The sequence below is a fragment of the Chrysemys picta genome, chromosome 2 (assembly GCF_011386835.1).
Source record: "Chrysemys picta bellii isolate R12L10 chromosome 2, ASM1138683v2, whole genome shotgun sequence".
Lineage (NCBI taxonomy): Eukaryota > Metazoa > Chordata > Testudines > Emydidae > Chrysemys > Chrysemys picta.
The window spans coordinates 259257408-259476494 of record NC_088792.1 but is presented as its reverse complement, the minus strand read 5'-3'; the positions used below and the strand labels follow the sequence as shown (position 1 = coordinate 259476494).

General features: G+C 42.4%; 3 protein-coding genes across 4 annotated transcripts; 2 read left to right on the top strand and 1 right to left on the bottom strand.

Moving 5' to 3' along the window:
* Positions 1-3631: 3631 nt before the first annotated feature.
* ENY2 (ENY2 transcription and export complex 2 subunit) lies at positions 3632-12661 on the bottom strand. 2 transcript variants are annotated; one of them, XM_024105215.3, is made up of 5 exons: positions 12522-12661; positions 8956-9051; positions 7034-7104; positions 5215-5289; positions 3632-3899 (listed from the first exon to the last, which is right to left on the bottom strand). In XM_024105215.3, the coding sequence occupies exons 2-5, from the start codon at positions 9021-9023 to the stop codon at positions 3823-3825; spliced, it is 291 nt and encodes a 96-aa protein (XP_023960983.1). In that variant the 5' UTR covers positions 9024-9051; positions 12522-12661; the 3' UTR covers positions 3632-3822. The 2 variants fall into 2 exon arrangements, with proteins under 2 accessions (XP_023960983.1, XP_005287330.1); XM_005287273.5 differs by lacking the exon at positions 12522-12661 and adding an exon at positions 12157-12298.
* On the top strand, positions 12598-131696 carry NUDCD1 (NudC domain containing 1). Its single transcript, XM_005287275.5, has 10 exons — positions 12598-12731; positions 27819-27973; positions 58113-58298; positions 70041-70224; positions 82235-82420; positions 85751-85955; positions 95806-95950; positions 107166-107291; positions 125890-126049; positions 131203-131696. Exons 1-10 carry the CDS (start codon positions 12614-12616, stop codon positions 131493-131495), a joined length of 1758 nt encoding a protein of 585 aa, XP_005287332.1. The 5' UTR covers positions 12598-12613; the 3' UTR covers positions 131496-131696.
* Positions 131697-174044: 42348 nt separating this feature from the next.
* Positions 174045-176596, top strand: LOC135981791 (uncharacterized). The gene is made up of 2 exons (XM_065586028.1): positions 174045-175031; positions 176026-176596. The coding sequence occupies exons 1-2, from the start codon at positions 174455-174457 to the stop codon at positions 176499-176501; spliced, it is 1053 nt and encodes a 350-aa protein (XP_065442100.1). The 5' UTR covers positions 174045-174454; the 3' UTR covers positions 176502-176596.
* The last annotated feature ends 42491 nt before the right edge of the window (positions 176597-219087 follow it).

Sequence of the window (219087 nt, the reverse complement as noted above, 5' to 3'; positions counted from 1 at the left end):
ATGATCTATGCCGTGGCGAACTCTGGTGGGAGGCCTGACGGTACCATGGGTACAGAGATTGAGATCGCAACTTAGGTGTCCCGTGCCTTGCAGGTGGAGACCTTGGCGTCAGGGACCTGTGTCTTCTAATTGGGGACCAAAGCTACAGTGCTGGGGTCCAGGGCCGCGGTGATGGGGACCAACGCCTGCGGTCCGAGGATCAGGGAAACTCCGCTGCTTTACGGGTCGGTCCCATAACGAGCTTGCCCACAGATGCTGGGGCCTTGGCCGGATCCATTGCCTGGCTTGGTGTCTGCGGTGCCGGTTGGCCTACTTTCTCTTTGGCCGCTGGGCCAGCTTCAGGCACAGATGACCCTACTAGGGTCCGAGACCCCCTGCCGCTCCCAGGAGTTGGAGATGGGTCCCTGGCTGGACTAGGGGGGCTGACCGCAGCGGTACCCGCGAGCAGCTCCGGGGCAGGCATGTGGCCTGACATAGGTCCTCTGCCCAAAGCCTCCTTTTTCTGCAGTGCTGGCAGGCCTGTCGACTTCGAGTGCTTCTTAGGCACCAGGGAGGAGGAATGGTGCGGGGAGGGTTCTGGTGCCAGTGGTGCGCTGCGTGCCGATGCACCAGGCGTGCAGTCCAACCGAGAGGGCAACAAGGTAGAACAAAGTGCAGTCTCCATGAGGAAGGCCCTCAAGCAGATATCCCGCTCTTTGTGAGTTTGAAGGCAAAAGTTTTTGCACATCCTGCACTTATCTTTTCTGTGGGACTTCCCCAGAGACTTTAAACAGCTCTCGTGGGGGTCACTAATGGGCATCGGCCGGCTGCACGATGAACGTGGCTTAAAGCCTGGGGAATGGGGCATGCCCCGCTCCAAGGCAAAGTCCCAGCCGGAACTCTCCTAAACAACTACTCTAACACTTAACTTAAAGGTCTAAGTACCTATCAACTAACAACAAAGGAGACAGAACAATGGACTGTAAGAACTGCTAATGCTCTTGCGATGTAAGACAGGGTGCTCCAACTAAACATCACAGGTGGTAAGAAGGAACTGAGAGGATGTAGGGTTGGCAGCTTCTCATATACCAGCACATGAGCGCAGCACTCAAGAGGACACTACACCCGACCCTATGGGTACCACTAAGGCAAAAATCTCCGACTGTGTGCGTGGGCACACACACACCTTAAATGGACATGAGCAAGCACTTGAAAAAGAATAAGTGCTTAACTCTGATTACTTTTTTTTTCTGGACAGCACTTTTAAGTCATCACTACCAGATCATTAAAGTGCCAGTTGTGATGGAAAAGACACTAGGAACCGTATTGAGTCTATTACTTAATTTCATGTAACAGCTGCTGAATATCTAAAATGGTTGCTACTCTCTGGGATCCAGATGTTTCCATAGCCCTTAACCATTCAGCCCCAAAGGCGTCCAAACCCCATGTTTTAGGATTTTTTAAAATATACGCAGAAATCTAAAAGTGTTTCATTACACTACATAGCAAAGTTATTTTGTGAGTAACTGAACCTAATACTATCAAGTTGCATGACAAGGAGCAAATTATAATGAATCCTGTAGTACACTGTCAGATATTGGCTGACTGGAGCAAAGATGAAGAAACTTTGAGTTGGCAAAACAATTTCTATGAACAAAAAATGACATTTAGCATTCTATTATATATCTACAATTTATACAATTGTAGAAAGTAGCTACCATTTGTTTACTTTCCCGCATTACACATTTGAAATGTGCCCATCACCACAGAGTCTAATTTGACACACATTCTTTTAAAACAAAACCTCAATGGTATTTCATATTTAACAGCTAATCCTACTAGGACACCATTGTTGCTGGTTGCTTTATCATTTGGTTTTCAGTACAGCATTTTAGAGTTTCTCTGATATAATCCAACACACATTTAGCAGTGACTTGAATGACAAGAATTCCTTTTTCCAGTTCTCAGATTCACGTGGCTTCTCTTTATAAAAAGGAATTTGATCAACTGCCTCATTCATCTCCTGATTGCTCCTCCTCCATTCACTCCTGCCTATCTGATTATCTCCTGAGTGCACTGCTAACTCAAACTGAACATGGCAAAAGCCAAACACTTCTTCCCTCCTGCAAGCCCTCCGCATCATCATCCTTGCTCATGGTCATTTTAGTGTTTTATTATTGTAAGTTTTCTCTGCACTGATTTCCATGCCATATTTTGCGGAGGTTTCATCCATCCTTTCACAAGGTTGGCAAGCTGACGTGATGGGATCAGCTCACATATCACTGTCAGTAGACAAGAGCTGGAGACAGTGAAACAGTTCAAGTATTTGGGGCAATCATCACTGATGAAGGATCCAAGGCAGAAATTTGGGCAAGAACTGCACAAACAGCAGCAGCAGTGGCAAAGCTAAAGCCAATTTGGAGGAATAAGAACATCTCCCTGAAATCCAAACTGAAACTGCTGCATGCATTAGTCATCTCCATTTTTCTGTATGCATGCAAGACATGGACTCTTACGGCAGAACTTGAACGTAAAATACAGGTTGTAAAGATGAGATGCTTCCATAAAATCTTGGACATCTCCTACTTCGACGTCACTAATGAAGAGGTCCGCAACATCATCACCCAATACGCTGGGTCATATGAAGACCTCATGTGATGATCGTGAAGAAGTGCAAGCTGACGTGGTACGGCCATGTAACAAGATCATCTGGCCAATCCAAGATCATCCTCCAAGGGACCATACAGGGGAAGAGAAGAAGAGGTAGACAGAAGAAGAGATGGATTGACAAAATAAAAGAGTGGACAGGAATGGACTTCGCAGAGACTCAAGCACTGACACACAATCGTCAGGGATGGTGACAATTGGTTGATTGCTCATCAATGGTGGTGCCCTAACGACCAATGCGATTATGGGAGTGATGATTATGATTGTAAGTTATTTCAGCACAATTATTTATTGTTTTAATTTGTGTCTGTTCTAGTCAGAATTTTAGATTCATCAGCTTGATGAAAAAAAAAAATTGCCAGTATGTAGTATCTTTATCCAGAAGGGCCTCAGTATATGAAGTATACTGAAGCATATCTGGATCTCATACACCACTGGAAAGCTGTAAGGGTGAAACACTGCAGTTGTTACGCAGCAGTAGCAGCATTTCTTTTTAACTAAAGAAAGAAGTTAAAGCATCTTTTGGTAAAGTTGGAATGTGGATCCAGGTTCAATTATTATCCAGAAGTCCTATAAATTATATACCAAAAAAAACTCCAAAGAAAGCACTTTTTGTAACTTTCTATCACCATATGGGATATTGGTTAAGTACTTGGTGGCAAGAATGTCATCAACAGAATTTTGTACAGAGTCCTTATTTTCCTTGGTGCTATCCAACTATTAACCATACTAAACAGGATTTATACAATAGAATACTGTGTTCTATTGTCCAGATATTTACTTTTTTCAGATCTGCATTTCTATTATATTTACACACAATTTTGAAAGAGTGAATGTGTTTGTACTTACCAGGTTCATGTATTCAAAAATCATAAAAAATGCATTGACTTAATGTAATGACTTAGTGCAAAGTAGCAAAAGATGCCTGGAAATTAACATGTCACCAGCTTAATATAACAGAAGATGAGAGCCTTCAAAACACACATAACCACAAAAGTTTTTTTTTTTTAATTAAAACAGCAAGTTTAAGAAATTAATGCAGTGTAATGAAACACTTGTAACTAATCATACAAAAATGAACTTAAATTCTAAAACATGAAAAATGTATTCCAATTTCTGGCATGATTTACATAATACAGAAACACAAAAATACTGTACTCAGAATTAATGTCAATCTTAAAGACTGGCATGCTGGGCAAGGAAGGTTCTTATTCTTTGTAGGAGTTCTTTCTTTACACTGTCTGGTACCAAGGCTGAAATACAAATAAAAAAAGCAGGTAAGAAATAGGAGAAAAAGAAAAAGATATATGCAGCGCAGTATATCATAAGTTGCCCCTGCAATTCTATTGATGCATGATAGACTTTTCTAGAACGCCACCAAGCCAATTCAGCAGTCTCCTGTTGGGGTTGGAGAGCAGAAGAAGGAAGGATTTATATTTGGCAATAGGTGAGATGCAATCAGCAGCAAAGGATTTGACTCACTTTATACCCCATAAGCTCTGTTCTCAAACTGAAGAGCTAGGGCAGCAGTTCTCAAATTTCATTGCACCCTTCTGACAACGCAACTCCTTTCTGACAACAAAAATTACTACATGACCTCAGGAGGGAGTACCGAAACCTGAGCTTGCCCAAGCAGGCAGGGGTGAGGGGCGAGAAAGGCCAAGCCCCACTGCCCCAGGCTGGCAAGCTGGCCAAAGCTGAAGCCCAAGGGCTTCCCTGGGCAGGGGACCTATAACCTGAGCCCAGCCAAGCCAAGACCTTGGGCTTCAGCCCTAGGGCGGTGGGGCTCGGGCTTTGGCCTCTGGTCCCAGCAAGTCTAATGCCAGCCCTGGTAAACACATTAAAATGGGGTCCCAACCCACTTTGGGGTCCCGACCCACAGTTTGAGAACTGCTGAGCTAGGGGAATTCTATCATGGTGAATAGCCAGGGGCCGAGAACAGGAATTCAGAAGTTTCATTTCTGAGCATATTAAATAGGCTTTTTTTGTTAGTTTGTTTATTAGCAGCTTTATCTTCTTTAACACTAGAGGTTTTCTAGATGGCCTGACTGGCTGTGGGGCAACTGAATGGACTGCAAAAAGGAGTCCATAACACAAAGCACTTTTCTTCATGAGATGCAAATTGTCTCTCTTGCTGCTGCTCTTGTTATCTCCCCCTGATATTCCACTGCCCTGTTAACCCAGCCTCACAGAGGTCTCCAGCCAAAACAACAGAGATATGAACACATCTCTCCCATACACCACACACACAATTCTACTATGGTCAATGAGACTACTGGGGCATTTAATTGTTAAGCAGATTTTTCTGTCTTTTTAAAAGAAAGTTACATATAAAAAGATTTATTTTAAATACATGAGTCAGCGCAGAAACGATAAGGCTTTCATGGCAATATGAATTTACACATGTAGCCCATTTGTGATTACTAGTTAGACTATATTATATTTTCCTCTATATGCAATGTGTTAAAGTTATTGGTGCTTAGACAAAGTTTCTAGAGTATTTAAATGTGTAAGCTTAGTGTGGCATTAATGGTTATTTTTTGCATTAAATGACATTACTTTTCTTACCTCTACCTTTGGGAGTGATTTCTGCCACCAAGTCATCAACAGTAACATGCTCTAACCCCTTTTCTTTGATTACATCTAGGGAAGACCAAGAAAACCACCTGAATAGTTTAAATCCATTCATTAGAAAAACAGGCCTATTCAAATATTATAATACAAAACCTGCATATGTAGGTTAATCATATATATGTAATCCTATATATCATCATCATATATATGTTATCCTACTGTGGATTTAGTCTAATTCATATTATGGCATTCAGATTACTATATCATGGGCTTGGTATAAGAACCTGAAAAGATAAGTGCACAAATCAATAAGCTCACTTGACCACTATTTAGCAAATCTATTCTGTATATACCAATGATAGGCACTGTCTGGGCATGTAGCAATGCAGCAATTATTTACAAGTCTTTGAACTGCAGCCAGAATAAGTCTCTAATTTCAGTTAAATATTATATGTAACATTAACCAGAAGCACAATTGTAAAGATTTGAAGACAATTAAAGAGATAAACACACTAATACTATACTGTCAATTGCTCAGGAATATAGCAGCAATTTTGAAAGTACTCCTTTAGAAAGATCAGGTCTATAGCAAACATGTTCACAGTATTCTCCCTGTTCATGTTTTAGTGTGTTCATATGCATATTAGGATTATTTTTCAGAAAATCACTTTCCTTAAATATAGTAAATACTTTTGGGAAATGCAGAACCCAATGGTGAAAGGAATTTCAACTTTGATCAGCATAGTTCTGCACTGCTGGAATGTGCTCTGCATTTGTAAATAATGACTGTTGTAACCAATACTGTAAAATGTTTCAGTTGAGAACAGAACTGAATAATCCTAGCACTATAAACTACTGAAAACTGTACTGTGACTGCCATCAAAAATGCCATTTGGGCACAGTAAATCTTATCAGAAGAAACTTTAAAAGTCGATATTCAAAGTTTTCTTTGTTTTGCTTTTAACAGGAAAACAATCATGTGCTGGTTTAGAAAGCCCCCCATGGAAACTGACCATTTTGATAATAAGAATTTTATTTAAATGTAATACATTCAGTATTTACCTTTATTATCGACACCTGAAAACAACATTTTGGTAATTAGCAGTTAATCCGATGCTGTTTTCCTTCATCTAAATCGGTGATTTTGTTTTCATGAAAATTTTTCACAAAAAAGAAATAAATGCACAAACTCTCCTCCCTCCCATACAAACACATCTGCAGAAAAGATCTTAGTTGTCCTGGGAGGTATCAATGGTTTTTAAATAAATTTTATCTAGCACAGACTATGATTTATGGCATACCTCTCTGCTTGCTGCTTTTATCCTCTTGTGACATGAAAATGACTTGTCAAAATGAAAAACTGTATCGGAATCAGTTCTTTAGACGTTAGCAATCAAGCAGTCACACATTTTAGAAGCTTAAATACAACAGACCTTGGCAACTATAATGAAGTCCAAATCAGAGGAAATTTCAAAAAGTCAGCATCAGCCAAAGATGTGAAAATGCATTTTGGGCTACCCAGGTTGCCTGAGAATTGGTGAACAGAGATACATCCAAGATGATTCCAAAACTACAAATCACCAGTGTGAGTACAGCTGTAGTGAGAAAGTATCCCATAAGAAAGCATTCATACCCTGCCTCCAAAATTTGTCTGAGATGCTCTCTTGCTCAATAGCATCATCTCTATCTTATTCACACTGACCTTCAGGTAGTCAAGCTTTCATCTGGAACTCTTATTTGGCTAGAAGTGATATATCTATTCTCTTACCTTAGGCAATAACTAAGGGTGTTGAATGTAGTTAACCTTAATTACCTTTACAGTGTGCCTTCAACTGATCCTTCCAGCCACATTCAATTAATTTGGCTCTCAGCAGCTCTTTAAGGCTGTAAAGATGACAAAGTAAACTTACTAGAAGAAAAAGTGTTTTTAACTGCAAAGAAAGAATATTTCACTTCAAAACAGGTTATAAAAAATACATCACTGTAAGCCTTTGTAGGCACAGCTGCACACTAACTCATGCTGGGAAATAAAATAAGCTACTGTATTCAAAGGGATCCAAGATGGCCAGGAGTAAGTGTAAGTGACGTGATTTCAAAGAAACACTTGTAACTCTGAATTTGAAGTATCCAAACTATGTTTTCATTGGAGATTTAAACTGGGCAGTGAATATCCTATGATATTTTTATCATCAGAGAAGTCTGGGAAAGGGGGAACGTGCCTGGTATATAACCTCATCTCAACAAAATCAACAAGTGCAGAACAAAACTGAAAAGGATTCAAGACAGTTTCACTCTATTTTGTTCCTTCAGCTATTGGTGAAGGAGCACAGGAGTAACCCTCCTTTACCCTCAGGGGGTACGCTGGATATGGGAAAGCAGCAGACTAATAAGTAAAGAGGTGAAGGAGAAACAAATTAAAATAAGATGTGGTAAACTAGCATAGTGGCTTAGTAGCAGAAATTTCAGTCCTTTACTACATGGGCTGGGAGCGCACTTAGCCTTCGACCATCCTGCTTTGCTCAAGCCATCCCCCATTTTTGACTGAAGGAGTTGGCCCAGCAGTCTGAAGTGTGAAGTCTAGTCCTCTTTGACCAGTAGAATGTTAAGAGGTAAGATGTTTGGATGAGGAAGGACAAGGTAGGGGATTCTGGAAGACCAAATTAAAACCAATTGTGGTTGCTTTGCTGTTTTGGATAATCTGAATTCAAGAAAAAATTCTACTGCTCCACCACTGTGTGTAACAGAACACAATCCTGATACTGTGCTTAGATTTTATTTGTGCAATAATATTTTAGGGAAACAATTTCTCTCCACTCCTCCTGCCAAAAAAGTTGATAAAAACTTATTTTACTCTGATTTAAGAGTAAACAATGCCTCATTATCCTTTTAAGCATCCTAGTAGCAAGTGTGCATTTTTTCAAAGCACTATTCTAAAATACATCATCACAACTAGGAGGGGAACAAGCGAAAAGTAACATGGCAGTGATTCACAAAACATGATAATGGGAAGGAAAATGTCCATGAGAGAGGACCTCTCTCTTTCAAGGGTCTCAGAAAATGAAGGAGTTGGAGATCCACTGATGCAAGGGATTTTAAACTTAGAACATTCTGACAAAGAGGGAGAAACTGTGCATATAGTATGAAGGATGAAAGAGAGGGAAGAGGAAGAAGAGAGTTGAGAAAGCAAAGAAAATAAGTTCTAGCTTAGAAATTCTATTATCCAGTCTCTTCTGGCTACCAATTCACTGTTAACTAGATAGCTGAAAGTCTAAATGAGAGATATTCATGTTCTTCTCTCATACAGAAGCATGAGGGAAGAAATTCGAACACAGAAAAAGGAAACTGCACCTCTCCCTCTTGGCCCAAAAAAAGAATAAATTGCAACATCGTTGTTTAATGGTGTAATTTTAGATCCAATAAAGATGTTTTCTCCATTAACAACAACCCTGGTGTTCACTTGGGATTTATAAGCCAACTTTCCCACCTCTTATTATTTTACCAGTTTTTTGTTTTAGTTAAAAACTGGCCGAGAGGGTTTATTTTTCCTTACTTTTGAATATTTTAATTAAGTCTTCTTTACTGGTATAATACACAAGATTTTCCCAACTGTTTTGCAGCATTTACAATCATAGAAGGGATTTCGCCTTTTTTACTTTTTAGGACATCCTTCATGCTATGTCATTTTATGACATTTAATGAGCATAAAAACCATATAAGAAAAAAAAATCTACTTACCGTTCTCGCTCTCCTGTTTCTATTAGTTTTTGGTTAATAGTTGCTCTCATCTGTGCATCTTTATTCATTTTGAAAACCTAGATTTCCACAGCAAATCTATAATTATATAAAAAAGATTTTTTAATAACATTGCTTACTAGTCATTTGCAACATAAGAAAACATGTATGTAATTAAACAATTAAGTTTCCCTTATGCTCTCTACAGTCTGTTAGGCCTGGTCTACAGTAGAAAATTAGGTCGGCTTAAGGTGTGGAAAATCCTCTCCCTTGAGTAGCATTGTTAAACCAACCTAGGTCCCCATGTATACAGTACTAGATTGACAGAAGAATTCTTTCGGCAATCTGGCAACCATCTCAAAAAGGTGGATTACCAATAGGAGAACCCCTCCTGTCAGCATAGGCAGCACCTACACTGAAGCACTACAGCGGCACAGCTGCAGCATTTTGAGTGTAACCCCTCAGTTTTTGGCATTTGTTTAATTTACAATTAGACAAGAGAAAGATGTTAACTCAACTTACTGAAGACAGTCATAATAAGTCATCAGTCACACATTGTTTATATCAGAAATACTAATTAACAGAACTCAGCAAGGTGATCACATATGAATGAACCTTACTGTCCTCACATACATTCAGAAACTACTGTTCACTGCTGATGACCCAGTCAAACTGTATACAATAATCTTTGCTTCCTGATTAACTAGTGTTTTCTGCACATTCACCTCCACTTTAGAATTCTGGTAAAAAGAGAAAAAACTGTCACAGTTCTTAAAGTTGTGTGCAGTGGTGCTGTAGCAATGTTGGTCCCAGGATATTTGAGTCGCAAGGTGGGTGAGGTAATATCTTTTGTTGGATCAACTTCTGTTGGTAAGATAAGCTACTGAACTTAGACAGAGCTCTTCTTCAGACCAGAAGAGCTCCATCTAAGCTCAAAAGCTTGTCTCCATCACCAACAGAAGTTGGTCCAATACAGTAGAATCTCAGAGTTCTGAACACCTCAGGAATGGAGATTGTTCATAACTCTGAACAAAACGTTATGGTTGTTCTTTCAAACGTTTACAACTGAACATTGACTTAATACAGCTTTGAAACTTTAGTATTCAGAAGAAAAATGCTGCTTTTACCCATCTTAATTTAAATAAAACAGGGGTTCTCAAACTGGGGGTCGAGACCCCTCAGGGGGTCACGAGGTCATTACATGGGGGGTCACGAGCTGTCAACCTCCACCCCAAACCCAGCTTGCCTCCAGCATTTATAATGGTGTTAAATATATTTAAAAGGGTGTTTAATTTATTGGGGGGGGGTCACACTCAGAGGCTTGCGATATGAAAGCGGTCGCCAGTAAAAAAGTTTGAGACCCACTGAAATAAAACAAGCATAGAAACAGTTTCCTTACCTTGTCAATTTTTTTTTAAACTTTCCCTTTTTCTTTTTTAGTAGTTTACATTTAATACAGTACTATACCATATTTGCTTTTTTTTGGTCTCTGCTGCTGCCTGATTGCATACTTGCAGTTCCAAATGAGTAACTCCAGTGTTCATAACTCTGAGGTTCTATTGTAAAAGATATTACCTCATTCACCTTGTCTCTCTACAGTTATTAAATTCATGGCTCTAATAAGAGATTGCCAGATATTTTGATGAAGGTATGTAGAAAACTTTTGTTCCTAAATACCAGAGCTGCCTGTGATAATATGTACACATGATAATTTCTCCACCACTAAAGGAAAGGGAGGACAGATAAACAAATATAGTTTAATTTTCATAAAAGAACTAACTGAACTCACTTGAGCCACTTCATACCCATAACTTTATCACCTTACCTCGAGATCTGGTATTTCAGCCCTGATTTGAGGAAAGGCTGCTTGCTACCTGCCCTGAACTATGGAGTGGTTCTATGACATGGTCAAATAAGAAACTGGAGACCATCAAATTCAGCTGTGCTTGTGTCACTCCTACTGAGCTGATTGCTCTCACCTCCCTGTGTAATGATGCAACAGCCAGCACCAGGACGGCAACAGCCAGCACCAGGACGGCAGCACAGATTTAGCAAAGTGGGGGTGAGGTACTATAAAGTTAGATTTCAGAGTAGCAGCCGTGTTAGTCTGTATCCGCAAAAAGAACAGGAGTACTTGTGGCACCTTAGAGACTAACAAATTTATTAGAGCATAAGCTTTCGTGGACTACAGCCCACTTCTTTGGATGCGGGCTGTAGTCCACGAAAGCTTATGCTCTAATAAATTTGTTAGTCTCTAAGGTGCCACAAGTACTCCTGTTCTTTTTATAAAGTTAGAAGAGCGGAGTTTCATCTGTTAGTCTTTAAGGTGCCACCAGACTCCTTGTTGAGTTTCAGATAACGTTCAACCAGAGGGCCTTTGTACCCCCCACCCCCGAGCCTCCACAGGGTAGAGACTCCATAGCACATCTGATGGAGAGGGAAAACCAGCACCACTCCCCCATAACCTGCCGTCTCCCTACCCACAGCCAGTGACCAGACCCCCTCCCTCCCTCCCTCCCAGCTAGTTACCTGTCTTCTCCCTCCCAACTTCCACCATCAGCCAGTGACCAGACCCTTTACTCCCCCACTTCCCCGCCCAGTGACCTATCTTCTCCCCACCCAGTGATCATCCCCCCCGGGCAATATGACCAGACCCCACTTCTCTCCAGCCAGTGACCTGCCTTCTCCCCATCCCCCCTGCCAGCGAGTGACCCGCCCCTCCCGACCTTCCCCCAGGCCCTGTGGGTCGGGGCTAGGGTGACAAGACAACAACTGTGAAAAAACGGGACAGGGGGCCGGGGAGTAATAGGCGCCTATATAAGAAAAAAGTTCCCCAAAACAGGACTGTAGGACTCTCTGTTCCTTTAAAACCAGGACATCTGGTAACCCTAGTCGGGGCTGAGCTACACCCACTGCGGGGGAGGGGTAGCCACAGCGCCACCGCCAGGCCCGGGGAGCACGGCGCCAAGCCAAGGCTCGCAGGAGCCCCAGAGCCAGGCCAGCCACTATGGCAGCCCTTTGCGCCCCGCGGCGTGGGGAAGCGCGGGCCTGGCCCCAGAGCCGGGAACCCAGCCGCGCGGCGCGGGTGGGGGCGGGAACTTCAGGCCGAGCCCCGCGGCTCCCTGCCCACTCTGAGCGCGCCCCCGGCCCCTCCTGCGGAGAGTCGAACCCCGCGACCGGTTCGCTCAGGACCCCGGGACTCACCCCCGCGGCGGCGCGCCCAGCTCTGTGGGAGGAGAAGGCGACGCCGTCTCCCAGGGAGAACCCAGCCCTGCCAAACTCCTGCCCTTCCCTTCGCGCGGGGTACCTTGGGAAATGGAGTCCGGGACAACGTCGTCCCTTGCTCAATTTAAAAACTACAACTCCCAGTATGCCCTAAGGTTTGGGCGCTCGGACGTGCCGGTGCCCTAGGAGGCTAGAACTACAACTCCCAGCATGCCCCACGTTCTGGCCACCCCTGTGCGGCATACAACTCCCGACATGCCTGGCGACTGACAGCAGCGATCCCTTGCGGTTAGAGCCCTAAAACTACCATTCCCATGGTGCTCCACGCTCTGCATGCTCCTTACCTGAGCCAGTGAGGCGCCTCGCTTCACGCACACAGTTTCCTTCCAAACTTTCTTCCTCGTCGCAGGCAATAACTCCGGGCCTGGCCGGGGGGATGGAGGCGGCGGCCAACTGCTCCCTGCGCGTGAAGCGGCTGCTCTTGGACCCCAAGTTCGAGGGCTACAAGCTCTCCCTGGAGCCGCTGGCCTGCTACCAGCTGGGGCTGGACTCGGGTGAGGGGCGCTGGGGAAACGTGGCGGCGGGGGCGCGGCCGCGGAAGGGCAGGGGCGCAGGGGAGGAGGGGTCTTGGGGCTCCTGAGTGGGGAGATGCTGCTGGCAGGGGAGCCCCGGCGCGGCAGCGCTGCGGGGGCTGGGTCTCTCCTTGCAGGAGCCGGCGTTTGTTTGCCCTGGCTGAAGCCTTCTCCCCGCCGCGGGTTGCTTTGCTCTGCCCCAGCTGCTGGCCCCCAGGCAGAGGTGGCTGCCCGTCCGTGCGGGGTAAAGTCATTCCCGCCCCAGGTGGCTGGCAAGCTGCTATTGTGCTCGCCTGCAGGGCAGGTTTTGGGTAAACGTTCTCCGGGGCCTTGGGACAATCCCTCGCCACGGAAAGCCCCAGGCCGGCTGGGAAACTTTTAAGGTGTGTGTTCCAGGTTTGGGGGCATTCGCCTCTAGAGCTACGTGTGCAGTACAGGCAGAGTCGCCTGTGTGGTCAGGGTTGTCATCCTTGGCTGATAGAGCTGTGCTGGCAGAAGTCTCTAGTACTCCAGGTGTAGGCCTGTGCTTTCTCTAGAGCCTCTGTCAGTCTGCAAGTAACTTCTGAGTTTTGTTGGCTTTGGGGTTTTTAGCATTTCATCGTTAATATTTCGTTAACACATGGTTGTGGCTGTAATACTCCCCTCTCCCCATACGCCTTCATCAGTAGTATAGTGATGTCCTCGGCTCTTTGAGCGCTGGTCAAGTGAAAAATTCTCTGGTCCTTGGAGCCTGCACTGGGCTCCATCTTTTATATCAACCTCTTCCTAATAGGTGTCCTGATGAATTTGAAGCCCTCAGATCTTCTGGTTTCTGGAAGGGAAGGAGGAGCCCATTTTTTACCTTCCCATTCTGAGACTTCTGACAGTCTGTCTCCCAGACTCCTACGGGTTGAGGTTTCTCTGTACTTTTCCCTCAGCCTGTATTTTTTGGGAGTCCTTGTTCTGGGTGAACAGTGCTAGTGTCTGTCTTTATATCCCGCCTTAAGATCTGAACAGTCGCAGATGAAATTTACATGTTCTTTGTTAGTTTCAAAGCTGCTCACAGAACAGTAGCTCTGAAACTGACCTTGAGGTCTTCTAATTTCACTCTTTCAGCTGCTTGGGAAAATTATGAGCAGTAGCAGAGATACAGACCCTAGTATTGCCAACCTTAAGTGTTTAAAAATCATGAACTGGACTTCAAAATCATAAGATTACCTTAAAAATTCATGAGAGTTTTAAAAACTTTTTTTTTTTTCCTTTTGGTTTTTGAGTCTGTGTGGTTCATGCATCTGAAGAAGTGGGGGTTTTTTTACCCCTGAGAGCTTATGCCCAAAAATCTGTTAGTCTTTAAGGTGCCTCTGGATTCCTCGTTGTTTGTGTGGTTCATGTTTTCAAGCTTTGTCTCTTCAGTCATAAGTGCTAAAGATGTATTATTTTTTTTTAAATGGAAGCTGAGATTTTTATATAAAATGGCTATAAGATGGAACTTTAAGAAAAACACTAAATGTTATGAGATTTGGGGGAGGGAGAATTAAAATTAGCATCACCAAAACAACGCTGCATTGGTTTATGCTTGGTTAGCATTTGGAAGGTTACCTGCACAATCAACAGTGCTGGGGATATTATTATTATTTTTTTTTTAACTTAAAGTTTGAATTTTACAGAATTTGATGTTTGAGGCTTGGAAAAATTGCCAGTTGTCATTGTAATGCAGTTAACAAATAGTGCCTAGAGGCCTCAGTTAGGGATCAGAGTACCATTGTGCTAGACACTGTACAAACGGCAAATAAAAATAGATCCTGCCCCTGAGAGCTCGCAGTCTAAGATTATGATTGGACCCGTCAGGTGAAGAAATAGAAGAAATTGAGGCATGGAATGGGAGGAGAAGATGAAGGTAAATGACTGTATTTTGTGTATGTCTTTAATTTTTTTACTATAAATGTAGCTGAGTTGCAAAGTTTGTCTGTGGAGGTTTCAGAAGCTGGTCTTCAGAAAACCTTTGATTTATTTTATAAATGGTAGGTCAATTACTTTTCCACCCAGGTTACAATTTCTTAGTCCTGTATATAGTAGGGTCTAATTTTTATCACTGAAGCTCTCAATATCTGAGCCCAACATGTGGTCAGAAAGGAAAATGGCTTATTCAACTGATAGAGTTCTATTTATAATTAAAATCAATATGCATAGTAATAATGCACTGTATTGTTTCATGTTTCAGGGCATGTCTTGTAATAAAACATTAATCATGTTGTCATGGGCAAAACATCTTATTGATCAGTTTTGATTCCATACTTTGTAAATCTTTTATAAATAAGATGTTTTAGGACTGTAAAGTGCTTTAACTTTAAAAGCAAGACTTTAATGTTCAGCCCATGCAAAAAGCACATTAGACATAGCTGTAGTTTTAGTTGATGGTTTTGGAGTAGCTGAAATCTAAGTCCTTGTGTAGTTTATTATTTTATATTATAGTAATGACCAAAATATGCTAGGTGCTGTACAGTAGAAAGACAGAGACCCTGTCCTGAAGAAGTTGTAGTCTGAGGACTTAATCCTGCACTGGGGACCCTGAGATTGAATCCTGTGCATGTGTGGAGTCCTATTGAAGTCATGAGGTGTAATCATGGAGTTCAATATGCTGTACTGGAGGAACCTAAGAGTATTGCAATAGTGAAGGCTTCCTGAAGATGCATGCAGAGATGTTTGCAGTATTCTATTCTGGCAGCACTTCTTAGATGATGGCAGTAATAAGATCAGTAAAAGAACCTCAAACACTGATGCGTGGAACTTTATTCATGAGAGTACATTAGAACCTGTGTGATGGCCAAAATCAGAGGCAGGAAAGTGGCCTAAATAGACCAGTTGTCTGATCTGGAATTCTTGCTCTTATGTATTATATATGTGTATTTATTTTATGTTTCGGTTTACTGTACAGACTGAACCTTGGGGTAATTTATTTGGTAGAGTCTGTTCCATCGGAGTTTCTTGTCCACTTTTTGTTAGACACTTATAATGCAGTATCAGTTTACATTGCTGTGAAGTTATTGATAAACAGTTATGTTAATACTGTTTGACTTCATCAGGGCTTTTCTTTTACAATTGAGTTTGATAAGAGAAAGAAATCTATTGTATAAGCACATGAATGTAAGACTTCAGGTATACCATGAGCACACACAAACTGTTAAGACTATTATTAAGGTTGTAAAACTAAGCACTCAAAGTTAGCAAAAGCCAGAATTAAGGTTGCCAATGCAACTTTAATTTGGCCTCCTTTTGTGTATGCATTCTGATAGTCACATACAATTTTTTTCCACAGGACCCCCTAATGTATTGACATTTTTTTGTGTGTAAATTGAAAGCTAGTTTAAAAAAGTAAACTGAAAGGACAAATTCCATCACATTATGTTGACACTCACATGGTTCATCAGCAGGGTTGGAACCTTCAGATCCACTGCATAGACCTCTGCTATTTGAGCTTATGGAGTAACTAATAGCATTAGTAGGTTGTCATTCTCTGTGTGGACCAGCACTAGAGGTGGGATGGGACACTTGGCCAGTTAGTTTCACAGATATTTTCTGTCAGCAGAGGAATGGTGAGACTCAAATCTTGGATTCCATTAAGATTAGAAGGAAGTATATTCTAGTCGGCACAGATTGTTCTGTCCTAGGCCTTGGCTACACTGGCGCTGTACAGCGCTGCAACTTGCTGCGCTCAGGGGTGTGAAAACGCCCCACCCCCACCCCCCCAAGCGCAGCGAGTACAGCGCTGTAAAGCGCCAGTGTAATCCGAGCCTGCAGCGCTGCACGCTATTCCGCTCGCAGCGCTGCACGCTATTCCGCTCGCAGCGCTGCACGCTATTCCGCTCGCAGCGCTGCACGCTATTCCGCTCGCAGCGCTGCACGCTATTCCGCTCGCAGCGCTGCACGCTATTCCCCTCGCAGCGCTGCACGCTATTCCCCTCGCAGCGCTGCACGCTATTCCCCTCGCAGCGCTGCACGCTATTCCCCTCGCAGCGCTGGGAAGTCCTGAGTGTAGCCAAGGCCCTAGTTCTGTGTCTTCCCCCACCTCAGGCTCCTCATCTCAGTCCCATTCTCTTCCCCTAGCTAGTCCCAGTCTCCTCCACTCCTTGGGCTTCTCATCCTACTCCCAATCCCTACCCATGGCTCTTCATCTGATCTCGGTCTTCCCTCCTTCCACTTTACTGGTTCGCAGTCTCCCAACTCCTCATTCCAATCCCTCATTCCCACCCCCAGCTTCCAGTTCCAGTCTCCACACCTGGCTTCATGTCAGTGATCCAGTGCTGGTTTCCTTCTCCTCCTCCGTGCCACACCCCAGTCCTATCCACAACTCAGGTTCCTCCCTTGTTCCGTCTGCATTCGAACCAGGCAGCTCCCTTCTCCACTTTGATTGAGCTCAGCAAGGAGGCATTAAGAATACAGAAGAGACAGGCTCCTTGCTGTCCATTCAGGTGCCCAGTCCCAGACTGGAGCATGTTCAGTGTGGATGAGATCTTTAGTGAATTGAATTGCTAAAATATAGGAAATCTTTCCTGAGCATGTGTAAACTGATTTTTACAAAGGCTTTTAACTTAACCAAATATAGGTGGATTTTCACAGGGATTGCAAAAAGCACTTCCATAATGCAAAAGTCCCACCCAATGCCAAATTTTAAATCCCTGCGCCAAAGCATGCTCCAAAGCATGGGGGCACTAGAGCAGTTCAGAAAAGGTCTCCAGCATGTTTTAATGTGTACAATAATGTATTTTTCCTAGTTTCCCTCTCAGACATGGCTGAATCATTTTGGCTGAAATTTTAATAAAATTAAAAAAAAAAAAAAAAGTCAGCCTGAGGCAGACTCCCAGCCTGAAAATTTCAGTCTAAACAAAAGTGTCCACAAGCTGACTTAAATATGATGCGTCTGTGTCCAATATGGGTGCAAAAGAAAACCATTTCATTTTGACTGTATAATTTGCACATTAAAAAAATACTCACTAATCTTTTTTTAAGTATAAATAAATGGAGGTAAACATAATGAGAGACTTTTTTCCCTCCAGAAATGTCTGAACATGGATGAAAGTGTCATCTAATTAAAAACATGCATTTGACATTTTCTTGATGATCAAACTGGTGTCATCTCTGAAAAATTACTCCTGAGGGCATTCTGTTCCAAAACACTAAAAATTGTGCGCACAATATTTTAAAATTTTGCAGATTTTATTTGTCAGATAAATGTGGAGGCTCCAGCATGGCACTGGGAGCACAGGCCACTGGCTGCACAGAGATGGGAGAGAACTCTGCAGCTCCCCCCAAGGACACGGACTCAGTGGTGAGGCTGTACCCAACCCTGACATGGCGCAAGGACTGGGCCTGCCCCAGAAATGCCCCAGGGCCCTGTCCCTCTGTGCCAGGTGCACTAGGTGTGGGCAGGCAGGCTCAGCCTGGCAGAATCCAAGTGTGGAGGGGCTTAGTAAGGGGGGATCCAGGTGTGAGCTGAGAGGGTTCTGTGTGGGGCAATCTGGATGCAGGCAGCTCAGTGGGGGATGCAGGGGGAATCTGGATACACGGGCTTGTTGGGGGGGATTCTGGGTGCAATGGTAATGGGACTCTGCAGGGGGGTCCAGGTAAAGGTGATTGGGGCTCAGCAGGGGGTGGGAGGGTCTAGGTGTGGGGGGGATAGAGCTTGGCAGGGGGGTCTGGGTGTGTGGGGGTTTTGTGGGGGCCCCAGATGCTGGGGGAGTGGGGCTCAGTGGGGTGGGGATCTGGGTGCAGGTGGCTTGTCTGAGTGGTCCAGATGCAGGGGGGTGAGGCTTGGTAGGAGGCTGCGGATGCACGTAGTTAGGTGGATGGGGGAGCAGCTCCCTATACAGCTATTCCACCCCCTGCAGATGAGGAGCGATGGGCGCAAGAAGCCGGGTGGTGGTGGGGGGGAGTTTGCAGAACTTCCTGCAGCCTGGGGAGAAATCTGGGGGTGAGTCTGAGCCGGCCCCAGATGCTGCGCAGGAGAAGAGGAAGTTCTGTCCTCTCCAGCCCAGCCGGGACTAGCAGCTGAGCCTGGCACAGGGTAGGAGCAACCAGCCAGGTTTTCCCCAGTTCTGCCTTACAGTGATTTACCTCTCTGTCAGCTGCTCTGGGCATCCAGAACATACTGCTGGGGAGAGTTGCATGACTGCTCTTGTGGCTTCCCTTTGCTTCTCTGTCAGAGTCATTTTCCTGCATTGATGCAAATAAATCTGCAGGGGACATGAATGCTGTGCATCTGTAGGGGCACAGAATTCCCCCAAGAGTAAAAAATATTTAAGGAAGTTTGTATGTTGGAGAGCCTAAGGTAATGACTGCTCTCAAACATAAAGAAATCTTCCCATCTGCTGTTACAGCCCCAGCCTAGAAAATAAAAGGATGAGACAACTCTTAAATTATTTCCCAACTTCACTGATTTATTTTAAACAGGGTTATTAAATAATATGGTTATTAAATGTATGTTTATAACTTTTAAAAAAATTGTCTTTTATTGTGAATGTTTTTATATATTATAGCTATGTATGTACATATTATAAACATTCTTTAACTTTGGTGAAAACTTAAGTATTTCATTTGTAAAGGATTTAGAAATTAATTTTTTTCATGACATGTTCTTCTTTACTCTGCAAATTACTCTTTCCTTCATTCTGAATTTCAACTTTAAAAACATTTTTTTTGAAGATGCATCTGCTGAGTGTCATTGTGTGGCAGGCGACAACAAAACTGCACAATAACACAGTCCAGTTTAATGAAATAGGTGTTCCTGTTACAGGGTTCAGAGGCACTGACTGGTCCCCAGAGAACAGGTAACTCCAGTTCAAGTTCTTTCCCTTTCATTATTCCTCTGAGGAAGAGGTATAAGAGAGAGGCTGATAGGGAAACAGAGAATGAATGTCATTGAATAGGCAGGGCTCTACACCTAGACTCATAGAACTGGATTGAACCTCAGGCAGAGGTGTATTTTTCTGTCTTTGTGTCACTTAATTTCTTGTCACAAAAGATATTCCAGAAGAAAATACTGACAAGGTGTTTTTTTTCTACTTCATAATTCCATTGGTTTACATATACTTAATGTAAATTGTTCTTGCAATAGACATAAATCATTTGTGAATGAACCCTTAAAATATTTTCTCTCTTGTAAATTAATATCTGCTGTATTTTGTCTGTCTTAGTCTGTTTTATGATTGCAGTGCACAATAGATCTCATTGGATTAATATCTTTTTTAGTAACTGAATCCAGTAAAAATACTTCACCAATCATTATGTATTTTTCAGATGAATTTTTTTTTCTAGATAACTGTTTTGTATGTCACGTATGAATAAAGGAACACAGAAGCCTGCTTTCCTTAATGGCATGTTCATTGCAGTGATTTAATCCTTACATTCTTTCCATGCTGCCACAGTCCAGTGGTACAGTTATTAATTTAACATTTGTGCTTAATTTCTTAAAGCAGGTTTTAAAACAAAAATAATTATCTAGGAAAATACGTGTGGTCAATAAATAGGAACTTTGTAGCCTACTTGGATCTTCGGAGGGTGGTCCTAGGCCCGCCTGAAACTTTAAGGCCTCAAACTCCCTCAACTGAAGGAGGGGCCACAGAATCAGGACACAACTGCTATATTCGGACAACAAATGAGAGTACGCAGATTGACACCTGCAGAGGATTAATATGACCTTTTTCCAGTGCAGTATTTTGATAAGTATACATGAAGTACCAGGTTTCATCCACAGGGTGGCATTGCAAAGCAAAGAATGGCAGTATATTGGAGCATAGTAAGCACTTCTTGTCCAAAATGAAGGCAAATTTAATAAACAATTTAAAAATGTTTACTAGTAGTTTTCTCAACCTAGAATGTATTGAAGACAATAAAATCTAGAAAAGCTTGTGAGACCGTTACTTTGCTGCTGGTGGTTCATTGGACAAGGCTTATGATGACAGACCTTTATCAGATTTCATTTTTTAAAAATCACTTGTGGGACAATGCCCTATCAATACAGAAAAATAGTATCAATTTAAAAAAAAAAACCCAAAAAACAAATACCAAAACTTTCAAAGGTGGGTAAGGAGGCCTGGTTCCTTCTGAAAGTTCTTGACACTCTTCTTAAAAGGCAAACAAAAACACACTACAGTACTTAGTGCTGATGAAGATGCTGGTTTGAGTGTCCTGGAGGCGCTTTCCCACATTTAAGTAGTTTAAACTTTTTTTGTTTTACTGAAAAAATCCCAGGTTTTACCAAAAAAAATACTTGTTTTTGTTGTTGGTTTTTTCTGGCTGGATTTGAACCAGTGTATCAAAGGCTGTGTTTCCTGAAGCATTCCTGTTCTTCAGAATTATTTTTTTGTAGAAACAACATTTCTTTTCTGACTGATCTGGCTTAAATTTGCAGTTATTTTCTTTTAGCCTAAACTCTGTTCCTGATTTATCTCCTTTAATCTCTTGGCTCCCTTTTTAGTTTTTGCTTTCCTCTTCATCTCTTAGGACTGCCAAGAAAACTTGAGCCTTTAGGACTGTAGAAAGAAAGGGCTAAACTTCCTCTTCGTTTAGGCCCTTCTAACGTAAACACTACCTAAGCATTTGGTAAAATGACAGCAGATGGCACTTGTGCACAGGCTTCTTTTATTTGTAGAACTTGCTTCATTTTATTTACATAGGGCTGAAGAGTTTCTTAAGCAAAACTTTTTGGTATAACCTGAAGGACACTTATTACTATACCTGGGGGGGAATTCTGTGCCAAAAATTAAAAATTCTGCAAAATTTTGCATATTTGTCAAAATAACACAATATAATCATGTCAGTTTCAATTATTTTTCGTAATTTATTTCAAAATACCTGTCAGCAAGTAGGTCTGTAACAATACAGACAACAAAAGTGATACAGCAAAGGTTTTTTGACAAATAGATTTTTTATTAGGCATATTAATACAGAACTATGAGTAATTCATTTAAACTACAATACAGCAATGTATTTCCTGCACCACTCGGAAGCAGTGCAAAGGCTTGGGAGAGTCAGGGTTAATGGAGAAGCTGAGGGAGAGGGAAGTAATTGCTGGGAAGGAGCTTGGGAGTGACTCAGGAGTGTTGCTGGGTGTGGGTGGGGAGAAGTATGGAAAAGGGTTTTCTTTTGGGGGTGTGTTGGGGGGGTGCTGTGGGGAGTTGACCTCCCTGATGCAGACCCTGGCAGGATCCTTAGCCTCTCCCATTCAATCAGGCACATCTGCCTTGTCCCCATGTGTACTTGCACTCCCATTCAGCCCCTGCCCCAGTCTGTCCCCCCACTAGCCCTTCTGAACCCCTGTCTGTGAGTCCCAGCAGCCTCATGTGCCATGCTCTGTCCATATCCCATGCCTCCTCACCTGGCCCTGCAATCAGGGTGCCATGAGGAATGCAGACTCTCCTCCTCCCTATCGGCTGCTGGTCAGCAAGCAGGCTGTCCTCAGTTCTGGTGCCACAGCAGCCCCTGGCAGGTGAAAGGCATAACTGCAGTGCCTCTTTAGCAGAATGTATTTTCTATGCAGGAAAAAAAATCTTCAGGGGACATGAATTCTGCATGTCCACAGTGGTGCAGTATTCCCCCAGGAGTAGTTTGCCATAATCTTATTTCAGTTATTTAATATAACCATTAATTTGGACATTTAAAATAAAGTACAACATGAGACCTTAAGTCCCACACTTGGGACCTGTTTAATAACATCTCAATTTCATACAATACCTGGATCCCATTAATAGATGCTTTATATAAAGTAGTTTCAGATGTTCAGTGCTTTCTGAAATTATTTCAGGAGGGAAATAAAACAAATTAGTCCATTCACTGAAGCACATATTCAAACCATCCAGTATCTTGAGTAATTGGTCATTCCAGATCAATATATTCTTTTTGTATGCTCCAAGAGCTCTGTCCCCCATTCTCATGAGGCTCATCCTTGTTGATATAGCATAGCTTCATAGAAGTTATAGTTGCATAAAGGGAGAATGGGGGAGAGGGAGTGGGAAGAGGTAGTTCCATGGAATGCTTTGAATGTTGAGATTAAAATCTTGAATTTAATGATGTTGTTCTTGAGGGAACCAGTGCAGAGAGCAGGATGTTCATAGTGCACACTGTTGATGAACAGGCAGATTACTGAATTTAGAGCCAAATGGACCTTTATCAGAATTGGTGGCTTCATTCCTAGGCATGATGCATTGCAGTAATCAAATTGTGAATGTGTGAACTGCTGTGGCCAAATCAAAATCTTGTAGTATGAAGCACAGACTTCTGGCCAGTTGTGTCTTAGAGTTTTTAGCAGCTGAGACTATTTGTCTAATTTGACTATTAGTATGTAAAAGTAGCAAGGAGTCCAAAAAGACCCATGATGACTGAATGACAAATTACTATGATGATGGAGGGTAATATAGATATGGGGAATTCTTTGCAATTCTTCTTTTTCCTCCATCTTGCAGCATTTTAGTTTTAGTCAACTATTGATAGGATTGGCAGAATTAATTTTTTCGTATAGTTTTGGTGGATATCTGTTTAAGCGTTTTTCTGTTTTTATTTATTTTAATTTTTCAGTTGTGCAATATTATGGGTTTTAAGCATTTGTTTCAATTTTTCTGTTTAAATTTTCACAGATGTGGGATGTTGGGGTGGGAGGGGAGGTCAGACAATTTACTGACAGTAAATGCTGAGTTTCAAAAAATTAAAGCAGAAATTGTCAACATCATGTGAAAATATACAAAGTAAATATCCTTCAGTCTGTTGTCAATCATTTTTCTTCCATTTGCATAGCTCTAAATTTTAATTATCAATGGAAATATTTTTTTTTTGTTGGTTTGTGCGTGGTAAACTTGACATTTACTGATATTTACAGATACAAATCTAATCCTTCTAAGCCTCATCTGAGTGCTGATGGCTCTTTAGAATCAAGGTCGTAGGAATTAATGCTGTTAGCATTTGATGCTAGCAAAATGTAGAGCTGGGTGTTGTCTATGTACTGCTGGCATTGCTGCTTATGCTCTTTCAAAATCTTCCCCTTCAGCTTCATGTAGGTGTTGAATAGAGTAGAAGGAGAGGATTGAGCCTTGTAGGACTCCACAGGTGAAGGTTCTAGATGTGGAAGAATGGCGGTCCTCAACCCTGTGGATTCAGTCTGAAAGGAAGAAATGGAACCATCTGACTATTCTGTTCATCCCTGCTTTGTCTCTGAGACACAACAGGAGTATTGATGGCCAACATGATCAAATGCCATAGAGAGATCCAGCCGTATAAGTAGTAGCTTGATATTTGTATCACAGTAGTGCCCAAAGGGTCCAATAAGGATCAGGCCCTCACTGTGTTTAAAAAAATATGGTCCCCTCCCCCAAGGAGCAGTCCTATGCAGAGACTCCCTTTTCAAGATAGACTAACAGAAGCAAAATGTGAATGGTATTTATCTTGTTATTCATATTCCCCTATCTAGGTGCTAACATGTTGCATGATTACTAATCCAATGTGCCTTTCTTCCATCCTGCCCATCCCACAGAAATAAAATTGGGGCTCTGTGTATGAGTGAAGCAGCCAACCACATGATGCTTGTAGGGTTACCTAGGGATGTGGTGGAATCTCCTTCCTTAGAGGTTTTTAAGGTCAGGCTTGACAAAGCCCTGGCTGCGATGAATTAGTTGGGGATTGGTCCTACTTTGAGAAGGAGTTGGACTAGATGACCTCCTGACGTCCCTTCCAACCCTGATATTCCATGATTCTATTACAAAGGATGGACTTTTCCTCATATTTAATATGAAACTTCATACTTGCAATGGGTCCTCAGCAGGATAAGTGCATTTGATAAGTTTGATTAAACTTGATTTAGAATAAGTTTTAAGTGCTGGGAAACTGTGCACAAGCAGCACGTGAATTACCACACTTTAAGCAATGCACTGAAGTGAATTAACAATTATGTCTCTATGGGTTACTGCAGCTTTCCTAGTAGTCCTTTGTGTTCTGGCAGTAAGTCTGAAGAGAAAAACTTTACGTTCTATTTTGCTTTATTGTTCAATTGTACTTACAAAAATGGTATTGATATTTACTCTATGGAAAATAAATGTAATGTGTGGGGGAGAAAGTTTGTTTATGCTAATTTGATAGGCTGCTATGTTATAGAAGTTGATTAGGACATTTTTATTGTAAATTGTGATTTATAATCCATTCCCCGGTAAACTTACACAATAGGACTGAAATATTGTTTAATTTCATATATTTCTTTCGTAGCTGAGTGAATGTGCAATAAAAGGGACACAGAAATGGTTTACTACTAACCAGTTAGTCCATTAATACGAATTAAAATGAATCACTGTTAAGATCTACCTCCCCATTCAATTCACACCTACTCTTCAAACTTCCCTTGCCACTTCCATTAGTGCCCATTCTAAAGTTCTTTGTAAACAGTATTTCCCAAGAATGTAAAACTTGACCATTTAAATAGCTGGATCTTTTCTGGCATGGTTATTTTGTTTCATTTTAATACCTAAACTGTTCTTTATAAATTGATTTATGTTTCTGGAATTTAAAGTGTTGTGGAAACACTCATCTTTTATCAAGAGAATAATTTGAAATTTCTTTTGTATTATTATTCAGTACTTTACCAACCGGAAAGCTCTATAAACCGGCATTTCTGATCTTCATTAAAAGTCTGGTTTATAGTCCGGTTGGTGTGGGGCCGGTAGGCTCCCTACCTGGCTCCGTGTGGCTTCCTTGAAGCAGCAACATGTCCCTGCTGCTCCTAGGCAGAGGCAGGGCTAGGTGGCTTTGTGTGATTTGCGTGCTGCCCCACCCTGAGCACTGGCTCCACAGCTCCCATTGTTGTGTTTGAAAAGCTTGTTACCAAGTGAGACAATACCTATTGCTTTCTAGGTGAAAATCCTTTAAATGCTTCAGTGTGTGAATCCTACTAAGCCAAAAAAGATTAGTTTTGTTAATATATCAGTACATGGAGCAGATGTTATCAACTAGGTTCCACTGAAAGAATTGTCTTGGACTATCTTTCCTATTAGTTTTTAATTAATTACAATATATTCATCCTGTTCTCTGGTCTTCTCATTTTGGGGATTATATAGGGCTGGAAGGATCCTTGAGAGGTCATGCAGTCCCTCCCCCTGCACTCAGGTAGGACCAAGTATACCAAGACCATCTCTGGCAGGTGTTTGTCTAACACAGTGGTCTCCAAAATTTTTTGATCGTGCACCCCTATCAGTAAAAAAATTTTGATCACGCAGCCCCTGCCGAAGCGCAAAAAAAAAAAACGCTTGGACTCCTGCCTGAACTGACAAAGCAAAAAAAAAAAAAAAAAAAAAAAAGCTCCTCCTGATGCGCACCCCCAAGGATCCTCTTGTGCACACACCCCACTTTGGAGACCACTGGTCTAACCTATTCTTGAAAACCTCTAATGACTTGGATTCCACAACCTCCCTTGGAAGCTTATTCCAGTGCTTAACTACCATTATAGTTAGAAAGTTTTTCCTAAACTACATCTCCCTTGCTGCAGGTTCTCTTGTCCCATCTTTAGTGCACATAGAGAACTATTGATCACTGTCCTCTTTGGAGATATACCTATTTCATAGAACTAGAAGGGGCCCCGAAAATTCATTGAGTCCAGCCCCCTGCCTTCGCTAGCAGGACCAAGTACTGATTTTGCCCCCGATCCCTAAGTGGCCCCCTCAAGGATTGAACTCACATCCCTGGGTTTAGCAGGCCAATGCTCAAACCACTGAGCTATCCCTCCCCCTTTATAACCAACCTTAACGTACTTAAAGATGATCAGTCTTTTTTCCTCACTAAACATATCCAATTTTTTAAAACTCATTAGGTCATGATAACATCTCTTTGATAAAGCTTCATTTCACAAACACTTCTAAAGTGCCATTTTGGCAATAGCTGTCTTTAAGTGCTAACTATTGTAAAATATTCAGTTAAAATGAACTAAAAATAAGAAAGAGGCTTACTGATTCAATCATCGCTGGTACGTTTTTTTCCCCTCTTCATTTTTGATACATTGTACAATTCTGCAAAGCCACATGATTTGGGCTGCCATGGGGTTGCTGTTAAGTTGCAAGTATCAACAACTATGAAAAGGCATGCTTACACAGTCATTTTATAAAGGTTTTATGTAGGAATGACTGGATTTTTCCTCTAACTTTTAGGTATAGACTGTGCTGTAGTCCGAAACCCGATGTCATGTGGTGATGTGTGCTTGTTTGTTGCTACTTTATCAATGATTTTTGTAGGAGTGGACAGATTAAAACACCTCATTCAGAGACGTGAACGTGCTGAACTACCCAGGGGGAAAAAATGCTGAGAGGTCTTAAGGATTGAGTTGTTGTGGCTTTTTTTTAGGATTGGATGGATGATTGTATTTTTCAAGGTGAGTGGTACATTTGCTTCCCTGAAAGAGGTGTTGGTAACTTCCATTAGCCGTGAATAGTTTGATATTTATTAGCCAAGAAGGAAGTTCTCAAGACTCCTTTGGCTTCAGTGAGTGTGTTGAGGCCATATACCATCAAATAGTGGCATGGTGGCTAATGTGGTCAACTCTGGTTCAGAGTTTTCTGCCTTTTAGTGGCTGGTGATTTGACCCCGTGGCTGGATTATGAAGTCCAAATTGCCAGGCGGAATAACCCTGCTGGCTGTGGTTTTGCAACTGTGATGGAGGTAGAGTAGAATTTTTTTTTTTTTTTCTTTCCTTACTATGGTGGTGTACTTCTGTCAGAAACCTTTAGGCGCTTGATGAATGGATTTGGAGTGAGTTTTTCACAATTGATTTTCTCATCTGGTGCCTATGTGCTTCATCTGCTGAAGTTTCATGGTGATTTCCTCAGCATGTGTGGGGGAGGGACAGTGTAGAGCGAAGGCATCAATGGTAGTGGTGATCACATAAACATAATTCCTTCCATCCTCAGTCTCCTTAAACCAGTCTGCATGTAAAAAACTGTAAAATCCTTAAGCTTTCAGCACAAATTTGGAAGGCAAGCCACCCAACTACAAGGTCAAAAGGCTAATAGTGCAATATGATTAACTGCATTTTCTAGTTGTTAAAATAGTCTTTCTGGCTTTATTTTTCAGCTGTAGCAGAAGTGAAACTTCGAGATGATCAGTATACCCTGGACCACATGCGTGCCTTTGGCATGTATAATTACCTACATCTTGATTCTTGGTACCAGGATAATGTCTACTATGTTGATCAACTTGGAAGGGTTATGAATTTATCAGTGACTCTGGTAAGAATGACATTTATTTTAAATCAATGAAAGAGGTGTGGTGGGACAAGAGGAACAGAAAATGAATAGTATGCAAGCACAAAAAACTGAAGAAGGGAAAATCCGAGGACGAGTGTAGAAAGCGGGGGAGGGGGGAATCTATAAGGGAAGTTGAGAGGGAGTTCTATGGCCTTTGTTATACCAGAGGTCAGACTAGATAACCACCCATGGTCCCTTCTGATCTTGGTATCTATGACTTGGAGAAAGAGAGAAGGGTGCAAGGTAGGGTGTGGGGTTTGAAACAAAAACCAAGGCAGTGATGGGTTTCAGTACTGTTTGCTCCCAGCTCTTCCTTTTCTGAAAAGTGTCCTACTTTATTTTCGTTCTGAAAGGGGAAGAGGAGGGTGCCTAGTGACTGGATGAAGGGAAGAAAAAAGTGGGCACCCTTTTCTAGTTGGCAAAATGGTCCTCCTTAATTCTCCTTGACACGTTCTTTTTTTTAATTTGAAAATCTCTTCACTGTATAAGCATAAGAAGAGAGGTTGTGAGAGGTGGGAGTTAGTGACAAGGGCAAAAATTTACTTTGGGCCAAGTAGATGGGTGAAGGACCTTTGGGTTCACTCAGTGGAATCTGAGTAAATTAGACCAGTGGTTTTCAAACTTTTTTTCTGGGGACCCAGTTGAAGAAAATTGTTGATGTCCGTGACCCAATGGAGCTGGGAATGAGGGGTTCAGGGTGTGGAAGGGAGTCAGGGCTCTGGGCTGGAGGTGCAGGCTCTGGGGTGGGGCCAGGAATGAGGGGGTTGGGATGCAGGAAGGGGTTCCAGGTTTTTGGCGGGGGGGCTAGGGCAGGGAATTGGGGCATGGGGTTGGGGCACGGACTTACCTCCGGCAGCTCCCAGTTAGCAATGCAGCCAGAGTGCAGAGGCAGCCTTCCCGCCTGCCCTGGCACCCCGCACCGTGCTGCACACCAGAAGCGGCCAGCAGCAGGTCAGGCTCCTATGCGGAGGTGCGCAAGCGTCTTCACGCAACTCTCGCTCTCAGGCTTATAGTGGGTCCAGCTTCCCCACCCAGTTCCCATTGGCCGGTTCCTGGCCAGTGGGAATGCAGAGCCAGTGCTTGGGGTGGGGGCAGCACGCGGAGCCCTGTGGCCCCCTGCCTAGAAGCTGGACCCACTGCTGGCCACTTCCGGGACGCAGTGCAGTATCAGGTAGGGACTAGCCTGCCTTAGCTGGGTAGCTCCACTGATGGGACTTTTAATGTCCCGGTTGGCGGCACTGACCAGAGCGACCCAGTGTCTGACATGCCGGGACCCAGTACTGGGTCATGACCTGAACTTTGAAAAATGCTGAATTAGGCTAAACCGAAAAAGATGGTGGTTCTGTGATTTTTATATCCGCATTCTCCAGTAGTAAAATCTATGCTATATTTTGAGGCTGTTTTATTTGGATTCAACCATTTCCATTATACGGTAATTCTGTATTCTGCAAGGGAAAATACTACCTGGACACAATGTTTCTGATACATGTCTGGTATTGTACTTAAGAATAATTGTAATAAGCAGACATTGGGATTTATGGGGAATAGGAGAACATGTTACTGGTGATACTAAAATGGCATTTACAAAGTAAATATTTTTAGCTTTGGACATGCCCATCCCATGTGAAGTAAGTCTATATCTCTGACAACTGAGGCTTATATTTAATCGGACAACCTTTACAGGTAGTGTGTAAGAACATGGCTCAAAATTTGTGATTTGGTGTTAAATTGATGTTTTGATTAACTCAACACTTTTCACTTGTCAATATGGATTTAAACATTTTCTTTTGGTTAGATAAACACTTTGTTCATAATTGGATCTAGTTGTGAATTTAAACAGCAGTGCCTCATGCATATTCTTGATTAACATTTTAGGGTCGGAGGCAAAATAAAATGCTGATAGATCATTCACATAAGATTTTCTCTGGTAGTGAAAGATTTAGGGCTGCTAATTCTGTTTTCAAAACAGTGGTAAATTTATAACATGTCAGTGGAATTGTGGAACATTGTTACAGCTTGAGGATTATAGAGACTATAAGCCTATAAAATACCAATTTGTCATTTACTATTACTTTCCTGTTCCTTTCTCATATCCGTGTTTTGGTGGTGACCTCCTTATTGAAATATGGGGTTTTTCTTAGCCTATGTTTGGGTTAGAAATGAAGGCTGTTAAAGATTTTAGGAGGTGGGAAGGGATAGCTGTAATCACTTAATTATAATTCTTGTAGATGTTTAAGATCAATGATGATTACATATACTTTCCAATTTACCTTGATGGAAAGCAAGTTGGCTGCAATGATGAGGTTGAAGAGTGGCATTGTTAGAGACAAAAATGAGGGGAATCCTTAGGTGACTCAAAAAAGGGGATGAGGAAGGAGATTCTGTCTTACCAAAAGGTTACCCAGCTACCCTATTTCGCCTATCTTCCTTCAAATGGCCTAGATAACTTGCATATTGCTTTGTTACCTTAACTTTTAGATACACAATCTTCTGCATAGTTGCTTTCAGGACCATGCAGTCTTTTCATACTGTTATCTCTGAACTCTACAGAACTTGGTTTAACCCTGCTGTCATGTATTTAAGCCATAATTACACTTAGTGGCGTTGCTGGCCCTGAGGGGGCAACAGTGTTAGTTGCCCGGTGTGTGCCGCACCAATAGACACACCAGGGTGGAGAAGCAAACCAAATTTATTCGAGATCTCGAAAAGGCACTCAGGAGACCAGCATGTCTCAAATCAGAAGCGCAGCAAATACAAGCAAGTTTTCCCTTTTTATATTTCAAGCTGTTTTGAGTAAGCCTTTTGTTCTGGTTTCTACCTACCCCTCCCGTCCCAAGCAGTTACAGCAGGTACACATTGTGGCTTGTTAGAAAATTTCCCATTCGCATGCTTATCTTCGACCTTGCAAGCTAAGACGTAGCAGGCTTCTCCCTCCCACTTTTCCCCCTCGTTATCACTACTGCTTCTGCTAGTGTGTGAGTGAAACTGCAGCTGTCTGCTAAAAAAGCTGACCATTACATATTCTGTTTCAGCATTAGGCTGCTACCATGGAGGCTGGTAAAAGTTTACAAGATGGAGTTACTGTGGCTCACTTAGACCCAGAGCAGGGGAGTTTCATTGGCACTTATGGCCTTCCACTTCCCCGAGTTACCTGGTAGCTATGCCTAGTGACGTCAACAGTGGCAGTAATGAGATATCTAACCTTTTAAGATTGAGAATGCAGGTCTCCATGGCTATGCTAATCCATTTCAGTAATTGGACTGCAAAACAAATCTGTGGGCTGAAGGAAACAACCACTGAGAAATTAAGTGGGTCCACAGTGGCAGTTCATGGTTAAGAGGGTTGCTCATTCCATTTAGGACTTGGAACTGGAGCATTTTAGTATGTGGATGGGTTGAGGCTCCCCTCTTTCTTGAGTTAAAAGTGTTTACCCAAAGCTGCTGGGCATAGTAGGGCTTTCTGGGAAGAGTAACACTTTATAAGCTACTTTCCCCTCATAAGGTGAGGCTGTCGAAAGAGTTGACTGTCTCTCCTAGAGATACAGAAACTTTACCTCTGGGTTTTGGACTTCCCCAAATCTCAGGGGACAGTCAGTATTCCCAGCAGAAATGTCTGGGAGAAAGAAACCTGTCCAACGGAAGCATTTGTGAAGAGTGGGTTTGCAACAGGGCCAATTATTTGTAGTTTTACTGTATTATAGGGCTGAGAAAGGAAGGGTTTTATGGATCCCATCACACTGAAGTCTAACTTTTTCATTTGTTAAAAATAGTGCAATACTCTATCCAACTATAATTTTTTTTGAGCATTTAATTAAGAACATAATTGCCCACTTCATAAGAGACAGTAGTTGGCATCTGTCATATGCAGTTAACTGAAATCATATGGATATTCTTTCATAGTACAATTCACTCTACAGAAATCCCTTGGCAACGAATAGGGAAATATCACAACGACTCATTAATATCCTCCCATAAGTGTGTTTTTGTTTTGTTGTTTTTTTGTTCTATTAAAGTCTGTGATTTACTTGTCACATCCTCATATTCTAAGCAGAGAAATCACTTGTTTAATGACTGTTTTGTTTGAGGTGGAAAGAGAACTTTTTAAAGGTATGAAAATTAATTTGTATACAGAAACTTCAATAAGATCACTCACTATGAGCATGCTTCACCACTCATATCTATCAAATGTATATCTATACAAGCAGGACCAGCTCCAGGCACCAGCTTACCAAGCAGGTGCTTGGGGCGGCCGCTTCGGAGAGGGGAAGCACGTCCAGCTGTTCGGCGGCAATTTGGCGGACGGTCCCTCACTCCTGCTCCGAGCGAAGGACCTTCCGCCGAATTGCCGCCGCAGATCGCGATCGTGGCTTTTTTGTTTGTTTGGCTGCTTGGGGCGGCCAAAACCCTGGAGCCGGCCCTGTATACAAGATCTAGTTTCCAGCCAGTGATACTCATTTATATCGTGTAGTTAAATAGTATCACCATTGACTTAAGTGGCAATATCTATCAAAATAAAAAGTGAAATGAAGAACAAATATAGATTAATTTTCCAAGGGGCTAGATCTTGTGTCCATCCTTCATTACTTATCAGATTTTTAAAAAAGCAGGTAAATACCTTCTCTTCTGCTAGGGTCTACGAGATATCTACTTCTGTAGCAACTTTCCTCTGAGGATCAAAGTGCTTTACATACATCTGCAAATGTGATGTAAATAACTATTATAACTAGCTTACCGAAGATGCCATCCACAAATGCAGAGATGAGTACAAGGAAGTCTTTGCCACTTTTTCAGATAACAAACATAAAATGAAAAAGATGAGAGATCATGTGCAATTGTTCTAAACTGCAGTATGGTGTTCAGAACACTATTTAAATCTAGTTGAGAAAGAAGTAATATTATCTTAGCCAAAAGCAGTGTAGAAATGTAAAAATTCTTCCACTACAACATTCAGCCTCATGGTGGTTAAATGAAAGGAGGACTGATGCCTCAGTTTCTCAGTTACATTTAGTGGAACTCTTGAGAATATTGTGCTTCTGCATTTGCATCCAAGTATCATATGTTGAAATTTGCATTGAGGTTGAGAAGAACTTCATGTAAAATGCATATTCTATTTTGATCAACTTAACTGTGTGGGGCATTGTAGGGTGCTGTGAGCCCTGTGTGGGACTTGCAACTGGAGGCCTTCCAAGCTGCCAGGGGCCAATAGCTTGAGCTGTGAGCCATGCTCAGGGCTCATAGCTGGAGGCTCCCCCGCTGCCAGGGGCTGACAGCCAAGAGGCAAAGTAAGTAATACAGTGTCTACAAAGATACTACGTCGACCCAAGAGCTACACCTCTTGCGGAGGTGGAGTTATTAGATTGGCGTAGTGGGTGACTTAAATCGGTGGGAGCAACGTTGTAGTGTATGGAGTTAGGTTGACGTAACCTGTAGTGTAGACCAGGTCTTATTCAGAAGTAAATTGATTTTAGTTCTTCTTTGAGTGGTTGCAGATGGGTATTCCACTCAGGTGTATGATTGTCTAGTGCACAGGGAGCTGGAGACATTTTTCTTGTAACTGGATCTGTTGGGGCGGCATGCATGCCCTATAGGCCTTGTGGCTCCTCTCAAAGCTATATAAGGTTGGCACTGCCCTGACCCCTCTCCCTACAGCTCCTTACCACCTGCAGCCTGAATCAGAAATCCCTGTGTTGGTTTTCTCCTCATGGCTTTTCTTCTGCATCATCGTTTGTGGCTCAGACCTTAGTAGTGTAAATTAGCAGCAGATAATAGTTGTAGTGTAGTTTTAGTACAGTGTTAATTAGTCTTATGTTCTGTTTAGAGTTCATAGTTAGTTTGTGCTGCACACCACTGTAGGTTAAGCAGCACTCCATGGGCTTCAAACATTGCCCATCATGTGGGCTGTGACCTGCTGCTTATTGTGCCTTGGCAAAGGCCATGTTAAAGAAAAGTGTTATATCATTCTTTTCTTAAAAGAACTCAGGTTGCCCGAGACCTTCACTGAGGCTGCTTCAGCATTGGGACTTCTTCAGACTGTTCGGTCTATTGTCCTCAGACATTCTCCACCTCTGTCAGAACAGACCCCTGGACTCTGATTCCCTCTTCAAGAAGGGGAATGGTTGTGCATTGCCTCTGAATGTCCATTGTTCAGAGGACTCCTAAAACAGTCCAGAGATGCCTGAGTTTGGAGAGGGATTTGTCCTCCTCTTCATATAGAACAGGGTCTCAGCATCAGCAAGACTCAGGTTTCCAGGGTAGAGCTTAGGTGCCAACCCCTGTCTCTGCAGTACCAAGACAGGAGGATCCTGGCACCATAGTGTCATCTCTGAAACCATCTGCAGGGTGGTTGTTGACTGGGTACCTATGGATACCATTGCAGCACCATTACTTTTGGTGCAGTTGACCATACCAGCTTACATGGCAGCATCAGACTTGCTTTCTGTCTGTATCAGCGTTGGCATCGGGCTGGTACCAGCCTACTCCAGGTGCTTCATCCTCTTCAGCTTTGGGACAGATTGCCTTCAGCTGTTACCATTGCAGAAACAGGCACCATCCGCGGCTCCTATGCCAACTGGGCAGGTATTGCCCTGGCCCCACACCGCTCCTGGAAGCGGCCAGCACTGTGTCCCTGCGGCCCCTGGGGAAGGGAGGGGCAGAGGGCTCCGCGCACCGAAGGGTACCTCCACCGAGGCTCCCATTGGCCGCAGTTCCCTGTTCCCAGCCAATGGGAGCCATGAGGCCAGTGCCTGCAGGCAAGGGCAGTGCACGGAGCTCTCTGCCCCCCATCTTTCTCCAGGGGCTGCAGGGACGTGGTGCTGGCCGCTTCCAGGAGCAGTATGGGGCCAGGGCAGGCAGGAAGCCTGCCTTAGCCCCATGGCGCCACGGGGGTGGCAATCCCGCGGGCCAGATCCAAAGCCCTGAAGTTTGCCCACCCCTGACCTAGATGGAGCTACTGTAAAGTTGGTGCATAACTGGTTGGAAAAAACATTCCTAGAGAGTACTTATCAGTCGTTCACAGTCAAGATGAAAGGGAATATCAAGTGAGATCCTGCAGTGATCAGTTCTGGGTCTGATTCTGTTCAAAATCATATCTTCACCAATGTTTTAGATAATGGCATAGAGAGTACACTTACTAAGTTTGCAGATGATACCAATCTGGGAGGGGTTGCAAGTGCTTTGGAGGATAGGATTATAATTCAAAAAGACCTGGACAAGCTGGAGAAAGGGTCTGAAGTAAATAGGATGAAATTCAATAAGGACAAATGCAAAGTACTCCACTTAGGAAGGAACTATCAGTTGCACACATACAAAATGGGAAATGACTGCCTAGGAAGGAGTACTGCAGAAAGGGATCTGGGGGTCATAGTCATGAGTCAACAGTGTAACACTTGCCAAAAAAGCTAACATCATTCTGGGATGAATCAGCAGGAGTGTTGTAAGCAAGACACGAGAAGTAATTCTTGCGCTCTACTCTGTGCTGATTAGGCCTCACCTGGAGTATTGTGTCCAGTTCTGGGCACCACGTTTCAGGAAAGATGTGGACAAATTGGAGAGAGTCCAGAGAAGAGCAACACAAATGATTAAAAAAAAAATCTAGAAAACATGAACTACAAGGGAAGATTAAAAATATTGGGTTTGTTTAGTCTGGAAAAGAGAAGACTGAGGGGAGACATGAAAACTGTTTTTATCAAGTACCTAATTTTTTTTTACAAGGAGGAGGGAGAAAAATTGTTTTATTTAACCTCTGAGGATAGGATAAGAAGCAATGGGCTTAAATTGCAACAAGGGCAATTTAGGTTGGACAAAAACTTCCTAACTACCAGGGTAGTGATCACTGGAATAAATTGCCTAGGGAGGTTGTGGAATCTCACGGGATATTTTTAAGAGCAGGTTAGACAAGGATGGTCAGGAATGGTCTAAATAATACTTAGTCTTGCTATGAGTGCAGGAAATTGGACTAAAAGACCTCTTGAGATCCCTTCCAGTCCTACAGTTCTATGATTTTTTTTTAAAAAATAAGTTTCTGGTCCCCATTGATGTGGAGAAAAGCTGGAAAATGTGACCAAAGTTGATTGGGATTAAAATCTGGGCCTCCAACTTTGTTTGCAAAGGAGGTTTTGTGGCAGCTCATTTTGGTTAAATGCTCCTTTTAAGATAGGTACTTCCGAGTGTGAAGATTATTTTCCAGATTTTTTTTGTAATCTGTTTCTTTCTTACATTAGATCTGTCAGGTACTGATTTCCCTGTTCTGGTTGTAGGAGTGAATTGTGATCTTTGGAGGACACAGATTGGTGATGCGTCACAGTTCTGAAACCTGAATTTGAGACTATTTGGACACTTAGGCCTGGTCCCCACTAAGTCCCCACTTCGGACTAAGGTACGCAAATTCAGCTACGTTATTAACGTAGCTGAATTCGAAGTACCTTAGTCCGAACTTACCGCGGTCCAGACGCGGCAGGAAGGCTCCCCTGTTGATGCCGCGTACTCCTCTCGGCGAGCTGGAGTACCAGCCCCGACTGCGAGCACTTCCGGGATCGATCCCAGAACATCGATTGCCTGCCGCCGGACCCTCCGGTAAGTGAAGACAAGGCCTTAGAGTTAAGTCTCACTATTTCCTGTCCTTTCAATTGGAAATTGAAAGATGTGTGGTCTCCTGTGACATAACCCTGAGCATAGCCCTGTGTCATTGCTGTATTGTTGACACTTTTATTTGAGTTGTAGGGTATTACAGAGGTCAGGAAAGACTTGTTTCTCTCACATATTCATCAGTGCACAACTTGCTAGATATATTATAGGCTACTTCACCCTAAAGAAAATCCTATGTTTCAATGGAAGCTTAAAAATTAAGTCAAAATAAGGGAGCTGAAATGATTTACTTCTGCTCTTGCTTGCTCTTTCACTCTGCCCTCCAACAAGCTTTTTAAATGAGTGGCGCAGTTCAAGCGGGGTAGTGATGCACATATAGCAACTCAGTATATCACCGTTAGGGAATTAATTTGCAACTACTCAGTTACAGGCTTTCTAATTGCCTGACAGCTTTGTGTAATACACTGTCATTTCTAATCTGAGTTAGAGTAGGCCCAAAAGGCAATTGAGCAATATGTTCTTACATCTGCTCATCAGCCAGTCCGTTTTGCTACTGCTTATTAAAATGGTACTTACCTTAAATCCAATTTGTTTTGTATACCCATGAACATCTTGTGAATACAGGCCTAATTTCACGTAGCTTCAAGTACCTTCAAAAATACAGTGTGTCAAAGGCAGACAAAGCCTGGGCTTTCACAAAAAAAGTTTTGACCATTTTTAAAGACCACTCTGCATATTGTATATTTTGTGGGTTTGTTGGTTGGTTGTTTTTGTTCAAGCAGGTCAAGGAGTAGGTGGTGTGGTTTTTTTGGTTTTGGTTTTTTTAACAGTAGGAGTGGAAACACCCAAAGCTAACGTTTGTTTCTGTCTAGTGTGTGATATCAGAATACGTAATGGGCAAAGATGATGAGGTTCCATAAGTACATAGACATTGTTTAAATAGTGTGATTGTGACTTTAGGATCTGTAACAAGACATTTCTCATTTATCAACAGTGCACTGTTTTCTTGATCTCCTGTGGAAACTTTATACAAAAAGGGTGAATTTGGCCTTGAACACAAGTAAAATACTGGAGAAGTTGTCCTTGTTTTCATAGGTACCATATTTCCCCAGGATTTTATGAAAGTGGATGTAGCTTCCATTGTTGCACGAGAAAATATTTTGGTAACATAAGGGCTTCTCATTGTGAAATGTAGTTCCCTCCACCATTTCATTATAAAAATATGCAGGTACTCAATTGGCAGTACTTCTTTTTAAATACATTGAAATATAAAATGTGTCTCAACCAGCAGTCTACCTCAGGTTCTGTCCCTGTCCTGTTTCTCCTTCAAGTATTTTTCCAGATCTTTTTTCCTCAGTTTTTTTTACTTCCAGTTGTCTCCTTATTACGTTTGTCAGTTCTTCCTTAATTCTTGATTAATTTCTTTGATTCTATGTTGCTTACTTAGAAATTCTACATCAGTGCAGCTGGTGAAGATGCTCTATGCCGAAAGGAGAGATTTCTCCCGTCAGCATAATGACTCAACCTGCATGAGAGACGGAAGCTATGTCTGCAGGCGAGCATCTCCCTCCAACTTAGTGTTTGTGTGGACAGTGCTTAGGTCGCTGTAATTTGCATCGCTCACGGGGTGGCTTCTTCACACCTCTGAGCCACGTAAATTATATCACCATAGTAGTTGTAGTGTAGACCTGCTTTTAGTTGGATCTCCGGAATCTTTATTTTTCCCATGTTCCTCTTTGGTTTTAGTATGTATTTTACTTCCTCCTTTTCTTTGGTCTTTTTTCCTTTTCTATCCGCAGTATAGGATGTAGCTAGAATAATGCCTCATTTGAAGTGAAGCTGCTGTGATAAAACACCAATAATTGTCTAACACTTCACAGACTGTTATATTTTTAATGACTACTGAATCAGGGCTGTCATACCATTGGGTGTTTTGGGGAGTTCATTAGTCTCACATTGTGAGTCAAAGCTGATCTGCAAAAGGTTTTTAAAAGGATCTTCTGGTTGTTGTTTTTTATGATGCCTAAAAGTGAATGAAGGGGGAAGGGTTTAAGGTTTTTCTGGATTTTTAGCTTAGAACAGCGGTTCTCAAACTGTGGGTCAGGATCCCAAAGTGGGTTGCAACCCCATTTTAATGAGGTCGCCAGGGCTGGCTTAGGCTTGCTGGGGCCTGGGGCCAAAACGGAAGCCCAGGGTGGTAGCCGAAGCCCGATCCCCACCACCCAGGGCCATAGTCCAAGGGCTTCAGTGCTGGGGGGTGGGACTCAGATTACAGGCCCCCTGCCTGAGACTGAAGACCTTGGGCTTCTGCTTTGGCTCTGCCACCTGTGGTGGTGGGGCTCAGGTGGGCTCACACTTCAGTGCCCGCCCTCCTGGGGTCACGTAATAACTTTTATGTCGAGGGGGGGTGTCTCTGTGCAGTGAAGTTTGAGAACCCCTATCTTAAAAGTATCAGGAATGTGAAATCTGGTTTTCTTTGGTTTTGTTGGAGGATCTCTAATGGGGCTCAGTTCATGCATATTGTGTAAACTCACACATTAATGGAAGGGGTGAGGAGGTGTTCCATGAAGAAATCATTTATATAATGTTAATCAGTTACTGGAGTTTTAGCTATTAAACTAAAAAACATAAATACTCCAAAGCAGAATTTTAAATATAAAAATCTTTTCTGTCTTGATTGTTTTTGATGTCTCTGAATTCTTTTGATGTCATAGTTTCACTAGTTCTACCTTCACTAGTCTTTCAAAATGTAAAAGACTTGAATTCCTAGGCTGTGTCTTTATAAGGAGAACAAAAGTGTGCTCTTAACTTGGCTTGATCTTTAACTCAATCTGTTTAACTCGTGAAAACTGCAAACTGTCTGGTCTTCATTTTAGGATTTCTACTTCCAGTTAGTTAAAAATAAACCTATTTTTCATAATCAGCACAAAGCCCTACTAGTTTTTTTTTTTTTTTTAAACACCCTTTAGTTAAGAGATTCTGGATGCCCTCTGTAAACCCATAAGGAAGCAAAAAAGGACACAAGCCAAATATTCTCTTATCCTCCTTGTACATTCTCCTTTGAGAGGTTTTTAGCCCAATACAACTTTGTGTTTACCATGTACTATGTTTTGCTTATAAGATTAATTTGAAAGAGCTGTTACTCTTAATGTGTTAATCAAGGTATAATATGTTTACACTTACTGTGAGCAGTGGTGATTGCCAACTATATGTTGGTTTTAATTAGGGCTGTCAATTAATCACAGTTAAGTCATGTGTTTAACAAAAATTAATCATGATTAATTGCACTTAAATAGAATACCAATTTAAATTTATTAAATATTTTTGGATGTTTTTCTACATTTTCAATGTTGATTTCAATTACAACACAGAATACAAAGTGTATAGTGATCACTTTATATTATTATTTTTTATTACAAATATATGCACTGTAAAAATGATTGTATTTTTCAATTCACCTCATACAAGTACTATAGTGCAATCTCTTTATTGTGAAAATATAACTTACAAATGCAGATTTTTGTTACATAACTGCACTCAAAAACAAAACAGTGTAAAACTTTAGAGCCTACAAGTCCACTCAGTCCTACTTCTTATTCTACCAATCGCTAAGACAAACAAGTTTGTTTACATTGATGGGAGATACTGCTGCTGCTTCTTATTTACAATGTCACCTGAAAGTGAGAACAAGCGTTCGCATGGCACTTTTGTAGTCGGCGTTTCAAGATATTTACATGCCAGATATGCTAAACATTCGAATGTCCCTTCATGCTTCGGCCACCATTCCAGAGGAAATGCTTCCATGCTGATGATGCTTGTTTAAAAAAAAAAAAAAAAAGCGTCAATTAAATTTGTGACTGTACTCCTTGGGGAGTCTCCTGCTCTGTTTAACCCACATTCTGCATATATTTTCATGTTATAGCAGTCTCAGATGATGACCCAACACATGTTCATTTTAAGAACACTTTCACAGCAGATTTGACAAAATGCAAAGAAGTTACCAATGTGATATTTCTAAAAATAGCTACAGCACTCGACCTAAGGTTTAAGAATCTGAAGTGCCGTCCAAAATCTGAGATGGATGAGGTGTGGAGCATGCTTTTAGAAGTCTTAAGAGCAACAGTCTGATGCAGAAACTACAAAACTCAAACCACCAAAAATGAAAATCAACCTTCTGCTGGTGTCATCTGATTCAGATGATGAAAATGAACATGTTGTCAGTCTGCACTGCTTTGGATTGTTATCAAGCAGAACCCATCATCAGCATGGAAGCATGTCCTCTGGAATGGTGGTTGAAGCATGAAGGGACATATGAATCTTTAGGGCATCTGGCACGTAAATATCTTGCAATGCCAGTTACAATAGTCCCATGCGAACGCCTGTTCTCACTTTCAGGTGACATTGTAAACAAGAAGCAGGCAGCATTATCTCCTGCAAATTGTAACCAACCTTCTTTGTCTGAGGGTACGTCGACACTACCTGCCAGATCGGCGGGTAGTGATCGATCTATCGGGGATCGATTTTATCGTGTCTAGTGTAGACATGATAAATCGATCCCCGATTGCTCTGCCGTCGACTCCGGAACTCCACCACAGACTTAGTGGACTTGTAGGCTCTAAAGTTTTACATTTTTATTTTTGAATGCAATTTTTTTGTACATAAGTCTACATTTGTAAGTTCAGCTTTCACTACAGTATTTGTATAAGGTGAATTGAAAAATACAGGTTTTTTTTGTATAGTGCAAATATTTGTAATAAATATAAAGTGAGCACTGTACACTTTGTATTCTGTGTTGTAATTGAAATATATTTGAAAATGTAGTAAACATCCAAAAATATTTTAAAATAAATGGTATTCTATTGTTTAACAGCATGATTAATCGTGATCAATTTTTTTAATCACTTGACAGCCAGCCCTAATTTTAATGTGCATTTTTATGGGATTATACAGAGGCTGCACTGCAAATTAAAACATTTGTATGTGATGTTTTTCCAGCTAGCTGTTTTTATAATTGAATTAAAATTAATGAGACAACATTAGTAAGGTAGTATGAAGCTCTGTCTATCTAATCTGCTGTTTGTGATAGGTAGATATATGCAGTCTCACGGCATAGCTGGCAACTTTGTATTTAGTTATTACTTGTTGGTATCAGTTAATACAACAGTATCACAGCTATGTGTAATTGCTGCTTGTTTTCAAACAGTTTCTAGGACTCATTTGGAGAACTTTCCTCATTGCTGGGCGAAAAAATACCTGTTAGTGTAGTTTAATACGGAAACTATAATGCTCGTGAGAGTGAGGTAGCCACAGTTCAAACTTTTCTCTTGCCCCAGTATTGCAGCTCATTCATACCAACACTACAGATAATCCATGCCTTAAGCCAGGGGTCTCAAACTCACATGACCCCGAGGGCCGCATGAGGACTAGTGCATTGGCCCGAGGGCTACATCACTGACACCCCCCCCCCCCGCCTCTGGCCCCTCCCCCACTCCACCCCTTCCAATTAGGCCCTGCCCCATTCCAATCCCTTCTCTGAAGTCCCCACCCCAACGCTGCCCCCAGGGGGTGCAGAAAGGGTGCAGGGTGCAGCGGGGGCTGAGGGCAGGGAGTTGAGGTGCAGGAGGTGTACAGGGTGCTCAGGGCAGGGGGTCAGGGTGTGGGATGTGGTAGGTGGCTCAGGGCAGGGAGTTGGGGTGTGGGATGTGGCAGGGGGCTCAGGGCAGGGAGTTGGGGGTGCAGGAGGGGTTCAGGGTGTGAGCTCCAGCCTGATGCCGCTTACCTAGAGCAGCTCCGGGGTGGCAGCGGCGCTCCCTGGGGCCAGGGCAGGCTCCCTGGCTGTCTTGGCCCCCGGCTCCACACTGCTCTGTTCCAGCAAGCAGCTGGAACCGTGTCCCTGCAGCCCTTGAGGGAGAGGGAGGGAGTTGGGGTTCCCTGCTTGTGCTGCTCTTGCCGCTCCTCCAGGTACCTCCCACGAAGCTCCCATTGGCCACGGTTCCCTGTTCTCGGCCAATGGGAGCTGTGGGGGGCGGTGCCTGGAAGGAGGCAATGCCGGAGCCTCCTTCCTCCCACCCCGACCCGAAGGGGTGTGCTGCCAGCTGCTTCAGAGAGCAGCGTGAGGCTCGCAGCGTCAGGAGGCAATCACACGGGTAGGCAGAGGGGCGGGGGAGTGCGGGAAGCGGCGCGGGGGGGCGGGGGGCGCTTGGCGGGCCACACACAAGAGCCCCGCGGGCCGCATGTGGCCCATGGGCCGCGTGTTTGAGACCCCTGCCTTAAGCATCACTGCTAATTGAGTGAAAAAATCTTCTGTCAAAGATGCATGTCAGATCCAGACTCTCTGTTCTTAGTCACAGATCTCCAGCTAGGGATATAAAAACATTTTGCAGGCAACATCTGAGGTATGGATCTGAGAAGTTTGTCCTTGAAGCTTGTTGAACTGTATGTGAGCTGAGACCTAATGAAAGGTTCCTTCTTGCTCTCTCCTACTGTCGCTCTTTTTTTCTTTACAGCTCTTTTGCTTCCAAATCAACCCCTCCAATCACCGACCCACCCTCCCCTTTTGTGAAGTGATCCCATCTGTTCTCCTTGCAAATCTGTCCCAACTTCTTTGCACCCTGTTAACGTCTTCCATGCTGTTCTAGTGTAGGGATGCCAGATTAAAATTTAAAATGAGATGTGGGCTTCCACTCCACACTACGGTGAGGACTGAAGAGTCTGACTTGAAGTGCAGCACCACTTTTCATCTGATGGCTCACCCCACTCCCATTTGTCCTACAATTTCTTCTCCTTTTCCTGGGGGCTTGCTGCCCTCACTACCTGCACCATAGTGATATGGTCTGTTGTTTATTTTTATTATGGTAGCCCCTATTTATGAAGTTTATACAAAAATAAAATGTTTAAAGATCAGGGTCCTGTTGTGCTAGGCACTGTACTAACAAAAAATAAAGAAGACTGTCTGCCTGAGAGGATTTACAATCCAGTTTTCTGATATGAAACAGTCATTGGGCTCAGACAGAAGTGGCGGGTAGAGTTGAGAGGATAAGGTAACAATAAAAAAGTGGAAGTCTTGGCTCACATGTTGCCTGATCAGAATTGGTGTCTTGTTAATAGTACTGTTAATCTCTGATTGCTCTTCTCCCACAGCCCCCCAACACATACACCTTACTTCCTTTTCCTTCCAAACGTAAGCACGATGCTCCTTAACAAGAATATACTCTACCTTAATTGCCTGTTCCTGGATAGATCACTGCCTCTTGGACCTGTAGATTGCATATCCGTAGGGCTTCGTCAGCAATATGGTACTGATCTTATATATTGCAAGGACTCCTAATCATCTGGACATCTTTAAGACTGTATGCTTTTGGGGGGCGGGTACTGTCTAACTGTGCATCTTTCACTGGCAAACAATGTTGTCACAGTATTTCTCATTTGTTTATTAACAGTCGACTATGCCACGTTGTCCCTTTTCCATGGCCACATTTTTTGTGCCATTGTACTCTAGCAGTCCAAACATTTATTCACAAAAGACCAATGCAAAATTAGACCTGCTTGGATAAAGTTTTAACTGATATTAGGATGTTTTCAATGCAATTGTGTGACTGTTGACAGGAATGTTTCTCAGTTGTAGTCACTGCAATCTGCATCTTGCACTATATCCCCAAAATGCAAAGGTTGATGTTGACAGGAAGAACACAGTTGAAGACATGAAATCCAGGGCTAGGGGCCAAAGAGCGTGGGTGAGTTGCCAATGTAAACACGGGCCTATTGTTGCAAAACTGTAGCTCCCTTCAGAATCTAGCAGCCATCAGAAGTTGCTCCTGGAGCAACAAGATCATTCTTCCCCTGAAACGGTGCAACAGAGTGGGATATGTCAGAGTTCATAATTTCACACAATCTTGTTCTGTGTGGAAATATTGGACATTGACTGCACAAGCCTGGACATATACACAGACAACCTGTTTTACTGCATTCCAAACAGAGCCCTCCTTAAGTAAAATGTGTGATACCTTGTTGAAGGACTATCATTAAGAGAAATCAAAGACCACAATCTGGGGCCAGTGATTTTGAGTGTGTTTTGACTACAGCCTACCCCCATGAAACAATGGGTTTTCCACAAGAGGGCCTTGAGGGGAAAGGGGCAAGCGAGTGGATCTAAAACTTCCTAGGACTGAGGTGGCCAACCTGAGCCTGAGAAGGAGCCAGAATTTACTAATGTACATTGCCAAAGAGCCACAGTAATATGTAATGATTATATATGTATAATGGCCAGGGTCAGTTACAGTGCCCCTTGCATTCAGGTCAGTGTGGCCTGGTGGTTAGAGTCAAGATCATGACCCCCCAGAAACAGGGCAGTGTGGCCTAGTGACCAGTACCCGGGGGGGGGAGCTGGGTAGGAGGGCTCGGGCCCACCCGACTCCACCAGGCCCCAACCCAGGGCCCTAACAGTGGCGGAGTGGTCTGCTACTGGGTCAGCGGGGACTCCCACCAAAACACGCTGACCTCACTCAGGTGGGAGATACCACTTGTTCACCCTCCCTGGGTCATTTCCTACCGTGTTTCCCAAAGCCACAGTCCATGGGGTATCGGGGTCTCTGGGCTCCTCAGTGTGGATGATTCCCTAGGACTCTGCTGGCCACAGACCTCCAGTCTGACTCTCAGGATCTCCAGCTCCCGCAGGCGAGGAATGGGACGGCTCTTCTTCCCCTCTGGCAGCCAGCCCTTAATGAGCTGAGCTGCTTCCTTTTATACCTAGTCTCCAGCTGGAGCATGCCCAGCAGGGTTGTGGCCTCCTTGGCCCAGAGAGTGGCGTTAATCCTCGCAGTACCAGTGTGTAGCAAGTGTGCCCCGTCACATGAACAGATTTCAATCTTACAAAAATTCTGTTATTTCCATCTTGCATGTGTGACAAAGCTCCAACCTTGTCTCAGTGGGTCCCGCGCTTCCAGGCAGATTACGCTAGCCTCATTGTGACCCTCCACGTAACCCTTCTCTCTCTAGAGGCAAGGGTCACAGCCTACTGAGCCATTTTCATAATAAGCCAGCAAGGGAGGTGGGAAGAAGCAAACCTCCCTCACTCAGTCTCTGTTATCTCAGTCTCTGTGATTAATCGGGGATAGTGGGGGCAGAGGAGGAGGGGAGGGAAGCCCGGGCCCACCCTCTACTCCAGGCTCTAGCCCAGGGACTCTAATAGTAGCAGCTATTGATAGCAGTCTTCTTGAAACAGGACGAGTAAAATTCCCTGTGCCACTTCCCCATAGCAACCACCCCACTTCCTCAAGGTCTACTTCACCCTTACCTCTGGACCTCCTTCCTTATGCCTCATAGTGTTTGCACTGCCCGTTTTCCCCAGCAGCACAGCTTCCTCCTACAGCTCCTGACACACACCTCTAACTGACTAACTGGGAGGCTTTTAACTAATTCCAGCCAGCCCTTGAATGGATTCTGGTGTCCCAATCAACCTAGCTGTCTCTACCGCTTTCTAGAAGGATCTTAATTGGCCCCAGGTGTCTTTATTAACCCAGAGCAGCTAGATGCCATTTGGTTACCATGGTAACAGGGATTTGTTTAACCTGGGGCTAACATACCTGTTTCTCACTACTTTCCTATAGCCATCTGGCCTTGCCCCATCACAGACGTTGCTTTGTCAGTGACTAAAGGGAGCTTCAAACAATCGGCTTCGGCACTAAAAGGGTCAATCAGAAATCTGATTTGAGGTCTTTTTCCACTGCAAATCTTGGAATCTTTCCTTAACTTTCCAAAATTGTCCTTAAGATCTTTAATCACTCTCACATATCTAGTTGTGCTCCGTTTTAGGGGTTCTGCTGCACCTTCTGTTGATCGCTTGAAGTTGTGGCATTGAGGGAAAGATGGTGTAAGAAAAATTTTGATAATTTCCATAGCAGCACACACAGTGTTTACACTCCCGTTTCCGAGTCCAAACTGAGTAATGTGCTCACCGCGAGCAGTCGTTTAATGTCACAGGCGTGATGTGACATAACTATGGAAGCTATTCACAGTCTGCTTGTGCAAAGATTCAAGGAGACAGGTGCCCACTTTCCAAAGTGCTGGGGAGTGCTCGACCCCCAGTTCTGCCCTGGTCCTGCACACGTTCCACCCCTTCCCCCAAGTCCCCAGCCCCACCTTGCCTCTTCCTGTCCCCCCTCACCCCCCCTTCTGCTTTCTCCTCTGAGCGCCGCGTCCTTGCTCCTCTCCTCTGTCCCCAGAGTCTCCTGCATGCCACGAAACAACTGATCACGGCGGGTGGGAGGCATGGGGAGGGGGAGGTGCTGATCAGCATGGCCTCCGGAGGGCAGGAGGGGGCTGTTAGGGCTGCTGGTGGGTATTGAGCATGGAGACGGATGGGAGACGGGGAGAGGGAGGAGTGAGTATGCGGCGCACTCAGGGGAGGGGGTGGGAAGGGGCAGGGGCCTTGGGGGAAGGAGTGAAGTGGAGGCAGGGCCTGGGGCAGAGCTGGGGGTTGAGCACCCCCCAGCACACTTGAAAGTTGGTGCCTATAGCTCTAGTCCCGGGGTCGGCGCCTATGCCAGGAGACACATATTAACTTCTGAAGAGCCGCATGCAGCTCTGGAGATGCCGGTTGACCACCCGTGTCCTAGGAGCACGGGGGAAGACAAAGGCCAACTTAAGAGGGGTATTCTGCCTGTGTAGGGGGATTGACCATGTGTAAGCAGGACTTGCAGGAGAGAGGATAGGCAGACTCTGCCCACCCTGACACAGAATCTCAGAAAGGGTGAGCTGAGACTGGGTGTGTGTGTTTGAGAACTTATGTTTTTTCAAAGATCGGTGACACTCAAATGCTTTAACAAAGTCACTGTGGTTAAGAAATTCCTTCGCTTAGCTTTAGCTCCTTGCTCCTTTCCTGCTATGTCATCCCTGAAATCCCTGTCCTTCCCTAAACTAGAAACCCAGCATACCGACAGCCAAGGTGGAGCTACGAGAGAGTGTGTAAGCAACTGAGGTGCTTGGAGGTCTCAGCCTGGTCTACATGAGGAGGTTGTTGAATTTAGCAGCGTTAAATTGAATTAACCCTGCACCCGTCCACACAACGAAGCTATTTAGTTTGACATAGATGTCTCTTTAATTCGATTTCTGTACTCCTCCTTGACGAAGGGTGTAGCGCTAAATTCGATATGGCCATGTCGAATTAGGGTAGGTGTGGATGGAATTTGACGCTAATAGCTCCAGATCTATCCCACAGCGCACCACTCTGTTGACGCTCTGGACAGCAGTCCGAGCTCGGATGCTCTGACCAGCCACACAGGAAAAGCCCCGGGAAAATTTGAATTCCTTTTCCTGTCTGGACAGTTTGAATCTCATTTCCTGTTTGGACATCGTGGCGAGCTCGACAGCACTGGCAACGATGCAGAGCTCTCCAGCAGAGGTGACCATGCAATCGCTGAATAGAAAGAGGGTCCCAGCATGGACAGATCGGGAAGTCTTGGATCTGATCGCTGTGTGGGGCGATGAATCCGTGCTTTCGGAGCTGCGATAGAAAAAATGGAATGCGAAGATCTACGAGAAGATCTCCAAAGCCATGACGGAGAGAGGCCTCAGCCGGGATGCAACGCAGTGCCGTGTGAAAATCAAGGAGCTGAGACAAGGGTACCAGAAGACCAAAGAGTCAAACGGACGCTCCGGATCCCAGCCCCAGACATGCCGTTTCTACGAGGCACTGCATTCCATTCTAGGTGCGGCCGCCACGCTACCCCACCACTGACCGTGGACTCTGAGGATGGGATATTGTCGACAGCCGCTTCCTCGGAGATGTTAGCGGACGGGGAAGATGAGGAAGGAGATGAGGAGGACAAGGCAGTCGACAGCGCTTACAACGCTGATTTCCCTGACAGCCAGGATCTCTTCATCACCCTCATGGAGATCCCCTACCAACCCTCCCCAGGTGTTAACCCAGACCCTGAATCAGGGGAAGGATCAGTCGGTAAGTGTTTTAAACATGTAAACATTTATTTTGAACAGAACAGGAATATTAACAATGGGTTTTTCATGATTAGTTTGCCCTACGTGCTTAACGTTTTAGTCCTTGGCAGTGCAGCTACTGGAAAATAAGGTCTATATGTCCAGGGATAGAGCTGAAATCCTCATGGGACATCTCCACGAAGCTCTCCTGCAGGTAATTGGAAAGCCTTTGTATGAGGTTCCTGGGGAGAGCGGCCTTATTGCGTCCTCCGTGGTAGGAAACTTTTCCGCGCCAGGCTATCAAGTACTCTGGGATCATTGCCTCACAGAGCATGGCGGCATACGGCCCTGGTTTTTGCTGGCTTTCACGCAGCATGCGGTCTTTCTATGTCCGAAATCCTCATCAGAGTGATGTCGCTCATGGTGACCTGCTTTGAATTAGGGGAATGTTAATATTGGGACTGCTTGCCTGTTCCTTTACATAACTGTAACCAGCGGTTTACAGCCACGCGGTGGAGGCGGGAGAGGGGCAGCATACAGTGGTTTGCGACTGACCGGTAGCTGTCTGGCATTGCAAGCTTCCAGAGGGCTATGGCCACTCGCTTCTGGACAGTCAGGGCTGCTCGCATCCGGGTGTCCTTGCACTTCAGGGCAGGGAACAGCAACTCACAAAGTTCCAGGAAAGTTCCCTTACGCATCCTAAAGTTTCACAGCCACTGATTCATCCCAGACCTGCAGCACTATGCGGTTCCACAAGTCCGTGCTTGTTTCCTGGGCCCACAATCGCCGTTCCACAGCATCAACATGACCCATTGCCACCATGATGTTCACGGCGCGGGGTCCCGTGCTTTGTGAGAGGTCTGTGCCCCTCTCAGACTTAATGTCCTCACCGCGCTGCCGTAGCCTCCACGCCTGATTTCTCAGCATCTGACTCTGAAAAAGGTGGATGATAAGGTGCGAGGTGTTGACAACGGCCATAGCTGCAGCGATGGTCGCAGCGGTCTCCATGCTCACAGTGCTGTGGCGTCCGCACTGTCACTCACCAGAAAAGTGAGCGAAGTGATTGCCCGCCGGCGCTTTCAAGGAGGGAGAGCGGGAGTGACGGTTGAATGACGACAGTTACCCAAAACCACCGTCGACACATTTTTTGCCCCAGCAGGCATTTGGGGCTCGACCCAGAATTCCAATGGGCTGCGGGAACTGTGGGATAGCTGCCCACAGTGCACCGCTTCCAATGTCGACGCTTGCCCCCTTAGTGTGGACTTACAAAGTCGAATTACTGTCCTTAGTGTGGATACACACGTTTGACTTTGTAATATCGGTTCCACAAATTCGATTTAAATAAAATCGAACTACTCTCATAGTGTAGACATACCCTCAGACATTGATTTCAAGGTCTAAGGCTGCTGAACAGTGGCGCTCTCCATCCCAAGGAAGGGTGTCGGACCACAGGTCTGACCCTGAGAGTGTGCCCTCCCAGAGAGAGTCCCAGAGCTAGGAGGAATGACCAAAAAATGCTACACAGACCAAGTTGGCCTTGGAAGCATGTGACATCCAGAAATTGGGTCTATGCATGACAGACAGGGGTACTGGGCCAGGTTATCTCTTAAAGAGATTCCCTGGCTTTTACTCTTAGGAATAAAAGATGCTTCCACTGAAGCCCCTTTCCTCCTTGTCCCCTGTGGTAGCACATGTCACTACTGATGCATCATTGAGCCTTTTCTAAAGTGTTAATATTGATACATTGGTGGGTGAAAAATATTTAGAATAACGACTTGCCATATTTGTAGCCTTACAGAAGAACATCTTAAAATTGTTACAGGGCCTGCCCATCGATGGTTAAAATAATACACCAATGGGCAAATCCAAAGAAAAAATAATTGCTGATTTAATATTTGGGGTGGATCGGAGCAATGTGGGACAGTTCTGTAATTTAGCAAGGATAGAGGTTGTTGAAAAGATGTATGTCAATGTAAACAAGTTATTGAATCATACATTGAGAGATAAGAGCAAAATTCAGTACTTCTGCTGTGGAGATTTCATGATTAGAAGTCTTATTTTATAAGCCACTTTTGTGAAACCCTAAAGAAGATGTTTCTAATAATTGTGCTTGGATGTGCTGCCTTGGTGCATCTGTGCCTCCCTTGTTTACTAATAGCACTCGTAGCTGAAAGGTTAGAGTGACATACTGATCTAACTGCAAACTGATTGAGGAAGCAAGTGAGGAATGTATTCAGTGTGTTTGTTGCTTTACCCATAGTAAATGCTAACCATTCAGGCCTGGTTACCTTGGAGATCTTGGTTATGAAACAGACCTTTAGATTTTAGGTAAATAGAAGCTGATACAATGATGGGATTGATTTTTAAGGGAAGAACACCTTCTGACCCTTGCCACCTTCTAAGAGAGCTTCTTTGATATTTTATATTACAGTTAGTCGATATGCAGATTGAATTGTATTTGAAAGAAAGCCTGGCCATACAATTGAATAATTTAGAATGCCCTCACCAATCCTATCTCTTTTGTCTAACTGCTATATAGCACTCATCACCATGATGTCTTGGTGCTAGGGTATAGGCATAATATAAAAAAAAAATAAAGGCAACATATATTTCATTTTTCAGATGGGTAATGAGCAATTTTTCTATGCTACTGCAGTTGCAAGACTTTATATGTAATTTTAAGATATTGGTAGTCAGGTGTCCATTTTATGCACAGAAAGCTGTTTGTGAAGATTGATGTTTGTTTTCCTGTTAGTAATTGCATATATAAGAAATCCGTTGTATCTGATGCTTACAATCAGTAAGAAAAGAAAATGCATCAGATAGAATGTAGAGTTTTACATATCAAGATGTAAAATCCCATTGTACTTTTTTATTATAACACAAAGCTTTTGTTTGAGTGCTTGAAATGTCCATTACAGTGTGTTTGTGACTGTGTACGCATGCGTGCCTTGTGCACTGGTGTGGAAGAATTTTCCGTACTAGTAGGGGCAACCATGCCTGCGATCTTATGTCCCTTGAGCTCCAAGCTGAGGGTATAAACGGCGGTGCTGCCCTGCCCATCCTTCAGTTCCTTCTTATAGGCCTGGATGTTGTTCAGAGAGGGCTGTCAGCTTGATTCTTCCTGTGAAAGTGCCTTCATGGTTAGTTGTCTATCTGGTTATAGTTAACTGCACTTGTTTTGGGGTCCCTTTGGATCCTCTTTCATTTTTTTCCCCTTTTCTTTCTCCCCTTCCCCCCCCCCCCAATAGTTTGTGGGCTCCGGACTGTGCCCTCTACTTGGGAAGCCTGTAACAAGGCCTTCAAGCCCTGCTCCAGGTGTGTCACACTGATGTCCATAAGTGATCCTCACGCTTGCTGTTTTGAAGTGCTTGGGTGAGGGTCACATCAGGACGTGTGTCCAATTTTCCAGGGCTTCAAGACAAGGACTAAGAAGCAAAGAGAATAGTATCTCAGATACATTCTCATGGAGGTCGCCCTTTGCCTGGCATTAGAACCACTTGTGTTGGATCAAGGGAGTCCCTCCATTACTCCTTCCAGGAGTGGTCCCATGGCCTTATAATCTATGGACATACAGGAGGAGAGCCCCCTCACTGGAGCAGTCTTCAAAGATGCACAAACATTCTGAACATCCTTGACCTCCAAAGCTTACAAGAAGGATAGCTTTGAGATCAGAGTCCTTGGTATGGGACTCCTCTGCTATAGGGGTTAGCCATTCTGATACCGAAGATAGAGAGCAACCTTCAGCCTGCCGCTTCCCAGTACCACAACTTGGTGACTCTCTTAGAGCTGAGTCCTTGTCTCTGGTACCTGTTCCAAGACCATCGAGACCAGCTACTTCCTTGACACAAATGGTGGAGCCATCGACCCTTTTCACAGTGGGGCAGAGACCCCTTGCAGTACAGACCACTCTGGGGCTTATTCAGCTGCAAAAGATCTGCTGAGCTTCTTGGTACTGCTCTTGCTGATCATCCAGACCCACAATGTCCTGCTAGGGCAGTTGCCCATGGTGCCCATGTTGATGCCCATATCTGTATGTGTTATGGCACTGGTGACTTCAAGCCCAATATTGCTTCCCTCGATCCCCTAATACCACTCCAAGATCACCATAAACCACTCTGCCTCAGATCATGGTACTGATAGCCAGGAAGCCCCTGATGTTGCCACCAGTATGTCCCATCATAGATCACAGTCTTGATCTCAGACGTTGACAGCTGGTATTGCACCACCCTGGCTTACAGAGTCCTGAGAGTGTGAAATGGATTCCTACATTTCCCACTTCAGAGAATCCAGGGCATCCTCTCAGCAAGTTTGCCGATGACACTAAACTGGGACGAGTGGTAGATACGCTGGAGGGTAGGGATAGGATACAGAGGGACCTAGACAAACTAAAGGATTGGGCCAAAAGAAACCTGATGAGGTTCAACAAGGAGAAGTGCAGAATCCTGCACTTAGAACGGAAGAATCCCATGCACTGTTACAGACTAGGGACCGAATGGCTAGGTAGCAGTTCTGCAGAAAAGGACCTGGGAGTTACAGTGGACGAGAAGCTGGATATGAGTCAACAGTGTGCCCTTGTTGCCAAGAAGGCTAACGGCATTTTAGTCTGTATAAGTAGGGGCATTGCCAGCAGATCAAGGGACGTGATCATTCCCCTCTATTCGATATTGGTGAGGCCTCACCTGGAGTACTGTGTCCAGTTTTGGGCCCCACACTACAAGAAGGATGTGGAAAAATTGGAAAGAGTCTGGCGGAGGGCAACAAAAATGATTAGGGGGCTGGAGCACACGACTTATGAGGAGAAGCTGAGGGAACTGGGATTGTTTAGTCTGCAGAAAAGAAGAGTGAGGGGGGATTTGATAGCTGCTTTCAACTACCTGAAAGGGGGTTCCAAGAGGATGGATCTAGACTGTTCTCAGTGGTAGCAGATGACAGAACAAGGAGTAATGGTCTCAAGTTGCAGTGGGGGAGGTTTAGGTTGGATATTAGGAAAAACTTTTTCACTAGGAGGGTGGTGAAGCACTGGAATGTGTTATCTAGGGAGGTGGTGGAATCTCCTTCCTTAGAGGTTTTTAAGGTCAGGCTTGACAAAGCCCTGGCTGGGATGATTTAGTTGGGAATTGGCCCTGCTTTGAGCAGGGGGTTGGACTAGATGACCGCTTGAGGTCCCTTCCAACCCTGATATTCTATGATTCTATGATTAATTTCCCCTCTCATTGAAGTCGTGCTAACAAGAACAGGTTGAAGGACTGGAGTCCTGGTGTAGGCACAACTGGTGTCTGGTGCTATATCAGCCCCACCATTGGCCTTTCTGGGTACCATGGGAGATGTCACCAATGTCCAGGTACTTGTCTCCACTGCTCTACTGAAAGACATCCCCAAGAAGGGAAGTTTCCGCATCTGATACCAATGGACTGTTCAAAGTCAGTACTGAGCAGCCACTGCATTACAGAAACATGCCCCTCAAAGATGGAGGTTTCACCTGGTCATGATGACAGACCACTTGATGTTGGTAACGAGCTTCTGCTGGGCTCCAAAGATCAGGACTGCCCGCTGCCTGTATTAACTGTTTTCTATGTTGACAGTTCAAGACCTTCTTCAAGATGGTCCTAGCCTGCTGCCTCTGAATGCATCATCCTTGTCACCACTCGAGGCTCTGGTACCAAACACACCTAATGATTTTAAGTCCTGCTAAGAACTACTGAAAAGGATGGCTATGTCCTTTGATATACAAATAGAGCTTGTGGAGAGAAAAACCTCACAAATTCAGACATTTTACCCTCTGCCTCAAGTTGTCCTCCCTATAAGTCAATAATGTAACATATTAAAACCTTATGGGGAAATTCCATCATCCATCGTGCCTGTGGCGAAGTGTACGGAATGCAAGTACCAGGTTCCATCACATGGGTTCAAACAGTTCTGTCAGAACCCCACCAGGCTCCTGGGATTGTTAGCAGTAAATGAAAGATTTGCCAAGATAGAGCAAAAGCTACACTGTAAAGAAAAGGATGCAAAGGATTTTTGGTAGAACGGTTTATTAAGCTGAAGGTTTATAGCTCTGCATAACTCACAATCAGGCCCTTTGACCCGTTATAACTAGGATGCTATGTCCAGGTTCATCAGTAAACTACCTGAAAACTTCAGAGGCAAGTTCCAATTCCTCCTGGTGAAGTGTTGACAGGTTGTAAAGTTTGCTTTGCAGACTTCCCTGGATGCTGTAGACTCAACTGCCAGAGTAACCGTGATGCTGCTTGTTATGGCACCAGTTGGGGATTTCTGTGGAAGTACAAGTGATATTGAAGATCTCCCCTTCGAAGGCTGTGCTTTAGTGTCCTGAAGACCGATGAAACATTACATATGTTAAAAGATTCCAAAGCAGTGTTGAAATTCCTGTGTAAACCAGCCACCAAAAGAACAAAATTTTGACCTCTGTTTCAACTGAGGCAGTAGTAGTCTATACCTAGACAAGTAGACCAGTGTAGGCAAAAACAGAGGCAATGAAGGAGGAGTGGTTATTGAAAACCAATTTAATCACATATAGGGTCCTTCTAATCTGAAGAGATCAGTCATGTAGCCAGGTTAATATGACTTAAGATCTTAACCAATAATCACACGGCTGCCAATCCTTTAGTAACTGAAATCTAGAGGTTTATTAATAAAAGAAAAGAGAGTTAAAATGGTTAATCATATACATGCAATAATTACAATGTTCTTATCAGGTTTGTAGCAGTGATGTTATAGACTGCTTGCTTGTAAGGTGTCTCTGCTAACTTCAAAAGATTGGACCATCCTCAGTTCATAGTTCAGTATGCTCCTTTTAGTCATAAATCCACAGTCCAGAGAATCAGGGCAGGAAAGCGACAAAATGGAGTAATTCCAGGGGTCTTTTAGACCCTCTGCCATGTGTCTGGAAATTTTCCATTTCCAACAAAGCTCACAACGCAGTTTGTGGAAAGTTACTGGCACAAGATGGAGTCCAGGGTGACCTGAGCATATCACATGTCTTTCCATGTCTTGATGACTCACTGGGGGGTAGCCATTGGCCCCTTAGAGGCTGAGGAATCTGCAGGAAGAGGCTGAGGAGTCTGCAGGAAGAGACATTTGGGTGAAATGAGTCTCTTCTATGACCCATTGTGAGAGCTAAGGGTCTTTAATAGGTCATCAAGCTTGAGTAGTCTATTCACTAGACTGGGTGTAAACTACCTTGGGTGTTACCCCAGGAACAAACACATTTGAAATACAGATATATAGCCAATATTCATAACTTCAGATACAGTGATACATAGATTTAAACAGGATAATCTTATTTAGCAATTTTTAACTTTCCATTGATACTTTGCATGATATACTTTGCACAAAATTTGTTGCAATTGTCTAACTGTGGCAATATCAATGATATGTATGATCATGTTTCAGTCATACAGCATCACACTTAGTAAAGGCAGAATGACATTTAGGCACATTCCTGGCTCCTTTTTGATGGAACTGATACAGAGCACTGAGTGTGGGGTTTGGTGTTTTTAAATTATTCTGTAGCTGAAGAATCCTAAAGGGAAAACCAAACACAATTGCATTGATCACTGGATGCAGAATAGAGCTTTCACCATTAAATTTCAAATATTAAACTATGTAATAAATACAATTTAACAGGAACATCCAAACAGGTTACACTGATGGAATTTCTAATATGATAGATGGCAGTTTCTGAACTCAAAAATTGTTGCATCCAACATGGACAAATTCTGTATTAGATTTCGTCTTGATAAAGAGGACCTGACCACAGAACTAAAAATCTGTGGCTGCGTAGGTGCAAGTTATCATTACTTACATTTGTTGAGCGCAAACAGAATAGAGTCTAAATCAGTAATATGTATACAAGGTGTCTTAAAAAGAACAATTTCAGGAAGTGGACAACTGTTGAGCCAGATTACCTGGAAGAGAGAATTCGAACAAAGAAGTGTGAATAATTGGGAATGTAGAAGAGGCAGAAATGAGAGAGATGCCCGTTCTGTATTGGGGGGGGGGGGGGAAAGCCAGATGATGTAGTCATGTCGTATGATGAAATACTTTTCTTTCCAAGATTAACTGAGGAGGCTATAAAACAGCAGCTACTAACGTTAGATATTTTTAAAACATTAGTTCTAGACCACTTGTATATGAGAGTTTAAAAAGAGCTGGCCAAGAAACTCTGAAGTGTTGATGATTTTTTTCACTAAGTCTTAGAACATTGGAAAAATTCCAGAGGACTGGAAGAAAGGTAATACAATGCCAGAGTTTAAAAAGAGTAAATGGGATGACCTGGGTATCTATAGACTGGTCAGCTTGATATTAAAAACTGTATCAAAATGCATGCACACAAGAGGCTGAATTAAGCTTGCACAGTCCTATCCAAATCCTTTCCCCACCATATGTATGAAAAGACTGATATCAGTTACTGTTTGCTTGCTTGTTTTCTAGCCATCACTTCTATTAAAATTTAGCTTTCTATATAAAACAACTTTTCTAGAAAGTTGAGAAACTGAATGCATTTCTTAATAGGCCAGTTAAAGTTGGTTTTAATTTCTAAATCAATTTAAAAAAATCTTTGAACATCTGACCAACTGGCTTTCCCATGGTGTTCTCAATCTTTAAAACTCTCAGATTCTTGATTTGGGTTAAAATCTGGACTGTTTATAATAGTTGATTCATTAATGAAGGAAAATAACTTGTTCTATCCCGAGCCCGTCTGGTTTGTTCTGGTATTAAAGTATATGAACCTTTGACAAAGGATGTGTGTAAGCTTCTGGAAGGTGTGATTTTTTTTTTTTTTAATTATTATTATTAATCCAGAGTAACCTTTCAGTATTTACAGTACCAATTATTTTTCTTTCAATAAAGACCTAGTGTCTGGATGAAGTAGAGAACCCACAATTCACTGTTGCTTTGAGCAGGCAGCCTTGATAGTACTGTATAATATTTGGAACAGCTGTCCACTCTGTTTATTAGATCTGCATATAAAGGAGATTTTGAGACTCATTTGAAGTCTGATCCCTTCTTGATCGTTAAGTATCAACACAGAGGACTAGACTTGATGACTTCTATATTTCTGTGATTCTATCCCCTAGCACTTCTTATGAGAATAGAGATGTTAACTTTCACACTCCCAGTTAAATTCCAACCTGGGCTATTATATTCTAACTAAAATGTTTCTGCAGCTTTAGTTAAATATGTTTGCGATCAGTTCAGTCCTAAACAATCTAATGTTGCTGAGAACTGAAACATGGAAGTGGCTTCATCTCAGTAGTGGATGAAGTGTTCCTGTGTTTGTACTATATGTCTATTTCAGTTTGTAAAGTGCTCTAAGATGAAAGATAATTTCTTAATATAAAATATTTAGCATGTTGGTGGTGACAGATGTAAGAGCTAGCTATAAAATAGAATTAGCTTGTTCTGTACCATGCAGTTAAATTTGAAATGTGGGTATATTTTGTCTGATTTAGCAGCGGTTATTAGCAGAGAAGCTAATGAACAGGTTTCTTAATCTAAAATTGGGTGTAATAAAACAACTATTCATGAAATGCTTTATTCATATCTAATTCTGTCAACATCTCATTGCTTTTTGCTTATAGGACACTGCCTTTCGAAAGCCGAGAGAAGTATTCAGGCTACCTTCAGACGTGACAGCTTGTGATAATCGCCTTTGTGCATCAATACACTTTTCATCTTCTACCTGGGTTACCATTTCAGACGGAACAGGAAGTTTGTTTCTTATTAAAACGGGCAAACGTGGAGATGCTGCATCTGAAAAGTGGGAGGTAAGTTTTGCTAAAATATTAGTTTTTATAAGTGTCGTTCTCGTACTATTCCTGTTTTAGGATTCAATCTTGGAAAGAGCTGCACACTTTTCAGAGTAGTTCATACATTTATAAGCCCAGAAGGGACCACTGTCATCTAGTCTGACTACCTGCATAATACAGGCCACAGAAGTTTCCTGAGTTAGTTCCTGTTTGAGCTAGAGCATGTATTTTAGAAAAACATCCAATTTTGATTTTAAAATTGCCAGTAATGGAGAATCCACCACAACCCTCAGTAAGTTGTTTCAGTAGTAAATTACACTCATTGTTAAAAATTTGGGCATTACTTCCATTCTGAATTTGCCTAGCTTCAATATCTAGCCATTGGATCGTGTTATACTTTTTATCTGTGTAATTAAAAAGTCCATTATCAATTTTTGTTTGTTTGTTCCCCATGTAGGTACTTATAAGTTATGAACTGTGATAAAGTTATATCTTAACCTTCTTTCAAGGGTGGCATGTGGAGACCCATTTGGGGAGGTTAGACCCTGAGCAGATCTGTAGTTGGTTGTCATCCTGTGTCCAGTTGATGAAGTCCTTGCACTCCCCAACACTACACAGACGATCCAGCTCCTCTTGCAGCTTTCTTACCTGTTTCCTGAGGACTCCACCAACAGACATCTGTCACGCTGGCTAGTTCTTCTCCCCCCTCCCCCCGCCCACCTCCCCCCTGGCCTGGCTTTCGTTGGCAAGGGCATGCAGGCTGAATTCCCAGCAAGGCCTGGGAGGAAGTCTCCATGGTCGGGATGCCTGTGTGGCGGCAGCCCCCACGGGCGGGTAAAGAAGAGCTAGCGGTGTTTTGACAACACGCTGTTTTTCTCCCATAGCAGGTTCTTCCTTTTAGAGTACCAGCTGGAGTACCAGTATCAAGAACTGTTGCAGAGGATGGTGGTAAAACTTCAGATTCCATTAGAAGAAGTTCAAGATACTCTTGGATGTCCTGCAGCCCACTAGATCATTTTGGGTACCTCTTCCAGTGAATGAGGCCGTTATGGTACTAGCCAAAGTGGTATGGCATACATTGGCAACATGTACCCCACCTCTAAAAGGGCTGAGAAGCGCTACTTTGTGCCTGCAAAAGGGGCAGAATTCTTGTCACCCATCCTGCCTCCCCAACTCACTAGTAGTACAAGCAGCCACGGAAGGATCCAGGCAGCAACGTCATAAGACCACCCATGCAGACAAGGGAGCTAAATTCCTTGATCTTCTGGGGAAGAAGGTGTTCACACCCACCAGCTTCCAGTGCAGAATCTTTAACTACCAGGCTATATAAGCAAAATACGATTTTATGAAGTATTTGAAGTTCAAAAACGGGTCCTGTCCTGCTGGGGGAATTTAATTCCCAGCCCTTGTTGAGGAAGGTAGACTTGTGGATAAAACCTCACTGCACGCTGATCTATAGTGACTGCAGCAGTAATGCATTGAGAGTCACTGCTTCACTCTTCGGTTTCCCAGGAAGGTTCAGAACACCACTGAGGATTTGCACTTCGGTGAAACCAATCTCTTTAACAAGAAAACAAGCTAACTTTTGCACTCGTTAAGTTTCCAGGACATCCCTCCACACCTTGGGCATTTATACTCCTGCCCCAAAGAGGAAGCATCATGAACAGATATATAAGCCAAGGCCTCTTCCATATCCTTTCTACCACCAACAATCATATGAACTGCCACGTAAGCACCAAATGGTGCAGAAACCAAGGTATGCAGCTGTGATGTTCCCCTCTGGTATTATCTGGATCGGTGATCTGCTAGGTCACTTCAATCCTCAACTCTGGGAGCCAGCCTTACCCTGCTCTGCTGTGAGACCCCCCCCACTCCTGGGCAGTTCACGCACAGCCTTTGGCATGTAAGCTGCTCCTTGGATTGTGCAACCGAATGACACTAGCCAATATCTCCGGTCCTAAACACAACCCTAGGAACCTCAGTCTTGCAGTGTCCAGTTATGCCCGCTGGACGCTGCAAACTTATGAGTTTGTCAATTTAACAAAGAAATTGATAATGTACCAGGCTTGTTATCCCAAGGGGAGTCTTTGACACGCTTCAAACCAAATGCGCTGCTTCAGGTAGAATAAACAAACAGATTTATTAACTAGAAAGATAGATTTTAAGTGATTATAAGTCAAAGCATAACAAGTCAGATTTAGTCAAATGAAATAAAAGCAAAACTCATTCTAAGCTATTCTTAACACTTTCAGTGCCCTTACAAACTTAGATGCTTCTCACCACAAGCTGTCTGGTTGCCCTTTAGCCAGGCTCCCCTTTCATCAGCGCTTCAGTCATCTGTAGATGGAGGTGGAAGAGAGAGGAAGCACGTGGCAAATAATCTCTCCCTTTTATCATGTTATTTCTTTGCTCTTGTCCCTCCCCCCTTCAGAGTCAAGAGAGCATTACCTCATCGCAGTCCCCAACTGACCAAAGGAAGGGGGGTGACTCACTCTAGAGTCCAACAGATCCTTCTTTGTTGCCTAGGCCATTGTTCTTTGTTCCTGTGAGGCTGGGCTGGGTTTGTCCCATACATGTCCTGATGACGTGTGAACTGCTCCTCTGTTCTTAGAGAGTTTTTGCCTGGGCTTGCTTTAAGCCATGAGGAACATTTTCAGCCTCATAACTATATACATGAAATTATAACCTATAACATTACCATAACAATGCTCAGTACATCATGAGCCTTCCGAAGACACCCGACGTGGCAAACTTTGCATTAGATACCACACAATCATATTATAAGGATGAACATGGGGGTGTAGAGTGTTCCCATGAGGTACAGAATGTCACAGCAGCCCCACCCTTCTTGAGAATAGCTACCCAACCTCATCTACTGGCTAAAAGTTACTTTTGGCAGGACGCTTGAGAGTTGCACACCACTGCAAGGATGCGATCCCCACCTGTTTCCAAAGTCAGCTTTGGTGGCCAACTAGTGTACTTTGCCTACAACTGGAGAGCTACAACAATGGACAAGTGGGTACTGGATATCTTCCACTTTGGCTATGCTGTCAAGTTTTTCTCCACCTCCTCCAAAACCCCATTCCTGACCTCCCTTCAAAGACCACTCTCACAAGGAAATCCTCAAACCGGAAGTGGAATCCCTTCTCAAGTGAGGAACTGTAGAGTGAGTGCCACCTCAGCAACAAGGGAAAGGCTTCTATTCCAACTATTTCATAGTTCCCAAGAAAAAGGGAGGATGGAGGCCCAGAATTCGTATCATCCTCAGATTTCTTTGCTTCCCCACAGAAAAATGACTTCTGAGGGGAAGAAAAGGGAAGCCGCAAGAGTGGTCACTTGCTCCTCCCCGGAGCCTGGAGGAGCTGGCAGAGATGTAAATCAGCACTTGGGGGAGGGTAGAGGGTCTGGGCGTGTATGAGGAGATGTCAGTTGTTGCCGGAGGGGATGGGGCCAAGTGGGCAAGTGGACAAGAGAGATTCTGTCCCTCTGGCTTGTTATTGCAGCACGCTTGGCATGGGGAGGGTCCAGGCTTTGGGATGTTTGGAGGTAGGCATGAAGAAGGCTCTGTCCTCTCAGGCAGAGCATAATGTAGCAGCCTGCCTACTTAGTTGTTCCCATTGTTGTTAGTGGTTTGTTCCCATTCTTAGTGAATTCCCCCAGGAGCATAAAACACGTGTAAAAGTTTTAAGGCTCCTTTTCATTGCCAAAGTGGTGTAAAGGACCCTTACTGTAAATGATAGCATGGCCTTATAAATGTTTATGGTGTTTTAATGATTATAACTGGTCTAAATGTATAGACTTCAAAATTTTCCTATCAAAATATGCTCCATTAACTATTTACTACTCACCTTTCTGGAGATGGTCAATAGCCAATATAAATTGTGAATTTCATTCCCCAGCCCTCACTTGCTTTTCAGTTGCCTATGATGTAATACTGAGCATGTTGTTGCATATATATTTGACTAATAACTAGAAATAAAGGATCAAATCTAGCTCATTACTGTTAGACAAAGGGGGTTTGGGGATTTCTTTCAATGCTCCCCACTCCTATTCTCAATCCATTGTATTGTAGTTTAAATGACCAAAATATTTGAAACTGGCGTGATTATACTGGGTTATTTTTACAAATAAAATATGCCGAATTTTGAAGAATTTTAAAATATTGTGCTCAGAATTTTTAATTTATGGCGCAGAATTCCCTCAGGAGTAGATCATGAGTGGGAGTTAGACAATTCAGTGTTGAACAATATCTTCACTCAGTGGGGAAGACTCTCTTGGGACCTGTTTGTCTCCCAGAGGAACAAGAAGTTCAGCATATATTGTTCCAGAGCAGCACTAGGTCAGGACTCTAGGGACTATGCTTGCCTGCTGTTCTGAACCAGCCATTTGAAGTATCCCTTCCTTCCCATCCTGCTACTTCCCCAGGTTCTGTGGAAGATTCATTTCGACAGCGCACGAGTCATTCTCATCACGCCCAATTGTCCTAGACAGTTGTTGTTTCTGGATTTCCTACAAATGTCAATCCATCAGCATTCAGTCCTTCCTGGACCTGCCAACTCAGGCAAATGGTGGGATCAGGCCTTCCAACCTGGACTCTCTTCACCTCATGGCTTAGTATTTGGATCAGTGTCAGACCTAGAGCATTCATGTTTAGAAGCTGTATAAACTACACTTAATCACAGCAGGAAAGATTCTATCAGAAAATATTATCTAGCCAAATGAGGTATTTCTCTACCTGTGCACAATAGAATCAGTTATAAGGGTCAGCAGGTATTCCTGCTATTTTAGACTACCTCCTCACTCTCATGATGTCAGGTCTTTCTATTAGCTCTCTGTGGATCCACCTAGTAGCAATCAGTGTATGCCATCTTCCAACACATTCTATTTTTACTCTCCCTGTATCTACCAGATTCACATCAGTAGTGAAGCCAACACTGCAGTGAGACCTCAGTCTTGTATTTTCAACACTTACAGGCTACCTTTCAAACCATTGGCCATGGACTTGATGTCCTACCTGTCTATGAAGGTCCTGTTCCTGTCACAGTTATGTCTGCCAGTAGAGTAGGGAAGTAGGGGGTCCTCATGGCTGACATCATATGCTATATTTTATAAAGAGCAAGTATCCTTTTGCCTCCACCTGAAATTTATCCTGAAGGTAATTTCTGAGTTCAACATAAACTAATTGATTCATTTACTGGGATTCTTTCCAAAATCTCCTGCTTCCAGTGAGAAGAGGAGACTTCATTCTCTCAACATCAGAAGAGCATTGGCATTCTACCTGCAAAGAGCAAAACTGTTTAGGCTATCATGTAGACTATTTGTTGCTCTAGTTGAGTGAGCATGGGGACAAGTGATATCTGTTCAGAGTCTCTAAAAGGGGATTTCTGTCTGTATCCTCCTTTGCTATCAATTGAAGCATTTTCCTCCTCTGGGCAGGTTGAGGGTCCATTCCACAATAGCACAGGTGAACTCAGTAGCACCTCTTTGAAAAATGCTGATGCTGGATGTTTATAAGATGGAAACCGGGAGTTCCATTCGTGCTTTCACAATACATTATGCTTTGATTCAAGTCTTTTCTGCTGACACAGCCTTTGTACTGCTTACTAGTCACCCACATGTGGAATACACATAGGGATCAGCACTTGAAGAAGTAATGGAGGTTATTTACTTGTATGGTCCCTATTTGCATTCCATTACCCATTCTCCTTGCCCTCTGCTTCGGATCATGATTTGATTCTTGGGAGAGAAGATTCCTGGGACAGGCAATCAGTCCGCATCTCCTCTTATATCCTGGGTGCAGAGCACAAGGAGAGCCAGGATTCATGCGCAGACCAGAGCATGCTAGTTGCAAGTTTTTCCCGTCTCAAGTGCATGGTGCACACACGTACCCACATGTGGAATACAAATAGGCACTATACATCTCGGAAAACCTCCAGTTACACATAAGTTAACTTCCATTTATCTGGATCTTGCATGACACTTTGACAGTGTGGATAAAGGATACTGTAGAATATTCTTAGAAATGTGTTATAGTCTGGGGTCTCTCTCAAGAGGACTCATCCTTGTTTGTTGTACTCTTTTGAAGCATGCCTCCCAATACTGTTCCATAATTAGTTGCTTCCTGAAATGTGAGATCTGATTTTGTTCACAACTTATTCCCTCTGACTCTGAATTTATATAGATAGTTAAGTTTTAATAAACACAGTAAATGGGATTTGTAAACATTGTTCCAAGTAATTAATTGCATTTATTTTAACACTACTAATAGTGTTTTTCTAACAAGTAGTTAAGCATGGAGAGGAAACTATTCAGGAATGATATGTCCACCCAAACCACTTTCCTTCCTTTATTCCCCAGATGCATAATTTACTTAAGAGTTTCTCAAAAACCATACCTGACTACATTTTCTGGAAAGGCAAGGTTTTGTAGCATAGAAACTGAGCTATTTTGCCTTCCATTTCATGGCAAAAGTTGTAATAGCACTTTGGCTATCTGAAATATTGATTAAGATTTCAGGCTCTTTTGAAGTGCAATTGAAGCAGCTGTATTGTATATCTAATCATAGAATATCAGGGTTGGAAGGGACCTCAGGAGGTCATCTAGTCTAACCCCCTGCTCAAAGCAGGACCAATCCCCAGACATATTTTTGCCCCAGATCCCTAAATAGCCCCCTCAAGGATTGAACTCATAACCCTAGGTTTAGCAGGCCAATGCTCAAACCACTGAGCTATCCCTCCCCCCTAATCAGCAGGTCTTGTTGCTTTTTGTTGTCCTAAACAGTAGCCTGCTACCCTCCTCAATCCTTTGTGAAGCATGACACTTATTAAAAATGAGGTGCAGGGAATCTTTGACCCATCTCTATCTAGATGTATCTTTGCTTGGGCAACCAGGAAGATAACTACATGCTGGCATAGCAACAGTAGTTTAGTAGTGCTAGCATGTAAAGGAGTGATTGCTATATGACAAAATATAAAAACAAGTGGCACAAGATCATATAGTAGTAGGTATTATAGCCCTACTAAATCAATACACTTCTACACCTTTCAAACTGAAACAAAAGGTTAGTGTCCTTAAAAGTAAATTACCTCTATTAAGCTGTATGCTAGTTTTCTTTAGCATCCTTTTTTTTCAGGTCAAACTCACTAGTAATGAGCTCAGTTTTCCTGAGAACTAGTGCTGCGTAATCACTTGAACACTGATGATGATAAACTCTGAATTACAGAATGTATCTATATGCTACATTGCTTACTGTTTATATTTAGGACAGCCACATGCTTTGTGCTTCCCAGAACATGAAGTTAAAAATATTGTCCTCAAATAAAAACATGAGAGGCTCTAGTGGAATAACAAAACTGCAAATTGCATCACTCTTAATCATTATTTATCTTCCAGAAGGTTTGGATTCTGTTCCCCACTTAAAGGAGACTTGGCCAGTTTGGGTTTATACACCTATTCTGGGAATAATATCCGCTGTATATTACTTTAAACTAGATATCTCTAAGCTTCAATATAAAAGAAACATTAAAAATCTAATCTCTGAGTGTCCCTAGTCTTCTGGGTCTTTTAGCCATCCGTCTTTTTGGATCAAACATATGTAAGAGAGTAATTTCTATTGTCCTCAAGAGTGCATTAGAAGTCTGTAAAAGGAATATAGCCTCCCCTTCCCTCCTATCAACCTCACACATAAGGCTAGAGGAGTGATAGCTCCTGGCTCCTCAGCTGGCTACTCTAGGCCCCTCCATATTTTTCCTAGAGGTTGTTACTTCCAGCTTCTCCCCAATCTAACCCTGCTAGTGTATTAGCAAAGTAGTGTCACTGGCAAGGAATCTGAGAAGCAGCTTGTAATTTGGAAAGGAGGAGTCTAGAGTCAGAACAAGCTCTGTGAAAGTTTGAAATTAAATTACCTTGCATGGATTGTTAGTGACACAAGATCATCCCTTTCTGAACTACTTCTCAGACTTCTTGCCGCTACTTTGCTAAAACACAACCATATTTGATTAGATTCTGGAAATATGCAACTGGGCTACACTATTGCCTTTGGTTTATTTAAAAAATATTATATAGTTTATTACAACAACTGAGAATTAATCATGCAAGAAAGTTCTTCAAATATGACAGTTTAAAAAAAAAAAGTGCTTGTCAAATTGGGAAACCAGAGTGCCATTCAACTATGTTGCCAACCTGGAAAGGCACACTCAAAGACACCATCGAGAGGAGTATGCTGCATTTGCTTTAGAAAAAAAATTACAGCATAAAAATCATAAATGATGACAACATGCATGCAATTCTGGTGAACCCACATCAAGAAGTCTACTATAACACAAGGTATTTTGGACTCCGTGTTCACAACTAAGGCAACAACAATAACTTTTGATGAACCTGCCTTACTGGATGCTTGCCTAGAATTAATCACTGTAAATGGAAGACCATTTAAGCTAATGGAGAAGTCAGGATTTTGCAAAATTGTTGACTGCTTACTGGAAAGCCTGGGGACAAAACTGAATGCTGAAAGTGTACGAGACAAAATTGCCACTGTAGTAGCTACCATTCAGGAGGGGATCAAAAAAGAAATCGAGGGATGACTAATTTCATTGAAACTGGATTGTGCCACACAATTTGACTGATCCCTTTTAGGGATTAACGTTTGATATATTATTGCAGGACAATTTGTTCTTCCGACTCCAGCATTTAAAGAGATCAAAGAAAGACACCTCTGAATATTTAAAAATCTGATTGTTAAAGTGGGTTGGTATGTATGAAATCACCCAAGCCATCCATTTATTTTTATTTTTATTTTTATTTTTATATATATATATATATATATAATAAATAAAATAAATAATAAATATATAAATAAATAAATAAAATATAGGGGTTGGTGGGTGTGCGCAGTGTTACAGGTAATGGAGCAAACATAGTGAAAGCAGTGAAGATAATGATTGAGGACCAGGAAACTGAAAAAGCAGAACAACAAATTCTGAATAAAGAGCAAACAGAGTTTACTCTTTTAGGAAGATCTTCAAAAAGAAGATATGGACCAGATCAGAATGATTTGATTCATGTGGTTGAAGAAGCTGTATTTAATATATCTGCTGAGGCCATGGGTGTAACATTGAAGGGAGTTTACTGTTCTGCCCATACACTGCAGCTTGCAGTTGAAGACTAATTGAAGGAATGTACAATCTGGCCTAATTCATAAAGCTCAATATGTCTGTTTAAAAAACAAACAAACAAAAAATCTGAGGAAACAGGCGATGATGCTCGTGCCTGTTGCCATAACTGCAGATTCTCCATATGTAGATTGGCGCTTCTGGAGTAACGCCTCAAGCACAGACTGGTGGGATCACGTAATCATGTGGACCTGGGATGACCTGCAGTGGCTCCCAGAAGTTTTGTATGAAGAAGTAGACATTCTGGTAATCAGCTTGCCATGACCCTTCAGCGTCTAAACACATGCATGAGGAGGCCATGTGAGCTCAGAAGTGGGTCTCTATAGCCACCAGAGAGAAGCCTCCCCAGCCTGTTACAGGTCTGTGGCTAACCAGCTAGGTGTTGGCAAGTCAAGAGATAGGGTGGTGGTTGTGGAGGCTTGTGAGGCAATCATGACTGTGATTTACCTAAACAGGATGGGCGTTAGCAATTATTTCAGGAACATTGTTGGCTTTGAGAGAATGGGCTTCCCAGACTGACCTGGGGCTATTGAGGGGACTTATGTGCCCAGAATTTCCTCTCTGCAAGGAACACATGAGTACATAAACCACAAGGGTGGTTCATTTTGCAGACCCTGGACAACCAGAGAGGCAAGGTCAGAGACACCAGCATAGTATGTACTAGCAAGGTGCACGGTTCCAGTGTTTTCTGGAGATTGAGACTATACCTTCATGAACAAGATGCGACATTGTTTCTACCAAATGACATTGTTATAAATGGAGTAACTGTTCCCACTTTATTCTAGTGGACCCTGCTTACCTCTTTTTGCCATAGTTTATGAATCTGTAACCTGATTGCAGAAGGCCTGGCAAAAAGAAGGTTCAACTACCTGTTCAGTAACTGTAAAATGGTGGTGGAATGTGGGATTAGCAGATTGAAATCAAGATGGCACTGCCTTCAGAACTGTTTGGATGCCGATGTTATCAATGTTGTTCACATTATTGTGGCCTGCTGAGCACTGCTCAATGTCTGCTAAGCCAAAGCTGAGCAATTTCACCAGGAATGGATCCAAGACACTGCTGGTCCCTGTCATTACTGGAACAGTATTCACATGCACAACAGAACTCAGAGATGCTTTGTGTGCCCACAGAATGGGTTTGTATGGTGCCATGGATGATGGGGAATGACATAGTATTTATAATTGTGCCACATTCATCTCACAATTTCTAGGACTGAGGTAGTTCAAGAAGATTATACCCTGTGTGTGTGCGTATGTCTTTATATGTGTGTGCCACCATTACTGATAGACTAGGGACAATTGTTGCTTGTTAAAATTCAGTGACTGCTTATTCAATGTGAAGCACCATGGAACAATGGGTTTTCTCCATCTTGTGGGTAGGTGCTTAAGGAGGTAGTCATCCTGTTTTCTAGTGTGATTTGGTGGTCTGTAGCAGACACCAAATAGTACGTCTTGTGCTTTATTTGTTATGACATTTATCTGTCAGCATGCAAGATCATTTTCTTCCAAGTTGTCAGTGACTTGGAAATCAGTAATCTCATTTTTAACAGTTTGCCATTCTCTTTCCCCTTCTGTGCACTCCAGTCTTCCTAAGCAGGTTATAACCATTGATTTTAACATTACAGTCATGCCAGTCTTCTCACCAGACTTCAGCCGTACCAACTAGGTTGAATTTTTGTTAATAAACGAGCAATTCTAATTCCTTTTGTTTTATTACACTGGTTCCTGGTATAGATGTATAGGCAATTAAAACATTCTTATCTTCATGTCCTTTTTCGTCTTGATCAATTTTATCAACATTTTGATACTGTGCTAAGTAAGTGCTTGTTTGACCTGAGACAGAATAAAAAGATATGGTCTCCAGAACCAAAGTTTCTATTACTGTAGCTCCCATCTCTGGATCAATTTAAATGACTCAAACTATTGGACTTCTTTTGTGCAACAATCCCACATTCTAATACAGTGGTTACCAGATGAATGTATCATTCAAGATTTAAACTAGATCAGACAGTTCTGATCAGCTTTCAGCAAAATGCAGGAGCAGATTGGGCTGCCCCAAACTCCACTCACAGATTTTAATAAGGTGCTCCCTCATCTCAGCAGTTTTAAAATGATTAATTTCCTCCTCTTCCTCCATTTAATAATAGGCATTTATCATACACCGTTTTCTACAGTTGTCTAGTAAAGGAACCCTTCAGAATTTAATGATAAACAACTCGTTAACCAAAAAAGGTTATTTTAAAAGTCGGATTTTGTTTTCCAAAATTGATTGATTTATTATCAAAATCATCAAATCATATATCCACTATCTTACTGGGTTTGCATAGTACCTAGCATAATGGCCCTTTTAGCTGCTACTTTAATATACAAATTAATAATAAAAAGAATGTCAAAACTATCTGGGCAAAGGAGGCAGGACGAACAAACCAGAGGCGGAAGTCACTGAGTGATCTGTGTTGGCAGTGAAATCCTTGGGGTAGCTTCAGTCAACTTACTCATTCCTTTTCTAGTGGATAGCAAAGTAGCTACAATGGACTCCTCCCTTCCCCCTCCAACCTCTTTCTTTTTTTTTTCTTCTTTCTGCTTTACAGATTATGTTTAATGAAGAACTTGGGAGTCCCTTTGTTATAGCCCACAGTGTTTCCTTTGTAAAGTCAGATGTGCATTCAGTAGCTGGGCTTCTGCTTCGAGTAGAAAAAGATGAACTGGATGCAAAAGGAAGTGGCTTCCATGTGTCCTTGGAATGGGTTACAATCACAGAAGTAGACCAAGAGGGTGAGTATTTTATGTTTATATTCTTGGCAGACATTTTGAAAAGCTGAAACCTCACTATTTTAAAAAATTATTGTATATGGTTAGTCATTTCACAATTCTAGTTATTTTAATTACGTTTTTCAAAACTTTAACTCAGTTTTCTATCTTGATTTTTTTTTCCCAATTTGAGTTGTGAGTGGGGAATGTGAACCTATAATTGCTGAATATCTCTGAGGCCAATTAACGGCTAAACAGTACAAATGCTCATATGATGTGGGTGACTAGAAGAACAGGTTAGTGCAGTAGCACTTCACATGTGGAGATGTAAAATGCAGACTCCCAGAGTGGTCCCAAATAAAAATGATTTAGGTCTTCTCACCTTAGTCTTAGCAAACCATTGTTCCAAGCTCCAAACCACTGAACAATTAGGTACTATTTTCAGCCTCTGGTTAAGAGGCTTGGAACTTGAATGGTAAAGGGATTTACAAATTAGGATTAGAAAATGAATATAATAGGACATAGTATAGGTATACAAATCAATGGTATATAGAGAGAATATTGAATGCTCTTTAATCTTTTCTATAATAAAAAGAACAAGGAGACATTTAATTAATCTGACAGTGATTTTTGTATACAGTGATTAAACTGTGGAACTCATTGAGTTTAGTAAAATCCAGCAAATTTAGCCAAGAGTTTAGTAAAATCCAACAAAGTATATAAGTATAGATATATATGGCAAGATAGCTAGATGAATGAGTTAATATAAACATCTATAGTTGCATTAAATAGGGTAACTTTTATAAGGACTCTAAGACCCCATGTTTCAGAATACAAGACGACCAGTAACTGATTAGGGCTAGGGGGAGAGTGCATTTTTGAAGTTTTAAGAATTTAATTAATCCTGGCTTATAACTAAAGGATAGAGCAGCTAATTTACTTTTTTCTGTCATCTTGGTTCTCCATCTTCCCCCCGTCTTAACAAGTTAACTCTTCTTTCTCCTCTCTTTTCTCTCTCTTCCCCTCCCCCCCCCCTTTTCTCCCAGATCAAATATCTAAGGGTCCATTGCAGCCTAAATAGCATCTCAGTGCCTTCAGGTCCATAATAGACTTTAGACCTCTTGGATGCAGAAGATATGAGTTAACAAGACTGGACTAGTTGATTCTGCTCAGCTCTGTTACCATATATAGTATCCTAGTTCTCAGGGAATTAGATTCCATTGAACATGCTTATGAGGTCTCTAAATGTTTTAATATTGGAGCAGACTCTTTTCTAGATGACTTGTCAGTTAAGAGTGAAGTAAATGGCCTGAAGATGTAGTAGTAATAAAAAAAATGTCTGGGTATTGTTGAGGAGGATTCTCCATCTCCTCCTTCCTTATCACTATGCTGAAGCACTCTAAAGATTAGGATGAAGGCCCCATGCAGCAATTCAGTGGTTGCAGGAGAGGAGCTTTTTGAATTTATAAAGAAGTATCTTAGATGATTCACCTCTCCAGTAAATCTCAGCTGGGCACTGTGGGAGGATTATTCCAGCCAAGATCTACATTAAATCCTGTTTGCGTCATAGGAGTGGGAGGTGGGGATTTTAAAAGGAGTTGAGAATCTGCAATTTGGAGCATGAGATTAAGGAAATGACTATTATGACCTCCCCTCCTCCTGGATGAGTATTACCTGCATTTGGGGTGTTGACTTTTTTTTTTTTTTTGTTGCTTCTTATGCTGAAATTTCTTTTGGCTAGATAGGCCTACTTCAGAGCTAGGATTTAGGGCTTATAAAGAAAGCCTGCTATTATTTTCAGCTGAATTTAGCTCTAATGTTGCATTGTTTATCTGTTTCAGTTGATTATACTTTTGGTTTTGTTTCCTCTTCCTTGTACTATCTTTATTTCTAGTTTAACTTCAATTTTTGTTTCTAATTTTTACGAAAATGCTTTGAGGTCCTCTGATAAGTTGATACAGAAGTGTAAAGATTTATTCATTCCATATGTTCTAGTTAAATGACTTTTAAATTTCTTTGTATTGGCTTCTGTTTTTCTTTGTACTTTTTGGGGGGGTAAAGATCTTCCTTGTCCCCTCTTTCCTGCTTAATTTAAAGTACAGCTTTCAGGAATAAAGGGAGTAATGCATACTTGTGTATATATCCCTTGTAGTCCCATCTGTGTGACTAACTGTGCATAACTCTGTGCTCATCCTGGTTTACATTTAGTGAGAGTATAAGAAATCATCTACTCATAAAAAAGGAGTTTTTCCACTATGCTGAAAACTCCACCAGTGTTAACAGGAAAGTGCAGTGTTACCATACCATGTTACCTACCAGCATTGACATTTAAGATGGCACATCTGCTTTAAGGCAATCTATGTAAGCAGAAGGAGCCAATTCTATTGTACTGAGCTTTAGAAGCTTTTGTACTATATTCTTTATTAAAGGTTGAGAGTCTTCAGTTTTCTCCATGGTCATTTTAAAGAACTAATGTGTAGACAGTCTGCATCTTGATGCAACAAGAGATGTCCACGCAACCCTCTCCTAATGCAAGGCCATGGACTAAGGGCATGGCTACACTTGCAGTTTTAGAGCGCTTTGAGTTAAACCAGCCTTTGTAGAGCGCAGTAGGGAAAGCGCTGTAGTCTGTCCACACTGACAGCTGACAGCGCACTGGCGTGGCCACATTAGCAGCTTTTGCAATGGCCACAGAGAGCAGTGCATTGTGGTAGCTATCCCAGCATGCAAGTGGCTGGAACATGCTTTTCAAATGTTTGTGGAGTGTGACAGGGAGTGTGTTGTGTGTATGTGGGGGGAGAGAGAGGCTGAGAGCATGTCAGCATGCTATCTTGTAAGTTCAGACAGCAGCAGACCTCCCCCTTTCCCTCTCTCCCCCGCCTCTCTCTCTCACACACATTCCACAGTAATGGTTGCTTTGTCTCGCAGCAGATAAGCATGCCGGCTGTTAAAGGGCACATCCAAAACAATGACAAGAGTGGCCACTTGACTTAATTATGGGATCATGGGATGTTTCTGGACGCTGATCAGAGCGCAATAATGCAACACTTCGTTCACACTGATGCTGGGGCGCTCCAGCGGGGGCGCATCAAAAGTTATTCTACTCACAGAGGTGGAGTACTAGGAGCGCTCCAGCCGTGGAGTCAGAGCGCTCTACGTGCCTTGCCAATGTGAACGGGTAGTGAGCTAGTGTGCCCGGGGCTCCTTTATTGCGCTGTAACTCGCAAGTGTAGCCAAGCCCTAAATTGAAACGCAGATGGACTTTAATGAAGTTAGATTCACTGTGTGTGAAATTCATACCTTCTCACGCACAGCCAGAGTAACTGGCTTTGTGCAGGGATTGGGGTGAATAATCCACCATACAGCTGTTGGGGAGATCGCCAACAGTGTCTTTCCATATGCCCCTGTTTAATATGGGACTCCCCCTAGGGGTAGGTCTGTAGCCTATATACCCTTAACCTCAGTACCCTTAACCTCAACCTGTTTGGGGCTATTATGGAGCCCAATTGTGGAGGGAACCTGTGTGTCCACGTTTCCTAAATTAAATTCTGCGTAGTGTACAGAATAAGTGGTAAAGGGGGCCTTGCTTGCTCTTCCACAAAGGGTGACTTCTGGATAGTACTTGTGCATATGATTTTATTTATTTTATTTTTTATTTTTTGCATGGTGATTAGCATCATATTACTAAATTTGTGCTGAGGTGACCAAGAGTAGCATTAGTGTTAATAATGCTGCTTCATATTTTCCTTAATCTGTTTCCCGTCTGTCGAATCTCTTCCCTTCCCTTCTGGCACCTACTGTCCTCACACCCAATTTATTTTCTGTATCCTCCCTGTGTCTACTTCCAATTAATCCATGCACTGAGGACATGAGAAGGAGGCGCTCTAGACCTTTTGAGTTCTAGCCCCTGCCCATTAAGTTCCTTGGCGACTTCATGCTGCAGCATGTGAACAAGAGTGTGGAGAATAGCTTCATCCTGTTAATCAGTGATTTTGGAGCTCAGCGTGCTGTGCTGTGTGTGCTAGCTCTCCACTGAGTTGTCTCACTACCTTGTGGCCAGAGCTTTCACTGATAGCTTAGCAGGGGAGACCTCAGAATGCAGTTGATAATCTTGTAAGAAGTATTCATACAGCTATGCAAAGAGACTGAAATTTAGGACCATGGTTTAGAGCAGGGGTGGGCAAACTTTCTGGCCTGAGGGCCGCATCTGGGTATGGAAATTCATGGCGGGCCATGAATGCTCATGAGATTGGGGGTTGGGATGCGGGAGGTAGTGAGGTCTCTGGCTGGAGGTGCGGAGACTTGGGTGGGGCTGGGGATGAGGGGTTTGGGATGCAGGAGGGTGGTCCAGGCTGGGACCGAGGGGTTCGGAGGGAGGGAGGGGGATCCAGGGCTGGGGCAAGGGGGTTGGCGCATGGGAGGGGTGGGGGGGAGGGGTGCAGGTTCCAGGAGGCGCTTACCTCAAGCATCTCTCGGAAGCAGCGGCATGTCCCCCCTCTGGCTTCTACATGGAGGTGCAGCGCCAGCGGTCAGTGGAAGCTGCAGAGCCGGCACTTGGGGCAGCATGCGGAGCCCCCTAGCTGGAGCCAGAGGGGGGACATGCCACTACTTCCGGGAGCCACGTGGAGCCACGGCACGAACAGAGCGGGGCAAGCCTCCGACCCCGCTCCCCGGCTGGAGCTTGAGGGTCAGATTAAAAGGTCTGACAGGTCGCCGTAGTTTGCCCACCTTTGGTTTAGAGGGAACACTGATCTTCACCCCAGTATTCTATGCTGCTTTCATATGTGGATTTTCTTTCCATTAATAAGTTTGGTGTATGTAAAAAGAGCAAAATATTAGAACTGAAGTCAACTATGGAAATCCAAAATGATAATCTTACTCTAACTTTATGTACACCACTAGAAATATATGGAAAAATATTTTTGCTTAGATAATACTTTATGGAATTGGAATAATTCATTTTACCAGGAAATAACATAGTTGTTATAATAAAATAATTTGTGCCTCTCTTCTTACCCTCAATTAAAGTTTACAGAGTAGATAACCTTGAAGAAAAGGTTCTGCAAGAGGGCTGTAGATTAAAGGCAGTTGAAAATATCCAATTTTTTTGCTGAAAATGTTTTCTTTCTCTTTTTTCCAAGTTATTCATAAAAAATGCATGAAAATGTTATGGTGAAGTTTGAAGAAAATTAATCAGTTTCCAAAAACCAAACCTTTTTGGTTTGGTCTTGTCAGAAAACCAGAACATTGTCAAATGAATTTTTTCTGTATTAAAATTAATTATTTTTTTACAAAAAGCCATTTTCCACAATGTTGACCAGCTCTACTGTAGATGATACATGGACTATATTTCTCAAATAGGTTTTGCTTCTCTTTCAAAGAGCCATTTATATTATTTACTTTAATGTAGCTGAGTAACACAAAGTATAATTGTTAATTTTCTGTGTAACAAGGTTTTTATCAATTAAAAGACAAAACAGCAAGAAGTAGTGATCAGTCCTTTCGACTTTGAAGTTAGGCAACATACACTTCTTCAATAACTTAGCACTTGTATAATGCCTTATGTCTTCAAAGTGCTTTACACACATTAATTTTAAGAACCCGATACAAGAAATTTTAATGTTAGTCATCACATTATTTAAATGAAAAATGTTCAATGTCACTAGCTGGTTTATAATTGAAAGTTTACATTCAATAGTTGAATGTTTACACACTTATGGCTGTAGCCTTTACTCAGTTCATTCCATCAATAGGCATTCTTCATGGGGATATGGCTCTTATTGTTTGTACTGTACACACTTATGAATCCAGTACCTGTCAAAATGCTCAGTACCATTGTGTGCTTCTGAGCTGTGGGAATCCATGGCCCAGTTGTTGTTCCCTCATTTTTCTATAAAATGAAAAGCCCAGCAGCAGCTTGGACTCTGAACTCCTGGGATGTTAAATGAATGTCTCATTGGTTTGGTGAATATTTCTGCACGCCTTTATGAATCTGAAGTTTACAAGAATGACAGATTGCCCTGCCACCTTAAGAGATTACATTTATGTGAAATCTTAGGGTTTTGATAAGGGAAAGCTTGCACTGGAAAAGGAAATCTTGATAAGTTTCCTTTGGTGAATAAATTTGAGTGATAAAGTAGCTGAAATTGAGACTGATGTAGATAATTTGCAACTCACTGAAAAATGTATCTTGCGTTATTTGTTTCATTGCTGTATAATGTGATGCTGTTGATTGAAGACTCTGGTTACCGGAAATCCTTCCCATCCTTGAACATTAATGATAAACTGGCAACAATTTCTAACTACAATCAATACAAAAATAACTATGAAGTTTTAAAAAGCAAACTTAAATTGTAAAGAAATAACAGTATTTCTCTTTTTAAAAAAAAAAATTATAATTCAAAGTGATGGATGCCTGACTTGTAGATTAAAATAAATAAATACATCCATCTGAAGTTGAATTGAGGCAATACAAAAGCCTAAAGTAATTTTTTGATAGATGGGGGATCATGATACTTCCTTTTTATTGCCACCTTTGAAGAAAATTCTGTATCATAGAAATATATGGATGAAAATATGAAAAATTTCAAGAGTGAAAGTTCGGAAGTCCTCCTTCAGAGATGGTTTTGGTTGAACAATGTCATGCTCACTTGAAAACTGTGTGCAGACCATCTGCAGTAGAAAACTTAATTTAGTTGTGAGGTATGCCCTTCAGGACAGACATGCTGCCCTTGTGCACACTGCTCAGATGATGCATGTTCTTTGTCCAACCCTTTTCTTTTGATCTGGGTGTTCCCACCTGTTGATCGTCCCTCTTGGCCTCTTTTTCATTCTGCCTGAATTCCACTAGTTGGGATGTTTTATTTTTACATGTGTGATCTAATGTTCTAAGATTCTGGGAAAACTAGGAATTTGTGGTCAGTGTGCTATATCCTCAAGCTACTCCCTGGCTGACCTGTGATCCACAGGTATCTCTAGTTCCCCTGACATCCTGGGTAAATACAATTGAGACCAATAACTGATCCCCCTTGTCCTGGTGGGAAACAGGTTGCTAGCTGCTCCTAGCAGAGGTGGATTAAGCTTTTGTTGAGTTCTGAGCCAGAGCAAAGTGGGGGCCCCTCCCCACTCCTTCTGCATGCAGTTTTCCCTCCCCCTCCCATCCCGCCCTCCTGCTGGGGATAGGGGTCGGGGCGCAGGGGCTTCCCCCGCTCCCCAACAGGAGCTCCGGGCAGGTGGAGCAGGTCGGGGTGCGGGAAAGCCCTTTTCCAGGGCCCCCCAATTGGCCAGGGTTCCTGGGCATGGGCCCCGTTGGCCCAGTGACTAATCCGCCACTGGCTCCTGGCTGAGTTCAGATGCACCTGTACAGAGCTTATAAATTCTGTACTGCTCTACTGGCTCTGTTAACTATGCACTTCTTTGAGTGCTGTTGTTGCACTCAAGAATTATGCATGCTTCATAGAGATTAGGAAATACAGGTAGATGTTCGTTAACTTGGCCATATTACATACACTTTCCTTGTGCAACATTGTCACACTTACGTTTTTCTTACATTTTTGCATTTCCTGAATGTGTATTGCACTAGCTTAGCATTGTTCCTTTAACATTTCATTAAGAATAATTTTGATATATTCTAATTATAAAGTTCAATGATGGAAAAAGGTGTGATTAAGCATTTGAAAACTAAATTACAATCTTCAGCATGCAGCAAAATTTAATAAGAAAAATTATAATCTTTCAACCAATCTTTTTATAGTAAGCAATTAAATTCTCTAAACCTAGAACAAATATTATAGTACTGTCCTTTTTAGAAGGAAGTATAAAACTTGATCAGTGGCAAAACTTTAAGGTTTTAAATCAGGAGCAACTGCTATTTAATCACATTTTTGTCAGTATACATATTTCTTTTCCCTTAAATATCATAGGAAACTTTTCTTTTTCTTATTAATTATACTGCTCATATCTGGGGTTGTCCACATTTGAAAATGTATTCATATCACTACTTTGATAGACTGGATGAAATTAAGATATAAATCTAGATCTCACACACACTGAAGTGTCTAGACATAGTTACTGTTTGGTGTGTAAATTTTTTCTTGTGTGAAAATTTCTATATTTGTTACCCGTTAGAGGGAAAAGTGTGTTTCTACCCTTTCATAAGGAATGTTGATTCATAATCACTAAATCTGTATAAATCAGAGGATGTGAAGCCTAATAGAAACCAAAACAAAAAGTGAGGAAATGCCAAGTTTAGACTGTGAACTCTGTTTTAACTAGTTTCCAGGTATCTAATGTATCTGGTATCTGAGTCAAAATATGTCTGTAGTGCTTCTCTGTGTATCAGATGTGTCCCAGTAGAGAGAGAATTTGTCAGAGCTCTGACTGCCTTATGTGCAAATGAACTATGTGTGCGTGTGTGGTTTTTTTTGTTTTTTGCTTTTGTTTTTAACACTAGTAAATATCACTTGTTTATGGTCCAATTGCTTGATAGGTTTTTTTATATTTTGTTAGACCTCTGAAACATCTTTTGGTAACCAGATGACAGCATGTTTAAGTAGATAACCACAATACATGCTTTATAATCTATATAATAAAATTCTAGGATTGTCACTCAGAAGCCTAGAATGTACTTTGAATCAATGTGATGTGATGGAAGCATGGTTGAGAGCTATCACCAGGTTGAATCATCACTGCATTTTAAAGTCTATTACTATATAATTTTTAAATTCTCAGCCATTTGGGCTTTATGAATTACACCCATGTAGTATACAGCTACAGTAAGGCATGTTCCTAGGCCACGCCAAGAGTTTTAACCATTGTGATGTCAACGTTAACTCAATCAATCCCCACTCTTACTCTACAGCAGTGGTTCTCAAACTGTGGGTTGGGACCCCTAATTGAATCACAACCCCATTTTAATAGGGTTGCCAAGGCTGGCGTGAGACTTGCTGGGACCCGGGGCCAAAGCCCAAGCCCCACTGAGTGGCAGGGCTCAGGTTACAAGTCTCCTGCCTGGGGCTGAAGCCCTTGGGCTTTGTCCCACCTCTGCAGGCTTTGGCTTTGTCCCCCCCTCCCCACTCTGGCAGGACGGCAGAGCTCGGGCGGACTGAGATTTCAGTGTCCCCCCTCCTGGGGTTATGTAGTAATTTTTGTTGTCAGAAGGGGGTCACAATGCAATGAAGTTTGAGAACCCCTGCTCTACAGCTAACAATTTCATGAGCTGTATGAGGGAGACTGCACTGATGTTAGATTATTTGCCTTAACTGCCATATTCAGCACCCAACTATCACTCACACCAATCAACACATCATCTGGCACAATCTACCCAGCATACACAATAACCCCAAACAGCACTCTGAAGCCTAGAATATCTGAGGCTTTGTCTACCCTTGGTACACTAGAACTGCCGAGCAGCTGCACTACCTATGCCAATAGGCGAGGTTCTCTTGTCAGCGAAGGTAATCCACCTCCCCGAGAGGTACTAGTTTAGGTCAATGGAAGAATTCTTCCGTCAACCTAGGGCTGTCTACCCCAGGCATTAGGTCAGCTTAGTTACATAACTCGGGGGTATGGATTTTTCACACCCCTTAATAATATAGTTGGGTTGTCTAGCTTTTTAGTGTAGACCCAGCCTATGTCAGTGTGACGTGATAAAAACAGCTGCAAGCATGGCTGAGAACTCTTTTTGTTTAGAATATCATGAGGTTCAATCATCACTGGGATTCGTGGTCTGTTACAGTCCAGTTATTAAGTTCAGTCATTTTTGGGTTTTTTTACATATGGCTTTACAGGTTAAACCTGTGTGACAGCGTAGGCTTTCATCTACTAGTTTTTAAAGCTAACTAATTACAGTAGCACATCTTGGGAATGAAGATTGTTCATAATGTCTGAAATGTTCGTAACTCTTAACAAAACGTTATACTTGTTCTTTCAGAAGTTTACAACTGAACATGGTACTTTATAATTTTGAAACTTTTCTATGCAGAAGAAAAATGCTGATTTTAACCCGCTTAATTTAAATGAAACAAGCACAGACAGTTTCCTTACCTTGTCAAATATTTTTAATCTTTCCTTTTTTTTAGTAGTTTACATTTAACACAGTACTGTACTGTATTTGCCCTTTCTTTTTTTTTTTTTTTGGTCTCTGCTGCTGCCTATTTGCGTACTTCTGGTTCCAAATGAGTTTGTAACTCTGGTGTTTGTAACTATGAGGAACACAGATGAATTCTGATCAATCTTTAGTGGAAGGCAAGCAAGACATTTACTTCAGTAAGAATGCAAGATATGATCATGTGTACAAACAAATCTCAAAAAAGCTTGGGATATCCTCTGTACCACATATCAGTACAGAGATCGAGTCATGTGGCTTAAAACCAACTATTGCAAGTTTAGGGATAGTAACAGCATCTCTGAGAACTTGCTTTTAAACTGAAATATAGACCTATCTATATTGACTCTTACTGAATTGTGCCACCTATTGTACGGTGTTACTTCCTTTAATAGTATCTTAATTTTCCTTGGACGTAAGAACAGCAATAGTGGGTCAGACCAAAGGTTCATTATAATCAAGTAGTGACCACGCCTGAACTTATCTAGCTTGTGTGTCATTATGTATTCTAATACAGTTTTCATATGTATAAAGATCTGTCTAACCTTTATATTGAGACACTGCCTTGGCATACAAAGTTTGGCAGACCTGAAATATTTGCCCATATTGGTGTATTTGCTGTTCTTAAAAACAGACCATACCACTACATTTTGAGAAATAATAATGTGTCCTTGTATAACACATCTCTACTTCCAGTGACTTCTAAGTTAGTCAGGTAATAAACTATTGTACTTGTAAGTAGGCTAATATGAAAGGAAATAGAAGTTAAATATGGAGTATCGAAAACAAATAGAAATAAATGATCTATAGAGAATTTGAACAAAGTCTAAAATACTTAGCTAGCTTCTCTGACATCAATGGTTGTTCAAAAGTGATTAGTTACGATTGAGCTGAGTGAATTTAGATGTTGAGGCAGAGAGGGAAGCATGTTATGCTTCTGTTTGTCTCAATGTATATTGTTGGAAGCACAGCATGGGATGGATTGCTAGCTGTACATTTTGTACAAATGCTGGACAAGATAAGCATTTTGCACTAAGAAGGGCCAGTTAGCATTAACCAGGATTTGTGTGGAATCTGTAAAAGGCATTATCAGTTAAATACCTGGCCATGCATATATAATTTTCTGCAAATTATTATTGAAAATGGTATTCTGCTCTGTATTTCTCATGGAAGACAACTGAATTTATGACCAAACACCATTAAAAATTAAAATTTCCTTAAATTTGACAAAAACAAGAAAGCAGAAGCCCATTTCTAAAAGCTAAAAAACAGAACTTTCCAATAGCAAGGCCGAATTCCATGTAGTAGTGGAGAAAACAAGAATTATGCTGCATTATTAAGAATGAGTAAGCAGTGGGCATGCTGTGATTACTGCTCATTATAGCAAATTAGATTCACTGTTACTTGTTCTCCCTCATTCCATTGTTCATCCCCACCTTCTGGTTCATCATATGTTAAGATTGTAAATTGCATGGGGCAGGGACTGTCTTTCTTGTGGTGGTAGTACAGTGTCTAGCACACTTGGGCTCTAATTCCTGCTTGGAACTCTAGGTGATACAGAAGTACAAATGATAAATAATTACCATACTGGAAGAAACTAATGGCCCATCTAGTCCTTTATTTATCATGTCTCCAATAGTGGCTAATGTGGGAGACTAGAAAAATAGGTGGGAAAACCTACAGTGTACCTGATTACAGGGCTTTAATTTCAATCCTGATTAATTTCAGTCTCCTATGGCTGCTGGATATAGGTTTGTGTAGCAGATCTCTGGTATCGAGGACAGAGATGAACTGCTGTTTCAGGGCTGCAATATTATGAATTGACTGTGGCTATATATTATTTTTAGGTACAATCCATTTGTCACATTTATAATTGAATTTTTTCCTCCTAGAAAATATTACTTTTCTGTTTTTGTATTCCTTTTACAGATAATCAAAGATATGAGATCTTCAAGCGCAGAGTTCTCCAAGGAAAGTCAGTCCCTCATTATGCAGCTATAGAGCCAGATGGGGATGGTCTAATGATTGTCTCCTACAAACCCTTCAAATTTATGCAGGATGAGGAAAATCAGCTTGAAAAAAAGGAAGATGGGAAAATAGCAGATAAAAAGAAAGGTAATATTTGTTCTGGTCATGTTTTCCTAGACTTCTGTAACGAAACCATCCTTTATTGTAACAAAATAATAACGCTAGATGATTTAATGAATTTCCATATGTCACTACAATATTTTTTTTCCACTGTCTTAAATTTCATTGTAAATGTTTACTTCCTGGACAAAGAGATTTAGATATTTATATTATTTTATGTATGTAATTTCTCTTTGTGTATGGTGTTTGCCTTTCTTAATTGTAGAAGATGCCTTGCAACTAGAGATGAGACAAGTTTTGCTCTGCAGAAGACACACAAAATTCATGCTTTCATTGCCTTTGCATGAAAAATGAGTATTAAACATGTAGAAATAGAGATAGTAATTGAGCTGTAAGTATCTGTGGAAAGGGGACATTCATTGAATTCTAACTTCATCATGCGCTGATCAGTGGTGTGAAGGGCAACCACTAGCTCAGCAGGAAGACAAAATCCTCCAAATGTTTTCATCATCAACATGCCGAGTGATTGTACCAGTTAGCACAGAGGGCCTCTCTTAAAAAAAATAATGTTCTCTCTACAGGTAGTCATATTGGTTTGCCTATTGGGTGTATCCTAATCAGGATCATTGGTGGGCTATTTTATGGAAAACACTGTTGGTGGATTATTTTCACATAAAATCATTTGCTGTGGTTCACTGATGTGTATTTCAAACCTTCCACAAAGCTGTAGCTAAAAGAAGCCAGAAATATGCACAGGCTAATTCTATTAGAAAGGTGTGTGGTATTTTTGTTTTTGTAGGATCGTAGGCCTGGAAGGGACCTCAATCAGTCATCTAGTCCAGGCCTCTGCACTCATGGCAGGACTAAGTATTATCTATCCTGACAGGTGTTTGTCTAACCTGCTCTTAAAAATATCCAAATGATGGAGATTCCACAACCTCCCTAGGCAATGTATTCCAGTGATTAACTACCCTGACTGTTAGGATGTTTTTCCTAATGTCCAACCTAAACCGCCCTTGCTGCAGTTTAAGCCCATTGCTTCTTGGCCTATCCTCTGAGGTTAAGGAGAACAATTTTTCTCCCTCCTCCTTATAACAAGCTTTTATGTACTTGAAAACAGTTATCAGTTCCCCCCTTATTCTTCTCTTCTCCAGACTAAACAAACTCATTTTTTTCAATATTCCCTCATAGGTCATGTTTTCTAGACTGTTAATCGTTTTTGTTGCTCTTCTCTGGACTTTCTCCAGTTTGTCCACAGCTTTCCTGAAATGTGGCACCCAGAACAAGACACAGTACTTCAGTTGAGGCCTAATCAGCGTGGAGTAGATCGGAAGAATTACTTCTCGTGTCTTGCTTACAACGGTCCTGCTAATGAATCCCAGAATGATGTTTGCTTTTTTTGTTGCAGTGTTACACTGTTGACTCATATTTTGCTTGTGATCCACTATGACCCCCCAGATCCCTTTCCACAGTACTCCATCCTAGACAGTCATTTCCCATTTTGTATGTGTGCAACTGATTGATCCTTCCTAAGTGAGTACTTTGCATTTGTCCTTATTGAATTTAATTCTGTTTACTTCAGACCATTTCTTCAGTTTGTCCAGATCATTTTGAATTTTAATCCTATTCTCCAAAGTATTTGCAATCCCTCCCATCTTAGTATCATCTGTAAACTTTTATAAGTGTACTCTCTATGCCATCATCTAAATCACTGATGAAGATATTGAAGAGAACCGGACCCAGAACTAATCTCTGTGGGACACCACTTGATGTGCCCTTTCAGCTTAACTATGAACCAGTGATGATTATTCTCTGGGAATGGTTTTCTAACGAGTTATGTACCGCCCTAGTTGCTCCATCTAGGTTGTATTTCCCTATTTTATTTATAAGGAGGGCAGGCGAGACAGTATCAAAAGCCTTTCTGAAATCAAGATATACCACATCTACTGCTTCCCCCCATCCACAAAGGTTGTTACCCTGTCTAAGAAAGCTATCAATTTGGTTTGACACTATTTGTTCTTGACAAATCCATGCTGACTGAAAGGTCACAAATAACCACCCAAAGGTTATCTAAATGGGTGTTGGACTGTATTAGCCTTTGCTGTACAATAGCTTGCCTGGACCCTCTGCGCAGATTAGCGTCCATTCCACCAGAGCTCAAGAAGCCTCTTCTGCTTCTCTAATGGACTTTCCAATCGTCGAGATTTGTAAAGCAGCTACCTGGAGTTCAGTTCACACGTTCACCCATCACTACTCCTTGGTAGAGGGTTCCAGATCTGATGCCCACTTTGGCGGAGCTGTCTTAGTCATGGGCTCACTAGACTCTGAGCACCCACTTCGAGAACATGAGATCTCTTCTTATGAGTCATCTAAAATGGAATCCATATGGACAACCACTCCAAAAACAAAACTGTTATTTACAGTACAGTAACTGGTTTTTGTGATTTGTTGTCATAGAAATGTAGGGATATAACGGACCTCAGGAAGTCAAGTCCAACCCCTGGTGCTGAGGCAGTTCATGTAAAAAGACCATCCCTGACAGGTGTGTGTTAAATCTCTTCTTAAAAACTGCCAATATTGGGGATTCCACAACCTCCTTTGGAAGACTATTTCCAGACGTTAACTACTCCTATAGTTAGATTTTTCCTAATACAGTATCTAAATGGACACATTCATTTCCACAACCCGCCCTCCTTCCTGACTGGATTCTGCAGTTAGGAGGCTGAAGGCTAGTTACAGCTGTCCTGCCCTTTATTCCCTTGGCTACAGTGTGCCAGAGGGCATACTTGGGTGCAGGCATGGCCCCAGTGAACACTAGCATTTAAAAAGATTGAGACCTCACACACATGGGGCACATGTATCAGAAGTGGAATATATGTGGACAACACATCTCAAAGAACCACTGTTACTGTGGATTCATGAAGATAACTCAAAAGGTGCTGAACCTAGATAATGGGATTAATGCTCACTGAGACATAGTGCATTTTGCTTATTTGAATTAATTTGTGTATTGATTTCATAAAGTTATGACTAATTAAAAATGCCATGTTAAAAAAACTACAAGTGCATATTTATATTGTTCAGCTGAGTGTACTCCTGCGTATTTAAATGTGCACATGAGTGTAAGTAACTCTCCATAACTGAGACACAAGTGGACTTTGGTCAAATACCTACTGGTAGCCAGAAAACTGTTCCTCTCTATTTTTTAATAAGTGATCAGAATATCTTTCATATGAAGTTTTCAGAGTAGAAAGTGAATACACACACTTTACCAAATTTCTCTCTCTTCCTCCCTCCCCCCCGATATACTTTGCATTTTGTAACTGACTTTGCATTTATATGTGTTTCCATTTGTAGACCCGGTCTATTATTGGCAACAGACTGAAGATGATTTGACAGTAACAATTCATCTTCCACAAGACATCACTAAAGATGACATACAAGTACAGTTTTCTCCTGATCATATCATTGTAGCATTGAAAAGTCAGCCTCCTTTGGTGGAAGGAAAACTCTGTTCATCTATTGACCATGAAAGCTGCACGTGGATAATTAGAGATAATAGGTATTAATAATCTATATATTGATTTTACTTTTCGTATTAATCTATATTAAGTCAAAGTAGGTTTTATTTTTTAAAAAATCCTGTTTGTTTCTCTCCAATCCAGTCCATGCAACAGGCACCATATAAATTCCATTGAAGTTGATGTCAACTAGTGAAGGATCAGGCCTTTATTCAAAAAGGGCCTGCTCCTGCAAACACTTCTGTAAGTTACTCATGCATGAGTAGTTCAACATGCACAAGTGTCTCATGATTTTCCAGTCATTCTTTGTCTCTGAAATGAAAATGTTTTAAAACTTTCAAAGTGACACATGTAAAACTTTATAAGCAATAAGGTGGTTTGGAAGAAGAGAGGTTTTGAAATAAAAAGCTTATTCAGTCTTCATCCGTATTCACTATATTGGCATCAGAGTCTGCAGAATTTGCACATGCATAGATCAGTTGTGGGTGCAAATTAGGAAGTTAGAGGCATAAGTACTCAAACTGCCACCCAGAATTCATTTCTCCAGATTCAAATAGTATGAGCTCCATATGCATATGCTGAAAGGGAGGCTGGAGCTCCTACCCTCTTAAAAATGTACCCCTTTAAAATTTTTTGGTTATACAGCTTCAAAGACTGAAGTCTTAACTGGCTCAGCTTGTAAGCCAATTTCTTTGTTACAGTTAAAAGGAACAGTGAAACTGCCATGTATACACATTAATGTCAAGGTTTTAAGAATCAGAGGGGTAGCCGTGTTAGTCTGAATCTGTAAAAAGCAACAGAGGGTCCTGTGGCACCTTTGAGACTAACAGAAGTACTGGGAGCATAAGCTTTCGTGGGTAAGAACCTCACTTCTTCAGATGCAAGACTGAAGAAGTGCATCTGAAGAAATGAGGTTCTTACCCACGAAAGCTTATGCTCCCAGTACTTCTGTTAGTCTCAAAGGTGCCACAGGACCCTCTGTTGCTTTTTAAAGGTTTTAAGAGCTCCTTATGAATTTTTGTTGAACTAAATTACTGTGCTTTCACAGCAACCACTATTCAAAATGGTTTAATTTGATGTATTTAGATAGGTGTACAATGGAGGGCTACTTATGGGATGGAAAATTCTTCAACATTTTCTTTCTGGAGCAAAGATTTGTGACATCTTAGTGGGAAATGCTCTCTGGTAGCCTCTTAGTTTGGAAAGAGGCTGTTCAATCAGACAGCTAAAGAAAGACAAATCTGGGAGCCAAATGGTTATGCCACCTGCAGGAAACTTGGCAAAAATATTCAAACCTTTTTTCAACCTTCTTAATATTCATATCTTCATAGACATTAAGGCCAAAAGGGACCATTATGATTATCTAGTCTGACCTTAAATGAGGAGTTGAATTAATGTATATCTTCAAAAATAATTTGTTTTTACAATTGACAATGGTGCAGCTGCTGCTTTTCTAAATAATTGACCTTTGGTGATTGAATTTACCACCTTGTTCTGCCCTGTTGACCTTTCCAGTATTTTGTGTCGCAGTGTTTTTATTGTTTTTAACGTATCATTAAGAGCATAATATGCATGGAAATTAATTTTGTTTAAATACTTAATGCAGTATAATTTTATATCAAACTGCAGTGTATGTCAGGGAATTGTTGACACAAATATTAATTTTAAAACTTTTTCAAGAAGAGAGAGCAAATCAATAGGGACGGCCAAATAACTAGCGTGGTTCGCTTTAGGTTTTGTTCTATGAGCAAAAGTGGGCAGCCAAGAACATCTGTAGTGTTCTTCTGAAAGCCACGGAGTCAAGTGCAGCTCATGCTGATTCAATGTCAAACATCAGATGAGATCAGAATCTGGTCTTCTGTATTCACAGTCTAATATTCTGACACCAGAGCTTCATTTTTTTAAATTTTTTTTCAATAAGAGACCATTTATTATTGGGTAGGTGACTGTACTGCATATGTTTGGCAGCCTGAGAAGCAGATAGATAGTTCTCAGCATCCAGTTAGCTGAAAAAATTGCTTCCAATCTGAATCTGTTTTTATATCGAGGCGTGGATTCTGTTCCAACTGGGTATGAAGTTATTTCCCTTATTGTTCAAAACATGGTCCTTTTCCTTCCAAGGGCAATTTTGAAAATGAAGAGTTCTTCGAGTAGGTACAGCCATGTATTCCACTTGCCCAGTGCACTGGAGCCAAAAAATTTTGCCTAGCAGTACCCATAGACGGCCAGCACTCATACCTAGTGGCCACAGCCCCTTCCTTGGCTATGTGAGACGGCACTGTTCGACTGCCCCTTCCGACCCCCCCGTTCCTTCTTACTGCCTATCGCTGGAGTGGGACCTCGGTGTGGTTCTAACCTCACAACTTCTCTACTTCTTAGTGACTTTTCTAGTTGTACACAGCTAATTAGAACTGGGGTTGTCAAACAATTAAAAAAATTAATTGCAATTGATTGTGCAATTAAAATAGTCATGATTAATCACAATTTTAATCGCACTGTTAATAATAGAATACCAATTTATATTATACATATTTTAGGCTGTTTTTCTACATTTTCAAATATTGATTTCCATTATAACACAGAATACAAAGTATGCACTGCTCACTTTATATTTTTTATTACAAATATTTGCACTAAAAAAGACAATTGAAAAATACTGTTTTAATCTCATACAAGTACTGTAGTGCAATCTCTTTATCATCAAAGTGCAACTTACAAAATTTAGAATTATATTTTTAAAAAATGGCACTCAAAACCAAAACAATGTAAAATTTTAAAGCCTACAAGTCCACTCAGTCCTACTTCTTGTTCAGCCAATCGCTGAGACAGACATGTTTTGATTACTTTTATGGGAGATAATCCTGCCCGCTTCTTATTTACAATGTCACCTGAAAGTGAGAACAGGTGTTTGCATGGCTCTGTTGTAGGTGGCATTGCAAGTTGTTTATGTGCCAGATATGCTGAACGTTCGTATGCCCCTTCATGCTTCGTTTTATATGCTCTAAAGCAAAAATAATAATTCTACATTTGTAAGTTGCACTTTCATGATAGAGATTGTACTACAGTACTTGTATGAGATTAAAAGAAGCAGTATTTTCAATGATCTTTTTTACAGTGCTAATATTTGTAATAAAAAATAATATAAAGTGAGCAGTGTACACTTTGTGTTCTGTGTTATAATGGAAATCAATATATTTGAAAATGTAGAAAAACATCCAAAAATATTTATAATAAATTTAAATTGGTATTTTATTGTTGTTTAACAATGCAATTCAAACTGCGATAAATAAAAATATCTAGTTAATTTGTTTTGAATTCATCTTTTGCATTAATTGTGATTAATAGCCCTAATTAGTACCTAAGTATAATGTTAGTTAGATTTAGTATTCATTAGCTTTAGTTGAAGTATTGCCCTGGTGATGCCCTCACCAATGTTTTAACATGTCCGTCGTGTGGAGGAGTAATCCCCACACACGTGCTTGCTGTGCTTAGGTGAAGCCCACGGCAAGGAAAGGTGTTTGATTTGCAAATCATTCACAAAGCGAACTCAGATTACGATGGATCTTTGTCTAAAGCAGCACCTGCTCAAACAGGCCTTACAGTCTGGTTAGCTCGGAGTCCCATGTTGGATCAGAGATCACCCTTCAGTTTTGAGGGAGCTTCCATTTCACATCCTAGAGCTTGCGCCTCTCCGAAAGGTCTGAGGAGTTGCTTCCCATCAAGTGTACCGAGGAAAAGGTCACATAAGACCAATCGTGGCCATTCCTGGTCGCGTGGAGACTTGTCTGCCTCCTCCCGAAGGAGTGTGGACCAGCACGGTGTGAATGCCGGTTTATGGGATGGAGCAGGTCCCGTCTACTGCTCCGCAGTACAATAGAGGGAGGAAAGAGACCCCTTACCTTTGACTCCCTTTCCAGGCCCAAGGTGTCTGAGTCCTATACTGACAAGGGCAATGCCAGTACTGTCTGGTTTTGTGCCAGCGGTGTATCAGGAGGCAATGGACCTGTTCTCCCTTTCTTCCTGAACTTTCCACTGGTCCAGGACCTTGCCAGGACTTCATCCTGTAGGTCATCTTTGCAGCTTGGGGCATTCTGATGATCGATCTGTTTGCCACGAGACACAGCAGGAAATATCATCTGATCTGCTCTCAAGGGGGCCTCATCCCTGGCTCCCTGTCCAAAGCTTTCCATCTCAGCTGGCAGTTGGCTCTCCTGTGGTTCTCCAACTTTCTTGCATTGTCAATTCAGCCTCTCCTTTCCTTGCCATCCTGACCTATTCACACAAAACTTACATCCCATGCTTAGCTTCCTGCATCTCACAGCATGGCTGCTTCATGGCTAAATGAGGAGGAAGAATGGTGTTCAGCATCTGTTCAACAGGTCCTACTCAACAGTAGAAAGCCCTCTACCAGAATGGCTTATTTAGCTAAATGGAAGCTGTTTTTGATGTGGTTGTTGGCCTGTGGATTTCACCCAATGGTGACTTCTATTCAGGACATCTTGGAATACTTGCTGTACCTTCAGTCCTTGGGATTTGCACTTAGCTCATTGAGAGTGCATCTGGCAGTGTTAGTGGCGTTTCATCCCTCAGTCAAGGAATATCAGTCTTCTTCAATACCATGATAGCAAGATTCTTAAAAGGTGTTCTTCATCTTCATTGTCCAGTCTCAGAGCTGGTTCCTCTGTGGGACCTTAACATGTTCCTAACAGCTCTAATGGGACCTCGGTTCAAGCCCCTGCATCTTATTTGTCCCTTTCTGCTTTTGTGTCAGAAGACTGTGTTCCTGATAGTGATAACATCCATAAGAAGTGAGTGCGAGTTGCAGGCTCTACTGGTTGAGCCTTTTTATACACCGTTCTCCAAGGACCAGGTGACTTTATGACCACAAACACAATTTTTGTGTAAAGTGATATCTGTTTTATTTGAAGCAGGCAGTGTATTTACCTGTGTTCTTTCCTGAGCCACATTCATCTCCGGAGGAGCAGTGTCTCTTCTATACGCTAGATGTGAGGCAATGTCTGGCCTTTTATTTGGACAGGACTAAATTGTTTTGTGCTTCGCCTTGCCTGTTTGTGTCGTATGAAGGGGCAAGTGGTCTCTTCACAGATTATCTCTAAATGGTCTCCTTGGGAGCCTAAACAGTTCATAGAAAATTAGGGTTGGAAGAAACCTCAGGAGGTCAGCTAGTCCAACCCCCTGCTCAAAGCAGGACCAACCCCAATTAAATCATCCCAGCCAGAGCTTTGTCAAGCCTAGCCTTAAAAACCTCTTAAGGATGAAGATTCCACCATCTCCCTAGGTAACCCATTCCAGTGCTTCACCACCCTCATAGTGAATTAGTTTTTCTAATATCCAACCTAGACTCCCCCACTGCAACTTGAGACCATTGCTCCTTGTTGTGTCATCTGCCACCACTGGAACACCCTTCAGGTAGTTGAAGGCTGCTATCAAATCTCCCCTCACTTATTTCTTCTGCAGACTAATTCAGCCCAGTTCCTTGAGCTTCTCCTCATAAATCATGTGCCCCAGCCCCCTAATTATTTTCGTTACCCTCTGCTGGACTTTCTCTCCAATTTGTCCACATCCTTTCTGTAGTGGGGTGCCCAAAACTAGACGCAGTACTCCAGCTGTGGCTTCACCAATCCCGAATAGAGGGGAATAATCACTTCCCTTGATCTGCTGGCAGTGCTCCTATTAATGCAGCCCAATATGTCATTAGCCTTGTTGGCAACAAGGGCACACTAACTCATATCCAGCTTCTTGTCCACTGTAATCCCCCAGGTCCTTTTCTGCAGAACTGCTGTTTAGCCAGTCAGTCCACAGCCTGTAGCAGTGCATGTGATTCTTCCATCCTAAGTACAGGACTCTGCACTTGTCCTTGCTGAACCTCATCAGATTTCTCTTGGCCCAATCCTCCAATTTGTCTAGGTCGCTCTGGACCCTATCTCTACCCTCCAGCATATCTACCTCTCCCCCAGCTTAGTGTCATCCGCGAACTTGCTGAGGGTGCAATCCATCCCCTCATCCATATCATTAATGAAGATGTTGAACAAAATCTGCCCCAGGACCGACCCTTGGGGCACTCCGTTTGATACCAGCTGCCAACTAGATATCGAGCCATTGATCACTACTCATTGAGCCTGACAATCTAGCCAGCTTTCTATCCACCTTATAGTCCATTCATCCAATCCATACTTCTTTAACTTGCTGGCAAGAATACTGTGGGAGACCGTATCAAAAGCTTTGCTAAAGTTGAGGCTAGCTAGTATGTATTTGGGTCTTTGTGGTTTTTTTTTTTTTTTTTTTTTTTTTTTTTTTTTTGAAAAAAAACACCCTTATCAAAAACCAAGCCCAACATCTGAAACCTCCTCACAGTTCCAGAACTTTGAAAAAGTTCAGATATGGATTTGAACTTTGTGACTTTGGGGCCTTTTTCCCCCCAAGAACACGCAACTTTATTTGAATATTTTAAGATTTTTTTTTCATCATATTAGGATTCAACATTTTATTAACGAGGCAGATATTGTAAAACACTATCTTACTGTGAACTGGAATTATCCAGTTTATCTCATTGGAAAACTTCTTAGAAACTGGTATTCTCAGAATATCTGTGACTTCTAGCAAACCAATCTTTTTTCATGAACCAAGTACAGCAGATACAATATGTTAACTCAGGGTAGTTTTTATTGCTACCTTCACTGTGTGAGAGCTATTGTGATTACATGTTCAGGGTGGCAGCTGGACCCTAATGCAAATTGCATAGGAGTTTAATAGGAATGAGCCTACACCAATGTTTTTAATTATGTTTGTCGTAGTATTGAATTTCTATTTTAATACAGAGGCAGAGTTAGTAGTAGTGAATTACAGAGTGAAAAATAAACAATTAGGTATCAACAGCATCCTGTTTTGAGAAAAATAATATATGGCTTATTGGTTTGCGCCTCCATTGTGAAGTGTAAATCTTGAGCAATTACCTATTTAGAAAAACAAAACAAAACAAGACACCTTCCCTTACATACACATATGCCCAACACCCTGAAATTCTCTCAAGAGTTATTCTAGGCTTACTAGATCAAACTGAGAAGTTAAATAATTGGTGATATAAATTAGATGTAGGGCTGTCAAATGATTTAAAAAAAATAATCCTGATTAATCACAGTTTTAATCGCTCGGTTACACAATAATAAAATACCATTTATTTAAATATTTTGGATGTTTTTCTACATTTTCAAATATTTTGATTTCTATTACAACACAGAATACAAAGTGTACAGTGCTCATTTTATTTTTTTATTACAAATATTTGTCAAGCCGGGCCTTAAAAACCTCTAAGGAAGGAGATTCCACCACCTCCCTAGGTAACCCATTCCAGTGCTTCACCAACCTCCTAGGGACAAAGTTTTTCCTAATATCCAACCTAAACCTCCCCCACTGCAACTTGAGACCATTACTCCATGTTCTGTCATCTGCTACCACTGAGAGCAGTCTAGATCCATCCTCTTTGGAACCCCCTTTCAGGTAATTGAAAGCAGCTATCATATCCTCCCTCATTCTTCTCTTCTACAGACTAAATAAGCCCAGTTTCCTCAGCCTCTCCTCGTAAGTCATGTCCCCCAGCCCCCCCCGATCATTTTCGTTGCCCTCCGCTGGACTCTGTCCAATTTGTCCACATCCCTTCTGTAGTGGGGGGACCAAGACTGGACACAATACTCCAAGTGTGGCCTCACCAGTGCTGAATAGAGGGGAGTAATCATTTCCCTTGATCTGCTGGCAATGCTCCTACTAATATAGCCCAATATGCTGTTGGCCTTCTTGGCAACAAGGGCACACTGCTGACCCATATCCAGCTTCTTGTCCACTGTAATCCCCAGGTCCTTTTCTGCAGAACAGCTGCTTAGCCAGTTGGTCCCCAGCCTATAGCGGTGCATGGGATTCTTCCTTCCTAAGTGAAGGACTCTCCACTTGTTCTTGTTGAACCTCATCAGATTTCTTTTGGCCCAATCCTCCAAATTGTCTAAGTCACTCTGGGCCTTATCCCTACCCTCCAGCATATCAACCTCTCCCCCCAGCTTAGTGTCATCTGCGACACATACACTACTTGAATGTGGTTAATTGAAAAATACTGTTTCCTTTGTTTATCACTTTTACAGTGCAAATATTTGTAATAAAAAATAAAGTGAACACTGTACACTTTGTATTCTGTGTTGTAATAGAAATCAATATATTTGACAATGTAGGAAAACATCCAAAAATATTTAATAAATTTCAATTGGTATTCTATTGTTTAACAGTGCGATTAATCATAATTTTAATTTTTTTGAGTTACTCGTGTGAGTTAATTGTGATCGACCATATATATATATATATACACACGCACACATACACACACACGCACACACACACACACACAATTTTAATACCTACTTTAATGACACTAAATTTAAAATGAAAACTCAGGAACAATGAGGATTCACAGAAATAAGTCTTTCTGTATTTAGACTCTTAAAGTCGATTAAGATGTTGATGTAATATACAGACTTCTGTAAGGCATTTGACTTGGTAGTACATGCCAACTTGATTAAAAGACTGGAAAGATATAAAATTAACATGGCACACAAGAAGTGCTTTAAAAGCTGGCTAACTGATAGGTCTCAATGTAATTTTTAAGGGGGAATCATCATTGAGTGGGTGTGTTTCTAGTGAAATCCTGCAGACATCAGTTTTTGGTCCTAGCTATTTAACATTTTTATCAGTGACCTGGAAGAAAACAAAAAATCATTGCTAATTAAGTTCGCCAATGACACAAATTTTGGGGAAGTGGCAAATAATGAAGAGGACAGGTCACTGAGACAGAGGAATAAGGGTTTCTTAAGTTAGGTGAAAATTCACTATGCATTTTAATATGACTATATATAAATATATACATCTAAGAATAAAGAACACAGGCCATACTTACAGGATGGGGGACTCTGTTAGGAAGAAGCGAGGCTCTAAAAGAATTGGGGGAAGTGGTGGAGAATCTGCTCATCATGAGCTCCCAGTACAACACTGGCTGAAGGGGCTAATGGAATTCTGGGAGCTATAAAGAGGGGTTTCTCGAGCAGAGAGGTAATTTTACATGTGTGTTTGGCCCTGTTGTTGACCACTCTGGAATACTGTGTCTAGTTCTGGTGTCCAGAGATATTGATAAATTGGAGAGGGTTCAGAGAAGAGCCACAAGAAAGATTACAGGATTAGAAAACGTGCTTATAGTTGTAGACTCCAGGTGCTCAATCTATTTAACGCCACAAGAGAAAGGTAAGGGGTTACTTGATTGCAGTCTATAAGAACCTACATAGGGAACAAATATTTAATAATTAGCTCATCAATCAAGTCAAGAAAAGGTATAACATAATCCAATGCCTGCAAATTGAAACTAGACAAATTCTGACTGGAAGTAAGGCAGACATTTTTAACAGTGTAATTAATCAGTGGAACAACTTACCCAAGGGTCTTGGTCTTTTCTCCTTCATTAACAATTTTTAAATCAAACTTGGATCTTTTTCTGAAAGATATGATCTAGGAATTATTTTGGAGAAGTTATTCAGGAGATCAGACTAAATGATCACAATGGTCCCTTCTGGCCTTGGAATATGTGAAAAAAACTCTAGATGTATCTATTTTTGTTTTGACTTTCTGATGGATATCATTACTTTGGAGTAACTACAAAAGGCAACTTTTTATTGCAAATTATGTGAATGGCAAAAATTAGGATATAATTTTTGGATTATTAATCCTTTTCCCCCTCTAAAATCCACATTTAGAGGTGGTGATTGTCAGCTTGAGAACGTAGTGATATTATCTGTAATGTTACATATACTCTTACCTTCCAACCCCATATCTATCCTTTAGTTTGGAGATTTCTCTAATTAAGAAGGATGAAGGACCCATGTGGCCAGAGCTTATAGTAGGTGACGCACGAGGAGAATTCATCATGGACTCTTCCCAGTGTTCTGCAGTAGCTGAACGTCTGATTCATCTTACCTCTGAAGAAATGGTAAGAAATTGAAAATAAAAATAACACTTGAAAATCCTCATAGAGATGCTCAAGTTGTACCTTCTTGGGGAGCCAGGCTTTTCCTTCTCTGACATTATGTAGTCAGTCAGGTCATTTAGGATTCTAACTACGAACATTTCTCTTCTGGTCAGTTACAATTATCAAACCATAGTAGCACGAAGTAGCTTTTTAATAATTTTTCATAATTTACACGTACAATATGAGGTTTAAATTGTAATGTAATCCACACACTTACTGAATTCAGCTGACTTAGTGTTTGCTCAACAAAGCACACAAGGATGATTGAGTGTGGTGTGTTGTGTGTTTTGTTTTCCTACTATAATTAGTCGTTGGCTGCATGTGTGTTCTTTCAGTATGCTGTCCCACCTCTGCACAGATAGTGGACACAGTGGATCTCAATCGAACTGCCCAATAAAACCACAGACACATTGCAGTAGCCAAGGCACCTGGCCAGGTTTATAGTCAATGAAGCATGGTCCTAGTGTCCCGGAGACTTTACAGGACCACTAATACATGTATGGCTGTAACAATGGACCAGCTCAGTGAATGGCGGGACTTTCCATCCCTCGCCTCGACTGGACAAAGACAAACCCTCTGTGACCCTTCTTTTCTACACTGATAAAATCAAGTTATGTCTTGTCCCTCTGAGGTGGTTAATTACCTCCGTTTACCTTGAACATGTTGATTCGATCAGAACATCTCTATTCATCACCCTTCATCCTAATCTTATATTTAACAGAGGGTCAGTGTGTCTTTGTATTATCTTCAGGGAGTGTGTTTACATCATAACACTGTATCAGGGTGTTCTGGTACCACCCTTCTGAAATGTGTTTGCGTGATTGTCCTGTGCCTAGGACTACTTAGGAATGTGTGGTTTTTTTTCCATGCCAGTGCTGTTCTTGCCAGATTCTGTGAACTTGCAAGCAGATACGTTTTGTGACAGGGCCTGACTTCTGCTCATAACCTGACTTTTACTAACTTTGCTTTATATCAGCAAGGCTTGACCACTACTTTAGTTCAGGCCTCTTATACCAGACCTCATGTTTCAGGCTCTTTTTCTACTGTTGTGAAATGGCTGTTCCAAGATGAGTTGATTAAAGTAATTTTTTGGAGGATGTTTTTCACCTGAGAGATACGTTAGTAAAACCTAATTATGAACTACAAAAAATAAATGAAAACCCAGGAATTTAATTTTCAGCTGTTTAGCCAAAACACAGAAATGTTCTGTATAGAAAGCCTAGTCTTTATAGTTGATATGTAAGCAAAGGTAGTCATTTCCTCATATAAGCACCGAAACAAGCATATAGCTACTCAGGTACTTGTTTTGAGAGCCAAAATGCCATTTTGTGAAGCCACCATTGTAAAGTGGTTGCCATAATGTGAGTGCCTAAATTTAAAATGTGGGCTTCTGACTGTAAAAAACATTTTTTATCTAGCTCTCAGTTAAAGGCACAGACCTTTGGGTGTCTTTTAATATCTCCATCTGCAGTGAGTGGGTCCAGTCCAGGGGTTCCCAAATTTGGTTCGCGGCTTGTTCAGGGTAAGCCCCTGGTGGGCCGCGAGACGCTTTGTTTACCTGAGCGTCTGCAGGTATGGCCGCTCGCAGCTCCCAGTGGCTGCGGTTCGCCTTTTCTGGCCAATGGGAGCTGTGTGAAGCAGTGGCCCCTCATCCAGTCTGATGTGCAATGTCAAACACTTGTTTCAGATCCCAAGAGACGCTCAGATTCAGTAGATGGGATGTATCTCACAGTTAGAGGTGGCCAAACTGTAACTAAGAGGCAATCTAAATTCACTGCACAATTGAAGATTTGGAACAATTAAGTTGTTCAAAATTTGCTCACATTTTTATGGTCAAGAAGAAGTGTCTTTAGACTTCAATCACCTCTGTGACACTAGTTCATGTGAATTCCTTATACTGCATGTGGTCCAATTCTCAGCTGGTCATTACCCCTTGGTGCTCCAGCCTTATGCCCTTGTGCTTAAACTCGCTGGGTGTATCTGAGAACCATGGTGTTCTGTCCAGGTAGTATGCTGATACATGTTTGGGGCCAGTGTGTCAGCTGTGAATGGTGAGGTCCTGATGTTTTACCAGAACTGATTTTGGAGAAGGATAGTATTCTCTGGCCTGGAGTATAGTAATTCTTACAAAGTCCATGAGCGTCAAGGGTGGCACTGTGTGGTTCTTCCGGCTTCTAGAATCAAAGGCGTTGGGGAGAACTTCTCTTTTAAGGAAGTGATGATCAGGCAAGGACTTGGACGTGATTTTTACATTTTTGGTGTGTCTTCTGCACTGGAGATCTATCCATGTCTGAGTGGGTGAGACCATTGCCTGCTTGAATGAGTCTCACTGTAGCTACCACGGAGATGAGACTGTTATCTTACAACATTATATCGCATGGTCTGACTGTTCACAATGATGATTATTTAATACAATTTCTGCCCTGGGTGAACATTTTCTCGAAAGGCACTTTTGCCTCACTCCCATTGAGAACGAATGGAGCCTTTTTTGAAAGAGCGAAGTTCTCAGTAATAGAACACTACTCATCAGCCCCTGCTGAAGACTTAAGTTTCAGTTTGAAAAGTAATGGCAAAAAGTTCATAATTTTTAAAAAATTATAGCCCAGGTATGAAATTTCAATGAGTTTTAACTATATGGGAAATTTTGAAAGGTCTTAATTATTCTATTATAAAGATTGTTCATGCCAAAAATTTGTCTGACCCAGAGTGGTAAATTTCTTAAAGGACTCATTTTAAAATTAACTCCTAAATTTATTAACACATTTACTTGCAAATTCTCAGAAAATGCATTCAGTACTGAAAATTCTGTAACTTTGGGGAGGATAAGGTGCATTTGCATATATAACCAAGTAGCTGAATCCCTGCTTGAAGTGCCAATCTCAATGCTCTCAACTATGGAACAGCAAGTGGCATTTTCATACTTAATTATTCCACTGTTATAAAATATAACACAGAAAAATTAACAAAGGTGCAAATTCAAGCACTCAAAAGATATGAAATGCTAGAATTAACTATGCTTATACATCCTAAATTTGACCCCTTAGTGCGTATGCGTTTTGATACAAACTTTAATTACATGATCAGATACTATTTTTTCCACAGGCTCCCTGCCTCATTTAGTACATAGGATAGACAGTGTTTATCTGAATGGTCAGAAGGCGAAGCATGAAGTAGAACCAGTCTATCTAGGTGTGACCTTAGACCACACACAGAGTTAAAATGCCCACCTGAAGAAGACAGCAGCTAAAGTTAAGACGTACAACAATCTTCTTAGCAAACTGGCAGGTTCATCATGGGGTACTCGTGTTCCAGCTTTGTGGACGTCAGCTCTTGCCACCTCGTATTGGGTGGCGGAGTACTGCGCACCAGTTTGGAGTCAATTGTCACACACCAAACTGGTGGATACACAGTTACATGCCGCCAAGCGTATCATCTCCAGCACCCTGTGTCCGACACCACTCCCAGGGCTTCTCGTTCTGAGCAATATTGCTCCTCCTCATATCAGACGAGAGGTGGCCACTGGCAAGTTACTGGAGAAAGTACGTGCCAGCTCAAGCCTGCCGCTGCACAATGACTTTTTTAAACCACCAGCTGCACGTTTGCTGTCACGTCACCCATTATGGTCTCATCCACCATGCCAGGATGTTAGGGCGGAAACACTCTGGTGAGAGGAATGGATATCTGTTATAATCCCCAAACAGTGCCTTGTCGCCAACCCCACAATTTGCCCTTCTGGTTTTGACCTGCCCTGTCACGAATGGTCCCTGTTGAACAGGTTCCAGACCAGGCAAGGTCTCTGTGCAGCCAACCAGTATTGCTGGGGCCTTTGTGACAACCCCTTGTGCAGCTGCAGCGCAACACAGACGATGACACACATTGTCAATGAGTGCCTGCTGATTATGTTCAGCGATGGCCTCGAAGAACTGCACCGCGTCACTGAAGATGCCATCGCTTGGCTAGATGACCATGAACATGCTAAATAAAAGTAGTTACACAGCAGCTATTCAATACTGTGTGGACCTATGCATTATTTAGTGCACACTATTCAAATCCTGGTCAGCAGACAGAATTATTGCTTTCCTTATGGTTTATCTGTGGTGCTCATCATTATAGAATCTGAATGCTTCACAAAGAATAATGACTTTATTTTCACCACTCCCCTGTGAGGTGAGGAGGGTGGTATTATCTCCAGTTGACAAAGGGGAACACAGGCACAAAGATTAAGGTCAGAAATGTCCACTAGCTTTGTATGTCCAAATTGAAATGCTTAGGACCTGATTTTTCAGAGAACTTTGCATTGTATAGCACTTTGTGTTCAAAGTGCACTCCCATTGACTTTAGTTGGAACACTAGGACTTGAGAGGCTCAAGCATGCTCAGTGAGGATGGAACCTTTGGAAATTTTAGCTATTAAGCTCTAGCAAGTCTCTGCTGAGCATGTGCACACTGATTTTTTTCCAAAAGTTTATAACTTGGTCAAATTTTTCATAGAGAGGGAAGAAGGCACATCCCTGACCGGTTACCTTCCTACCAAATTTTGAGTCCCTGCTATAAAGCATGGGAGAGCTAGAGCTTTTCAAAGAGGTCACCAGCATTTTGTAACATGGGTAAAAGAACATTTTTCCCCCAGCCTCATTCTTGGAACAGCTGAACCCTTTTTGCTGAAAATTTCTGGAAAAATCAGTCTGAGGCAGACAACAGCATGGATAATTTTAACCTAAGTGGTTAAAGTTTGGCAAAGCTATAAACCACTAAAAACAGTTCGTTTGTTTTTTTTTTTTTTAGTGAGAAGTGTTGGGCAACCTTAATAGGCAGCGCAACCATTCCCACCTATAATAATCTGCAATATATATTGCAATACTGTTACGGGTGGGTTGAGAATTACATAGGTTTTTAAATATGTTATGGTCCTGTAAATATAACAGGTATAGTATATAGAAACTCAGGGCCAAATTCATCCTTGGTGTAACTCGACCTTTTGAATGTTGCATCAAGGATTAGTTTGGCCCATGAATACATCAAAATAATAAGTGAAATTCCAACCAGTATGATTTAAATTCTTGTTTTTAATAAATTAGAGTATCTTCTACATTTTCCTCTCTGGGGAAATTGTACATAGTTTAATATTGATTGAGTGTAAATGACATTTAAAAAGAAAACTCAAAAGATAAGCTTAACTCATATTTATATGAAGCTTTCTCTTTTTTTATCCTGGAAGTCCTGTTTAAAACAAAAACAAAAAACCTGTCATTTTAACTGCCCCTTGGGCTTAATTAGAAAGTGGTATCGGATATAAAATCTGGGAAGTGTGACTCCCTGTGGATCCTGATGTATTGAAGTTTTGAATTAATCTTTTTTCCACCCCTCCAGATGGGGTTAAAGAGAAAAGTATTGGTGTTTTGGTCATGAAGTCACAATTAGCAACTTGTGATGTAATTTTTGAGTTACGCTTTAAAATTAAAAAAAAACTATCTCTGTGATAGTTTGGGGTTTTTTTGGGGGGGGGGGAGCATGGGGGGTAGGTGTCCAGTGTTTAAGCTGTAGTTTGAATTTGCTAAGTAATTCACCTTATTTAACAAATTTCTTAAGCACATGGTAAAATATTTTTTTGAGCTTGGATTTTTATAGCTATAGATGCATTATATAAGGCATGATCCTGCTCAGTGCCCTCAACTCCTATTTATGTCAATGCTGATAACCTAGTAGGTGATATAAAGTAACCAGAGGACACTTTATTAAAATCATTATTGAATTTTGCAAGTCAAATTCTGTGGTGTATAGGTGATATGATTCAATATTTGGGTGTCTTTACAGGTAATCTTAAATTATACACCTGGTATTTTATTAGTGAATCAGGAGTGTTAAAATTTTATATTTACAAACAATGGATTTAGCTATTGAGATAAACAAAAATGCTAGTTAATTTTAAGATTTAAAAGGCATAAACTGTTTTTTTAGTTAAAACCTGAAGTTTAGTATTTTATTTTAAAACTAGTTTGTGTTCAAATGATGCTGAATTACAAAGTAACAATTTATCAAAAATGCCTTTGCAATTTTCAGATTTTTAAAATATTTAAAAACAATAAACATTTTAGAAAATCCAATAAAATATATTTTTCTAACATGCACAATATTTTGATTCTAATCTTTCAATCTGAAATGAAGTCTCATTGTTACTCATTTGCATCTGTTTGCTAAAGAATAAATTTTGTGGTAGAATAAATTGAAGTGCTCCAGGAGAGAGTGTTTTCTAATAAAAATTTTAGAAAGCAGGGTTGTGTTTTATTATGAACTTTGAAAATGGGACCTACACCAATATTGTACTTGGTAGACTCTGCATGTTCTTAATACGGTCTCTTAAATTGTTTTGAGATTAATAGAATGCAGACTTGATTCTTCCTCTCTCTCCCTCCTCCCTCTCCTCTCCCCCACCCCCCAGTGATCACAGGCTACCCAGAACATTTGGGGAATGCCGGAGTGCACTCATCCAGGTCAGCTGTCTGATTCTAAGGAGAGTCTGATGAGATGATAGCCCACAAGCTCCAATATGAAATATTTTTCCCCCCTGAAATCTGCTGGTATTAGAAATAATCATGTCCCCCAGCAGATCTGGAGTACGATCATCTTTCTGATACTAGAGGTATTCAGAAATGGGAAGTTGAGCTAAATTGAGGTTGCTCTGCTCTTCAACCTAATACTTTGCCTCTTGATTTTAACATCAGCATTAATGAAAGAGGTGTGGTTGTTCTTGAGTCCTGTCTCTTAGCCTACAGTATAATTCATGTACCCTGTCTCTTCCCTTGCAATTTTAAAAACATTTCTCGTGTTTTCTCCTTATCGGGTAACCATGTGTCCCTGAAAACTGGAAGTGTTCCTCTTAGAGTTATAAGAACATTTTGTCTGTTTTTTGTTACTTCTCCTTGCAGATTGGCTAGCTGAGCTGGTGAACTTGATGACAAACTGAGCATATGTAACTCAAGTATTGTCCCCTCATGGCACCTTGCCCTACGTTCCCAGAGGCCTTCCCATGAGCCCCTACCTTTCAATTGCACAAGTCCTCAAGACAGCCTTTCCTGCATGTAGAGGCACTAATCCTGCGGGTGTGGGAGGGAGGAGGAAGTTGGTGTATCTTTTTTTCAGCCAAACAACCTACTTTTCTCTCATTATCCCTTGGGGGAAGGGGGAAATCAGTTACGATCAAACAGAAACCAGTTTTGACAGGGATATTTCAGGTCAAAGCTTTGGTTTGCTCCGAAACTAAATGTTTTGTCATTTCCAGGTATTTGTAATCTTTTGTGTTTTTTTTAATAAAACAAAAGAAATGGAGGGCTCAATTCAAGGATGAGAAAAGTGGTGCTGGTGCCGCACCCCACCCCTTAAATCTAATAAACCCCATGATTAGGATACTCACGTGGGATATAGGAGACCCAGATTTAAGTCCCTGCTCCGCAGCATGATCCTCCCAGTGCCTTAATCACCAGGCTATTGGATATTCTGGGATGGGTCTCAATCTCTCCTGCTGAAGCCATTCCAGATTGTACGAAATACTTGAATGGCACTGGGCCACAAAGAGAGAGAGAGAGAGCAGATGACTCTCTAGAGCAGGGGTCGGCAACGTTTGGCACGCGGTTCGCCAGGGTAAGCACCCTGGTGAGCCGGGCCAATTTATTTACCTGCTGATTAAGCAGGTTCGGCCGCTCGCGGCCCCCACTCGCCGCGGTTCGCCGTCCCAGGCCAATGGGGGTGTCGGGAAGCCGCGGCCAGCACATCCCTCGCCCGCACCGCTTCTCGCCGCCCCCATTGGCCCGGGACGGTGAACCGCGGCGAGTAGGGGCCGCAATCGGCTGAACCTGCCGCGTCAGCAGGTAAATAAACTGGCCCGGCCCGCCAGGGTGCTTTCCCGGGCGAGCCGCGTGCCAAATGTTGCCGACCCCTGCTCTAGAGTGTGGTATTTAGGGCACTCACCGGGCATGTGAGACACCCAGTCTTTAATTATTTATACAAAGAGGAGCTTCTTCAGCATCAGAGATTGAGACCCACCCCAGAATAACCAATAGTCCATGGATTGGGGCACTAAGAGAGGGGAGACTTGGCTTCAACTCCTTGCTCCAGAGCAGTGATTTGAACCTGAATCACCCACATCCTGGGTGAATGTCCTTAACCTATGGACTTTTGGGTGTAAGGGTGGGTGGCCGCTCCTCCTCCTTCTCTGATTGTTTGTGAGTGTATAAGCCCCCTAGTGATCTAGCTCAAAAATTTGTATTTGTCCAAAACTATTTGGCAGATTTGTGTCAAATTCGCAAATTGTAGGGTTGACCCGAAACTACAATTTTGGCAAATAATTTATTCATCTAGAATATTTTGCCCAGCTCTATAAACTATTCCTTCAGGCAGTGAAAGCTCCATTCTCACTTACTCTGTTGGACAGTTGATTGGCAGTGGATGGGAGGTGCTGGTAAGCCAGTTTGGAGCTGGCATAGTCCAAGTTTGGAGATGGAATAAAGTTCCCTTCCCCTATCTCCAGTCCCTGATCAGTCCTACTTTCCTGAGCCTCCTGATCATCCTAGACCAAAGACAGTGTTCATAGTCCCCCCCGTTGCAACACGTTTTTATTAGGATACAAGTGTTTGGGGGATAAAAAGACACTCTCCCTTCCTTCAGCTGGAAGCTGGGTGTATATGGTCCCTTCCCTCCCTCTATTTAATTATATCCATGTATTCACATTTTTCCATTTTATGGCACAGTCAGTCGGTTCTAATTCTGAGTTATCCATTCCCTACATAGAAATACATGCATGATCAAATGACTTTAAAACTTCTAATTTAGGCTTTCATTTTCTCTATGAAATGAAGAAAAGAAACTTTGTTATTTATAGCAGATGATATTTCTGTCACACGTTTTGAGCCAACAATAGATCTGTGGTCACACTATGTACCACTGAACTGCCTATAAGACTTTAAGGCCAGAAAGGATCATCATGATCATCTAGTCTGACCTCCTGCAGATTGCAGGCCACAGAACCTCACCCAATCCACTCATGAAATAGACCCATAAACTCTGAGCAAATATTTTCTCTCGTCTCTCAATTTGAACAATATTATGCTGGTGGGATCCATATGCAAGCATAATAATTTTAAGAAAGATTCTCAAAAATTAATGTCCTGGAGCAGATACTTGAGAACTAGATGTAACTGTCTTTCAGGATAAAATATCAGCTACTTTAATTCTGCACCGCACCTTGGCTGTGAGCTCTTCATCTCCTAAGCAAAGCAGGTACTAATTATGAAGAGAGAAAGGGGAGAAAGGTGCTGTTTACTTGCAATGCACCTTTCACCAACGCATCCCGAAAGGAAGTAGCTTTAATAGAGGTATCAAAAAACTTAACATAAATCATCCAAAAACTTGAATGGAAAGGTTCTAACAGGCATGTGTGAAACTGAAGAACTCTAAAACAGCTCAACCAGTTAACTTGTGCTTTGGATTGTTTCCTTCCTTATGATGGCTGCTAAACATGGCAAGATTGAAATTTCTAGCATAAACTGCTTTTCTGTTGTTCAGGATCAAAAATTCCAATCTATGGAGGCAATAAATACAAAGCGCAAACAAATTCACTTTGGTCAAACTTCAAAAAACACACGTGCTCACACCTTGTAATTTTGAAGGCTTCAGTTAGAAAGTGAATTTGAACTAAGTCTCTTCTCCACTAAGAAGCTCAACTTCCCTCAGAAGAAACCTTTCCTCATAACCGCCCCTTCCCCCCTGCACTTCCCAAGTCAGGCTGCCCACTGTTTCCTCCATCCAGATATTTGTAAAAATTGTCTGTATTATGACTAGCTGTGATTTCAGACTAATACATGTGACCAAAGTCTCTCTCTTCTGATTCCTAGAAATTAGAGATGGAAAATACTGTAGCTTATCAACAGTAATAAATCCCCTTTCAGTGTACGACCGTTCCTTACAGTTGTAGATTGAGTACTTTATAAATGCCTAACTAGAAAGCAAGAACGACATTCTAGTGCTTTAGGAAGTCTAGTTTATTAAAGTGATTTTTTTTTAAAGGACTGGTTATCTGCTTTCTTGAGTGCATCTCCCGTAGCACATATCCACTACATACTGTGCTCTCAATTTTTGCCTTGAGAAATATCAGCCAAAGGCCAAGTGTGTATCCTTTTCCATTATCCGAAGGATAAGAGAGCTATAAATCTTATGTCAATTTTAAGTGATTACTAGAAGTGCTGAGAGGAGGTTTGTATTTGGAAGATAAACAGGAGCTACTACATAGTGAGTCATCCCATCACTTTCTGGCATTTCTGCTAGGTTTAAAACTGAAGGTAAAAATACCTATCTCGCTGTGATGACACTTTACTATGCAGTCAATGTAATAAGTATGGGAGAAGCATGACAATTACTAAAAGGTAAAGACAATCCAAAGGGCCACCCACAAGTGAACAAAGTCAAAATAGAAACACTCCTTTTGTGAGTATTCTTTTGTCAGTATCCTATGCAAATGAAAAGGCTCTACAACTTCAACCCCAATGAATGCAAAATTAACATACACCTGTGAATCTAGGAGTATAGCTGTGCTATGGCAAGTAACAACCATTAGCTGAAGGGATGACTTTAGTTTGAAATACCTAGATTGGAACCATACTCATCCCCGATGTAAATCCATTGACTTAAATTTGGCCCTGGACAAACTGAAACCCTAGTTCTCATTCCAGCATGGTTCCCAGCCCTTTATTCCAGAGAAGGTACTGGGTACAGTAGCTAAAATGATTACCATGAAGTTTACTTTGAGTTTTTTGGAAGAGACCTTTTAAATGTAAGTTTTATTTGATATGCATGAACATTAAAGATTGCATGGCACTTTCCCTAAGAGAAGGGAATTGTCCAGATATTCCTCAACAAAAAGTTCCCCTTCTAACCCTGTTGCACATTGTGTTGCATACCAGTTAACTACTACCTTCCACTTCAGAAGTGGCTGCTTTTCTGGTAGATAAGTAAATGCATGAAATGCTTTTGGATCATTGAGTATGAAAGAAGCTGCAGAACTGTAAATTGTTATATAAATCATTGCTGTTGATCTGTAAAGCTTCATTATGAATATATAGTTTAGTATAATATTGTGTATCAGGTATTCCAGATTTTCAGTGCATTTAATTGTTTTCTGGTTTCAGAATCCAAACCCTGACAAAGAAAACCCTCCTTGTAATGCACAGGAATTGGAGGAATGTGATATTTTTCTTGAAGACAGCACAAGCTTATGCAGATTTGATGGTAACACCTTGAAAATCACTCATGTGGTAAGTGAAATATGAAATCCAATTATGCTTACCCAAGTATCTCCCCTTCATACTTCTATACTAAAAAAATCTTGATTTGTTTTCTGTGGTGAGACGTCTTAAAAACCACACCATACATTCAGCTGGTATAAATTGGTGTAGCTTCATTGAAATCTTGTAAATACTTTCTGTAATGAAAAACCTCAGTAATAGCTGCATATTTGCACAAATATATATGCTGTAGCAGTACACTTCTGCAAAAATCTCTCCCCAGCGCAGGTTTTAATTGATGATCCTTATTACAACCATGCTATTTTGGAAATCTAAGTTCTTCTAGTATATGTTCCTGTCGGTGCTCCACTATAGGATGTGTGCATGCAATTGCAACCAGAGACTACAATGTAGTGACTGTAGGAGAGCAATGCCTCATGCTCTGAATGAGAGGTTATGGGGAGGCATGAGCCTGCCACCGCACTGTTCTTTCTCAACTGCCTGTGGCTCAAGAAAGAGTTCTGCTGTATGCAGCTTCCTGCCTTCATTTTGTGAATTCTTTACCATATTATTTATTTTAGTATTTTTTTCTGCATTCATTTGATACCTATTTATTTTATTTAACACTGGCGTGTTAGTAGAAGAGGGGAGAGGGGCTCCTTTCCCTCCACTTCTTGGATCTTTCAGCCCTAGCTCTGGAGAAGTCCCTATCCCCCGGAACATTGGTCATAGGCCATCTCGGTCCTTGTTGCTGCTTCATTTGCAGTTCTAGACAAGGAAACCTATCTCTTCAAACAAGGAAATGAAGAAAAGAGATAGATAGCCCCATAAGACCCATTCTCAGGAGACATCTTGTTCCTCCAAGGGTATTGTATAAGCTCTGACTGAGTGCGGTACTGAAGCCTTGGTACAGAGGGAAAACCTCATTTGGACATAGCTATCACCAGAGTAACTACTGAGGCAGCACCGTCTGACACCTTGCAGCACTGCAAGAGACCCAGGTCTATCAGTGCGATGGTAGCAGCATCTAACCATACCTCTGAAAAGAGATGACACCACAATTACCTCGATACCTCAACAGCCTCCATCTCGCCAATCGGAATCATCCCAAACTTCATGTAAGGCTATCAGAGCCCTCTACCTCCTTCCCAGTTCCTTTCTTCAGAGGATCTCATTCTCTCTCATGAACCCAGAGTCACCAATATGGAGAAGATCTACCAGTGCCATGTCCTCAATGCCTCTGAGAAAGTAGCAAGTTGAGACTTGCTTAAGTCTCCAGGCTTTGGTACCAGTTAGGACACTGGAGGGCACCCTGATCCTTAGCTCGGGGAAAGATTTGTGGGGAAAATAATGGAGGAAAAAAATCCCTGCACTTAAGGAACTTGGCGAATCATAGGGCACAGTTGTGATTCATTGTGCATCCTTATATAATTGCGGAATCTGCACAGATGATGCTTCTTACTGAACTGAGCATGTGCAGAGAGAATAGTTGTGAGGTCTTGTGAGTTCCATCAGCCTAAATGATATCTTCTATGTAAAAGGAAAGTGTACATTTTCTGTTTTTTCCTGCTTCACAAAGTTTTGCTAACAGTCATTTTTTCCCTTCCCATGGGCTCTCCCAGTTACATCTGCTTAATTGCGGGAGTTGAGTAGATGGGATTCAGAGGAGCTTAGTTTATCTTTGCAAACTGTAGATAGAACAAATGTCAATATTCAAAACCAAAAATGAAATCTGTCCAGTATTCAGAGGCAACATATACTGCCTGTTTAGCAGTCTGTGTTATGCTCCACTTTTGTCTTGGATACTTGCTTGACTAGTAGTTATGCTGGTCTTCTGGTGTCTTTGCACCAGTATTAGGCAAGTTCAGTCATTTGCAAATAGTCTCTTATAAAAAGTGATAGTGAATTAATTTGTTCATTCTTATTAAAGTGATGTTTCGGTAGCACTTGCTATTGTTGGAAGTATTAGCAAGCAGATGTGATGCATGGTTTACAACATTGCATTATATGGTGCTCTAATGTGAGAAAAGACGCCCCGTGGATTAGATTTAAGACTACCAAACTCATTTCACTTATAAACTCTACCATATATGAAAATAGATTCTGAAAGGGAGAAGTCTTGTGTATCAAAGGAGTGGATGCTAAGTGCTATGTCCCTGAAGATCAAACAGTGCATGAAAACATCTTTCATACTAGTTGAATATTTTCAGAACTAGTAGAAAATTGTTCCAGTACTTCACAAATCTTTTTATGGTTTTATAAGAATGGGTTGCTGTTTGCTGAAAAATAATCTTCCATGACTAATCAACAAAGCACTTTCTCCAAAGTACTGTATGTGAGAGTAATAAAGCATCTTGTTTGTGTCCAACCCAAGAGGCTAATTTATTAACTGCAATCATTGTGGGGAAGATCATTACAGAGACTGTACATATAACAAGCAAAGAGATGCTTATGAGATGAGAGAACTCCTCTTTTCACTCAAAGATCAAATAATTTCCAGCTAGCTACTAGGAAAGAACAGGCTCCATGCAAATTGATTTGTTTTTAAAATACTTTATTAAATCCCGTGGGGGGGGGGGGAGTTGTATCAGATCTACAGGTGACAGACAACCCTTTGATCCTGAGAAGAAGGGGAGGGATAGGCTCAGGCTACTCTCAACCCCTCCTTTCTTTCCCCCTGCCCAGAGCACTAAATGTAGGACAAGTAGTAACGGTCCTAATCTGCAGCAAGGGAGATTTAGGTTAGATGTTAGGAAAACTTTCTAACTATCAGAGTAGGTAAACCCTGGAATGGGTTAGCAAGGGAGGTTATGTAATTCCTGTCATTGAGATTTTTAAGAACAGGTTGGACAAACACTGTCAGGGATAGTGTAGGTTTACTTGGTACTGCTTTAGCATGGGGGTCTGGTCTAGATGACCACTCAAGCTCCTTTCCAGCCCTACGTTTCTATGAATCTGCATAAGAGACCCAAAAGTTGGCTTGTTGACCTTGCTCGTCTGGAGGAATGAGGAGAGTCTTTAGTTCTTCACAGACTGAGGTATCTTTGAGTGTACCGTCATTTTGTCTTGTGAGGAATGCAAGAGAATTCAGAGGCTGGCTGAATCCTAGGGGAATAGGCTGAAGGGGGCCAACTCTGAATGCTAGATATTTGACATGGAAGCCCTTTAACATCACATTGGACGCAAGTAAATGCTTGGAATTTTTTTGGACAAATGGAGAGTTGGTGTCTCCCTCATTAACGTTAAAAATATAAGAAGTTGTGGTCTCCTGCTTTAAAATCTATCTGTGTTTTGTTTCATTCTCATTTGTGTCATGATCAATTGTGGATGAGCATCTGTGATCCTTTACAAAAACATTGTTAAATGACTGATTACTTCAGCAACTTATATTTTGTTTGCTGAAATTTGGACAGGACACTCATATAGTGATGATGTTTAAGTTTCTAATCCTATAATTTTTGAAAAATATTCTTTGGGAATTGAAGGAAAGTTGTGTAGGTTATTAAGTTGGCCAGAAGAGAAGGTCTGACATTTGGTTTACAGTTTTTATGTTAGGAAACTTATCGAGACAATAAAGTGAACCAAAAATACTTGTAGAATTGGCTCATTATCAGCTTCAGATATCTATTGAGACAGGTAACCTGGTAAAAGGAATTCTTGTCAGGGTGAAATGGACATCCTCAGATCCACCTTGCTGCAGGCCTCTGGATTCCACTAGAAAATCCAAAAAAAGCATGAGGACCTGCATGAGGCCAGAGATGATTTTAAAGATCAGGTGGAACCTCTTTGTTTTCTGCTAAGGAATCAAAGCTTATCCTGTATTCTCTTGGGTATATATCCTGTCCCTTGGGCTTCCCCCAAAAGGGGAAAGTTATGGCTTTCTCTGAAGGCTGACTGAGAGCTGATTATCCACCTCTATCTCCTGTGGCAGAATGCAAGACTACTTTCAACAAGCAAGCTGATTCTAAAGGCTTCTGGAATGCATAGCTCACCAGCTAGTCACTTTCTATAGCCTACTAGGATCTCTTAGAGTCTCTAGCCTCTGATTGTCCCTGTTCACTTTGTACACTTGGGACCTGATCATTACATGGTGGGGCTATGAGGTTTCATTTTCAAAAAGCCCTCTGAATTTGTTGTCCAGATAGCCTTTTCTCAGGAGGGGATGCTGTAGGTAATCCAAAAGCCCTTTTGGTAAAGAAGGCCATAGAGTCATTTCACCTGATGGAAAGGGGTTTTTATTTCAGGTGGTAGTATCTCAGCTCTCTATGACCTAAGGGGTGAAAACATTATGCACTTATTGTCTTGTAATAGGGGATACTGTGTGTGTGTCTGGCCAGCCGTGAGAGAGAGAGAGAGACACACACGTCCCTGCCCTTTTAATCTAAATGAAGTTGACTCTCAGATTTGTGGCTAAGGAAAGCCTCAGGGCAAGAACAGTTAGTAAGCAGCCTCTTACTGTCTAGAAAAATTCTAAAACAAATTCTGTTCATGAACTGTGTATCTTCACTTATATTCTTTGTAGCTTAGTTACACATCTACGTTTCAGTTGATTCTTTTTATTGGTGATAAAACTAGTATAAATTAGTTAAAATGTTATGGAATGAGCAGCAATGCAAATTATTTTAGCCTACAGAGTATATATGCATGATAGTGTCCAATGTGAACTTCTTTGGGTTGGCTTTTGATATCAGAAACATTGAGCATTACATATATTTTTTTCATTCACTCTCTCCCTATCCCTACTTGCAAGTTAACTTTTATCCATAACAGTTCTTGTATCATGATTTTAAGATCTAGCTGTTTTCCAAGTAAGGACTAGTTATGAGGATTATTATATCTGGGGCAGGAAAACTTAACCATTGATTAAGCAGTCAAACCTTTATGTGAAAGAAAATGACTGCAATAGAGGATACTGGTGGGGAGGGGGAAGGGTGTTCTCTTTACAAGCCTCCAATAATTGATGTCAGGCATTATCAAGATTCTTTCTTTTCATTTGAGAGAAAAAGTGCATCCCTGGAATCAAGAAGCTAATAGCAGTTATTGACACATCGTTTTCTTTGACTGTCTCTCTTTTTCAGACTAAAGAAAGGACAGCTGATCTTTTATCTCATATAGGTGGATACTATCATGTAAATCAAAAGGGATAACATGATTCTAATTAATTAATGTAATTATAGACAGAACTCTCATAATTCTTTTAATAACTGACATGGTGGCTTTATTTTAATTAGCTGTAAAATTTGATTAAATGAACTTAAAGACATTTGGGTTTTTTTCTGCTTGCTTTGCAAGAGCCATGCGAAAAATGGTTACAGCAGTGTTATTAAACTGACCTGAAATGTGAATTTTCATGATAATGTTCAGATTCTAGAACAGGGGTAGGCAACCTATGGCACGCAAGCTGATTTTCAGTGGCACTCACACTGCCCGGGTCCTAGCCACCAGTCCAGGGGGCTCTGCATTTTAATTTAATTTTAAATGAAGCTTCTTAAACATTTTAAAAACCTTATTTATTTTACATGCAACAATAGTTTAGTTATATATTATAGACTTCTAAAAAGACATCTTCTAAAAATGTTAAAATGTATTACTGCACTCGAAACCTTAAATTAGAGTGAATAAATGAAGACTTGGCACACCACTTCTGAAAGGTTGTCGTCCCCTGTTCTAAATTACCTAAAACTAACTCCTAATCCTACTTCTCCTTTTTTAATAAATCAGCTACACAGTCAAAATGTTCACTTGACTGCTGGGCCATCTATCTTACTCTTTATTAGGTGCTGACAATAATAATATTTTAATGAGTAGCTTTTGGTCAGTGTTAAAATTTTAATCTTAAAATTAGAAGATCATTAAAACTTCATTAAGAACCAGCCTTCATGGAAAGTAACATTGTCATCTGAAGATAGCTATTTCAACTGAGTTTTAACAATGGTGCAGTATGTGACAGCCCATTCATTAACCTGCGCTTCTCAGTGGAGGCATATGTTACCGATGCTCCATGTTCTGGCTGCCCGTTGGCTTCTAGGTGGAGTTAAAGGTGTTGGTTATGACCTAGAATCTCTAAATGCCTTGGGGCCTGCAAAAAAACCTAGAGTTTTCAGGTGCCTAAGTAGCCCCTGGAATCATGATTAAAGTTGTCCCGTCCCGTCCCCCTTCCCCATCCCCCACCACCACAACCACACACACACACCAAAATCTGAAATGCCCCTGTTTCCTCCCTTCCCAGTTCACATCCCCAACTTTGCCATGTGCAAATGGCTAATTTAAAAACATAATATAGTACTTTTATCTGATTTAAAGTCGTTAGCTATTAATATTATTTAACAGTAATTTTTTCCAGAACTCTGCATTTATTGGTTGGTTGGTTATTGGCTTAGCTTTTTTTTCTATTGATTTTCTGTGAATAAATGTTGCACCAGTGACCTGCCATAGATGAAGTTTAAAACTGATCTGTCTATATTTTATTCTCCTTTTGAGGATAACGTAGATAAAAACACACTTTTAAGTGCATTTTTTTTAAGTGTGCCCACAAGATGCGTAGTGCAGACTCCCCTCCTGCCCCCCCCCCAGTTTTCTCTCTAGCCTACCTCACCCCCTCTGCCCCAGGAAGAGGTTGGAGCTGCCCATGCTAGGAAATCTTGACAGTTCTAATTAATAAAATGTAGAAGAAAAATGGGACTGTTTAAAAGGCAGTTACACATATGGAAGGCCAAACACTGGGAGAACAACACCCTGCTCTCTTCTGTATAGTCGGAAGGGGCATTCTTTAGGTAGGTTGCATGCTTTGAAAGGAAATGAGTTAGTTTTGTTTGGATCTTAGCTTTTTGAGCTAGAATGATGTTTAACAGCAACAAAGTGTTTTATCCCAGCAAATAGGTTTATTTCAGACCCATTTACCGTTCAGATTCATCAGCGACGATTCTTAATGTTTCCAGCTACTGTGTTAAGAAGAGAGCAAAGTGGGAACAACAGCACTCAGTTTTGACTTTTTTTTATACCCATGTGTGCTCATCTGCCCCACATGAGTCACAAAGCTTTCCTTTCTGCCAGCATAGAGGCATCGACTGAGAAGGATTTAATTTTAAAAAATAACATCCCTCTTGTTTCAAAATCGGAATTTCTTAAATGTATTTATATATTTATTTGACTAACTTCCAATCTGGACACAAGATTTGAGAAGTAAGAATTTATTGAGTCAATGTTCCTTTTGAGTTTTATAGTTGTGAATCATAGACTTTTTTTTTTTTTTGGTTTATTCTTGGAAGAAAACCTCTCTCTCTTTCCCCCCCCTCTGAGCCTGTGCATCCCTATATGCACCAGAGGATTGTGCAACTATATGGTTAAAGCTCTCAGCACCAGTAGGATGATATTTCTTTGGGACAGAGTGCAGTCTAGTAGAGCAGAAGACTAGGAGTCAGGACTCCTGATTTTTTTTTCCTTGCTCAGAGAAGTCTGAGTAGATATTAAACTTATTTCTTAATTATGTTGTAAATCTTGATTTGATCCCAGTTTGAATGGCCTTTGTCTGTTTTTCCAGATCTGAAGAGATTTGTACTCGATAGTGTTTTCACCAAATGGTGTAGAACATCATTTCTTTTACATACTATGCAGTTGTAGATTTCCAAAGATGAGATTTTCATTTCCACTTGAAGTGGTTTGATTACATCAGTCACAACAAGCTCAGAATCTTAAATAAATAAATAAATTCCTCTCTCATATTTCATGGCCACGAACCCCAGGCCATTCTAAGTGTTTTGGAAAATAGTGCAGTTTAGGCAAACTTTAATTAAACTGAATGCAAACAGCTGTAGTTTTTGTATGAGTACTGAATCTTTTCCTCTTAAGCAAATTTTAATGCTTTAGAAAATGCCAGATTCAAATCTGAAAAAAACAAGATAACCTGTTCAGCCACAGAACTCAACAAGCGCATAGGCAGTGAAAGGTTCCCTAAAGTGGCTCTTAATAAACATTAGCCCTTGACAGCAGGGACCAACTATAGTAGTCAGAGGGAAATTTTGCCTCCCTGATCATCCAATAGATAATGTCTTTACTGACACCATTAACAAGTATTCGTACCTATTGTGGTGATGGTTTTGTGATTTCAGCACCTGTCCATGAGGCAATTTAGTGATAGCACCATGTAGCTGACAGATAGAGATGACTTATGGTCATTACTGACCTGACTTGAATTATGGATGTTTTTAAATCAGTAACCCTTCAATTTAGCGCACACACACACTACAGTTTTAGAAAAGGACACATTTAATTCAATGTGTAATCTTGATCACTACCTTTAACAGTACATTTTTTTCCTTATGTAGTGTCTTACATAATTAATCTCCTCCTGTTGTTTTCTTCCTCTTTTTGCCCCATCTCCTTCCATTAACCAAAACAAAGTCTGAATAATTGGCCTCGGAGTAAGAGTTTCCACATCTCATTAGTTGTCCTTTGGAGCTATCCACCAAATTGTCACGGTGTATGTGACTGTATTGTAATAGTTCTCAGAGGCTCATCTGGAGCCCCATAGTGTAGAAACTGCACAGATGTGGTGACAGTCACTGCCTTGAAGAGCATATACAAGACAAAAGGTGGGAGGGGAAACAGCAGAGACACAGAGGTGAAGTGACTTGCCACAGGTCACATGGCAGGTTAGTGATTGAGCAGGGATTAGAACTCAGGTCTCCTGACTCCCAGTCCTGTGCCCCATCTACAAAACTGTGCTGCCTTGCACTTTGAAAGTCTAATCAACAGGAATGCTAATGAACTGCACCATTTCCAAACCCTTTTGATGGGAAAGAAAATAAATACATATCCATTTTTAATTCATTTTTATCTATTATAAAAGCAATAATCTCTAGTCATAGTATTCAGCCTTTTTGAAAGATGTCCTAAATGTTTCGTCTTTGCATCTAATCCATCCTACTCAAATTTAATTGCTTTATATATCTCGAAGCTTACAAATCACTTAAACCATCTTTTTTTAAATTTTAAAACACCAAACACTTTTTAAAATATTTTCCTTTTAATAGTTGAGTTTATAATTCCTTATTGTTAGAGTATTCCAGCCTGGTAGTCCAGAAACAGATGTCTTCATGTTTTATAATGCATCTCAGTGATATAAAGAAAAATGAGGTAAGGCTGCTATGGGTCAGGGGAGAAATATATGAAATGTCATGTCTAGACAATTTTTCTTTGTTAGGGGAAACAGTGTATTTGTGTGTTAATTCTAACTTTCCACCATGTACTTTGTTGTGTTAATTCATTTCTGCACACTTTGCTCAAGTTATATGGCTGAAATCACTTGACACCTCTGATTCTGAAGTCTGTGAAAATCCTCCTTGTAGAAATGATTCAGGGGAGTATCAGAATTCCTTTACAGAGATGTGAATAATAGTTGTTGTTCACCTTTAACTAGATGATGGTATAAAATATTAAGCTTTGTATATCTTTGTGCTCATAAGAGAGGTAGAACTTTTGTGAAACATTAGCTCAAGTTATGTCTGCACCACTGATTTCTGTCAGTACAGCTATGCTGGTCAGGACCGTGATGAGCTCTGATTCCTAATTGACATAGTTTTGCCTTCAGAAGCCTCTACTGTAGACACAATTATACCAGCAAAATTGATATTTTACTGGTATAGCTTGTTTTACTTGGGGGGGCTGGAGAGTGATTTTACTACAACTCTGCAAAGCATAGCTTTGCTGGTAAAGCTGCTTCCACACTAGGAGCACTTTGCTGCTATACTATCCCAGTATTCCTGTACTCCTAGTGCAGACATAGCCTCAGAATGTTATTCAACGTGTTGCTGTTGGGTAAAATTAAGAAGAAAAAATATTTAAGGACATTCCCCATCTTGAATTATATCTAAGTGTACATACCATGAATTAAATCTGTTCAGTAGGAGGATTTTTATTGTAACTTCAGTTTTTTCTGAGATTTTTCTTCTAAAACATCCATGCACAGTGTCATCATTTAGAGTGCTAGCCATTAGCCTCCACTGAATGTACTCTAATTTAGGCCTATAATTTGTATGTTTAAAAATAACACTTGTCATATCTAACTCAAATGGAATTGTTCAACTTCCCTATAAGGAATTATACTGATAGCTTGCTTTAAAAGTTAGGAGGTAAAAGTTACTAACTCTTCCATGCTCCTTCAGTTTTATGAACAGCAATAGCCAGGGCTAGGCCAGTGGCAACCCAGTATGTTATCACAGATCAGGACCGGAAACTTCAGTTTGTCTCATTCCCAAGTCAACAGGGATTGGTTTTGCCACGAAAGGCAGGGCTATTTGCTGTGGAGGGAGTAGCTGCGTCAGAACAGGACTGGCATTGATGGGCTTTGGACACACTATGTGACCTGGGTACTTTGAAAATAATTGATTAGTGTGGAGTGAAGGAAGAAAAAGGAAATTTTTTGGATTGATGAAGATACGAAAAGGTTTCCCAGCAGGGGCTCCAGGAACCTGTGTGGTTCCTGTCACTTCCTCTCTTCCCCCACCATGAAGGAGAGGTCACAGCTGCCAAATTTTGTGCAAATTATTTGCAAATATATTGTATAATAAATATAAAATTATAGAATTAAAATTAAAGTGTGGTTAAAAGAATGTGTTTTGAAAGAAAGGCCCTAACTAGCAAATAAAAGAAAGCCCTTGAACGTAACGAGTTGTAAGGCCAGAAGGAATAAAATAGGGAGGCTGTCTGGTTCACAAGAATAACACATGAAATAAAGGAAAGTTTCTAAAATGAAGGCCTCTGACCGACAGGGGTGACTGCAGATGGTTTTACGTAAGACGAAAAAAATTGTCTTAGATTGAGTCTATATGGACCTTCCCACCTCACATACCAGTGCTGTCTCAAAAATTAGGGCCTATGTGAACCCAGTTGCAATGAAAAAACTGTTGGTCGGCAAGAAGGAGGGGAAGAGATAAAGAGGAAAGGCCTTGGAGAGAGGAGATTGAAAATTTTATCTGGATTAAGACTGGAAATAAGGATGAACGGTCTCAAATTATTTTTAGCTGATGTCAGTAAATGGCAATGACATCACTTGTGTGTTAAAGGGTATATAAAAAGGTAATCTCTTATAGGGTTCATTGCTAATACCTGCCTGGTCAACTTGGAGCCAACCAATATGGGTCTAAACACCTCTGGGTTTAGCCCATTTGTAAGTATCTTGATCAAATGCTTATAAATGTTTTGTTTCTATCTGGATGTAGAAAATTGCTTATTTATTAGGTTTGTTAGGCATGTTTAGAGAAATTGTACAAATACCATTCAGCTTTTGGATTTAATAATGGAATTTACAGTTAAATTAGTGTTGTGGTAAAACCGTGCATAAATAATAATTCCAACATATGTAAATTAGCTCACAGAATAATTTGTGTATTTGTAAATGTTATAGGATCGGGGGATGATCGGGCAATATTCTACATAACTGTTACATTCCCTTTCTTCCTGTATCTCAAGTTAACTTCTTGCTGAAGCACAGTTCTGACTTTTCAGGACTTTTTGAAAACTATTATGCACAGTTAATCCTCAGGGCTATTGTAAGTAAATCCTTGATAAATAAGTGTTAATACCTCCCGGTCAATTTCAAATAGTACTATAGACTTTTGTAGTAACACATTTAATGTACACAGAACACATTTTAATAATAATACTTTTAATACTATGAATAACTTTGAGGAAAAGCTATTGGACAATAAATCTACTGGTGTTCCTAATACAGACTGCTCCACCTTTGTTTCTGTTACATATACTCAAATATAAGGTTTCAATATGATATTTTCTATACTTTAGCACACACCTCAAAACACACTTCCCCTCTGATTTTCTCTCAGAGATGATTTCTCAGTCTTCACTCTGGGACCATAGTATGTAGTGTGTGACCCGGACTCATCAGAGCTTGAGAAATGGCAGCATCTCAGTCCTTTCAAACACTTCAGAACGCTGTCAGCAAACAAGCAGTCTGCCGATTTCCATAGCTAGCAGCATTCCAGACCTTGGGTTAGCAGCTGTCTGGTCTTCTCAAGTACTGGCGAAACACAAATCTGCACCCTGAATAGGTACAGTTATTGGGACCCATCCCTCACAGCAAACATAATTGTTGGTCCTGAATCAATCAGCAGCTCAAGTCTAAAGAGCTATTTTTAACCTTTTTCCCTTTGCTATCTGGCTCAGCTTTCAGAGGGTGATTAAGGTATGACCGGTAGGTTTCCCACAATGAAAATTTGCCATACCGCCTCAGAAGAGCTACTGGGCATGTCTGGTAAACTACTGGTAACTTCCTGTACTGGCAGTTTCTGGTCTTTCTGAGTGGCCCTACCTTGCTCTTCGTACGTGTGCAAAGACACAATGTCCAACTAAGATTCATGTCTCTTCCCCCACTGCTTCACTTCCCCTCCTCTGGAGAAACAAAGTCAAATGTTGCACGATAACACGTGTGTTAGCCAAGTAATTTGTATCTAACCATACACTTCAGCTTAAGGTCAACACATCCTGCCCCAAGCAGTGATGGGAATAGGACAAGGAGCTGCAGAAAACTTGGCAAGTGAATAGATGCTGAAAGGTGTCTGGGACATAGATGGGTACTGGATAGGGGCTCTCTGGAGTGGGAAAGCCAGGGCAGCTGGGTTTCTGGTAGTGTGGAAGTGAAAATTTGGGATGACTAGGATTGTCCACTGGGAAAGATGAGAACAGGTTCAGCAATTGGGAGAGCAGGGTGGGCAGAGGTCTGGGGATAAGGAAGGTGAAAGTTTGAGACAGTTGGGTTTGTGAGGGTGTTCAGGGGGGAGCTGGGGAGAGATGAGCATGGTTGGGGGTAGAGTTCATGGACCTGGAAGGTAGCTAGATAGAGTGGCTGAGGGCTGAGTGGAAGCTGGGACTTGGCTGGGGATTGTTTTGGGGGGTGCTGGCTGATTTGCAGAATGGGTAAACCGTGGCAGCACTCAACCCCACCCCTCTTCACTTTTTGTACCTGCTCCCACTTGGTGGCTCCTCCCAACCTTCCCTCTCTCTCTCTCTCTCTCTCTCTCTCTCTCTCTCTCTCTCATATCCAGCAGGGGGACCATATGGCCTCTGATATCCATGAGCCACAAATGCAGGCCACTTGTTCCTAACTGAACATACAATATTCAATCTGGACTACAGGACTATGCTAGGTGTGGCCTGCATGGTTGAATGTTATGTGAGATGTCTTGCATAGATTTTTGGGAGGAAAGCCAGTCAAACAGGGTTGTGTGAGGGAAGAGGCAGGGGCCTCTGTCCTAGATTCGTCTGGTTCCTGCTGTTGCAAACCCATGATGGCTTCAAACTTGCATAGTTCTTCTCTCTGTTTGGTTGTTTCTGCTTCTTTTGGATAATAGTGTGAGATAATCCTTTTGCAAAGTAGCTGGTTGCAGTATACACCATGCATCCAAATGATCTGTTCATAGAAATGTCAATTCCATGCAAAATATATGCTTGTTACATCGTGCCATTTGCAATACTGAAATACAATAATATGTCTAAACAATCTTAAACGTCGCTGATCACGTCTTTCAAAATACTACAATTACTTCTGGAAAAAAGACAGGGCCAATTCAATCAGGGTGGATGTAGTCCACTCCCAATAATTGATGAGGCGGTGTCAATGCCAGGAGAGCGAAAGTTGCTTTTCTAGTGAGCCAGCCAGAGTTGTCATAGAAAGCCAGGTAGGTGTGGAGTGCATCTGTATTATCACAGAAATCCTCTGATCTTAGGGCTGTGGAGACCGACTGTGTTTGTACTAAAAAGCAGTGGTTAAAAAACACTTTCAGAGTGTGGGCCGCTTCCTGAGAAAGCATTTCATGGATCTTGATCTCATTTGTGATCCCACAATATCTCTGGCAATTGTAGCTCTAAGATAACATGGGGATAGGGGCCCTAGAAATTGCAAAGATACAGTTATAGTGCTAGGTTAATCTGTACATGTATAGGTAATGTTAATATCAAACCACATCTCTGATTACGTGAATTGAAGTTTACAGTTAGTAAAACCTGAAAAATCTAATTAATTTCTTTTCCCAAAAACCTCTCTGCCATTTTCTTCCCTTCATTTCAGTCCCCACTTCTTACACACATCTCTCTGTGACACTCTGCTGTGCTCCTCAGTGTCCACTCCGACTGGTCTGCTTGTTTCTGCTTTACTACTTGGCACCCTTCCGTCTGCTAGATTGTAAACTTTTTTGGCGCATAGACTATTTGGACTTTCCATCTTGCCCATGTTGAGCACATTTTCAGCCCTTAGTCAAAATATAATTTCTTACATCTCACTGCCCACTCTCCATAAAGTTCCTGATTGATGCTCTTGACTCCAGCCATACTGGCAGCTCTTTGCCTGTTGATGGCTAGGAAATCTGTCCTTGCTGTTCTCCTTGTTGCAGTAAGCCCCTATTGACTGCTGGGGTTACTTCACATCTTTTACAACTGCTAATACATCTGAAGAGCCTGGATGCTTATGGAAGCTGCTGTAGAGGAGGAGGAGCTGCTGTCCAAGGAATCATAGACTTTAAGGTCAGAAGGGACCATTATGATCATCTAGTCTGACCTCCTGTACAACGCAGGCCACAGAATCTCACCCACCCACTCCTGTATCAAACCTGTGTCTGAGCCATTGAAGTCCTCAAATCATGGTTTAAAGATTTCAAGATGCAGAGAATCTTCAAGCAAGTGACCTGTGCCCCACGCTGCAGAGGAAGGCAAAAAAACCCCAGGGCCTCTGCCAATCTGCCCTGGAGGAAAATTCCTTCCTGATCCCAAATATGGCGATCAGCTAAACCCTGAGCATGTTGGCAAGACTCACCATCCAGACACCCAGGAAAGAATTCTCTGTAGTAACTCAGATCCCACCCCATCTAACATCCCATCGCAGGCCATTGGGCATATTTACCGCTAATAGTCAAAGACCAATTAATTGCCAAAATTAGGCTATCCCATTATACCATCCCCTCCATAAACTTATCAAGCTTAGTCTTGAAGCCAGATATGTCTTTTGCCCCCACTGCTGCCCTTGGAAGGCTGTTCCAGAACCTCACTCCTCTGGTGGTTAGAAACCTTTGTCTAATTTCAAGTCTAAACTTCCTGATGGCCAGTTTATATCCATTTGTTCTGGTGTCCACATTGGTAGTGAGCTTAAATAATTCCGCTCCCTCCCTGGTATTTATCCCTCTGATATATTTATAGAGAGCAATCGTATCTCCCCTCAGCCTTCTTTTTTTTTTTTTTAAACAAGCCGAGCCCTTTGAGTCTCCTTTCATAAGACAGGTTTTCCATTCCTTCTTAAACATGGGAGACCAGAACTGCACACAGTATTCCAGATGAGGTCTCACCAGTGCCTTGTATAACGGTACTAACACCTCCTTATCTCTACTGGAAATACCTCGCCTGATGCATCCCAAAACCGCATTAGCTTTTTTCACGGCCATATCATATTGGTGGCTCATAGTCATCCTGTGATCAACCAATACTCCGAGGTCATCCTCCTTCCTGTTACTTCCAACTGATGCGTCCCCAGTTTATAACAGTAATTCTTGTTAATCCCTAAATGCATGACCTTGCACTTTTCATTACTAAATTTCATCCTATTACTCCAGTTTACAAGGTCATCCAGATCTTCCTGTATGATATCCCAGTCCTTCTCTGTATTGGCAATACTTCCTAGCTTTGTGTCATCCACAAACTTTATTAGCACATTCCCACTTTTTGTGCCAAGGTAAGTAATAAAAATATTAAATAAGATTGGTCCCAAAACCGATCTCTGAGGAACAGCATTAGTAACCTCCCTCCAGCCTGACAGTTCACCTTTTCAGTACGACCTATTGTAGTCTCCCCTTTAACCAGTTCCTTATCAACCTTTCAGTTTTCATATTGATCACTTTTTTTCCCTTTCTTAAAGATAAGAACTATGTTCGCAATTTTCCCATACAACCCCTGAGTTTACAGATTCATTAAAACTTCTTGCTAATGGGCTTTCAATTTCATGTGCCAGTTCCTTTAATATTATTGGATGAAGATTATCTAGGCCCCCTGATTTAGTCCCATTAAGCTGTTCGAATTTGGCTTCTACCTCGGATGTGGTAATATCTACCTCCATGTCCTCATTCCCATTGTCATCCTACCATTATCCCTAAGCTCCTCATTAGCCTCATTAAAGACTGAGGCAAAGTATTTGTTTAGATATTGGGCCATGCCTAGATTATCCAACCTCCACTCCATCCTCAATGTTTAGCGGTCCCACTTCTTCTTCCTTTGTTTTCCTCTTATTTATATGGCTATAGAACCTTTTACTATTGGTTTTAATTCCCTTTGCAAGGTCCAACTCTACACGGCTTTTGGCCCTTCTCACTTTATCCCTACATGTTCTGATCTCAATAAGGTAGCCTTCCTTGCTGATCACTCGCATCTTCCACTCCTTGTAGGCTTTCTGCTTTTTCTTAATCACCTCTCTGAGATGCTTGCTCATCCAGCTTGGTCAACTCCTGCCTTTGAATTTTTTTCCCTTTATTGGGATTGCAGTTTCTGCAACTTTGACTTGAAGTAATTCCAGGCCTCCTCCACCTTTAGATCCACAATTTCTTCAGTCCAATCCACTTCCCTAACTAATTTCCTTAATTTTTTTAAAGTTTGCCCTTTTGAAATCAAAAACCCTAGTCACAGATCTATTTTTGTTTATCCTTCCATTTAGTTTAAATTGAATTAGCTCATGATCGCTCAAACCAAAGTTGTCCCCTATAACCATTTCTTCTATGATGTCCTCACTACTCACCAAAACCAAATCTAAAATGGCATCCCCTCTTGCTGGTTCAGCAACTACTTGGTGAAGGAATCCATCAGCTATTGCATCTAGGAAAATCTGAGCCCTATGATTATTACTAGCACTTGTCCTCCAGTCTATATCTGGGAAGTTAGTCTCCCATGATCACACAATTCCCATTAGTATTTACTTCATTAAAAACATTAGAGGTTTCTATCCAGATCAGATCCCGGTGGTCTATAGCACACCCCAAGCACTGTCTCAGGTGAGGCTCTAGTAGCTTTCTTCCCCAATGTGATTTTTGCTCTGACAGACTGTCTTATCAATTCCATCCTTTCTTATTTCTTTACAGTCTACCTCATCATTGATAGACAATGCTACTCCACCACCTTTGCCTTTATTTCTGTCTTTCCTAAACAGCACGTACTCCAGTCATGACTACTATTCCACCATGTTTCATTTATCCCTATAATATCCGGTTTCACTTCCTGCATCAGTAACTCTAGATGCTTTGTAGCTGAGGCTTGACTTTGCAAAAGGATTATCTCACACTATTATAGCTGAGGCTTGACTTACAAGATTTGGGTTCAGTTCCCAGCTCTACTACAGACTCCCTGCATAACCTTGGGCAGATAATTTAAACTCTCTGTGTCTCAGTTCTCCATCTGCTCTATCTATGTGCTGTCTTTCATATTATCCTTAGAATGTAAGGTTTTTTGGGGGAATGGACCATCTCTATTATATTTTTGTACAGTGCCCAACATAATGGGGCTGTGGTCTCTAGGTACTACCACAATACAAATAATTAACAATCAATATAAAAATCCAAGTACTGGGGGGTCTGCCCTTACCAAAGTACTGATCTACAAGATTCAATATCATACAGAACCTACTTAGAGGAGTAATAATACTAATAAACTTGTAGCATGATCTGAAACCAGGTGTAGCAATCTCATATCCCCATCACCTACTTCAAATTAAAATAATTCAGAGTATCTTAATTTAGCAGCAACTGCTATACTCTTTGAATGTGAGAACATTTTCAGGTGTAAAGGAGATCTCAAGTACATTTATTCCTCTAGAAAATATAGGTGTGATCTGAGCATCAAACTGGGAACAAGGAACTCCTGACTGCTAATCCTTCAGTGGCCTTGGCCATGTCACTTAATCAATTTCCCTTTTTTATATAATACTAACCTCCTTCTTGAGGATTTGGTAGTTACAGTGCTACATAAGCGTATTATTGTTAATTATCCAAGAAGACTGTTTCATAGTAAATTAAAGTGATATGTGACATTTAATTGTGTGTTATTGTGTTTAGATAGGATACTGGAGTGAATCCTACTAGCTTTTCTCATATAAGCCATCTTACAGCAGTCAATGGGAATCACTCACATGTGGAAAGTGAATAGAATTTGTCCTGATAATTAGGGCTGTGGTCCGAAACCTAGTAATTATGATCAAACTGAGTCAATACAATTAAATGGCTGAAACCTTTTTGTGACCCCATCCTGGGTGCCTCAACACCCAGCTGGAGAACTCCTATTCTAGAGACCATCAAGCTGTAGAGCTCTGCAAAGCTTGTAAGCTTCTCTTCCACCAACAGAAGTTGGTCTATTAAATTATATTACTTCACCCACCTTGTGTCTCCCATATTCTGGGCCCAACATGGCTACTACAACATTGCAAAAAAAAAGTTTCAGTAACACAATATTGCAAGAAAACATTCCCAGGTCCTAAAATTATACCAAGTCTCTTAACTGTATATATGACAGAAAAATTGCTGCTCTTTATATTGTGAGTACTTTGCAATTTTTGAATTCATCTTCAAGATTTATTTAATTTCTTTTTTAGGTAAATCTTGGAAGCAACCAGTATCTCTTCTCAGCAGTGGTGGATCCCAAAGAAATGCCTTGCTTCTGTTTACGGCATGATATTGATGCTCTTCTCTGGCAGCCACGCTCTGACCAACCGGACAATATGTGGGAGCACATTGCAACTTTCAATGCTTTAGGTATGGAATGAACTGCTCAGTGGCCTGTCTCTTTCTAACAAATGTTACTCAAGGTTTTGCCATCTCATTTCCATTAGATCTCTGTTTTGTTCATGAGTTACTCTAATTAAATTTTGATTGATTAGTGCATTAATTCTGTTGATAAGAGAATGTTGGATTAATTTTAGAAATACTAGAACAGAAAGTATAGGTAATGTTTGTGCCTTGACAGAAGATCAGCGTAGAAGTTAAAAAGGTTATCTAATCACAAGAGCGTTGAGGTCAATGCATCATTCTTCATAACTAAATGTTTATAAATATGTGAACAAGAGATTTAAGAATACTTGACAAAATATCGGGGAGAAGAGATGTGCCTTAAATGTCAACAGACTTGGGCTATTTCAGAGGGGAGCTCAACGGTCAGAGAAAGCTCCCTTTTCTAATGAGGGGTTTCAGCTTGAGTACCATTGCCGACCTCAGCTGTGGTTATATGGCCCAGGAAAAGAGGTAGTATTTTGGGTAAGTAGGCCCCAGGCAATTTCAAGCTTTTTAGCTCACAACCAGCATCTTAAAGTCTACCAGAAACCAGCAGGCATCTAGTGCAGGGCATAGAGTACAGGTGTAATGTGTTCATGGCAAGGTACATTTTTAATAAGTGGTCTTCAGAGTCTGGTGACTCTTTTTAAGTTCAAGGTGACAGGCCAAGTAGCCTCACATTCACATTTTGTATTATTTTTCAGTTTTTCACATTTAAAATGAAGGCTCGTCTTAGTAATGATTGTGTAATTTTCTTTTAAATAATTAACCTTGGCAGCAAGGAGACTGATAATGTTCATCTTTTACACCTTGGCTATTTTTATCTAGCTGCTGGTCTGTAGACATCTTGGTCATAGAGTTCAAGGCCATAAGGTACCACCAGGTCATCTAGCCTAACCTGTGTTTCATGGGCCATCAAGACCACCCACTGCTGAAATTAGGCCAAAGTATTACAGCCCACAGGAGACTAGACATATTATGTGCCACAGGCAGAAAATAGGAAGGAACAAGGTGCACAAGTGCACAAGACCCCACATAGCAGGGGTTAAGTGAGATATACTCTGATAATCCTGGCAAGTGACCTGCACTCCAGGCTCCAGAGGAAGTCAAAACCCCTCCCTAAGGTGACCGCCAATCTACCCTGGGGTAGAATTGCTTCCCGAACCCACATATGGCAATCAGTTAGGCCTTCATCATGTGAGCAAGAATCCCAGCGAACCAAGCATCTGCTTGGTGCCACCTTAGAGCTTTGGCCCTCCCCATCCTAGGTCCCATCTCCATCCTTAGCCAATCCTGATGCATCACAGAGAGACTTAAAAAAAATCTCAGGATACACTGGGAGAGAGAAACATCCCATCTTTACCCCTGCAGATGGCCAGCTGAAACATGCGCTCTTAGGAACATAAGACATAAATCAGAAGCGAGCCCCAGGGCTCCTGAACGTAGGCTACCCCCGTACCATTACAAACAATCCCATCACACAGTTGCACTAATAAATTTGTCTAGTTCTCTCTCTTAAAACTAATTACGTTGTTTGCCCCCACAACTCCTATTAGAAGACTATTCCAGAACCTCACTCCTCTGGTGGTTAGCAACCTTCTTCTGTTTCCAGCTTGAATGTGTTCATAACCAGTTTATATCCGTTTGCTCTTATGCCAGTATTGTCCTTTAGTTTATTAACCAGTTATTAATAAAATATCTCTTCTTTTATTTCAGCCTTTTGAATCTGGTTTCTATTTCTGAATTTAAGGGTTGTAGCTCTGAGATCTGTATATCTTATTTCCATCAAAATCAGTCAAGCACAAGATTTCACATACACTGTGATAACTATAAGGTCCTTCCACGTGGTCTCTGGATCTTATTTTCTGCCGGAGCCACAGTAAAAACTCCTAAACTGTTGTCCCAGTGCCTCCAGTTAGAGGCAGACATAACTGTTGTTGCATGCTTGCAAGTTTATGAATCCCATAGATTTCCAGGACTTGCAGCTAGGAAAAAATGAATAACTGCCTGACTAGGGTATTGATATTCTAGTAGAATGCAACAGGCCACAGAACACTGCTCCATCAGATGAAATAGAAGGGCAGAAGAGACTAGATCTCAGTCAGGGCTGGCTCCAGCATTTCTGCCGCCCCAAGCAAAAAAAAAAAAAAAAAAGCTGCGATCGGAGGCGGCAGTTCACCGGCAGGTCCTTCGCTCCTAAAGGGAGTGAGAGACCTGCCGCCCCCGAATTGCCGCAGGTGCCGCCCCTCTCCTTTGGCCGCCCCAAGCACCTGCTTGTTAAGCTGGTGCCTGGACCCGGCCCTGATCTCAGTCCAATAAACACTGGTCATTGGTACAAGCCCACATTAAATCAGTGAGAGAAGCTAAGAAATCCTTCACTTGCATTATAACTTCAGCAAAGTCTGAGAACACACTTGTTCTGGATAGTGGCTTACCTAATCAAACCAGACTGTGTTTGTGGTCTACTTCGGGATTTGAACTCCCATACCTGATTTTCTTTTTCTTTTGTATTTGTTGTTTTATTTTGTACTGGAACTATCTTATTATCAGCCTCTTGCCTTGATCTAATGTCAATTAGGCTTCAAGTACCTTTAAAATCTGCTATCGTTTCTCAGTCTTTGTATATTTGTCATCATTTTTGTATGCAAACTGGTTTTATAATGCTTTAAAAAAAAAAAAAAAAGACGGGCAAATCTTTTTCCAAACTAGTAGTAATTAATTTTAAGCATCTTAAAATTAATCATTAATACTGTTTTAAGACTTTAGGTGCACCAATATTTCTATAATTTTGGAAATAAATGGAGGAAAGTTTTCTGTGCTTGAGGGGGTAAAAACATCATTGTTCCTCCACATTTTCCTCCTTACTGTACTATCATTTACAGTACCATGTTGAAGTTTACACTTCTGTGCTAATCTAGTTTATCTTTTATTTGCCAGAAAAGGCATGCGTCACCACCTTGTTTATCTACAACCAAACATTAGAAATATCACACTAGAGCCAGTCAGTGGTAGTAAGTGAGCATCTTGTGGGGTATAAAAGGTAGTTTTAAAGAATCCACAGTGCTCATTTTATTTACTAACACAATGCTTGTAGTCCTGTTCTCTTTTTTTCCCTATTTTCATTGCTGGTCTAAAATCAGTCCCACAGTACATAGAGAATGATTGGAGAATTGTGATCATTTGGGGGCCAAATCCTCCTCTTTGTGCGAAGTAGAGCCAAAAGAACAAGGTCTTCACTCCCTTTCCTTGCAGTAGTCACCATTGTATGTGTGTGAGAGATGAGGTAAAGATTTTCCATGTCCTGCATCCCTAATAAAGCACACATTTTTAAGTGAGGGTGATTAAACATTGGCGCAAACTACCAAGGGAAGCGGTGGATTCTCCATCTCTGGATGCCTTTCTGGAAATTTAAGCCAAACACAATTTATTGGTCTCAATACAGGGGTAATTGGGTGAAATGTAATGGCTTGTGATATGCAGTAGGTCAAACTAGATGATCTAATGGTTCCTTCTGGCTTTGAGCTCTATGAATCTGTGAAGGAAAAGTTGGTTTTTGAGGGTCACCTCTCCCCCACTTACAAGTAACTCTACAGGGGTTTTATTCCCCTCTCATTACTGCAGCTGGTTGGAAGGATGGGAGTGTTTGATCTTGCCCCTTCTAAATCCCTGGCTGACTTGAAGGCCTCTCTTCCTTCTCTCCTGGCTGCTCAGCAGTCTGTATTCTGCTACCAGCTCTATGTTGCTGCCATGGCTATGTCTAGACTAGGAAAATAAGGCATTTTAAAATTGTTAATTAAAACACGTTCATTTACTTTTAAGCCGCAATGTAAACAGGCCAAGACATATTTCAACATATCATATGGTAGTGATTGGCTTTAGACTCCCTCACCCCCAGGATTGTTTATAAACCCGACATGACTTGTCTACACTAGGATTTTAAAAATGTGAATTAAATGTATTAGCTAACACTCTCTATATAAAATCTTTTCCTGGGCTGGGCTAGACTACCTCTTAGAGCATTCTTGGGTCCTTATCTGTGCCATGGGCTGTCTAGCTTAGTAGTAACAAGTTATTTCCAGATAAAACTGTGTTCAACTGGAGTTAAGGTTGAGCAAATATCAGTAATTTAATACAGACATTGCAGGAATGTTGTATTTATTCCAAAAACAAGCATTTACAAACCCAGGAAGTTTAGAGTTAGGGTTACACATAAAATAAATCTAAACATGTTAAGGTATGGACAGCTAAGGTACCCAAACAACCTAAATTCGGCCTAAATTCCCCATTGACACCTATGGGGAACAGGAAGAAATGTCTCTGCTACTAACAGCGATGTCTTTTTCAAAATGGCCACATAGTTTTCAATAAGAGTGAAGCCAAACTACCCTTGGAAGATGGTAGCCCATTTTGCTAAGATCGGCCCTATAGCCTCACCCCCATTCGAAACAATATTGGATGGCAATCAGTTTGAAAGAGGACAGTTGTCTAATGTTGTTCAGTGATGGAAAATATTTATTCTTCAGCCCCTGATGTAGCCTATTCATGATAATTCAGTGAGTTGTAACTCTATGAGGAATTTGATGGATCTGTGTTTTACTGTTAGGATATGTTGGGACAAAAACAATGTGTCACAGGGTGCTACATTTCTTAAAGAACCGACTTAATTTAACTCATGATTTTGAAGAATAAAAATTCTTCAAATGTAGCCTATAGATAATATTTCAGTGAGTATTTGGTATTCCAAGAGTAAGTGCTGTACGTTTTTGAAGAATACAGTGTGTGGTGTTTAGAGTTTTGCTAATAGCTGTTTTGTTCTCGCTTCTTTGGAAAGGGGTACCAGGCCTCATAGTTCTCACTGAAGAAGTATGTTCTGAGGAGGACACAGTGGAAGAATGTCTGTCAAGAAGGGGTCTTCAGGCATAGAGAGGGGCATGCATAGAGGTGTCAGAGATAAGTGTTAAGAGGACAAAGGGAGCCATTAGTACTAAATTGTCCCTTACGTGTATTTTTATCTTTTTGTGACCTTTTGTGTATTAGTTTTATAATATAAGCACAGGATTCTGAAATGGCAGTATAAAGCACAGTTGAAATATATATTAACTTTCTTTCTTGCCTCTGTATATCTGTATGCTTTGCAGGTTATGTCCAAGCATCAAAGGAAGACAAGAAATTCACCGCTTGTCCTCCAAATTATTCCTATGCTGCTATTTGTGAGTGCCTGCGTCGAGTGTTCATCTATCGACAGCCCACTCCTCTGTCCACTGTTCTCTACAACAGGAAGGAGGGAAGACAAGTAGGGCAGGTTGCTAAGCAGCTGATAGCAACCCTGGAAGCCAGTGATCCTATCTTGGGCTTTCAAGCTACAAATGAGAGATTATTTGTTCTCACAACAAAATCCTTGTTTTTAATAAAGGTAAACACTGAAAATTAATTATCCAATATGTCATGTTGACTTGGATGTATTCACAATTGGTCTGAGAAATGATGAGATATTAGCTAAAAAGTTCAATCACATACTACTGAAGTTGAAGTAAAATATCATATGTAGCCTGTTTAATTTTTAAAAGGACAACCAAAATATGTTCACTGGAACTTGTCTCTGTGCCCAGTTGGATAAAGCTTTTCAACTCCATTGTCACTGAATTTTTGTGGGAACTTCCAATTCTATGGAAAAGTGCAAGAAAACTGTCTGTGCTAGCAGCATTTTAATCAGTTACAGAGTCGTGTGTGAAATGATCCATCCATACATTGCTTTTTTCATATAGTTTTTCTACCACACTTCTGCCATTCAAGAAGATCTTGAGTATTCACTTATTTCTATTTTGTATAATTGCCACAGTCTCTCTGTGGGTATTATTCAGATGTAATAAAACAAGGCTTTGTTTTATTACAAGTTTATATAAACGGGAGGCAAAGATCACACTTTATACAAATAGATATTTTACAGAGCCATTTAAATTATTTTTGAAAATTTTAGTCTCAGTTTATGTTTAAATGTCTTTACTTAGTATTAGCAAATCATGGCTCATTGGCTAAATGATGGCGTGTTGGGGCATCTGCTTTTCTCAGGCATATTTTTTATTCAGGTCAAATAACCGTATTATATACATGCAGTTGTAGTAATCTGATTGAGACACACTTGTGCTTCCCATTAAATCTTCAAACATTTTAAAAACTAAAATGGTTTTGGTAGCTTTCTCTTGGGGACAGAGGAAGAGAGAAGAAAACATTTGTCTGTGGATGAAATTTAAAATGGCACAGGTTGAAGTACAGTTGAGATTCCAAGTTTGTACATCAGTTACTTCCACATGAAATCTGATCCTTTACCACTAAATCATGGGCATATTAATTGACAGTCAAACTTAACCTGAGATACTAAACTCAAGCTGTGCTGCTTCTGCCTTATACGTCGTCACCATGAATATAGATTCTGCGATTAGGGTTTAATTAACCATTATCCCCTCATATTCTTATAACTATACTGGATATGCTCAGCTTACAGGAGTAAGGTTTAAGAAAGAGGTGCCGGTTTTACCTAGTGGCCTTGCTGACCATAACAATGTAAGGTTCTGTTTAACAAATATATATATATATATATATATATATATATATATATATATATATATATATCTCGAACTTTTGACAAATATATATATATTTGTCAAAAGTTCGATCTACAGAATTTTTTAACATCTTTAAAGAGACATTGCCAACATGGTGAAGATGAAAAACTGGTTGGTCTTGAACTCCTCCCCGTTTTAGATTTTTGCTTAAGATTCCTAAGCAAAGTATCTCTTTCAGCTGATACCTTTCATGAAGTTTAAAAGTAACGTAAAAAACATGTGACTTCTATAAACTGAACAGTGAATTTGTGTTATGTCATCCTCCATGTTGTTGCATATCTTTTTCTACATTATTTCAGATTATAGCAAATATTAGAAGGAAATGTCTCCGCTTGGGAGGACATAACAGAGACGCTTCTAGGCATGACCATCTTGATTGTACCCAGGAGCTCATGAAAGTTTTGATTTGCAGACCCATGTCAGTGAAATGAGAATGAATAAAATGGTAAATTCTTAAAAAGCAGAGGTGTGATCACAGAGTGCAAGTCTGCTCTTCTGATGAGGATTTAAGGGGTCTGATTCTCATCTTGCTTACGTCAGTTTTACACCACTGTACATCTATTAATTTCAGGAGTTACTCTTTCCAATTGGGCCCAACCTCCATAATATCTCTTTACTTTTACTATCTATAAAACAGAAAAAATCTTTAATATTCTGTTATCTAGAATATGTAGTTTCATGTGTGTCCTACTTCTGAATTTTCACTGAGTAAATAAGCAATGTCAAAAACAATATGGTATTATTATAATCTTTTTTAGGCTGCTTTGCTTTATACTAACTCCAAGTGCATGCGGCAAAGAATAGTTGGAGTCGTTTCTTCTCAGCCTAAGTGAAATTGAGATTTGTACACATCTGAGTTCAGATCTCCCAAAACATAACCAGCTGGAATACATCATGCAGAAAGAGTCAGCTCCTGTGGGGGGAAATGTATCAGTCAGATCAACTGTGAAACTGGATTTCTTCAATGGAGGGAAGCTCCAGGGTAAACTAATAATAATTCAACTATTTCATATAAAATTACACTTACTAAGACTTAGATAGCTAAAAGCTAATTTCTATTATCTTCTGGACAGATTAAGCAAAGCCAAGTACAATTGTCACCTTCATAGCCTTAGTTATAACAAATAGTAAGGGAAAGGATGCTGCTAGAATGTTCTGAGCTTCAAACAAGGTCACATTTACTCAGCAGCAAAACTGATTAAAGTGGAAAAAGTGTTCCTCCTTTTTCTGAATACTCTGCTCACTTGTTAACAATGGGAATGGACCCTGAAATGTATTCTGCTCAAAAAACTTGCATAGAATAATATGTTTCCATGTCCTTCTAAAGAGTTGAGTATTGTTTATTATTTAAAACCCATCAATTGCCTTGATGAGCCATACATGCTGATATAAATCAACCTACTTTTCTGCTAAAAAAAAAAAAAAATCCATAATTAAATGGTTGCCAGTTGCAGAGCCATATTTGTTACTTTCGCATTCCCATTTTACATTCATTTTCTTTCGAGGCTTATATCTGTCATATGCTACCACAGACTCAGACATAGTAGAATGTGATTATTCAAAATGTATGGGGTGTGGTCACCTGATTTTGTGCGAGGTTTTTGTTTTGGCTGAGAATCTGCACCTACCATGGAGCTCTCATTTTGTACAGCTCTTTATGAATGCCCCATCCTGCAAGCAAATGTGGTGGATGCTATTTACAAAATGTCGGTTGTTATAGGTGCAAATAATCCATTTCAAATACTCTTTTTGTAATGTTCCCTCTGCCTGGATGTGTATAACTGAAATATGTATTACTCTGCAAGTTAAAAAATAATTAAAACGTTAAATTCATAAATAAAACTTTTTAAAAAAAATGTTTAAAATGACTTTTTATCCCTTCAGTTTATCATTTCAAATGTGCACCTTTTCTTTTGTTAAAACCTTTCCTAATTTTTTTCTGAAGGTTATAATACACAAATACCAAAGAATATTCAATACCTGGGCCAAATTCTGGCTGATGTTTGCACTGCAGCATAATGACTTCTGCCAAAAGCAGTGGTACTGTGCTCACAGATCCTTGTTATGATAATCCTTACATGCACTTTCCCATGGATAGCCTCTTTCTGGAAGCAATAGGAATAATTTGCAAGGGGGTCAAGCTCAATTTGCGATCATTGTATAGTCAGGGAGTCAAATATTCATATGCCCCTAAACATGCACATTGCATCCTCTCACCCTTTGGCTGTGTCTTGTTGCATCTCTGTGCATATAAGTCACAGAGGATCTGCAGAGCAGTTCCTCACTTTTTCCCAGAGGAAGAACTGGAGTGGTCAGCCTTGTTCCACTGCATAGTGCTGCTGGCTGGTTTTTTATTTTCTGACTTGCATGTATGCACTGTGCCAGCCAGAGTCTGGATCTAGGTTTGTGAAACGACAAATGCAACGAGATTAGTAGTTGAGGCTGAAACTCTTTTTTGACTTCTACTTCTGCGGCTGGTTTGAATAATGGACATTATTACACCTATAACTTTGAATTTTTCTGGCTTTTGTCAGTTTGTGTCTTGCTCTTCACATTATGCAGATCTAATGTTTGTATTGGGTGGAAATAAAGGCTGCAGTCGATTGTGCGTTAGTATATATTAACATTTATATACAAATGGTTGTTTTCTGGTTCCATCATAGAAGTAGATTTTGAATAGCTTTTTGAGTAAAACTGAATCTTTATTATCCCAAATTCTAAGATGTAGAGAACCAGTGCAGATTGCCTCACTTACTAGCCATATTAATGTGATTACAATGGCATTAGTCCAACTCCTCCTTAGTTCTCGACTCAGGTCTCTTATCTTACTTCTGTGGGAGATCTAATTGCTATGATAAATGTAGGTATAAACATTTACACATAGACTAGCATTTTTATTTTTATTGTTATACTGTGGCCCAACTATAGTTTGCCATTCATTTTTTCAGTAACACTAATGGCACTCCAACCTGTTAAATAGAGTAGATATGCACAGTTACATTCAAATGAGAATGCTGGGGTCTGATTTTTTTCAATGCAGCCTTATTTTGGAATTATGTACATTGGGGAGTACAAATACCTACATCTGTGCTTTTCAAACATTAATAACTGCACTTTAGACAAATGGGATTTGGGTGTGTGCAAACTGTTTAGTTTCTGCGAGGATTAGTGTTTTAGAAGTATGTGCAGGTGTTTGCAACTGGTAACTACTTTCTGAAACCTGTTTGTATGTATGTATTTGTATATAAAAACTATATACCTTGTATGTGCAAGCAGTAGAAAAGGTCAAATTCTGAATGTATATTTAACATGAAAAATCAAAGAACTGGGTATAAACAAAGCTTTTTCCAGTTATGTCATGTTTTGTTTAATATTTCAAAATCAAAGCTATTCTGATTAATGATTTATTTGATGGGGAGTCTTTTAATTGATTTAAACAATTTCAAAACAATCTGACTCTCTTTGCAAATATTGAATATCTTTATTAATGTGATATCTTTCATAATGAGGTGAGAAATGTGATCAGTGAGAGTTGCAGTTGAGACCTGGAAAAGACATTTTCTAATCTTTACTGGTGTAATGTTATAGGTAAAATAAAATGTATAAGCCGTTTAAACAGATGGTAAAAGAATGTTGAAACGAACACTTCTGGGGAATGATCAAGAACAATACAAAATACACTCTTAATGTAGCAAAATAAGTAATTGTACAGTGTGTAATCTTTGCTACACAAAGTATACATTACCATGCATAGTTTATCATCATATAAAAGAAGCTCTCTATATTGTCCATACGCCATTCACTCCCGTTGGTGCTCTTACATGCATTCTGGACATGTCTCCAATTGGAGAGGTATTCATAAGCTGTAAGACACACAATTTATTACATATAGAAATTTCATCTTGACGTTAATTGTGCTTGTTATGGACTGTGAACGATGTCACAAAGAGATCTCTTCATTTAACATTGCTGATGGCAAAGTATCAAATCCCCATTAACTGGAAACCTCTCCAAGCATTCAGGGACTGCTGATGTATCTAAAGGACTTTGAAGCACTGGAGAATACGTGTTTAAAGAGCCAACAGTCTGCCCAACTTTGAGTGAAAAACTTTCATTGAGTGCAAAAATCTGGACTTGGACCTAGAAATAAGTACCTGGATGTGAGAAAGACTTGAGATTGTTAGCTCAGTGTCCACTACGAATGTACTTTTTACTGCTTTGGTTTCCAGTTCTTTTTCCTTTTACCTGTTTCTACCAATATTCCTGCCCTCATGGTTATCATTTCTAGTCCTTCATCGAAATGAAAAAATCTTTGTAACCTTTAAAATTCATTTTTACAAAATTGTAAATGTGCTTGTGTAATTTTAGTGAAGTGGGAGGAGGTGCATTGTAATGCCAGTCATGACACCTGACTGGATAGAAAACATCACCTATGGACAGGGCCGGCTCTGGCTTTTTTGCCGCCCCAGGCAAAAAAGCCTCCCGGCCCCCCGGCGGGGATCGCAGCAGGGGAGGGCGGAGTGCCGGGGGAGGGCGGCTCCACTCTCCCCAGCCGGCCGGAGAGCCGGGAGGAGGGCGGAGAGCCCGGCTGCGGCCCCGCTCTCCCTGGCCGGCTGGAGCGCCGCCCTCCTCCAGGTGCCGCCCCAAGCACATGCTTGGTAGGCTGGTGCCTGGAGCCTGCCCTGCCTATGGAAGTTTTTCAGCTATAGAAAACTGTCTGCACTTATTAGGTATAGTATCTTTGGGCACTATGCTGATTACAAGTAATGTAGCCTCTGAGGTTCGTAGGCCCAAAAGGCCATGTATGATACGTAGACTTTGTCTCAACCATTGAGTAGACACGGTGGAGTAAAACAAAGGCTAAGAAAATAGTAAACATTTATCTTTGGTAGAAAACTAAGCTGTTTTGATTGGGAAACGGAGAAGATCTGTTCAAGTACCAGTTGACCCTTGTGGTCCCTTCTAACACAATGATTCTATGTTTGCCCTTCTCCAGTCATCTAGTCTAACTCTCTGCCAAGATGCAGGATTTGTTGTGTCTAAACCTCCAAGACACATGGCTATCCAGTCTCCTTTTGAAAATCTCCCGGGAAGGTGCTTCCACAACCTCTCTAGGCAGTCTTTTCATTGTCCTACTGTGCTTACAGTTAAGCTTTTCCTGAGATTTAATCTAGGGCTGTCAATTAATCGCCGTTAACTCACGCTATTAATTCAAAAAAAATTAATTGTGATTAATCGCCCTGTTAAACAATAGAATACCAATAGAAATTTATTAAATATTTTTGGATGTTTTCTACATTTTCAAATAGATTGATTTCAATTACAACACAATTTTTAAACAATTGTTTAACAGGACGATTAATCGCGGTTAATTTTTTTAATCGCTTGACAGTCCTAATTTAATCTAAATCTGCTATGCTGTAATTTGAACCCAATGCCTCTTGTCCTGCCCTCTGATAAAAGAGAACAACTTTTCTCCATCTTTTTTTGTGGCAGCCTTACAAGTATTTGAAGACCATTATCATGCCCCGTTCCTCAATCTCCTCTTTTCCAAACTAAACATACCCAGTTCCTTCAGACTCTGCTCATATGGCTTGCATTCCATCCCTTTGATCATCTTTGTAGAGTGTAGAAAAGTGAACAAAATGATGAATTTTAAAATATATATTCATGTAGACAAATGCTGAATGCGTTGTGACAAGTCATGTGATGCAATGAATATGGATACAGTATAAGAGATTCTACCAGACTTACATTAGTCCCATTGCTTTCAGTATGACTGTTTGTAAAGTTAAGGTGCAACGCAGAGGAAGTGACAGACTCCAGCCTGAAATATTTATTCTTGTCTACAGATAAACACCACCTAAAGGAAAATGCAACAAAAAGGTTTGCAGAGGATAAGATTTAACAAAGTATTAGAGAAAGGTTGCAAAAGTACTAAAGGACTGTAGTTTTTAAAAAATGGCTGCCATTTTTATAGGTGAAAAGTCTAGACCAGGGGTTCTCAAACTGGGGGGTGGCGACCCCTCATGGGGGGTTCTGAGGTTATTACGTGCAGGGTGTGAGTACATGCACAAAACTCAGAGCAAGTACTATTAAAATATATAATCCTAACATTTTTGGAAAATTACACATACCTTTCTGTCACAATGTAGGGTATTTACTTCAAAAAGTATTGTAAATGTATAATGCAGTGATTGTTGTTCCTAAACAAAACATATATTTGTTTTATCACCTTTTTAAGGAAATTGGACTCTGGGGATTGTAGTATCATGTGCACAGGTTTGTTGTCTTTAGATTAAAAAGGTGGAACTGAGACAACATTAGAAGGCTTGATTGTTCAGCAGCTGAAGGAGCATTAAATCTCAGGCCAATCAGAACACTGAGATCAGCACACACAAAAATGATAATTTAACAGTCAGACACACAGGCAGGGGCAGTGCTAGCAGAACTTGGGGGGGGGGTCTATAGCCACCCCCAAAATTTGCCATAGCCACTCCTCCCTGCACAAAGGTCAAATCTTGCACACAACTTCTGAAATTCTGCACTGCTGCTGGTGGCAGTGCTGCCTTCGGAACTGGGTACTCAGCCAGCTGCCGCTGCTCTCTGAGTACCGAGCTCAGCAGCAGTGCAGACATAAGGGTGGCAACGAGGAGCTAAGTCTTCTGTGAAAATTGATGTTGACAAAGTTTCTTCGTCCCCCCTTCCCCCTGCAGTATTAAACAGTAACTATTGGAAGAAAAACCTTTTCTGCTTATAACAATTATTTAATAAAAATATGTTTTAGTCTTAATTTAAAAGTAGTGAGAAGATAAATTCATTGTAAACAATAGGGTTATAAATTTAGCTTTCAAAATAGTGTAAAATATTTTTAAAGTGTTTTTAATTTATAAGAGGGGAGGGAGTCACTCAGAGGCTTGCTGCCTGAAAGAGGTTGTCAATACAAAAAGTCTGAGAACCACTGGTCTAGACATTGATTTTTACGTAAAAAAAAATCACAGATGACAAGATAGTTTAAAATCAAAAATATTGATCTGCTTCTTGGAGCTGTACATTGTGCTGTATCTTTTATGGATTTCTGAAGTACATGAAAGCCATGATTTTTTTTTTTTTTTGCCTTCATACAAAAAAGAAAAGAAAATCTATGTGAAAGGTCCCAAAAACCTGTTTCATTAACGATCCGTATAGGTGCTCCACTTTAGGTGCACATGTGCCTCTTGAGCCCTCAGTCGGAGATTTCTAGCTAGCAGTGTCCGACCTGCGCATTTGCCCTCTGCCTCCTCATGGGATACACTGAGGCTACATAGGGGTATGTGGATCATTTTTTTTTCTCTTCAGGAGACTTGTCTTCTCCTGGCAGGGTTTGCCAGGCTTCCAATGCTGCCTCTCTTGCCAGGAGGCTATACCAGTAAGTGACAGGCACTCCAAGGGTGTCCATTGCATCCAGGAGTCCCACATCTCCCAGGAATGTTCCTTCTGTTTGGTCCTTAAGCCCAAGGCTAGGAAGAACAGGCAGAAAAAGCTCAGACTGTTGGCTGTGGAATACTTCTTGCAACTGCCCTCTGACCCATGACAGAAGACCTGTCCCCAGGCAGATCCAGTGCCCTGTCAACCTCAGGGAATGCTTCCCCTAAGAAAGAGAAGCCTGGAGCCTGCTGGGAAGGCTCCCAGAAAGAGGAGCACAGAATCTCACTGTAAGGAGCCAGCTCCAAAAAAGACCAAGTCCCTGTCAAGGTCCTTGGTCTCTGAGGGTACCATTGAGGCCAAGGACTCTTCCTTTCATATTGGCGGCCTGCAAAGCCCCAGAGCTCTAAGGAGATGAAGCTCACCTCCAATAGGGCTCCTATTGGCTCCTTCAGTAAGGAGGGTAAGCATAGGCTACCATGGAGTTTGGCCCTGCCATTGGCATCCCATTCAGCCATTGGTGCTGTCACATGCCTTAATCTAGCCTTCAGTATTGATGCAAGCAGCTCAGCCGGCAGTATGTGTGCATGGAGAATTTGTGCAAATGGTTCCCTTGGTACTGAGCAATCATTGGCACCTGATGTCTACAACGCCTGCAGAACACCCATCACTATTGGTACCATCGGCTCCAGCTACAGCAACCTCTGCTATGGCAGCAGTACTGTGCAGGTAGTGCACCCTGTGCAGTAATCGTAGTTCTTCAAGATGTGTCCCTATGGGTGCTCCACTGGCTGCCTTCCTTCCCCTCTGCTTCAGTTGTTCCTTAGGGGATGACCGAGTAGAGAAGAAATTGGGATCAGGGGTGTGCAGAGAACTGCCCTTATATAGCCTTGGTGTCTGGCACAGGGAGGGCTGAATGAATGCTGCTGGAAATCTCCGATTTAGGTCTCAAGAGACACATGCACATGTGAAGTGGAGTAACCATAGAGAGACACATGTCAAAGAAATACAGTTACTGCGCAGGATGAGTAACATGTCCTTTACATTCACCTTTTTTCCAGATAGTATACTAAATTGGAGGAAAAGCTGTTCAAGCGCAAACCTATTTATGGGGGAAATATCTCGATGAGTTTGAAATTGATTGGTTTGGTGACTAACAATTTCATGGAGTGTGCCTTGATCCCTTCCAGATAGGTCTGAGCCCTCCCTTTGTTTTGGGGATTAGAGAGTAATAGAAGTAAACCCCCTTCCCTCTGTATAACTGAGGAACACCCTCTATGGCTCCCAACAGGAGGAGAGATTGCACCTCCTGAAGGAGAACCTCCTCCTGAGAGTGGTCCCTGAGGAGGGATGTGAAAGGATGGTAGGAAGGGGGGGGATAGAAATAAATTGAAGGGCGTATCCAAATACCATTGTGCTTAGGACCCACTGGTCTGAAGTGATGTGGGAAAAGCCTCCAAACACAATGGATGACCTGAAACAATTTCAGGAACTCTTTTTAAAAGAGAAGCTGCCAGTCAAGACATCCCCCTAGAAGAAGTGCAAGAAAATTAGCACAAGCCACTGCAAATCTTAGACATCCACTACCTCCAAAATCGCTCTACCAATCAATGTCATAATGGAACCAGCAGAGCATATCTGTCCGACCCCCGCCTCGATACCACCTACCAGCAAATGAGTGGACAGGAAGTACTTCATCCAGGCTCAGGGGATGGACTTTCTCTTCTCTCATCCACAACCCAGTTTCCTAGTTGTGGAAGCCACCAATCATCGGAGCAAACAACTTCAATTACGGTCCACTCCACAAGACAAAGAACACAAATGTTTAGATCTTCTCGGTAGAAAGACCCCCAACTCAACGCTATCATGACGGAGGGGCAACTAATTGCCCATATAGCCCTATAGGCCTCAATGGACATAGCGGACACTGCTGCGAGAACGACAGCCCCAGTTGCCATAATGGGCAGGGCCTCATGGCTCCAGTCATCCAGGATCCCGAAGGAACTCCAAGTCAAGGTGAAGGATCTACCTTTCAATTGGGAGAAACTTTTCTCCACAAAAACTGAAAACATTCATTCAATGAAGGACTCTCAGTCCATTCTACCTGTGTTAGGCATCTACACGCCACCAAACAAATGATGTTGGTATCAACCATACCAAAAGGGCAGAGACACCTCTTTTCATCACCCACAACAACAGCACTTTGACCAGAACAGAAATAAACAACACTCTCAAAGACGTAGGGTTCCCCAAAATCAGTCCTCCTCTTCGCAACCATCTACTAATAAGCCACAGTTTTGAAGTCTTGGTCGAGGGCATGAACGACTTCCCCCACAATAGAGTACTGTTAGATACTCATACCCACCTTTTGGTCACTGCCTGTGACCATTCAACCATGCCTGGTCAGCAATAACAATGGACCAATGGGTACTGGAGATTATAAGATCGGGTTTCGCCATCCCTTTCCTCTCCCTACCCCCTTCACTGTCCCTCTTCAGGGACCCCTCTCACAAGCACCTTTTACAACAGGAAGTGAACCATCTTCTACAGTTGGGTGCCGTGGAACAAGTTCCAACTCAATACAAGGGGAAGGGCTTTTACTCTCATTATTTTCTCACCAAAAAGAAATATGGTGGATGGAGATCTTAGACCTTCGTAAACTCAACAGGTTTGTGAGGAATCACAGGTTCAAAATGGTCACACATCCCACTATCATTTCAGCACCAGACAAGGAGGACTAGTTTTCAGCCCTCGACCTCCAAGATTCACAGTGGGCCTCAATCACTATCCGCACAGAGTACTACCTTTTGGCCTTTCCACTGCCCCTCGAGTTTTTTCCAAAACCCTCGTGGTAGTGGCAGCCCACTTATGAAGAAAAGGAGTGATGATCTTCCCGTACCTAGACAACTGTCTACTGAAAAGTACAATTCAGTAAGAAATGACCAACATGGTGCAGACCATCATCGAGCTGTTCCAGTCACTGGGATTACGAATAAACGTACAGAAATCTATACTGACCCCAGTTCAACAACTGGAATTCATCGGTGCCTACCTCAGTTCCATACAAGCCAGAGCCCTGTTGCCCGATCACAGGCCAGAGCAATAATCAATCTCATCTTGACATCACTGGCAGCCCTCCAACGTCTTCCAGAACCTAACTACAATTATTAGGTCATATGGCAGCTATGACGTTCGCCATGAGACACGCGAGACTGCATATGCATTGTCTACAGGGCTGGCTGAGCACAGTATATGCTCCCAGCTAACAGTCTAAGCAAAAGGGTGACAGTACCCCCAAAAGTTATTGCATCCCTACAATGGTGGATGAAACCAGAAAGCATCTGCACAGGGATCCCCTTCCAACAGGATCCACCATCACTAATAATCACAACCAATGCATCGTTGATAGGCTGGGGAGCTCACTTGGACCAGCACACCCTACAAGGCAAGTGGTCAGTGACAGAAACCCTGCTCCACATCAATCTCCTGGAGCTCTGAGCGATATACAATGCACGCAGGCACTTCCTCCTGATCATATGAAATGAATCAATCTGCATACTGTCCGACAACATAGCATGCATGTTCTATATCAATCACCAAGGAGGAGCTCACTCCCATTCACTCTGCACCAAGGCCATGAAATTGTGCAACTAGTGTATTCACTACACCATAACCATCTCGGCATCTTACCTCCCGGGGTGCCAGAATATGACAGCAGACATGCTAAGTACATATTTCTCCCAGGAACATGAATGAGAAATACATGACAGTGTCCTCCAAGCGATATTCCAGGAATGGGGCTTTCCATCAGTAGACTTGTTTGTGTCAGCAACGAACTACAAGTGAGCACTTTTTCTGTTCTGTTCTGGGGGGACTAGCACCCCAATCCCTAGGGGATGCCTTCCTCATCACGTAGGACACAGCACTCATGTACGCATTCCCACCAATACCTCTAATCCCACAAGGCATTCACAAGATACAGACCGACAGGGCCCATATCGTACTGATCGTTCCAATATGGCCCAGACAGACTTAGTTCCCTTACCTGATGTGCTTAGCAGTGTGTGTTCCATGAGTTCTCCCCTTACGGGTGGATCTCCTCTCACAGAACTAAGGCCGGATTCTCCACCCAAATCCGGAGAAACTTCACCTCAATGCATGGCTCCTACATGGTTCCAACATGACGAATTAGCCTGTTCAGAAAGAGTGAAACAGGTGTTATTAAATAGCAGGAGATCCACCAATCACCATATCTACCTCCAAAAATGGAAGAGATTCTCACTGTGGTGCCAACAAAAATAATTATTGGCATGCAAGTGTCTCTACCGATCATACTAGACTACATACTGGTAGGATGGGTTGCCCCCCCCCACCCTTCCAGGGTGCCACCTGATGTGCTGCGGTCCCAATGAGCCTGCCTGTCCCACCAGCCTGGGTTCCCCTCACTCTGTGCTGTTGTGACAGACTCTCAAGCCCCCTTCCAGCACACATACAGGTAGGGACACACCCAGCTGTAGAATCACAGAGTCTGCAATCAGCTCTGTGTTGGAGGACTCAGCTCGGGGATTGCTCAGCACTCCTGTGCACACACCCTCTGTAGTGTAAATGCAAAATTATATTGTCTTGCATTGTATAAAGATCTATACAGCATAAGCTTATGAAATTCGCCTCCTCCCTCAATGTGGAGGAAGATATGCAAACCTTCTCCCCTTCCACCATTATGAATTGCACAGACTGGGTTTATTAACTACAAAAGGTAAATTTTAAGTGATTATAAGGGGTAACAAACAGAACAAAGCAGCTTACTGAGCAAATAAAACAAAATACGCAAACTAGGCTTAATACATTAAAGAAATTGGCTACAAATAGTAATTTCTCACCCTAAATGTTGTTTTATGCGGGTTGCAGAGTTTCTGGAAGGTAAACTACACTGCTTGCAGCTTACATCTCCAGGTATCCCCTTCACAGGCTGACCTTTCTTGCCTAAACTTAGCCCCAGCCTCCCCCAGCTTAGTTCCTTTGTTTCTTCAAGTGTTTTCAGCAGTTTTCCTTCTTGGGCGGGGAGGCAGTGGAGAAGAGCCAAGATTAACTCACTCCCCAGCCTTAAATAGGTTTTGCATATGGCAGGAATCCTTTGTTTCCCAGTTTGAACCCCCACCCCTTCCTATGGAAAAATACCAGCATTTCAAAATGGTATCCTATACCAGGTGACACGATCACATGACCCGGCAGTGTCAAAGCAGCCGAGGAAACTTCTCAGGAAGGAGATTAGTATCTTCAAAGTCCTATTGTCCTTCTTAGTGGCCCATCCAGGCTGTTTGCATACTGTCTGGTGGGCGTTTCCCCAGGTACACCTAGGGGCTATTACAGCCTTTCACCACAAGGTGGAGGGAATGTCAGTTTTTACTCACCCAATCACTAGATGCTTCCTTTTTGGTATATAGAACATGTACCCAGAAGTCCGACAACTTATACCCCCATGGGACTTGAATCTTGTACTCCAATGCCTCACCAGAGCACCTTTTGAACGATTGGCAACTTCTTCATATGTCTATGAAAGTTGAGCTTTTAGTAGCGATCACCTCAGTTAGATAAGTCAGCGAAATCGAGGCACTTATGGCCAAGTCTTCTTACACTGTGTTCACTAAAGCCAAGATCATGGATGACTTTTAAGAGTCACCGGGAGATCGATGCTGATTCGGGGAGACTCCAGGCCAATCCTGGAGGGTTGGCAACCGTATATGCAGGCTGCCATACATAGGCATCAAAGCACACCTTTGCAAAACACTATGCCATCACTCAGTGCTCTATGTCAGATGCTATACTAGGCCTTACTGTGCTCTCGGCCACAACATCTACAGCTCTGAAGTCCCTACCATCCACAGTAGGTCACTGCTCTACAGACATCTAAAGTGGAGCAGCCACAGGGCCACTACTCGAAGAAGAAGAAGCTACTCATCTTGTGCAGAAATGATGGTTCTTCGAGATGTGTGTCCCTGTGAGTACGCCACTACTCAACTTCATCTCCTCAACGTCAGAGTTCGTTCATCGAGCTCTGCGGTAGAGAAGGAACTGAAGGGTCGGGTCGTGTGCGCTACATGAGGTGCCAACAGCACCGTGAGATGACTACTGTGCATGCGCATCCCGACTTAACACTGCTACCGAAAATCTCTGATCTGCAGTGCAGGGACACCGCGACACCTAAAGTGTCCCCCTGTGGCTGCTCCATATCTTGAAGAATCATCGTTACTGTGGAAGGTGAATAACTTCTCACCACCATCTATCCTCCTCCACCATGGTGAGAAATTCATCTCATGTCATCTGGCATCTGTTTTTTAAATTTTAATATACTCTGACAGAGGCTAAAGTCAGTGCCCAGCAATGCCTGCTAGTTAGCAATCCTGGGCTGTAGGCCAGAGTAAAAAAAAAAAAAAAGCTTTCTGCCAAATGTATAGCATATCTTAGCATCCTTTGATTTCAGGTTAAATGCCTGTTACTCCTGATATTTTCTTTCATTGGCAACTGAGACCACCAGTGACCCTGTAGGGCAATGGGTGTAAAAATGCTCAAACCCCTGAGACAGTAGACAATACCTATGCTCAACCTGCTTTGATGTGGGGGGGAAGGAAGGACAGAGCTTGCCACTTTTTATTTTGGTGGGCTCCAGGATAGCTTCATTAATTGCTGCACTACCCAAAACAGCAGTTGAAATGTCAATCAGCCTGTCAGATGACTCCTGAACTTTTTACTGGATATCCAAGGCAGAAGCCACCCTCTTTAAAAGGTCCCGATGGGCCCTGGTGAAGAAGAGGATGAAGCCAAAATGGCTACGGTCGAGCTGTTACCTGGGATTTTCAGAACCCAAAGCAGTGGTAACTAAACTGTTTCTCTCGAGGTGGTGTCAGGAATAAATCAATGGGAACACAGTGCTTCCATTTCATAAATGATTGGTACAAGCAAGCATGCTCTTATCTAAAAACACAGACGCACACAGGCAACAGGTTTAGGACATCCCAGATGTAGTTACTGTCTGAGATGATTTTGCGTGATTACCAGCCAGGCTTCCAGGGCCCCTCTTTCCATCCAGCTGACGGGGAGTTAAGATGTCAGCACCTTTGGACTGCTCCGAGGTATTACTTTTACCTAATCTTGTATACCTAACTCTAACAAAGCACATAACCTATAGTGACTCCTAGTGGATCAGCATAATAACCTCTACTGGGTCACCAATTCTTCTAATTTCAACAAACTGCTTATTATCTCAAAACATTTCTAGTATTTCTAGCCAAAACAACAACATGTCAGGGGCACCAAAAACCAAGGTTGCTATTCACTCGCTCTTCCATAATTCTCTATCCCATCCTTCCATTCTGATTAGCAAACTGCAAGCATGTAGCTATCTGACCTTGCCTCACAAATGCCTAAGATTATTTCTAGCTCTATTTCTGTGGTATTTGGTTTTCAGCTGGCAGTGGCTGAACATACAAAATTGCTGACTGCAGTACTGTCAAGTTCTGGGGTCAGTGGCGGATTAATAATTTTGCTGCCCCTAGGCCGGGAAATAATTGCCGTCCTGGCCCTGCCCCGACTCTGCCCTTTTCCCTCCCCCATTCCAACCCCCTCCCCAAAGTCCCCGCCCCAACTCCGCCCCCTCCCTTCCCCTATTGGATCCCTTCCCCAAATCCCCACCCCCGGCCCAGCCTCTTCCCCCAGTACGCAGCGTTCCCCCTCTTCCCCCCTCCCTCCCTGCCCTGTGAAACAGCTGTTTCGTGGTGCAAGCGCTGGGAGGGGAGAGAAAGCGGATGCAGAGGCGTGCTTGCAGAGGAGGTGGAGGTGAGCTGGAGCAGGGGGGCGGGGCACAGAGGGGAGCTTCCGCCCCTGCAAATTTGCTGCCCTAGGCCTAGGCCTTGTCGGCCTAGGCAATAATATGGCGCTGTCTGGGGTACATACAGGAATGTCAAATTCTGGGGTAAGAGTCACTTCCAAGGGGAGCAACCTGAGTAACATCCTTTTGTTCAATACCAATCCACGTAGGGTTGGACGCTCCAAGTCCCAAATGTCAAAAAGTGTGGGAAACAAAAGTATCTGTAAGAAATTTTTCAATCACTGACCAAGACGATCAATGGAACTGTCTCTTTTGAGATGTATTTACATTTGGACTCAATAGACTTAATCAGTACAAGTTATTCCTTCATTACCTGTGGAGAATTATTTCCTGGTTAGATTATTGACATAGTGTCTTTACAGGTCTGTCACATTTAATATGGATGCCAAGATTTTTGAGTTAAAATGTTTATTGTTCATGCTCAGTTTTTCCTAACCAAAAATAGCTTTATCATTCTCAATATTTCCAAAATAGTAAAAGTAACAAACCTAAATTGTAAACTAAATGCCTGCAATATTTCATTTGGCAAATTTTCCTTTAGGATACAGATGAACACGTAAATATACAAGAGTTTGTGGATTCTTAAACATGCCAAGTATATTTAAACCAAATCTAATGGACAGATGTTGCCTGTGAATAAAACAAACATTGTACATTGGATTTCAACCCTGAGCAGATTTGTTTATAAATTACAAATCCCTGGAAGTAAGGATTTCTAATGGAATTTCTTACAGACCCTTAATCAATGGCTTTTTGCTGAAAACGTTCATCTAGAATTGGAAATGTCTAGCATTTTATTTTCATTACTGTTTTCATTTTTGATCACCAGAACTTCAGCATGTGAGCTAAATTTCTTCAAACATTTTTAAAGCGCTAGTCCCCTTTGAAGCCCTTAGCAGCTATAATAAAGACCTTGAATTAAAGCCACTGTGCAGTTCCTGAGCTATTCAGTGAAAGAGTAAAAGTTTGTACTTAGTGCTATAGCACCATCCTTCCAGAGCTCTCGGAGGACATTGTGAATGGATAAGGAGAGAGAGGATTTTTTTTTTTTTTTTGTAGCATAGGCCTGGTCCCCACTAAGTCCCCACTTCAGACTAAGGTACGCAAATTCAGCTACGTTAATAACGTAGCTGAATTCGAAGTACCTTAGTCCGAACTTACCGCGGTCCAGACGCGGCAGGAAGGCTCCCCCGTCGATGCCACGTACTCCTCTCGGCGAGCTGGAGTACCGGCGCCGACTGCGAGCACTTCCGGGATCGATTGCCTGCCGCCGGACCCTCCGGTAAGTGAAGACAAGGCCCAAGTGGCCAGCTTTATTGAATTGTCTCTAGCTGCCGCCTAAGAGCAACCTTTCCAGGCAGCAGTGAAAAGGTGAGTGAATACCACAGGTTTCCCCACTGTGTTGTTCAAATCTATGGCAGGCTGACATTTATTGGGTGTCGGAGGCCCTTCTTATTCCCAGGCCTGAGCAAGGCCATACCCAAATGGAGCCCAACTTATCCCCCTTTTCTCCTCCTCTGGGGCCTTGTCAACACTCTAAAGATCAATCTGCAATGCAGTAGTGGATTGTGATATTCCCCTCACAACAGATTCAGCATCAATGTGGTAGTCGATAGCTGATGACTTTGGAGGGAAGTAATTCAGGGGAAACCTGCTTATAGTGGAGAAGAGTGAAGTCCCCCTCTGAGCTTGTCCACACTAGGGCTGTGTCTTCACTATGAGAAAAGTAGCTTGAAACAGGTTTAAAATATAACGTGAAAACTCCAACTGCCTTGTCTTCACTAGGATTTTAACATGTGTTAGCTGGTCAAAACAAACCCTAATGTGTTAAAACTATGGTTATGTCTTCAAAGCCCAAAAAAATCCTAGTGGAGACAAGGTGAGAAGGTTATTTACCCTGTGCAGTAACTGAGGTTCTTCGAGATGAGTGACCCTGTGGATACTCCACTTCAGGTGAACGTGTGTCCCTGCACCTTTGATTGGAGAATTTCAGCAGCAGTGGAAATGAAGAGTCTCGATGATTTTCTGAAGGGCTTTGTTCTGTCAAGGTAGAATGCTAAGGCTAGAGTATGTAATACTGAGTCCTGTGTACTCCCGCGAAGTTGGGGGGAAAATGAGGGAAGATGGATTGGTTGATTTATGCGGAAGGAGGAAGATACTTTAGGTATAAATTTTGGATGAGGTCTTAGGGTGACCCTGTCTTTAAAAAAGATGGTGTAAGGTGAGTGTGCCATGAGGGCCCCTAACTCACCCTCTTGGTGGGTTGATGTGATAGCTACTAAGATGCTACCTTAATCGATAGATACATCAAAGAACATTTTACTAAGGGTTCAAATGGGGGCCCAATGAGGCAGTGTAGTACTGATTTCAAATCCCAAGGTTGGGTAGGTATATGTTTGTTTCTGATACCCTTAAGGAAATGTTTGGTGATTGGATGGGCAAATATCAATATCCTGTTGATCTTATGGTGAAAGTGGTAATAGCTGCAACATGTACTTTGATTGTGCTAATGGATAATTCAGATGTCTTTAGCCCCAATATATATACCAATACCAAGCGCAGGGGGACAGAAATAGCCCTAGATTGTTTATTTTGACACTGTTGTGGAAAATTGTCCACACTGTTGATTTTGGATCAGACAGCCTGAGGCTCCTTTATTGATCAATCAAACATGCATGCATGGGGGAGTCAGCCAAGGCAGCCGAACCCCCCCCAACAGATAAAAATGCGAGATTATATAGGATAAAACCACAAAAATTACATATACTTCCTTAAAGTTTTACATCCATATAAGGAATAAAACAAAACAAGTTTTCCTGTTTTTCTTAGTTTTGCCCTTTGCGGTTTCTTGCTCTGTCACCTGACATCTATTAATCATAATCTGTTACAAAGGTTAATTCTACTTTTATAATTTCTACAGTTAGTTCTGCTTTTATGATTTCTGTCTACCCTTCTCCTTTTACTCCCCCCCCCTCTTTTTCTCCTTTCTCCAAGCCACACATACCGTTCACCTGACCCTACATACAGGTCACTTGACCAAAGTTTAGCCTTAGACTATTTTTCCTCCACAACACCATATGTTGAATCTCTTCCATTCGTGCAGGTAAGGTATTACGCATGACTGTCCCCCTGCTGTTTAGTAATATCTTTCACCTGTTTTGAGCAGGTTAGTTCGTCATGATGGAACCATGTAGGAGCCATGCTTTCGGGTGAACCCTCTTCAGGTTCAGAAGAGTGTGTGGTGAACATAGTACCATCCGCAACAGGTATGAGTACCAATTCTGTCTGGGCCATGTTGGGGCTACCAAGATGACTTTGGCCTTGTCAGTTGGTATTTTGTGTATAACCCTCGATAGCAAGGGGATTGGGGGAAATGTGTATAGCAGAGGTGCATCCCATTGGAGGAGGAAAGCATCCCCTAGAGATTGGTGCTCCAACCCTGCTCTCGAACACAATTGCGGGCATTTGTAGTTCTGGGATGTCGCAAAGAGGTCGATAGATGGGTGACCCCTAGTGTTTGAATATGTTCTATAGGACCATGTTTTTTAGTTCCCACTTGTGATTCTGAGAGAATTCTCTGCTCAGCATATCCACTGAGTGTTTTGACAAACTGGGAGGTCTGAGGCTGAGATGCTGACATTGTGCCAGATGCACCAGTTCCATAGTTTCATGGCTTTGGTGCATAGGGAATGCAACCTTGCCCCTCCCTGCCAGTTTATATAAAACATACAGGCAATGTGGTCTGTCGTTACCCATATAGTCTCATTCCTGATCAATGGTAGGAAGTGCAAGCATGCATTGCAAACTGCACACAGTTACAGAAGATTTATATGTAACAGTGTCTCGGAGGGAGACTACCTGCCCTGAATTGTGTGGTGTTGTAGATGGGCTCCCCAACCTATCAGGGAGGCATCAGTTGTGAGAATCATTAAAGGCGGAGTCTGTGTGAAATGGACTCCCACACATACATTGTGGGGTTTGTCCACCCATGTAGAGAGTCTTTGACTTTGAGTGATACTGTGGCGCGTCTGTTCAGGCTGTGTTTGTGTGGTATGTAGACGGTTCTTAGCCAACCCTGAAGGCAGCACATGTGAAAAGGCATGTGTCATACCACGAATGTAGTGGCTTCCATATGGCTTAGTAGTTGGAGGCAGGTCCATGTCATTGTGTGGATTGTTCAGTACCAAGGAGATCAGCTTGATTATAGTGATGAATCTGTTCGGTGGTAGTGAAGCTTTGGCCTCCAGAGAGTTCAGATGGGCCTCTGATGAAGTCCAATTTCTGTATGGGTGGTAGAGTTGATTTTTGTATATTTAGTTGTAATTCTAGTCACAAAAAGAAGGTGATAGTCCTGTGAGTAACATTGAGAGTGAGAGCTTTTAGTAGACAATTGTCCAGATGGGGGACGCCTCTTGTATCCCCCTTGCTTGCGGAAATGCACTGCCACTACAGCAAGAATTTTGGACAACACCCATGATGCTGTCAAAAGACCAAAACATAGAACTTTGTATTGATAATGTTCTCTTCCCAGGATAAATCTGAGGTATCTCCTATGAGCGGGATGTACGGGATGTGAAAATAGGCATCTTGGAGGTCAAGAGCTGAGAACTAGTCCCCTTGTTCCAGTGCTGATGTTATTGTTGCTAGTATGATCATCCTGAATTGTTGGATTCTTATGAATTTGTTAAGTTTCCTGAGGTGTAGAATAGGCCTCCATCGTCCATTCTCTTTCTGGGTTAAGAAGTAGTGGGAGTAAAAACCCTTGCCTCTGTGTCATGGTGGTACCTGTTCCATGACACCCAGATGTAGAAGGTGGTTCACTTCTTGGCATAGAAGGGGCAGGGAGGGAGGGTGAGTAGGGGGGATGGAGGTAAATGGTATCGAGTAGCCTGTGTTGATTATTTCTAGGACCCATTTGTCCAAAGTGATGGAGTATCACGCTGAATAGAAAGGGCTCAAATGGTGTCCAAAATGGAGTATAGCTGGTGATGAAGTCAGCATTGATGGATGGGGAAGGTCGCTCAGGCCCTCAACCAAAAACTCAAAATTGTTGTTTCACAGAGGATGGTTGGGACACTGATGATTGAGGTGAAGGTGGTCGACACCTTGGAGATCCCTGTCTCTGCTGTTTTATATCATAGTGTCTCTGTTGTTGTACCTATGGGGCAGATCTTGTGCGCTGGGAGGATAATATTTACCCTGTTTTCTTCTGGTTGCAGGTGTGTATATCCCCAAGGTGCAGAGAGTCGCCTGAGAATCCTTCAGGGTATGAAGGACTTCATCTGTCCTTTGAGGCAAACAGGTTCTGGCCATCAAAGGGGAGATCCCCCACTGTGGACTGTACTTCCCTGGGGAAGCCAGACAGGTGGAGCCATGCCACTAGGCTCATAACTATAGTGGTGGCCGTGGAGCATGCTGCCATGTCTGATGCATTTAGGGATACCTGTAAGGTGGCTCTAGCTAGAAAATGGCCCTCGGCTATGATGGCTTGGAATTGGTCCCTTTTGTCTTCTGGGATGTAATCAATAAAATCTGTGAGTTTGGAGTAGTTTGTGGTCATGTTTATCCATCAATGCAGCATAGTTGGCAATCTGAAATTGCAGAGGGGCTGATGAGTAGGCCTTGTGGCCAAAAAGATTTAGTCGTTTCCCCTCCTTGTCATATGGAGTGGATTTAAATTAGTGTTGTCTACCATGTTGGTGTCTGTGTCAATGATTATAGAGTTCAGTGTGGGGTGAGAAAATAAAAAGTCCATCCCTTTTCAGAGGACATAATACTTTTTTATCCACTCTCTTGCAAGTCGGCAGTACTTTTGCTGGGGTCTGCCATATCATAGAATCATAGAATATCAGGATTGGAAGGGACCTCAGAAGGTCATCTAGTCCAACCCCCTGCTCAAAGCAGGACCTAATCCCCAACTAAATTATCCCAGCTAGGGCTTTGTCAAGCCAAACTTTAAAAACCTCTAAGGAAGGAGATTCCACCACCTCCCTAGGTAACCCATTCCAGCGCTTCACCACCCTCCTAGTGAAAAAGTTTTCCTAATATCCAACCTAAACCTCCCCCACTGCAACTTGAGACCATTACTCCTTGTTCTGTCATCTACTACAACTGAGAATAGTTTAGATCCATCCTCTTTGGAAACCCCTTTCAGGTAGTTGAAAGCAGCTATCAAATCATAAGAACATAAGAACGGCCGTACCGGGTCAGACCAAAGGTCCTGTCTACTGACAGTGGCCAATGCCAGGTGCCCCAGAGGGAGTGAACCTAACAGGCAATGATCAAGTGATCTCTCTCCTGCCATCCAGCTCCACCCTCTGACAAATAGAGGCTAGGGACACCATTCCTTACTCGTCCTGGCTAATAGCCAATAATGGACTTAACCACCATGAATTTATCCAGTTCTCTTTTAAACGTTGTTATAGTCCTAGCCTTCACAACCACCTCAGGTAAGGAGTTCCACAAGTTGACTGTGCGCTGCGTGAAGAAGAACTTCCTTTTATTTGTTTTAAACCTGCTGCCTATTAATTTCATTTGGTGACCCCTAGTTCTTGTCTTATGGGAATAAGTAAATAACTTCTCCTTATCCACTTTCTCCACATCACTCATGATTTTATATACCTCTATCATATCCCCGCTTAGTCTCCTCTTTTCCAAGCTGCGGAGTCCTAGCCTCTTTAATCTCTCCTCATATGGGACCTGTTCCAAACCCCTAATCATTTTAGTTTCCTTTTTCTGAACCTTTTCTAGTGCAAGTATATCTTTTTTGAGATGAGGAGACCACATCTGTACGCAGTATTCAAGATGTGGGCATACCATCAATTTATATAAGGGCAATAATATATCCTCAGTCTTATTCTCTATCCCCTTTTTAATGATTCCTAACATCCTGTTTGCTTTTTTGACTGCTGCTGCACACTGCGTGGACATCTTCAGAGAACTATCCACGATGACTCCAAGATCTTTTTCCTGACTTGTTGTAGCTAAATTAGCCCCCATCATATTGTATGTATAGTTGGGGTTATTTTTTCCAATGTGCATTACTTTACATTTATCCACATTAAATTTCATTTGCCATTTTGTTGCCCAATCACTTAGTTTTGTGAGATCTTTTTGAAGTTCGTCACAGACTGCTTTGGTCTTAACTATCTTGAGCAGTTTAGTATCATCTGCAAACTTTGCCACCTCACCGTTTACCCCTTTCTCCAGATCATTTACGAATAAGTTGAATAGGATTGGTCCGAGGACTGACCCTTGGGGAACACCACTAGTTACCCCTCTCCATTCTGAGAATTTACCATTTATTCCTACCCTTTGTTCCCTGTCTTTTAACCAGTTCTCAATCCATGAAAGGACCTTCCCTTTTATCCCATGACAGCTTAATTTATGTAAGAGCCTTTGGTGAGGGACCTTGTCAAAAGCTTTCTGGAAATCTAAGTACACTATGTCCACTGGATCTCCCTTGTCCACGTTTGTTGACCCCTTCAAAGAACTCTAATAGATTAGTAAGACACGATTTCCCTTTACAGAAACCATGTTGACTATTGCTCAACAGTTTGTTTTTCTATGTGTCTGACAATTTTATTCTTTACTATTGTTTCGACTAATTTGCCCGGTACCGATGTTAGTCTTACCAGTCTGTAATTGCCAGGATCACCTCTAAAGACCTTTTTAAATATTGGCGTTAAATTAGCTAACTTCCAGTCATTGGGTACAGAAGCAGATTTAAAGAACAGGTTATAAACCTTAGTTAATAGTTCCGCAACTTCACATTTGAGTTCTTTCAGATCTTTTGGGTGAATGCCATCTGGTTCCGGTGACTTGTTAATGTTAAGTTTATCAATTAATTCCAAAACCTCCTCTAGTGACACTTCAATCTGTGACAGTTCCTCAGATTTGTCACTTACAAAAGCCAGCTCAGGTTTGGGAATCTCCCTAACATCCTCAGCCGTGAAGACTGAAGCAAAGAATCCATTTAGTTTCTCCGCAATGACTTTATTGTCTTTAAGCGCTCCTTTTGTATCTCGATCATCAAGGGGTCCCACTGGTTGTTTAGCAGGCTTCCTGCTTCTGTTGTACTTAAAAAACATTTTGTTATTACCTTTGGAGTTTTTGGCTAGCTGTTCTTCAAACTCCTCTTTGACTTTTCTTATTACATTCTTGCACTTAATTTGGCAGCGTTTATGCTCCTTTCCCTTTGCCTCACTAGGATTTGACTTCCACTTTTTAAAGGAAGTCTTTTTATCTCTCACTGCTTCTTTTACATGGTTGTTAAGCCACGGTGGCTCTTTTTTAGTTCTTTTAGTGTGTTTCTTAATTTGGGGTATACATTGAAGTTGGGCCTCTATTATGGTGTCTTTAAAAAGCGCCCATGCAGCCTGCAGGGATTTCACTTTAGTCACTGTACCTTTTAACTTCTGTTTAACTAACCCCCTCATTTTTGCATAGTTCCCCCTTTTGAAATTAAATGCGACAGTGTTGGGCTGTTGAGATGTTCTTCCCACCACAGGGATGTTGAATGCTATTGTATTATGGTCACTATTTCCAAGCTGTCCTGCTATAGTTACCTCTTGGACCAGCTCCTGCGCTCCACTCAGGACTAAATCTAGAGTTGCCTCTCCCCTTTTGGGTTCCCGTACCAGCTGCTCCATGAAGCAGTCATTTAAAGCATCGAGAAATGTTATCTCTGCATTTCGTCCTGAAGTGAAATGTTCCCAGTCAATATGGGGATAATTGAAATCCCCCACTATTACTGAGTTCTTAATTTTGATAGCCTCTCTAATCTCCCGTAGCATTTCATCATCGCTATCACTGTCCTGGTCAGGTGGTCGATAATAGATCCCTAATGTTATATTCTTATTAGAGCATGAAATTTCTATCCATAGAGATTCTATGGAACATGTGGATTCACTTAAGATTTTTACTTCATTTGATTCTATATTTTCTTTCACATATAGTGCCACTCCCCCCCCACCCCCCCGCACAACCTGTTCTGTCCTTCCAATATATTTTGTACCCTGGAATGATTGTGTCCCATTCATTGCTCTCAGTCCACCAGTTTTCTGTGATGCCTATTATATCAATAGCCTCCTTTATCACAAGGCACTCTAGTTCACCCATCTTATTATTTAGACTTCTAGCATTTGTGTACAAGCACTTTAAAAACGTGTCACTGTTTGTCTGCCCTTTTCTGATGTGTCAGATTCTTTTTTATGTGAATGTTTATCATCTGATCTGGCCCTTACATTATCCTCTTCCATCCTCTGCTCTTGACTATAACCTGGAGATTCTCTATCATTAGACTCTCCCCTAAGAGAAGTCTCTGTTCAATCTACATGCTCCTCTGCAGCAGTTGGCTTTCCCCCATCTCCTGGTTTAAAAACTGCTCTACAATCTTTTTAATGTTTAGTGCCAGCAGTCTGGTTCCACTTTGGTTTAGGTGGAGCCCATCTCTCCTGTATAGGCTCCCCCAAAAGTTTCCCCAGTTCCTAATGAATGTAAACCCCTCCTCTCTACACCATCGTCTCATCCACGCATTGAAACTCTGAAGCTCTTCCTTGCCTACCTGGCCCTGCGTGTGGAACTGGGAGCATTTCTGAGGATGCCACCATAGAGGTCTTGGATTTCAGTCTCGTCCCTAGCAGCTAAATTTGCCCTCCAGGACATCTCTCCTACCCTTCCCTATGTCATTGGTACCTACATGTACCACAACCACCAACTCCTCCCCAGCACTACACATAAGTCTGTCTAGATGCCTCGAGAGATCCGCAACCTTCACACCAGGCAGGCAAGTCACCATACGGTTCTCCCTGTCATCACAAACCCAGCTATCTATGTTTCTAATGATTGAATCTCTCATTACTAACACCTGCCTTTTCCTAGCAACTGGATTTCCCTCCCCCGGAGAGGTAACCTCAGTGCGAAAGGTAACCCCAGCACCATCTGGAAGGAGGGTCCCAACTATGGTAAGGTTTCCCTCTGCTCCCGTTGACTGCTGTGCTTCCCTGGGCCTTTCATCCTCCTCAACAGCGCAGGGGCTGTCTGACCGGAGGTGGGACAATTCTACAGTGTTCCAGAAAGCCTCATCAACATACCTCTCTGCCTCTCTTAGCTCCTCCAGTTCCGCCACCCTGGCCTCCAAAGTCTGTATGTGGTCTCTGAGGGCCAGGAGCTCCTTGCACCGAATGTACACATCCGCCACCAGTCCACAGGGCAGGTAATCAGATATGCTGCACTCAGTGCAATAAACTGGATAGCACCCACTCTGCAGCTGGGCTTCTGCCTGCATTTTCTCCTAGTTAATGAAAGGGCTGTTTAGAGCAAGAAGTTTTGAATGTAGTTTGATTTATAGGTTTTAAGGGGAATAAAGGGACAACAGATAGAACTGGCAAGGGACCCTTGCTCCCTTCCAAACTCCCTTGCGAAACTCCCTGTTAGCAGCCCCTGTTCGCAAAAGCTCCCTGGTCGCTTGTGTGCTGCTTTGTGAATGCCCCGCCCACTGATTAAGATTCAGCCAATTACCAGAGGCTTCTAGCTTTCAGACCTTCCTTTGAAGCTCACAGCTTCCAACTGCCAGCCACAGCACACGGTCCTTCGAACAACCAAACAGACTGACAAACACAAGCTCAGCACATGGCAAGTAACCCCCAAACACAAACAAACACACACTACAGACAGTCACCCCAAGGGTGCTGTATTTGCTCCTCCTTCACAGCAGACCCAGTGGAGGGAGAACATGTCGCAATACCAGCGATCACACAGCGGAAGGGAGGACAGGTGGCGGCAGGAAGACCAGCAGGCGACTCAAACGCTGCTTGGACTAATGAGGGAGCAAACGGATATGCTCCGGCGCCTTGTAGATGTTCTGCAGGACCAGAGGCAGGAGGACAGAGTCCCCCTGCATTCTATCTCTAACCGCCCTCCTCTGCCACAAAGTCCCATCCCCCCCTCACCCAAAGTCCCAAGAAGGAGAGGAGGCAGGGACCGTGAAAACAGTCACTCTACCCCTGCAGACTGCTCAAATTGCAGAAGGATCTCATTCCCAAAGATTTGATACGTCCTTTCCTTCCCTCCAAATGCACCTCACCCAAGCCCCCGTCCCAGTTTCATCCCCTAACTGTGTAGTTCTTAATAAAAAATATGTTTCTGTTAATTATTGTTTCCGTCATGTTCTTTTAGAGGAGAGTGTGTTTGAAGTGGGGGAAGGGGGTTGGTAATTGGAGAGCACAGTTACCTTTACCAGGTATAGACACGGGGGCAGGTTCAGCAGAAGGTCACACACACATTGCAGTCACTAGGCACACTGGTCAGTCTGGGAGGTGGTTTTCATGTTCTGTGTGTGGGGGCTATGTGAGTTTGTGGCAGGGGAGCGCGGTTACAGATCTTATGCAGTGGTCCTTAACCTGGATGACAGAGCCACGCAGCAGGGGATCTGTAACCGCCCTCCCCCGCCACAAACTCACATAGCCCCCACACACAGAGTCCCGAAAAGGAGGGGTGGCAGGCTCCATTGAAACAACCAGTCCACCATTGCGGACCGCTCTAGGAGCAGGAGCCTGTCATTCCTCGAGTTTAGAAGCATCCTTTCCATCACTACACCCGCTCCCCACCACAGTCTGCGTCCCAGTTTCAACACTTTACCACGAAATCCTTAATAAAGAAAACGGTATTAATTAACAAACTTTCATTTATTTTATTTTTAAAGGTGTGTTGGAAGAGGGGGAAGGTGGTTGGTAACTGGAGAGGATATCAACATTAAGTGGGTAAAGAAACAGGGGCAGGTTCAGCTTCTGTTTAAACAAACGTAATAGTCACAGGTTACCCTGGTCACTCTGGAACCTAGCTTTCAAAGCTTCCCAGATGCACAGCGTATCCCGCTGGGCTCTTCTAATCACCCGGATGTCTGGTTGGGCGTAATCAGCAGCCAGGCGATTTGCCTCAACCTCCCACCCCGCCATAAAGGTCTCCCCTTTGCTCTCACAGAGATTGTGGAGCAAACAGCAAACTGCAATAACAATGGGGATATTGGTTTCGCTGAGATCAGAGCGAGTCAGTAAGCTTCTCCATCTCCCCTTGAGACGTCCAAAAGCACACTCCACCACCCTTCTGCACTTGCTCAGCCGGTAGTTGAAGAGTTCTTTTTCACTGTCCAGGGCGCCTGTATAGGGCTTCATGAGCCAGGGCATTAGCGGGTAGGCTGGGTCCCTGAGGGTGACTATAGGCATCTCCACATCCCCAACAGTTATTTTGTGGTCTGGGAAGTAAATACCTTCCTGCAGCCGTCTAAACAGACCAGAGTTCCTGAAAACGCGAGCATCATGAACCTTGCCCAGCCATCCGACGTTGATGTTGGTAAAACATCCCCTATGGTCCACCAGTGCTTGCAGCACCATTGAAAAGTAGCCCTTTTGGTTAATGTACTGGCTGGCCTGGTGTTCCAGTCCCAGGATATGGATGTGAGTTCCATCTATAACCCCACCGCAGTTTGGGAATCCCATAGCAGCCAACTATGATCACCTGCATGTTTCCCAGGGTCACTACCTTTGAGAGCAGTAGCTTAACGATTGCGTTGGCTACTTGCATCACAGCAACCCCCACGGTAGATTTGCCCATTCCAAATTGGTTCGTGACTGACCGGTAGCTGTCTGGCGTTGCAAGCTTCCAGAGTGCTATGGCCACTCACTTCTGGACAGTCAGGGCTGCTCGCATCCGGGTGTCCTTGCGCTTTACAAAGTTCCAGGAAAGTTCCCTTATGCATCCGAAAGTTTCGCAGCCACTGTGATTCATCCCAGACCTGCAGCACTATGTGGTCCCACCAGTCCGTGCTTGTTTCCCGGGCCCAGAATCGCCGTTCCACAGCATCAAGATGACCCATTGCCACCATGATGTCCACGGCGCGGGGTCCCTTGTGAGAGGTCTGTGCCCCTCTCAGACTTAATGTCCTCACTGCGCTGCTGTAGCCTCCTCGCCCGATTTCTCAGCATCTGCCTCTGAAAAAGGTGCATGATAAGGCGCGAGGTGTTGACAATGGCCATAACTGCAGCGATGATCGCAGCGGGCTCCATGCTCGTGGTGCTGTGGCATCCGCGCTGTCAATCACCAGAAAAGTGCGCAAACTGATTGCCCACCGGCGCTTTCACGGATGGAGGCCGGGAGTGAGGGTTGAATGACGACAGTTACCCAAAACCACCCTCGACACATTTTTTTTGCCCCAGCAGGCATTGGGGGCTCGACCCAGAATTCCAATGGGCAGCGGGGACTGCAGGAACTGTGGGATAGCTGCCCACAGTGCACCACTTCCAATGTCGATGCTTGCCCCATTAGTGTGGACTCACAAAGTCGAATTACTGTCCGTAGTGTGGATACACACGTTCGACTTTGTAATATCAGTTCCACAAATCTGCTTTAAGTAAAATCGAACTACTCTCGTACTGTAGACATACCCTTACAGACTCTAACTTCAGACTACACAACAGTTCAAGAATGAAATCATAGAAGATATCTGACAAAGTTCTAAAATATATACATATGCAATATAATCTTAAATATGAGTTGTTTTATATTTCCCCTGAAAATGTATGGGAGAAATGTGGGAGAAATATTATTGCAACTTTTCACCAAAAGCAAAGAATGTGGTAGCAAGTTGGTTTATTTTTAATTAATCAAGTATCATATCTGTCTGATATGTCATGTCTCTCAGAACAAGAACAGAAAAAGCAAGCCATGTCTGAGAAAATCAGAGAAAATCATAACACAGAGCACTAACATATGTGAGTCTGCTGGAGTTCATATGTGCATTTGCTCAATGTGTCTCAAGCAACTAGACATATCAAGAAATAAGCAGATAAAAAACAAAATTGCATTCACTGTCCAACCTAGGGACTTGGAAAATAAGTCTTTAACAACAAGCTTGAAAGAGATTCTATCACGGAAAAAAGTCTCTATATAAGAACTCCTATTGGGAGGAATCCATGCAGCTTGTATATTTTTGAATTTCTGTTTTTTCCCTGTTCGCTAATCAGTGTTCATTGTCCAATAGTTAATGTCTTTCTCAAATGCTCTAAATGTAATGTTAACTAATTCATTTTTTTTAAATTGCCTTTCTCTCTTAGTATTTTATTCTTTAATTTTCAAGGCAGTGCCATCAAAAGATCCCTTTGGAGCGAGCACCTCCATCACATGGATTTCAAAAGGAATATTTTCCTTTCAAAAAAGCACAAAGATCTTAAGACAAGATTCCTCCCTTCCCTCTGTTACTTGTCATCGTGAGAGAGAGAGCAGCAGACTATGTCTAAGTGGTCTGCGAAACATGGTCATTACCATAGAACAGTGGTTTTCACCCTATGGCTGCAGACCCCTGGGGAGGTCCACAGACTATGTCTAAGATTTCCAAAGGGGTCTGCACCTTCATTAGAAATTTTTTAGGAGCTCACAAATGAAAAAAAGGTTGAAAACCACTGCTTTAGTGAGATAAAATAACTGCACTGGGACCAGCAGCCATCAAAGATCTCTAGCAGCCATGCCCAAGCAAGTATTGTTAGCAGGTGCCTGTATAGTGTTTGCCAGCTACCATCCTAAAGGCAAAGTTCTTTCTCATGTATGATCAGTGAGAATGGATATATGCCTAGCCACAAACACAGACTCTTGTACGGAGTTGATTTCAGCTGGCCCTAAGCCATGTTACTAGACTGATACTGTCTCAACAGTGAGGCTACTTTGTGTTGGGCTGCAGAGTTAAAAAGCAAACACACACCGCCGTACTGGGAGAAGCCACAAAAAGTGGGGAAGTGCTGCTGCTGGTTGGCTGGAAAGGTTCAAACACGACAGCTGGTGCTGTAGTTCTGAAAGTGGAGCTACCTCTGTGCTTTTCCTTTTTCACATCCGCATCCCTGATTAGGAATGTAAATACCTGTGAGTAACACAAACTAAGAATATGGTGTTCTGTGTCCACTCATTTCTTCTCCACAGAAGGAATAACACATGCCAGGGACCCTTCCTTCCCTGGCTGCTCAGAATCCATGACAAAATGTTTATTTTCAGGGTAGTCCTATTGCATTCCAGTGCAAATTACATGGATGGTAAGAGAGGATCATGCATTTAATGACTCTCTTTTTGAAGTTTTATTCTCCTTGTTATACAAATTTTGCAAAAGGTCCAGCTTTTTGGCCACAAACCTTGTGCCTTGGTTATTAATTTTCTTTGTTTCCCACTGTCTATGCAGTGTGACTTTTTAGGGTCTGATCCAAGTCTCATTGAAATCAATGGGAGTCTTTATGTTGGCTTCAGTGGAAAAAGTCCAGCAAAACCCATCGGAACTTTGCTACTCTGAGGGCTTATGGTTGTCTAGTCCTGGATTTCACTCAGAATGCCCTCCCAATTCTGATCCACGTCTCTCTCTTTATTCCAATTCTCCTTAAAGCTCACTTATTTAATTCTGATGAGTCAATTAAAATAATAGTTTTTATAAAAAAATTACTTGTAATTGAATCATCAAGATGCATATCATAGTGGGGCAGTAGCACTTTCTGGTTAACATTGATGTGCCATAAATTAGTAACTGTGATCTTAGTGCTCTAACTCTTGTTTTATCTTGCCCCATCCCTTCCTCCTATGTTTTAATTTTGCTCATTTCATGGCATGTAAATTTATGAGCTCTGTGGGGTAGGGATCTCTATTTCCACTCTAAAAGATCCAACACATGTACGGATGCTGTGAAAATAAGAAAGAAAAACTGCCTCAAATGGTGAAGGCTCCCTGGAGTCTGACTTCAAAGCATAAGGATGAGTTCACACTAGAACATTGACATTGCGCACCATTACGAGTTGGGTATTTGCATATTGTGGTTTTTATTGCTACTTAGATACTTACGATAAACCCTGCTCTGCGAATGGGAAACACCACGAATGGAACTTCTGTGGGAGGTGGACATCCAGTTTTTCATGGTGCCCAGCAAATAAATGGCAAGTATGCTTTTGTGCAAAGTGTCCAGCACTAATCCTGAACTGGTATGAATTAAGGTATGTCTGTGCTGCATGGTTTTTTTTGCCAGCATGTAGAGTACAGACATGGGTAGCCCCCTAGCATGGATATAAATAGCTGTGTAGACTATGAGGAATGGCTTAGGTGAGTAGAGTACAGACGTGGCTGAAGGGTGTGGGTATGTACCAGAGTACATGCCCTACACAGCTTTTACTTGCCCAAACCGTGCCTCCCTGTCTACACTGTTGTTACATGTGTAGTGTCCCTCTGCAGGAAAAGGCTTTAGCAGGGGGAGGTAGTGGGGAAAGGATCTGAACACGAGTATCCATGATGAAAAATAATTTAGAGCTAAAATGTATATCTTTTGAAAGCCCCTGGGCATTTTTAAACCTCTGATTAGAAAAATATTCACATATTGATTTCTCCCCCCCCCCACGTCCTGTGTTTTTTCATGCTGTTTAATCTTTAATCTCCTATGCAAAAATCTTTTCCCTCCCTTTGTACTGTATCAATAGATGTTGCACCAAGGAGTGCCCGTTTTCACTAACCTGTTCCTACCCTGTTGAACTCGGCAGCTACGCAATTATAAAATAATTATTTCCTTTTTCTATGACTATATAGAATTGTGAGTCAAAGTGTATTACCTTCCATTTGAGAAACCTAGTTAAGTGAAACAGGACACCTACCACTAAGATAAATAAATGGGCTTATGTCAGAGCATGTAGGCTGAAAAATTAAAATCAAGTTAACTATGTACAGACTAGAAATTAAAGCAAAAACCACTGTAGGCAATTATTTTACATAACTAGCTAGCTGCTGCTGCTCAGGATGAAATAGTTCAAACTGCCGTATTACCGAGCAACCAACACTACCTGCAGTGTGAAATAATTGCAGTGCCCCCAGGCACACATGTGGGACCTGGACACCAGTGAGATATAGACTCCATGCCACATCAGACTAATCATGCCATTATTAGAGAGAATTATGTTTGAACAAGTGGGCCTAATGCCCATTCAGCATAGTGTATGGTGGAGGGCTTCATTGTGTTTTTGCTCCACCGTCCTCAGAATAACTGTTCCCAGTTCTTTGCTCAGGTATTGCAAAAAGATGCTTGGACAACCACCTTCTATTGTACTTTTCACATTTAGTAAAACCTTAACTCAATTCTTCTCTGGAAGAATTAAAAACAAAACCTTTGAAACCCCTTTTTTTTCTTTTAAAACAAATATACATTCCCAACCCTACTACCATGTTTGCACCCCAAAACCATGTTTGCACCCCAAATATCGCATGATTGTCCTAATTGCATAAAAATCAACAATTCAAAGAAAGTCACCATAAACAAAAGCAACATTGACTAGTTTGTTTTCCTTGTCCAAACTGAGAAAAATGCAAAAGGAAAACTGGCATAAACAGTTAAAAGTAAACTAGATTTTTAAATTATTCTAGTTTCAGTAAGCTCAAGTGTTACAAGTAGCAGATTTTTTAAAGATTTTTTTTAAAACATTCTTTTTCAGCTGATGTTCTCCTTTTTAAGACAGTAGAGAGAGAACAGAAATAACCCTAGCATGAATTTGGAAAGATAGTGTATATCACAGTACAACTGGATAGGGAAAAAGGAGAAGAATAGAAAAATTTAAACTTATGAGAAGACAGTAGAAAAAAATCTATAATTATATTTACCGTTCTTCAGAGATTGTGACAGGGATTGAGGCATACAATTGCTCTCTGTGTTAATGGATGCTTTAGTGACTTGAATTACTTGTTGCTAGGCAAAGGGAAATCAGTTAAGTCATAATGGGAAATAAACTGAGGCAACTACAGATTTAGAGTAATCCCCACATTAAATGGATGAAAATTGTTCCCTTTACGTGCTTGCTAGGTCCTCCTAGTGCATAGATTGTAAACTCTTTGGGGCAGAGACTGTCTCACTTAGCACACAGCATGTACCACAATGGGACCTGGATCTTGACGGAGGCCTCTGGGCATCAGGCTGAGGAAAAATAACTGATTGCTTGTCCACAAGCAGATAAGACTTCACATTTGGTTGTCTGACAAGCAAATGTGTTTTGTCCCACTTTTGGGGCTGTGGTCATTTCTCTCAAGTAAATAAAAATAAAATATTGCTGCTCTGATTGTTTACAGAAATTTCTCAGCTTTCTGCTTATTCTCCTCTGGACTATTGAGACAGCTTTTCTCATTTGTATTCTCTTGTCTTGGTTGTCTGGTTCTCCATCTCTCTTATAGGTCTAATTCTGTCCTTGTTATAATATAAATTAAAATGCCACAGGCACCGCCAGTCTGATTGTGAGTCACAACTGAGATTTCCATTTAAAAATAAAAACTCTATTGTCTCAGTGATATTGTGGGTAATCTCCACCTGGTTTGAAATCCAGTTCAGCTCATGCAGATCAGTACTGGCCTCTGCTAGTGCTGCTGGCTGTTGCTGTTGAGCACAGACTGTGAGTGCATTCATTACTAGGCATTGTTCCTGCTCCCCCTGTCAAGCCAGGATGGAATAGCCTACTGGGTTGGAGAACACTTGAACTTGGGATAGTCATTCACTGTGCTTTACTGCACATGTGCATGCATGGAATTCTTTTGATTGTTTTTATTATAGAAAACCACTGCAGTGCTACAGGACAATAAGAGCAATGTCTCCACCATGAGCAATATGTCCTAAAAGGCAGATGGCTTGGTGGTTAAAAGCTTTGTCCACTATGACTGCAAACCTCTCCTCACAGCACTAAAAAGAAAACATTCAAATGGAGGCTCAGCCTTGGGCATACTCAGCAGGGCTTTTTTTTCCTGATCAGACACCATTTCCCCAAGTCATCACTTGTGAGTCTGACAACAGCTTGGCTCATTCCCCTTCCCTTGACTGGCTGCACTATTCTGTTGTTCAATCTCCCAACTACGTGGCCTCTCCTCCAACTAGCAGAGCAACTCAGGTCTCATCTCACTGGCTGCTCAGCCTCAACTTGCCCCTAGGAGCCAACTCTGGTCTTTTTGCTCTTTGTGTTCAGCACTTCTGGTCACCCTCCTTTCTGACTGGTAGCTCAGTGTTCCTGTGCCTGCTGGCTCTCAGCTTGCTTAGTGTCTCCTCTCGTGTCCTTGCCTGGCAGCAGGATACATGGCCCTCTTGCTCAAAGAGCACTACTATTTGATCTTGGCTTCTGGGCAAAGGGATTCTTTCATCAGCCTGTCAGGTGCTTCCATAATATAAATAACACACGATGTTCTATATGGCTCTTTCGGTAGAGCATACATTCCACTGTACTTCAGTTACGTGAAAGATCATGGAAAGTGACTGAAGAACCCAACCCCGTATCTGCCCTATGTGCAGAACTTCCATCTCAGTGCTAGCTTGTACAAGAAGGCACACAGGGGGCAGCAAGAGAAAGAGAGAAAATTATACTGGACTTTAACACAATGGTAACCCTTCTCTCCCCTTTTCCTAATACGATCTCTCCCTGCATAACATAAAGTCATATCTAGGAGAGACCAGAAAACAAGAATCCCCTAGAACAGCGGTTCTTAACCTTTACTGCAGCCTGCACCCCTTTGGTTCTCAAAATATGTTCTCGCACCACTTATCAAAAATCAAAATATGTTCTCGCACCCCTTGAACCTAAAAAATATGTTCTCGCACCCCTTAAACCTAGATCTATTTTTTGTTTGTATATTACAGTAATTGTTAAAAAATGTATACATAGGTTTGATGAAACAAAGTAGTTGTACTTACGTGCCTGTGCTTACTTTGTGTTTTCGATGATTTACCTTCTAAAAAAATCTGGCATGTCTCGCACCTCCAGAAAGGGCATCTTGCACCCCCAAGGGGTGCGTACACCTCAGGTGAAGAACCACTGCCCTAAAATGAAAAATGTTGCACTTTTGAAATTTGGCTTCATTCCATACCAGAATGAAACTGAGATATTACAATTGTTTTGTGAAAAAACTAGAGAGATTGACTGAGACGGGAAGGGCAGGGATTTGAACCTGGGTCTCCATGTCCCATGTGAGTGCACTAATGGTGGGCCTTAGAGACAGTTAGATACACCCTCTCTTGCACTCTCCCCAGAAATTTCATCCTGGATCTGAGCAAACCTACCCAACAAAAGTTTGGTTGAAACTGATACATTTCCATTAAAATGCTTATAGATTCATAGATTCTTAGATTCTAGGACTGGAAGGGACCTCAAGAGGTCATCGAGTCCAGTCCCCTGCCCGCATGGCAGGACCAAATACTGTCTAGACCATCCCTGATAGACATTTATCTAACCTACTCTTAAATATCTCCAGAGATGGAGATTCCACAACCTCCCTAGGCAATTTATTCCAGTGTTTAACCACCCTGACAGTTAGGAACTTTTTCCTAATGTCCAACCTAGACCTCCCTTGCTGCAGTTTAAACCCATTGCTTCTTGTTCTATCCTTAGAGGCTAAGGTGAACAAGTTTTCTCCCTCCTCCTTATGACACCCTTTTAAATACCTGAAAACTGCTATCATGTCCCCTCTCAGTCTTCTCTTTTCCAAGGTTTCAATGAACTGGCATTTTCCAATGAAAACAAGTTTGATTGAAATGACCAGCTCTAGTCATATCCGAATGCCTGATCCTGCAATCACCTATTATTTATATGTATTATGGTTGCATCTTGGTGTGTCAGTCATGAACCAGGACTCCGTTGTGCAAGGTGCTATTCAAATAGAACAAAGAGTCAGTCCCTAATTCAAAGAGCTACTACTAACTGCAATGCTTAATTTTAATGGCACTCCACACCCAGAAGCAAGTGTTTGCAGGATCAGGCTCCTAGATCCTAAGATTCTTGGAGCAGAGCTTATATATTCATTTTCTTTGTAAAATGCTATGTTTGGCAATAGTGCTAACTGTAAGTATTGAATAATAGCAAATTGATATATGAGAAATAAAATATGAGTGTAACTGCATCTTACATACTAGTTTCACCAACTTATTAATTATAGCCATTGAGTTATAACTAGTTTATTTCTTGTTTATGCGATGTCATCCACAAGTGTATGGTGTTTTGCAGATAAATAAAACATGTGCAGGTGTTTCAATTTGTGTTAGGTTCTGAACACTGGTGAATTTGATATGGTGTATTTTGTGTAGCAATTTGAACACATACTTCATGCTAACTCATATTGGGCCATATTTTCTCCTATGCCAAAAATACCTTTGGTGTAAGATGAGGAGTGGCCTTCAGATAGCAAGTCATGGTTCACAGGTTGACAAACTGTCCCCGCCTCCATGATTTCAGTTAAAGCCACCTTTAGGCGGCTCTAATTTATGACAGCTAGCTCCGGTCACTATGGGATCATATGCTGGCTGAAAATTGGTGTAGTGTTGTGAAGTTCTGCTATGCTCCTTTCCTCCCTGCCATGTCTTCTGTGCTAGTTGGGGAGGGGGAACACTTGACCTAGGATCCAGTTATGTTACTTTGCACCTGCTGAGAATCCCCTGAACTATTAAGCTGCATCCAGACTCTGTCCTCTTTGCACTGCTCAGGGGAAACGAAGGGGACAGAACTGGAGCTAAGAATCTGACTCATTATATGCCAGCAGCATTAACTGATGTAATTAAACTCTAGAATTAATCATTGTCTCTGTCTCTGTATGTGAAAGAGCATAAAGCATTACTTGGTAGACCCCACAGAAAGTAAGCACTGGATTGTCTTCTGAGTGATCGATTTAAAAAGAAAAGAGTATTTAGAATTCCAAGCATTTCTCTGTCTCCTCCATGTCTGACTGTCTTCACAGTGCAGCATTTCCCACTTCTGCGGCAACGGGAGGTCCACACATCTTTGCTATAAGCCTGGGCTTAGGACTGCCCAGAATTCTCTGCTTCTACATGGCTCCCATGGCAGAGTCCAGGTGGTCTTCCTTCAATAATGATAGCAACCTCCTTTGTGAATAGGGTTGCCAGACATCCAGTTTTCGACCGGAACACCCAGTCAAAAAGGGACCCTGGCGGCTCCGGTCAGCACTGCTGACTGGACTGTTAAAAGTCCAGTGGGTGTGCAGCGTGGGCCCAGGACTAAGACAGGCTTCCTGCCTACCCTGGCTCCGTGTGGCTCCCAGAAGTGGCCGCCAGATCCTTGCGGCCCCTAGGTGCATGGGCGGCCAGGGAGGCTCCGCATGCTGCCCCCACCTTTAGTGCCAGCTCCGCAGCTCCCATTAGCCAGGAACCACAACCAATGGGAGCTGCAGGGGTGGTGCCTGGTCGCTCATGCACCTCGGGGCTGCAGTGACCTGGCGGCCGCTTCCTGGGAGCTGCGGTAAGCACGGCCAGGACCCCGCACCCCAAACCACCTCCTGCCCCCCAATCTCCTGCCCCAGCCTGGAGTTCCCTTCCACACCCACACTCCCTTCTGGAGCCTGCACCCCCCAACACTCCAACTCACTGCCCCAACCGTGAGCCCCCTCCTCAGCCCAAACCCCTCATCCCCGGCCCCTTCCCAGAGCCTTCCCCCCCCTCCCTCACCCCAACCCCTGCCCCAACCTGGTGAAAGTGAGTGACGGAGGGAGGGGGATGGAGTGAGCAGGGGGCATGGTCTTGGGCAGGGGCGGGGCAGGGGTGTTGGGTTTTGTGCAATTAGAAAGTTGGCAACCCTATTTGTGAAGCACCTCAAGTTCTGCTGCTACAAGCGCTATGTATGAGCTAGCAGAGCTTTCACTGGGTTCTAAAAAGATTTTTAACTAAATGCCTTTAACTGTTTCTTCTTTGGCTTTGAGGTTTTTCAACACTAATATATATATATAAGCTTTCTGAGGAGGGTTTGAAGGACAGCACCTCTCTTCCCTGTCCCCCACAGAAATGGCACATGGGCAGCAGACCACAGGAGCTTAGCTCTCAGCCAGCATAGGGGTTGAGGTCCATCCTGTAACCATGTGCTTTATACTGCAGCATTTGACTTTGGCCCAGAGAAAGGAAGAGAGGAGTGGACATGGATTTTACCCAGAATACTCTGTGTCTCTAGCCATGCCCAGGACAGGCAATTTAAGTAGAAGGAACCAGAAACATCCAGAATAAGGCTGTGGCAGTTACTGGACATGCTCAGTAGCTGTTTCTGAAGCTGTATAGGAAGTTTTCAGGATGGCCAATCTGCCATCTGGGTCACACCCAGTTACGCTCTGAGAGATGAGCCAAGGGTGCTGCGTGGTGGAGTGTGTGTGTGTATGAGGTTATAAATATAGGAGTTAGACAACCCTGTGGACTCAGCAGCTGGTCCATGCAACGCCAAGAGCCGTCTGCTGGGATGGCTGGGTCCCAGTTCCTGCACCACTTTGGGTACTGATTACAAATCTCAGTTCTTGGTGAAACTGCAAAGAGAGGTCAACTATTAACCCAAGGGCTTGAATCAGACTTACTCAGCCGCCCACTATGTTAGGGAGATTCCTGTTTACAAGAAAAAACTCCCAATTTAATGTTCTCTCCCACAACAGCAATAATCCCTCTCCAGCTCGGCCCCTGCCACTCAAGTGCTTTTCTCAGAGGTCTATTGCTTTGAGCTGGGAAGAGGAAGGAGGTGTGTGGGGGGGGGTCAATTTGTTGGGCATGTCAGCCTGGTGCTGCTGAAGCCAGAGGGTTGGGGGGTGTGGAGCCAGGTGTGGGGTGGGTAATGGACTCCCCACACAATGTGTCTGGCTCTCCAGGGGGTCTTGGCTGCTGTCTTTGGGGGAACCTGGTGGGAGCAGGGAAAATGAGTCTGACACCAAACTTCCAGCCCTGGGGGCAAGGAGAGCACAGCAGGATCCCTGCAGGGCGGGAGGTAGGGGAAGTTTAGGGGTATGTGCACTAGGTGCAGGGAGAAGATCCCTGGGAGAACAGGGGGGCCCGTGGGAGCTACTCAAGAGGTGGGGGACCAAAGAGGGGAGCTTAGGGATACAGCTGAGTGGGAGGGGCAACTCTCAGGCTGCGGGGGAAACAGACCTGATTGGGGTGTCAGGGATAGAGTGGGTTAGGGGAGCCCAGGGCTGCACTCCTCGGGGGGACCCATCTTGATTGAGGCAGCATCAGCATCTAGGAGGAAGGGAGTACTGCTCCCAAATACTGCCCCTGTGCTGGGGGGAAGGAGGGAATAGCTTTTTTTGCTTTGCTGTCCCCTTCTGGGACCCCAGAATTTAGGGTCTGGCCTGATTGGGGAGGGAGTGACACCCCCTAGTGCCTGCCATTCACCAGTGCTTGCCGGGAAGCACTGTAGCACTCCATCCCTCCCCCGACAAAACAAACTGTGATGGTGCCTCCTGTGGAATGCCCTCCTGAGTACTAGACCCTGGGGACAGGGAAATGTCCCAGCTACTGTGTGCCAGTCCCTGGCGGGGGACCAAACCCCCTCCACGCCAGGGCCTGCTCCAGGCACCAGCCCAGCAAGCAGGTGCTTGCAGGAGCACCGCCAGCTTTTCTGCCGCCCTAGGTGGCGGAAGGTCCCACCCCAAAATGCCGCCCCCCACAGAGGTGGCAGAAGGTCCCGCCACCGAAATACCGCCGCGGTCGCCGCCCCCCAAATTGTAGTGCCCTAGGCGACCGCCTAGGTCGCCCAATGGGTTGCGCCGGCCCTGGGTGCTTTGGGCGGCCAAGGGGAAGGGGTGGCACGTCGCGCTGTTCCGCGACAATTCGGCGGCAGGTCCCTCTCGGAGGGAAGCACTTGCTGCCAAATCCCCGCTGAAGAAGAAAGTGGCATGGTGGAGCTGCCGCTGGAGTGCTGTCAATTGCGCTTTTTTTCCCCCCCCCACCACAAAAACCCTGGAGCCGGTTCTGCTCCACGCATTCAGATCCTGCTGCTGAAAGGCACCTGTTCCTAAATACTGTGACCACAGCCCCCTATACTCAGGCTCAGATCCTGCAAACAGGAGGAACACCACCTGCAAACCATATAGTGTGACCCAACCCTAGAGGGGAACACCCATGCATTCTCTGAGCTAGACCCAGGGCCGGCTCCAGGCACCAGCCCAGCAGGCAGTGCTTGGGGCAGCCAAGGGGAAGGGGCGGCACATCGGGCTCTCAGGGAAGCACCTGCCGCCGAATTCCCGCCGAAGAAGAAAGTGGCACGGTGGAGCTGCCGTCGATCGCAATTGCGATTGTGGCTTTTTTTTTTCTTCCCCTGCCGCTTGGGGCAGCAAAAACCCTGGAGCTGGTCCTGGCCAGACCCACATGGGGAGGGAGAGGGGGGACTACCCCCAGTACTCAGAATTTTGACATAAATAAAGGTTTTGTCTCCCCTGCTATTAAAACATGGCCTCAATACACACTAATGGTGTGTCTGTGTGTGTGTGGGGGGGGGGGGGAGTTCTTCAGATTATTAAAGAGGTTCCTAGCTAGTCCCCGCCCCAAAAGGGAGGTCATGATGCAGCTGGGACTTTCCTTCCTTCTTGGATTTATTAGCAATCTAAGTACCACCACAACTCTCCTTCAGATTAATTGGAAAATGTTGGTCAGTGTTGCTGGAATGAGGCTAGCTGTAGAAATCCCCAGACTCTTTGCTGACAGGGTTCCAAAGTGTTTGAAAGGACCGAGATGCTACCATTCTTCTCAAGCTCCGAAGAGTCCACATGTCACAGGCTACATATTATGACCACGGTACAAAGAGGGCTTCTCTACACAAACGTTCAGTTTGCAGCAAGTCGGGGTGTGAATCTACCTCGCATTAGCCTGCTGCAAAATATCTGGGTAGAGCCTGCTGACATGCAGTAACGGTTCGTTAATGCGCTTTGATCTAATGTGCATCAGCAGGCTCCATGTGGACAGTTAGCTTGCAGCAGGCTAATGTGGGGTAGTTTCACACTCCAGCTTGTCGTGGACTAAAGTGTTTGGTGTATGGAAGTCGTGAGAAATCATCTCTGAAAGGGGATCAGAAAGGAATATGTGTGTGTGTGCGCTAAAATATATAAGTATAGAATGTTACGTTGAACCATTATATCTGAATATATATAATAGCAACAAAATGGGAAAGTGTCTGAGGAACACTAGTAGATTTACTGCCTAATAGCTCTTGTTTAAAAGTGGTTTATAGTATTTTAAATGCTATTTACAATATTTTACATAACAGAATATTTTCTGTATGCATTAAATGTTTGTTTTACTAAGGCCTGGTCTACACTAGGCGTTTATGTCGAAGTTAGCGCCGTTACATCGAATTAACCCTGCACCCGTCCACACTGCGATGCTATTTAGTTCGACATAGAGGTCTCTTTAATTCGACTTCTGTACTCCTCCCCGACGAGGGGAGTAGCGCTAAATTCGACATGGCCATGTCGAATTAGGCTAGGTGTGGATGGAAATCGACGCTAATAGCTCCGGGAGCTATCCCACAGTGCACCACTCTGTTGACGCTCTGGACAGCAGTGCGAGCTCGGATGCTCTGACCAGCCACACAGGAAAAGCCCCGGGAAAATTTGAATTTGAATTCCTTTTCCTGTCTGGCCAGTTTGAATCTCATTTCCTGTCTGGACATCGTGGCGAGCACAGCAGCACTGGCAACGATGCAGAGCTCTCCAGCAGTGATGGCCGTGCAGTCTGTGAATAGAAAGAGGGCCCCAGCATGGACTGATCGGGAAGTCTTGGATCTCATTGCTGTGTGGGGCGATGAGTCCGTGCTTTCCGAGCTGCGATCCAAAAGAAGGAATGCAAAGATCTACGAGAAGATCTCTAAAGACATGTCAGAGAGAGGATACAGCCGGGATGCAACGCAGTGCCGCGTGAAAATCAAGGAGCTGAGACAAGGGTACCAGAAGACCAAAGAGTCAAACGGACGCTCCGGATCCCATCCCCAGACATCCCGTTTCTACGAGCCACTGCATTCCATCCTCGGTGCGGCCGCCACCACTACCCCACCAGTGACCGTGGACTCTGAGGATGGGATAGTGTCCACGGCCGGTTCCTCGGACATGTTAGGGGACGGGGAAGATGAGGAAGGAGATGAGGAGGGCGAGGCAGTCGGCAGCGCTCACAACGCTGATTTCCCCGACAGCCAGGATCTCTTCATCACCCTTACAGAGATCCCCTACGAAGCGTCCCCAGCCGTTACCCCGGACACAGAATCTGGGGAAGGATCAGCCAGTAAGTGTTGTAAACATCTAAACATTTATTTTTAACAAAACAGGAATATTAACAATTAAAAGAATGGGTTGTTCATGATTAGTGTGCCCTAGGCGCTTAACGGTTTAGTCATGGGCAGTGCAAGTTTTGAAAAAAAATCTAGCAATGTCCGGTTTTCCGTGATTGTCCTGCACAAGCCACTCTACTTTTTATTCCCTGCTACTGCAGCTACAGTAAAATGCGGTCTATATGTCCGGGGATAGAGCAGTAATCCTCCTGGGACATCTCGATGAAGCTCTCCTGGAGGTAATTTGAAAGCCCTTGCATGAGGTTCCTGGGGAGAGCGGCCTTATTGGGTCCTCCGAAGTATGACACGTTGCCGCGCCACGAGACTATCAAGTACTCGGGAATCATTGCTCTGCACAGCAGGGCGGCATACGGCCCTGGTCTTTGGAGGCTTTCCCGGAGCATTCTCTCTCTCTCGCTCTCAGAGATCCTCATCAGGGTGATGTCGCCCATGGTGACCTGCTTTGAATTAGGTAGGGGAATGTTAGTGTTGGGACTGCTTTCCCGTTCCTTTACAGAACTGTAACCGCTGGTTTGTAGCCACGCGGTGGAGGTGGGAGAGGGGCAGCCGAAAGGGATCGTTCCCGGGGACAGCTGCGAGGGGGTGGGACAGGGGCAGAGTTCCCGCTTGCCGGATTGCTGGCAGCAGGAACTGACATTGCTTTAAATGTGAAATGAGGCCAGTGGTAATATAAAAGTTTTAAACTGCCACAAGTGTACGGCTTACCATGTCTGCCTGCAACAGAAATTCCGTTGTCCTGCCCCGCTTCTCAAATGTGCTGTGCAAGACCCCAGGCACTGAATGCGAAGGCCGAGAATTCGACCTTGTGCTGAGTGCGCATGTGATAGGTGCTGTGCATGGTCTTGTTCACAGAGAAAGACTATGTTCTTTGTTCACAACTACATTTATCTTTCTGAGGAATTCACTCCCTTTTTCCCATTTCCACAGCCCCATCTGCGACTGTCTCACAACCTAGCCTGGCATCACACTCCCAGAGGCTAGCGCGGATTAGGCGTAGGAAGAAGAGGACACGGGAGGACATGTTCTCTGAGCTTATGGCCTGTTCCCAAGCCCAGGCAGCACAGCAGACCCAGTGGCGGGAGAACTTGACCCGAATGCACCAAGCCAACATGGATCGGGAGGAGAGGTGGCGGCAGGAAGACCAGCAGGCGACTCAAACGCTGCTTGGACTACTGAGGGAGCAAACGGACACGCTCCGGCACCTTGTGGATGTTCTGCAGAAACGGAGGCAGGAGGACAGAGCCCCGCTGCAGTCCATCTCTAACCGCCCTCCCCCGCCACCAAGTCCCATACCCACCTCACCCAAAGTGCAAAGAAGGAGAGGCGGCAGAGTCCCTGCTAACTCTCACTCCACCCCTGCAGAGAGCTTTAGTAGCAGAAGGCTCTCATTTCCCAAAATTTGAAAAGTTCTTTCCTTCCCGCCTGACACAAGCCCCCGTCCAAGTTTCACCTCCCAGTGCCATGTGTAGTTGATAATTAAAAATACGTTTCTGTTAACTACTGTTTCAATCATGTTCTTTTGGAGGAGGAGGGGTAAGGGGGTTGGTAATTGGACAGGACAGTCACCTTTGGCAGGGTACATAGTCGGGGGCAGGCACAGCAGCAGGGCACATACACAGTGCAGTGATGCAGTGACTAGTTACCCTGGTTAGTCTGGGAGGTTGTTTTCATGTTATGTGGTGGGGGGTGGGTTGCTCTGTGACTTTGTGGCGGGGGAGGGCAGTTACAGATCTTAAGCGGCGGTCCTTAGGCAGGATCACAGAGCCACACAGCAGGGGATCTGTAACCCTCCTCCCCCTGCCACAAAGTCAAATAGACCCCCCATACACACAGTCCCGATCAGGAGGGGTGACAGGCTCCGTTGAAACAACCATCTCACCGCAGCGGAGCCTGTCAATCCTTGAGTTTAGAAGCTGCATTCGCGTCACTACACTACACCCGCTCCGCACCACAGTCTGCGTCCCAGTTTTAAAAAATTCCCGCGAAAACAGTATTAAAGAAAACGGTGTGCTTTAACAAAGTAGAACTATTTTTATTTCGAAACGTGTGTTGGAAGGGGGGTGAAGGGGGTATGTAACTGGATAGGATAGTCAACATTAAGTGGGTAAAGAAACGGGGGCAGGTTTAGCTTCTCAGTACACAAACTTTAAAGTCACAGGTTACCCTGCTCACTCAGGAACTTTGCTTTCAAAGCCTCCCGGATGCACAGCGCTTCCCGCTGGTCTCTTCTAATCGCCCGGCTGTCTGGCTGTGAGTAATCAGCAGCCAGGCTATTTTCCTCAACCTCCCACCCCGCCATAAAGGTCTCCCCCTTGCTCTCACAGAGATTGTGGAGCACACAGCAAGCTGCTATAACAATGGGGATATTGGTTTCGCTGAGATCACAGCGAGTCAGTAAGCTTCTCCATCTCCCCTTGAGACGGCCAAAAGCACACTCCACCACCATTCTGCACTTGCTCAGCCAGTAGTTGAAGAGTTCTTTTTCAGTGTCCAGGGCGCCAGTATAGGGCTTCATGAGCCAGGGCATTAGCGGGTAGGCTGGGTCCCCGAGGATGACTATAGGCATCTCCACATCCCCAACAGTTATTTTGTGGTCCGGGAAGTAAATACCTTGTTGCAGCCATCTAAACAGACCAGAGTTCCTGAAAACACGAGCGTCATGAACCTTGCCCGGCCATCCCATGTAGATGTTGGTAAAACGTCCCCTGTGGTCCACCAGTGCTTGCAGCACCATGGAAAAGTATCCCTTTCGGTTAATGTACTGGGTGGCCTGGTGGTCCGGTGCCAGGATAGGGATGTGAGTTCCATCTATGGCCCCACCGCAGTTTGGGAATCCCATCGCTGCGAAGCCATCTATGATCGCGTCCACGTTTCCCAGGGTCACTACCTTTGGCAGCAGTACATCAACGATTGCCTTCGCTACTTGCATCACAACAACCCTCACGGTAGATTTGCCCACCCCAAACTGGTTCGCGACTGACCGGTAGCTGTCTGGCGTTGCAAGCTTCCAGAGGGCTATGGCCACTCGCTTCTGTACACTCAGTGCAGCTCGCAAGCGGGTGTCACTGCGCTTCAGGGCAGGGGACAGCAACTCACAAAGTTCCAGGAAAGTTCCCTTCCGCATGCGAAAGTTTCGCAGCCACTGGGATTCATCCCAGACCTGCAGCACTATGCTGTCCCACCACTCAGTGCTTGTTTCCCGTGCCCAGAATCGCCGTTCCACGGCATCAACATGACCCATTGCCACCGTGATGTCCTCGGCGCTGGGTCCTCTGCTTTCTGAGAGGTCTGTGCTACTCTCAGACTTCAGGACATCACCACGGTGCCGTAGCCTCCTCGCCTGACTTTTCTGCATCTGCCTCAGGGAAACCTGTATGATAAGCTGCGAGGCGTTGAGAGCGGCCACAACTGCAGCGATGGTCGCAGCGGGCTCCATGCTCGCAGTGCTGTGGCGTCCGCGCTGTCAATGACTGGAAAAGTGCGCGAACTGATTTCCCGCCGGCGCTTTCAGGGAGGGAGGGTGGGAGTGATGGACGGATGACGACAGTTACCCAAAAGCACCCTCGACTCATTTTGTTACCCAGAAGGCATTGCCGGCTACACCCAGAATTCCAATGGGCAGAGGGGACTGCGGGAACTGTGGGATAGCTGACCACAGCGCACCGCTTCGAATGTCGACGCTTTCACCGTTAGTGTGGACGCACAAAGTCGAATTACTGTCCTTAATGTGGACACACACGTTCGACTTTGCAATATCGATTCCAAAAATTCGATGCAAGTAAAATCGAACTACTCTCGTAGTGTAGACAAGGCCTAAGAAAATGTATGGATCTCTCTCTCTTTGAAGCTAATTTGGAACCATTAATATCTATTTACCAGGCTTTTACATATAATAGCCCTAAAGTTTTAACTCTGTGTAATGCTTCTGAAAAGATAGAACTCTGGCATGTGCTTCAGCAAACGATTAAGCTGCGGTGCAGGAAGAAGAGGAGTGTAACACTTATGTGTAATATTGCCTCAGCATTCCCCCACCCAATTATACACCCAACACAGAAGCTCCTTTCATTGAGAGCAGCACAGAATCAGAAGCAAGGAGCAGGGGTAAGTTTGTAACCTCCCCCTCCCACCTATCTCCTAGGCATTGGACACTTCTTCCCAGAGCTTGAAGAGCAAGCAGGAAAGTTTCAATGGAGCCTCCTGAATCTCCAGGCAATGCAATGTCCCCAAAGTGTTGGGGAGGAAGAAATTAGACATTCCTGCTCTCAGCCACTATTCACCACGCTGGAGGGTGTAGTCTGCAGCAGAGAAGAATGAGGGGGGATTTGATAGCTGCTTTCAACTACCTGAAAGGGGGTTCCAAAGAAGATGGATCTAGACTGCTCTCAGTGGTAGCAGATGACAGAACAAGGAGTAATGGTCTCAAGTTGCAGTGGGGGAGGTTTAGGTTGGATATTAGGAAAAACTTTGTCACTAGGAGGTTGGTGAAGCACTGGAATGGGTTACCTAGGAAGGTGGTGGAATCTCCTTCCTTAGAGGATTTTAAGGCCTGGCTTGACAAAGCCCTGGCTGGGATGATTTAGTTGGTGTTGGTCCCGCTTTGAGCGGGGGGTTGGACTAGATGGCCTTCTGAGGTCTTTTCCAACCCTCATATTCTATGATTCTATGATTCAGGCAAGGTCTGTGCTGAGGTGGTTGAAGAAGGAAACCATCCTCTTACCCCAGGCTCTTTTACCTGCACGGCTTCAGTGGACATGAAAGGTGGCAGGTCCTGTGACAGCTCTGATATCAATGAGTCACTTGTGTCCGATGGCTCCAGTTTACTCATTCTGTGCAGTTGATCCCTGCTCAGCCTGGACCCAGCAGGAGGGAGCGTAGAATGATAAAATCATAAAACTTAGGCTGGAAGGAACCTTGCTAGGTGTAACTCATTTTGTGCCTTAGCCTTGTCCCTATATGCTTGTGCTATTCTTTTGTAGTTATCCTTAGTCATTTGTCCATGTTTCCACTTTCTGTAGGATTTCTTTTTGATTTTTAGGTTATTAAAGAGCTCCTGATGGAATCATATTAGCCTCATACTACTTTTTCTATTTCTCCTTCACATTGGGACAGTGCACTGTTGTGCCTTTAATATTGTCTCTTGGAGAAACTGTCAGCTCTCCTGAACTCCTTTTTCCCTTGGATTTTCTTCCCATAGTAGGTTTGAGTTGAATAGCACTTAGAATTTTTTATATAATTAGTGTTTTTCAGCTTTGGAAATTATTATTCTGGAGAGCTCTTCCTGCAGGGGCAGTCCTAAATTCAGTGCCGAGAAAAAGAACTGGCCTGTCCCCCATTGCCAAAGAGATGAGGAAGAGCCCATTGTGAAGTCTGTCTGAGATGGAGGGTCCTAGAATTAAAACCCTCAGGTAACACCAAATTTTGCCTTTCTCCTATTAGAGTATAACAATTTTAAGGAAGGTCAAATTTGGAGCATAAAACTTGTCCTTTTACTAGCAACAAACCAAGCTATGGAAAGTTTTTTTTTTTTTGTAAGGCTGAAGGCATCTTTTGTTATTGATCATAAATTATTTCATTTGCCTAGGAAGACTTTTTGTTCCTGGTATGGAGTGCCAAAAAACCCTAAGGGCACAGGCAGAAAGAGATCAATCTAGTCCTGAAAGGAAGCACAAAGGAGAGAGCTTTGTGAGCAAAGATCTTTCATCTCCTAGAAGCATCAGTTTTGTAAGAATAGAGTACACTAGTCATCCTTTTGTGACTCTACTAAAGGTCCTTGTTGGCTGTTTTCCTTTTGTTAAAAAGGAGAAGGGGAAACTGAGCCTTAGCTTTTGTGTTTTGTAGCAATGAAAGGAAAACAGAATTGATTTCTATTGCAAGTGTTGTGACCCAAAGGATATAGCTGGAGTGTTGTACCTCAGCCCTTCATTTGTGTGAAAGTAACCTTTCATTTTCAGGTACTAGATGGCTTTAGAGCAGAATTTATATTACTGTTCATTCAATTCTTAGCAGATGTTTTTCAAAATGAATAGCGGTAACATGATGACCCCTAAAGTTAGCACAGAGAGATTGTGACTGAATGAATACATTTTTTTAGGAGGGATTGAATGGTTGTTGGGATCTGAAAAAGGAAGGTATATGGTATTTGTTTCCAGCATCTCAAGCATGAGAAAATGGCAGAAGAAGTTTGAAGATATAAGAAAGTAGAAAGGACGTTGAGCTACTGAATAAGGACCATCAGGATTTGAGAAGAGATTTTAGAATGAGTATAATAATTCAGCTATAAATGGGATTCAGTGTCTATGTAATGTGACACATTTTAAAATTAACAATTACTAAAAAAATTATAAAATGTAATAGGAGATCTGTTGAACACTCCACAGTTGTACCAATGTAACAATGTCAGTTAGGATTTTTTTTTTAACCGATATAGTCATACCTGTACAAGCCCTTGTGTGGATGCAGTTATATCGATACAAAGGTGCTTATACAGGTATAGCTTGTTTCCCTTCCAGTAAGCCCTGGTCTACATAATAGAGTTAGGTGGACATAAACTGCCTTGTGTTGACCTACGTAAGTGTCTACACTAAAATTTAACTCCACTGATGTAACTCACCTGCTCCACCGACTTCATCATTCCACCTCCACAAAAGTTGTAGAATCAATATCAATGTAGTTAGGTTGATGTAGCGTTAGTGTCAACACTGCGGGCAAGTTGACCTACGTTACGTCACCTTACAGCCACCACAGTAACTAAACTGTTTTTGCACATCCAGACTACACTTCTTGTGTCGGTGGTGTGCGTCCTTACCAGGAGTGCTTGCACTGACTTAACTGGCAGTGTGGGGCATTGTGGGACAGCTTCTTAAAGGCAGCAACAGTCAATGTAAGCACATTGACACTGCGTTAACCTAACTATGTCGACCTAAGCGCTGCATCTCTTGTGGAGGTGGAGTTATTAAGTCAATGTAGTGGGCGAGTAACGTTGGTGAGAGCTACATTTTAATATAAACACTTACAGAGTTAGGTTGATGTAACCTGTCTTACTTCAACCTAACTCTGTAGAATAGACCAGGCCTGCGTTGCTTACATCAACTGTTGCTAGCTCCATAACCTTACCAATGGCCATTTTGGAACCCTTGGGGCTTACTGCCTGCCTCCAGGTCATCTCTGCACCTTCCCCCTCTAATTCATTGAGTAGGCATCAAGACCCACTTGACCAAGTACAGCAGGAAACCAGACTCCGGTACTGGGATCAAAAGGATGTTGCTCAGGTAAATCTTCTCTTCGAAGCACCAGAGGAGGCGCCACCACAGCTGATTTTGGCTTCATCCTCTTCTTCACCTGGCGAGGCACTGGTGTCAGAAGATTCCTCACTCCAGCCTGATGAATACAGGGCCCATCAGGACCTTTTAAAGAGGGTGGCTTCTGTCATGGATATCCAGGTGGAAGAGGTTCGGGATCATCCCACAGGCTGATTGACATTTCAGCTGCTGTAGGACCTTCTTGGGTAGTGCAGCAATTAATGAAGCTATCCGGGAGCCCACCAAAGTACTGTGGCAGGCTCTGTCTTCCATTCCCCGCACTTCAAATCAGGGCCGGCTCTGGCTTTTTTGCTGCCCCAGGCAAAAAAGCCTCCCGCCGCCCCCGGCTCCTCGGCGGGGAGTGCAGCAGGGGAGGGCGCCGAGCCCGGCCGCGGCCCCGCTCTCCCCGGCCGGCCGGAGCACCGGGAGGAGGGCAGAGAGTCCGGCCGCGGCCCCGCTCTTCCCGGCCGGCCGGAGCGCCGGAGGGAGGGTGGCAAGCCCGCCGCGGCTCTGCTCTCCCCGGCGGCCGGAGCGCCTCCCCCCTCCAGGTGCCGCCCCAAGCACATGCTTGGTAGGCTGGTGCCTGGAGCCGGCCCTGCATCAAATCAGGCTGAGCGTAGGTATTATGTACCATCTCAGGGGGTCAAGCATTTTTACACTCACTCCCCTCTGGGGTTACTGATGGTCTGAGCTGCCAAAGAAAGAGAACACCAGAGGTAGCAAGCATTTAACCTGAAATTAAAGGATGCTAAAAAACTCTATCTCTTTGGCAGAAAGGTTTTTCTGATACTGGCCTACAGCTCAGGACTGCTAACCAGCAGGCATTGCTGGGCACTGTAACTTTAAACTTTAAACTTTGGAACAGTATATTAAAATGTAAAGACACTGCGAGAGGATACAAGATGTGAATTTCTCATGATGGTAGATGAAGGTAAATTAGTGTTAAGAACCTCTTTTCAAGTGGGTTTGGATGCTGCTAACTCTGCAGCTAGAGCCGTGGCATCAGCCATTACAATATGCACATGTTCATGCCTCCATTCATTAGGTCTCCCTCCAGAGGTCCAACATATGGGACCTGCCCTTTGAGAGGTCATCTATCGTCTCTGAGCAGACTGATGACAAATCACAGCCTGAAGGAATACAGAATGACACAGAACTCTTTGGGCATTTATACACTTGCCCCAAAGGAAAAAGCAGTTTTGTTCTCTGCAGCCACACTGCTATCCTGCTGTCATGCCTTCCCACCAGGACCTAGTGAGAAAAAAGCAGAGGTTATAGAAGAAGTCCAAATGCCTCCTTTTTTCTGCTGTAGCTCCTAATTCATCTAGACAATCTGGGAGTGTTAAGTAAACCTTTCAATGTGTTCGTCAATGACAGCATGCCAGCTTCTGCAATGCCAGCCTCTCCAGCCCCTCTGTTTGCCAGCCAGCTATCCCATTTCCTAAATGCTTGGTCCCTCATCACTTCAGACCAGTGGGTCCTAAGCACAGCGGTATTGGTATACACCCTTCAATTTATTTCTATCCCCCCTTCCCACCTCCCTTTCCCATCCCACCTCAGGGACCATCTCATGAGGAGGTTCTCCTTCAGGAGGTGCAATCTCTCCTCTTGTTGGGAGCCATAGAGGGTGTTCCTCAGTTATACAGCGAGAAGGGGGTTTACTTCTGTTACTCTCTAATCCTCAAAACAAAGGGAGGTCTCATACCTATGTAGACCTGCAACAGCTCAACAAACATCTGAAGAAAATAAAGTTTCAGTTGGAGATGCTGTCTTCCTCTATTCCTTCTCTGGATTATGGAGGTATGCTGGTATGCTGCCCTTGACTTGAAAGTTGTGTATTTCCATGTGGCAATTCATCAAAACTACAGCTCCATGGGTTTTCAAAGTGCATGGCGGTGGTAGCGGCTTTCCTGAGGAAGTCAGGAGTACAAGTGTTTCCCTACCTGGACGACTGGCTGATAAGAAGCTGATCCCAGAGCCAAGTGCTGTCCAGTGTGTCTCTCCTACAATCCACCTTCCACACTCTAGGACTGCTTATGACCACAGTGAAGTCTATCCTGTCTCCTGTGCCAAAGATGGAATTTATAAGAGTGGTCCTGGATGCTATGGAAGCCAAGGCATCCTCAGTCAAGGATGGATGATGCTTGGCATTGCTTTAGACCTCAAGGGTTATCCTACCATGATAGTGTGAAATTGCCTCCAGCTTCTGTGGCATTTGGCCTCATGCACTTGTACAGTCTGGTACGCCAGGCTCCATCTCAGGAAGCTGTGAGGATGGATAGTTTCAGTGTACTTTCAGATCTTAGCCTCTCTAGACTGGTGGACAAACTCTTCAAGTGTGTGTGTGTGTGTGTGTGTGTCTGGAGAGGGGAGGGGGGTTTCATTTGCTCCTCCTCAGCCATCTTTAAGCCTAGGTACAGATGCTTCTCCCCTAAATTGGGGATCTCACCTGGGTTCTCTGCAGATGCAAGGTTTATGGTATACACAGGAGTTTGACAGTTAGGTGCATGTTTGCACTCTATGTATGCTGTCCCAGCCCTATACAGATAGTTGGTTCAGCACAGCTCAATAGTACTATCCAGAAGGAAGGACCACCAGCATGGTTTGGTGACAAAGGCACTTGCCCAGGTTTATTACCCTCAAGACAAAATCCTAGCACCCCATAGGAGCTACAGGTAGGCTAACACCTGAGTGCCCTGTGGCAAGGAATGGCTCAGTTAGCAGTGGGAATTTCTGCTGTCCCCAAGGCCGCACAAAGAGTTAAAGCGAGGCACCCCAATATTTATAGATGGAGACAAACAATTCTCGTATCATTTTATGAGTTTCGTGACATCTGCTTGTTACCTCCCCTTGTGTCATGCTCCAGGTGTCTCAACATCCCTATTCATTACTTCTAGTAGACCCTCTTATCTGATGTTAGGCCAGGATGTCTCCCGCCTAATCTTTTGGAGTGTGTTCTCACACATTCCCAGTATCTGTTGCTTCTTAGGAGTGCCTGTGCTTTAGCCACACGAGCAATACTTTGCCTAGGTCATATAGTGAACTTGTAAACATCTACTTTAATACATGGCCTAACTTTGGTTTACCACCTGTGGTTCAGGGCTCAGCTCTCAGGCCCAGCTCCAGACTCTCTCTTTTTCCTAGAGAGTTAACTGTGCATAGAAATGGCAGTGATATGCAGGTCATTTGACCTGCTTGTCAAGCCTTTCTTTCCCATGTCAAAGGAAGAAATCTGCTTGTGCTTACAGATAATACAGCAGCAAGATTCTATGTGAACAGGCAAGGACAGGCTCGGTTGACTCCATTAAGAGGCAGTCAGGCAGTGGGACTCTTGCCTTGCCAATTCAATCAACCTCAAAACCTCTTGCCTTCCATGTCTTCCAGATTGTTCTGCATGCTACTTAAGCAGATCTTTTACTGGTTATCCAAGTGGTCTCTTTGCCAGATTCATTTTCTAATTAGGGTGACTCCCATATAGACCTGTTGGCAATAAAAGACAGCACGATGTGTCATCCGTTTTGTTCTCAAGCAGGTCACAGCTTCCTGGGTCAGACAAGCTCCTGTACTCAATTCCTCCAATTCTCCTCATATCCAGAGTGTTGTTGAAAATCAGGCGGGACCATGTTCGAGTCATACTCATAGCCTCAGCATAGCATCAACAACATTGATTTTCCACTATGCTATCTCTCTTGAACAGAGCCCCACTGCCACCAGACCCAGAGCTAATCTCTCAGGACCATGGTCGTCTCCTCCACCGCAGCCTGCAGACCCTCCGCCTGTCAGCCTGGATGCTCCAAGGCTAACACTCAGGATGAGTTTTGTTCAAGGGGGGTTCAAAATGTACTTTTAAACAGTAAAAAGCCATATAACAGGTCTACTTACCTGGAGAAGTGGAAGAGATTATCCACCTGGTTCCAGGAGAAAGGGGTTGCCCCAGTCCAGTCTCCAACACAACATATTCTGTACTATCTGGTTTTTTAAAATAACAAGATCTGGCCATTAGTTCCATCAAGGTCCATTTGGCAGCTCTCTCTGCTTTCCGCCCTTCAACTGATAGTCATTCAATTTTTTCCAATTCTGTATCAATCAGGTTTTTGAAGGATCTGGAAGAGTTATATTTTCACATAGAGTATCCTATTCCCCCATGGGACTTAAACCTGGTGTAGTCAAAACTAATGGGTCCTCCCTTTGAACCTCTAACTACTAGTTCCTTGCTACATATTACAATGTAGCTTTTTGATGGCAATTACTTCAGCCAGGAGAGCAGATGAACTATGTGCTCTTATGTCTGGACCTCTGTATATGGTCTTCTTTAAGGACAAGGTTTACTTGTGTCCCCATTCGAAGTTTCTCACAAAAGTGGTGTCTCACTGCCACGTCAATTAGGCAATACACCTACCTTCTTTCTTCCCAAAGCCTCATGCTCATAAGGATGAGGGAAAACTCCACACTTTGGAAGTCTGGAGAGCATCAACATTCTACATTTCACTCCTACTCATTTTATTCCTCCTGATTTTGATCTCCAGGAGAAATCCAGTAATGAAATCAGCACAGATATTGTACTTCAAAATTCAGTCTCAATGCATTTAATAACACAAATCTTTTAAATTTTATTTAACTGGAGTATTCATCATAGGTAATGTATTGTCTTAAGTGGCAGTAGTAGAAGTACGTGGCTCTGAATGTGAAGATAGTGTGTTATGCTTTTACAAGTATTTCCCTAAGGGACATTTTTATTAGCAGCACTAAGAGCATGGCTTTTCAGAGGAAATCTAAGATTGGTATCAGAGACTGGATACAGTTGCAGCAACATTATTACCAGAAGGAATAATAAACTCACCATCCTCATAATTGATGGTCTGAATGATTTCATTAGGGGGAGACACAGCCATGCTACTCCAAGCTTTGATCTTTTCCTGTTCTCATAAACTATGGAGGGCATTTAGAGGGGTGACCTCTTGGGAAAAAATGGGTGCTGAAGGAAGAAGTCAAATTAGATTGCCCTCTTCCTTCTGAATCAGTGAATTAACATCCCAGAATTATGCTAAGAAATCTTTACCACTAGACGGGTTGTCTTTTGTAGGTAATGTAAAACCTTAGTCATGCTGACTTGTGGTCATTATAAACATCTCACAGCACTTTTGGCAAGATTAAAGATATTAGTCTCATTGTTCTGGACAGATTCCAGTTTGGCTAATTGATATACAACCCTCCCCCCCATTTCCTCTTTAGTTTCATTTGGAAACAGAAATCTTCACTTGCCCTACACTGTTGTATAGCATTGATGTACACGGTTGAACGTTTTCTATTGTTCTCCCCAATGGTGGCTACATTTCACTGGTGGGTGAAGTGATTCATATATCCTGTAACAAATGCATTACCTCACTTCGGGATCTGTCTGAGTGAATGTACTATGTAAGTTTAAGATCCAAGAGCCATGATGTAATGTCAGTTTTTAAGTAGAGCTCCCCATTTGTATGGCATAAGGCCATTAACACCGAGAACTCTGAAAAGTAGTTTTATTTTCCTGGCTTATGTTTCTACTTTTCCATTTTTTGTAATAGTGGGAGGAAAAAATAAAACATAACAAAAATGTACGAGGAGAAGACAGAGATAAGACAAGACAGAAATATGATCATAAAAAGGAAAGCCACAATGAAAGCAATTTCCTAAATAACGCTCATAATAACAAAATGTATTTTAATAAGCATTTATTTTAAGTAAATGTTATCTCTTCTAATGTCATGGCATGATATAAAATGGTTGGATGGCAAATGCAAGTTCTGCAAAGAGGGATTTATCAGGCAAAGTAACCATGTGAAAGCAGTGCTAGTACATTAGAGAGGCTGAGAGAGAGATGGAAGTGTGCCAGTTGCCTAGTTACATAAAAATTGAACAGTAGAGCAAGCATATCACAAAGTATATATTTTCCAAGACGCAAATGAAAATTGTTTAGAACTATAGGTGTCTGAAATTTGAAAAGTTAGCCCATCTCTATTAAAACAAAAGAAGCAGATTCACTTTAAAGTTCAACTATTTTAAGAAAATAAATGCTGTAGTTCTCTGAATACCTCAACTAATTTAAATCTATTTCTTTTCAAATACAAAACATTAGATAGGCGCTAAAACTCCAGAAAGATGTTTATTTTTTCTATGTACCTATGTTATTGCAAAGGATTTAGTGATACTGATTTAAATTCATCCTTAGTTTTGAAGTAGAGCAACTTTTGGTATCTTCCATGAAAGCTGCTTCCTCTTATGCCTGAAATGAATTTGTGTCCACTATGTGTAGTTGCTGTCCTCTGGTGTCCGTGCATTGTCGTGGCGGGAGAGTTTGCGTGCTCTAAGGATCCCCAGAGTTTGTGTCAGCGGGGGGCTTTTTTGCTCCTGGTAGGTTCAACCGTGCCGGATTGGTCTGTGGGGGAGGGGCCAGACAAAACAGACACTCTGGTACTCCAGGTTGGGGGTTAGGCACAGGGCTAACAACCCTGTCCCGTAAAAACAAAATGTGCTATGGAAACAGCAACGGAGAAATTGACCATTACTGTGTGTGAGGGCCTTCAGGAGTCAATGACCCGTATGCCTGCCAGTGGTGAAAGCCAAAAGGAAGCCACTGGCATGAAGTCTGAAGTGCTCAACACCAAGACAAAAAACAAACTTGGTTTTTGGCATGTACGGACAATGTATGAAGCAGGGAAGCTAGCTCAGGTCACAGCAGAGATGAGATGCTAAAGCTTACACATCCTGGGTGTCAGCAAGAGCAGATGGACGGGGTCAGGAAAATTAACAACAGCCTCAAGAAAAACTTTGCTGTTTTCTGGATGGGATGATGGACAACACCATGAAGGTGTTGTCATTCTTTCGAAGAAGGGAGTGGAGCATTCCCTGCTTGAATGGAAATCCATCAGAAGCAGACTTATGATAGCCAGACTGAAAGGGAAACATAATAATATCACCCTGATTCAGTGCTATGCTCCAACAAATGACAGTGATGAAGAAGTAAAGGACAAATTCTACCTTACCCTACAGGTGGAGTTAGAAAGAGTACCATGCCATGACCTAACTATTGTCATGGGAGACCTGAATGCCAAGATCGGTAAGGACAACACAGACAATGACAGAGCGATGGGAAGACATGGGTATGGCACTATGAATGAAAATGGAGAAAGACTTGTTGATTTCTGTAATATGAATGACCTAGTAATTGGTGGAACCCTATCTGAACATCGTGAAATTCACAAGCTGCCATGGTGTTCTCCAAATGGGAGATATAAGAACTAGATTGACCATATCATGATCAATGGCAAATGGTGACACTCACTGACAGATGTGAAAGTGAGAAGGGGTGCAGATGTTGGCAGCGACCACCACCTCGTGACAGCCTCCATCAAGCTAAAACTGAGAAGTGTGGGTCCACCAAACAAGGGACATAGACATTATGATATTGACAAGCTAAAGTCCCTTGAAATACAGAAAGCCTTCGTTCTGCAGTTAAAGAACAGGTTTCAAGCACCTGCAGATCTTGATGAAGAGGAGCGGAGTGCAGATGAGGAGATCAACAAGTGGGACAAAGTAACAGCAATTTATAAACAGAGCAGTGAAGCCTGTCTAGGCTACAGGCAGAAGGGAAGGAAGGAGTGGATTATACCCAGCACATGGAACTCCATAGAAATCAGACGAGCCCTGAAGAAAAAAGTTTTAGACACAAAATCCCAGAAGCTAAAGGACAAATATCATGAGCAGTATAGCAAGGCACATCGGGAGGTCAAATATAATAGAACAGTGCTTAGAATGGCAATGGCAACTCTACATAAATTTCATAGTCTTTGTGAAGGCTTTTTATAGCATTCACAGGACCAGCCTATGGCACAGTCTATGGGCGTATGGAATTCCTTTCCGTATAATCAACGTCATCAAAAGCTTCTATTTCAACTTTACATGCATGTTGATCACAGTGAGCTCAGTTTTGAAGTCAAAACAGGAGTACATCAGGGGTGTGTCATGTCTGCAATCCTCTTCAACATTGCCAACGACTGGGCAATGCAGTGTACAACAGAAAACATGCCAAGAGGCATTAAATGGACATTCTTCTCATCCCTTGAAGACCTGGACTTTGCAGATGATGTCACTCTCCTATCACATACCCAACACCATATACAAGAAAAAACAACTCGACTTAACGCATTCAGCCAGCAAATTAGATTGAAAATCAACCACAATATCATGACCTTTAATATTGCCTCACAATCACCAGTATGGATAGAGGATTATGTTCTCACCAATGTAGAAACATTCACATACTTGGGCAGCACCATCAGCCAGGACATCTGGAACAAAATCAATAAAGCCAGGAACACCTTCAGGAGCTTAAATACAGTCTGGAAATCATCAAAATACAACACCAAAACCAAACTCAAGATTTATCAGAGCTGTGTACTTTCAACACTATTTTATAGTGCAGAATGCTGGAGAATGAGAAAGTATGACATGTCCAAACTATCTTCATTCCATACAACCTGCCTCAGAAACATCCTCCGTATCTTTTGGCCCAGAACAATCTCAAACACAGTGCAGCCAACATGATCTGAGCACCATCATTGCCAGGAGGTGTTGGAGATGGATCTGTCATGTGCTTCGGATGGAAACTGATTCCATCACCAGAGTAGCAATAAGATGGACAGCTGAAGGCAAGTGAAAATGAGGCCGCCCGAAAACAACATGGCAAAGAGCTGTGGAAGCCAAGCTGAAAAACCTGGGGCACAGCAGGAGAACCCTTGAAAGCCTTGCCAGGAACAGACAGGAGTGGAGGAGCTTCATCACTGCCCTAAACGCTAGAGGCATAATAGGAACACGATGATGTAGTCTAGTTGACTAGCACAATGGCCCAACTTTCAAAAGGATGTTTTAAAGGATCTCTGGATCTCACATTCAGACATTCCCATTGGCACATGGATATGTAAATGAATAGTTACAAGCTAGTGTAAGTGCCAAAAAGGGTGTCCAAATGGGCATATCCAAGCTGAAAAATGATCCCTCTCTCTCTCTCTCTCTCTCTCTCTCCACACCCTCACAAACTCGTGTTCATATATATGTACACACAGAGAATGGTTTTATTTTGAAACATGTTAGAAGCATAACAAAAGTGATAATGTGAAAAGAGTAAATTCATTGCAGCCCATCTGATTTGAAATGCCCGTGTCTCTCTGAGAGTAGGTTTAATACTTCTCAAAGGTCCTCCATTTCCTCTTAAGTGCTACTGTAATGAGTAGTTTATCAGCTAACATGTCAGTTCTTGTGCTCATTAAACTCAAGGGAGTTTTGATCTTGTGCGTTGCAGAGCAGATGAACAAAGGAAACCCAGGCCACACCCCAAGCAACATGGCCAAAGCATGCTCTTGGGAGTGAGAGGTTTTGCACAGCAGTTGGGGTCAGCTTATATGTGAAAGAAGAATTTGCTGAAGTAAGCAAGCAAACAGGCAGTAGGATCAAGCTGGATTCTTTATTTCAGTTAACTCAGAATAGGTACTAACTTTCCACTATCTTGTCATTCTCTTTTCTCTTCCCAGGGATCTTTCCCAGGCTCTCTCTTGTATTCCTAAGTTTGTATTTCATTTATTGATTCTTCTATTCAATTCACAATAGATACAACAACCAGTCTGGCTGGAATTGGAAGAGGTATTTCTTGCTGGAGTGCTGAAAGTGTTACTCCTTGCTCAAAACATTAATTGAAGCTATGGCCTTAAATTATAGAGAGCTAAGCACCTACAGCTTCCACTGAGGTCGCTAGGTGTATGTTAGAAAAAAACTAGGTCATACACTTTGTTGCTTCTGTAGGCCAAACATATAGCACAACCAGGGACTTCTTGCTTTCTTCCATCTCCCCACAAGCTCACTACGTGCCCCTCTCCCATCCCTTTCTCTTTCAGGGTCTCCTTCAGCCCAGTCTGTCCTCTTCAACCCGATGCCAGGGACTCTACGTGGCTCCACATTTCCCTCCACCCATACCAGCCTCCCCCATTCTCCCACCCCATACAAGGGACTCTGTGCGCATCCCTTTTCCCATGCCAAGGACCCCATCTTCCCCTTCTCCACCATTTCAGGGGATGTATTTCTCCCATGTCCTCAACCACCCCATACCATTGTCCCTCATTCTCCCCACCAGGCCAGGGGCTCTGAAAACAACACTCCCCTGACGGACATAGCTATGCTGACCTAAACCCCAATGTAGATGCAGCTATGTTGACAGAAGAATGCTTCCATCAATGCAGATAACAGGTAGTGTTTCTGCACCAATGCAAAACCCCTTTCCATTGGGGTAGGATGCATCTGTACTATGGGGTTATGCTGGCATAGTCTCTGTAGTAGACACAGCCCATCCTTATTCAGTTATTTCTCTCCCAAGGAGAAATTAATCCACTGCTGAAGTTTACTTGTACACTTTGAAGCCAGGACAGATGCAGGAACATGATGTTTAGGTATTCTACTAAAATACAACCCCTTTTACAGGCCACGTCTGCATAAAACTGAGGTAGTGTGTGTGGAATAGAGCTATCTGCTGAATGGATAATATTTTTGCTGTAATAGGACCAAAACGCAGTGTTTACTGCCTTAGCACAAACTTTATAAAGCAAAGCGTCATGACCCACAGCTGCAGGGTTCATGGGTGCAGCCATGCTCCAGCCTGCCACCTGGCAACCTGCTGACAATTGCTTACCTGGGACCATGAAGCCTAGTCCCCGTGCAGCGACTGGCCCACTGGCCCTATTGTAGCCAGCAGCAGAAACAGGAAGTTATCTGAACAACTGGGCTCCATTCTGCTCTGGACTGTGTGCTTCCTGCTCCTGTGGCTTGCTATCCTGACATGGTGTGACTCCTAGCATCTGACTTGTGGTTCTGATCTCCAGTTAGTCTCCTATCTCTGACTCCCTGGTATCCTGACCAGGCCTGGCCCTGTCACATAGTTCTGATCTTCAGTTTGTCTCCTGCTTCTGACATCTGGGTGTCCTGGCCCAGCGGATTGTGACTCCTGTCTCATGACTGCAGACTCTGGGTCTGACTGCTCACAACCTGGCCATCACACAAAGGAAGAAGCAATTATTTTGTGTGTGTACACACTGTTGGTGTTCTTTCTTTCTGAAGATATTGTGCGTGTGCATGTGCACATGCAATGCCTGCATGATCTCTGGTTGTATCTAACATAAAGTGGCAGCTGCCTCTATAGCAGGGAAGATCACTTAAAGGGGATGAACCCAGAACACATGTACTCATAGGTACAAGTGACTCACGTGCCAGTTTTGACATGTCAGAAATTAGTTTTAATAAGGAAACTCTTATTTGGTATTTTTGCAAAGCAAAGTGGATGGACATTAACTTCTGTTTGGTGTATAGATAGAACAATGGAGAACGGAAGGAGCCACAGGCTTGTTCTGGACAGCCAGCTAATATTGCTTCACTTGCCCACTTTGAATGATTCCTTAAGGCAAGAAAACAATTGCTACAAAATGACGGCCGCTATTACCTTCCCAAAGCTCAGAGCCAGAGCTTATTGCAATAATATTGCATTTTGTGATAATACAATATGGCACTGGGTGTTGGCTGATCTGACATCCAATATCATGCAGTATTATTCCAACCTTTTGCCCCTGTAATATCCTGAAATTTTAATGAAACAGCGGATAGTTGAAAACGCCTACTGTTAAACTGCATTTGAAACATCTTCTCTTCAAAATCACTTGCTGTGCTTCATACAGGTTCAATCTATTCCACAGATGCTAAATTAACAGATAACCAGATGTACATTTTGCTTAGAGCATCAGAAATCAGCAATTCATTGTACTGAGCATCCCAACGCAGGAAATAATACAATCAAATGGGATTTACCATGCAGGTGTTTGTTAGTTATAGCATGAAGTTGAGATGTTCTCTGTAGACTCTAGCCAAAATTTGAAAACTTCCGGCAACTAAGTCTATAGTTAGGGATCTAAATTAGTAGCCTGATTAGTAGGTGCTGAGTAACCCAACTTTCACCAAGAACTGAGGATGCTGTCAGCACTTCTGAAAACCAAGCCATTAAGGTTAGAAGCTTAGCTGTGGATTAAGGTACCTAAATTGGCACCTACATTTAAAGACTTGGCATTTTGCTTTTTTTCACCTCTCACCAGTGTAAGTAATGGGTAGAAATTGTTTGCTTCAAAATCATATATATTCCCAATAAAAGCTTTCACACTAGACTTATTTTCTGTCTGAGGAGCTCAAATATTTTCTTGCCACTGGCCTTTTGATACTGAAGAAATAAGGAATAAAGTTCCCTCAAGGGATCACCTGCTTACCTACAGATAGTTCAGATTCCTGTTGGTAGTTCAGCTATCATTATGATTTTTCTTTTCTGAAATTACAGTAGTCGTGTAATTAACTGAGGAGGGGGGAAAAAAGCAGAGAGGATCAGCCCTTGTTAAAACGCAACAAAAAGGAGGTACAACCACTAGCCTTGTACCCTTAGAGACCCTTGGTCAAAATTTGATTTACAATAGTGTAAATGTCTTCATTTTTAAATTAATCTAGAGCAAATGTTTTTCTATAACACAAATACACCACACTAATTGGAACATGTGATAGTTCCCAATCATATGAGGTGCAGGATTGGAATAGAAGGGGATGCTACAAGTTAAAACTGAAATTCAGTGGTAAATATGTCTTTCCCCCCCTTTATTTTAAAGACTGAACTTCTTTAATGTGACTATACTACCACTGGCTATTCAGGAATTCCAGACATAGCCTGCAGTGATGAACAAATTTGCATCCATCATCATAAATTCCATTACTTCCACATTCATTTATAGAGCCCTTGAGTCAAATTCTGCACTCTGTTACCTGCGGTGACGCTGAGAACAGAATGAAATGTCATGGGTGAGATCCCAGCCCCACTGAAGTCAATGGTAGTACTGCCATTGACTTTAGTGCAGCCAGGATTTCACCCCTTCTGTTTTGATAAAGACACATTCAGTATCTAAATAGATCCCTGTGTTTTAAAGTCCACACTTAGATATGATGGGACTAAGGTCCCAAATCAGCTTCGTCTGGCTTTCAAAACCACTCTGGATTGTGCAGTCCTTCTGTCTCAGGGACGTGAATTCCATAGGGGAAGGGTATAGTCTTGGCTTCAACTGCCTCCAGAACATTACTTGGAAACTCTCAGAATCTCAGCGTGCTAGAGCTGCAACATGGGTGTAACGATTCCAGCCTGGCAAAAGTATGCAAGTCCATGTGCTAACATTCTAATGGCCGTTTCTGTTCTGTGTTTTGTTAGTCTCTGCAACCTGCAAAGTTTGTATTATTTAATTGAAAGCCTAGATGGCAGAGTGATGGAAGCCCTATAGCTACATAAGGTTGGTTGGTGAATAGATTAGATTACAGAAAAATTTACCTCCTGCAGAAAGCAGTGGTCAGTCAAAGAAGCTATACCCCTGACCCCATCCCTAACACAAGAGGGGTGGCCAGCCCAGGTCCAGGAGTCCGGCATGTCTGTGTTCTAATCATGGCTCTCAAATGGATTGAACAGGTCATGCAAACTCTACCTGCTTTAGAGAAACTGAGGCAGAGGTTTAAATGACATACATGCTGAAGCCCTAAAAGGGAGCTATTTTTAGAGCTCCATCTAGAATGTGGTGATATTCCCTTCCTCATCAGAGTGTAGTGAGGACAAATTAGTTAATACTTGCCGAGTGCTTTGAAGATGAAATGCACTACACAAGTCCTACATATTCATGCTAAAGCTGGCTTTCTTTGAGCTGCTGAAGTTTTCCTTACTCTATCTATTATGATTGAGGCAAGTGCACCTGTGCTTGTGGATTTGTTTTTAATCTTTCTGGCTGAAACAGATGGACTCTCTGTGGAGCACAGCCAGCATTTAAGAGACATCTCCCCCACAACTTTGATTAATTTAAAAGGTTAAACTTCAGCAATGGGGGTGGGGGAAATTCAGAGCTGAGGTACTGATGGGGCTCTTTAGTTCTGCTTCCTTCAGAGCTTGACAGTGCCTTCAAGCTTCCAATCTTTAAATGTTTTGTAAATTAGGCCCCAAGTATCTCATGTTTCACAGGAAAACATTCAATTCTAATTATTCAGCCAAACATGAAAGCGTGCCTAGCTCTAAGCAACCAGACAGTTTGCATCACTGATTAGCCACCCAAGCATAACCATCCTGAAGCTTTGATTGTTCATCCAGTTGGGAAAAGAGCTTCTAGCGCTAATAAAAACAAAAGCAATAAAACGCAAAAAACACTATATATTGCTGCAGAGTTAGGATACCATTTTGATTTGAGAATTACAGCGATTGGGAACTGCATCTCAAGAGTAGGGGAGCTGATGCGCTATGGTCCATCAGTCACTATCACAGAGAATTAAGTGCATTAAAGCTGTGGTAAAGAAAGTTACAACAGTTTTGCTGAGAGTAGGAAATCCACATGATAAGTGCCGCTTTGCCATAAATAATCTGTGAATTGCTGATATGATGCTGGTTGCTGGTATCTAGACCAGCATTTCACCAAGTGTTGAAAGCCGAGTCCCTTTTCAGGAAAAATGAAATAAATTCCATCCCCCTTCAACCTCACCATATATTATTAATAGCCTACACAATATGAGTTGTCATATATGGCAGATTGAATAATTTTCCATAATATGATACCTTGTTGCTTTTATTACATACTTTGGATAGCTCAGTGGTTTGAGCATTGGCTTGCTTAAACCCAGGGTTGTGAGTTCAATCCTTGAGCAGGCCACTTAGGGATCTGGGGCAAAATCAGTACGTGGTCCTGCTAGTGAAGGCAGGGGGCTGGACTCGACCTTTCAGGGTCCCTTCCAGTTCTTTGAGATAGGTATATCTCCATATATATATATATATATATATTTGGATGGGCAATGAAATAGTTAACATTTACATTTCAAGTATTGTCAATGACATCTGAGTTAGCACCAGTTGTGTCAGGATCTCTGCAAACATCATTGCTGCATCGGTAATTACACTCAGGTGACCATTTGAATGTTTTCTTCACAACCACAACAGCTACTGCCATTTTTTAAAAACTGAAAATTCACATGCTGGAGAACAAGTGAGGCCTATCTATGCTTCCTTGCTAGACCTTCCCAACAGCAGTCAAGCACCCCTTGGGAAATGCTGAGGTAGGTGATAACCTCATTTATAGCTAATAGCAAGTTAATAGAACTGCAGCAATTCTTTACAGCCATTAATAGCCAGAGGCATGGGAGGCACTTTGTTTCCCATTGCATTGTATCCTCAGGCCCTTGAGACACAATTATACAATGAGGTTTTCTTGGAATGAATAATAAACTCAGTAATCCAAGATCCATAGTTTGATTTCACCTTCTTTCTTTTTGTTTACTTACAAATCATAATTCATAGATTCTAAGGCCAGAAGGGATCATTGTGATTGTCTTGTCTGATCTCCTGTATAGCTCAAGCCACAGAACTTCCCCAAAATAACTCTTAGAGCATATATTTTAGAAAGCCATCCAATCTTGATTTAAAAATTGTTACTGATAGAGAATCCATCACAACCCTTTGGTAAATTGTTCCAATGGTTAATTACTCACCATTAAAAATGTACGCCTTATTTCCAGTCTGAATTTGACTAGCTTCAACTTCTAGTTATTGGATCATTTTATACCTCTCTCTGCTAAACTGAAAAGCCCATTATTAAGTATTTGTTCTCCAGGTAGGCATTTATAAACTGTAATCAAGTCACCTCTTATCCTTCTCTTTGTTAAGATAAGTAGATTGAACTCCTTGAGTCTAACACTATAAGGCATGTTTTCTAATCGTTTAATCATTCTCATGGCTCTTCTCCGAACCCTTGTTCGGGGAGATTTTGGCAGACAGTAAAAGGCCAGGGACCACTACTAATAGTGTAATATTGATTAACATACTGGTTGCTAACAGCAGCCAAATTAGTGAGCCTTTTTGCAGGCCTGTGCAGCACCTTTAGCCTTAGCATGACTAAGCGCAGGTCTTCACTATGGGGGGGGGGTGGTCGATTTAAGATACGCAAATTCAGCTACGCGAATAGCGTAGCTGAATTCGACCAATCGGAGCCGACTTACCCTGCTGTGAGGACGGCGGCAAAATCGACCTCCGCGGCTCCCCGTCGACGGCGCTTACTCCCACCTCCGCTGGTGGAGTAAGAGCGTCGATTCGGGGATCGATTGTCGCGTCCCGACGAGACGCAATAATTCGATCCCCAAGAGATCGATTTCTACCCGCCGATTCAGGCAGGTAGTGTAGACCTAGCCACAGACAGTAGGGAAGGGGGTTTGGTTGACCAGAGGAAGGGAACCTCTTGCTCAACCTTTGTCTGACCCCATGCACTTCCATGATGAAGTCTCTGTTGGACATACTGCAGTCTGTGTTTTGGGAAAAAAACAAGAACCTTATTTATATTTGCCTTTTGGGATGTGTTTGTTAGGGCCTCAAGGCATGCAGACTCTGCAAGAACACATCTGGCTAATTAGTAATCTGAGGAGACCTTTTGTTTAGCTTTTGAAATTGCTTGCCTAACAAGTTTTTGATTGATGTGTTGTTGTTTGGGCTTGTTGGATCTCTTCATGGACGCATCTTAGGGTCCCCATCAGCAGACAGAAGAATGGACATCGGAAGGCAGCCGCTGTACCACTTGAGAGCCACACCAAACTTTGGTATTCATTGAGGGTTGGGGGTGTTGAACTAACTTGATGAGGACTTGAGTAAGTGCTTGAGACTAAGAAAAGTATATCTTTAAGTGAGAGCACTCTTGTGTTGCACTGTTTGGGCAGCCATCTATCAGTTGAATGGCCAGGTCTCCATTGATTTATTTCCTCGCACCACCTTGCACAGAGAAAAGTTACCAAGAGCTTTGGGTCGAGAGAACCCCAGGTAACACCCTCCCCAATTTATGAACATCCTTCTGGAATTGTGGGCATCAGAACTGGACACAGTATTCCAGCAGCAGTGGCACTAGTGCTAAATACAGAGGTAAAATAACCTCGTGCTGTTACTCAGGATTCCCTTGTTTATGCAGCCCAACATGTATTAGCTCTTTTGGCCACAGAGTCACACTGGGAGCTCATATTCAGTTGATTCTCCACCACAATCCCCAAATCATTTTCAGAGTCACTGCTTCCTGGGATAGAGTCCCCCATCTGGTAAGTATGGTCCACATTCTTTGTTCCCAATAAGAACTAAACACCCAGTCCTTTGAAGTGGTGAGTGCCTTCAACATTCATAAACTTCAGTGGACATTGAGAGCATCACAAAGGATCAGACTAGAAATCTTTGACTCAATATGCTTGATTCTCAACCATACTGGGAGGTTTTATGAGGTACAATAATTTGTATATAAGGAAAAATGTATGGAGCATCCAACATTCAGTGGGCTTCAGTATTACACAATATACAGTATTATCACAAAACACACTATTATTGCAAGTACTTCATGGCTTCAAATGTAATATTATCTTTATTCTATGGCAATTGTTTCCTAACCTTAGAATAGAGCTTTAAGGGCCAGATCCTGAGAACAAATACTACTGAACCTCATGCTTGCTTCTAGAGTATATTCATTGACTTCTATGGGTGTGCTCACCTCAGTTACAACTGCACTTGGTGGTAAGTTGTTTGCATGATCTGGCTTTCCAGACAGTAATTATTACTGTAAAATTCCAATTTATATTGATTTCATTGAAAGTTATTGAGATAAATGAAAAAGATTTATGTGAAGAAAGTCCATAGCTGCACAGACATTTTGCATCCTAAAGGGCAGGTACTATATTTACATTACCATCCTTGCCGCGGTTGTGTCTCAGCTATTTTCTTAGGGCCAGTGTGAACCACTCACAATGATGAGAACTTATTCACATGCATAGTCCCATTTACTTCAATGGGACTATGCATGTGAGTTTGAGAGTCATGACATTAATATATGGCCCTAAATAGTTTTTGTAACTCCAGAAAACCTTGAGCCAATTTTTTTCTCTGGCTATATCCCTGGAACCCTGATGACAGAATTTGGCCTCTTCTAAGCAGAAGTATGTTTTGCCTTATTTTATGTTTTTTTCCCTCTGCTTAACACATTTCTCTAATTTTTGGCTAAGGGCTCTGACATAGCCTGAAGAGAGGGACTATGCAGAATTACATAGGTGGATTGTAATAATGCTGGATTAGGTTTGCACAGTTCCCAATCAATCATGGCAGGGAATGATTCATGTGACATTTTCTATTCTTATTACAATCTTTGTCACAAAAATTAGGTTTTAAATTCCTTAGTCATTCTGCAGAAGAGAGCACTTTGATCTTTACAATCTTTTACAATTTAATTAGAGAAAATTCTCCCCCTTCCCCCACCCCTTGTTCCTCTTTTACAGACTCACTACGTGATGAGAAGGAAGTGGAAGGGAAAACTGCACTTACATAGCTCCTGTCTCAAAGGCTTCTATAAACTTCAATTCTGAAACCTCATAAGGGCATAATTATATAGACCCTGCTCAGGCAAAACTCCTATTGATTACAGTGACTTCAAAGGGAGTTTTGCAGGAGTCAGAACAGCAAGACCTCGCCCTCATCATCCTATTTTACAGATGGCCAAAATAGAACCCAGAGAGGTGAGCAGACGGATTTTCAAAGGGGATTATGCGGGTGCACAGCCAGGAGTCTGAGCAGTCAGCTTTGCACATTGTAGAAATCACTGTAGGAATCACAGGTGAGGGTGGACTGTACTGCAATATTGAAAATGTTAGTGCTAATGTGATCCTGGGATGCATAAACAGGGGAGTCTTGGTAGGAGTAGAGGGTTTATTTTGCCTCTGTATTTGGCACTGGTGTGACTGATGCTGGAATGCCATGTCCAGTTTTGGTTCCCACAATTCAAGAAGGATGGTGATAAGTTGAAGAAAGTTCAGAGAAGAGCCACGAGAAAGATTAAAAGATTAAAAACATGCCTTATACTGATAGACTTAAGGAGCTCAATCTATTAAGCTTAATAAAGAAAAGGTTAAGGGGTGACTTGATTACAGTCTACAAGTATTTACATGGGGAACAAATACTTAATAATGGGCTTTTCAGTTTAGCAGAGAGAGGTATAACATGATCCAATGACTGAAAGTTGAAGCTAGTCAAATTCAGACTGGAAATAAGGCATACATTTTTAATGGTGAGACTAATTAACCATTGGAACGATTTACCCAGGGTCATAGTGGATTCTCCATCACTGACCATTTTAAAATCAAGATAGGATGTTTTTCTAAAAGATCTGCTCTGAGAATTATTTTGGGGAAGTTCTATGGCCTGTGTTATGCAGGAGGTCAGACCAGATGCTCATAATGGTTCCTTCTATGAATTTCTTGAATCTATGAAAAATTCAGTTCCTGCTCTGGGTCTGAAAGCTGCATGCACAGCCATCAACGTTTTCCAAAGCCAGCTGTCAGCCTTTCTTTCTTCCTTCCTTCCTGCTTTACACTGCTGCCCATCACTGCAACATCTGAGTGCCTTCCACGTAAATTGATAGCACCAGCAAAGTCCCTAGTTTACTACATGGAGTCTCTGGCACTTCTTCTTTACTCGGGTAAAAATGAGGGGGTGGGGTTTGTGCTTTTGATATTTTAGAATTTTTTAGTTTCTTTATGTGAGGTTATGGTACCCAGGTACTGCTAACCATACATCACTTCACCCTTCTCCTGCTCTGGGCTCCAAACCCTGTGCAAGGAGCTACACCAGATCTGTTTGGTGACCTCCAAATAATAAAGACCCTGGAACTATAGAGGAGACATAAAGATGAAAAAGGTATTTTACAGATAAGAGTAAACCTTCATGTAGCTCATATTATGTTAGCTCAGTTTGGGCACAAGAAAAATGTTGGAGACAAGGGATAGATACCCAGCTGCTATAGCATATTTTGACCCCAAAATGATACATTGCTATCAAAATGGAAAGCCACGTTAGACAATATCCTTTGCCCACTGCACCCCAGAAGACAGAACTCCACGCTGTCCCAGGGAGCACAATGACCCACTGTGTAGTAGGTTTTGCCCTGTGAGCTGCGAATGGGAATCCATACGGGTAAACCTGAGTGGCGCTGCAACCCCTGTGCATCATGTTGCAATTCCTCTCCTCGTTGGCAACTCATCATGACAGAGGGCTGGCAGGGCTGAACCTAAGTTGGCAGTGGGGTGGCCATTGTGGCTGCTCCTCGCTGCTGCTAGAGACACGCACCGTTCGTAACATGCATAGAGCTGCAGGCACCACTGGTTCTGCTTCCACCAGCCTCACCTCCGCTCCTCTTGCTGCTGCTGTGCATCTTCATCCCCGGTCCCTCTCCCAGGCCTGGGTTGGGGATTGAGGGGCTGGCTTTTCACGGACTCTGCTGGGTGTGGCAGGGAGGGGGAAGAGCAGCAGAGGAGCCATCGCATTGCTAACAAGAGGGGAGGAGGGAACAGGGCTGCCTTGACCTGCTGGGCTCTTTCTGTTCCCTCCTTTCTCCAGACCTCTCCTGTGAGAGTGGTGTAAGTCCTGAGGGTAGGGGAGGGTAGAGAGAGCTCTGCCTGCTTCCTGCAGCAGCTCTGATTGGCTTTTCTTCTGCAGGAGGTGGGGCAGTCAGGAAGACCAGCTAATCAGATAGGGTTTTCCCATAGTCAGAGATGTAATTTGGAAGAGCTCTGGAGTGTATTTGGAGACTGGCTTCAGCCCTGGCCAAACTCAGATGACCCATGAAAAAAGTCATGCGTTGGCAACACTAAGTGAGTTAGGAGCACAAGTCCCATAGCCTTTTAAGAGAACTTGTGTTCATAAGCTTCTTCAGCACTTTTGAAAACCCTACCCTTTATATTCTTTTTCAAATGCCCTCAGCTCCCATATAGGCCCTAAAACTGGCCAAAAGTGTCCCAGTATAAGCTGCAGGGTGCTGAGCCATTGAAAAATGCAACTCTTCGCTCTTTTGAAAAAAATCTTGTCTTGAGTCACATTTTCAGTCCAGCCTCAATGGGGTTACTATTTTTGAAGATGCAGAGTTGCAAGTACGAGTAAGTATGCTCACAGTTTTGTTCCTGTGATTATTTGCTCCTTGACTGTACTCATGAATCAGGGACTTCAGATAGTTAGGCATATACATGCCTGGAAATCGGCTCCCTAGTCGTCTTACTTATAAAGCCCAAGGGAAGGAAAAGTCTTGACATTACATGAACAATAAAAGCAGGCAAAATCCCCCTCATAAATTAGGGTAACTATTAAGAAAAGAAAAATGAAAACTGTAAGATAGACTCTAGGAAAATCATGATGGAATCCCAAACACTGAAGAGGACAGGAGCAGAGATGAATTATACCTCCAGAGTCCACTGCCATCTGTTCAGAATAAGCATCTCTGGAAAAGGGATAAAATATCAGTTCCCAAGATAGCTTTCAGTGCTTACACAGCCTTTCTTGGAAAATGCAAACAATTAAAGTACAAACCAGGAAAAATCCTTTGTGAAATAGAATCCAAGAACAGAAATAAGTAAGAAAACTTGTATGAAGAATACATAAAAATACATCTTCTGAATTCAAAGAAATCCTTTGGGAAATTAAAACTTTCTTCAATATTTGAGGGATGTACAGGTCAAATTGAATAACAATGGCACTGCTGCTCTTTCCCAAAGTCAAACTTTCCCAAAGTCTTGTGGGGAGCTGTAGTTTTTTGTTTCCAGTTTCTCATGGAGACATGAGCCTTTGAGTTCAGATGTGAAATCCTGATCCAAATTTCTCGAAAGTTTACAGGTGTTGGAACTATGGTTTTGGTTCAGCCGTATTGTTTCTATCAATCTTGTGTCCTGCACAAGGGAAGACTTGTATAAAGTCCAGTCAAATTCTTAAAATTGCAACTTTACTAGTAGCAAGAAAAACTATTACTGGTAGTAAACTCTCAGATATACTAGTTTATACAGATTCTAAGATTAACATAATTTTGTTACCAGTCAACCTATTCAATTGGGAAAGCCAATTGAATAATAAAAAAAAAATCCAACTTAAAATTCTTGATTTGTATTATCTACAGGTCAAGGGGGAGAGGAAAATGAACTGACCATAGACAAAGAATAACAAATCACAGAGAGAATATCACTTCCAGGTAAATATTGAAAATCACTCAACACACACAGTTTTACCAGGAAATAGAGTTTGAATCCACTGCAAAACTCCACTCCACTGTAAAAGTTACTTGACTGGCTTGAAAAAAACATGTTGGAACAAACTGTAAGAGGCAAAACGGTAGTGAGGGTGATCAGGCTGTACTGTGTACTCCTTGTACACGGTATGTTGCATAGCTGCTATTAGCAGGTCAGATTTCTGTATCAGATATGGACTGGCTGCAGAGCTTCCATCATGGAAAGAGATACAGCAGATGTGTTTAAAATATTTTAATGCAGTGCTAAATATGGCTGTTACCAGCTCAGGCAAAGTATGTCACACTTTGCTTCACCTAGTGGCTGAAAATTAAAATACAGTTTTAGCATTCTATCCCTTTTAGTTTTATATTCCTACCATTTACAAAATTTACACTATCATGCTGTTGTTAAAGTGCGGTATGCATCAGTCTGTTAAGCATCTCTAAATCAAACTGGTTTTCTAATTACATGACCGCAATGCGTAACAACGTGGTCATCTAGCTGTCCTTAGTTGCAACAACTGGTTGTGGTCGGGTTGGAAACTGAATCCTCTTTTTGTTCTGCGTCTGCCAGCTGTAGAGTTTGCTCTGTTGATTATTCCTTCTGAGGAACAAACTGAAGATATCGATAGTTTCTGTTGAACTCTCCATTGTCAGTCTTCTGTTTCCAGACAGTAGTTATCAGTTGTTCACGCTCAAGCTGGAAGGGCATATTGAGAGGGGTCCCACAGGGATCAATTCTGGGTCCAGTTCTGTTCAATATCTTCATCAATGATTTAGATAATGGCATAGAAGGTCAGTGGTGGATTAGCCACTGGGCCAATGGGGCCTATGCTCAGGGGCCCTGGCTAATTTGGGGGCCCTGGAAAAATGGGCAGCCCTACACCCCGATCTGCTCTGTCTGCCCGCCCGGTGCTCCTGTTGGGCAGCAGAGTCAGGGCACGGGGGCTTGCCCCGCTCCCCGCAGGAGCGCCAGGTGGGGGGGGGAGCGCAGCAAGCCCCTGTGCCCTGACCCCGCTTCCCGGCAGGAATACTAGGTGGGGGGCAGGGCAAGCTCCCTTGCCCTGACCCCATTTCCCTGGCAGGAGCATGGAAGGGGGACAGGGGAGGGACTGCAGGTGGAAGGGATGGGGAGGAGCCCCCACTTGCTCTGACCCAGGACCCCACAAAGTTTGCGGACAATACCAAACTGGGAGGGGTTGCAAGGGCTTTGGAGGATAGGAATAAAATTCAAAAAGATCTAGACAAACTGGAGAAAGGGTCTGAAATAAGTAGGGTGAAATTCAATAAGGACAAATGCAAAGTACTCCACTTAGGAAGGAACAATCAGTTGCACACATACAAAATGGGAAATAACCTCCTAGGAAGGAGCACAGCAGAAAGGGATCTGGGGGGTCATAGTGACTCTCAAGCTAAATATGAGTCAGTGTAACACTGTTGCAAAAAAGCAAACATCATTCTGGGATGTATTAGCAGGAGTGTTATAAGCAAATCACAGGAAATAATTATTCGGCTCTACTCTGCACTGATTAGGCTTCCACTGGAATATTGTGTCCAATTCTGGGCACCACATTTCAGGAAAGATGTGGACAAAATGGAGAAAGTCCAGAGAAGAGCAACACAAATGATTAAAGATCTATAAAACATGACCTATGAGAGAAGATTGAAAAAATTGGGTTTGTTTAGTCTAGAGAAGAGAAAACTGAGAGGGGACATGATAATAGTTTTCAAGTACATAAAAGGTTGTTACAAGGAGGAGGGAGCAAAATTGTTCTCCTTAACCTCTGAGGATAGGACAAGAAGCAATGGGCTTAAATTGCAGCAAGGTTGGTTTAGGTTGGACATTACAAAAAACTTCCTAACTGTCAGGGTGATTAAGCACTAGAATAAATTGCCTAGGGAGGCTGTGGAATCTCCATTATTGGAGATTTTTAAGAGTAGGTTAGACAAACACTTGTCAAGGATGGTCTAGATAATACTTAGGCCTGCCTTGAGTGAAGGGGACTGGACTAGATGTTCTCTTGAAGTCCCTTCCAGTCCTACTATTCTATGATCACATACAATCTGGGTGAGAAATTCTTTTTCTTTATGACAACTGGAGTTCTTCATCCTTTTTCTCCATCCAGTTTTTTCACAAACATAGTCAACAGGCTCTAGATCTGGCAGTTCTCTAACTGACTGATGTCAGTTATAAAAGTCTTTGTAAGTTCCTTTAACTACTCTCTTCATGTCTGTCCACTTTGGAAATAGATTCTTTTCCAAAGTCACAACAATAGTTCTGAGTTGTCTTCCCATGAACAGTTTGCTGGACTATATCCAGTAACTGATATTGGTGTTGATCTGTAGCTCAAAAGAGCAAGGAATGGATTATCCTGCTGTAGGATTTTCTTGGCTGTCTGTACAACTCTATCAGCCTTTCCATTCACTGTGGGTAATGCGGGCTGCTAGTAATATGATCAAATGTTTGTTTGAAATGACTTAAATCTGCTGTGATGAACTGTGGTCTGTTGTCTGTCACTAGTTGATATGGAATGCTGAAGTGAGCAAAAGTGGACTTCAGTTTCTTGATAACACTGTGACATTCATGTAGAAAAATAGTCCACTATGGCCAATTAATAATGTCCTCTGAATTTGCATAAAAAGTTTTGTCTGGTAGAGGTGTGTTGTGTTGTCTTGGTCTATTAGTTCTGCAATTTTCACATGCAGATACTTTATTCTTTATGTTCTTGCTGATGCCCGGCCACTAAACTGACTGGTTAGCCCATTCACAGAGCTTAGTTAGTCCTTGATGTTCTTTATAAATAAGATTTAGGATTTCTCCTCTCATTGCATTTGGAATTATGATGCAGTTGCCTTTAATCGTGAGTTCATTTGACTTGCTTTATTGTCCACCAACTGCAAAGTAGTCTCTTTTTTGCTTCTTTAGTGTACTTTAGATATGTGGGCCAGATGGCCCTGTCATAATTTAGAACTTCTTGAAGTTGTGTGTCTGCTAAGGTTGCTTTTTGTAGCTGGTGTGTGTATATATATATATACAGACCAGTGTCTCTTTTCTGACACAGGTCTGTATATATCCACATACCTTTACATCATGTGTGAGCTCACAGGGTGTTGTGTGTAATGCTAGGCTCTATGACAGAGTGTCCACTACCACAAGATTTCCGCTGCCCCAGTAACATATTTAGCAATTGGGTTAAATCACATTGACCTTACCAAAAGACAATGGCAACTCAGAGGTACCTGATCCAAGGCTTTTCTGTTGATAAGCAGTTTATGGGTTGTTAACAGGGTAAATGAACCCAATCCACAAATATATCTGTAAAAGTTCTCACAAGCCCATACGCTGTTTCTGAGAGTGTGAGAGCAAAATGCGACTGGCTCCCTCTCAGATCCATGTTGTTGCAACAATACACCACCTAGGTCATAGCTGCTTGCATCCATGCTGACCATTGTGGGTTTGTTCACATCATAGTACTTGAGAACTAGAGCTTCTGAGATAATTTCTTTTACCTTTTAGAAGCCATTTTCTCAATTTGGCCCGCATTGCCACAATGTGTTGGATTTTAAGAATTCACTCAGTGGTTTTGTCACTGTAGAAAGATCTTGTAGATTTTGATCAAGGTAATTCACCATCCCCAGTACACGTCTTAGTTCTGGTACATTCATTGATGCATTCAATTCTTGAATTTCTTTTACTTTCTCAGGGCTAGGACTGATTCCATCTTTGTTTATTGTCTGTCCCAAAAACTCAATTTGGCAGAGGTACAAAATGCACTTTTCCTTGTTTAGCTTCAGTCCACACTAAATGATTAAGCTTAGAACTTCGTTGAGGATTTTGTTGTGTTCTTCTGTCGATGACCCTTATATCAAAATAATGTTCATGAAAACTACAGCTCCATTTGTCTTTAACAGTTCTGCCATCTTTCTTCGGAAAATTTCAGGTATACTGGTAATCCCAAAAGGTAATCTTTGAAAATAAAATCTCCCAAGGAGTGTGCTAAATTTAGTCAGCACGCTCTTTTTCTAAAGGAATTTGCCAGAATCTGTTTGAGGCATCCAGCTTGGAGAATACTGTATCTCCTTTCACTATGGGAAGGAAGTCATCCAATTTTGGGAGGATATATTTTTCTTTCACAACTGCTTCATAAAGTCCAGGGCCGGCTCCAGGGATTTGGCCGCCCCAAGCAGCCACACACACACACACAAAAAAAATAGCTGCGATCGCGATCTGCGGCAGCAATTGCCGCTGAATAGCTGGACCTGCCGCCCCTGTCTGGAGTGGCCGCCCCAAGCACCAGCTTGCCAAGCTGGTGCCTGGAGCCGGCCTTGATAAAGTCTGTTAAGATCCACAAAGTTTCTTATTTTTCCATTTGTCTTTATAACCAGTACAATTGGAGAAAACCATAGTGTTGACTCAGATTTTCTCAATTATGTCAATGTGTTCCATTCTGTTTCCACTTTATGAAGTAATGGGATAGTAATATTGTGAGGTGTATGTGTACAACATGATTCAGCATTGTCTCTAAGGGTTATTTGTACCACATCTCCTTTCAGAAGTCCAATACCACCATATATGCCACCAGGTTCTTCACCTTTCTCACTAGGCCCATCATGGCTGTCATACTGTGGCTGAGAAGGTTGTTGGTCTTTGATCACATGCACTCTGAATGCAAAACTTTTGCCTTTGTAAATTATTTCTGTGGTGAGCTGGCCACAGTTCAGAATACGTCTAGGGCTATTCAGGGCTGTGTCCGGTGATTTCAGCTTTGGAAGGGGTAGAAGGTGATTATACGTCCCTTCTGATATGACTGTCATGTCTGCTTCTGAGTCGAGTTTAAAATCAACAGTGTTTCTGTGAATATTCAGTTTCATTCGCCAGGCAGGCTTTGTGTTATCACATGTAATAGATCCCAGAAACAATGGCTGCTGACTGTTTGTAGTAGTCTGTTGCCTGAATGCCTTAGTGCAGCAAACAGCTGCAAAATATCCATATTTTGTGCATTTATTAAATCTTGTATCTTTAGCTGGACATGCACCACTTGACTATGACATTTTCCACATCTTGTATGGTTAGTCTGAAAGGTTTTGTAGTACTTCTTCCTTTTTGCTTTAGGGGTTTTATGATAATTACTTGTAGCCGTCATGTAGTGTCTCTTTATAGCTTCTAAATTAGTTTCTGGTTCTTCAGGTTTTTAAAGTTGCTTCTGCCTTTTGTTTTGCTGCTTCACTAGCTCAATATTCTTTGTTATTTGGATGACTGTGCTTAGAGATACATCTGTCTTTAATTGTAGCTGCTGTGAGAGGCTTTGCTAGTATGCCAAATAACCAGTCTATTTCTGATATTTACATCTTTTACTGTCCTCAAATCACAATTTGCTTCTAAGGCATGCAAAGCTCTTATAAAAGATTCAACAGATTCCCCAGGTTCTTGAATTCTATGGTGAAAACTCACCTTTTCACAAACTACATTTCTCTGAGATTTAAAGTAGGCCTCAAACATAGCCAGGACTCTTTCATAAAGTCATCTTTGTGACTGTCATCAAAAAAGGCAAAGGATTTAAATATGTGCTCTGCCCGCTTCCCTATAGCATAAATTCAAGACAATACTTGAATGTCTCCAGTTTCCTGGTAAGAGTTTAGTAGCAATGCAAAGCCTTGCAAAGACTCTCTACTTCCAATCTGTCCATTCTGAAGTTTTCTGGGGCATTGAAGAGTAGCATGTTTATGAGATTGATCCTGCAAGCTTTGTGGCTTTTCTTTCTCTTCTGTTAGCTGTTTTCCTTCTATTTCTGTTCTCCTCTGGGACTACTTAGGTCAGGCTTCTGTACCTAATTTGGACTGACTATCTTGCTTCCATCATGGAGAGAGCTACAAGAGATGTGTTCTCTTTAAGTTACTTTAATGCACTGCGAGGTATGGCTGATAGCAGCTCAGGTAAGGCATGTCACACATGGTGCCACCTACTGGCTGAACATTATAATATGCTTTTAAGATTCCATCACACACGGGAGTCCTGAAACATGGGAGGATAACTGGGAGTACTGAGAAAAAGGGAGTGTCAGATTAATTTATGGGACTGTTGGAGAGGCCTTCAAATTTGGAAACAAAACTGATCATGAAAATGCCTAGATCACAGACTATTTTTTGTTTATTTCTACTATATGCATTTCCATTTGCCCAACAAAATTATTTTGCTACAAGAAATGCACAGTAGTTATCCTTCTGAGATGCCCTACATGGACATTCAGACCATGCCTTCATTTCTTGATGAAGATTTTTCTTTTTCTCTGTGCATCTGCTTTTTCTGTCTGCCTGGGGATGGAACCAACATCTCTGAAATCCTGAACAACTGCCTAATCATTTAGCTGAATCAGAAGACTGGATGAATCTCCCTACTTATTGCTCCCATTAACTAGGGAGAGCAAATTAGTTCCAGTGTCTTCTCTCATCGCAATATTTGTCAGCAGAATCAGATTGTAATTTGAATCACAGAACATATCAGGCATGAAAATTCTATAATAATTCATTACTGGAATAAGAACAGAAAATAAAAGCTTTATTCAGGATTTTGATGTCAGACGTTAACACAATATTAGTTTATATTTGTAACAATTACTTTTTTCATGTATTCTTTGCTGTAGGCATCTCATTAACATGACTGTGATTCCTAATGGTATCACAATCCCATTGTTTATACTGTTATATTGAAAGAGGCTATGGATGCTCCCTGCTCACCCCTTGCGGCCCAGTGTGGCACTGTGGGTGACTTGACTTAATTTCCCTGCCAGTTCATAAGGTCCTCCCTCAGGAACCTGGTTCAGAGCTCCCAAACTTAAAGTACATAACAGCAACTCTCTGAGACTATTTAGTATGGTCTCCAGGAATCTGAGGCCTAGTCTACACTTAAAAATTAGATCGATCTAGCTACGCCAATCAGGGCTGTGAAAAATGTTGTGCCCAGTTTATCACTTTTACCTGTCTTTGTCTTAAACATGTTCTAGTAACATTATATAGAGGGAATTCATAATTACACTTGTCAAATGCATGTCTCAATCTTATTATGATATTAATGGCCGGTCTGTTGTTAGTTTTCAAATGATACTTTGCAAGGCAGATTTTGTACAAACATCATTGCTGTAGTGTTTGGGTGTGAATACATGGGTGTTCAGAGTCACACCACGTGACCACTATGGTATTTAATCAGGTTCATGAGTGACCTGTAAGTGGATTGAGTTCTTGACCTCCAAGCAGAAGGGGAAACTAAGACTGTTGGGTTCACCACATTGCTCAGTTAGGCTTCACTTATTTTATATTTATTTTATGTGAACATAGGTTTGTTGTTTTCCCAACTCTAAAAGGTTTTTGTGGTTCTATATTCCCAAGGACTCTGAAGTACATGTGAGTGAAAAAGAAATACCTTAAAAGCGGGGAAGTTACTGGATTGGGAGTACTGTGGGCCAAGGGATGTGCTGGCCGCCACTTCCCGCAGCCCCCATTGGCCTGGAACGGTGAACCACAGCCAATGGGAGCTGCAATTGGCCGACCCTGCGGATGCTGCAGGTAGACAAACCGTCCCGGCCTGCCAGTGGATTTCCCTGACAGGCCATGTGCCAAAGGTTGCTGATCCCTGCTGTACAGCCTTGTGTGGGAGATTGAGCTATAAGTTTTATTTAGTTTTGAACCTGGTCCTTGTTGCTGACATTGACTCCTGGCAGAAAGGTTATACCACGATACTTAAACTATTTGGGTCAATGTATTCCCCATTCTCTAGTAGTTATGCTGGTTTTGATTAGAAAGATCTCATGGCAACTTTAAGAAAAGGATGGTGGATAAAACCCTGAGTTCTGGCCAATACTCCCCATCTTCGTGTCTAATATCTGTTTTTAAGCCATTGCTGACTGGAGAATGGTAGCCACCCTTTGAGCTGCCTGCAGTGCTGGGCAAATTCTGCAGGGGAAAAAGTCAGTTGAATTTTTGAATTGATTTTCTTTTGAAGTTGTTCTCACCTCTTCTGTGTTTGCTTTTGCAAATATTTGAGCAAGTCAGATTACTGACCAGAATGCTCACCAAAATACCAGTTTTATTCAAATATTGATGTGTACAAATGGCAAGAGAATTTAGAATTCATATTATGAGAAAGTCTAAGATTTTGTCATGTTAATTTTTAGTAAAAGTCACGGACAGGTCACGGGCAAAAAAGAAAAATTCACAGAAGCCTCTGACCAGCCTGTAACTTTTACTAAAAATAACCCCGATAAAATGGGGTGTGCGGGGGGATGGGCTAGGGGAAGGGGGTCCAGTAATCACTGCTGCTGCTGCTCACAGTGGCTGGGAGCTGCGGACCTCACTGACGGTGGAGAATCCAAGCTCCAGGACTGGCAGGTGAGAGTTTCCAAGGCGCCCACCCCAGCTCGGAATTCTTGGGGGCCCTCACCATTTCTTGGGAGGTCCCCTGCCACTGTGGCGGCCGCCTGCTGCCTGGTGGAGTTTCAGGTGCCCCTGCCGCCTGGTGAAGCTTTGGGACTGCCTGCCTGGGGCCACCCATGGCAGCTGAGACCTGCGGGGCCCTTGCTGTGGTTCAAAGCTCCGGTGGCTTGGAACGCCAGGGAGGCAGCTGGAAGCTGGGGATCCCCCACTGCCCACAGGGATTGGGAGGTGAGGGGGGTTCCTGCCACAGCTGGGAGCTCTGGTGCCCCCGCTGGCTGACAGCTCCAGCCCCTCTGCCGTGGGGCTGAAGCAGAAAACGTCATGGAGGTCTCTGGAAGTCACGGATTCTGTGACTTCCGTGACATAATCGTAGCCTTAATTATGAGTATTTGCTCCTGTAGTCTGAATCTAAGAGTTGCCTTCTACTCATCAAGAAATAGAAGCATACCACGTGACACTGTGTGTTCAATCAAAGCAGCGTGGATTTTGAAGGTATATAACTTGAAAGGAACTCCCTTGAAACAAGCTATAGACCACAATCTATTTGCAGAACTTATTAATCAAGGGTGGGATTTCTGAAAGCATGCCATGTTGGTCTAAATCTGCTCCCAATGATCAATGGGAGTTATAACATTCACCTGAGTAGGGGCAGAGTTATTTCAAAGATGAGCACTTGTGACAATCTTACCCAAGTAAGTTAGAATAACTACTAAACAAACAAAAAATTACAAACTGTTCTCAGAGAATTTTCAAACTCAAAAAGAATAATAAGAATTCATTGAGTAAATGATTCCCTATGGATTATTCATCTATCTCTAGCCTTCATTATCTAAATCATTATTTTTAAATCACTCTGGGCTACCTAGTGCATGAAAGGCAAAGTAGTCTGTTCTAAAGAGCCTTGTATATACTTAAAACTATTTTCTTGTCCTCATTATAAATATTAATACACAGTTTCTCCAAGTATTAGCTGCCCAACTTGAAACTGTTTGTTCACTATTCACTTTAGTTTTGATTGAGTTATATTTATAATCTAAATCATAAATTCATTGCTAATGGAGCTGATTATCAGAAAAGTATGCCACGAGCTTTTAAATTATTCATGCTTCAGGAGACATGCATCTTATTTAGGTATAACTAGGTATATTTAGGTATAACTAGGTAAAATTCTGCTGAAACACAGATTGTATGATTTTATCTTGCCTTTATTCTGTTCCTGGATATTTCAATGTCTGTGTAGCATGTCCCTGGACCATAACTAAAAATGTCAGTGTTTCTTTCCCCTGACTGACCCTCTAAATCACTGGTTCATTACTCCAATAAGCAATTGTGTGTATGGGATGTACGCTTGCTCTCATTCCTTTTCTACAGTCTTCTGTAGAAGTGGATTTGCTTTTCCATTTGCAAATGGCTCCCCTCTGAAAAGGTGTGGGACTTTGTGACATTACCCAGAGTACAATCTGGACTGTTAAACAGCTGTATCCCCTCAGTTGTCCAATCTGGGGTGCCTTTTACAATGTTTTGCTGTAAGAGCCACCATTCCTGGTCCTGCTCACACACAGCCTCCAGCATGCAAAATCACTCCCAGCTGAATTATAGAAATGCTTCTAGCAAGCCACTCCTGAATTACACTGCAGAGCAACACCAGCCTACTCCCAGTCTCAGCCTTGTCCCCCAGAAATGAGCGTCTTGCATTGCCCAGATCTCTACTGGACAATGCAAGCTCACAGAATGTCTGTCATTTCACAAAAAATTATATGCACAGGCTCTGTTATCTCAGGTGAAGATTCCCAAACACTTCAATCCAAACAAACTGGTTTAGGTAAAACAATAAAACAAGTTTATTAACTGCAGAAAGATACATTTTAAGTGATTACAAGTAATGAGGCATAAAAGTCAGAATTGGTTATAAAGAAAATTTAAAAATAAAATGCAAGCTAAATGCCTAAGTTATCAAACTAAAACAACGAAGAGTCCAGTGGCACCTTAAAGACTAACAGATTTATTTGGGTATAAGCTTTTGTGGGTAAAAAACCCACTTCTTCAGATGATACTTAACAAGCTAAGTGAACTCAAAAGCAAAATGTTTCTCTCACCATAAGCTTACAGCAGTCTTTACTGGATGAAAAGCCTCAGTCAGGACCACCCCTTCCCCAGTTCAATGATGCTTCCTTTGTCTTTCAAGTGTTGTTGATGTTGTGAGTAGCGATGGGGGGAGAGAGGTGATTTGGGATACTCTGTTTCTCCTTCTTATACCCTCCTCCCATCTTTGAGGATCATCTCCAGCTAGGATTCAGGCAACAGCCTGTCTGTTTACATGGAAACTCCCAACAGTGTCTTTGCCAATATGTAAAGTCCTCACTCACGCCCTTCTTCCTGCTAAGGAATGTCTGCTTACCCAGGTAATAGCCCATGATACTTCATCTGATTATGCTAATACCTGGCTGAGGTGCCAGTGTGTCTTTGTCGCTGAAAAACTAGTTTGGACTGCTTTTTCTAAACTTGCAGCGTGTCTCAGCAAAGTCATTCGGTAAAATGTTATAACTTTACATGCAATGTTGTTACACACATTTTACCAATAATTTTCAGCAGATTATGAGTTTTAAAATGATATCTCACAAAGGCATAGCTTGTACAAAATTTTTCATGGACTTGTAAGAAGGATGAACATATGGATACAGTCTGTCACAGACTTATACATCCTTCTGCTTTGAGGTGCTCCCAGAACAGGTGCACAGGATCTTAGGGCTGTTCAGGGAAAACTGATTTCACATGAAATCATGGTGTGAGGTGGGGAAAGTTAAGAACCTCAATCTAAAACACCTGACTCTTCTTGATTTATTTAATCTTAGAAATTTACCTTTAGTTCTGTATTTAATTGCCTTAACTTACTGTATTTTAGCATTTCATTCTGGAAACACTGGAAAAGCAGAAATTGCTCTTCCAATGTCAGAGACATCAGTGTTCTGTCTCTGACAGTGGCCAACACCAAATGTTTCAGAGGAAGGTGCAAGTCATAGGGAGGTAGTATTGTAATAATTGTGTCTATAAATTTACCCTGACTGTGAGCTCAACTGTGGGAATGTGGATAAAAGTTTACTAAATGTTCCAATCACGACATCATGATAAATGTTGATGGGAAAATGTGTAAAAGGGAAACAGACTGAATTAGTCCAAACATAAAGGCCTACTGCTATAACTCAAGGAGTGCGTTGAGATCATGTCTGCCGTACGAAAAGTGTGGGACTGGAAATCAATGAACCAAAATTAGTCTGTGAAAAATTAGACCTAAAATAATCGGAGGACAGGCTATTCCACCCACGACTCTCTTTTGGGGTCCTTAAAAGAAAAGACTTTTTGAGGAAAATAGGACATGAAGGAGCACAACAATTGTTGAGTGAAAGACAGAGAAAGTTTCACCTTTATGGCAACCACCCCACCCTGGGATCCACTCTAACACGATAGGGTCTTTGTCATTTTGATCGTGTGAGATATCCTGACCAGACTGGGTCAGAGAGAGATGAGACTGAGCCAGAGACTCAGATGACATCAACACCTCCACTGGCTTTGGCTAAATGCCGAACCATCTGGGAAGTGATACTTGGTCACACATACACGCCACCCTCCTGTGTGTCCATTTCCTTCCCCACCTTATTTCTCCTCATTCCTATCCCTTTTCTTTTTCCTTCCAGTTGGCTGAGACTGTAAATTTTCCAACACTGCTCTGACCCTGTGACTGGAGAGACAGTTAAAAACAATGCTCCAGACTGTACTGTACCAGTACAAATCTGTCAGGTCTTGGAGTGGCTAATACAACTTTGCTTCTCCAGCAGTGACACTTCAAGTGAGAGTCAATAACAGACACAGAAGCAGCATTCTCTCTCTTTGCCATTCTTTTCTCCCCCCATGCATGTATGTGAGTGCGCGTGTGTGTTGGGGTGACCAGATATTATCAGGACCATCCCGCTATTAGGAGTTTTGTCTTATATACACAACTATACTCCCTGGGCAGTGGGTATCAAAGGCTGGGGAAGGCTGAGCCTCCCCAAATAACCCTGCATGGCCCTGCCCATGCTCCACCCCCAGCCCAAGCCCCCTCCTGCTTCCTGCGTGCTCTGCTGCACCTCTTCCCCCTTGGCTGGGGCCAGGGCTGGGGCTGGAGCTTGTGGGGGATGGCCTGTGGCCAGGGACTCCAGGCGGCTGGAGCCAGTGCTTGCACTGCCTGCCTGCCCACGTGGAACTCAGGGGCTGAGGGCGCTGGGGTCTGCGCTGCCTGCCTGCCTGCCCGGTGCTCAGAGGGTGTGGTGGAAGGGCTGAGGTGCTCAGAGGCCCTGGGCTCTTGTGGGGAAAGAGGACTGGGGGGCGGGGCCCCAGGCAGAAGGGGCGGACCAGGCCGGGGACTAGCCTCCCCAAGCCCATGATTCACATGTCACCTGTGACTATACCCTCATTCCCCTTCCTCCCACCCCCAAAAAAGTTACCCAATTTTTCATACTTGCTATCTGGTCACCCCTAGTGTGTGTGTGTGTTTCTTGTTTTGTTATCTAGGAAATGGGACTGAACTTTAACAACAGCTACAATAACAACAGCTCCAGCCCATCTCAACTAATCTCTTCTCTTTTCCCCAAAAAGGACAGTTATTACCACCTACAAGATTGTCAGTTAGGGTTTTTTTCCCCCTTCTAAAACCCCACTACAGCTGAAATTAAAGGGAGCAAGGGATGTTGTTAAATGAAAGCCTTACTTAATACTTTACATTTCAAATGTTTTTCCTGCTTTTCTTCCTATTCTGTGTCTTTAATAAAAGGTTAAAAAGATTCTTAATAATGTGTTTGCCATGGTACTAAGCAGGCTGAGGTCTCTGCATGGTACCTTCCCGAACCTTGTTTAAAACTGTTTAATATTGGACAATTACTGGATCATGTTAGCATCTTCAATTCTTTGGGTCCTTATAGTCCATCAAAATTAATACGACAGAAATTATGGGACATTCTGGAGCACATTAGGCTTCAGGTTTTGTTTTTGTCTTGCAGGATTACACATGTTGAATCGACATAGTCAAGGTTTGTCTATTTTTAAAAACACATACCTAGCTCTTCTAATTGTACTTCACACCTTTTAAAACAGGTGTTTCTCTATACATAATATGTCTTTCTCTACTTATACAGCTCTGCACATTTCTATGCTTGAGCTGTAAAGATGTGTTATTTTGTGGTTCACATGTATGAGGGTAATGATCTCATGAGAATGAGATGATCATTTAGATATTTTGATCAAATCTTACTTTCTAAAAGCTATGTATTTGCCCCTAAATTATATGGTATTGGAAGGACAATTTATTAGATATTTATAAATAATGGAAAGGATTTCATGCTTTTTTTTGCAAGCCTCCTGGCTACAGGGAAATAATAATTTCAGGTTAAAACCGTGCTCATTAGAGCTGATAACAATTTGACTGAAAATTAAACTAAGATGGAAGATTTCCTACATTGCCTGTGTCTGATTTGGAAAGGACTTGGGAAGTTCACATCACTAGAGATGGTCCCTGACCCAAAGAGCTTGCAAGACAGATGAATGGGAGGGCAGGGGGGAGAAAGCATTATTCTTAGAGCTGGTTGGAAAAGGGATTTTCCATCCTATGAAATATTCCCAAGATTTACAAAAAAAATCATCCTTAATTGGATCAAAAAGTCAAAATGTTCATGAAACAACATTTTAAAGTATCAGAGGGGTAGCCGTGTTAGTCTGAATCTGTAAAAAGCAACAGAGGGTCCTGTGGCACCTTTGAGACTAACAGAAGTACTGGGAGCATAAGCTTTCGTGGGTAAGAACCTTGCATCTGAAGAAGTGAGGTTCTTACCCACGAAAGCTTATGCTCCCAATACTTCTGTTAGTCTCAAAGGTGCCACAGGACCCTCTGTTGCTTTCAACATTTTAAAAAATCATTTTGTGCCAACTGAAATATTTCTTTTAGATAAGTTTGAAATTTTTTTATTTTGACTATTTAGTGTTTTTAATATCAAATCAACTTCAAAATAGAAAGTCCCTTTGAAACAAAATATCACAACTTTTTTCCGAATATGTTGAAA

Excerpts from the sequence above, each read along its gene's own strand:
- NUDCD1 (XM_005287275.5), top strand. The coding sequence starts at position 12,614 with ATGGAGGCGGCGGCCAACTGCTCCCTGCGCGTGAAGCGGCTGCTCTTG. Across the intron at positions 12,732-27,818 it reads CCAGCTGGGGCTGGACTCGG|CTGTAGCAGAAGTGAAACTT; the intron begins GTGAGGGGCGCT and ends TTTATTTTTCAG. Across the intron at positions 126,050-131,202 it reads TGCAACTTTCAATGCTTTAG|GTTATGTCCAAGCATCAAAG; the intron begins GTATGGAATGAA and ends TATGCTTTGCAG.
- ENY2 (XM_024105215.3), bottom strand. The coding sequence starts at position 9,023 with ATGAATAAAGATGCACAGATGAGAGCAACTATTAACCAAAAACTAATA. Across the intron at positions 7,105-8,955 it reads GAAACAGGAGAGCGAGAACG|CCTTAAAGAGCTGCTGAGAG; the intron begins GTAAGTAGATTT and ends TCATCTTTACAG. Across the intron at positions 5,290-7,033 it reads GTTGAAGGCACACTGTAAAG|ATGTAATCAAAGAAAAGGGG; the intron begins GTAATTAAGGTT and ends GGTCTTCCCTAG.
- LOC135981791 (XM_065586028.1), top strand. The coding sequence starts at position 174,455 with ATGCAGAGCTCTCCAGCAGTGATGGCCGTGCAGTCTGTGAATAGAAAG. Across the intron at positions 175,032-176,025 it reads ATCTGGGGAAGGATCAGCCA|CCCCATCTGCGACTGTCTCA; the intron begins GTAAGTGTTGTA and ends CCATTTCCACAG.